This window comes from Salvelinus alpinus, chromosome 19, assembly GCF_045679555.1.
Source record: "Salvelinus alpinus chromosome 19, SLU_Salpinus.1, whole genome shotgun sequence".
Lineage (NCBI taxonomy): Eukaryota > Metazoa > Chordata > Actinopteri > Salmoniformes > Salmonidae > Salvelinus > Salvelinus alpinus.
The window spans coordinates 36788561-37030615 of NC_092104.1; the positions used below are offsets into that span (position 1 = coordinate 36788561).

Genomic DNA, 242055 nt, shown 5'->3' on the forward strand with positions numbered 1-242055 from the left:
GAGAAATACATTTTTGCTGAACTGAGAGGCGGCCATCTATTGGAGGTAGGCAGAGACTTCTCACAGCTGAGCAGGAGACTGTCCTGGTGAATATGGTGATTGCCAGTAATGCCATCCGTTTGAGGGAAATTCAAACCCAAACAGTTGAAGACCAGGTAGTCTTCCAAGGAATTGACAGCATCAGTATTTCCACCATTGACTAGATCGTTCAGAAGATTTATTTTTTTTAATTTTTTTAAACTTCTGTAGAGAATCTTTGAGCTGGATGCCATGGCTGACCCACAGGAGTACATCTTCATCTTCTAACAAAAAGGCGCAAAAGGGGGCGCAACATCATTGGTCACCGTGCCATCATACAAGTTCCTGGCCAGAGGAGTGGCAACATCACCCCATGTGCAGCCATCAGCAATCGTGGTGTCCTCCACCGCCATGTCAAAGTGGGTCCATACAACACAACACAACTCCTTCAATTTCTAGATCAGCTGCACAATAACATTCTTCAACAGGAAGGGGAGCCAGGGCAACCAGAGCAAGCCCAATATGTTGTCATTTCGGGTTAACATGAGTTTCCATCGGGCTGCTCTGGTTCGCGTCTGGTTCAATGACCACCCCAGGTTCACCATTCATTTTTTGCCAGCATATTCCCAATTTCTGGATCCGACTGAGGAATCTTTCTCAGCATGGCAGTGGAGAGTGTATGACCGCAACCCCTACGCACAGCAAAACCTCCTGGAGGCAATGGTGGACGCCTGTGGTGATGTGTCTGTGGAGTCTATCCAGGGTTTTCTAAGTCACACAAGGGCATTTTTCCCATGCTGCCTGGCAAGAGCAAACATAATGTATGACGTTGATGAGATATTATGGCCTGACCCAGACCTGAGACGAGATGATGAGAACGCTGAAGCTGAGTAACCTGTACATTTTCTGCAATTGGAAATAAAGCTTTTGGAAATTGGGTATTTTACTGTGCATGGACTCTTCCTTACATGTTTTGTCAGTGTGACATTTCAAAGGTCAGGTTTTTGACCAAAACAGCATTTACAGTAGTATTCCCTTATCCACTATTGTAAGAGGTATTTATTACAGTACTGTTTTGAATTTCTCTTGCCAGGGTGTTCTGAAAGGGTTATCTGTATAATCAGTGCTGTGATTTTACAAAGTTCCAAATGATTTCTCTGAACCTATTCTAAACATTTTGGTAGCAGTGTTTTGAAGTAATCCATCCAGTGTGTAACAAACAATCATGTAGTCTGTGTTTTTGACAGCTTGTGTGTGTTGTCTGAGTGCAAAGTTTGAATTGGGACACAGATGTTAGATGTTTGTACCGTTGGTTGTGAGTTTTTAAAATTGTGTGTGAAAATTTGAGAAAATTGTGAGTTGTTCCAGGAATTGTGTCTAAGCAATTGAGAAAAACTGTAATAATAACTAAATGTAAGTAGTTGCCATTGTTCTTGTTCAGACTTGATTCGTGATACATGATCAAAGATGACTTCAGATGTCTATGCCTAGGCTAGTTGGTCAACTGAAACAGCAGGCTACGACATTATTAAATGCTACAAGGTTATGTAAATATGTTACTTCTCTGCTTTTTATTATTGGTTGGTGTTATAATATAATCATTAAGTTAAACTGTGGGTTTTTACAATGTACAGGATGTCTGGCTTTTCCCTTGAGCTGCATCCATTATAAATGTGATTCAGATGTTGCCTCTCACTGCTACACTCTTAGGGAAAAAAGGTGCTATCTAGAACCTAAAAGGGTTCTTTGGCTGTCCCATAGGAGAACCCTTTGAAAACACTTTTTGGTTCCAAGTAGGACCCTTTTGGGTTCCATGTAGAACCCTTTGCACAGACGGTTCATACCATCCACCACTTTCCATCGCTTCTGAGTATATTACTCCCAAATGTTCAGTCTCTGGACAATACAATTCTGCTGTACATATACTATTCGACAGATATACTGCATATACTATCCATATACTGTCCATGTTGTCTATACATCCCATCACATACAGTACCAGTAAATGTTTTGACACACCTACTCAGTCAAGGGTTTTTCTTTATTGTTACTATTTTCTACATTGTAGAATATTAAGGAAGACATCAAAACTATGAAATAACACATATGGAATCATGTAGTAACCAAAAAAATAGTTAAACAAATCAAAATATATTTTATATTTGAGATTCTTCAAAGTAGCCTCCCTTTGCCTTGATGACAGCTTTGCACACTCTTGGCGTTCTCTCAACCAGCTTCACCTGGAATGCTTTTCCAACAGTCTTGAAGGAGTTCCCACATATGCTGAGAACTTGTTGGCTGCTTTTCATTCACTCTGCGATCCAACTCATCCCAAACCATCTCAATTTGGTTGAGGTCGGGTGATTGTGGAGACCAGGTCATCTGATGCAGCACTCCATCACTCTCCTTCTTGGTCAAATAGCCCTTACACAGCCTGGAGGTGTGTTGTGTCATTGTCCTGTTGAAAAACAAATGGTAGTCCCACTAAGAGCAAACCAGATGCGATGGTGTATTGCTGCAGAATGCTGTGGTAGCCATGCTGGTTAAGTGTGCCTTGAATTCTACATCACTGGTAGTGTAACCAACAAAGCACCCCCACACCATCACACCTCCTCCATGCTTCACGTGGGAACCACACATGCGGAGATCATCCGTTCACCTACTCTGCGTCTCACAAAGACGCGGCGGTTGGAACCAAAAATCTCAAATTTGGACTCATCAGACCAAAGGACAGATTTCCACCTGTTTAGTGTTCATTGCTCATGTTTCTTGGCCCAAGCAAGTTTAAACATAATAAAAAGTAAGTTTGAATGACATTGAGGGGCAGTGTTTTTACAGTTAATGCCGGTTTGCCTGAGGCTGATGCCGTGCAGGTGTTTGTACACATGCATATACACACACTCTCATTCAAATACACACATACACAGACACACACACATGTAATAGTGCCAGACATGCACTCAAACGTATACAGTTGGTATTGCTGTTATGAGTTTAGTTGTCCTTAATGTCCTTTGTTTTTTTGTATTAAAAAAAAATACACATTTGCATTGTTCTTTGCTGTTTTAATTCAGTCTTTTTCTTTTTTCTCTTTAGTTCATTTTCTTGGTTGTTGGTGCATTGGGGGGTAGGGAATGGAATGAATTGTCTTTTTTGGGGGGGGGGGGACTGTGGAAGGATCTTGGAGGGTTCGGGTTCACATTTTTTGGCCTGGTGGGAGATCTGTTAACGTGCCCTAGAGCAGGGCATTGACCCTGGATGCTTCTGTGTGTCGCTCTGAATGGGAATCTGTTGGATGACTGGTGTGGTGTAGTTGTTGAGCGGCTTCTCTGCAAGTATATTGTATGTTTTGGATATTCAATAAATAAAATTAAGTATATTCTTATTATTGTCCTTTAGTAGGGGTTTCTTTGCAGCAATTCGACCATGAAGGCCTGATTCACGCAGTCTCCTCTGAACAGTTGATGTTGAGATGTGTCTGTTACTTGAAGTATTTATTTGGGCTGTGTATTTATTTGAGGTGCAGTTAACTCTAATGAATGTATCCTCTTCAGCAGAGGTAACTCTGGGTCTTCTTTTCCTGTGGCGGTCCTCGTGAGAGCCAGTTTCATCATAGCGCTTGATGGTTTTTGCGACTGCACTTGAAGAAATGTTCAAAGTTTTTGAAATTTGTCAGATTGAGTGATCTTCATGTCTTTAAAGTAATGATGGACTGTTGTTTCTCTGTGCTTATTTGATCTGTTCTTTGAAATGCATTCCAGGTGACTACCTCATGAAGCTGGTTGAGATAATGCCAAGAGTGCGCAAAGCTGTCAAGGCAAAGGGTGGCTACTTTGAAGAATCTCAAATATAAAATACATTTATATTTTTTGGTTACTACATGAATCCATATGTGTTATTTCATAGTTTTGATGTCTTCACTATTATTCTACAATGTAGAAAATATTTAAAAAAATGTAAAAACTTGAATGAGTAGGTGTGTCCAAACTTTTGACTGGTGCTGTATTTATACTCTGGACTCCAACATTGCTCATCCTAATATTTCTATATTTCTTCATTCCATTCTTTTACTTTTTAGATTTGTGAGTATTGTTGTGTATTTCTGCACTGTCGGAGCTAGGAACACAAGCATTTTGCTACACCCGCTATAACATCTGCTAAATATGTGTATGCCACCAATACAATTTTGATTGATTCGATTTCTACATGGAACCCAGAAGGGTTCTACCTGGAACCAAAAATAGTTATCCTATGGGGACAGCTGAAGAACCGTTTTGAAACCCATAGCTTTTTTCTAAGAGTGTATGGGTATACATGAGCCCTAGTATAGGCTAGAAGCCTCCCTTCCATCAGGCCAGCCCTAACCTCTCATCCACCAAATAGTAAAAAACAAGATTTACATTTATAACCCTCTATTGTTTAAACACGAAAAGCATTGTTTGTGAGCCCGAGTTAATGTGATACTGACAACAATGAAATGGCCAGGTTATAACTTGACTGTAACCTGATAAATTATGTTTAATGCCATAGCTTACCACCTTTCTCAATTTAGAGTAGGTATTTTTGCTTTCACATCAATCTCTTATAACACTGAAGTTATTATTTTAACAGCCAATAAGAAACTTAATAGACCCTGCCTATATTGGGATTATACTGATTTGCTGCTTAACTGTGAAAGTGCAGTAGGCCTGTATCAATGAATTAAATAGTTTGCACTTATGCATTTTAAGATAGGACAGGAAAAGCTATTTGGAAAAGGTAAAGAGAGTGCTCTGGTGTTCTTCTTGGCTTTAGCTTTACTTAGCTGGAAAAATCCATGGAAAATGTTTAGTATATAAAAGTAAATGCATATTGTGGATTCAAAGGTATTGAAAATAAATGACAATATCGCAAAGCCATTAAGAGAAAGTAGCAGTTAGGCTTTGACTGGAAAGCTTCCTACTGGGCAAAAACTGGCTGAATCAACTTTGTTTCCAAAATTCAATGAGATTCAATGAGATGAGATTCAATGAGATGAGATTGAATCAACATGGGAAAACTGATTAGATTCGCAAAAAGTCATCAATGTAAGGGAATTTCGTCTTTCTTTCACCCAAGTTTTAACCTAAATCAAATGACATAGTGAAATGTTTTGTTGATTTCACATTGAATTTACTTTAGTTGACAACGCAACCAAATGTAAATCAAAACTACAAGTTGAAATGATGTCTGTGCCCATTGGATTGCAGCTCACAGAAACCAACTAATTTAAGAGGGTTTCTTCTCACTCACTTGAAGACTGCATGAGATCCATCTACCAAACTAAGCATTCTCATACAATTCCAAGTGCCAACCCTCACTGAGCTAGAGCAAGTGTTTTACAATACTGACTGTGTGTTCATCATTATTGATCATTTTAATGAATGTCACTTCCAAGAATGAACCTTCTCTTTCCTCCGAATGTCAATGGAAAAATCTCAGGCATCTTTACTTGTACTGAGAATATACAACTGTCTGTGCGGAAACAAAGGGCCTGGGGAAGAGGAGAAGACAAAGGAACCAAGACAAATGGTATTTTATATCACTACTATTTTACAAGCTAATCTCTTCGAGCAAGCTTTGATCAAAGTAACTTTTATTAAAACACGAACATACGTTTCACCACATGTCCCGATGGAAATCTGTCTCCAGAATGTGTCAGTCAGTCTCTTTATCTCTCCTCTTCCTGCTCATTAGAATAGCACCTGCATCTGACAATGCAGTTTGATGGTGTATGAACCCATCTCTGGAGATGGAGAGCAGGTGTTCAGCAATAGAGTGACTCCCAGGTCTTCCTCCAGAATCACGGTGGTGTTACACTGTTGATCACTTCTATTTCCATCTCTAATCAAATCAAATCAAATCAAGTTTATTTTATATAGCCCTTCGTACATCAGCTAATATCTCGAAGTGCTGTACAGAAACCCAGCCTAAAACCCCAAACAGCAAGCAATGCAGGTGTAGAAGCACGGTGGCTAGGAAAAACTCCCTAGAAAGGCCAAAACCTAGGAAGAAACCTAGAGAGGAACCAGGCTATGAGGGGTGGCCAGTCCTCTTCTGGCTGTGCCGGGTGGAGATTATAACAGAACATGGCCAAGATGTTCAAAATGTTCATAAATGACAAGCATGGTCAAATAATAATCAGGAATAAATGTCAGATGGCTTTTCATAGCCGATCATTAAGAGTTGAAAACAGCAGGTCTGGGACAGGTAGGGGTTCCATAACCGCAGGCAGAACAGTTGAAACTGGAACAGCAGCAAGGCCAGGTGGACTGGGGACAGCAAGGAGTCATCATGCCCGGTAGTCCTGACGTATGGTCCTAGGGCTCAGGTCCTCCGAGAGAGAGAAAGAAAGAGAGAAGGAGAGAATTAGAGAGAGCATACTTAAATTCACACAGGACACTGGATAAGACAGGAGAAGTACTCCAGATATAACCAACTGACCCTAGCCCCCCGACACAAACTACTGCAGCATAAATACTGGAGGCTGAGACAGGAGGGGTCAGGAGACACTGTGGCCCCATCCGATGATACCCCCGGACAGGGCCAAACAGGAAGGATATAACCTCTAATCTACAACAGGTGTAAGAAGAAAATCCAATACAAATGTCAGAGGAACATGTTACTCATATTGAAATAGTGACCAATCAATGCATTATAAACCAAATATGCACACATGGGATGAATCAAGGAAGAGTGGGTTCTTACTGGAAATGTTTCACAGATGGGCTTCTTTGTTAGTGTGTTGAGAAGCTGTTTGGTTATTAACGGCATCCGTCAGAGCAGGAGTTAATCTGGGAAAGAACGGAAGAGGAAGCTGCAGACAAATTAGTTGTTCCAGCTCAGCTCAGCTCAGCTCTGTCCACCGATGAGATGCCCATCAGCGTGGGCGCCATTGTGAGGACAAGCAGGTGTAAACCAAATGTGGCCTACCTCTGTAAATCACATGGCCCTCCTAACATACAATGCATTCGAAAAGTATTCAGACTCCTTGACTTTTTCCACGTTACAGTCGTATTCTAAAATTCATACAATTTTAGTTTTTCCCCCTCAATCTACACACAATACCCCATAATGACAAAGCAAAAACAGGTTTTTAGATTTTTTTGAAAATGTATATATAAATCACATTTGTATAAGTATTCAGACTCTTTACTCAGTACTTTGTTGAAGCACCTTTGGTAGTGATTACAGCCTGGAGTCTTCTTGGGTATGACGCTACAAGCTTGGCACACCTGTATTTGGGGAGTTATCCCCATTTTTCTCTGCAGATCCTCTCAAGCGCTGTCAGGTTGGATGGGGAGCGTCGCTACGCAGCTATTTTCAGGTCTCCAGAGATGTTCGATCGGGTTCAAGTCCGGGCTCTGGTTGGGCTACTCAAGGACATTCAGAGACTTGTCCCGAAGCCACTCCTGCGTTGTCTTGGCTGTGTGCGTAGTGTCGTTGTCCTGTTGGAAGGTGAACCTTTGCCCCAGTCTGAGGTCCTGAGCACTCTGGATCAGGTTTTCATCAAGGATCTCTCTGTACTTTGCTCCACCCATCTTTGCCTCGATCCTGACTAGTCTCCCAGTCCCTGCTGCTGAAAAACATCCCCACAGCATGATGTTGCCACCACCATGCTTCACCGTAGGGATGGTTCCAGATTGTATCCAGCCGTGACGCTTGGCATTCAGGCCGAGGAGTTCAATCTTAGTTTCATCAGAGCAAAGAATCTTGTTTCTCATGGTCTGAGAGTCCTTTGCCTTTTGACAAACTCCAAGCGGGCTGTCATGTGTCTTTTACTGAGGAGTGGCTTCCGTCTGGCCACTCTACCATAAAGGCCATGATTGTAGATGGTTGTCCTTCTGGAAGGTTCTCCCATCTACACGGAGGAACTCTGGAGCTCTGTCGGAGTGACCATCGGGTTCTTGGTCATCTCCCGAACCGAGGCCTTTCTCCCCCAATTGCTCAGTTTGGCCGGGCGGCTAGCTCTAGGAAGAGTTTGGTGGTTCCAAACTTCTTCATTTTAAGAATCATGGAGATCGCTGTGTTTTGGGGGACCTTCAATGCTTCAGAAATGTTTTGGTATCCTTCCTCAGATCTGTGCCCCGACATAATCCTGTCTCGGAGCTCTACGGACAATTCCTTCGACCTCATGGCTTGGTGTTTACTCTGACATGCACTGTCAACTGTGGGACCTTATATAGACAGGTGTGTGCCTATCCAAATCATGTCCAATTAATTTAATTTACCACAGGTGGACTCCAATTAAGTTGTAGAAACACCTCAAGGATGCTCAATGGAAACAGGACGCACCTGAGCTCAATTTCGAGTAACTCATCAATTTCGAGTTTGAATACTCATTCAAATAAGGTATTTCTGTTTTAAAATGTCTAAAAACCTGTTTTTACTTTGTCATTATGGGCTATTGTGTGTAGATTAATGAGGAAAATGTTTTATTTAATCCATTTTAGAATAAGGCTATAACTTAACGAAATGTGGAAAAAGGGAAGGGGTCTGAATACTTTCCGAATGCACTGTATGTATCCCTGAAGAAGTCCATTATCAGTGTTGGATACCGGTTATTAATCCTTAAGAGTCTATTGACACACCTGTGCGTAACATAATAAAAAAATCCCCATAAAACTCTGTCAGTTTAAGCTAGAGATATGAGTGTGTTTGCATGGTCTGCGTCTCAATCCACCACATCCGCCTATGTAGGCCTTCCGCATCTGCGGTGAAAGGTGGCAGAGCTAGAGCTCTGTGTTTGTCAGACCATGAGACATCCCTAAAATCGGTCTTCTCAAGAAAACTTCTGTAGCAGCCAAACAGTTTGGCCTATGGAAAGGGGAGACTCTCATGAACACGATAGTGTCACGGGACTCGTCTGAAGTCGCCAATGCTGATGTGCCAACTTCTGTCTGTAGCGTTCGATCTGTATGAGCTACAAACCAATATGACCCTACTATGGAAAGGGGAGACTCTCACGAACACTGTGGTCTTCTCCGTTATGCTTGTCTGAAGGTAACCCATACAAATGAATGGAAGTATGGAGGTAGTTTTGATCCAGCATGTGTAAAAAAAAAAAAAGTTAAATATGTGTCCAAAAATATATATATATATTTCCTGAGCTTTCTTATATATCCTAGATGTAGGACAGACACTTCAAAACATTATTCCTCATTATTTATTTTTTGACTCTGTTTTTGCCATTGAATTTACATTTACATTTACATTTACATTTAAGTCATTTAGCAGACGCTCTTATCCAGAGCGTGTTATTCAATGTGTTTCTTTGGGCTATATTATTAAATGACAAATTAAATATATTTTTTAATACCTAAAGGGGTCCTAAAATTCCAAATCAAATAGCTAAATGATCCATGGTATTACTATCTAAAAACAATTCCATATGTCAGCTTTGTCAGTGTTGTCTCTCATTAGTACTAGAAACAGAAGATTCTAGATATTATTTCTGGTGTCTAATTTGGCTGCAACTTGTCTTAGTTGATGTGCTGTCCACTCTCCATCTTGAGTCTAGACCTTCTTCCATTTTCTCCAATATTCAATAAGACGTTTTGTTTTATCGCAGTCGTAAATACTGTTTTAGTCAACAATATTTAGGAATGGATTTCTGGCAAGTATTTTTAAAGCCATCCAAAAATCTAAGAAGTCACTTATCGGCTTTCAACCTCTGTATGACTGTAAATACCACAGCTTTCGTTTGAAGTCTTGTGTTCCTAAAAATCGTAACATTTGTTCCTGATATCACATATTATACATAATATGATGTAAACTAGCTGTACACTAAACTTTTTTTCTCCAACTCTTCTAATTATGTGCCAAGCGTGCATGGTTCTTTTTTTCTCTAATTCATTTTGTGTTTCGTCACGTATGAAAGCAAATGCACATGATGAGATAGGGTAAAGGCTAAATGTTGAAAGGTGCAAGGCTGGTCGTTAAAACTATACTTCAGGATTTTGTCAATGAAGCCCTTTATCTACTTCCCCAGAGACAGATGAACTCGTGGATACCATTTTTATGTCTCTGCATGCAGTCCGAAGGAGGTTGCTAACTAGCGTTAGCGCAAAGTCTATCATAACTACTAGCATGCTAGTAAGAAGCAGTTACCATAGACTTCCGGTTATCGCGCTAACTCCAGTTAGCATTGGCTCACAAAGCTACTTCCAACTTCCTTTATACTGGATGCAGAGACATAAAAATGCAATTAGCTGCCCTCCCTATCCACAGACAGCCATTGTAAAGAGAGGCCTATACAAAGAAGAAGAGGTCTGCACTGCAGGGAGACAGGCTCTGTGAGTTGTCACATCCAATCAAAGACTCCCTTGCTAAATGTAACCGCATCTATTTAAGGATGGAAAAGAGTGTCTCATACAGAACACATTGTGCAAAGCAATTATGGTTCACATTAAACTGGAGTGTTTGTGGTGGAAAGTGAAGTAATAGAAATCTGAACACATGAAATGGTAATGGATCAGTAGATGATTTTATGTGGCTCCTTGTTTCAGGCTGCATAGATCTTGCAGCATGTAGCCTAGCAGATAAGAGGCCAGCAACCGAAAGGTTGCTCGTTCGAATCCCTGAGCCGACAAGGTGAAAAGTCTGTGACCTAGAGCAAGGCACTTGCAAGAGCGTCTGCTAAATTACTAAATTGTAAACTGTCTTGCTGTTACTCTAAATCAGGGATCCCTAACTGGCGGGCCACGGGTGATATTTTTTAAATTTTTTAAATTGGTGGACGTAAAAGACTGTAAAAACACCAGGAAATCACACGCATTATAGAGAGACGTGATCGTATACAAATGTAAGCAATTTTTGAAATTGTTATGTTTTAGTCAAATATAATATCTGTTTGGCGTCTACAAATTATTTGTAATTATGTTCTGGCCCCCGGACCATCCGCTCAAGAATAAAATCGTCCCGCGGCTAAGGCTAGTTGATGATCCCAGCTCTAAATGCATCAGGCCCTTTATCTTAATTAAGGCCTCTCTATTTCATCCTAAAACATATAAGTTGCAGAACTGCCAAAAGGAATCCCTTAAGATTTTGGTATGCATTTTCTCTATGGCAAGGATGAAGCTGCAGCTGTTTCTTTCATCAAGGCAGGCCATTTGAGGTAATGTACTCTATGTTGTTTCAATCATTACTGCATCCTGGTAACTGTGACATGAAGTTCTGAAGTCCTGCTGAAGCCCAGGGCTGAAGTCCATCTCCTTGATGTTCCTATCTGGTTTTATCCCTCTTTTAGGCGAGGGATGTACTGTATCATCTTATGGTATTAAGCAGTAAGCTATAGACAGGCCATGGGAAGGTAAACAATGCACTAATAAGTAACAAGAAAACCGACTCTGTGACATTGCATCGTTTTTATCCGTATCACTGTGATCAGTTCAGTGTGGCCAACTGCAGATGGATTAACTGGCTTTCCAGTGTTCATGACTACAAGCTCCCAGTTACTGCTGAAATGCTTTGTTTAACTTAGCTGTATGTACTGTAAATGGAACAAAGGCTGAAAACAGCAGTGACCTTATTCCAACTGCAAAGTCATGGCATGCAGTACTGTGGCGTACAGTAGGTATGCCTTCAGGGTCACCATTGAAAATTAGATAAGATACATTTCAGAAAGAGAGAAGACATCATTTTACACCAATGAAAGAGAAGGAATAGAGATGAGGCTGACGTCTCTGTGATTCAGCTGTACGGTGAGTGCCTGATGTGAGCTCCCTACTGAGACCACACGCAAACACACACACAGTGGTGTAAAGTACTTATGTAAAAATACTTTAAAGTACAACTTAAGTCGTTTTTTGGGGTACCTGTACTTTACTTTACTATTTATATTTTTGACTACTTTTTCTTTTACTTCACTACATTCCTACAGAACATTATGTACTTTTTACTCCATACATTTTCCCTGACACCCAAAAGTTTTGAATGCTTAGCAGGAAAGAAATGGTCCAATTCACACACTTATCAAGAGAACATCCCTGGTCATCCCTACTGCCTCTGATCTGGCGACTCACTAAACACAAATGCTTTGTTTCTGAATGATGTCTGTGTTGGAGTGTGCCCCTGGCTATGCGTAAATTTAAAAAACACAAACAATTGTGCCGACTGGTTTGCTTAATATAAGGAATATGAAATGATATATACTTTCACTTTTACTTTTGATACTTTAGTACATTTTTGAAATTACATTTACTTTTGTTACTTAGGGAAAATTTCAAAAACCAAATGCTTTTAGACTTTTACTCAAGTAGTATTTTACTGGTGGACTTTCAATTTTACTTGAGTCATTTGGTATTAAGGTATCTTTACATTTACTCAAGTATGACAATTGGGTACTTTTTTCCACCACTGTACACACACACACTCACACACACATACTCACACCCATACCCCCATAGTGTAGTATGCTTACCGCTCAGCCCCTGCAGGATAAACATGGGTGGTGCTGCAGCACAAGGCCAAAGCGTGTCACTGTCTCCCTGGCAATGATGGATGGTCCCATGGTAACCCCTAGCGACCTTGTCATCCCTGGGCTGATATCAACTGCTACTCACTGTTTGTACCCCACATTGGCTGACAGCTCTCAAACCGAAGGAGAAATATATAATATAGGTTTATTTTTCTGTGGAATTTTTGCATCAGAACATGCCTACTCCCTCTGGTTGGAGTATGACATGTAGATGGGTGAAGCCGTTGGGGGAATTTTATCAGGAAATAATATTTATTTCTGGATTACTTTTGTTTACTTACAGTACACTCACACTACGGACTGTTCCACTCCACTCACACACAAGCCCCAGAGCTAAAGTGAACAGTCAGATAAACAGCTCATCATCAGTCATTTCCAACTACAGTATCATACAGAGAATTATAGTGTCTGGGAGAATTATTGATCTGTGTCTTACCTGTTCTGATCTGCAGAACAGGCAATCTGTAACTACAGTCTCTTGTATACAGTACTCTTCCTGGTTGCTCACCAAGACTGGGGACCTTTCCATGTAACACTAACACTAACACATTATTTTCCATCCTCTCATTTACTTTTTAACTTTGTGATGTTTCCTTTCATGAATAAATGGATGGTTCTATTGGCTGTGCGTCTGGCGGTGTGCCTGAGGAGGTCTGGTGTTTTGGAGCTGTAGAGACAGCTGGGAAGATGAACTGTTCTGGGGTGAGACTGACTCAACCGCAGGTCACATCTCTAAGTGAGTCATGGTCTGCTTTTTGAAGAAGAGGGCAGAGGGTCAATGATCTCACTGTTTATACGCCAACGCGCGGTAGAAGCCTATGCGTTCACGTAACATTTAGATTTACACATGCTGTTGTTGCTTTGTTTGTATTTTGTTATCGGGTCGTTTCACATTGATCATATGAGTAATCCCACGTTGGACTCTTTCGCTCCCTCTTTCTCAGTGACGCAGGGGAAAGCACAGTATGCAATGCCGGATGTGATTGTTAAAGGAATAATCCACAAAAAAAAATATTGTTTGATATTTATTTAATTAGTCCACTGTTGATACAGTCTCAAAATGTTTTGCATGTCATTAATCACGTTTTCAAGATATAGGACTTTCATAAAGCAAATTGTCAGTTGCCACATCATCATGAGGATGCTTTTTGCTGTTTTGATGTGGGAAGTGACTATTAGCTTTTTGAATGTCCCATATCTTGAAAATGAGATTGCTGACATGCACAACATTTTGGGATTGTATCAACGGTGGACTAATGAAAAAAATATCAAAATATTGTTTTTTTGTGGATTATTCCTTTAAACTGGGCCCTGGTGTGTTCCTATTGGATAGAAGTTGAGTTCAGTTTTATGATCAGTGGGTCTGGCTCAGGATTCTGTCAGAATCACCCTGACTGTTAAAAGCCTCAGAATGAAACCACTAAATGTGGAATGTGTGAGAATTCAGAGGAATGGGATTTTATTTAGACTTTATGAGTCTGAAGTTTAAAGTGTGAGTGACTATAGGAACATAGGCCTGTGTGACCAATTCTCCACTTTACTTGCTCATAAATCCCAGCTGATTCCCAGATGATTTATCAATTCATCCCCACAAGTATTGAAGCTGCAAACTTCAAGTTTAGAGTTTAGGGGATCTAGCCACCTGGTGTCCCCGGACTAAATACTAACCCTGTGTATTGCTGGCTGGGTGTGTTTCTTATATTTCCTGACATTCATACAAGTTACACTGCTGTTGTTCAACTGCAGCAGATTTTAAATGCTATTCAGCTTGACAGAAACCTTGGCCAGATATATGGAGAATAAGACCCAAGGTCATCGTTTCAGAACATAATTGCAACAAAAAGGAAAGAAGTTCCATATCTCTGGACTGCCTCACCTAAACAGATAATGAATTGATTATGCAAGAGAAGTCGGTGTTTGGAGGATATATTGGCATGACTGTTGTTACTGTAGGCCTGAGACGATGTCGAGAGCTGGCAAACTGTGCCAATATATCCTCCAAACACCGGCTTCGAGGGAATTATCACTTTTATACAACGGGTTACCATCCTATTCAAATAATGATTGACATATTTTCATTAAAAACATTATTTTGATTAATTTATTCATACTATTTCATCCTTCCACAAGATATGGTCCTGATACAAATCTAGGGTTTCTACCCAAGGCGACTGGTCGTTTGTTCAATCGGTTCCCAGAGACGACACGACCCAGTCGTTATGTATTTTTCTTCTGTATCTATGGACGCAACCCAGTCGTTCGTTCTAAATGTTCTACTGCCATACTGGCTGGCAACGTTCTTATCACTTGCTTGCTAGCTAGCCAACTATGGCTAACTTACAGTCACGTCAAACAGTGCAGCCAGAATAACAGCAAACTATCTGCATTTGCATTTGTTTAAGCTGTTCTCTAGTGACATTTATTTGTATATATTCATAAGAATTAGCTAATGATGCGCCAAATAACTTAAGTAAAAATACTTTAAAGTACTACTGAAGTAATTTTTTGTGGTATCTGTACTTTACTATTTATATTTTTGACAACTTTTACTGTTACTTCACTAAATTCCTAAAGAAAATATTGTACTTCTTAATCCAGAAAATTTTCCCTGACAACCCAAAGTACTTGTTCCATTTTGAATGCATAGCAGAATAGGAAAATTGTGAAATTCACACACTTATCAAGAGAACACGTGGTCATCCCTACTGCCTATGATCTGGGGGACTCACTAAACACAAATGCATCTTTTGTAAATAATGTCTGAGTGTTGGAGTGTGACCCTGGCTATCCGTACATTTTTAAAACAAGAAAATGGTGCCTTCTGCTTTGCTTATTTTATAAGGATTTTGAAATTATTTACACTTTTACTTCTACTTTTCATACCTAGGTCTATTTTAGCAAATACATTTACTTTTGATACTTAAGTATGTTTCAAAAAAACTTTTTGACTTTAACCAAGTAGTATTTTACTGGGTGACTTTCACTTTTACTTGAGTAACTTTAAGGTATCTATACTTTTACTCAAGTATCACAATTGGGTACTTTTTCCACCACTGGAGATTTCACCTGGCATAGAAAATGTCAGGACACTGTTGTTCAGAGGATCTAGCCAACAACACAGCTAACACAATCACTTCCAACTGAAGCTGGAAAGACTGCAAACTAGCTGCATTTAATTGTACCTGTTTTCTATTGACATTTCTTTGTATATGTTCTTAAAAATTATGCTGATTCATGATTTTGGGTGGCTTAGAAAAGCTGCCTGCCTGCCTGTCTGTCTTATCCCGACTTCCGACCTCTACACGTTCTCTACTATGGGACAGCTGGAGATCGAATTTCAATATTGAAACAATGTTGCAAATGTCAGAGAGACATTGAAAACCAATTACTAGCCTAAAAGAAATGGGATAAAATGTCTAGATGCTTTTAACATTGGAGATCAAGTTTATAAATTGTCTGGCTAGGCTGATGAGACAGTAGTTCGCTCAGTGAGATGAAACGGAGTAAATAGGCATTTCAACGTCATAGCTTTAGCCGGTGGTAACTTGTGGAATAGACACCAGCTGGAATGCGGTTTTAACCAATCAGTGTCCAGGATTAGACCCACCCATTGTATAATGACTGAATGAGGAGATGAAAAGGCAATGGCAGCTGGACCAAATAAATATCATAGTAAAGGCGAATTCCCTCTGGAATACCTGATGACATGGAACCTCATGGGGAAGGCCTGGTAATGCTGGAGAGTGTTTTCAACAGGAGTGGTCCTGATAAATACTACAGCTTCCAGTTTAGTGGTCAGTTATCAGGAGACTTCATCTCACATCTAAAAAATTATGTGGTTAATTACCTGTTTGGATACTGGCAGAATATTTGACATACTTTCCCTCCACCTAAAAACAGTCCGTTGCATTAGTAAGCATGATACATGTTAAATGTCTTTACTTAGATCATTTTAGTGGACTGTGCTGTCTTAGGTTGTTTACAAATTGGTTCTTTGGACCAATCACATCAGATCTTTTCACATCAGATCTTCTTCAGAGCTGATCTGATTGGTCAACATACCAATTATAGAAAACAAAACCATAATTGGGCTGCCTATCTAAATGCAGCCTATGTTTGTCAGGAGTGAAGTAAAACACTACCTCCCGTTAACTAGTTACACCTCCAGTCAGGCAAATCAGTGACCCCTGCTATTCAGTTATCCTAAAATCCTGAACAACATATTCATGTCCAGCTTCGTTTTACAGAACCTTAAATAATTATGTTTAAATACTCAAATACCTTTAGTCAGTAATGTTACACAACCTTTATGAGGATAACAACATCATTCTGAAAACAGTTTTGAACAAGCTGGCCTTCAAGTCAGTTGTGGCTTGTAATGGTGCTAACATGTGACTTGAAGCGCATTTCCCTGCTGCCTCAGCTGCTTGACTGTGGAGAACAAGGTGTGTTCTGTTGGCATGTATTTAGATTCAGGTCTGCTGACTTTAATGAGTGATGTCCTGGGGACAGCCTAGTGAACAGTAGGAACAGCACTATGGGGGACTCCTGACCCATGTTCATCCATACCTCATTTCCCCTCTGTTTATGTACCTAGGTGAGCAAAGCTCCAATCCCTCCTGACGTTTGGTACAGTTTTGAGCCAAAAATGTCAAATCTCCAAAACACCTCACTGCTTAATAATAGAGATCCAGCTGAAGAGTTACATGAAGCAGTATCAGGCAGAATATCGGAAATATCAATGTCGCCCAAGTGTTTCATTTTGCATGTTGTGGTAACATTTTGGAACATAGATCTAATAAACCACAACAGCAATGCTATGAGCAAGCTGGGTCAGAATCAGTGTCTGCACTTCATTCAGTTTCATCCAAGTCTGAAAGCAGTCTGAACTAATTTCCTGTTACCAGATTGAGTCCAGAGCAGCTGGACCAAACTAAGCTGGACCTAATTAACTATTAGGAGATTCTCGTGGATCTACCATACTCTCAGCACTGACAGCACACATCTAAGGGAGGTAATGTTATTTATAATAAGGGGAAATCAGACCTATTTGAAATGAAAATGGATGGCCCTCCCTTCAGCAAAATATATATTTTTGTCCATTAAAATAACATCAAATTGATCAGAAATACAGTGTAGACATTGTTCATGTTGTAAATGACTATTGTAGCTGGAAACGGCTGATTTCTTATGGAATATCTACATAGAAGTACAGAGGCCCATTATCAGCAACCATCACTCCTGTGTTCCAATGGCACGTTGTGTTAGCTAATCCAAATTTATAATTTTAAAAGGCTAATTGATCATTAGAAAACCCTTTTGCAATTATATTAGCACAGCTGAAAACTGTTGTGCTGATTAAAGAAGCAATACAACTGACCTTCTTTGGATTAGTTGACTATCTGGAGCATCAGCATTTGTGGGTTCGATTACAGGCTCAAAATGGCCAGAAACAAAGAACTTTCTTCTGAAACTCGTCAGTCTATTCTTGTTCTGAGAAATGAAGGCTATTCCATGCAAGGAATTTCCAAGAAACTGAAGATCTCGTACAACGCTGTGTACTACTTCCTTCACAGAACAGCGCAAACTGGCTCTAACCAGAATAGAAAGAGGAGTGGGAGGTCCCGGTGCACAACTGAGCAAGAGGACAAGTACATTAGAGGTTCTAGTTTGAGAAACAGATAAGTCCTCAACTTCATTAAATAGTACCCTCAAACACCAGTCTCAATGTCAACAGTGAAGAGGCAACTCCGGGATGCTGGCCTTCTAGGCAGAGTTGCAAAGAAAAAGCCATATCTCAGACTGGCCAATAAAAATAAAATAATTAGATGGGCAAAAGAGCACAGACACTGGACAGAGGAAGATTGGAAAAAAGTGTTATGGACAGACAAATCTAAGTGTTCGGATCACAAAGAAGAACATTCGTGAGACACAGAAAAAAGGAAAAGATACTGTAGGAGTGCTTGAAGCCATCTGTCAAGCATGGTGGAGGCAATGTGATGGTCTGGGGGTGCTTTGGTGGTGGTAAAGTGGGGGATTTGTACAGGGTAATAGGGATCTTGAAGAGGGAAGGCTATCACTCCATTTTGCAACGCCATGCCAGACCCTGTGGACGGAGCTTAATTGGAGCCAATTTCCTCCTACAACAGGACAATGACCCAAAGTACAGCTCCAAACTATGCAAGAACTACCGTTGAAGTCGGAAGTTTACATACACCTTAGCCAAATACATTTAAACTCAGTTTTTCACAATTCCTGACATTTATTTATTTCATCACATTCCCAGTGGGTCAGAAGTTTACATACAGTCAATTAGTATTTGGTAGCATTGCCTTTAAATTGTTTAACTCGGGTGAAACGTTTCAGGTAGCCTTCCACAAGCTTCCCACAATAAGTTGGGTGAAATTTCAGTTCTGCCCACAAATGTTCTATAGGATTGAGGTCCGGGCTTTGTGATGGCCACTCCAATACCTTGATTTTGTTGTCCTTAAGCCATTTTGCCAAAACTTTGGAAGTATGCTTGGGGTCATTGTCCATTTGGAAGACCCATTTGCGACCAAGCTTTAACATCCTGACTGATGTCTTGAGATGTTGCTTCAATATATCCACATGATTGTCCTTCCTCATGACGCCATCTATTTTGTGAAGTGCACCAGTCCCTCCTGCAGCAAAGCACCCCCACAACATGATGCTGCCACCCCCGTGCTTCACGGTTGGGATGGTGTTCTTCGGCTTCCAAGCCTCCCATTTTCCCTCCTCCAAACATAACGATGCTCATTATGGCCAAACAGTTCTATTTTTGTTTCATCAGACCAGAGGACATTTCTCCAAAAAGTATGATCTTTGTCCCCATGTGCAGTTGCAAACCGTAGTCTGGCTTTATTATGGCGGTTTTGGAGCAATGGCTTCTTCCTTGCTGAGCAGCCTTTCAGGTTATGTCGATATAGGAACGTTTTACTGTGGATATAGATCATTTAGTACCTGTTTCCTCCAGTATCTTCACAAGGTCCTTTGCTGTTGTTCTGGGATTGATTTGCACTTTTCGCACCAAAGTACGTCCATCTCTAGGAGACGTTTGGGAATTGCTCCCAAGAATGAAACAGACTTGTGGAAGTCAACAATTTATTTTCTGAGGTCTTGGCTGATTTCTTTTGATTTCCCCATGATGTCAAGCAAAGAAGCACTGAGTTTGAAGGTAGGCCTTGAAATACATCAACAGGTACACCTCCAATTGACTCAAATTATGTCACTTAGCCTATCAGAAGCTTCTAAAGCCATGACATAATTTTCTGGAATTTTCCAAGCTGTTTAAAGGCACAGTCAACTTAATGTATGTACATTTTTGACCCACTGGAATTGTGATACAGTGAATTATTAGTGAAATAATCTGTCTGTAAACAATTGTTGGAAAATTCACTTGTGTCATGCACAAGGTAGATATCCTAACCGACTTGCCAGAACTATAGTTTGTTAACAAGACATTTGTGGAGTGATTGAAAAACGAGTTTTAATGACTCCAACCTAAGTGTATGTAAACTTCCGACTTCAACTGTATTTAGGGAAGAAGCAGTCAGCTGGTTTTCTGTCTATAATGGAATGGCCAGCAAAGTCACCGGATCTCAACCCTATTGAGCTGTTGTGCGAGCAGCTTGACCATATGGTATGTAAGAAGTGCCCATCAAGCCAATCGAACTTGTTGAAGTGTTTCAGAAAGCATGGGGTGAAATCTCTTCAGATTACCTCAACAAATTGACAACTAGAATGCCAAATGTCTGCAAGGCTGTAATTGCTGCAAATGGAGGATTCTTTGACGAAAGCAAAGTTTGAAGGACACAATTATTATTTAAATTAAAAATCATTCATTATAACCTTGCCAACGTTTTGACTATATTTCCTATTTACATTTAAGTCATTTAGCAGACGCTCTTATCCAGAGCGACTTACAAATTGGAAAGTTCATACATATTCATCCTGGTCCCCCCGTGGGAATTGAACCCACAACCCTGGCGTTGCAAGCGCCATGCTCTACCAACTGAGCCAAAAGGGACCTATTCATTTTGCAACTTATTTCATGTATGTTTTCTTGGAAAACCAGGACATTTCTAAGTGACCCCAAACTTTTGAACGGTAGTGTGTATATATATATATATATATATGACAGTACCAGTCAAAAGTTTGGACACACCTACTCATTCCAGGGTTTTTCTTTATTTTTACTATTTTCAACATTGTAGAATAATAGTGAAGACATCAAAACTATGAAATGACACATATGGAATCATGTATTAACCAAAAAAGCCTCTCCTGCGTTGTCTTGGCTGTGTGCTTAGGGGCGTTGTCCTGTTGGAAGGTGAACCTTTATCCCAGTATGAGGTCCCGAGCGCTCTGGAGCATGTTTTTATCAAGGATCTCTCTATACTTCGCTCCATTCATCTTTGCCTCGATCCTGACAAGTCTCCCAGTCCCTGCCACTGAAAAACATCCCCACAGCACGATGCTGACATCCATCATGCTTCACCGTAGGGATGGTGCCAGGTTTCCTCCAGATGTGACGCTTGGCATTCAGGCCAAAGAGTTCAATCTTGGTTTCATCATACCAGAGAATCTTGTTTCTCATGGTCTGAGAGTCTTTAGGTGCCTTTTGGCAAACTCCAAGCGGACTGTCATGTGCATTTTACTGAGGAGTGGCTTCCATCTGGCTTCTCTAACATAAAGTCCTGATTGGTGGAGTGCTGCAGATATGGTTGTCCTTCTAGAAGGTTCTCCCATCTCCACAGAGGAACTCTAGAGCTCTGTCAGAGTGACCATCGGGTTCTTGGTCACCTCACAATTATCATTTTAGTTATCCATTATAGAATAAGTCTGTAACGTAACAAAATGTGGAATAAGTCAAGGGGTCTGAATCCTTCCCGAAGGCACTGTATATTTACAACATCTTGCATATCTTAATTTATTCCCACAATTGATGAATAATATGAGTAATAATGTAACCACTTCTATGAAGGATTGTTACCCATAACAACAGCCATTAGCAGGAACTCTACATTTGTGTCAACAGATGTGGAATGCATACACTCTTTCCCTCCCTCCCTCCCACTCACTCTCTCACTCTCTCACTCACTCACTCACTCACTCACTCACTCACTCACTCACTCACTCACTCACTCACTCACTCACTCACTCACTCACTCACTCACTCACTCACTCACTCACTCACTCACTCACTCACTCACTCACTCACTAACTCTACCCCTCCCGAACAAACACCTCTGCCCCTCTTTCCCCTTCCACCCATTGATCAACCTACAGTGAGGGGGGAAAGTATTTGATCCCCTGCTGATTTTGTACGTTTGCCCACTGACAAAGAAATGATCAGTCTATAATTTTAATGGTAGGTTTATTTGAACAGTGAGAGACAGAATAACAACAGCAAAAATGTTATAAATTGATTTGCATTTTAATGAGGGAAATAAGTATTTGACCCCCTCTCAATCAGAAAGATTTTTGGCTCCCAGGTGTATTTTATACAGGTAACTAGCTGAGATTAGGAGCACACTCTTAAAGGGAGTGCTCCTAATCTCAGTTTGTTACCTGTATAAAAGACACCTGTCTACAGAAGCAATCAATCAATCAGATTCCAAACTCTCCACCATGGCCAAGACCAAAGAGCTCTCCAAGGATGTCAGGGACAAGATTGTAGACCTACACCTAACTACACAAGGCTGCAGCTTGGTGAGAAGGTGACAACAGTTGGTGCGATTATTTGCAAATGGAAGAAACACAAAAGAACTGTCAATCTCCCTCGGCCTGGGGCTCCATGCAAGATCTCACCTCGTGGAATTGCAATGATCATGAGAACGGTGAGGAATCAGCCCAGAACTACACGGGAGGATCTTGTCAATGATCTCAAGGCAGCTGGGACCATAGTCACCAGGAAACCAATTGGTAACACACTACGCAGTGAAGGACTGAAATCCTGCAGCGCCCGCAAGGTCCCCCTGCTCAAGAAAGCACATATACATGCCCGTCTGAAGTTTGTCAATGAACATCTGAATGATTCAGAGGACAACTGGGTGAAAGTGTTGTGGTCAGATGAGACCAAAATGGAGCTCTTTGGCATCAACTCAACTCGCCGTGTTTGGAGGAGGAGGAATGCTGCTTATGACCCCAAGAACACCATCCCCACCGTCAAACATGGAGGTGGAAACATTATGCTTTGGGGGTGTTTTTCTGCTAAGGGGACAGGACAACTTCACCGCATCAAAGGGACGATGGACAGGGCCATGTACCGTCAAATCTTGGGTGAGAACCTCCTTCCCTCAGGCAGGGCATTGACAATGGGTCGTGGATGGGTATTCCAGCATGACAATGACCCAAAACACACGGCCAAGGCAACAAAGGAGTGGCTCAAGAAGAAGCACATTAAGGTCCTGGAGTGGCCTAGCCAGTCTCCAGACCTTAATCCCATAGAAAATCTGTGGAGGGAGCTGAAGGTTCGAGTTGCCAAACGTCAGCCTCGAAACCTTAAATGACTTGGAGAAGATCTGCAAAGAGGAGTGGGACAAAATCCCTCCTGAGATGTGTGCAAACCTGGTGGCCAACTACAAGAAACGTCTGACCTCTGTGATTGCCAACAAGGGTTTTGCCACCAAGTACTAAGTCATGTTTTGCAGAGGGGTGAAACACTTATTTCCCTCATTAAAATACAAATCAATTTATAACATTTTTGACATGCGTTTTTCTGGATTCTTTTGTTGTTATTCTGTCTCTCACTGTTCAAATAAACCTACCATTAAAATTATAGACTGATAATTTCTTTGTCAGTGGGCAAACGTACAAAATCAGCAGGGGATCAAATACTTTTTTCCCTCACTGTACATGCCCCCACACATACTCACAACCACACACAAGCACAAATGTTGAACGGTTGTTCCATCCCCGAGCCCAACTCAGAGAAGACTTGATGTGTGAATGTGTATACAGTTTGGCTGTTTAACTTCTAGTTCCTCTCAAACCCGGATCCGGGAGCACCCCCCACCAGTAAAAAAGCTGACTAGCATAGCCTAGCATAGCGTCACAAGTAAATACTAGCATCTAAATATCATTAAATCACAAGTCCAAGACACCAGATGAAAGATACACTTCTTGTGAATCTAGCCACCATTTCTGATTTTTAAAATGTTTTACAGGGAAGACACAATATGTAAATCTATTAGCTAACCACGTTAGCAAAAGACACCATTTTTCTTACTCCACCATTTTTTCACTCCATCAGTAGCTATCACCAATTCGACCAAATAAAGAAATAAATAGCCACTAACCAAGAAAAAACTTCATCAGATGACAGTCTGATAACATATTTATTGTATAGCATATGTTTTGTTAGAAAAATTTGCATATTTCAGGTATAAATCATAGTTTACCATTGCAGCCACCATCACAACTCGACTAGAATAACTACAGAGAGCAACGTGTATTACCTAATTACTCATCATAAAACATTTCTTAAAAATACACAGCGTACAGCAATTGAAAGACACAGATCTTGTGAATCCAGACAATATTTCAGATTTTCTAAGTGTTTTACAGCGAAAACACAATATATCGTTATATTAGCATACCACATGTGCAAACATTACCCCAGCATTGATTCAAGGCAAAAAGAGCGATAACGTTATCACCACCAAAATATATGAATTTTTTCACTAACCTTCTCAGAATTCTTCAGATGACACTCCTGTAACATCATATTACAACATACATATAGAGTTTGTTCGAAAATGTGCATATTTAGCCACAAAAATCGTGGTTATACAATGAGAAAAGTAGCCAAACTGGCCAGAAAATGTCGGGCGCCATCTTGGAGAGTGACTTAGTCTAATCAATAAATAATCATAAACTTGACAAAAAAATACAGCGTGGACAGCAATTGAAAGACAAATTAGTTCTTAATGCAATCGCTGAATTACATTTTTAAAATTAACCTTACTGCGCAATACAGGGTGCGCCAAAGCGAAGCTACCCCCAAAAAAATGGCGGCTTATGCGTTTAACATTTTTCAACAGAACAATGATTTATCAGCATAAATAGTTCTTACTATTAGCTGAGCTTCCATCAGAATCTTGGGCAATGTGTCCTTTCTCCGGTCTAATCGTCTTTTGGTCGAAAGATGTTCTCTTGTCCTGTCGAAATGGCCACTAACGTTCGGCATGTACCGGAAAAGTGTCCAACTCTTGAAAGTGCGTCACAAAGAAATGGCAGAAAATCGCAATACACTGCTATAAACTGCTATAAGTCGGTTTAAATTAACTACCTTATGATGTCTTTAACACCTATAACGAATAAAAACATGACCGGGGATATAGAACTTGCTAAACCAAAGCTTGGAAGGAGGCCAGTCCGACGTCCATCGTGCGTCAAGCGCAGGGCAGGAAAGAAAGGTACTTCCGCAATTTGGGTTTATATAAAGTCCCAGATTGCGCAATCGACCCCATTCAAATTGTCACCACTTACTGACATCTAGAGGAAGGCGTAGGCAGTGTTTGTAGCCCCACAGCATTCACAGGGACTTATAAACTGACCTGGGAACAGAGGCCAAGATTTCTGAAATCTCACTCCCTGGCAGCAAAAGTGCTGTAGAATGAGTTCTGTTCCACCCACAGACATAATTCAAACGGTTTTAGAAACTAGAGATTGTTTTCTATCCAATAGTAATAATAATATGCATATTGTACGAGCAAGAATTGAGTACGAGGCAGTTTAATTTGGAAATGTAAAAAAGAAAATAGTGCTAACAGCTCCCCCTATTGACAAAAGGTTGGCATGCCAAATTGAGCAGGAATAGGAAGATTTGATTAACCAATATCTAGTCCTAGCTGATGCAGCTTGGATCCCCCCATCACCCACACACACTGGTCCCCTGTTGTGACCCGTCTAGCACCTCTGTGCAGTCAGACCGTTTGATTATTCTGTGCCGCCAGGGCCACAATAATATGCCACCTCTCTAATTGTCCGAGTGTGATTCTCTCCCTATGGGTTACTGCAGCCAGTGTTGCCAGCACTGCCACTACTTGGGTGGGGTACTCCACCGGAATTCCTACCGGCTAGGTACGAGCTCGTCAAGGTTCCCACTAGCAGCTTTTGAGAAAATCCTTGTATACAGTATTATGCTCACCCATCCGGGGGCTTTGGCTTTTGGATCAATCCTGTCAGGCAGGCTCAGACTCTTGAGGGGGCGATGCTGCTTTAGTGGGTTTCTGACCGCGTTCACCTTTCTGTCATGGTTTTGTAGGCTACTTGCAGTAGGCCTATAAAACAGATAAGGATTTCTCCTTAGTGGGTGGGTCGCTAAGGTCGGTGTCTAGGATATATAAACAAACTATACATTTTTAAAATGTATATCCCATATTTGTGCGAAAGTGCTCACAGACGCACTGGGGCTCTTAATTTGAAACCATTTTCCTTAGTCACTCACTTAACTCATCACACTTTTCCAATCACACAAAACACACAGGCATCCCATCTTCCGACACACCCGCACTTCCCTCACATATACACTCATACATACCCACATACTGTGCCTATTATGTCCTCTGCAAAATATATTTGACCTAAACCCTACCTGAACGTGTAAAAAAATAAACAAGTGACCCTCTCCTACACTCAAAATAATAATTAAAACATAAAGTAAATAGCAGAGAACATCCTTACCGTTTACCCTCACTTCTTGGACAAACCAGAGCCTTAGATATGCCGTTATACAAATTGTTCTTTGTCCTGTAAGCATTACATCCAATGCAGTAATTGGGAGACAGAAGGTTGTGGGTTTACAGACCACCGTGGACAACAGTGGAAAGATCTCCTTTATAGTAAAAGTGCTGCATGAATATATCATCGTGTTTGCAGGCCTGAGAATTTTTTAGTTTTATAAACTTTTCATGCAATTCTACGTAATTTTACATATTAGCAGAATCACACAAAGCACACACATTTCTCCAATGCCAAATCAGTGTCTTGTTTGAACAAAACTGTCCCTGTTTGCAAATAATGAAATATGAGACCTCAGTAGGAATTTGAGCATACATGGTACCTTCAAAAGTTAGGCCTATCTTTCCACCCCAGACATGATTTGTATTTGTATTTATTATGGATCCCGTTAGGGATCTACTCTTCCTCTATGTAATTATGGCTCAATGTAGTACTGTGCGCCTCACATATTCTGTTCTGGACTTGGGGACTGTGAAAAGATCTCTGGTGGCATGTCTTGTGGGGTATGTATGGGTGTCCGAGCTGTGTGCTAATAGTTTAAACAGGCAGCTTGGTGCATTCAACATGTCAATACTTCTCACAAATACAAGTAGTGATGACGTCAATCTCTCCTCCACTTTGAGCCAAGAGAGATTGACATGCATATTATTCATGTTAGCTCTCCATGTACTTTTAAGGACCAGCCGTGCTGCCCTGTTCTAGTCCCTCTTTGTGGCATCTGACCACATGACTGGACAGTAGACCAGGTGTGACAGAACTATGGCCTGTAGGACCTGTCTTGTTGATAGCGTTGTTAAGAAGGCAGAGCACCTGAGCCCGTGCTTCTACACCTGCATTGCTTGCTGTTTGGGGTTTTAGGCTGGGTTTCTGTACAGCACTTTGAGATATCAGCTGATGAAAGAAGGGCTATATAAATACATTTGATTTGATTTGAGCAGCGCTTTATTATGGACAGACCTCTCCCCATCTTAGCTACTGTTGTATCAGTATGTTTTGACCATGACAGTTTACAATCCAGGGTTACTCCAAGCAGTTTAGTCTCCTCAACTCGCCCAATTTCCACATTATTCATTACAAGGTTTAGTTGTGGTTTAGGGTTTAGTCAATTATTTGTGCCAAATTCAATGCTTTTAGTTTTTGAAATATGTAGGACTTTATTTTTGTCACCCATTCTGAAATGGACTGCAGCTCTTTGTTAAGTGTTGCAGTGATTTCAATTGCTGTAGTAGCTGAAATATACAGTTGAAGTCGGAAGTTTACATACACCTTAGCCAAATGCATGTACACTCAGTTTTTCACAATTCCTGACATTTAATCCTAGTAAAAATGCCCTGTTTTAGGACAGTTAGGATCACCACTTTATTTTAAGAATGTGAAATGTCAGAATAATAGAGAGAATGATTCATTTCAGCTTTTATTTATTTCATCACATTCCCATTGGGTCAGAAGTTTACATACACGGTCACGGCTGGCTAGGTGTGTAGATAGGAATCAGGCGCAGAGAGCAGAGAGGTCCAGGGGAAAGATGCACTTTAATGCGGCACCAAAAGTAAATGCCCAAACACGCAGGGCGCAAAACACTGACCAACCCAACACAACGGGTAACACGGTCCAGAGCACAAACAACACCAACGACACAAACGTGAACATGAAAATAATCCCGCACAACAAAGGGGCGGGTTCCACACGTTAAATAGGGGAGCAAATCAAGCACACACAAAATAGGAACAGGTGAAACTAATGAGACAAAACTAACCGAAAAGAAAAAGCGATCGGTGGCGGCTAGTAGGCCGGTGACGACGACCGCCGAGCACCACCCGAACAGGCGGGGGAGCCAACTTCGAAGGGAGTCGTGACATACACTCAAATAGTATTTCGTTGCATTGCCTTTAAATTGTTTAACTGTCACCATTTTGCCACAACTTTGGAAGTATGCTTGGGGTCATTGTCCATTTGGAAGACCGATTTGCGAGCAAGCTTTAACTTCCTGACTGATGTCTTGAGATGTTGCTTCAATATATCCACATAATTGTCCTTCCTCATGACGCCATCTATTTTGTCAAGTGCACCAGTCCATCCTGCATCAAAGCACCCCCACAACATGATGCTGCCACCCCCGTGCTTCACAGTTGGGATGGTGTCTTCGGCTTGCAAGCCTCCCCCTTTTTCCTCCAACCATAACGATGCTCATTATGGCCAAACAGTTCTATTTTTGTTTCATCAGACCAGAGGGCATTTCTCCAAGACGTACGATCTTTGTCCTCATGTGCAGTTGCAAACCGTAGTCTGGCTTTTTTATGGCGGTTTTGGAGCAGTGGCTTCTTCCTTGCTGAGCAGCCTTTCAGGTTATGTCAATATAGGACTTGTTTTACTGTGGATATAGATACTTTTGTAACTGTTTTTTCCAGCATCTTTATAAGGTCCTTTGCTGTTGTTCTGGGATTGATTTGCACTTTTCGCACCAAAGTACGTTCATCTCTAGGAGACAGGACGCGTCTCCTTCCTGAGCGGTATGACGGCTGCGTGGTCCCATGGTGTTTATACTTGTGTACTATTGTTTGTACAGATGAACGCGGTACCTTCAGGCATTTGGAAATTGCTGTCAAGGATGAACCAGACTTGTGGAGGTCAACATTTATTTTCTGAGGTCTTGGCTGATTTCTTTTGATTTTCCAATGATGTCAAGCAAAGAGGCACTGAGTTAGAAGGTAGGCCTTGAAATACATCCACAGGTACACCTCCAATTGACTCAAATGATGTCAATTAGCCTATCAAAAGCTTCTAAAGCCATGACATAATTTTCTGGAATTTTCCAAGCTGTTTAAAGGCACAGTCAACTTAGTGTATGTAAACTTCTGACCTACTGGAATTGTGATACAGTGAATTATAAGTGAAATAATCTGTCTGTAAACAATTGTTGGAAAAAATACTTGTGTCTTGCACAGAGTAGATGTCCTAACCGACTTGCCAAAACTATAGTTTGTTAACAAGAAATGTGTTATTCGTTGAAAAACAAGTTTTAATGACTCCAACCCAAGTGTATGTAAACGTCCGATTTCAATTTTATATAGCAGCCTATATCCTAGTTTTGTCTGTAAAACAGGAAGGCCTACCTCTTTTTTTATTAAATCGGAAGATATAGGCTCCAACACAAAGCTCTCTTGTTGTTAGAAGTCTAATTAAAATGAAGATGTTGAATGAATTATGCCTACTCGATTTTGTCGACTTTCATCACCATGAGCTGTCCATTTCCGATTGATTGTGCCGTGAATGTTGCTTCAATTTGCAGTACCACAATGTAACTTACTCGAATCTGGCTTATTGTCAGGTCAATAACTCAATAAATACATAATGGGCAAGAAACACATAGTTTTTTTTCAAATAAATTATAGTAGTCACAAGCTATCAAAGTTGGCTTCCGGTCCTCCTTCTCATCTTTGCGCTCTCCTTCTCAAACTGAACAGAGCATAGGCTATAGGCTAGTCCACACGCAAGATATTGCATTTTTTGACTAGGCCTAATCCTCCTGAACGGCCACTGTAGGCCTACACAGCATTGGTTAAGCATCACAAAAAAGGTTTTGATCAGCAAGAGCAGAGCAGGCCGGGGCTCATGTTTGGAATAGCCATTGCAGTGTTTAATGCAGCCTAGTTTTATTTACACCATCCCAGCAGCCATCTTAGAAATATAACTTTACTCTGTGCTTCTCTAAGCATGCATTTCATAGCCTATAGGCAATGGATCATTTGATTGAGACTACACTAAATAGCCTATAGGCGCGCTTGATATTGCACGCCCAGCAGAGAATCAGAGATGAGGGGTGGCATCAGGCACACATCGATATATAGCCTAATAACAAAATAACACTGAGAAATATTGAAATTTCATCAATTACAAACTACATGACCATAAAAAAAATACTAAACCCACCCCTTGACTGGTACCCATTCTGTACATTTTGATCCATCACTAAGCAGTTCTATCACTTTTGATTTCTCCACTGTCCTGTTAACACTGTCTCATAGAATACACTCTACATTCTTCTGTCACAATCAATGATATACTTAAGCAATAAGGCATGAGGGGGTGTGGTATATGGCCAATATACCACAGCTAAGAGCTGTTCTTACGCACAACACAACATGGAGTGCCTGGATACAGCCCTTAGCCGTGGTATATTGGGCATAAATCAAAACCCCCCAAGGTGCCTTATTGCTATTATAAACTGGTTACCACCGTAATTAGAGTAGTAAAAATGCATGTTTTGTCATACCAGTGGTATATGGTCTGATATTCCACGGCTGTCAGCCAATCAACATTCAGGCCTCAAACCATCCAGTTTATAAAACTATTTAATGCATGTAAATGTCAATACTCAAACATCAGTTAGCTAGGGGATTCCTTTTTCTCCTTGATTGGAATGAAAGTGTTAGGAATGAAAATGTTAGACCCACTGTAATCATGCTTATGCCAAATATCTGACAAAAATGTCAGCCAGGAGACTTTCTTTAATGATGTATGTCTGATGTGTCTTCACTTACTGTCCATTCCACATCAGTCTGCTAGCCATCCATCATTTTTATTCAGATAAATTCTTGCTTAATGAGTATATTTCCAAGACGCAGATACTGACCCTAAATGCCGGGGAGTATTCCATTACGTTTATGTGGCCAAATCATTGAAGTGTGGTGTTTTCCACACCGGTGTTTGAGAACGGCATCTGTATTTGTGTGTCCCTGCCCAAGAACACAGGCCTTTCTGTGCTCCCAGAAGCCCTGTCGCCTTGTGCAGAGATGCATCAAAGAGCAGAGACGATGATGACTGATTTCACTATCTCCCATGGAGACCTTGACATCCAGAAACACTGGTGACCTTTGAACTGGCCAGGTCCAGTCCTCTCAGCTGGACCGTGTAATTGCTCTCTATAACCATGTTTATGTAGGCTCCATGTAGCCTTTCCCTCCTGGTGGTTCACTGGTGTCATTCTGGCCCTTTGTGGGCAGAGTTACAGTAGGGGCACACAGGCAGATCACACTGAGCCCACCCACTCTCTGAAAGCTCAGCCTGTTTGTCTTGGATCATTAGAGCTCAAATAAACAGACCAGAGCTCTGGTAGATTATTCTCAGGCCACCCTGCTCTTCGACTGCTCCACCCCTGGAGCAAGACACTTTTCTCCATGGAATTCATCCCCAGACCAGAGCCTGTCCGGCACTGACAGAGAGCGTTACAGCATGGACAACCTCTATTGTCAATCTGATGGTCGAGAGCATTTAATCACCAAGACCTCCATAACTGAGGTAGAGGACCATATGCCTGTAGGATGTATAATGTTGCACTTGAAAAGTGGGATTGTTAGACTGTGATGGAGACATTGTTGTTTGTTGTTCTGTATTCTTACTTTTTACAGGAAGTTTCTCCACACTTGACATTCACCAGAAAGAGAAGTCTATGTTGGCTGGGCTTTTTCTTTTACTGTATGTGTACCCATTGTGACTGTGTTTGACATGAGCTTACAAATCAGTCGTGATGATTTCCTCTATGAAATCACTAGTTAATCAGTTGCTGGAAGGCTTTGGTTGCCCAGATGAGGAAAGCAGAAGGACATCACTCTGCTCAGAAGGGCTTTGGAAAAGGAAGTAGTTGTTGACCCTGTAGCCTCAGTATATTTCCATATTCAACATCAGGGAGTCCCTGTCTGATTGTGGGGAACTAGAGTGGGTTATCCTCAGAGCAATTACCACTCCTGTCCAGCAACCCTTCACCACAGAATGTCAAGCGGTTCCCTTCATAACTGACCACTTTCAATTACGGGAAATGTGATTCAACTGGGGGGGGAGTTAGTTGAATCAGACATGTGCTTTGATACAATTCCAATCTATAGTAGAACAGCCTCAAATAAAGTGGATTAGAATTCATCAAAAGCAATGTTATTTCTATTCTTGTGTTTTATATCGGATGCAGGCCCTGCTGCCTGAATGTCTGGCCAGGTGATAGAGGTGTTTCCTGTGGGAGCTGTGTTCCTCTGTAGATCACACAACAGTACTTGGAGTTTCCTCTCCTCTCTCCCCCAGGCCCTGCTAAACAATAGCCCACTATATACAGTACAGTACAGTGTGTATGGTAGAAAAAAAGGGGTTGAGGCTGGGGGCCAAGCGGTGGCTGTGGTGGGGGGAAACTTGCTGACTGCAGCATATCTTGTCCTGCTCACAGAGCACTATGGATAGAATAGGAATATTCCCGGTGTTATTGTTTCCCATGTTCTGCAAACCCCAGTAATACTTTCCAGATTAAAGCATGGACTTCTCCTTTCCCCCATCAAGACTCCAGGGCCAGATGCAATTTGGAGGGTGAAACCAGAGGAACCACAAAGTGGGAATTTGCTATTTTCCACTGCATTATGAGATAATGTGTTAAAAGTGGTGTGCCTGGATTCAATAGCCACAGACTAGAACATTATTTCCATACACTTTTCCCAAGGCAATTTGAAAAAGGAGTAATTTCTACTTCAGGCTGAATTTCCTGTAATCTGAAGGGATGGTTTGATATAAAATGATATCACTATACTCTATCGTATCATCTAATGCATACTTGTGGAAAATGTTAACTTGAGCATTGAGTAATGCAAAATGATTTGATACATTTTCCATATCATATGCATGAATGATAATTCAAAACCATTTAGAGCTTCAAGCAAGGAGTCTATTTCTCAGGTTACAGTAGTTGGCTTGAATTAAAGTAAAAAGAAGGGATGCCTAAGAGCAGAAGTACGGTGAATCTTACTGGTTATAGCTGTGGTTCTGGACCTGACAATCGCTCACTCAAATGCACTTAAGGGACCACAGAAGGACAGACACCTATCCCCTCGGTTCCATGGTCCAACAGGCTCTGCTGAGCTCATAGTTTGGCCACACCTCTGCAGGCTCTTTGCACCCGTTGAGTTGCTCCTCCACAACCACAGGCCCACTATTCCTCCTGCTCCTCCACACCCACACGCCCACCATTCCTCCTGCTCCTCTGGCTCTGAAAATCAGAGTTCTGTGTTTGGCTTGGCAGTACTTCAGAAGAGTGAAGCACTTTCTTTTACTCTTTCAAAGTTCTTCAGTGACAGTTATAAATGCAACTGCATAGTAGTGATGACTCAGGTTGAATGGGTTCTTCTCCCACTGAGGATATGAACTGATTATATCACCAACAGGACACCCATCCATTCAACCCATATCAAACACAACACTGTGTGAAGCTGAGGCCAATGAGATGCTCAACAGTGCCCTGTTCAGTTTTTAAATGCTATCCCTCTGCAACTGACTCCCTGGAGTTAATGTGTACTTTACGCCTTAAAGAGAGTGAAGTGTTTAATTTCCTCCTAGTGGCAGAATGAGAAATGGCTATTTCATTTCTAACGTCTTCTGACAGATGTCCCTGTAAACGTCACGTCATTTCTGTGGACTTGATGTTCAGACATAAAAATCTTGCTGAGAGCTCAAAAGTTGCATTCATCCAGTACCGATGTCTAATGAAACATTTCATTGGTTTTACTCAGCCAACCTGGCAGCTTGCTCCAGTTTAAACAATAGGGGGCCTGTTGATTGAATTCACATACAGTGGGGCAAAAAAGTATTTAGTCAGCCACCAATTGTGCAAGTTCTCCCACTTAAAAAGATGAGAGAGGCCTGTAACATAGGTACACTTCAACTATGACAGACAAAATGAGAATTTTTTTTCCAGAAAATCACATTGTAGGATTTTTTATGAATTTATTTGCAAATTATGGTGGAAAATAAGTATTTGGTCAATAACAAAAGTTTCTCAATACTTTGTTATATACCCTTTGTTGGCAATGACAGAGGTCAAACATTTTCTGTAAGTCTTCACAAGGTTTTCAGACACTGTTGATGGTATTTTGGCCCATTCCTCCATGCAGATCTCCTCTAGAGCAGTGATGTTTTGGGGCTGTTGCTGGGCAACACGGACTTTCAACTCCCTCCAAAGATTTTCTATGGGGTTGAGATCTGGAGACTGGCTAGGCCACTCCAGGACCTTGAAATGCTTCTTACGAAGCCACTCCTTCGTTGCCCAGGCAGTGTGTTTGGGATCATTGTTGTGCTGAAAGACCCAGCCACGTTTCATCTTCAATGTCCTTGCTGATGGAAGGAGGTTTTCACTCAAAATCTCACGATACATGGCCCCATTCATTCTGTCCTTTACACGGATCAGTCGTCCTGGTCCCTTTGCAGAAAAACAGCCCCAAAGCATGATGTTTCCACCCCCATGCTTCACAGTAGGTATGGTGTTCTTTGGATGCAACTCAGCATTCTTTGTCCTCCAAACACGACGAGTTGAGTTTTTACCGACGAGTTGAGTTTCATCTGACCATATGACATTCTCCCAATCTTCTTCTGGATCATCCAAATGCTCTCTAGCAAACTTCAGACGGGCCTGGACATGTACTGGCTTAAGCAGGGGGACACGTCTGGCACTGCAGGATTTGAGTCCCTGGCGGCGTAGTGTGTTACTGATGGTAGGCTTTGTTACTTTGGTCCCAGCTCTCTGCAGGTCATTCACTAGGTCCCCCCGTGTGGTTCTGGGATTTTTGCTCACCGTTCTTGTGATCATTTTGACCCCACAGGGTGAGATCTTGCGTGGAGCCCCAGATCGAGGGAGATTATCAGTGGTCTTGTATGTCTTCCATTTCCTAATAATTGCTCCCACAGTTGATTTCTTCAAACCAAGCTGCTTACCTATTGCAGATTCAGTCTTCCCAGCCTGGTGCAGGTCTACAATTTTGTTTCTGGTGTCCTTTGACAGCTCTTTGGTCTTGGCCATAGTGGAGTTTGGAGTGTGACTGTTTGAGGTTGTAGACAGGTGTCTTTTATACTGATAACAAGTTCAAACAGGTGCCATTAATACAGGTAACGAGTGGAGGACAGAGGAGCCTCTTAAAGAAGAAGTTACAGGTCTGTGAGAGCCAGAAATCTTGCTTGTTTGTAGGTGACCAAATACTTATTTTCCACCATAATTTGCAAATAAATTCATTAAAAATCCTACAATGTGATTTTCTGGATTTCTTTTTCTCATTTTGTCTGTCATAGTTGAAGTGTACCTATGATGAAAATTACAGGCCTCTCTCATCTTTTTAAGTGGGAGAACTTGCACAATTGGTGGCTGACTAAATACTTTTTTTGCCCCACTGTATAGGTAGACTTCATAATATAGGCTGCTACTCTGAAGCCAACCAACAGAGAGACTGCTTTTCCAGACAGTATGTTCCTGAACCCAGCATTATTGTTCTGCACATGTGCAGTGTGCTTCTCTAGTCACAACACTGAATCAAAACAAAGCCCTGGGATGTAATTTAATTGTTATATTTAGGCTTCTAAATCAACCATAATATCAGTAAAGCTTAAGGAATGTAAACATGTATTTAATGTGGATTAATATGCAAGTCCTTGTATAATTGAACATTATTTTGTGCCCATACAGTAGCTTAACTGTAAAGTAATGATTTTCCAATGCGTGCTCATGATCATTCCAGAATGTGTCGCCCCAAAAATATTTCCCTCATGAGAATAGTGTGTACTGTACTTATGTCTCACATTACTCTCTTCACCACTTGAAAGTGGAAAGGCACAAAAAAAGAAAGGCACAGTTACCTCATATTTACCAGTCATACCTTCCATGCGGTGGCAGACGATATTTAGCTTCCAATGATGTGTCAGCTCTTTCCACTGGCTTTCTCTTGGCAGTGTCCTTAAAACCTCTCTCTCCACAAGAGTAGGAGCTCTGCAGACAGAAACACCCTGACAGTATACTCTCACTTTCATTGGGTGAAGTGGCATCAATTGTTGATTTATCTTCCTGCTTGTTTGCCTGTTATCTGTCACTTATTACATCATGTACAATCAGGGCTTTGCTATTGTTTTATAAGAGCACCCAGTGTAAAGTAGTCCTTACAGTACATGTAGATGTACTGTAGCATTTAACCCCTTAGTACAGTCAAAACAGCCTTGGAGACGAGCTATGTGGGAGGTATTTGAGGACAGCAACTCTGATTTTAATGAACTTACAGATGTTGTTTCAGTGTTTCTGTGTTGAACCAGTCGTGCCTACTAAGACCTGTACAATCTTCCCTAACAATAAGCCTTGGGTATCAAAACATCTAAAATCACTACTTAATAGAATGAAGGCAGTTTATGCTGAGGGTAATAGATAGGCTTTTAGAGATGTACAACGTGAGATCAGTTTATGCTGAGGGTAATAGATAGGCTTTTAGAGATGTACAACATGAGATCAGTTTATGCTGAGGGTAATAGATAGGCTTTTAGAGATGTACAACATGAGATCAGTTTATGCTGAGGGTAATAGATAGGCTTTTAGAGATGTACAACGTGAGATCAGTTTATGCTGAGGGTAATAGATAGGCTTTTAGAGATGTACAACGTGAGATCAAAAGACAGATACTGGTGGACAAGGAGGCACACAAGCAAGGTGGAGAGGACCCTCTCAACAGGAAACTCAAGGGTGGCCTTTAAGGGATTACATCCATGTCTAGTGCCCTCACACAGGCAGGGGAAAACCAGTGCTGACCTTGGGAGACATGAAGGCCAGAACATGGCTAATGAACTGAATGTTTTCTACTCAAGATTTGAAACAAACGCCTTTGTGTCAGAGGTAAAACAAATGGAAGCATCATTACAAATGTTTAAGAGGGTTGTTGTTAAACAGGCTGATGTTTTGAAGTTGTTCAGGGGATGCATACAAAAGCCCAGGCCCAGACAAAATAAGTGGACATGTGTTAAAGCACCGTGCTGAACAATTAGCTGGTGTTTTTAACAGACATTTTCCAATCCTCGATCGACCAGCAACACGTGTCAGTATTGTGGAAAAACTCAACAATTATACCCATTCCTAAAGCATCTAATCCCTCTGTGCTGAAAGAGTACCGCCCTGTTGCCTTGACATCCTTAGTAATGAAATGCTTTGAGAAAATTGTGAAAATTCACCCAGAAGTTCCTCGACCCGTTTCAGTTTGCCTATCAGCCCAGCAGAGGAGTTGATGATGCCATTCTTACTCTCCTCAACATGGTCTTTAGACATCTAGAGGGCGCAAAATCCCAAATCAGGGTACTGTTTGTTGACTTTTCTTCTGCTTTCAACACAATCCACTCTTACATTCTGGCACAGAGATTCATAAGGGACTTCTCCTTAGATGGGGGGCTGGTTTTGTGGCTGTTGGACTTCCTGAACCAGAGGTCACAGCGGGTCACAGAGGTTCACGGTGGGTCCACACGTGTCGGACATACGCACCACCAACACAGGCTCTCCTCAGAGATGTGTTTTGTCCCCACTCCTGTACATCTTGTACACTAATAGTAGTACTAGTTCCCATCCTGACAGACACCTCGTTAAGTTCGCTGATGACACTGCCTTGATCAGCCTGTTGCATGATGACGAGGAACATCATGGCCCGGTCCTAGATGACTTTGTAGAGCGGTGTGAGGAATCACACTTGGTCCTCAATACCAACAAGACCAAAGAGATGTGCATAGACTTCAGGAAGCATACAACACCTACCTCTGCAACATCTATCAGAGGTCAGAACATAGAGATTGTAGAGGAATACAAATATCTGGGTGTCCTCTTGGACAATAAGCTTCAGTGGAGTAAATGTACAGATCTGATCTACAAAAAGAGTCACAGACTGTACTTTCTCAAAAAGCTGGGATCTTTTACTCTACTGTACTGACTCTATTTTACAAATCTTTCATTGAGAGTATTTTAACCTTTTGTATTGTTTGTTGGTTTGGCAATGCCACTGTCAGCCAGAAATATATGCTGAGAAGGATTATCACCACAGTTAGTAAGGTACTTGGAGCCAAACAGACAGGCTTTGATGAGATCTTTAATGTCAGGACCCACAGCAAGGCTCACAAAATCATTTTAGACCCAAGCCACCCCCTGTACCCAGACTTGGAACTAGTCCTCTCTGGGTGAAGGTATAGGGCACCACCGGGCAGGAAAAACTGAAATAGACAATCATTTGTGCCAGGTGTGATATCCTACAGTATCTGAACAGCTCGGGCTAATGTTCCTATCGACCCAGTGAAGCCAGCAGGCTAGTCTTTTGTTGTTGGCATGTAACTGTTATGAATTTTGTATTGTCAATTTGTTTTCTACTATATTTAAACACCACTTTAAACGTGTTGATACTGCAACAACATTTCCCCATGGGGACAATAAAGTCAGTAAAGTAAAGTTAGCCCAGAGTCTGCAGTGCAGAATAAAGTACAGTGGAACGCCTGCGGGTGCATCCCACAGGCCCTCTTTCACATCCTCATTGGCGGTCCTTGAGAGTGGAGACAGGAGCGCGACTGGAAAAGTCATGTCCGCGGAGACAGTTGCCGTGGCGTTTACTACCCTCAGCCCTTACTGCCTCATATGAGGTCATGACAGTGGAATGCTCATTTGAGCAGTTTGAAGGTCAGGGCAAAGCACTTGACCTGTTTGTTTGGAGTTTAGAACATATTACTACAGTTTCCTTTGCCAAGTAGAGGCGGACCTTGTCAGTCAGGTCATTGCCTATAGCCACACTGTTGCTCACTCTATCTTTACTGTATATGTCTCACTCTGTGCCCTTACTCTCTAACCCACACGTTTGGAAATACAAATATTTTTCATATTGGCACCTTGTGACAAGCAGTTCTTGTAGCTCCTGCGTAAGAAAAGCGAGGCCTAAAATACTTTAATACTTTGTAAATATTATTGAAACATGTCTGCAATGACAGGTACACCACTTTTCATGCTAATAAATTGTATTAATCTAACAGTTAATCTATTGCTCGTTTAAAAGACTGCTGTTGATTTATGAGCCAATGACTTTCAAAACTGTAAATCTTCCTTTCCACTCAGTGAGCAAAAGATCAAGACCTTTTAAATTGATCATGCGTCTTTAATAATCAAGGCATATAAAAGCAAATGATGCCATCTATACGACCGGAGCAATATCTCTACAACTTCACCGTTTCCATTGGTCCCAATTAAGGGTAAATCTCTCTTAAGGCGCCTTGACACCTGCAGCTGCTGTCCTTAGGCCAGTGATGGGAATGCCATTGTGGGACAATCACAGCAGAGTTGTGAAAGCTGTTTTAAAACAGCTGCCTTCTGTAACTTATGGCTGGTCTCTGCTGTGGCTGTGGGGGCCTCTAATTATGTGCTATTGAAGTTTTCAACACAGTGCCATTTACCGTGATGACCTCCACTGACTGTTTGTCAAATCATGCATTTCTTCTTGACTCAACCTCGCAATGAACCCTTGAATGGTTTCAAGCATCAGGCTGTAGCCATTGAGAATGCACACCATGAGTCCTCTCTCTCATTCTCAAGAGTTAGTCTTATGAATCTGTATCTGATTGACCTTGGTATATTTAGATGAACAGTTATGGCTCTCTCTTCTCAACATGCCTGTTCTCCACAGACCCTCCAAGATAGAGTATTACTGTACACACCCCAGTGAAATATGATCACATTTCCCTAAACACCATTATTAATAGACCGTAGTCCACCACAGCTGATAGCAATGTATTATACAGTCCATATTGTTGTTAGACTACATTATATAGACTTTCTACGGTATACTGTATGTCCAAAATGGCTACAGTGAGAAGAGGTTGTTTGCTATATTTTACAACCATCCACGGCAGTATTTCATGCAACAGTCAGGAGAGGTTGACAGGTCCAATTTGTGTTGTAAAAGTCAAAAAGGGGAGAGGCTAAATATACGTGTGTATTACATTTCAAGCTGCATAAACCATGTCTGTAAATATCCATGGCTGTAATGGTCACTGGTTTCAGGCAGGCCACACTCCAGGCGTGCCTCACCGTCTGTTCCAGGGCACTGGCCGTGATGGATGGTTGTCAGGCCCCCACCACCAGACCCTCCCTGGGGTCACGCTGCTGAAGGCACTGCTCTTCTGGAGGCCAGCCACCAGCACTCTCATTTCCAGGAACCTCAGCTCTTATCCCATGCATCCTAGACACTCGTAAAGTCTTAAATCGCTCAAATGGAGCCAAAAAACAGAGAAAATTATAGAGGATTGTTGAATAATGAATGACTGCTTTGCCAAGACAAACAATATATTACTGTGGTATGCTGGCACTTACTTTTCTCCAAGTTGTTGCAAAAGAAGGAGAAGAGTTGTAATCAGATTTCCTAGAATGCATTGATTTCTCGCAAAGCTTTAGCTCCAAATCGCTCACAAACCGACGCATATTCCTGTAATGGAGGACTATCCAGTCGACATTGGGGTAAAAGAGTGCACTCGCTGCCGTATTAAGACATTGGCCAACGTTTAGTTGTGGTATTAGACTCCTTTTTGATGTGCCATTGTACATTGAAACAATAGTTAAGCAGTAAAATGCAATTCTTTCTATTTTGAGACAGCTAAGTATTGTTGCAGTTATAGGTCACATGTGTTGTGTGGTTATAGCTTACTGTATCTGGTCCTGTTGGTCAGTTGATATCCGGTTGTATGGCTCTGCATAGTAGTCGATAATGTCCGGCTGTTCTGGAGCGCTATACTGTACAACTGACAGTGTGCATTAAACCGGAGATTCGTGCCAGTTACTACCTTGTTCTGTGGGTTCATAATATACAGTTTGGCTGTCAGTGTGAGCAGTAGTTCATTCAAGGTCACCAAGCCACCCACTGCATGGTCCCTAGGAGGAGTGTGAGGGTCAGGACAGTGGCAAGGCTTCACACACACACACACAACTATTTCTGTCATGGGTAAAGCGTGGTTTAGAGCCATAACTCTTCCATCTGCTAAAGGCTCAGTGGGCCTAAGTGATCAGGCAGTGTTCTCAGTGGACAACATGGAATGTGTGTGTCACCTTCCGGTTATGGCTTCTAACACCCGTACACTTGTTTCTATTTAGGAGAGAAATGTATTAGATCGTCAAGCATAAAATGACCCAGTAAACTCTGACCCTCTATAGGTTGCTCATTACACAGAGAATGTTTCTAGTCATGCGGAACAAACGTTGAGTTCAACTTCCTTGTGAACTGGGGATTATAAAGGTTCTAGAACTTTATAGGAGATGTAGTTATAGGAGGTAGTTAGGCCATGAACATGTAATTATGACCATGTAGATACCATGATCTTATGTATGTTTTGCGTTATTTGGAATATACCCTATCTAGATGCATACAATGTCATTGAGTCCTTTGCTATTTTGACCCAGTAGTCTGGCAGAGTATAGTTGGACAGCTGTCCAAAACACTTCTGAACCACCTGAACATTTGGTGAAAAAGTTCATTTACAAGTGTCTGATTACAGGCAGGGGCTAGCATGGCATCTAGTTCAGCAATGGGAAGGAAGATGGCTAAGCAGTCTTGCTGTTTCTGAGCCTGAAACAACCAAATTCATTGGGGTTTCTACCTTTATCATCACGTGTCTGCTACTGTATATATTATGCATATGTTGTGGTAGAATCCATATACCACATTATTTGTATCAAAATGTCCACTGGTTAACTGTCTCTCACAACTGGCACTCTGATGGTTATCATGCATAGGCCCAGAGTGATCCACTAGACACAACATGGTCTTATTTTCACGTTATGTGACCTGTGTCATGTGTCTCCCGTGATATTAGACCAAGGTAATAGACGAGGGTGTTCTCACCTTGTTGCTGGTGGCCTTGGCGTGAGAAAGCAGACACGGTTCCAGCAGTGAACAGCATAATCACCGGTGCACGATTGACAATTACCTGCCCAACGAGGCTGTAAATCTCAGCCTACTGATTTACTGGACAACTGTGGGACTGGAGAAGGGAAACTTAACTCCTGCTAATGGTGCAGACGGCTGCAGAATAACCCTGGAGGGGGTGGGAAAGTTCCACTGATTATAATGACATGATGGAAGTGTGGCAGTGTGTTGTTGAGGATGTATAGTATACATTTTATACAATGTTTTTGCCATACCTTACATTAAACATTTATTAAACTATGTTAAAAAATATGTATATATATATATATTTAACCTTTATTTAACTAGGCAAGTCAGTTACGAACAAATTCTTATTTATAACGACGGCCAGCTGGGTTAGTAAAGATACCTCATATGTTTTGACATTCTCTGTGACAATTACTTTCATCTTGGTCTACAGATATAGGATCTTAATTTGAGACAGTTTGCTACAGCAGGAAAATAATCCTGCAGCAACAGCTAATGTGAATTATTATGTAGATTATAATTAACGGACATTTTTGTAGGGGTTGATTCATTTTTCGTAAGGGAAAATACAACTCTGAAATTTGTATGTGGAAATTACACATTTCAGAAGCTTTTTTAAACCTCAAATACACTTCAAGTTTTACATGTCCTGCATTGCAGGAAAGTTCTCCTGCAACAGGGTGATCAAATGAATATCCTACATCTGTAATAACTTTTCTACTTAATTTTTATATTCCTCGCTTCGGGAAAACAGGGGAAGCTCCCCTCTTTTGAATGGTTACATAAGTTGAGTTAGAGCACTCATGTGATTTTTGTATTTGTAAGGTCCTCCGTTTTTTCCTCCATTAGAGAGAAGATTATTTCTCCATCACTTGATTTAATTTGCTGAATTTTGTGAAATTGATGAGCAACAACATCTGATCTGGTATGGCTAACATGTTTATGAAATTCCTGTATAATTATGACTGACACGAACTAGAATCATGTCCAAAACGGTAGCAGAGTATGGTTTAAATGAAATAACACTTGATATACAGTACCAGTCAAAAGTTTGGACACAGCTGCTCATATAAGTGTTTTTCTTTATTTTTACTATTTTCTACATTGTAGAATAATACTGAAGACATCAAAACTATGAAATAACACATAATAATGTAACACTGCCAAAGCAGCAGCTACTCTTCCTGGGGTCCAAACATATTAAAGCAGTTACATTGCATTTAAATCAAAAGATAGAATAGTACATAATATAATATTATTACACTACTACATATATACAATACTAAATGTTTGATACCACTATACTGTATGTAGTACTGTGCACCTCCCATAGTCTGTTCTGAACTTGGGGACTGTGAAAAGACCTCTGGTGGCATGTCTTGTGGGGTACGCATGGGTGTCTGAGCTGTGTGCAAGCATTTTAAACAGACAGCTCAGTACATTCAGCTTGTCAACACCTCTTACAAAAACAAGTAGTGATGAAGTCAATCTCTCTTCCATTTTGAGCCAAGAGAGACTGACATGCATGTCATTAATGTTAGCTTTCCATGTACTTTTAAGGGCCAGCTGTGCTGCCCTCTTCTGAGCCAACTGCAATTTTCTTAAGTCTCTCTTTGTGGCACCTGACCACTCTACTGAACAGTAGTCTAGGTGCAACAAAACTAGGGCCTAGGGCCTAACCGAAAGGTTGGTGGATAGAATCCCCGAGCTGACAATGTAAAAATCTGTCATTCTGCCCCTGTACAAGGCAGTTAACTGTTCCTAGGCCGTCATTGTAATATGAATTTGTTCTTAATTGACTTGCTTGGTAAAATTAAATAAAATAATTTTAGTTTTGGAAATATTGAGGACTAACTTATTCCTTCATATCCATTCCGAAACTAACTGCAGCTCTTCGTTAAGTGTTGCAGTCATTTCAGTTGCTGTAGTAGCTGATGTGTATACTGTAGTATTGAGTCATCTGCATACATAGACACACTGGCTTTACTCAAAGCATGTCATTAGTAAAGATTGAAAAAAGTAAGGGTCCTAAACAGCTACCCTGGGGAATTCCTGATTCTACCTGGATTATGTTTGAGAGGCTTCCATTAACTTCTTATGGGCAGGTGGGACGGTAGCGTCCCATATTTAACTTTCATAAAATCACAAGTGTAATACATCAAAATAAAGCTTAACTTCTTGTTAATCCAGCCGCTGTGTCAGATTTCAAAAAGGCTTTACGGCGAAAGCACACCATGCGATTATCTGAGGACAGCGCCCCGCATACAAAACCATGAAAACCATATTTCAACCAGGCAGGTGCGACAGGAAAGTCAGAAATAGCGATATAATAAATGCCTTACCTTTGATGATCTTCTTCTGTTGGCACTCCAAAAGATCCCAGTTACATCACAAATGGTCCTTTTGTTCGATAATGTCCTTCTTTATATCCATAAAAACTCAGTTTAGCTGGCGCGCTTCAGTCAATAATCCACCCAGTTTCCCTCCATCAAAATGCATACAAAATGAATCCCAAACGGTACTAATAAACTTTTCCAAACAAGTCAAACAACGTTTATAATCAAACCGTAGGTACCCTAATACGTAAATAAACTATAAAATTTAAGACGGAGAATCATTATTGTCTTTACCGGAGAAAAATACCAAAGAACGCGCTCTTATTCACGCGCTTGGAAACACTACAGCCAAAATGGGAGCCACCTAGAAAAACTACAATTTCTGGCTCATTTTTCCAAAAAACAGCCTGAAACTCTTTCTAAAGACTGTTGACATCTAGTGGAAGCCCTAGGAACTGCAATCTGGGAGGACTTTGCCTTATAATAAAAGTGACAGTCATTGAAAATAGTGGTAGGCTGAATTGTTTTGGGGGGTGTGGTTTGTCCTCGGGGTTTCGCCTGCCATATCAGTTCTGTTATACTCACAGACATTATTGTAACAGTTTTAGAAACTTTAGAATGTTTTCTATCCAAATCTACCAGTTATATGCATATCCTAGCTTCTGGGCCTGAGTAACAGGCAGTTTACTTTGGGCACGCTTTTCATCCGGATGTGAAAATACTGCCCCCTACTCAAGAGAGGTTAAAGAACACCTTCTGTGTTCTGTTAGACAGGTAACTCTTTATCCACAATATAGCAGGGGGTGTAAAGCCATAACACATAAGTTCTTCCATCAGCAGACTATGATCGATAATGTCAAAAGCTGCACTGAAGTGTAACAAGACAGCCCCCACAATCATTTTATCATCAATTTCTCTCAGCTAATCATCAGTCATTTGTGTAAGTGCTGTGCTTTTTGAGTGTCATTCCCTATAAGCATGCTGAAAGTCTGTTGTCAATTTGTTAACTGTAAAATAACATTGTATCTGGTCAAACACCATTTTTTTCAGAAGTTTACTAAGGATTGGTAACAGGCTGATTGGTTGGCTATTTGAGCCAGTAAAGGGGGCTTTACTATTCTTGGGTAGAGAAATGACTTTAGCTTCCCTCCAGGCATGAGGGAACACACGTTCTAGTAGGCTTAGATTGAAGATGTGGCAAATAAAGTGGCAATATCGTCCACTATTATCCTCAGTAATGTTCAATCCAGATTATCTGGGGGTCTCCAGATTTCTTCGACTTCCACGGCGAGTGATGTATCTCCATGGCTGGTCGGTTGGTTCGAGAACAGCTCCATTCTCCAGGGAAGGGGGAGACCCATTCGGGGATGGATCCATGCTGAGCACCGGCCAGTTGGCTGTCGAGAGTCCGGCTATTGGGGTGGAAGAAAAATAAAAAGTAGGCTGGCGTGGATTCCTCAGTAGCTTGTATAGGTTTGCTACCTGCTCTGCGTCTCACTAATTTGGACACAAAATCAGACCAAAGGACAGATTTCCACCGGTCTAATGTCCATTGCTCGTGTTTTTTGGCCCAAGCAACTCTCTTCTTATTATTGGTGTCCATTAGTAGTGGTTTCTTTGCAGCAATTCGACCACGAAGGCCTGCTTCACTCAGTCTCCTCTGAACAGTTGATGTTGAGATGTGTCTGTTACTTGAAATCTGTGAAGCATTTATTTGGGCTGCAATTTCTGAGGCTCCTGCGTGAACTTGCCTTAGGCATGCTGCAAGTAGGCATGAGGACTGCAGATGTGGCCAGGGCAATAAATTGCAATGTCCGTACTGTGAGACGCCTAAGACAGTGCAACAGGGAGACAGGATGGACAGCTGATTGTATTCGCAGTGGCAGACCACGTGTAACAACACCTGAACATCCGAACTTCACACCTGCGGGACAGGTACAGGATGGCAACAACAACTGCCGAGTTACACCAGGAATGCACAATCCCTCCATCAGTGCTCAGACTGTCCGCAATAGGCTGAGAGAGGCTGGACTGAGGGCTTGTAGGCCTGTTGTAAAAGCAGGTCCTCACCAGACATCACCGGCAACAACGTCGCCTATGGGCACGTTGCTGTAACAGACAGGACTGGCAAAAAGTGCTCTTTACTGAGGAGTCACTGTTTTCTCTCACCAGGGGTGATTGTCGGAGTCGCGTTTATCGTCGAAGGAATGAGCGTTACACCGCGGCCTGTACTCTCGAGCGGGATCGATTTGGAGGTGGAGGGTCCGTCATGGTCTGGGGCGGTGTGTCACAGCATCATCGGACTGAGCTTGTTGTCATTGCAGGCAATCTCAACGCTGTGCGTTACAGGGAAGACATCCTCCTCCCTCATGTGGTACCCTTCCTGCAGGCTCATCCTGACATGACCCTCCAGCAGGACAATGCCACCAGCCATACTGCTCGTTCTGTGCGTGATTTCCTGCAAGACAGGAATGTCAGTGTTCTGCCATGACCAGCGAAGAGCCCGGATCTCAATCCCATTGAGCACGTCTGGGACCTGTTGGATCGGAGGGTGAGGGCTAGGGCCATTCCCCCCAGAAATGTTCGGGAACTTGCAGGTGCCTTGGTGGAAGAGTGGGGTAACATCTCACAGCAAGAACCGGCAAATCTGGTGCAGTCCATGAGGAGGAGATGCACTGCAGTACTTTATGCAGCTGGTGGCCACACCAGATACTGACTGTTACTTTTGATTTTGACCCCCCCTTTGTTCAAGAACAAATTATTCCATTTCTGTTAGTCACATGTCTGTGGAACTTGTTCAGTTTATGTCTCAGAAGTTGAATGTTGTTATGTTCATACAAATATTTACAGATGTTAAGTTTGCTGAAAATAAACGCAGTTGACAGTGAGGACGTTTCTTTTTTTGTTGAGTTTACAATGTAGAAAATAGTAAAAATAAAGAAAAACACTTGAATGAGTCGGTGTGTCCAAACTTTTGACTGGTACTGTATATGTTTGTAATTTCTTACTGAATATTGTATGGATTTGATGTGAGTCTCTTTTTCTCCCAACTGCAGTCCCTGATTGTAATGTTAGGAAGCAGCTCTGGCTGGATAGGAGGGAAGAGAAGGGAAGGGGGACAAGATGGATGGGGCTCATGTGGTTAGCTTTGGGGGGAATGAAGTCAGTGTCTAGCCCACACAAGAGCTCTTCCAAGTCCATGTGCTCATAGCCCTGCTCTGAGACCAGCCTGAATCCAAGGAAGACGCTTTCATCTGGGTATTCTGTGCAAAAGAAAGAGAACAGATCCTTGAGTGTGATCCAACCTGAATCGTTTTTGGATGTACAGTATATCTCAGGAAATGTTGACTCGGCCCCTACTCTTTGACATCACCACTTCTGGTCAACCACACCTTTAAATCCTTGTAAGGTGAGTGTTGTAAGTTGATGATGGTTGTATTGGGCCAAAAAGTTGAATCATTCATTTCCAGTACTTCACCTGTCTGTGCCAGCCAGCAGTTATTGCTCAGCATCTGGGAAGTCTTGTCCCTGCAGACAGGTAAAGGGTGAGAGGGATAGCAGGCTGGAAAGTGATGCTCTCTTAAATAGATGAGGATTGCATTGGATGGGGAAACATGGATATGTGTGGGTAGATGAATGGGGTGGGGGGTTGGTGGGAACATGGTGGGTGGTTTTTAAGCCAAGCTGGGGGCCCCCTCTCAACAGTGGAATATGATGTCATTGGCTACATATTCAATTAACGCAGACAGATGAAGTGGTAATATAGGCCAATAAAAGGTAGATGCTGAAACTCATTAATAATGTACTCCCATGTTGGAAGGGAACATTGTCCCAAGGAAACTGAAATAAAAAATATTTACCAGTACTACACAGGGGGCATGTTTGATTGAGACTTCCAATGAAAGCTTATCTGTTACAGCTCTACTGTTTTTATCCAAAGTTTTTACCCAAAGTTAGCTTGTTAGATTATTATTAACAAGGATGAATGACAAGACTATAGGCTATGTTACATAATAATTTATATTTAATGTATCACACAATTACCATAGGAAATGTAAAATCTGTGCGTGCGTCACTGCAATTTATGGGTGCACATTGGATGGTGTGATGACATTCAAGGTTTTCACATTGACCCAGTAGGAGGATTGTTTTTTGTAGCTGCCATAGTGACCAGTAAACCTTACCATCTCATCCTTTATGCCTAATTGGCGGGCCAGTGGAAATGGTCTGGGTAAGAACATGCATATGTTAATCAACATATTCACTAATGTCTTAGTAACTGGGCAGTGGGAAATTAATGTGTCATCTGGAAATATATGGCTTCATAAATTTGGCTTCACGGGTGAGCGTAACGTTGACAAAACACTTGCAAACAAATCTTGTTAATGGTTCTACATTTTTTTCCCCAACAGCTTTGTATTTATTCACCCTCGTTAGAGTCTCAGAGCATATTGTACTTTAAGGGGTTGGACAGGAATCATGAAGCGGGTAAGCATTTTGTTGACTGATTAATTGAATACGGAAGAACATTGGAAATGACTCAAGATTTCCACTTGCACACCATTGACATTAATGTCGAGACTCACGGCAAACAACATTGCATTACCCAGTTTTGTAAAGCAGATGCAACACCACCAGAATGTATACTGTATAGTGGTCATCCCCTAACTGCATTACATACAGTATCCTCAATGTGTTTTGTAACAGTACTGCTGGGCGATCTATCTAAAGGGTTGCTCATTCTGTGGCTAAAGTGCCTACCCTCCACTGAAGTCCTCTAGCACATAATGTCATCATGGTTGAGAGAGTATTACTCAATCTGCCCATACAATGAAGGCCAAAGACTGATGTGATATTATGATGGTCTGAAGCAGACGACATTACTCATACTGCTATTTTTGAGGATTCCAATGACAGAATGTACAGTACCAGTCAAAAGGTTGGGCACACCTACTCATTCAAGGGTTTTTCTTTATTTTTACTATTTTCTACATTGTAGAATAATAGTGAAGACATCAAACTATGAAATAGCGCATATGGAATCATGTAGTAACCAAAAAAGTGTTAAACAAATCAAAATATATTTTATATTTGAGATTCTTCAAAGTAGCCACCCTTTGCCTTGATGACAGCTTTGCACACTCTTGGCATTCTCTCAACCAGCTTCATGAGGAATGATTTTCCAACAGTCTTGAAGGAGATCTCACATATGCTGAGCACTTGATGGCAGCTTTTCCTTCACTCTGCAGTCCAACTCAACCCAAACCATCTCAATTGGGTTGAGGTCGGGTGATTGTGGAGGCCAGGTCATCTGATGCAGCACTCTATCACTCTCCTTCCTGGTCAAATAGCCCATTCACAGCCTGGAGGTGTGTTGGGTCATTGTCCTGTTGAAAAACAAATGATAGTCCCACTAAGTGTAAACCAGATGGGATGGCGTACTTTCTCCTAGTCAATAACTAAAGTTCCCTTTCAGTCAGTCAACTTCGGTACAGCATACTACAGGGAGTCGCACTCTAGCGACTTCACTTGAAGGATCTACAATCACACAGGACAATGAAATCAACGCCTCGCTGGAAGCCCCACCTTCAACCTCTGATAAGGCCTGGATTCATTCCTTCAATTATTCATTCCTTCATTCCTTCAATCACTTCTGTGTGAACAGGAACAATTCACGCTACTAAAACAAACAATTGGAAAACGAGACTGTCTTACATTGCGCCAACTAAACTGTCCCCTAGTGGTAGAGCGTGCTCACCCCCTGGACACCGTGTGCTGAAATCTGTGCTTGCTCTCATAAGTTTTTTAATCATAAACAATGAGTTATTCTTACATTTTTTTGGTTCAATGCGTAAGATGGCTAAGAAAATTACCTAGACGATGTTGCCCCCAGTCATGCAGTTATATAATTTCTATGAAAGATATTCACGATCTTTGTGTAGTTTGTCTCGGCTTGGAGCACTCTCAGGCGGCATCTGCTCGAACCAGTCCTTGTGCGCATTGCTACGTACTGCTTACAAAATTCATGAAAAGATGTGTAGCATTCTTGAGGAAGCTTGGAATTACTGATGGCGACTTCCTTTTCCCGGATGCCGGTACCTTGGCTGGGTCTGAGGTGCAGGAAACGGAGATGGATTGGGTGGGATAACAGATGACAAGATGGCGCCACAGACCATGGTTGACGTTTTACCATCTCCCAAACAATTGTGCAATTTTGTAATTTTTTCCATTTTGTGTAACTTATTTTTTAACTTATTGTGTACATAATGTTGCTGCTACTGTCTCTTATGATCGAAAATAACTTCTGGACATCAGAAAAGCGATTACTCACCGCGAACTGGAAGAAACTTTTTCCTTTAACAAGTCTGAGGAGAAGGATATCCTGCTTTCACTGGAACAGGCCCAGATCCACGACTTTTGCGTGAAGAAAAGACGCCGGAAAAAGGGACGCAGATCGGGGATCTTTCTGAGAATCCGGAGGCAAGCGAGTAAACTCCCAATGCCTTCCATTCTTCTTGCTAACGTGCATGAAATTGATGACCTAATATTAAGATTATCCTACCAACGGGAAATTAAAAACTGCAACATCCTATGTTTCACCGAGGCTTGGCTGAACGAAGAAACAGACAATATAGAGCTGGTGAGATTTTCCATGCCCCGGCAGAACAGAGACGCTACCTCTGGTAAGACGAGGGGTGGGGGTGTGTGTCTTTTGGTCAATAACAGCTGGTGCGAGATATTATTAAAGAAGTCTCGAGGAGTCTCGAATATTAAAGAAGTCTCGAGGTATTGCTCTCCTGAGGTAGAGTATCTTATGATAAGCTGTCAACCGCAATATCTACCAAGAGAATTTTCATCTGTATTATTCATAGCCGTCTATTTACCACCACAAAGCGAAGCTGGCACTAAGACACCTCTCAACCAACTCTATAAGGCCATAAGCAAAGAAGAAAATGCTCACCCAGAAGCGGCACTCCTAGTGGCCGAGGACATTAATGCACTCAAACTTTTACCAAATTTGTTCAATGTTCAACCAGGGGGAAAAAAATCCTAGACCACCTTTACTCCACACACAGAGATGCATACAAAGCTCTCCCCCGCCCTCCATTTGGCAAATCTGACCATAATTCTATCCTCCTGATTCCTGCTTACAAGCAAAAACTAAAGCAGGAAGTACCAGTGACTCGCTCAATACGGAAGTGGTCAGATGATGCGGATGCTACACTACAGGACTGTTTTGCTAGCACAGACTGGAATATGTCATCCGATGGTATTGAGGAATAGTCATCGGCTTCATCAATAAATGCATCAACGACATCATCCTCACAGTGACTGTACTTACATTTCCCAACCAGAAGCCATGGATTACAGTCAACATCCGCATCGAGCTAAAGGCTAGAGCTGCCGCTTTGAAGGAGCGGGAGACTAATCCGGACGCTTATAGGAAATTCCGCTATGCACTCAAACGAACCATCAAACAAGCCATGCGTCAATACAGGATTAAGATTGAATCCTACTACACCTGCTCTGACACTCGTCGGATGTGGCAGGGCTTGAAAACTATTACGGATTACAAAGGGAAACCCAGACGCGAGCTGCCCAGTGACGCGAGCCTACCAGATAAATGCCTTTTATGCTCGCTTCGAGGCAAGCAACCCCGAAGCATGCACGAGAGCACCAGCTGTTCTGGATGACTGTGTGATAACGCTCTCGGTAGCCGATGTGAACAAAACCTTTAAACAGGTCAACATTCACAAAGCCAGATGGATTACAAGGACCTCTGTTACTTGGCGTTTCATGGTGTTCATAGGAGTGACAAGTTGGGTCACTGTCCACAAGGGGTGGCCACATAGGTGGCTCATTACTGGGATTCATTGCTGACTCCTGCCTGTAGCTCACTAGTCCACTAATCACCCCAGAAACATGGGAAATGACAGAGGAAAGAAGGAACCTGAAAAAGAAAACAACAGATGCCAAATCACAAAGGCTAAAACAGAAATTGGAGAAGCAGTACAGAAAAATCAATACACGAGTATAAAGGCTAGTAAATGAGACAAAGGGGCTTAACTGGAGGATCTGGCAAGTGCTCCTGAAAAAGCAGCAGCAAGCAACCAGCAAGGAACAGTATACAAAATCACTAACCTAATCTGTGGCAGAAAATTCAAGTCAAATACTAAATTCAAAAACAAGCAAGGCAATCTCCTTACTACAGAAAATGAACAGGAAGCAAGATGGACAGAACACTTAAGAGAAGTTCTCAACAGAGAACGCCCTGTGTATCCAATTAACACACCTGAAGCTGCTCCGGGAAGATCTATACATAAACACCGACCCACCACCCAAATAACAAATAATCACTACCCTCAAGTCACTAAAGAATGGGAAAGCTCTAGGTCCTGTTTAAACCTCTCTAGGGTATGTGGGACGGTAGCGTCTCACCTAGTCAACAGCCAGTGAAACTGCAGGGCGCCAAATTCAAAACAACAGAAATCTCATATTCATACAAGTATTTTACACCATTTTAAAGATACACTTGTTGTAAATACAGCCACAGTGTCCGATTTCAAAAAGGCTTTACGACGAAAGCACACCAAACGATTATGTTAGGTCAGAGCCAAGTCACAGAAAAACACAGCCATTTTTCCAGCCAAAGATTGGAGTCACAAAAAGCAGAAATAGAGATAAAATGAATCACTAACCTTTGATGATCTTCATCAGATGACACTCATAGGACTTCATGTTACACAATACATGTATGTTTTGTTCGGTAAAGTTCATATTTATATCCTAACATCTGAGTTTACATTGGCGCATTATGTTCAGTAGTTCCAAAACATCCGGTGATTTTGCAGAGCCACATCAATTTACAGAAATACTCATAATAAACATTGCTAAAAGATACAACTGTTATGCATGGAATTTTAGATCCACTTCTCCTTAATGCAACCGCTGTGTCAGAAAAACTTTACGGAAAAGCACACCATGCAATAATCTGAGTACAGCACTCAGAGACCAACACAACCCAAAGAGATATCCGCCATGTTGTGTAGTCAACAGATGTCAGAATAGCATTCTAAATATTCACTTACCTTTGATGATCTTCATCAGAATGCACTCCCAGGAATCCCAGTTCCACAATAAATGTTTGTTTTGTTCGATGAAGTCCATCATTTATGTCCAAATAACTCCTTTTTGTTAGCGCGTTTAGCCCAGTAATCAAAATTCATGACGTGTGATCGCTAGGTGCAGACGAAAAGTCAAAAAGTTCCGTTACAGTCCGTAGAAACATGTCAAACGATGTATAGAATCAATCTTTAGGATGTTTTTAACATAAATCTTCAATAATGTTCCAACCGGAGAATTCCTTTGTCTTCAGAAATGCAATGGAACGCAAGCTAACTCTCTCACGTGGACGCGCCTCTCAGCTCGTGGCTCTCTGGCAGACCTCTGGCTCATTCCCCTCTCATTCGCCCCCACTTCACAGTAGACGCCTCAAACAAGGTTCTAAAGACTGTTGACATCTAGTGGAAGCCTTAGGAAGTGCAATATGACCCCATTTCCACTGTATCTTGGATAAGCAAAGAGTTGAAAAACTACAAACCCCAGATTTCCCACTTCCTGGTTGGATTTTTTCTCAGGTTTTTGCCTGCCATCTGAGTTCTGTTATACTCACAGACATCATTCAAACAATTTTAGAAACTTCAGAGTGTTTTCTATCCAAATCTACAAATAATATGCATATCCTAGCATCTGGGCCTGAGTAGCAGGCAGTTTACTCTGGGCACGCCTTTCATCCAGACGTGAAAATACTACCCCCTACCCAAGAGAGGACAACCTCAATGCAGAGCTGCTCAAAATCGATCCAGTATTGGCTGCAAACATCCTTCTTCCACTCTTCACTGACACCTGGATGAAGGGAAAGATACCTTTAGATTGGACCAAGGGGGTCATCATACAGGTACGCTACCGTTCAAAAGCTTGGGGTCACTTAGAAATGTCCTTGTTTTTTAAAGAAAAGCAAATTTTTTGTCCATTAAAATAACATCAAATTGATCCGAAATACAGTGTAGACATTGTTAATGTTGGAAATGACTATTGTAGCTGGAAATGGCAGATTTCTTATGGAATATCTACATAGGCGTACAGAGGCCCATTATCAGCAACCATCACTCCTGTGTTCCCGTTGTGTTAGCTAATCCAAGTTTATAATTTTAAAAGGCTAATTGATCATTAGAAAACCCTTTTGCAATTATGTTAGCACAGCTGAAAACTGTTGTGCTAATTAAAGAAGGAATAAAACTGGCCTTCTTTAGACTAGTTGAGTGTCTGGAGCATTAGCATTTGTGGGTTAGATTACAGGCTCAAAATGGCAAGAAACAAAGCACTTTCTTCTGAAACTCGTCAGCCTATTCTTGTTCTGAGAAATGAAGTCTATTCCATACGAGACATTTCCAAGAAACTGAAGATCTCGTACAACATTGTGTACTACTCCCTTTACAGCGCAAACCCTCAGGAACATCAAAGAACAACGTCAACTTTATTGATTTCCAGAAGGCTTTTGACAGCATTCACCGCAAGATCTGAAGAAGATCTTAAAAATGTATGGAATCCCCACTCATGTTGTTAACATCATTAAACAGTTGTACAGCAACAACGTGAGCAAAACAAAAGAGCTGATCGTGGACTACAGGAAAAGGCGGGCTGAACACACCCCCATTCACATTGACGGGGATGTAGTGGAGCGGTTCGAGAGTTTCAAGCTCCTTGATGTCCACATCACCAACAAACTATTATGGTCCAAACACACCAAGACAGTTGTGAAGAGGGCACGACAACACCTTTTCCCCCTTTGGCATGGGTCTCCAGATCCTCTAAAAGTTATACAGCTGCACAATCGAGAGCATCCTGACTGGTTGCATCACCGCCTGGTATGGCAACGGCTTGGCATTCGACCATAAGGCACTACAGAGGGTAGTGCGTATGGCCCAGTACATCACTGGGGCCAAGCTTCCTGCCATCCAGGACCTATATACTAGGCGCTGTCAGAGGAAGGTCCAAAAAATTGTCAAAGACTCCAGGCACCCAAGTCATAGACTGTTCTCTCTGCTACCGCACGGCAAGAGGTACCGGAGCGCCAAGTCTAGGTCCAAAAGGCTTCTTAACAGCTTCTACCCCCAAGCCATAAGACTGCTGAACAATTAATCATATGGCCACCCAGACTATTTACATTGACCCCCCCCCCCCTTTACTTCTACACTGCTGCTACTCGCTGTTTATTATCTATGCATAGTCACTTTACCCCTACCTACATGTGCAAATTACCTCGACTAACCTGTAATCCCTCACCTTGACTCGGTACCGGTACCCCCTGTATATAGCCTCGTCATTGTTATTTTATTGTGTTACTTTTTATAAAAACATTTACTTTTGTTTATTTAGTTAATATATTCTTAACTCTATTTCTTGAACTGCATTGGGCTTGTAAGTAAGCATTTCACGGTAAGATCTACACTTGTTATATTCGGCGCATGTGACAAATACAATTTGATTTGATTTGATTTTCATGCACTATGGGAATGAGCAACATGAGCTTTGCTGTGAAGTCTGGGGTTTGTCAGCTTTACTCTTCAACCTGGCAATAGACTGGGTCATGCAGCGAACAACAGAAGATCTGGCAAGAGGAATACGATGACCTGGCTCTTTTATCACACACACACCAACATCTGCAAGACAAAACTGACAGAGCCCAGTCCTTTGGCCAGCCAGTCGGCCTGGTTATCAACTACAGCAAGACAAAGGTCATACCCATCAACTTCAACTCAGCAAAAGCAGTCAAAATCAAGGAACAGGACCTAGAGTTAAACCACAGTTTTACTTACGTTGGGACCACCATATGCCATGATGGAGGCACCAGCAAAGACATCTGCACCAGAATCAATAAAGCAAGAGCAATCTTAACCGAAGTTCAATAAAGTCTGGATATATGTACAATGCAGCACAAATACAAAACTTGAAATATACCAGAGCTGTGTACTGGCAACTCTCCTTTATGGTTCAGAATGCTAGAAAATGACAGAAGCAGAACTGAAAAAATGATCTACATTTCACACATGAATCATGCACATCTTCTGGCCAAACACAATATCAAACACCAACCTCCTTAGCCAAATGAAGCACGAAGCCGTGGATGCCATACTCAAGAGATGCTGCTGGAGCTGGATTGGACGCTTCCTGAGAAAGCGTACAAACTCTATCCCAAGAATAGCTGTCCATTGGACTCCAGAGGGCAGACGTAAAGGCCCAACACAACATGGCGGAGAACAATCAAGACAGAGCTTCAACAACATCAGCAGAGCTGGGGCACGGTGGAGAAGATGGCCAGAGACAGACAGAAATGGAGTGCCTTTGTTGCTGCCCCATGCGCCAGCCGGCGCGATGGGATGAGTAAGTGAGTTTCTCTGTATGTGAGTTCGATTAGAAGTGTATTCAGACACACGGTTGTCAAGAGTTGTGGAAATGGAAGAAGAACCAATCTCTACCAGTCCACAAGGTGGCGTCCCGCCCCTTCAGATGGCACTTCACGGGAGTCTCGTTGTCTACTGCAACCAATGGCGCGGCTGTGCAGTGTTGCTCTGGATCATGCGAAAAGTGACGCTGGAATACAGGCTGTAATTTGTTGTGTGTCCCCCACGCTTCTGCAGGGTCATCACATCGACAGTTCCCGAGGCCCCAGTGCCAGTTTTGAGGGAGGAAATATCCTCTCGTATCCAGAAGCAGGCAACCCTAGTGGTTCCTATGTCAAAGATCTGGGACTGCTGGTACAGCCGGTATTCCTGGTTATGAAAAGGTACAGGACTTTGATTCCCATTCTAGACCTACGTGCTCTCAGCAAGCACCTTAGCGTTTACAAACTCAGAATGCTCATGAGCCACCAGCTATTACAGCGATTGGCTGGTGGCGGCGGACTCGAGGGGGCAAGCAGTGATACACACATCCATGCTACTGTCCCGTATTCAGTCTCTAGGCTTCATAAGAAACCAGAAAAAGAGCTGTCTGACTCCATCTCAGCTCATTGCGTTTCTGGGTCTGGAGCTAGGTTCACTCTCATATCGTGCTTTTCTATTCCCACGGAGGGTGTCCGGGTTCCAGCTCTGTTCAGCCAAATCTCGGCTGGGTCTCAGTGTGTTTTTTGACAGTGCCTATGACTACTGGGGATGACGGCTTCTGTGATGGAAGTCGTTCCTGTGGGGCTATTGTTGATATGGCCCTTCCGGTGCTGAGTCCTAGCCATTCACCCGCTTCAGGTGTCCCTATCAGGCCTACGGGCCATGGCCCACTAGTGGGACCCTCTGCTATTGTCAAGGGGCTCCCATGGGCTGAGTTGGTGGCGTGCATCAACAGCTGGGGAGAGACTCTGTCTCTCTCCCTCCTAACCTTGGCTCGCTACCTATTGCTGGGGAGCAGTAAGCACATTTTCGCTTTGGGCGGCGCATGTCCATCGATGCCTCAACTCGGGTGCAGATATTTTATCCAGGTGGGACCCTCTCTCTCAGGAGTGGAGGCATTTTCGTCAGGGTCCATGTAGATCTTACACATTACAATTAAACGAGGAGTGTCCTATTTTCAGCTCCTGGAGTTGGTAACCCCCAGAGTGAGGGGCTTTTTCTTGATGAGGGACCTGATTGCCCTGTTGGACAGTCTGGCGCACCAGTGGCCTCGGACCCTCCTTTCCGCGTTTCTGCCTTGGTTCTTGACAAACATGATTGTAGATCCTTAAACCGAAGTCAGTAGAGTGCGACTCCCCATAGTATGATGTACTTCATCTCCCCCTTCAGGCAACAGTAGTTATAGTCATAACATTATGATATTGTGACCCTATGACCCTATGAAGTGATTAAACAGCAAACAGGCATACTGTACTTACATTATACATTATCAGTTTATGTTTAGGACATTATTTACTACCAGTATCTGGAATACAGTAAAATACTAGACCTAGTAGCCTAATTTTGCTCCCTAACCCATCTGTTCCTGGAGAGCATAAAGTTGTAATGCCTATGGTTGGGGTCAGAGCTCCATAGCTTACACACACTAATTGGTTGAAAAGTTGTGCTCATTAGAGTGGAGCCCATAGTTTGTCCTGACATCCTGACTGTTAAAAGCTGTAGGGGAGTTGAGGCTAGAAGCCATCCTCAGCAGGAACACACCCATGCTGCTTCACTTCCACAAATACTCCACTTTTATAGCACTGTGGAAAAATACCCTAAGACTGCTCCTGAGTGCATGTGTTAGTAGACATTTGAGAACATCAAAACTTTAAAAGACACTCACATTTATTTTATTCAACCCAATTGAGATGCAGTTAATTTCCCTTTGATGGCACTTTTACTTGATTTGTGTGATTCCTTGTTTCATTCAGAAGTAGGTGTTTAAGCCCTAATGATATTGCTCTTCCACTATTACCAGTGGTTCAGACTACATATTGTTACACGTGTTCTTTAGGCAAATTACATAGAGTTTTATGGACATACTGTAGGGCTTCATGAATGTTTGTCCAGAAACAGAAGGTGGAAGAAATTAGGCTCGAATGTTTGCTTATCACATGGGATATATAACAGTTCAGGTAGCCCTCAGACCCGCGCTACAGCATAGAAAAGTAGGACGAGTGCTCAACAACGATGACCAAAATCCAACACAAGAGGGCACTTTTTCTCCAAGTATCAACACGGTTCCAATAGAATAGCCACACTTGCCATGTTAATACGACTGGGAACTGGAGACTATCACATAGACAACGAATCAATGTAGTCATCAATGCTAAAACAACTATTTCATCAACAAATTCATTTTGTCTTATAATTCTACATTCACTTTTACTTGTGTCCAATATGTGTGTTCTCTCTCAACTACCTTGGAGCAGGATAGTGTCACTTCCTCAAAATCTAACTGTACACATGTACATCAGCTGACCCCAGTGAGTAATTCATTTGTTTGAACATTAGTCCTATTGATCACCATTCATACACTGTAATATCAGGAATTATAATTCTCCACTTTGATGCATAGTACACTCTTAGACAAATAGGTTTTGAAAGGGTTCTACGGACGTCCCCAAAGGAGGAGCCTTTTTGATTCCAGATAAAAACCCTTTTGGGTTCCACGTAGAACACTCTGTGGAAAGGGTTCTGCATGGAACCCAAAATGGTTCTACCAGGAACCAAGAGGGTTCTACCTGGAATCAAAACAGGTTCTTTAAAGGGTTCTCCTATGGGCACAGCCAAATAATCCATTTAGGTTCTAGATAGCACCTTTTTTTCTAAGAGTGTATGAAATCGATATTGTTTACTATCAGTATTGTTTGATATTGATATGAGCAAGGCATATCGTGATATCGGCTTATCCTTGCTGTAACCTACAATATGATGTAAAAGAGCATACATGACTGTTTCTGCAGTCACAAAACCTTCTTACAGGGTCAACTTAGCACACTATGATAAATCATTTGTTGGGTGCTTATATTTCAAATCAAATCAAATTGTATTAGTCACATGCGCCGAATACAACAGGTGTAGACCTTACAGTGAAATGCTTACTTACGAGCCCCTAACCGAAGGAGCAGTTTCCAAAAATGCGGATAAGAATTAGAGACAAGAGTAACAAGTAATTAAAGAGGAGCAGTAAAAAATAACAATATATACAGGGGGGTGCCGGTACAGAGTCAGTGTGCGGGGGCACCGGTAAGTTGAGGTAGTATGTACATGTAGGTAGACATAATTAAAGTGACTATGCATAGATGACAACAGAGAGTGGCAGTGGTGTGGAGAGGGGAGGGCAATGTGAATAGTCTGGGTGTCACGCCCTGACCATAGAGAGCCTTTTTATTCTCTATTTTGGTTAGGTCGGGATGTGACTAGGGTGGGTAATCTAGGTTGTTTTATTTCTATGTTGGCCTGGTATGGTTCCCAATCAGAGGCAGCTGTTTAGGGTTGTCTCTGATTGGGGATCATATTTAGGCAGCCATTTCCCCACTGGGTTTTTGTGGGACCTTGTTTATGTGTAGTTGCCTGTGAGCACTCCATAGCTTCACGTGTCGTTTGCTCTTTATTATTTTTTTGCGTTTCACGAATAAAAAGATGTGGAACCCATATCACGCTGCGCCTTGGTCCGAATGTTATTTCGACGATTGTGACCGAAGATCCCACCACACCAGGACCAAGCAGCGTGCCCAGGAGGAGAAGGTATCCTGGGCTTGGGAGGAAATCAAGGAGAAGATATCCTGGACTAGGGGGGGAATAATGGGAGGACACGAAAGCCTTCCTTGGAAGCAGACGCAAGGAGGGAAAGGAAGACAGCGACGACGCCGGGGTTCGCGGCCACAACGAAAGCACAAAGAACAGCCCCAAAACAGCTCTCGATGGTGCAGCTGTAGAACATTTTGAGGATCTGAGGACCCATGCCAAATCTTTTCAGTCTCCTGAGGGGGAAAAGGTTTTGTCACCATGTTAGCGGTAAACCTGCTCCACTGCAGTGCCGTCGATGAGAATGGGGGCGTGCTCGGTCCTCTTTTTCCTGCAGTCCACAATAATTTCCTTTGTCTTGGTCACGTTGAGGGAGAGGTTGCTTGTCCTGGCACCACACGGCCAGGTTTCTGACCTTTCTATAGGCTGTCTCGTTGTTGTCGGTGATCAGGCCTACCACTGTTGTGTCATCGGCAAATTTAATGATGGTGTTGGAGTCGTGCCTGGCCGTGCAGTCATGAGTGAACAGGGAGTACAGGAGGGGGCTGAGCATGCACCACTGAGGAACCCCTGTGTTGATGCTCAGTGTGGCGGATGTGTTGTCACCTACCCTTACCACCTGGCCGCGGCCCGTCAGGAAGTCCAGGATCCAGTTGCAGAGGGAGGTGTTTAGTCCCAGGGTCCGTAGCTTATTGATGAGCTTTGAGGGCACTATGGTGTTGAACGCTGAGCTGTAGTCAATAAACAGCATTCTCACATAGGTGTTTCTTTTGTCCAGGTGGGAAAGGGCAGTGTGGAGTGCAATAGAGACTGCATCATCTGTGGATCTGTTGGGGCGGTATGCAAATTGGAGTGGGTCTAGGGTTTCTGGGATGATGGTGTTGATGTGAGCCATGACCAGCTTTTCAAAGCACTTCATGGCTACAAACGTGAGTGCAATGGGTCGGTAGTCTTTTAGGCAGGTTACCTTAGTGTTTTTGGGCACAGGGACTATGGTGGTCTGCTTAAAACATGTTGGTATTACAGACTCTGTCAGGGAGAGGTTGAAAATGTCAGTGAAGACACTTGCTAGTTGGTCAGCGCATGCTCGCAGTACACATTTACATTTACATTTAAGTCATTTAGCTGACGCTCTTATCCAGAGCGACTTACAAATTGGAAAGTTCATACATATTCATCCTGGTCCCCCCGTGGGGAATGAACCCCCAACCCTGGCGTTGCAAGCGCCATGCTCTACCAACTGAGCCACACGGTACACGTCCTGGTAATCTGTCTGAATGTTGACCTGTCTAAAGGTCTTACTCACATCGGCTGCAGAGAGCGTGATCACTCAGTCTTCGGTACAGCTGGTGCTCTCATGCATGTTTCAGTGTTTTTTGCCTCGAAGCGAGCATAGAAGTAGTTTAGCTCGTCTGGTAGGCTCGTGTCACTGGGCAGCTCTCGGCTGTGCTTCCCTTTGTAGTCTGTAATGGTTTGCAGGCCCTGCCACATCCGATGAGTGTCAGAGCCGGTGTAGTACGACTCGATCTTAGTCCTGTATAGAAGCTTTGCCTGTTTGATGGTTTGTCGGAGGGCATAGCGGGATTTCTTATAAGCTTCCGTGTTAGAGTCCCGCTCCTTGAAAGCGGCAGCTCTAGCCTTTAGCTTAGTGCGGATGCTGCCTGTAATCCATGGCTTCTGGTTGGGGTATGTACGTACAGTCATTGTGGGGACGACGTAATCGATGCACTTATCCATGATGCTCAATGCCATTGCAGGAATCCCAGAACATATTCCAGTCTGTGCTAGCAAAACTGTCCTGTAGCTTAGCATCTGCTTCATCTGACCACTTTTTTATTGATCTAGTCACTGGTGCTTCCTGCTTTAATTTTTGCTTGTAAGCAGGAATCAGGATGATAGAATTATGGTCAGATTTGCCAAATGGAGGGCGAGGGAGAGCTTTGTATGCATCTCTGTGTGTGGAGTATAGGTGGTCAAGAGTTATTTTCCCTTTGTTTGCACATTTAACATGTTGATAGAAATTAGGTAAAACTGATTGGACTGATCATGTCAACATCATGCTTTCAAAATGCTTAGCTAGCAAGCTAGCAGTCGTCACCATAAATCAAGTCGACAATCAAATCCTTTTCAATCCTGTCATATGAAAAGAAATTAGAGATAAAACGTCTCGGTGCTCATCGGCCATTGGACATAAACATTACACAACAAATCTGGATTGTAAATCCTGTATCTTTCTCTTTGATGACATTTCCCCACGAAGGACCGCCACGGCACTTTCCTGTTCAAGCACATCACAACGTGAGACCAAAAATGTCTTATGCTGCTTCATAAATTATATAGGATTCCAGAGAGAAATGTATACAGTAGCTAAAGTAATACTAAGTGTATGTTGTGTAGTAAGCTGTGCCATGTGCCTCACCCTAATAATTTGGTCTATTTTCACCAACGCGGTATTATAAACACATCGTTTGTGGCCGGTGTGTGCTTGTTTGCCTACAGTATAACCTGTTTTAGAGAAATGTAATCATTGAATACTGTAAGAGCTTTCATTGTCTCTTTATATGTAAGAACAGCCCGTGTTCTGAATTCTGTCGCTGTACATTTCAAAAGTGCTGAACAAATAGTTATATTGACTACGTCCGTCGTCTCTCACTCATTAATGTCTTAATCGAAATTACGGATTGCCTCTTATCCGCTTGTTGTCCCCTTATGCCATAGTGTCACGTTCTGACCTTTATTTTCCTTTGTTTTGTCTTTAGTTAGTATGGTCAGGGCGTGAGTTGGGGTGGGCAGTCTATGTTATTTGTTTCTATGTTTAGGTTTGTTCATTTAGCCTGATATGGTTCTCAATCAGAGGCAGGTGTTTTGCATTGTTTCTGATTGGGAGCCATATTTAGGTTGCCTGTTTTCACTGTTGGTTTGTGGGTGTTTGTCTTCCGTGTCAGTGTTTGTGCCACACGGGACTGTTTCGGTTAGTGTCACTTTTGTTATTTTGTATTTGTTGTCGTGTTCAGTTTATATTATTAAAACATGGACACTTACCACTCTGCGTATTAGTCCTCCGATCCTTCTCGCCTCTCCTTGTCAGATGAGGAGGAAGAGATAGACAGCCTTTACACATAGTTTGTACATCTCAATTGTCATTAGAAACCACATTTGTTTAAGCAAGTCAGCCATATCAGCAATGTTTATTTAAAAGGCTTACTTCACTGAGGCTGAATGAACTGTAGCAGTGGTAAGGTGTTGGGACTGCTGTTGGGGCTCTGCTGTTGTGACAGCTTTATGTAGGCTCTAACAGTTTGTGGGCACCGTTTGTCACTGTGATAGTGCAATCAATGTAGTGTTGTGTAGTGGCTTTGCTGGCATGCATCCCACTTTTTTCTGTCTCACCAAGATTTACATGCTAAAATCACCAATGTATGTTAGTTTGATCTGTTATTTCAGCATGTTGATGAGTGTCATTGCCATGTATTATACAGAGAAAGCTCGCCATCTACTGGTTAACTATTTTGCTTTTACAGTTTCTCAATTGCTTAGACATAAATTCCTGGAACAACTCACCATTTTCTCAAATCTTCACACACAATTTTAAAAACTCACAACCAACAGTACAAACTTCTGGTACTATCTTCTGGGTCCCAATTCAAACTTTGCACTCAGACAACACACACAAGCTGTCAAACACAGACTACATGATTGTTTGCTACACACTGGAGGGATTCATTCAAAACACTGCTACCAAAATGTTTAGAATAGGTTAAGAGAAATCATTTGGAACTTTGTAAAATCACAGCACTGATTATACAGATAACCCTTTCAGAACACCCTGGCGAGAGAAATTCAAAACAGAACTGTAATAAATACCTCTTACAATAGTGGATAAGGGAATACTACTGTAATTGCTGATTTGGTCAAAAACCTGACCGTTGAAATGTCACACTGACAAAATATGTAAGGAAGAGTCCATGCACAGTAAAATACGCAATTTCCAAAAAATGCAGCAAATGTACAGGTTACTCAGCTTCAACATCAGCGTTCTCATCATCTCTTCTCAGGTCTGGGTCAGGCCATAATATCTCATCAACGTCACACATTATGTTTGCTCTTCCCAGGCAGCGTATATCCAAGATGGCGTAGTCGGACGTGTGTTTTTGTCCTGTATATATATTTGTTTCTTCGTATATATATTGTATATACTACACCTGCATTGCTTGCTGTTTGGGGTTTTAGGCTGGGTGTCTGTACAGAACTTTGAGATATCAGCTGATGTAAGAAGGGCTATATAAATAAATTTGATATATATTAATCTCACTTTCCATCTACGGACTGAATATAATCTCCTGCAACCCACCTCACCCAATGTGGTACGGATCTGCTATTGAACCCCCTTCAGCAGCTAGCCAGCTTTCTAGCTAGTAGTCAGTTAGCCACTGCTAGCGGTCCTCACCGTTAACTCGGACATCAGCCAACCTCAACCCGGTCAATTCCTGCCAGTCTGCACAGCATGATATCAACCCAGAGCATATCGGACTGCTTTTTCTCTACCACATCTCCGGATTCCTACCGCAAGCTCTGAACCTTTACACCGGATCATCGCAGCTAGCTAGCTGCTATCCGAGTGGCTACTCCTGGTTAACGTCTCTGTCCCGAAGTAAGCACCAGTTAGCCTGGAGCTAGCCTCGAGCTAGGCCCATCTCTCGGCTAGCCAAAAAGGTCCACCAGCCTATTCTTGGGCTACAGTACCTCTTTTTGCCAATTGGCCTGGACCCTTTACTGCCGAAATGTAGCCCCGTCGATCCATCACGACTGGTCTGCCGACGTAACCGTCCGAGGTGGTTTCAAAAGGCTCTTCCGTTGCGACGTCACCGGATGCCCATCTGCTAGCCCCGGCCCTAGTGCAGAGATAGCCTGCAGAGTTCTGTCATATTATCCAGGTCTCTGCCCAAACAATTCGAGCTTCTACTTTTAAAAATCCACCTTTCCAGAAACAAGTTTCTCACCGTTGCCACTTGTTATAGACCCCCTTCAGCCCCCAGGTGTGCCCTGAACACCATATGTGAATTGATCGCCCCTCATCTAGCTTCAGAGTTTGTTCTGTTAGGTGACCTAAACTGGGATATGCTTAACACCCCGGCAGTCCTACAATCTAAGCTAGATGCCCTCAATCTCAAATCATCAAGGAACCCACCAGGTACAACCCTAAATCCGTAAACATGGGCACCCTCATAGACATCATCCTGACCAATTTGCCCTCCAAATACACCTCTGCTGTCTTCAATCAGGATCTCAGCAATCACTGCCTCATTGCCTGTATCCTCTACGGGTCCGCGGTCAAACGACCACCCCTCATCACTGTCAAACTCTCCCTAAAACACTTCTGCGAGCAGGCCTTTCTAATTGACCTGGCCCGGGTATCCTGGAAGGATATTGACCTCATCCCGTCAGTTGAGGATGCCTGGTCATTCTTTAAAAGTAACTTCCTCACCATCTTAGATAAGCATGCCCCGTTCAAAAAATGCAGAACTAAGAACAGATATAGCCCTTGGTTCACTCCAGACCTGACTGCCCTCGACCAGCACAAAAACATCCTGTAGCAGACTGCAATAGCATCGAATAGTCCCCGCGATATGCAACTGTTCAGGGAAGTCAGGAACCAATACACGCAGTCAGTCAGGAAAGCAAAGGCTAGCTTTTTCAAGTAGTAATTTGCATCCTGTAGCTCTAACTCCAAAAAGTTCTGGGACACTGTAAAGTCCATGTAGAACAAGAGCACCTCCTACCAGCTGCCCACTGCACTGAGGCTAGGTAACACGGTCACCACCGATAAATCCATGATAATCGAAAACTTCAACAAGCATTTCTCAACGGCTGGCCATGCCTTCCTCCTGGCTACTCCAACCTCGGCCAACAGCTCCACCCCCCCCCCCCCCGCCCCCCCCGCAGCTACTCGCCCAAGCGTCCCCAGCTTCTCCTTTACCCAAATCCAGATAGCAGATGTTCTGAAAGAGCTGCAAAACCTGGACCCATACAAATCAGCTGGGCTTGACAATCTGGACCCTCTATTTCTGAAACTATCCGCCGCCATTGTCGCAACCCCTATTACCAGCCTGTTCAACCTCTCTTTCATATCGTCTGAGATCCCCAAGGATTGGAAAGCTGCCTCGGTCATCCCCCTCTTCAAAGGGGGAGACACCCTGGACCCAAACTGTTACAGACATATATCCATCCTGCACTGCCTATCTAAGGTCTTCAAAAGCCAAGTTAATAAACAGATCACTGACCATCTCGAATCCCACCGTACCTTCTCCGCTGTGCAATCCGATTTCCGAGCCGGTCACGGGTGCACCTCAGCCACGCTCAAGGTACTAAACGATATCATAACCGCCATCGATAAAAGACAGTACTGTGCAGCCGTCTTCATCGACCTGGCCAAGGCTTTCGACTCTGTCAATCACCATATTCTTATCGGCAGACTCAGTAGCCTCGGTTTTTCTGATGACTGCCTTGCCTAGTTCACCAACTACTTTGCAGACAGAGTTCAGTGTGTCAAATCGGAGTGCATGTTGTGTGGTCCTCTGGCAGTCTCTATGGGGGTACCACAGGGTTCAATTCTCGGGCCGACTCTTTTCTCTGTATATATCAATGATGTTGCTCTTGCTGCGGGCGATTCCCTGATCCACCTCTACGCAGACGACACCATTCTGTATACTTCTGGTGTCACGTCCTGACCTTAGTTCCGTTTTTGTGTCTCTATTTTAGTTTGGTCAGGGCATGAGTTAGGGTGGGCAGTCTATGTTCTTTTTTCTAGGTTGTTGTTTTTCTATGTGTTTGGCCTGTTGTGGTTCCCAATCAGAGGCAGCTGTTTATCGTTGTCTCTGATTGGGAGCCATATTTAGGTGCCTGTTTTCCATTGTGTGTTGTGGGTGATTGTTTCCTGTGTTAGTGTTTGTTTCACATTTCAGGACTGTTTCGGTTTTCGTTATCATTCACTTTGTTATTTTTGTATTTTGTCGTGTTCAGTTATATTAAACTATCATGGACACTTACCACGCTGCGTATTGGTCCGATTTTTCATACTCCTCGTCTGAAGAGGAGGAAAATCGTTACAGAATCACCCACTAAAAAAGGACCAAGCAGCGTGGTAACCAGGAGCAGAAGGTTCTGGACTCCTGAACTTGGGAGGAGATTTTGGATGGTAAGGGACCCTGGGCACAGGCTGGGGAATATCGCCGCCCCAAGGAAGAGCTGGAGGCAGCTAGAGCGGAGCGGCGCCACTACGAGGAATTGGCGTGAGGTAACGGGCACGAGAGGCAGCCCCAGAAATGTATTTTGGGGGAGGCACACGGGTAGATTGGCGGACTCAGGTAGGAGACCTGAGCCAACTCCCCGTGCTTACCGTGGCGAGAGAGTGACTGGGCAGGCACCGTGTTATGGGGAGAAGCGCAAGGTGTCCCCAGTGCGCACGCATAGCCCGGTGCGCTACATCACAGCTCCTCGAATCGGCCGGGCTAGAGTGGGCATCGAGCCAGGAGGGATGATGCCGGCTCAGCGCATCTGGTCTCCAGTGCGTCTCCTCGGCCCGGGGTATACTGCACCAGCCCTACGCACGGTGTCTCCAGTTCGCCAGTGCGGCCTGTTACAACTCCCCGCACTTGCCGGGCTACAGGGGGGATCCAGTGGTGCTAGCTCTGCGCTCGAGACCGCCAGTGCGCCTCCACGGTCCAGTGCATTCGGTGCGTCGGCCAAGGACAAGGCCTCCTGCATGTCTCCCCAGCCTGGTGAGTCCTGTGCCTTCTCCCAGAGCCAGGCCTTCTGTGTGTCTCTCCAATCCAGTGATGATCCATGGCACGAAGCCTCCAGTGATGATCCATGGCACGAAGCCTCCAGTGATGATCCATGGCACGAAGCCTCCGGTGAGGATCCATGGCATGAGGCCTCCAACGAAGGAAGCTAGTCTGGAGCCTCCAGCGACGCCCTCTAGTCCGGAGCCTCCAGCGACGCCCTCTAGTCCGAAGCCGCGCGTCTGTCCTGAGCTGCCGGAGCCGCGCGTCTGTCCTGAGCTGCCGGAGCCGCGCGTCTGTCCTGAGCTGCCGGAGCCGCCCGTCTGTCCTGAGCTGCCGGAGCCGCCCGTCTGTCCTGAGCTGCCGGAGCCGCCCGTCTGTCCTGAGCTGCCGGAGCCGCCCGTCTGTCAGGATTTGCCAGAGCCGCCCGTCAGTCAGGAGCTGCCTGAGCCGCCCGTCAGTCAGGAGCTGCCTGAGCCGCCCGTCAGTCAGGAGCCGCCCGTCACTCCGGCGCAGCCGGAGCCGCCCTTCTCTCCGGCACTACCGGAGTCTCCCGCCTGTCCGGCGCTGCCGGAGTCTCCCGTCTATTCGAGGCCCGCTGAAAGGGTCCCCAGTCCGAGGTCGGCGGCGAGGGTCACCGCTCCAAAGGCGCCACTTAAGTGGGCCAAGACTATGGTGGAGTGGGGTCCACGTCCCGCGCCAGAGCCGCCACCGCGGACAGATGCCCACCCAGACCCTCCCCTATGGGTTTAGGTTTTGCGGCCGGAGTCCGCACCTTTGGGGGGGGGGGGGTGGTACTGACCTTAATTCATAGTTAGTTCATACTCCTCGTCTGAAGAGGAGGAAAATCGTTACATCTGGCCCTTCCTTGGACACTGTGCTATCTAACCTCCAAACGAGCTTCAATGCCATACAACACTCCTTCCGTGGCCTCCAAGTGCTCTTAAACGCTAGTAAAACCAAATGCATGCTTTTCAACCGTTCGCTGCCTGCACCCGCCCGCCCGACTAGCATCACCACCCTGAACGGTTCCGACCTAGAATATGTGGACATCTATAAATACCTAGGTGTCTGGCTAGACTGTAAACTTTCCTTCCAGACTCATATTAAACATCTCCAATCCAAAATCAAATCTAGAATCGGCTTTCTATTTCGCAACAAAGCCTCCTTCACTCACGCCGCCAAACTTACCCTGGTAAAACTGACTATCCTACCGATCCTCGACTTTGGCGATGTCATCTACAAAATATCTTCCAATACTCTACTCAGCAAACTAGATGCAGTTTATCATAGTGCCATCCGTTTTGTTACTAAAACACCTTTTTCCACCCACCACTGCGACCTGTATGCTCTAGTCGGCTGGCCCTCGCTACATATTCGTCGCCAGACCCACTGGCTCCAGGTCATCAATAAGTCCATGCTAGGTAAAGCTCCGCCTTATCTCAGTTCACTGGTCACGATAATAACACCCACCCGTAGCACGCGCTCCAGCAGGTATATCTCACTGATCATCTCCAAAGCCAACACCTCATTTGGCCGCCTTTCCTTCCAGTTCTCTGCTGCCTGTGACTGGAACGAATTGCAAAAATCGCTGAAGTTGGAGACTTATATTTCCCTCACTAACTTTAAACATCTGCTATCTGAGCAGCTAACCGATCGCTGCAGCTGTACATAGTCCATCTGTAAATAGCCCACCCAATTTACCTACCTCATCCCCATACTGTTTTTATTTATTTACTTTTCTGCTCTTTTGCACACCAGTATCTCTACTTGCACATGATCATCTGATTTATCACTCCAGTGTTAATCTGCTAAATTGTAATTATTCGCTCCTATGGCCTATTTATTGCCTACCTCCTCATGCCTTTTGCACACAATGTATATAGACTATTATTTTCCTACTGTGTTATTGACTTGTTTATTGTTTACTCCATGTGTAACTGTGTTGTTGTCTGTTCACACTGCTATGCTTTATCTTGGCCAGGTCACAGTTGTAAATGAGAACTTGTTCTCAACTAGCCTACCTGGTTAAATAACGATGAAATAAAATAAAATAAATTATCGGCAGACTCACAGCCTTGGTTTTTCAAATGACTGCCTCGCCTGGTTCACCAACTACTTCTCAGACAGAGTTCAGTGTGTCAAATCGGAGGGCCTGTTGTCCGGACCTCTGGCAGTCTCTATGGGGGTGCCACAGAATTCAATTATCGGGCCGACTCTTTTCTCTGTGTATATCAATGATGTCGCTCTTGCTGCTGGTGATTCTCTGATCCACCTCTATGCAGACGACACCATTGTGTATACTTCTGGCCCTTCTTTGGACACTGTGTTAACAAACCTCCAAACGAGCTTCAATGCCATACAACACTCCTTCTGTGGCCTCCAACTGCTTTTAAATGCTAGTAATACTAAATGCATGCTCTTCAACAGATTGTTGCCCGCACCTGCCCGCCAGACTAGCATCACTTCTCTGGACGGTTCTGACTTAGAATATGTGGACAACTACAAATACGTAGGTGTCTTGTTAGACTGTAAACTCTCCTTCCAGACTCACAACAATTGACTGTACGTTTGTTCATGTGTAACTCTGTTGTTTTTGTCGCACTGCTTTGCTTTATCTTGGCCAGGTCGCAGTTGTAAATGAGAACTTGTTCTCAACTGGCCTACCTTGTTAAATAAACAGGAAATTTGCCTTGTTGTTACTGTGATACATGTAATGTTGTAGTGCGTATAGACTGAATCTCCACTTTGTTCTCAGTGTAGTTTTTACCACAGTAATGGATGACCATAGGTCAGTAATGGACAAATTTCATTTTTGCAGAACTGAGAGGCTGTCACGAATATCACCGAAGGTGGCTCCCCTTCCCGTTCGGGTGGCGCTCGGTGGTCGTCGTCGCCGGTCTACTAGCTGCTACCGATCCCTTTTCGTTTTGTTGGGTCTAATTGGTTTCACCTGTTCCTTGTTTGGGGTTTTTGGGTTGGGGTTATTTAAGTTTAGTTAGCCCGCCTGTGTTCGTGCGGGATTGTTTTGCTGTATTTGGAATAGGAGTGTCTCTGTTTTTTGGATTGTCCGCTGTACAGCGTATGTGCCTGTGGAGTACATTATTTTGGAGTGTTTACGCCTGTGTTCGGCGTCACCCTCTTTGTGTGCGGTTATTGTACGGAATAAAGTGTTTTTCCGAATCCTCTGCTCTCTGCACCTGACTCCACACCCATCACTCTACGCACCGTTACAGAGGCGGCCATCTATTGGAGGTAGGCGGAGACTTCTCACAGCTGAGCAGGAGACTGTCCTGGTGAATATGGTGATTGCCAGTAATGCCATCCGTTTGAGGGAAATTCAAACCCAAACAGTTGAAGACCAGGTAGTCTTCCAAGGAATTGACAGCATCAGTATTTCCACCATTGACTAGATCGTTCAGAAGATTTTTTTTTTTTAATTTTTTTAACTTCTGTAGAGAATCTTTGAGCTGGATGCCATGGCTGACCCACAGGAGTACATCTTCATCTTCTAACAAAAAGGCGCAAAAGGGGGCGCAACATCATTGGTCACCGTGCCATCATACAAGTTCCTGGCCAGAGGAGTGGCAACATCACCCCATGTGCAGCCATCAGCAATCGTGGTGTCCTCCACCGCCATGTCAAAGTGGTTCCATACAACACAACACAACTCCTTCAATTTCTAGATCAGCTGCACAATAACATTCTTCAACAGGAAGGGGAGCCAGGGCAACCAGAGCAAGCCCAATATGTTGTCATTTGGGATAACGTGAGTTTCCATCGGGCTGCTCTGGTTCGCTCCTGGTTCAATGATCACCCCAGGTTCACCGTTCATTTTTTGCCAGCATATTCCCCATTTCTGAATCCGATTGAGGAATTTTTCTCAGCATGGCAGTGGAGAGTGTATGAACGCAACCCCTACGCACAGCAAAACCTCCTGGAGGCAATGGTGGACGCCTGTGGTGATGTGTCTGTGGAGTCTATACAGGGTTTTCTAAGGCACACAAGGGCATTTTTCCCATGCTGCCTGGCAAGAGCAAACATAAGGCCTGACCCAGACCTGAGACGAGATGATGAGAACGCTGAAGCTGAGTAACCTGTACATTTGCTGCACTTGGAAATAAAGCGTTTGGAAATTGGGTATTTTACTGTGCATGGACTCTTCCTTACATGTTTTGTCAGTGTGACATTTCAAAGGTCAGGTTTTTGACCAAAACAGCATTTACAGTAGTATTCCCTTATCCACTAATGTAAGAGGTATTTATTACAGTACTGTTTTGAATTTCTCTCGCCAGGGTGTTCTGAAAGGGTCACCTGGATAATCAGTGCTGTGATTTTACAAAGTTCCAAATGATTTCTCTGAACCTATTCTAAACATTTTGGTAGCAGTGTTTTGAAGTAATCCATCCAGTGTGTAACAAACAACCATGTAGTCTGTGTTTTTGACAGCTTGTGTGTGTTGTCTGAGTGCAAAGTTTGAATTGGGACACAGAAGTTAGATGTTTGTACCATTGGGTGTGAGTTTTTTAAATTGTGTGTGAAGATTTGAGAAAATGGTGAGTTGTTCCAGGAATTGTGTCTAAGCTATCGAGAAACTGCAATGTAAAGTGTGTTCTGACAGTTCTGTGAAACGCACCATAGTAATCCACTATACAAATAATAGGTATTGTATGTTCATCAAAAACAACACAACGGGCAATGTTTGGGGGTGTTAATTTTCTTTTGTGAAAATTGCATTAGTGTAGAGAGCAACAGTTGGGCCTGGTTGAGTGGCATTACAGAGTTCCGTGATCCAAACAGCTCCTCAACTCCTCCCTTCACTAAGTTTTGTTCACACAACACAATAACACCATTTCTCCCTGTTATGAACTCTCCTGATTCACATATCAAACATTTCGAAAAGGCTAAGTAACAAAAAACATGATTCTAGGAGATAGAGTTTTAGGACTCCACAGTGGATGGTGGGTTCACCTTTAAAAGCCTGTGGGGTAATCTGGGTACAAAGTTCAAACAGTCAGATGAACTGGGGCACCAATGAGTACAGTAGGGTGAATTTCCCCCTCAACATTGATGTCAGTTTTGTGTTTTCCCTCTAGAATTTGGGGAGGGTAAGCTGATCCTACATCTATTACAAATCTGCTTTCATTCAAGTTTTACAGATGAAAGTCTTTGAATGAGCAGGTCCAAGGTAATTGCTTAGGTCATTCTGACAGTGCTCGGGGATCTCATCATAGAAATACTACAGTCAGTGTGTGTGTTCTTCAGTTCAATGGTGATAGTGTTTCCAGATCTCAGCGAATACCTTTGTGGGTGACAGGGTTGTGTCATGGCTGGCTTACACACCATCCATAATCACCAGTGTACTTTAAACTCCCTTTCATCCGGCTTCTCACCCTTTCTCTTTCAGGAGCTACCAATAGCAAAGTTTGCATAGGGTAATCACGAATATATTGTCAGGGTACATACAGATAAGAGGGCACCAGTTGTATTTTACTTGCAGGTTGTGTTGAAAAAGTGAAATTGGCAAGGGCTCATTCTGTGCTCTTGGCTTATTCTCAAGCATGATCACTGCAAAGTCCACTATTAACCCTGTAACAAATACAAGCTGTGCAGAATCTTTTCAGAGTTTCTATTCAATCCTGCTTTGACAGATTGTACTGGAAAGTACGATGGGATGTGAGCCATGAGTCAGGCTTAGTATGGCCTGTATACTGAAGGGATGATAACAACTCATTCATCATTGTAGAGAGGCTGTTCACTTTTTAAAAACGTGGTTGGGAGGAGCTCTATGTCTCTTATTTTTTATTATTTTTCACACCTTTATTTAACCAGGTAGGCTAGTTGAGAACATGTTCTCATTTAAAACTGTGACCTGGCCAAGATAAAGCAAAGCAGTGCGACACAAACAACAACACAAAGTTACACATGGAATAAACAATGTGTGTGCAAATGAGGTAAGATAAGGGAGGTAAGGCAATAAATAGGCCATAGTGGCGAAATAATTACAATTTAGCAATTAAACACTGGAGTGATAGATGTGCAGAAGATGAATGTGCAAGTTGAGATACTGGGGTGCAAAGGAGCAAACAAATTAAAATAACAGTATGGGGATGAGGTAGTTGGATGGGCTATTTACAGATGGGTTATGTACAGGTGCAGTGATCTGTGAGCTGCTCTGACAGCTGGTGCTTAAAGTTAGTGAGGGAGATATGAGTCTTCAGCTTCAGTGATTTTTGCAATTCGTTCCAGTCATTGGCAGCAGAGAACTGGAAGGAAAGGCAGCAAAGGGGGAATTGGCTTTGGGGGTGACCAGTGAAATATACCTGCTGGAGCGCGTGCTACGGGTGGGTGCTGCTATGGTGACCAGTGAGCTGAGATAAGGCGGGGCTTCACCCAGTAAAGACTTATAGATGACCTGGAGCCAGTGGGTTTGGCGACGAATATGAAGTGAGGGCCATCCAACGAGAGCATACAGGTCGCAGTGGTGGGTAGTATATGAGGCTTTGGTGACAAAACGGATGGCACTGTGATAGACTGCATCCAATTTGCTGAGTAGAGTGTTGGAAGCTATTTTGTAAATGACATCGCCGAAGTCAAGGATCAGTAGGATAGTCAGTTTTACGAGGGTATGTTGGCAGCATGAGTGAAGGATGCTTTGTTGCGAAATAGGAAGCCGATTCTGATATAATTTTGGATCGGAGATGCTTAATGTGAGTCTGGAAGGAGAGTTTACAGTCTAACCAGACACCTACGTATTTGTAGTTGTCCACATATTCTAAGTCAGAACCGTCCAGAGTAGTGATGCTGGACGAGCGGGCAGGTGCGGGCAGCAATCGGTTGAAGAGCATGCATTTAGTTTTACTAAATGAGCAGTTGGAGGCCACGGAAGGAGAGTTGTATGGCATTGAAGCTTGTCTGGAAGTTAGTTAACACAGTGCCCAAAGAAGGGCCAGAAGTATACAGAATGGTGTCGTCTGCGTAGAGGTGGATCAGAGAATCACCAGCAGCAAGAGAGACATCATTGATATATACAGAGAAAAGAGTCAGCCCGAGAATTGAACCCTGTGGCACCCCCATAGAGACTGCCAGAGGTCCGGACAACAGGCCCTCCGATTTGACACACTGAACTCTGTCTGAGAAGTAGTTGGTGAACCAGGCGAGGCAGTCATTTGAGAAACCAAGGCTGTTGAGTCTGCCAATAAGAATGTGGTGATTGACAGAGTCGAAAGCCTAGGCCAGGTCGATGAATACAGCTGCACAGTATTGTCTCTTATCGATGGCAGTTATGATATCGTTTAGGACTTTGAGCGTGGCTGAGGTGCACCCATGACCAGCTCGGAAATCAGATTGCATAGCGGAGAAGGTACGGTTGGATCTGTTTTTTAACTTGGCTTTCGAAGACCTTAGAAAGGCAGGGCAGAATAGACATAGGTCTGTAGCAGTTTGGGTCTAGTGTCTCCCCCTTTGAAGAGGGGGATGACAACGGCAGCTTTCCAATCTTTGGGGATCTCAGATGATACGAAAGAGAGGTTGAACAGGCTAGTAATAGGGGTTGCAACAATTTCGACGGATAATTTTAGAAATAGAGGGTCCAGGTTGTCTAGCCCGGATGACTTGTCGGGGTCCAGATTTTTCAGATCTTTCAGAACATCAGCAATCTGGATTTGGGTGAAGGAGAAATGGGGGAGGCTTGGGCAAGTTGCTGTGGGGGGTGCAGGGCTGTTGACCGTGGTAGGGGTAGCCAGGTGGAAAGCATGGCCAGCCGTAGAAAAATGCTTATTGAAATTCACAATTATCATGGATTAATTGGCGGTGACAGTGTTTCCTAGCCTCAGTGCAGTGGGCAGCTGGGAGGAGGTGCTCTTATTCTCCATGGAATATACAGTGTCCCAGAACTTTTTGGAGTTTGTGCTACAGGATGCAAAGTTCTGTTTGAAAAAGCTATCCTTAGCTTTCCTAACTGCCTGTGTATATTTGTTCCTAACTCCCCTGAAAAGTTGCATTTAGCGGGGGCTATTTGATGCTAATGCAGTACACCACAGGATGTTTTTGTGCTGGTCAAGGGCAGTCAGGTCTGGAGTGAACCAGGGGCTATATCTGTTCCTGGTTCAATTTTTTTTGAATGGGGCATGCTTATTTAAGATGGTGAGGAAAGCACTTTTAAAGAATAACCAGGTATCCTCTACTGACGGAATGAGGTCAATATCCTTCCAGGATACCCGGGCCAGGTTGATTAGAAAAGCCTGCTCACTGAAGTGTTTTAGGGAGCGTTTGATAGTGATGAGGGGTGGTCGTTTCACTGCAGACCCATTACGCGTGTTTATGGATTTGGGGTTGTACCTGGTAAGTTCACTGATAATATGTGTGAGATTGAGGGCATCAAGCTTAGATTGCAGGACAGCCGGGGTGTTGAGCATATCCCAGTTTAGATCACCTAACAGTACGAACTCTGAAGATAGATGGGGGGCAATCAATTCACATATGGTGTTCAGGGCACACCTGGGGGCTGAAGGGTCTATAACAAGCGGCAACGGTGAGAGACTTTTTTTTGGAAAAGTGGATTTTTAAAAGTAGAAGCTCGAATTGTTTGGGCAGAGACCTGGATAGTTTGACAGAACTCTGCAGGCTATCTCTGCAGTAGATTGCAACTCTGCCCCCTTTGGCAGTTCTATCTTTTTGGAAAATGTTTTAGTTAGGGATGGACATTTCAGGGGTTTTGTTAGCCTTCCAAAGCCAGGATTCAGACACGGCTAGGACATCCGGATTGGCAGAGTGTGCTAAAGCAGTGAATAAAACAAACTTAGGGAGGAGGCTTCTAATGTTAACATGCATGAAACCAAGGTCAACAAATGAGAGCGCCTGGGGAATGGGAGTGGAGCTAGGCACTGCAGGGCCTGGATTAACCTCTACATCACCAGAGGAACAGAGGAGGAGTAGGATAATGGTACGACTAAAGGCTATAAGAACTGGTCGTCTAGTACGTTCGGAACAGAGAGTAAAAGGAGCAGGTTTCTGGGCGCGGTAGAATAGATTCAAGGCATAATGTACAGACAAAGGTATGGCAGGATGTGAATACAGTGGAGGTAAACCTAGGCATTGAGTGACAATGAGAGAGGTATTGTCTCTAGAGACACCATTTAAACCAGGTAAGGTCACCGCATGTGTGGGAGGTGGAACAAAAGGGTTAGCTAAGGCATATTGAGCAGGGCTGGAGGCTCTACAGTGAATAAGACAATAATCCCTAAACAAAACAGCAATGGACAAGGCATATTGACATTAGGGAGAGGCATGCTTAGACGAGTGATCATAGAGTCCAGTGAGTAGCTAGGCGGGCTGGAGACATGGCGATTCAGACAGCTAGCGGGCCGGGGATAGCAGGCTAGCAGAAGGGCCTTAGAGGGACATCGCGACGGAAGAGACTGTAGTAGCCCCCTCGTGCGGTTACGTCGGCAGACCAGTCGTGATGGATCGGCAGGGCTCCGTGTAGTAAAAGCGTCCAGGCCAATTGGCAAAATAGGTATAGTAGCCCAAGAAATTGGCTGATGATCATCTTCAGCTAACAGTTCGATATGCTCTAGACAGCTAGCGGGCCACGGCTAGCAGGCTAGCAGATGGGCATTCAGGGGACGTCGCGACGGAGGAGCCTGTTGAAAAACCCCTTCGGGAGGATTACGTCCGGTCATGATAGTCCAGTCGTGATGGATCGGCGGGGCTTCGTATCGGCAGTAAAAGAGGTCCAGGCCAATTGGCAAAATAGGTATTGTAGCCCAAGGAGTGGCTAATGGACCTCTTCAGCTAGCCGGGAGATTGGCCTAACATAGGCTAGCTCCAGGCTTATTGGTGCTTGCTTCGGGACAGAGACGTTAGCCAGGAGTAGCCACTCGGATAGCAGCTAGCTAGCTGCGATGATCTAGGTGAAAAGGTTCAGAGCTTGCCGTAGAAATCCGGAGATATTGAATTGCGCTGTGCAGACTGGCAGGAGTTGCCCAGGCTAAAGGTTAGCTGATGACCGCTAGCAGTGGATAGCTGACTACTAGCTAGTAGCTAGTGTCGGGGTTCGTTCCTTGTTAATCATTTGTTTATTGGTGAAATCAGCAATCAGACAATATCTTTAAGTAAATCAATCATTCAGTTATTAATGCAAGTGCAGAGAGAAGTTGACAACGGGAACATAGCGCGCATGTTTCCGAGTAAGTTCCGCACCCCACCTAAGTGCACAGCTGATTTTAAACGTGATCACTCCCTAGTGGTATGATCACCTACGTCAATGTATGTGTGTATCAATAAGCTGAGGTTACCTTATTAGGCAACCTAGTACAGTAGCTTCTCTGAATTTATTAGCATTGTCTACTGTCACACAATATCAAAATGTCAACACCAGACAGTGGTTACTTCTCTTTATCTAGTTTTGGTCTGCCTCAGACCTAGCCTGCAAGCACACTCTCGCAACAGCCAGGGCTTAAGCACAAAGACTAATATAGATAGCTTGTGCAACGTATAGTGGTAGAGGTTTTAGACACATAGCAATAGTATCTTATTATAAGGCCTGCAGCAAAACATATGAATCTTAAGGTCCCCTTAATCAATAATGGGGAGGGTCTTTGGGACCCACCCCCTACACTAGTTAGCTGGCTAGCTTCTGTTGGGTGTTCCGGTTCTAAAGTAAAGAAAATAGAACATCCATACCACATTGGGTGAGGCGGGTTGCAGGAGAGTATGTTGAAGTTGAGGTTAAGAAAAATATAAATAAATATTTGCGGAAAAAAAAGATATAAAACGATATATACACGGGACACGACAAGACGAAGACAAAGACGCCTGACTGCTACGCCATCTTGGAAGTTGCTCTGTCATTTATTCAAACCAAGATGGGTAGTGCTGTGAGGGGAGGGATTTAATGAGTGTATCAGCTGTGTATTATCTCTGCTTAAGTTATCATGCAGTGAGTTCAATACCATAGATAGAACATATCATTCCATACCATAAACAGGTTAGTTCACCCAGACCCAGCCATAGCCTTTTGGGGGCCCTAAGCTAAAAAATAAATACAAATTGTGGCCACCCTCTTGACAGCTGAGAGAGAAAAAAATCCTGCAATTCGACACATTTGACCATGACATGCCATGTTAATATGATATCTGAGTGAGAGTGACTAACATCAATAGAGGCCCCATGGAGGCCAGGGCCCCTGGGAACATGCCCTGCGAGCCCCGGTCGGTTAGTGGACCATGTTTACTGTGAGTTTAGATAACTGGTTAGACTAATTTACCAATCTAAGAAATGTTAGCTGACATAGGCTAATTGAGTAACTGCCAGTGACTGACAAAACAAGAGAAAAAACAACCTGGACTCAGGGGTAGATGTAACATAGTAAAGGAAAATCCAGGACACTCAAATGAGTATGCTATGTTACGTTTGGTATGGTATGTATTCATTTGTCGATGTCCAACATCCATTTCGTATGATATGTTACGAATTACAATTTGTTGTGGCTAACGTTAGCTAGGGGGCTAGGTAGCTAACTCTAACATTAGCTAGATGGCTAACATAAGGTTAGTGGTTAAGGTTAGGGATAAGGTTAAGAACCTGTTAAACTCTGAGCGCACACACAAAAATAATATAAAGTGGCATCATTTGAAAGCTACATGCCTTGTCTTTTTGGAAATCGAACTTAAATCTTACTGCTGTCAATGTCATAAGACTATTACTGCTGGCAATAAGAATCTACTTTTCTAACTCTCAACAGTTAATTGAAAACGGTCGCTTATGTCTTAGTTGCTAGGGCCGGCCCTGAGTAGTGATGGGCATTCCGAGTCTTTTTGATGAGCTGGAATTGTGGCTCCATTCCCCTAAAATAGCTGTTAATTTGGCGCCCAAATGGCTTTTTGTTCAGTACCTAGCCTCCCAGATAGCAATGCAATGAGCACTTCGGAGGCTGGAGTCCCTCCAGAGTGGTCGCACGCTGTGTGTCAGCTTTGTTGGCCATTTCCTCATTCACGCGGCGCTAGAGATATGCCGCTTTGTCAAGCGCAGCTGTGCTCCTGCCGTTCACGTGCAGTTTTCCTCACACATCCCACCCCCTTTAACCGCCCTTCTCCCTACCGACGACACTACAGCTGCCAATTAGAGACAATAAGCTTTTTCAGCATCAAGCCAGTAGTATGCCTACTTCTTGTCACCAGTTATTTTAATGATTATTTAAGGTAGGCTACATGGAAAAGTACTGTAAATGATGATGTGTGTGCGATAACGACGGTCAGCCCTGGTCATCTGGATCCACTGGTGACGAGTGCTTAAAAATATAATAAAACCATGAAAAATAGCACATCTCGAATGTAAAGCCTAAAAAGTTGACTGCCATTATGTCAGATCGTGATATGTGTATTCAAATACATTTTAACCAGACATAATTATTAGATCGCCTTCAAAAAAGGAAGATTATTCAAGCAGTAGCCTATGCAAATCAGGTAGCTAATTGAACGGCTCTTTCACAGATGCGATTCGGTTCTTGATCCATTGAAAAAGAGCGGTTCGTCCGAGAACGACCATACACTAGCTCAGAGTCCACCATGTGGAGACGTTGAAATATGAAAGCGTTTGTCACCTGCTAAGAAACATCAATGAATAAGGTATGTAGCCTGCACAATTATTATTAAATGGGATATTTTGTATGTTTGATTGTTTTGATGAATTTGATCAAGACAATTGTAAATACTGTAGCGACCCGCACAGACAGCTGTGTGTTATGTGTTAGGCTAGTAGGTGGTTGTGTTCGCGGGGTCCGACATGTCAGTCAACCTGCTATCTGCCAATCATGGGAATGCCTGGAATGTTCTGATGCCGGGCATCCTGGTGGTTGGCGGAGTGGCGTGGAGGGGGGTTGGGCAGGGGGATGGAGCATTGGAAGTTAAGACCAGGTTTTGCCTTTGTTCTCTCTCTTACGTCTGGGCTCCACAAGAGAAGGTCACGATTGGCTTGTGTGTTATCTTTCACTTATTTGGCGTGGGCTACGGCCAAACAGTAGCCTGTGTAAAGTTGGTTTAATAAACCGTCCATTCGTAAACTCAATCCTCTGTCTGGACAGTTGTTCTTTTATGATCTAGTCAGGTCATTACATTGGTGTCAGAAGTAAAAACGTTGATAAAAGTTAGCCAGCTAGCTAGCTGACTTCTGTGGCTAGCTACCGTAGGTGAGAACGGGGGTTGAAAATGCTTCGAGGGAATCCGAAAGTGAAGGTGGAGGTAGGGGAAGATTATGGCCAAGGAGATACGTGTGAATGGACGTCGGAGGTTCTGGCTGAGGAGATCGCCAGGGCGTCGGAGCGCAGAGGCCGCTTGAGGGAGGACGCTAGAGTGATGGCGGCTGAAGCGGGCATGAGCGCCTCGTCGACTGTGTTTCGCGCGGATTCTGGTGGGCGGGCCGAAGTGGTGACGTCGACGCGGCGGGACGAGGAATCTGGGGCTCAGGATGTAAACAAACATGGCGGCGCCCAGTTCCCGGCTGCGTCCGTATCTGTTAAGACCCCGAAGTATTCCGGTAAGGCGGATTGGGAAGCTTTTCATGCTCAGTTTGAACTGTTAGCTCATTTTAGGGGGTGGTCGGATGAAGAAAGGGCACTGCAGTTGGCTTTATGCCTCACGGATGAAGCTCTGTCCTGTTTGATATTGATTAGCCCCGAGGACAGACATGATTATGGCGCTTTAGTGGGAGCACTGAGGAGGCGCTATGGACAGTGTGTACAGCCCGGGCTACTGCGCTCCGAACTGAGTAATAGACGCAGGCAGCCAGGAGAGCCTCTACGGGTGTTAGCTAATGACATTGAGAGCCTCTCTCGGCGGGCATATGCTCACATGCCCCCCTCCGTGCAGAGCGAGCTAGCACGGGACCAGTTCATACAGGCGCTCTCTCCTACGGAGCTGCGCATACAGACCCAGCTGGCTCATCCTGAGTCATTGCAGATAGCCTTGGAGATGGCTTTGGAGAGGGAGCTGGTGTGGGCTGGGACTTCAGCTGGGGCTTTGGTGGGGGTGCAGGGAGACACACCCTCTGTGCGAGCTGGGGGGCAGAGCAGCCCGGAGCCGGAAAAGCCTGCATGGGTGGCTGAAATGACAGAACTCATTCGTGCTGTGTCGCTACAGGCGGCACAAAACACACACCCTGGTCCCAGGGTCTGCTGGGGTTGTGGCCAGCCAGGCCATCTGCGCCGAAATTGCCCCATGTCCCCCAGAGCTCAGGGAAACGGCTCGGGGTCCGCATAGACCGGGTAGTGCGGACCCCTGGCTTTCTATCCCAACCACCATCATCTTCAGGGGGAGCCCACCGGCACAAACGGGGAAGCAAGGCTCCACTTCCCCCAGAAGCAGACGAGAGCAAGCGAATGGAGCCTGTTGTTGTGGTGGGCCGGACCTGTGTTGGGGACTTTTGTCATGTCCCTGTCACTGTGGAGGGTGTGCCCTGCTCCGCCCTGGTGGACACTGGGTCCACAGTAACCCTGGTGAGGCCAGATATTGTGCCAGGTTGGACTCAGTGTGAGCCTACAACTGTGCAGCTCCGCACAGTCACAGGTGAGCTGGCACCCATGAAAGGGAAGGGAATAATGACTCTGACAGTAGGGGGCAGGACTGTGCGTCATCCTGTGTGGGTGGCGGCTGTGCAGGACCCTTGTATCCTGGGGTTGGACTTTCTTAGGAGCACAGGCTGCCAGTTAGACCTAAATAGGGGCACACTGAGCTTCCAGGGAGGGCCGGAAGTCACCATGGCCCCCCCTAATGTCACATTCACTCAACCCAACAAACCCTTTACTCCAACAGTTAAAGCAGCAGAGACTCATGGCTGCCCCCCCTCCCCCACAGCCGTGTGTGACTTTTCCCCAGCCCCCCTGTCACCTACTGCGGTGTGTTACATTCCCCCAGCTACCTCCATGACACAGCCCTCTGTGAGCCCAGGCCGCGCCCCCCCAGCCCAGCTACCCCAGATGGGAGAGGAGAGGACACTGTCTGCAGTGAGGGAGATATGGGGGAGGAACTGTGTTGGTCTTGACCCCGAGCAGCAGGAACGGTTGTGGCAGTTGCTGTTTGAATTCAGAGACAGCTTTGCGCTGAGTGAGGAAGAGGTGGGTCAGACTCATCTGGTGCAGCATGAGATCGACACAGGTGATGCTCGACCCATCAAGATGCGTCCCCGCCGTATCCCGCTGGCACGCCAGGAGGCGGCAGACAAGGCTGTGTTGGAGATGCAGCGGGCAGACTTCATTGAGCCCTCAGACAGCCCCTGGGCGGCGCCAGTCATCATGGTTCCGAAGAAGGGGGGCAAGCTGAGGTTCTGTGCGGACTACAGGCGGCTGAATGAGGTAACCAGGAAGGACTCATACCCCATACCACGTATCGATGAGTCGCTGGACCTGGTTAGGGGGTCCTCCTGGTTCTCCTCACTAGACCTCCGCAGTGGCTACTGGCAGGTGCCCCTCTCCCCAGAGGCCAGAGCCAAAACTGCATTCTCCACTAACAGAGGACACTGGCAGTTCAAGGTCCTGTGCTTTGGCCTGTGCAACGCTCCAGCTACTTTTGAGCGTTTGATGGACAGGGTGCTGGATGGCATCCCCAGACAGCAGTGTCTGGTATACCTCGATGACATCCTGGCCCATGGCAGCTCCTTCCAGTCAGCCCTGGGGGCGCTACGGCGTGTGCTGGAGAGGGTGGCTGCCGCAGGTCTGAAGCTCCACCCCGAGAAGTGCCACTTCATGAGGAGAGAGGTGTCCTTCTTGGGCCACCGAGTGGGGAAGGAGGGGATCAGCACCATGGAGGACAAGGTAGGGGCTGTCAGAGACTGGCCCACCCCCACCGACCAGCGTCAGCTGAAGAGCTTCCTTGGCCTGGCCTCGTACTACAGGAGGTTTGTACGGGGCTTCTCAAGCGTTGCTGCTCCACTGAACCGCCTGCTGCCGAAGGACAAAGCTTTCACTTGGACAGTGGAGTGTGAGGAGGCGTTCAACACCCTCAAACGTGCACTGATCGAGGCCCCCGTGCTCGCCCCCCCTGACCTCACCTTGCCCTTTATCCTGGACACAGACGCGAGCAATGTGGGCATGGGTGGGGTGCTGGCCCAGGTGGGGCCAGCGGGGGAGAGAGTGGTGGCGTACTTCAGCAAAACATTTGACAAACATGAGCGCCGCTACTGTGTCACCCGGCGGGAGCTCTTGGCTGTTGTGGCTTCCGTCAAACACTTCAAGTACTACCTGGGTGGTCTGCCCTTTACTGTAAGGACTGACCACTCTGCTCTCCAGTGGCTCATGTCTTTCAGAGAGCCAGAGGGGCAGGTGGCACGCTGGTTGGAGGAGCTTCAGCCGTATGACTTCACAGTGGTGCACAGGGCAGGGGCACGCCACTCCAACGCCGACGCCATGTCCCGTCGGCCCTGTACTGCAGACGGCTGCCGCCACTGCGAACGGAGAGAGGGACGGGAGAGAGAGCTGTGTGCAGAGGGGGTCTGTGCCACAGTATGTCGGGCGAGCGGGCCTGTCTGCTGTGAGCTGCAGACTGTCGACGTGGCTGAATGGCGGCAGCAGCAGGGACGGGACACAGACCTACAGCCAGTGCTACAGTGGGTAGAGGCGCAGGTGAGGCCACCATGGGAAGAGGTGACAGCGCTCTCACTCGCGACCAAAGGGTTGTGGTCAAAGTTTGAGAGACTGCGGCTGGCTGATGGCGTGCTACAGCGGGCATGGAAGGAGTCAGCTACGGGAGAGGAGAGGTGGCAGGTGGTGGTCCCAAAAGCATTGCGGGAGGCTGTGCTCCAGAGTACTCATGGCGGGGTGGGGACTGGACACTTTGGGGTCACAAAAACACTGCGCCGTCTCCGTCAGGGCTTCTACTGGGGGCAGCACAAGAGGGATGTGGAGGACTTTTGTCGCCGCTGTGACAACTGCACAGCGAGAAAGGGCCCCCCGGGCCGCTCTCATGCTCAGCTCCAACAGTTCCCAGTGGGGGCTCCCATGGAGAGGGTGGGAGTGGATGTAGTTGGGCCGTTCCCCACCACAGACAGTGGAAACCGCTGGGTGCTCACGGCCATGGACTATTTCACAAAATGGCCCGAGGCCTATGCTCTGCCTGACCAGGAGGCAGAGACCATCGTCGACGCCCTGACAGCGGGGATGTTCAGCAGGTTTGGAGCTGCAGAGTCCATCCACAGCGACCAGGGCAGAAACTTTGAGTCCCGTGTGTTCGCCACCATGTGTGAGAGGCTGGGTATGCACAAGACCCGCACTACTCCTCTCCATCCTCAAAGTGATGGCCTTGTAGAGCGCTTCAATAAAACGCTTGGACAGCAGCTGGCCATCGTCTCTTCCAAACACCAGCGTGACTGGGACAAGCACCTGCCTATGGTCCTCATGGCATGCCGCTCCGCTGTCCAAGACTCCACCTCCTGCACGCCTGCCCTCCTCATGCTGGGGAGAGAGATCCGCACCCCTGCGGAGATGGCGTTTGGTCGGCCCCTGGATAGCCCTCATGTTCCCCCGGGGCCGGAGTATGCCCGGAGACTCCAGGACCGCCTGGAGACAGCCCACACCTTCGCCAGAGAGCAGCTGGTGAATGCAGGTGTGAGGCAGAAGAGGAACTATGACGTGCACACCCGGGGAAGGCACTTTGTGGCTGGGGAGCTGGTCTGGGTCTACAGCCCGCTAAGGAAAAAAGGCAGATGCCCCAAGTTGGACAGTCACTGGGTGGGACCCTGCAGTGTCCTGGAGAGGGTAGGGGAGGTTGTTTACCGGGTGCAGCTTCCTCCCAGGGGGAGAAAGGTGGCACTGCACCGGGACAGGTTAGCCCCATACAGAGGGGCCTCTTCTCCCCAAACCCCAGGAACCCCCACAATTCCCCTCTCTGGCAATGCCATTCTCCAGGCACCCACCCCCAGGTGCCGCAGACAAGGCTCCAGACAGCCCACTCCCCCTGTCTCCCCCCCTGTGTCACCGCGTGGTTCCCCAGAGCCACGGACTGTATTACCCGTTCCCGCTTCCTTGTCCCCCATATCCCTGCCTTCATCCCCTGGTTCCCAGAGGGGCACTCTGCGACCATCACGGCCACGCAGGCAAAGGAGACCTCCGGGTCGCTTCAGAGACTTTGTTTGTTCCCTCGGGGACGAGGGACTTTGTGGTGGGGGGGCTGTGTAGCGACCCGCACAGACAGCTGTGTGTTATGTGTTAGGCTAGTAGGTGGTTGTGTTCGCGGGGTCCGACATGTCAGTCAACCTGCTATCTGCCAATCACGGGAATGCCTGGAATGTTCTGATGCCGGGCATCCTGGTGGTTGGCGGAGTGGCGTGGAGGGGGGTTGGGCAGGGGGATGGAGCATTGGAAGTTAAGACCAGGTTTTGCCTTTGTTCTCTCTCTTACGTCTGGGCTCCACAAGAGAAGGTCACGATTGGCTTGTGTGTTATCTTTCACTTATTTGGCGTGGGCTACGGCCAAACAGTAGCCTGTGTAAAGTTGGTTTAATAAACCGTCCATTCGTAAACTCAATCCTCTGTCTGGACAGTTGTTCTTTTATGATCTAGTCAGGTCATTACAATACATTGATTCCTCGAATTTATGTTAGGCTACGCTGATAAAAAACATATGTAGGTCACAACTAACTACCTTATTATGTTTAAAATCTGTTATTATAATTACCGGTGTTTGCTCATAGTTAACGTCATCTGGAAATAAAGCGCTCGTATTATTGCTGCACTAGAGTGAAAACATTCTGATGCGCATCCCATCAAAAAAAAGCCTAATTTGGAAAATTATATATATTTTTTAATGTGGATGTTGCAGTGTTAAAATATTCACATCCGAGTCCGCAAATAAAAAAACAAGGACAAAGTTGCATTGGTTAGCTACTGTATTTAAAAAAGAGAACTTGAGCTCTCAACAATAACATCTCCCCCCAATAGGTCTGGTCTGGAATCACAGAGCTGGATTTTGATGGACATAGCCTACAGTATGCTGAAATTTCGGTTTGGTCTTCTAATATTCTTTGCAGTGGTATGTTTATATTGGACATGGTCCATATATATCAAATTGAATACAAACAAATACCCTGCAAAAACACATTGGCAAATTCTCATAAGTGATCAAACAATAACTCAGATTAAAGACACAAAGCATTTAATGGTGTCTGCCTACAAAGACCACAGAGTGGATGGAGCAATCCGCATCATTAGTATAATCAGAAGAGATGATCTCCAGCCACTTCATTGTTTTTTCTGTGGTGGACATGGCTGCTTTCCTGCCTCAGTGGCACAGGTGGAGATGCAAAGCGACCATTTTGGATTCCCCTTTGTGACCACAGATGTGCTGTGCCAGAGTCCATCTATGTATAATGTGACACATGTCACTATATCAATACATTCAGATATCAAAGCCACCCAAAACCAGCACTTCCTGTCCATACAAAACAAAGACCTGAGAGAGGAGAAGATATTTCCATACAACTTTACAGTGTGCATCTCCAACCTTTTCGGGGGCTATAACAATGTCCTGCAGTTTGTCCAAACTATGGAGATGTACAAACTCCTTGGGGTGCAGAGAGTGGTTATCTATAACACCAGCTGTGGTCAGGACTTGGAACCAGTGTTAGTTCACTACAGGGAAGAGGGTATACTGGAAATAGTAGAATGGCCGATTGATCAGTTCCTCAACCCATCCAAAGGCTGGAGGTTTGAGGAGCACAAAGGAGATCTCCACTACTATGGGCAGCTGACCACTCTGAATGAATGCATCTATAGATACATGTACCAGTCGAAGTATGTACTTCTTCATGACATTGATGAGATCGTGATGCCTTACCAACATGCCAATTTGCATCTACTGCTGGAGGACCTTCAACACCAGCACCCCAGAGTAGGAGTCTTCGTCATCGAGAACCACATATTCCCCAAAAACCATTACGATGACAGTGGCAAGTTCAAACTGCCACAATGGAGGGAAATTCCAGGGATCAATATCCTGGAGCATATTTACAGAGAACCCTCGAGAGAAGCTGTTATCAACCCTACCAAACTGATTGTCAACCCTAGACATGTAGTACAGACATCTGTTCACTCTGTGCTGAAGACTTTAGGGGAGACCTTCTGGGTACCACCTGATGTGTGTCGGCTAGTACACGTCAGAGTTCCCCTGCAAGGGAGCCTCACTAAAGATCAGCTGCTTGTGGACAAAAAGCTGTGGGAATATGAGAAGGAGCTAGTTCAAAATGTTGACAACACTTTAAGGAAATCTGGACTGTTGCTTTGATGAAGCAAATCTGATTTTAACATTCTTTTGTCATGTTTGTTTCTTGGCCTATTTCATCTAAATAATAGTCTGTTTTGCTCTAGCCAAGCCTTGACGACTCGTTAGACAGTAAGGTCAGCCATATCCCAACTCAGCAGAAAATGACTGCGCGATGAAATGAAGGGGAGTGAATGGACAATTATTGCATTATGATTGTCCCTGATGTTTTCCTGAGCTTTCCAATACCTACCTGATGCATTTAAGACACTACAAACCATACTTCCTTCTGATTTATTTTTGGCCTATCTTTTTTGCTATGTATTTGTGTGTTATTCAGTGCGTTGCCATGAGTTAATAGCGTTAAGGCCAAATTCAATGTTTCATAAAAATACAAATAAATACATTTGTTTCTTATACCCCCAGGGGTCCTAAAATAAAACAGCTAGATGGTCCATGTAATTACTATCTTAAAACATTTCCATATGTTAGGGTAGTAAATCAGACAAAAATGGCTTAGATTCTCAGTTTTGACACTTTGGTTAACTCTGTTTGTCATTTATTTGAAAAACCTGTTTTAACTTGTCCCAAGGACCTCCCCTTGTGTATAAAAAAGGTGGCGTTATATTAAAGGATGTAAAGTTTTCAACCAATTATTCAGCAATTATCAATAATTTACTGAATAATTAGTAACATTAACATTAATTTCCATTTGACATTTGTGTGTATGGGTGTGTACTATTACCGTTTGTCAGAGTGTATCATTATTTTTTAAGTGATTTTAATTGGAAAAATATTTGAATTTACCATTTGAATTGGTAAATATATTAATCTGATTCCTCTCTTCCTGTTTCACAAACACCCGGAGGTGGACTAGCCATCACAATTCGGCCTCAAGGGAAAAAAGGATTTATCAGCAAACAAAAACTCCTAATGTGTATTCACCGTCAGTTATACCCACATGCATTTATAACTGTCACTTTAGTGTTAGTTTCCATACATATTGCCTCATTCCATTACATCTTTTACCTTTCTTTCCTCTGTCACATTCGTGTGATTGTTCCTGAGGTTCGCTAGCAATAGTGGAACATATGGCTAACATATTACAATTTGGCCAATAAATTTGTGGCAAATGCCAGATGGGCTGGTCCATTTTTAGCCCAATGGGCATGTCTATCTTGTGTTTTTTTGTGTGCAAAATGGTAATTATCTTTTTAATACTGAGACCTTAAGGAAAAACGATATATACTAGCAAATGAAAAACTAGTGTATATACATTTTTTAAATTCAATAATAAAGTTTAATTGACATTCTGACTCTGACTTATTTCTACTTTAGAGATTTTGAAACCTGGGATGACTCACAATGACTGACTTGGAGGTGAATACTTAATGATGGTGACTCAAGGCTCTTTGGGGGTAATTCCGAGGAGTTAAGCATGCATAAATGGTCGGAATTCCCTTTTTATGCACTTTTCTCTCTACGAGTATTCTGACCTTAAACATGAGAAAGGCATGCTATTCACCCGATATTTGTTTGGGGTGGAGATCAAAGAAATGAGGGTGTTTCTACAGATACGCAATATTCTGACCTGGACTTAATTCCCTCATAATTCTACCACCTTTATGCGCGATGAAACGATGAATAAGGTCACGAAACCTGTCGGTTCCAATTGGAACAACATTACTTTAATTTTCCCGATAGAAATAACTCCATTCTCCATGCGCTGTAGTTTACAAATTGATACAATGTAAATTGAAGCCGTTTGGATAAGGGGATTGTAAATATAAATTACAATCTATTTTACCTTATGATTGTTGGAGACCAATGTGAAACCAGTCATATGGCAGCAAACTGAAGCATATCAACATAACTTTTCCACATTGGAGTTTATTAAATGCTGGCCTTATAACTTGCAGGTATTATATTTGGAGACCCAAGCTATAGGCTTCTGTAGCCATGTGCAAATGATAGCATAGAGCCAAACCTACCAAGTTGATTTATGATTTCTAGAATGTTTGAATTATATGCTTAAATATATGCACAGACTACTTTTTACAACTTGTATTGTGCTAAATATTAGCCACTATCAGTAGCCAACGTCAGTTATACCCACATACATTTATGTCTTACTAATTTTTCCTTAAAATGTTCATCATTCCATTACATCGTTTACCTTTTCTTCCTCTGTCACATTTGTGTGATTGTTCCTGAAGTTCACTAGCAATAGTGGATCATATGGCTAACATATTAACAGTTATCATATGACTAACATATTAACAGTTATCATATGGCTAACATATTAACAGTTATCATATGGCTAACATATTAACAGTTATCATATGGCTAACATATTAACAGTTATCATATGGCTAACATATTAACAGTTATCATATGGCTAATTTGTGCAATACTTTAGGACATGTAGCCTATTTGAATCATTATGCAACACATACCATACATATCAGTTTAAACCTGGAGCCTGGTGCACAGTTCACGACGACTGGACCATTGTCATCACAGTTCCATGATTAGTGAGGATTATTAGGGTAGATTTATAGGACTACTGTTCAACCCCTATTGTACACTTTTCTCACCTTCCAATATTTCATGGATTGAACAATTAAATATGGCAACTTTCAGAATGAATCAAACCATTGTATTTTTTATTCCCCAATATACTTGGTGCTTAAAGTTTTTTTTATTATTCATAAATACTTTCCTAACCCTAAATAATATAAACTCTGCAAAAAAAGAAATGTCCCTTTTTCAAGACCTTGTCTTTCCAAAACAAAATCGGCTACAATAACTTCACAGATCTTCATTGTAAAGGGTTTAAACACACATGCTTGTTCAATGAACCATAAACAAGTAATGAACATGCACCTGTGGAACGGTCGTTAAGACACTAACAGTTTACAGACGGTAGGCAATTAAGGTCACAGTTATGGCAGTCGTGGCCAGGGCAATAAATTGCAATGTCCGTACTGTGAGACGCCTAAGACAGTGCTACAGGGAGACAGGACGGACAGCCGATCGTCCTCGCAGTGGCAGACCACGTGTAACAACACCTGCACAGGAACGTATGGTGGAAAAATTGCAAGATTATGTTATAATACTTTTATTGCATCAAATGGTTGTTTTATTCAACAGAATAGAGTATTATATATATATATATATATATTGTGTGTGTTCTGCTGAGGATGGGCCTCTGGGAGATAACACTGACAGGAGATTTACGATGTCTTTTGGGTGATAAAACCTAAAGAGCATTCTAGAGCATGAGTTAATGTTTCTGTTCTATACGGGGCCAGACACTGGTCTCTACACAATGAAAACTGTTGACACAGCAGATACTGTCTGCTATGTATTATAGGTATCTTTCATACAAATCTTAACCTTGTGACCCATTCAATTTATATCTGTTTGTCATGTAGGTTGGAAGGGGTGTATCCTGGCTAGAAAAGACCTTTGTACTGTTGTCTCGTGGCTCTCAACGAATCATCTGAGTGTGAATCGTTGACCAGCCATGACCAGCCATCATTATCGTAGAGCACTCAATCGATTCACTTTATATGCGTGCGTTGTATTGACCTGCTCCCTTATTAATAAGTGATTAAAGATTTAGTTTAAGTATAACTCTGACTTGTGTGATAAGTTTGTCTCTCCTCATTTGATAGTAAAGAAATTAACCACCCCAATCGGTACATCCGAACATCACACCTGCGGGACAGGTACAGGATGGCAACAACAACTGCCTGAGTTACACCAGGAACGCACAATCCCTCCATCAGTGCTCAGACTGTCCGCAATAGGCTGAGAGAGGCTGGACTGAGGGCTTGTAGGCCTGTTGTAAGGCAGGTCCTCACCAGACATCACCGGCAACAACGTCGCCTATGGGCACAAACCCACTGTCGCTGGACCAGACAGAACTGGCAAAAAGTGCTCTTCACTGACGAGTCGCGGTTTTGTCTCACCAGGGGTGATGGTCGGATTTGCGTTTATCGTTGAAGGAATGAGCATTACACCGAGGCCTGTACTCTGGCGCGGGATCGATTTGGAGGTGGAGGGTCCGTCATGGTCTGGGGCGGTGTGTCACAGCATCATCGGACTGAGCTTGTTGTCATTGCAGGCAATCTCAACGCTGTGCATTACAGGGAAGACATCCTCCTCCCTCATGTGGTACCCTTCCTGCAGGCTCATCCTGACATGACCCTCCAGCATGATAATGCCACCAGCCATGTGTGCGTGATTTCCTGCAAGACAGGAATGTCAGTGTTCTGCCATGGCCAGCGAAGACCCCGGATCTCAATCCCATTGAGCACGTCTGGGACCTGTTGGGTCGGAGGGTGAGGGCTAGGGCCATTCCCCCCAGAAATATCCGGGAACTTGCAGGTGCTTTGGTGGAAGAGTGGGGTAACATCTCACAGCAAGAACTGGCAAATCTGGTGCAAAGCAGATGCACTGCAGTACTTAATGCAGCTGGTGGCCACACCAGATACTGACTGTTACCCCCCCCCCCCCCCTTTGTTCAGGGACACGTTATTCCATTTCTGTTAGTCACATGTCTGTGGAACTTGTTCAGTTTATGTCTCAGTTGTTGAATCTTGTTATGTTCATACACATATTTACAGATGTTAAGTTTGCTGAAAATAAACACAGTTGACAGTGAGAGGACGTTTATTTTTTTTGCTGAGTTTACAAATTCAGAGTATTTTTAAATCTACCAATTGGTGCTGAAAATGAGATGAATATGTTTGTATTTACTTGGCCAGAACGATACCAGTATCGCAATGTTTTTTCCATGGCAAAAATGAAAACGGGAAGCAGGCCAAACTCTTTGGCCCTTTAAAAACCTGCTGGATGTAAAATCATGTGTGCTATAGCTTGGAAAATAAATAAATGTGATTCTGGATGACAACATAATGATGTTTGTTCCAAAATTAGGTCTGTTTTCCTAAAGAAGTTAAATCCACTTCGTGTTTTGTTTCCTTGCCATGATACAAACAAGTATCACTGTCACTTATTTCCTTTATTTTCCTTTGTTTTGTCTTTAGTTAGTATGGTCAGGGCGTGAGTTGGGGTGGGCAGTCTATGTTCTGTGTTTCTATGTTTAGGTTTGTCATTTGGCCTGATATGGTTCTCAATCAGAGGCAGGTTTTTTTCATTGTCTCTGCTTGGGAACCATATTTAGGTAGCCTGTTTTCACTGTTGGTTTGTGGGTGTTTGTTTCCTGTGTCAGTGTTTGTGCCACACGGGACTGTTTTCGGTTAGCTTTACGTTGTTATTTTGTATTTGTGTCTTGTTCAGTTTGTTCTATTAAAACATGGACACTTACCACGCTGCGTCTTGGTCCGATCCCTGCTACACCTCCTCTAGGAGGAAATCTGCCGTTACAATCACAATATTTTTTTATTAACGGTGTGCAATTTAATAACACACTTCAAGCAAAACTGTAAACATTGGTCTCTACATTGCTACACTATTTCGCCAATTGCCTTTCCACATTGACACATGTGAAAACACTTTTAGATAATGAGTTCACTTACAAATCAGAACTTGAGCACAAAAAAATAAACATTTGGTTTGGACAACAATGGAGGCCAATATTGGACAGAAAGTAAGAGGGATGAGAACTAGAGGAGGACGAGGAGGTGAAGAAGTTAGAGGAGGAGGAGAAAGAGGAGGTGAAGTAGGATGGGGAAGGGGAGTCAGGAAAACAATAACTGATGAAATCAGAGCGACTGTGGTTGACCATGTTGTCAACCATGGGATGAGCATGAGAGGTTGGGCAACAGGTTCAACCAAATCTGAGCCGCTATACTGTTGCAGGTATCATCCGGATATTTCGAAATGAGAACCGGTAAGTAACTGTGCTGTAGTCTTACTGGTGCAGTAATATGTACTGAACTTTCATGAGAAGGATCTATCCCTAAAACCATTCAAATGTTTTTACAGGACTGCAAGAAAACCACTATCTGTTGGAAGAGGTTGACTGTTCACCCCAGAGCAGGAGACCCACATTGTAAATATGATCATTGCAAATAACTGCATCAGACTCAGAGAACTGCAGGACCACATAATAGCAAATAACACCATATTCCAAAACGTTAACAGAGTGAGTCTCTCTGTCTCATCTACTGAAACGCATTAGAATTAGGATGAAGCAGATGTACAGAGTCCCTTTCGAAAGAAACTCAGACCGTGTAAAACAACTGAGATATGAATATGTGCAGGTAAGCTATACTATCCTGTCATTGGTACTGGAAGTGTATGGTGCTACATCATATTGACTGATCCCTGTCTTTTCATACTGTGCTACATTGTTTTGTCTTGTCTCTTTCAGAGAGTCATGGAGCTAGAAGCAGATGCAGTACATCATGAGTTAATATTTGTGGACGAGGCAGGTTTCAACCTAGCAAAAACAAGGAGCCGCGGCAGAAATATCATCGGACACCGTGCCATAATCAACGTCCCGGGACAATGTGGTGGCAACATAACAATGTGTACGGCTATTAGTCAAAACGGCGTCCTTCACCATCATGCAATCCTAGGTCCATACAACACTGCACACATTATCACATTTCTGGACACCCTCCACAACAAACTAATCTCTAATGACCAGGGGCCACAGCAGCCCAGGTACGTTATCATCTGGGACAATATTAGTTTCCACCGGGCTGCTGTGGTCTGCAATTGGTTCACTGGTCACCCACTTTTCATCGCACTCAATCGCCCACCATACTCTCCGTTCTTGAATCCTATTGAAGAATTCTTCTCTGCATGGCGTTGGAAGGTGTATTGTCGCCATCCCCAACAGCGCATACCTCTTCTACAGGCAATGGAGGAGGCTTGTGGAGACATGGATCAGGGGTCATGCCAGGCCTGGATACGGCACTCCAGGTGATACTTTCCACGCAGCCTAGCTCAAGACAACATTGCATGTGATGTGGATGAAGTCTTATGGCCAGACCCACAAAGAAGGTGAGATGTAGCCCCACATTTTTTTTCTAGCACAAATGTTTTTGTTTTCTTCTGCTGCGCTTTTGTTGTTTGAGGAGTGTTAGAAAATGTTGCGATTTTTTTTCTTTTACTTTTTTCCCTTATTTGTATTGATAGTGTGTTATGTACGGACTGCACATCCATACTTTACACATAATGGATACCTGTGTGTATGTGTGTTTACTACATGTATGACAAAACGTTATTGCAAACTGCTATGCCCTGCACACAGAAAAAGAAAAAGCCACAAGTGTTTTTCATTTATACAATCAGTGGGTAGTTGGTGCTTAGTGTGCTTATTCAAATGATGGTTTGTGTGTACTGTATTGACGCAAAAACAAAAAAATGTAAAAAGAGTTTGAAGAGTTTTGCAAGAATTGTTTGCTTTTGCAAGAGATGTATAATGTTTTGCTGGTTTGGTGTAAGGTTTTGTGGTTAGTGTGTAGAGTTTTGCAAAAATAGTTAGTTTCAAAGATAGTGCCTAAGCAATCAGAACAAAACTGTAATAGGTGGAATATGTCTAATGATAATACAAAAAAAAACATTTATTAAAATTATGTAGATAACAAAACCAATTTAGCCTGGTTTCCAAAATATATAATCTAATATAAGCCACATTTTTCCAAAATGTGCCAAAAACACAATTCATGACTGTTTTTGGTCAGTATTTGCATCCTTAATTTCTATATTTTATTTTCAAACAATACAACAATTTATCTATAATATTTCTAAAGGGATCGTTTGCTGGTTTATAGTGATTATAATGCTAATAGTATGCCATATTGTTAAATATAAAATCTATGTCTTAAATCCTGTCATATATATATACACTGCATTCCATCATAACATTATAACAAACCGCCTGATGATGAGGGCATATAGTACCAGTCGAAAGTTTGGACACACCTACTCATTCAAGGTTTTTTTTTTTTATACAATTTTTTTCATTGTAGAATAATAGTGAAGACATCAAAACTATGAAATAACACATATGGAATCATGTAGTAACCAAAAAAGTGTTAAACAAATCAAAATATATTTTTTATTTGAGATTCTTCAAAGTTCTCCAACCAGCTTCATGAGGTAGTCATCTGGAATGCATTTCAATTAACAGGTGTGCCTTGTTAAAAGTTCATGTGTGGAATTTCTTTCCCTATAAATCCGTTTGAGCCAATCAGTTGTCTTGTGACAAGGTAGGGGAGGAATACAGAAAATAGCCCTATTTGGTAAAAGACCAAGTCCATATTATGGCAAGAACAGCTCAAATAAGAGAAACAACAGTCCACCATTACTTTAAGACATGAAGGTCAGTCAATTCAGAACATTTCAAGAACATTTCAAGAACTTTGAAAGTTTCTTCAAGTGCAGTCGCAAAAAACATCAAGTGCTATGATGAAACTGGCTCTCATGAGGACCGCCACAGGAAAGGAAGACCCAGAGTTACTTCTGCTGCCGAGGATAAGTTCATTAGAGTTAACTGCAGCCCAAATAAATGCTTCACAGAGTTCAAGTAACAGACACAATTGTTCAATTGTTCAGAGGAGACTGCGTGAATCAGGCCTTCATGGTCGAATTGCTGCAAAGAAACCACTACTAAAGGACATCAATAATAAGAAGAGACTTGCTTGGGCCAAGAAACATTAGACCGTTGGAAATCCGTCCTTTGGTCTGATAAGTTCAAATTTGAGATTTTTCGTTCCAACCGCCTTGTCTTTGTGAGACGCAGAGTAGGTAAACGGATGATCTCCACGTGTGGATCCACCATGAAGAATGGAGGAGGAGGTGTGATGGTGCTTTGCTTGTGACACTGTCTAGTGATTTTGTGCTTTGAATTTTAGAATTCAAGGCACACTTAACCAGCATGGCTACCACAGCATTCTTTAGTGATACACCATCCCATCTGGTTTGCACTTAGTGGGACTATCATTTGTTTTTCAACAGGACAATGACCCAAAACACAACTCCAGGCTGTGTAAGTGCTATTTTACCAAGAAGGAGAGTGATAGAGTGCTGCATCAGATGATCTGGCCTCCACAATCACCCGAGCTCAACCCAATCGAGATGGTTTGGGATGAGTTGGACCGCAGAGTGAAGGAAAAGCAGCCAACAAGTGCTAAGACTGATGGAAAAGCATTCCTCATGAAGCTGCTTGAGAGAATGCCAAGAGTGTGCAAAGCTGTCATCAAGGCAAAGGGTGGGTACTTTGAAGTATCTAAAATCTCAAATATATTTTGATATGTTTAACACTTTTTTGGTTACTACATGATTCCATATGGGTTATTTCATAGTTTTGATGTCTTCATTAATATTCAACAATGTAGAAAATAGTAGAAATAAAGAAAAACCCTTGAATTAGTAGGTGTGTCCAAACTTTTGACTGGTACTGTAGCTGGTGAAGTATTCAATTCTTAGGTTTAAGGGACAAAATAGTTTATTGTAGTATAGGGCCTACTGAAATATGTACTTTATTGGTTACTGGCTGCAGAGGGTTGTCGAGGGCATCAGCAATGGTCCAAAATCACCAATTGCATAATTTCTATAAAATGTGTCAACGAGCCACTGAACTAATGGCTACAAAATGATTAGGTAACATATTTCATTAAATAGCTTGTAAGGTTAGAGACAGGAGTTGGAACCCGTTCTTGGAACAGAACCAACAAACCAAACGTTTTATTTTTTTTGTTAGGAACTTACTCTTGAAAGTTGTCATAGTAGAATGCACAAGGTGCAATTTCGAAATTGGGTAGTTGATCATCAGTTCCTCTTGTCATGTTTGTACTTCCATACCACAGTGAGATATTTATATACCTTGTGGGCCACACAGAGAGGAAATGTTCAAGACACTCTGCATCAGGTTGTACCGTCGTTATATGTGGATTCATCTAGAACAGATTCCATTTTTCCACTCTGAGCAAAACGTTTTTTTGTGTAGGTTACATTTATAACAGTTCAAAACTTTGGGTTGATATCAGAAATCGTGTTAAGAATATCTTAATCGCTGTATATAATTTATGAATGTTCCTTTCTGCAAAATACATTCATGGTCTAAAGGGGTGAGCAATGGAATAACAGTGCTGTGGTGAATGTATCACATAGCTGCATGTATCTCTACCTTTATAACAGGAAATTGATGCTCCATTCATCTCATAGAGGAGTGTTGGTGGTGGATGTTAACTTAGTGACATGGGTGAACTGGCCATCTGGCATTTCGGGCAAATGCCAGATGGGCTGGTCCATCTTGTTTTTTTTGGTGTGCAAAATGACTATTATCTGGCTAATACTGGGGGCCGGTGTGGGGGCCTCGAGGAAGAAAATGGGCCGGTGTGAGGGCTTTAGAGATGGGCCGGTGTGTTAGAAATGCCAGGTCTGATTGCTTGTCACAGTCCGCCCCTGCAAACACCCACTGAATGTGGTTCTCCACTTCCAAATGATCGTTGATTTTGGGGTGTGTTTCATGTATAATACTAATTGAGTATGCTTTTGGTTTACAAATGAACAGTTCTAGTTCAGCACAATGTCTTTGCTACTTCCTCCCCTCCATGGTTTTTAACCCTGCACCTTTGAAACACATTTAGAAAGATGGATGGCTAAATCAGAATACTACAGTCTAATGACTAAAGCGGTTTAAGCAGAAAGGGACATTCTCTGATGTCCATATTGTGGCCCTACTACCTAAGGCCAACTCCATTCAAAACAGATTCCGATAAGTGCAATCAATCTCAAACGGTCTTGTACTTCCTGCTTAAGATGGTTTATTCCAGGCCAGGTGAAGCAATCTTTTCTTATCGATTTGTTCTTGCAATGCAAACACCATTTGCTTTCCTGATTCAACAAAGCTGTCAAGTACCTTCAGAATAGCACCTTATAGCTAGTTCAACAATGACTTCAAAAATGATAGAAAAACACTATATAAATAACTACACGCCATTCTAATGCTACAGGACCATCTTTGGAGTGTTCATTGTAATGAATCCAACAAATCTTATAAAAGGTCAATTTCTTTACAAGAACAGATTTTGGCAAAATTGTGTCCCCACAGTTTAAGATCCATGTCAATCCAGTTTACTTACTGCATCAGAGATGAGGGTCCAAATATCCATGAAATCCTTAGTGTTAATACTGCTTGCATTGTCTCATGATTAGTGCTTTCTTGGCTTGGTTAGCACGCTCTGTCTCACAGGCCTCCAGGCTGTGGGCCTGATTCTACAGAGGTTGGTGAAGGAGGGGTCAGTGGCCTCTCAGGGGCACACACAGTCAGTTCCAGCCTCCAGCTGGGGGGGCTCATCTCAGTAGGGGTATCTAGAGATGGAGATGTAGATGATGAAGATGCTCTGGTATGTGATGCGGCCCTGTGTTGAGAGAGTGGTGGCCTGCACCCCCAGACGCACCAGACCTGACCTCTGCAGGGGCCGCAGAGTGAAGATGATGCCCCTGCCTGCCTCGTCCCTGATGCCAAACATCTGGCCCCCTGCCCCCACCCCTGGACCCCCCTCACTGCCCTGCTCCAGAATGGTGAAGGATGTTATCTCCTGCAACACCCCCCCCTCTGAGAAGGCAGACAGGCGCACCACGTTGTGATTGGCTGGGATGCCCAGGGGAAGGGTCAAAAGCTTGTACTGCAGTAGCAGAGGGGAACCCCCAGAGCCACAGTCCCGAGAGCAGGGTCTGTAGCACGTCCTGCCATGGAGAGAGAAGAGTCAACTGTTACACTATCAGAGGTACTGATACCGTCTGTTATCAGCTGGCTTCAAAGGTCAGTGACATCCTATATCTAATGTACAACACAACCATGTGATTGTTTAGAGGGACCAATGATCGTGACTTACTACATACATAGATAACTGCACAACAGTTACATTATCACACCACCATAAAGTAATTAAGGTAAGTACAACATGACCTTTAGTTCACACACAGAGACACATACACAGCTCTCCCTCGCCCTCCATTTGGCAAATCTGACCATAATTCTATTCTCCTGATTCCTGCTTACAAGCAAACATTAAAGCAGGAAGCACCAGTGACTCGATCAATAAAAAAAAAGTGGTCAGATGAAGCAGATGCTAAGTTACAGGATTGTTTTGCTAGAACAGACTGGAATATGTTCCGGGACTCGTCCGATGGCATTGAGGAGTACACCACATCAGTCATTGGCTTCATCAATAAGTGTATCGATGACGTCATCCCCACCGTGACCGTACGTACATACCCCAACCAGAAGCCATGGATAACAGGCAACATCCGCACTGAGCTAAAGGCTAGAGCTACCGCTTTCAAGGAGCGGGACTCTAACCTGGAAGCTTATAAGAAATCCCGCTATGCTCTCCGACGAACCATCAAACAGGCAAAGCATCAATACAGGACTAAGATCAAATCGTACTACACCGGCACTGACGCTCGTTGAATGTGGCAAGGCTTGCAAACCATTACAGACTACAAAGGGAAGTACAGCTGAGAGCTGCCCAGTAACACGAGCCTACCAGACAAGCTAAACTACTTCTATGCTCGCTTTGAGGCAAATAACACTGAAACATGCATGAGATCACCAGCTGTTCTGGAAGCTGTGTGATCAACGCTCTCTCTTTCTCGATGTGAGAAAAGACCTTTAAACAGGTCAACATTCACAAGGCCAGACAGATTACCAGGACGTGTACTGCGAGCATGCGCTGACCAACTGGCAAGTGTCTTCACTGACATTTTCAACCTCTCCCTGTCCGAGTCTGTAATACCAACATGTTTCAAGTAGACCACTATAGTCCCTGTGCCCAAGAGCACTAAGGTAACCTGCCTAAATGACTACCGACCCATAGTACTCACATCTGTAACCATGAAGTGCTTTGAAAGGCTGGTCATGGCTCACATCAACTCAGGTGGTGGTCGGTAACAACACATCCGCCACATTGATCCTCAACACAGGGGCCCCTCAGGGGTGCATGCTCAGTCTCCTCCTGTACTCCCTGTTCATTCATGACTGCACGGCCAGGCACAACTCCAACACCATCATTAAGTTTGCGGATAACACAACAGTGGTAGGCCTGATCACGACAACGACGAGACAGCCTATAGGGAGGAGGTCAGAGACCTGGCCGTGTGGTGCCAGGACAACAAGCTCTCCCTCAACGTGATCAAGACAAAGGAGATGATTGTGGACTACAGGAAAAAGAGGACCGAGCATGCCCCCATTCTCATCGACGGGGCTGTAGTGGAGCAGGTTGAGAGCTTCAAGATCCTTGGTGTCCACATCACCAACAAACTAACATGGTCTAAGTACACCAAGACAGTCGTGAGGAGGACACGACAAAACCTATTCCCCATTAGGAGACTTGGCATGGGTCCTCAGATCCTCAAAAGCTTCTACAGCTGCACCATCGAGAGCATCCTGACTGGTTGCATCACTGCCTGGTATGGCAACTGCTCGCACTCCGACCGCAAGGCACTACAGAGGCTAGTGCGTGCGGCCCAGTATATCACTGGGGCCAAGCTTCCTGCCGTCCAGGACTTCTATACCAGGCGGTGTCCGAGGAAGGCCCTAAAAATTGTCAAAGACTCCAGCCACCCTAGTCATAGACTGTTCTCTCTGCTACCGCACGGCAAGCGGTACCGGAGCGCCACGTCTAGGTCCAAGAGGCTTCTAAACAGCTTCTACCCCCAAGCCATAAGACTCTTGAACATCTAATCAAACCCTGGACCCTGGACTATTTGCATTGCCCCCCCCCCCCCCCTTTCACACCGCTGCTACTCTCTGTTGTTATCATTTATGCATAGTCACTTTAATAACTCTACCTACATGTACATATTACCTCGAGTAACCGGTGCCCCCGCACATTGACTCTGTACCGGTACCCCCCTGTGTATATTCTCGCTATTGTTATTTTACTGCTGCTCTTTAATTACTTGTTACTTTTATTTCTTATTCTTATTTGTACTGCATTGTTGGTTAGGGGCTCGTAAGTAAGCATTTCACAGTAAGGTCTACACCTGTTGTATTCGGTGCATGTGACTAATACAATTTGTTTTTTCATTACAAAAATACCCAGGAAACGATCTGTCTAACCACACATTGCAAACACACAGTGGTGTTTTATTGAAGCTCCATACCCTGGGCTTCCTCCTTTCTGATAGGTTGCAGGGCAGGGTGTGTCCAAACACTGATATCCTCCACGAGTGTTGAAGCACATCTTGTTGTGTCCACACTGGATGCCTTGTACTGCACACTCATCAATGTCTGCAAGCATCAGAAAGGAAACTCAGTATCTGTGTGTGTTCTTGGCAATGTAAACCTAGTCGTGGTGGGTAGTTTATGTAGTGTTTATGTGTATTGTTTGTTTTCTCCATACCTGTGCAGCTCCTGCCGTTGGGTAACAGCTGGTAGCCTGTAGGACAGAGGCACTGGAAACTGCCTAATGTGTTCCGGCACTCATGTTGGCATGGGTTCCTCAGCAAGCACTCATCCACATCTGTACAGAGACAGATGACACAATGAGGTGAGCAAGACGTACCAGACTCAACTCCCTTGCTTGTGGCCTTTGCTTACAGACATTCAAAGAAAATGAGAAGCTGCAAAGCTTTTTCTCCATCTTGTCCACAAACACAGATGCCAATTATACGACTGAACGGGACTCCTACTACTTCGGGGGGGGGACTCACCGACACATGTGCCATCTCTGTTGGTATAGCCTATGGGGCAGCTCTGTCTGGTGATGCGGGATACCCCATGATGCCGAGAGAGAATGGGCCTACCCAGCGATGACACCAGCTGTGGGCGCAGTCTTGCCCTGATGCGGCTACCGTTGGAGAAGACCTGTCCTCTCTCTAGACCAGCACAAGAGCGCCCATCCCCCGTTAACACAGTGCCTGGTGGGCAGAGGCACCGGAAGCTGCCTGGCACGTTACGGCACTGGTGGGCACAGGGGCTTGGCGTCTGTAGGCACTCATCAATGTCTGAAAGGCAAAACAAGACTCAGACACTACTTATAACAAGATTTTATTGGACAGTAGCATATTGTTTAGTGTAGTAATACATGTCTATGCCAAAATGAAGTGTCTTACCCAGGCATGGACGGCCCACCCCCTGGGACTGATAACCTCTGGGGCAGACACAGCCGTACCCTCCCATGGTGTTCTGACACATCTGGCTGTAACGGCACAAGTGGCTTCCATCCTGGCATTCGTCCACATCTGTGAATCACAATGTTGGTAAACACAGGGCATACTGTAATGGTAGGATCAGAATTCTCACACCACAAACCTGTACCTGCGTGCAACAACATTCAAAGTAAAAGATGGGTGAAGTATAAATGGCATCATACCCACGCAGGCCCCATTCTCTCCCATTCTCATGCCAGCTGGGCAGCTGTCGAAACACTGGTAGCCTCCCTCTGTGTTGCGGCACTGCTGGTGAGCTGGGCACACATTCCTGCTGCACTCGTTGATGTCTGTAAACAAACAAACATAAAGGGTTAGAGATTCCACAATTTAAATCACTGCTTCCATATGATACTGGTATGAAAGATTTGATTCTGTTGAAAATATCATCAGTGAGTCACAGGGTCCACTGACCCAGACAGCGCTGGCCAGACAGCTGGTAGCCAGGGTTGCAGACACAGCGGAAGGAGCCCAGGGTGTTCAGACACTGCTGCTGACACGGGGAGAGAGACGACTCCTGGCACTCATCCACATCTGAAACTCACACCACAGGTCAAACTCTGTTACTAATATGCCTTATTGTCAGCACCCTATTATAGGATGGAGACTAGAATGTATTCTATTCAGTTGATGAATGACTGAAAGAGAATCACCCCCCAAAAAGTGTATTTGTTGTGAATAGACTTGCCTTCACAGCTGGTTCCCATTGCGCTGGGCTTGAACCCTGGGCCACATTTAGCCTGGCAGCGGTATGTGCCAACCGTGTTCACACACTGCTGGTTGTAGTGGCACATGTGGGAGCCCTGGGCACATTCATCAATATCTGTAGAGAGATACCACATGTGAGGTCAAACACAAGAACACTGTCTGCAATACAGCAGTAGGATGTATACTTTCACGGCGATAATATCACCCCGGAACCAAATAGTGCGTGTGCTAGCTAACTGATTCTGTTTACATTTTATCCCCCAACATTTTTCTTTTTACAAATTTCACAATAGATTACCTTCTAAATATAGCATACAAATCAACATTATACCAGATCCCTTTACCGATCACTTACTGTAACTATGTATCTAATTAGGAGATACTGTATAACGGTGTGATAAAGTATTCAGTTAGTGTTTCCTGTGGCTGACCTTGACATGTGTTGGTTTCTGGGGCGATGGTGAAGCCAGAGGGACAGGCACAGGAGAAGCCACCCATCACATTGTTGCAGGAATGAGAGCAAGGCGACTCGGCAGCACATTCATCCTCATCTAAGCGTTCAGATACAGTTTATAAAGATAATATGCATTAATGAGTTAATTGAATTGCAAACCACAAAATAACATTGGTCGATCCAACAAAGAAATTGAAGGAGGAAAAGGTATACAAAATGTACCAGTGCAGTAAGAGGCTGTATCCAGGACAAAACCTTCTGGGCACGTTTTTCCATCCCCATCTAAAGACAGAGGAGCACATTCAATCCATGAGCAGATGATGTTACTGTACATTTAACATTATCTTTACTGTACCACAACTTTAAACAATGAAAATGACATCTTAAAAATGAATGTGTTTGCTACAGTACATCAGTTAAAAGTCAAGTGTCTGACTGACTGTCTGTATTGTGTAAGTCTGTATTGTGTTAGCCTGCCTTGTGGTAATCTGTCTTGTATTTCCACTGACCAGGTAGGAGTAGGGAGGCTGTGATCTGGAAGTCCAGACTGAGAGTGAACATGCTGTAGATGCCATTCATCTGGGACACCTTGATGAGCTGCAGCAGTGGCCCCTGACGCTCCTCTCGGCCCTCGTAGATGATGGAGTGGTTACAGCGCAGCACCATGGGACCGCCTGTTCTCTGGTGGGCCTGGGACGACCATGAGTACAGCTGCCCTGGTCCCGTTTGCACGTATGACTCATCAAACTCCTGCATGACACAAAGCAATCATCATATTAGAGATAGATTATATAGAGATTTAATTAAGAGATTTAATTAAGACTTATGGTTAGTCACAGTCAGGGACTTCAGCTGGCCTTAGGATGACAGTGTTAGTCATTACACACCTGCAAATTGAGATGGGAGGTTGATAATATCGGAGGGACAAAGCCGTTGATAACAATGTCTATTAGGAGAGCCCCCTCTGAGTCCAGACCTCTGGCTACATGGGTCAACCGAAGGACCTCTCCTGGTTACAAACACAAACACAACATTCAAATACATCTGGGATACATTATAAAACAGTCACTTGGGAGAGTTGTCTGTCTGAAGAGGACCCACCCCATATTTTTGGGGGTTCTTATTGAAGTTGCCAAAGGAGTCCGTCATTGAAACCAGATCCTAGTAAAAAAAAAAGAACTGCAGTCATGGAGAACTTTGCCCTCTGCTGGTTCTCTTACAATGTACAGATTTAAAGGGACAATTCCGCTTACGAGAGACAACCACTGTTATAGGACTACATTTACAGTAGAGTAAACCTTAGTTCAGGTTAATTTACAGGATGTTACTGTATCTGTTCTTCAGTGCTGACCTGTGTCAAACTCCAGCTGTGACTCCTGTCTGAACAGGCCCTGGGTCAGTGAGTAGCCATTCCTGGCTGCTCCAGTCTGCAGCACTGTGGTCCAGTAGATGGGAGCAAACACAGACACCAACACTCGTAGCAATGGACCTGCAAAACATCAGTAGTAAGACCACAGCCTCTATGGAAATACCTCAAGCAAAGTATGATAGGTCAGGATACAGCAATGATCAGTGGCTGAGTGATCTATGTGCTTGATTATGGGAAATAACTTTACAGCAAGAACTTGATTATGGGAAATAACTTTACAGCAAGTGCTTGATTATTGCATTTAGATGTGCTTCTGAGAGGATCCTACTGGTTACTGTAAGACATCTCACACTCCCATACTCACCCACACTAGGAGGGATGTTGTCCAGGTGGGCCTGCAGGGTGCTGGTGCCCTCTTCTGGGTTCTCTGTAATGTTAGCCTCCAGGAACGACACTCCAAACTCCCTATCATTCACCACCCCTATCAGACTCCCTCTGGCCTTACGAGGGGCCTCCCCTTCAGTCAACAAACAGAGAGAGAGGATTAAGTATTAAGTTACACATTATTTAAGTGTAGCTGTAGTACTACACCTTCTATGTACACACATCATTCCATTGTTAAATTCAGCTGCATCCGTTTGGAGTGATAAGAGAACAGTTCAATCAGCCGTACCTGGACAGAGTCCAGTCTGACATCTCCTGGAGTCCCTACTGGGAGCATCACATGATTTCCCCCCATTGGCCGGCTCTGGATTGTTGCATAACCTGATTCGCTCCTGATTCCCTCGACCACAGGTGGTGCTGCATGGGCCCCAATCCTCCCAGTTAGAGTAACCTCCATTGACTGTGGCAGGAGAGGGAGGTAGGGAGAGTAGGGAGGGAGGGAGAGTAGGGAGGGAGGGATGGAGAGTAGGGATGGAGAGGGGGATGAAGGGAGAGAGAGAGATCATCCATATAGAGAATTAAATAAACAATCCATAATTACTTTTGTGTTTTTTTAATAATTTGATCTAATTGTAGGAATATTAGATGTATTTTATTTATTTATTTATAGGGGACAATCAACATTAATCAACATGAATATTACAATAATGCAACATCCATGTAAATGTGCCGGGGTTAGCCAAAAGCTCATTTGGGCCTGTGTAAAGGTAAGGGCCTTTACACAGCCACTATACAAATACTGACTAATACAATACAAAATACAAATACATTACATCCAAAAATATATAATTCTAACAACAACAACACTATCATCAACTGTCGTCTTACATATGAAGAACCACAGATAACTCTGAACAGGTTTGGATAGATTTGAGCCATGTTTTCAATTTAAATGTAAAAATACAATAATCAGTGCAGCTTCTCAAGTCCATGGGCATTGCATTCCAGTATATTGTAGCTCTAACAGAGAAGGCTGATTGACCGATTTTACTGTGTCGAAAAGGGACACAATCCCCTCTTACTGCCCTTGTTATCCTGGAGGTGCTTTCCTTGACCATTATACTGTATGCCGGCATAGGGGTGGAGGGGCAAGACCATGCAGGATCTTAAAGACAAGGCTTGCATCTACATACTGCTTAAAGCTATCCAGACTAAATAAATGATGTTTGTAAATTCTATGACAATGATGGTAACTGTTTGGTTTGTTATCAAAAATCTAAGTGTTTGTTTGTAGAGTGATTCAATTGGTGTCAGAATAGTAGCTCCTGCTTGTGACCAGCATGTGAGGCAATATCTCAGATGTGAGAAGATCACAGCATGCATATATATAGTTTGGCGGCCTCCAGAGGAAGGAAAGGTCTTTATAAACCTAAAGTTGGATAATCCAAACTTGACCGTGTTAACCATCTTCTTCACGTTTCTTAAATGTCAAGTTGGAGTCCAAAATGATGCCGAAATTCCAGATTCTCCCCATTAACAAGAACAGCTCATTGGGAAGAATCAATGGATTTCTTAGATAAGTACATACAAACAGTCTTGTCGATATTTAAATGCAGGCAACAATTTGTAATCCATTTAGAAACATGTACCGTAGTGTCAGTTAACTTGTTAACAACTAGTTTTCTAGTTTTTGAGTGTACATACATAACTGTATTGTCTGCATACATCTGCATGTTAACTTGTGGGCAAGCAATTGGGAGATCATTTATATAGATGGTAAACAGAAGGGGGCCTAATATTGACCCTTGTGGGACCCCAATGTTATAGTAAAGAGAGTCCGACTGAGTGTCCCCCAAACGAACCCTTTGACTTCTGTTTGTCAGATAGGAATACATCCAACTAATAACTTCAGTGGACACATTAAGGGAGGATAGTTTGGATAGGAGGACCTCATGATTCACAGTATCAAAGGCCTTTTTAAGATCCAAAAAGACTGTGCTGACTTCACCACCTACGTCCAGTTTAGATTTAATGCACTCCAGAAAATAGCAATTGGCTGTTTCGGTAGAATGGTTAGTTCTGAATCCAAATGTAATTTGATGTATGGAGTTGCCCTGAATGAGGTGATCAGTCAGATGATCAGCCACTCATCTTTCAGCTACTTTTGATAGCACTGGAAGAATGCTTGTAGGTGGGTAATTTTCCATCAGTGTTGGGTCACCAGATTTTAAACAGGTATCACTGCAGCAGACTTCCAAGCATTGGGGAAAAACCCATATTTGATGGACAGATTAACTAGATGTACAATAGGGGCAATCAGAGAATATTTGTGTCTCTTCAGGAATACATTGTCTAGACCAAATACATATTCTGTTCTAGAGCTCCTGAAAAGACAATAATACTGTCCACTGCTGATGCTGAGATTTCAGTAATTGTGAATATTGGTTTATTATTATCTATGGGAGTGAGAACTGGGGTCATGGTTGAAAATCTTTGAGCCAGTTCCCTGACAGTCTTGAATTAGAATCCCATTAACCTTTAATTCAGAATGGGTTTTTTTCAGCTCCTCTCCCTGTTAGTTTGTTGAAATTTTCCCAAATCACGTTTTCATTTATTTTTACTTCATTGATCACTCTAAGAAAGAACTCTGCTTTTGCTTTTTTTATAATCCTTATCACCTTATTTCTCAGTGCTGTAAATATATGTCTGCCATCATTCTGACCAGGCTTCAGTGCTTTTTTCAAGGAAAGATCCCGTTCTCTCATCTGCCTCCAGAGGTCCTCGTTGAGCCATGGTAGAGAGGCTTTCCTTGGCTTAACGTGACATTTCCATGTCAGAGGTCCTCATTGAGCCATGGTAGAGAGGCTTTCCTTGGCTTAACGTGACATTTCCAAGTCAGAGGTCCTCGTTGAGCCATGGTAGAGAGGCTTTCCTTGGCTTAACGTGACATTTCCAAGTCAGAGGTCCTCGTTGAGCCATGGTAGAGAGGCTTTCCTTGGCTTAACGTAACATTTCCAAGTCAGAGGTCCTCGTTGAGCCATGGTAGAGAGGCTTTCCTTGGCTTAACGTAACATTTCCAAGTAAAAGAGGTATCCACTTTATCAATGGCTGACAGAAATGTTCTGTATCCAGACTCTGGATTGCTTAACATATCAGACCAGTCAATTTGACTTTGACTCTGCTCACTTTTCGGGATATCTTTATCTTACTGTTGCACATTAATATGGTTCATAAATCTATTTTTAGTGATCTTTCTAACCACCAATGTAACATTGTGGTCAGATATGCCAGTTAGTAAGTCAGTGGACTTAGTTATTCGATCAGATCTGTTAGTAAACACCAGATGAATTGAGTATGAGATGACTGTGTTACTCTGGTTGGACCTTGTATTATTTGAGTCAGGTTGAAATAGTCTGTGATCTCTGAGTTTTTTCCAGTTTATATTGAAATTGCGCATGAAGATGATGTCCTTAATATGATCACATTCTTTGAGCATGGCATTTAGATGGTCATAAAACAAGATATCAGATGTTGGTGGTCGATATAATCCAATAATAGTGAGAGAAGTATGAGGGGAGAGGAAGACATTCAGCCCCATACATTCAAGGTCATTGACATGTTTCCATATGATACGATTACATTTAAAGTTATCTTTCATGTACAAAAGCAATCCACCCCCTATGCCCTCTCCCCTGTCCTTCCTGAATATGGAATATCCAGGGACACTAAAGGTAGAAATAGGAGAAGATTTCTTCAGACATTTCTCAGAGAAACAGAACAAATCAAGATTAGAGTCATTCAATAAATGTTCTACGAATATTCAGATGACCTCCCAATATTCCTCTAGGCTTGGAACGAGGGTCCCAGAGGATTTAAGCCTGGTTAACGTTTTGAAAAGGTTTCATGGTACAATGTTTTCTAATACCTGCGTTAAGGATACTGAGTTTCTGTCTCGAAGGTGGCTTTTGTTTGGGACATGTATCAAGAGTTGGCATTAAAATGTTATTATCTGCAGACTGCTCATTCTCTTGAAAAGCCATGTTACCGACAGAGGTTATGGTTACATACACAGAATGTCCTTCTCTGACCCAGATATTATAGACTACTCAAATGTAGATTATTTCAATCATTCATGTTCCACCATTCAGTCTGGATGGCTAATTAGGGGGACTTTACTCCACTTCTCCCAGAATTACATCCTCCATATCAGCCTTTTTGTCTGCAGGTGACCTAACTCCAGACTCTGATGGGGAGCTTGGTACCCTGGGCCGCTTGGGTGTATGTTGATTCCGGATTGTTTGAATGAAGGCCAGCATTTGGAAATAGAGGTTGTGTGACTGTGTTCATGCTCCACATCACTCACTCTGTACTTTGAGAGAAATGGTCCTCTCAGCGACTCCAGCCTCACTCTCAGCCACACACTGGTACTCCCCTGCATCTTCTCTCTGACACAGATATACATGTTAGGGCATAAACACGTTATCATCGTTCTTCTGAAATATGAGGGTTGATATGCTGTTCAGGACCCTCATCCTGTCACTCTTCCAAATAACAATGTCATTTAGTGACATTTCTCCAGTGGTAAACATATTTGCCTTACATTCCACGGAGTGCTTTTATAATTTTTATGTTATTTCAGATATTTAATGGAACTTTCATCCCTCATTGAGGCATTTAAAAGCTGACATTTTCTAAAAGGGAATTTAAGTTTTTTCCATTAGCTTGTTTGCAGTAAGTGTCATTATGACACCAGAGAGAGAGGAAGTATCACATTAGAGCACTCTGTAGGAAGGGGAACCATTTGTCTTTGAGAGAGTTTTAGCTGCAGGGCGTACAATTACAGCATCAATTACAGAGTTAAAAAAGTTAACAAAATTATAGACACAGAACACAACAGTGAGAGCCTGGGAACATCAATTTCTGAGCTCCCTCTTTCCCTCTCTAGCTAATACTGTTGGCTTTTTAGAATGAGCTCACTACAATCTGACTGGCCAGACTGGCACACTGCAGTTAGGTCACACAATGTTCCATGACTCAGGACTGCAAATGGAGTGCAGATTGACTGCAGTCAGTGGTCCATCCTCTCACTCTCATTTCTTGTGTAAGCCTACTTTCTTTTTGTTTTTATAGGCATTTTTTACTCTCAAGATATGAACTCTCAAATTAAACTAACACTGGATAAATAGATTTCTGAGGGAGACTGATAGGACAGGTGGAGGGTTGTGTTTACCGTGATGCTGTAGATGGCCAAGGAGCCATTATGGAGAGGTTGCAGGCGAAGGGAGCGGAGAAGGGGTCTGCCGTCATGGACCCAGCGGAGGACCGGACTGGGGTCTCCATGGACAGGACAGTCCAGCATGGCAGTGCCACTCTGGGACACAGTCTGAGAGGTGTGGGCCTCTCCCTTCAACACCGGTGGTTCTAAGGAGACATGACCATAACACATCCATTACGAACAGTGTACCCCTACCAAGGAATATAAAACAATACTAATACAAATAGAAATAGTCTTAAGGTCATGAGGTGTTGAAAGTACTCACCTCTGATGCGGACAAATGAGAGTGCTCTGATGGTGCCCACACTGTTCTCTGCTAGGCACACATAGGTTCCTGCATCCCTCAAGGTCACATTCTCTATTACCAAGGAGCTTCTGCCTGCCTCGTCCACACTGGAAACTGAGAGAGAGAGACATGTTTGGAGTAATCAAGATGATTACTACTATTACTATATACAGTACCTACGACTACATCATAACGATCAGAACATGGAGCCAGTGGAGGGCAGTGGTGTACCTGGATAGGGGCTGTTGTTAGCGGTCCAGGAGATGACAGGGGTAGGGGTGCCCTGGGCGTGGCAAGACAAGCTAAGACTTTGACCTTTGTTCATGGTCACGTCAGCAGGTAACTCCTTGAAGGCGGGTCTGATGTTGACGGACAGGCGGGTGTCCTGTCTCACAGCGCCTGCTGTGTTGGTGGCCACACAGGTGAACACACCACCATCATCTGGCTACAAGGGCAAAAACGTTGATCAGTGACCTTCACCTGAACCACCTTCATTATAACGCAATGTAAAACAGAAATGTATCTCTGACCTCTGCCCTCTCAATGATCAGCTCTCCTGATCGCAACACGGTGAATTTGCCAGGCAGGCTGGGAACAATGTTACCATCCTTCTTCCATGACACCCTGGGCTCTGGTGAACCCTGAGCCGCACAGGGCAACAAGGCCTGGAAGCCCTGGATGACGGACAACTCCGGCTGACCAACAGGAATCATGGGCGGGACTAGAAGAAAGACAGAGTCAGTTTATTACTGGCAGATCAGTAACTCTGTTCCATGAGACACTGTTATTCCTAATGTCAGGTTAAATCAAGGTTAAACCTAAGTGTCATATTGACCTCATATCACACTCACTCATTATGACAAGCCTCATGTCATGGCTGGCCCTGCCAGCAAGGTTTTTGGCTGAGCAGGTGTACAGGCCAGCATCACTGCGTTGTGTGGCTGCGATCCTCAGGGTGCCATTGGCAAAGAGCTGTACGTGTGCCCCCTCTGTGAGGGGCCTGCGCTCCCTTTGCCAGGACACCTCCGGCTGGGGCTGTCCGTCTGCCAAACACTCCAGGCTCACTGGCTGGCCCAGGACTGCTGTGTACTCCTCACGAGGAACTCTCAGCACTGGGGGAACTGGAGCAACATGAAGACACATAGTACCTTTCACTATTGAGGCCCACACATTCATCTAAGTATCAACAAGTGTCTCCATGCTGTTTGAACAACATGTCTGTGCTCTGTAGAAATGTAGTGTGTTACCTTGCAGTACTAGACGTGTCCTTCCTATTGCTGTGCCAGCTTCATTCTGTGCCAGACACTGGTAGGTGCCCGCATCACCCAGAGTGACCCGAGAGAACGTCAGAGCTCCGTTTGAGAGGAGAGCCAGTTTGTGACCTGAAGAGCCATGGAAGGAAGACATCCCTATTGAGAAACAGCAGACTATAAATGACTATTGTGTTATATAATGGCTTGATTTCTTATCAAGTGTCCAAAGAGGGCACTCTCACCAGCTGATATGGGAACACCCTCTCGTTGCCAGGTGATGGAGGGTCGAGGGAAACCCTGCACCTCGCAAGGCAGAACCGTCCCATGATGCAACACTACTTGTACTTCCTCTGTCATAGGCCTGATCTCCGGGGGCTCTGAGTGGGAGAGGGCAAACCCATTAACATGGTTTATCACACACAGATTATTCAACTGTAAAATGAAGACATAAGAGAGTTACAAAGCAAAAACATGAACCATTACTTTATAACCTTAACAACAATCCCCCTGAGGACCCACCTTGCACTGTGAGAGTGATGTGTTTGTGCGTCACTCCTGCAGGGTTCCGGGCAGAGCAAGTGTACCTCCCTGCATGACTGGGGGTAGCAGCTGTGATCTCCAGAACTCCTGGATCCAAAGAGTACAGTAACACAACAATGAACACCAAAGTACTAACATGACAGGATCACTGATGGCAACAGCACCATGTTACCCTCTGAGCAGCAAGTGTACCTACCTGTGGGCAGGACCCGGTAACTCCCTCCCCGGGAGCCCAGCTTGGCTCCACTCTTGGTCCAGCTGACAGTGGGCTCTGGGATGCCCTGTGCATGGCATGGCAGCACCACAGGGGCCATTTTGATAGCAGTGACTGTTGTAATGTCATCTTCAATGGTTGGAGCGACTGAGGGACAGAGAGAAATCTCAGTCTGTTCTGCTGTATGTGAGATGAAAGGGCAGTCTACAAACGTCTGAGTAGGACCTCAAAGCAACAATACCTTGTAGGATGACCTCAATGACCTGGCGCTCCTCTCCAACCTCATTGGCTGCTGTGCATTCAAAGTATCCCTCATCCTGATTGGATGGAGAGGAAATTGTCAGAGATCCAGAGGAGAGTAACCTTAAAAAAAAAAAAAAGTTAAAGGCAATACTTCAGAATGAATCCATTTGGATTATGTCCATTGTGTTATAATTCACACAGGAGAGGTCCTTCTTCTTCATTTACTTGTATGTGCCAGGCTGCTGGTTGGGGTCTAGTGGAGTACCGTTCCTCTTCCAGGTGACTTTAGGGGCCGGTATACCTGTGGTCTCACAGCTCAGTACGGCTCTCACCCCTGTGGTCACCGTCACATTGAAAGGACCAGGGCTGATCGAGGGACCCACTACAGGGACACAACATGGAGTCATAAGGAATGACATACAGATATGTATGGCATACAAACACATTTGACTGTAAGGCACTGACTGTAATGCAGTGGCTGAAAATCACTCTGGATAATGTCTACTAAATGTCCTAAATGTTCATGTAAAAACGTAAATATACCGTGTTATGGTGTGATTCTGTAATTCTCTGAGTTGTATTTACCTAACACACGTAAGTCCATCCCACTGTGATCTGATCCGGCCTGATTGGACACGGTGCAGTAGTAGCGGCCAGCGTCACTCAGCTGAACAGCCTTTACTCGCAGAGAGCCTTCAGACAGCATGGTGTACCTGGGACACACGCAATCAATCAGCTAACTGGACTATCTACCCATCTGTATAAAGACAGTATCCCAACAACCTCTATAGCCTAAGTTAAGTGGCTGGAACAAAAGCAGTAAGTCCTTACTTGTTATTGTCAGGATCTATAGGGATGCCATTTTTCCTCCACATGACCCTAGGTGAGGTTTCCCCCTCTACTTCACAGGGCAGGACTGCATCCTGCCTGATATGTGCAGTGACCTCAGAGCTGCTCTCTCTGATGACTGGTGGCACTGAGGCGAAAAATAAAAGAAAACACACGTTCAAATGGATGAAGGTTTAATCTGATGAGTCCAAATTTGAGATTTTTGGTTCCAACCGGCGTGTCTTTGTGAGACGCAGAGTAGGTGAACGGATGATCTCTGCATGTGTGGCTCCCAACCTGAAGCATGGAGGAGGAGGTGTGAGGGTGCTTTGCTGGCAACACTGTCTGTGATTTATTTAGAATTCAAGGCACACTTAACCAGCATGGCTACCACAGCATTCTGGAACGATACGCCATCCCATCCCATCTGGTTTGCGCTAAGTGGGACTATCATTTGTTTTTCAACAGGACAATGACCCAACACACCTCCAGGCTGTGTAAGGGCTATTTGACCAAGAAGGAGAGTGATGGAGAGCTGCATCAGATGACCTGGCCTCCACAATCACCCAACCTCAACCCAATTGAGATGGTTTGGGATGAGTTGGACCGCAGAGTGAAGGAAAAGCAGCCAACAAGTGCTCAGCATATGTGGGAACTCCTTCAAGACTGTAGGAAAAGCATTCCAGGCGAAGCTGGTTGAGAGAATGCCAAGAGTGAGCTTGTGTGGCCTACCACTTCGCGGCTGAGTCGTTGTTGCTTCAAGACATTTTCACTTCACAATAACAGCACTTACAGTTGATCGGGGCAGCACTAGCAGCAGGGCAAAAATAGTTGGAAACTGATTTGTTGGAAAAGTGGCATCCTATGATGGTGCCACATTAAAAGTCACTGAACTCTTCAGTAAGGCCATTCTACTGCCAATGTTTGTCTACGGAGATTGCATATACTGTATATACACATATATATTAATTATACTGAAAAAATATATAAACGCAAAATGTAAAGTGTTGGTCCTATGTTTCATGAGCTGAAATAAAAGATCCCAGAAATGTTCCATATGCACAAAAAAGCTTATTTCTCTCAAAGTTTGTGCAGAAATTTGTTTACATCCTTGTTAGTGAGCATTTCTCCCTTGCCAAGATAATCCATCCACCTGAAAGGTATGGCATATCAAGAAGAGGATGAAACAGCATGATCATTACACAGGTGCACCTTATGCTGGGGACAATAAAAGGCCACTCTAAAATGTGCACTCTTGTCACACAACACAATGCCACAGATGTGTCAAGGTTTGAGAGAGCGTGCAATTGGCATGCTGACTGCAGTAATGTCCACCAGAGCTGTTGACAGAGAATTTAATGTTCATTACTCTACCATAAGCCATATGTCCAACCGGCCTCACAACCGCATACCACGTGTAAGGTTTGCAGATGTCAACGTTGTGAACAGAGTGCCCCATAGTGCCGGTGGGGTTATGGTATTGGCAGGCATAAGCTACGAACATTGAACACAATTGCATTTTATCGATGGCAATTTAAATGCACAGAGATACCGTGACGAGGTCCTGAGGCCCATTGTTGTGCCATTCATCCGACGCCATCCCCTCATGTTTCATGGCCCCATGTCGCAAGGATCTCTACACAATTCCTGGAAGCTGAAAATGTCCCAGTTCCTCCATAGCCTGCATACTCACAAGACATGTCACCCATTGAGCATGTTTGGGATGCCCTGGATCGACTTGTAAAACAGTGTGTTCCAGTTCCCGCCAATATCCAGCAACTTCACACAGCCATTGAAATGAAGTGGGACAACATTCCACAGGCCACAATCAACATCCTGGAGATGTGTCACGCTGCATGAGGCAAATGGTGATCACACCAGATACTGACTGGTTTTCTGATCCATGCCCCTAAACATTTTTTTAAGTATCTGTGACCAGTCATGTGAAATCCATAGATTAGGGCCTAATGAATTTATTTAAATTGACTGATTTCCCTATGAACTGTAACTCAGTAAAATCTTTGAAATTGTTCCATGTTGCGTTTATATTTTTGTTCAATGTAAATTAAATTCACCGAATGCATGATCCCAATCCTCTGTTTAACTCATCAACTCACAGAGGATCTCCACAGTGAAGAAAAGGCTGGTGCTTCCGGCCATGTTGGTGACCACACAGCTGTACTGGCCACTGTCCTGAGGCCTAACATTCTGGATCTCCAGGTACTGACCCCCGGCAAGCCTCTGGATGCGACCCCCCAGCTGGAACCAGGAGAGAAAGGGAGAGAGAGACAGAAACAGAAACAGAGACAGAGTCAATAAAATTATATAACACCATGTATTTTGATTCCTGCCACCCTGACGTCCAGTCTGACCTGTAGTCTCACGTCGTCCTTGTACCATTCTATGTCAGGTGCAAGGTCAGCCTGGCACTCCATAGTCAGGTGTCCTTTGGCTGGGACTGACAACAATCTGACATCATCAGAGCCAAGAAGAGTTGGGGGAACTGGAACAGGGAGACACAACCGTTGATAATCAGAATCAGACAAGTACCTTGTCATCTTTTGGCAGGACCAACAAGTATGGCTAGTAAACGCATGTATCACCTTGAACCCGGACCCAGTGGTTCTTTCCATCCTCGCCCGCTGGGCTGGTAGCCAGACAGGTATAAAGACCTGCATCCTCTACCTAACAACCGAGATATCACTGGTTATTATCTGGTGTTTATCATAATTCAGCAATAAGGTCTGAATGTCAACTAAATGCTGTGTCATTGGGTTTGTGACTCACCTGCACTTGGGTAATCCTAAGAAAGTGTCCATCCTCCTGCACTATCTCACTATCTCCCTGTAAGGGGCGCCCATCCTTGATCCAGCTGAGGGTAGGAGGAGGGATGCCCTCGGCAGTACACTCCAGCTCCAGAGCAGTGTTCACAGCTACCATCAATTCTTCTGGAGAACTGGAGATGGAGATCTTTGGAGGCTCTGTATCGGACAAAACGACACCATTGTTAAAACACAAAATAAATACTAACATGACTAACATGACAACATGATATTTGTTTGTAGGTTATGTTTGGGTGAATGGAGAATGTTTGTTCTGTCTGCTCACCCAACACAGTGAGGTTGAAGCTCTTGGTGCTGCTGCCAGCCTGGTTGCTGGCGACACAGCTGTAGAGGCCTCTGTCAGAGAGCCCCACATCAGGCAGCTGCAGCCGTGTCTCCTGGCCGTCCAACAGCAGGTTACGGTGCAGGGACAGGGGCTGGCCGTCCTTCAGCCAGGTCAGGGAGGGAGGAGGGACACCCCGTGCCTCACAGGTCAGTGTCACCAAGGATCCCCGCACCACTGTGACTGACTCTACAGGCTCCACACCTGGAGGCACTGACACAGAGACAGATACACAGATATCAGTACACACATATACAGCTCCTTCAGATCAGTAGTGTACGCATCAAAAGGAGATGGGGAGTTAGTACCTTGAACCTGTACGTCAAAGTTGAGCTCGGCGAGGCCAGCGCGACTGCGTGCCACACATGTATATATCCCAGAGTCTGCCAGCTGCACTGGAGAAATCCTACACACACACAGGGCATGTACACAGCTCCAACACACTTTCTAAAACATTATCCTTCATTAAGGCATTTTTGTGAGAGACGAACCAAACTTGACATTTGACATGTGTAGAACCTTACCTAAGTACAGCGTCTGCTGAGAGAAGGCGGGTACGGGGAGACAGGAGCAGGGAGCGTCCATTTCTCAGCCAGCTGATCTGAGGTGGAGGGTTTCCCGCTGCTTGGCACTCCAGTGTCACCACACTATCCTGGGTGGTCTGCACCTCTCTGGGGGCGCTAGTCTCGCCCGAGATAGAAGGGGGTACTGAGGGGCATTACAAAATCATTGTTACCTAGAATCTAAAAAACTTCTGGGAAGATCAGTACCAATTAAGTTAGGACATATTTTTGATCAACAGGTAGATAAAAGACAACAGACCCAGTACAAAGAGGGTGTAGATCTTGTTCTCCTGGCCAGCAGCGCTGACAGCCAGACAGGTGTACGTCCCAGAGTCCTCAGGCCTGAGCCGTAGCAGGGTTAGAGTGCTCCCATCAGGGGCTATGCTGTAACACAGGAGACAAGCATATCAGTGATTACTAAGAGCATAACACTGGTACACAGACCTAGGCTGGAGTCTGCACTGTAAGCAAGACGGACTCACTCTATTTTTTGGGGGTCTGAATCTTCCAGAGTGGCGCCGTTCTTCAGCCAGCTGAGGTGGGGTGCAGGTGTCCCTGTCACTCTGCACTCAAGAGTCAGATCATCGCCCACTGGGGCACTCAGGTCAGACGAGTGGCCAGAGTCCAGGATCGTGGGCGACACTGAAACAAAAGGTCAGCAATATGACTCACAGCACTGACTCAAAGTGGAACAGAGGCCATGCAGAAGGTTGGGATTCTCTTACAAAATGTGATTCTCTTGGGTTTAATCTAATTTTCAAAGGTGGGAGATTGTGTAGTGGACAGCCTGTAGCCTACCTTGCACTGTGAGAGTGTAATCCTTCTGAGTCTGTCCCTCCCTGTTCTTGGCCACACAGGTGTAGGTCCCAGCGTGAGAGAGGGTGAGAGGACCCAGCTCCAGTCTGTTGCCTCGTACCGACCACTGCCACTGCAGACTGCTCTCTGGGCAGGAAAAAAGCACACCGAGGTCAGCCTAAACCAACAGCTGGAGGTCTCATTCATTCAATAGCATTAATACAAGTGTCAAAATGTGATCTTGTTAAAACTGAATTTTCACAGTTCATTTATGAAACTTCCCCCTCTTACCAATAGGGTTGCCATCCTTCAGCCAGGTGATGCTAGGTACTGGGACCCCTGTAGCTTCACACAACAAGGTGACATGCGAGCCCAGGTTTTGAGTGAGAGACTCATGAAGAGGCCCATCCAGGACAGGGGGAACTGAGGAGAGGAACATCATAGAGAGAATGAGATTCATGATACTGTGACATCTGATATTCCACTATTACCACATGTAAGAAACAGATCTAATTGGAAGGTACATGGGAGGCAAGTCTCACCATGGACAGTCAAGCGGAAGGTCCTGTCCACCTGTCCAGCCACATTGGACACCTTGCAGGTGTAGATTCCACCATCAGCCATCTATGGACCATGAACCATAGATAGTGTGAAACAGAACAACAGTGTTTCACTTTGATACTTAAAACAGGGTTAATCTCATGCCCTCAGTTATCAGTGCTAATGCTTGAGACAGTTAGAGTAGCACAAACTGAAGGTGATGACAGTGTGTTTACCTGCACTCCCATGATCTCCAGTGTCTGCTGGTCCACCTTCAGTCCATTCCCAGCTGCCAGCTGTAGCCCGTTCCTGTACCATGTGACCTCAGGCTCCGGGATCCCCCGAGCCTCACAGCGCAGAGTGACAGACGAGCCCATCTGAGGGGTCACGACCCCTGACTCAGAGTCAAGCGTGGGCAGGACTGCAAACCACAGCAGGAATAAAATAGTAATTGTAAATCCTATTCCAGATATTGTAGTAGGTGAAGTGTGACACTGATGAGGGCAGCACAATACTAGCGTAGTGTTTCTCACCATAAACACTGAGTAGGATGCTCTTCTGGTCCTGGCCTGCTGAGTTGGTGGCAGTGCACACGTACTGTCCTGCATCCTCTAGTCTGGCCCGGGGAAGCTGCAGCATCTGACCTCCTACAGTACAGACAATACATAGATTACAATGCATAGTTTATGTACAGTGATTTCATCAGACATTTGAGTACACTGGGAGTTATGAAGCGTGCTATGGGCTCTGGGCAATGTGTTTAGGAGCTAGCTCTGACCGGGCAGGATGTGGATTCCCATGCTGAACTGGAGGATCTGTCCATCTCTGGTCCATGTGATCTCTGGAGGAGGGTACGCCTGGACATCACACAGCAGGGACACCATGTGACCCTGGATCACACTCACCTCCTCCTCCCTGCCAGCCACCATCCTTGGGGGAACTGGAGAGGAACAGGAATCAACCATCACATGTCACATACATTCACAATAACACACATTCACAATAACACACACACATTCACAGGAAACCAGAAAGTACCCCTGTCCTTCCTGTGTGAATTGAAATAATCCTCTCAATGTGGTATTTGAATGACATTTATATTCCATCTGACCTTGCACTGTTAGACTGAAGAGCTTTTCCACTGCTCCAACCTTGTTTTCAGCCACACAAAGGTAGCCAGCCATGTCTGATACCTGCACACTGAGGACCTGAAAGACAGAATAACACTATAGACCTACACCTCTTTAAAAAAAACATGTTTATATATTTTCAAAAACTCAGTGCTACAATAAAAATAAACATCAAATCAATAAAAACACACAGTACAGCACATAAAGACACAAAAGGCCACAAACGATCACGTGACAGAGGTCCCTCTATTGCATTATAATATATTAGTGACACCAGCAGAGGAGGGGGGGAGGCAGGGAGGCGTTGACGTTCAACCAAGTGAAGTTCTGACACTGTAATATGCAGTGCATTGCTTTGTTCCAACCATGTCATAATGGGATTCTGACCTGTAGTTGTCTCCCGTCCTTACTGATGCTGTGGTGTTGTCCGGAGTGCAGTGGTGTGCCGTCCCTCAGCCAGGAGATTGCTGGTGCTGGATGACCCGTCACGTCACAGTGGAGAGCCACTGTACTGTTCACTACCGCCCCTATCTCCTGCATGAACTCATCCAACTGGCCAGTTATCACTGGGGGAACTGGGCAAACAGGACGTCAACATAGAGAAACATTAGGAAATGACTCCTTGGCCTTTTCGTACATTTAATAGTTGTTAGGCTATCGCTGAAAAATGAGTTGACAGAATGACAGGAAGTAGTAAGAAAGCATGCCTACCCAGCACATCCAGGTCAAAGTGCATGCGGTCCTCTCCTGCTTCGTTCACCGCCTGACATGTATATTTTCCAGCATCCTCCTGCTGGACTCGAGGGATCTGGAGCACCTGCCCACCTAAAGAACAACAACATAACACAGCATCCCATTGGATCACAGTGGAGTTGATGCTGCAGTAGTGCCATACTGATCATTGTACCGGTTTGATATCCTAGACCTAGAGGGCATGGACCCATCTCACCTGGCAGCAGTACCACTCCGTCAGCAGTGGAGAGCTTGTGTCCCTCTCTGTACCAGCTGAGACGGGGCGAGGGGATGGCGTTACTCTCACAGGACAGGCTGATGGGATGCCCCAGGACCACCTCTCTCTTCTCAGTTATCTCATCATCTCTGTCCCCTCCCTCCTCTTCTTCGTCCTCTCCTCTCAGACCCCAGGCTGCTGCACCGTTACTCACCCGATGGAAGATGGGAGGAACTGGAGAGAGAGAGAGAGAGAGAGAGAGAGAGAGAGAGAGAAGAGAGAGAGAGAGAGAGAGAGAGAGAGAGAGAGAGAGAGAGAGAGAGAGAGAGAGAGAGAGAGAGAGAGAGAGAGAGAGAGAAATAATGTTCAGTTAGTATCACAAGAGTGCTATGAGATTAGGTTGCACAGTGTCAATGAACGAATCTTGCCAAGGGCAGACAGTGTCAATTCCATGCGTGGACACACCCTGAATGGTGACATGGAAGTCTCTCTTGTCCTCTCCTGCAGTGTTGGTAACCACACAGGTGTATTGTCCCTCATGGGAGAGTATGGCATTGTCTATGTGAAGGAACTGGCCACTCTCACGAATACCAGTGTGGGAGTTCCTAGTCAACAACTAGAAACATAAGGTACAACACCATCACGTTTTCATATTAGCAGAAATAGACATCTATGGCGCTAAATTGAATTATGTGAAATAGCTAGACAGACAGAAACACAAACCAACCAGTCCATCTTTGAACCACTGGGTCTCGGGTTCAGGGAAGCCTTTAGCCAGACAGGACAGGGTTAATGAGCCATTGATACGCACTTTCTCATCTTGGCCGCCGAAACTCAGAGATGTAGAGTTGCCTTCAAGCTGCGGTGGAACTGATCAAATGAACCAGACATTCAAAATCCTCTCCTGCATTTACATTTCATTTTGTTGATGTTAGACTACATTTTATTCTGTACACTAGAATCAACCCTCTCCCTGTCTGGTTCACTTACCAAGCACACTGAGTGAGTAGTGTTTGAGAGTGGTGCCTGCAGGGTTTGAAGCTCGGCAGGTGTAGATACCAGCACTGTCTCCATGTGCTGTCCCCAGCCGCAGCGCCTGCCCACCCCGGGTGTAGGTGAGCTGGGCACTGGACACGATGGGCTGGTTGTCCTTCAGCCAGGTGATACTGGGCATGGGAGAACCTTCTACATCACAAGGCAGAACGGTGGGGAAGCCCAAAACCACAGACACCTCTGAGGTCTCACTGGGGCCCCTGATGGTGGGGGGAGCTAGAGAAACAGGGGGAGGGAGGGGAGAGTGAGGATAGAGAAAGAGAAGGTGACTTTCTCAAGGTATACTGTAGTATAGAAGGTGAATCTGCTTCATTGATAAATCTGCTTCACTGACAAACATTGATAAACATTGAGTTTTAATGAGATTTTTGGAAGTTTGTGTTGTATGTGTGAGTTCATTGAGAAGGAGACATGAGAGAAGGGATACCTAGCACTATGAGTCTGAACTGGCGCATCTGTGTCCCAGCGCTGTTACTGGCCAGACACTGGTACAAGCCCTGGTCCCTTAGTCTGACTGCCTTCACCTTCATCACCTGGCCCTGATCATGGAACTCCACATGGGGGTCACCATCCTTGGACAGCACCCTGGAGAGGAGGAATAGGGATCAATACACCAAAGCCTGATTGTGTACCGATTAATCCCCACACAAAATCTGATATCAAACTCATACAACTATAATGGAATACTCACTCTCCATCCCGGCTCCATTCTACTTTGGGGGCTGGGCGCCCACCGACCCGACACTGGAACTCCACCTCCTGTCCTGCAACCACTGACAGGTTTTGTACCCTGGATGTCCCCGAGATTACTGGTGGGGCTGACACACACACACACACACACACACACACACACACACACACACACACACACACACACACACACACACACACACACACACACACACACACACACACACACACACACACACACACACACACACACACACACACACACACACACACACACACACACACACACACTCAATTAGGCTTAAGAAAGCATACAACTCTGCCTTGGACCTGTAATAGCTGCTTGTTTACTTTCCTTAAACTTAAAATGTAAAATCAATGGGAGCGGTAGGACCACAACTTGATTTGAAGCACTATGAAGGATCACCTTGTACTACAATGTTGTAGTCCCTTCGGGCCTGCCCGGCTGTGTTACTAGCTGTGCAGGTGAACTGGCCACCATGCTCTTCCTGGACCCGGTAGATTCTCAGAAGTCTCTTCCCATTCTGAAGGTACACTCCAAGGGAGTCCACCACCTATACACATAATTAGTGCTTGTTACTGTATGATAAATATTGAACTGTGATAAACTAAATTACCACTTGGTGTCACTGTGTTGCTAGATACAAATAACATGATTGTCATTGACAGTTAGCAGTAGAAGTATCCCAGCTAACAACAAACATTCCCACAAAATGTTCCCTTATGAGTCTCATTAGGACATTAACTAACGTTTTCATAGGAATGTTCCTGTGATGTGCAAGGAATGTTTCCAAGAGACCATTTCCTTAATGTCAAATAGAACTTACCCAGAACATGGTTACCATGTTCTCAGATATTAATGTTCTAGACACATTGCAAGAACATTCAAGTGTCCAGTTTTCTGTGGGTTCTGAGAATATTCCATCAACGTCCCACCAAACATACACAGAACATGGGCCTTGATTGGCTCTGCAAAAGTAACAAGATGTGATGTGTAATGATTTTTTGGGGGCACGTGTGTAGAACATTAATATCTTACATTCTGAGAACATGGCAACCATGTTCTGTGTATTTTTGATGTGACGTTGATGGAATATTCTCCTAACCCTCAGAAAACCTGACACGGGAATGTTGCATATTCTGAGAAAATGGAAACCATGTTCTATGTTTGGTGGGACATTGATGGTATATTGTCCTAACATTCAGGAAACTGGACTCATGAATGTTCTTGCAATGTGCAATAAAACGCGTCTAGAACATTAATTAAAACATGCTAAAAAGGTTCTCCGAAAGTTTTAGTTAACATAGAAATAATGTTCCCCTAACTAACAAAAAACTGGACACTCAAACATTAGGGGAACATTACAGGTAACAATACAACAATATTCTCTCTCCCGAGAAGTGTTAACTGAGATGGTAACATACAATATACAACATTTCTTAGTGTTTTTTAAGAAGCTTAATTGAATGACTGGTAGGTGGCTCACATTATGTCCGTCTTTAGTCCAGGTGATTGTGGGGGAGGGGATACCAAAGGCATCACAGCCGAGAGTGAGGGGCTGCTTCAGGGTGACAGTCAGGTTCAGGGGCTGTCCATCATCCTGGATCTCGGGGGGAACTGGAGGAGTACAGGAGACAGACATAATCTGGAAGTCCCCTTATTAACACATTTGTGACTAGTTTCAGTAAACTAGGCGTATGTCGCGGGTCACTACTTCACAGGAGAGCCATTTGAAGGTCAACTTTATTTTAATCAAAATGTGTTTTTTTGGCAGAAATGCCTTCTGGAACATGTGAACTTTCATGTGCCCTTAATAAAATACTTGTATGCCATCTGTAAATACAAAGAAAATTGTTAAATTACGAGCCTAGTTGGTTTAGCCACAGAAAAAGAGGCAACCTCCCCGCTAGCCTTGATTGGTAGAGATAATGAGTGGGCTGCACATGCCGAGAGATGAGTTCGGATTGGTCTGCCATATAGCACACTTCTGTCTATTTGAGCTGGTCAGTATGTGTAGGTAATCCTGTCTAATGCTGCTTTTTTTATGTATCACGTAGTAGAACTGCATTAGTGTTGCTCTTCACTTTCTGGAGGACCGAGTTTTGAAATCAGTGGAATTAGAGTATGATAGCTAAGGAGATGGAGAAAACACCTGTCTCTGGATTACATCTTCAAACTAAAGGCAACCATGGCATCCGTGACAGGGAGAAGCATCCATCTATGATGTAAATGGGTAAGATAGTCTTGCTAGCTACATTTTCAGATTACACATTTCTAATTTTGACAGAAAGTCATTTTTTCATTTCAAGTTAAAGTGTACTGTTAGCTAGCTAGCTAACGTTAGCTGGCTGGCTCGCTAGCTAACGTGACGTGTATGATCTTATTATTCAAATCTCAGAGCCATTTGCTTTGCTAGTTATAGCCTAATGTTAGCTAGCTAACATTGAACCTGGTTGGTTAGCTACCTGCAGATTCATGCAAGGTAGTAACCCAATCATGTGTTGGGATTATAGTTCATTGTTTACCTAGCTAGCTAGCTACATGTCTTAACAAAAGAAGACATTTCAATAGAATGTCACTGCGACAACTGTTGATCGACGTAGCTGGTAAATTCGCTCTGGCTATCTACCCCGATTTCAGAGCACTCTCGTCTGAGTGTGCCAGAGAGCAGAATAACTGACAAAATTATGAATGCTCAACACCTAACCAGCTCTGCTAGGGTGAATAAAATGATCAGTGAGCTGTTCTCTCATTTGTGTCTGGAAGTAGCTAACAAGCTAGCCAACGTTAGCCAGGTAGCTTGGGTGCTTGACTGTTGTCGTTAGGACAGAATGCTCGGATCAATGTTTAAAGAGATGGGTGTGGTGAAAGCTTAAGAGGGTGTGAATGATGCTGAATGGGTGTAGACAAAGAAGAACTCTCAAATTTTCTCAAAAGTGAGATTACAAGTTTATCAACTTTCAAAGCAGAATTACTTTCCCCTTGTTCCTCAAATGCAGTGTGTGATATACCATTTTGTAGCTCTGTGTCTCTGCTTTAATCCAATGTAAAAAACACAATTTCAAATTTTGCTACATAAGACCGAATCAAGGCGGTCGGTCACATTTTATTGTGATCTGAACTGACATCAGGTCTGTATAAAGTTCGAGTTTATGAGGTCTCACCATTCACTTTCAGCCGTGTCTTCCGCTCAACAGAGCCTGCATCATTGCTGGCCACACACTTGAAGTCCCCGCTGTGACTGGCAGATGCAGAGCCAATCACAAGAGAGCCATCTTCTGCCACAGAGAACTCTGATTGGTCAGGGAATATCCCAAGACCGTTCTTGAACCAGCGCACCTTTGGAAAGGGTGAGCCTGCGGGTGTAGAGAGAACAGAGAGGTGGTGTGAGTAGTGTTGTAAGGAGGTCTGAGGAGGGATTTATCGATCATAACTGACAGAAACAAAATTTACTTCTGTCCCTGTGCTCCCCCACAGGAGGGCTGAATGGGCAAGAGTCCCAGACTGGAAAAAGCGGGCCCTATATTTATCTATTGGACAGCAGGACAGCAGGGGAAACGTTGCCAAATTGTTACTGACACTGAGAACCCTATTGGTCCGTGGGCTAGGATACTTCAAGGCTAGAAAGTAGTACACAAAAGCCAAACACAATATATTGGTAGATGCCTGATTTAAAGTACTGGTGTCATGATTTACTACCAAAATCATAGGTGAGGATCCTGGGCAGTAAGAATAGTGGTTGGGCCAGTAGTTCAAAGCCTTGATGTGATGTATCGGCGACTGAAACAGATGTGTTTGGAGCTTTACAATGGGGAAAAGGGCCGGGAGCAGAGAAAGGAGTCTGGGATGGAGTTAGTGGTGGAGCAGGGGACTGAATGGTGTTTGGTGGGCACACCATTACCCCATATAAGCCAGTCTGAGGTATCTCTTACATAAGAAGGACAGGACATACATACAGTTGGAAGTCGGAAGTTTACATACACTTAGGTTGGAGTCATTAAAACTCATTTTTCAACTACTCCACAAATTTCTTGTTAACAAACAATAGTTTTGGCAAATCGGTCAAGACATCTACTTTGTGCATGACACAAAAAAAAATTCCAACAATTGTTTACAGACAGATTATTTCACTTATAATTCACTGTATCACAATTGTGCCAGTGCCTTTAAACAGCTTGGAAAATTCCCGAAAATGATTTCATGGCTTTAGAAGCTTCTGATAGGCTAATTGACATCATTTGAGTCAATTGGAGGTGTACCTGTGGATGTATTTCAAGGCCTACCTTCAAACTCAGTTCCTCTTTGCTTGACATCATGGAAAAATCTAAATAAGTCAGCCAAGACCTCAGAAAAAAAATTGTAGACCTCCACAAGTCTGGTTCATCCTTGGGAGCAATTTCCAAACGCCTGCGTTCATCTGTACAAACAATAGTACACAAGTATAAACACCATGGGACCACGCAGCCATCATACCGCTCAGGAAGGAGACGCGTTCTGTCTCCTAGAGATGAACATACTGTGGTGCGAAAAGTGCAAATAAATCCCAGAACAACAGCAAGGGACCTTGTGAAGATGCTGGAGAAAACAGGTACAAAAGTATCTATATCCACAGTAAAACGAGTCCTATATCGACATAACCTGAAAGGCCTTCTCAGCAAGGAAGAAGCCACTGCTCCAAAACCGCCATAAAAAAGCCAGACTATGGTTTGCAACTGCAGATGGGGACAAGTATCGTAATTTTTGAAGAAAAATGGGGGAAGCTTGCAAGCCAAAGAACACCATCCCAACCGTGAAGCACGGGGGTGACAGCATCATGTTGTGGGGGTGCTTTGCTGCAGGAGGGACTGGTGCACTTCACAAAATAGATGGCATCATGAGGCGGAAAATTATGTGGATATATTGAAGCAACATCTCAAGACATCAGTCAGGAAGGTAAACCTTGCTCGCAAATGGGTCTTCCAAATGGACAATGACCCCAAGCATACTTCCAAAGTTGTGGCAAAATGGTTTAAGTACAACAAAGTCAAGGTATTGGAGTGGCCATCACAAAGCCCTGACCTCAATTCATATGGAAAATTTGTGGGCAAAACCGAAAAAGAGTGTTTGCGAGCAAGGAGGCCTACAAACCTGACTCAGTTACACCAGCTCTGTCAGGAATGGGCCAAAATTCACCTCACTTATTCTGGGAAGCTTGTGGAAGGCTACCCGAAACGTTTGACCCAAGTTAAACAATTTAAAGGCAATGCTACCAAATACTAATTGTGTGTACGTAAACTTCTGACCCACTGGGAATGTGATGAAAGAAATAAAAGCTGAAATAAATCATTCTCTCTACTATTATTCTGATAAAGTGGTGATCCTAACTGACCTTAGACAGGGAATTTTTACTTGGATTAAATGTCAGGAATTGTGAAAAACTGAGTTTAAATGTATTTGGCTAAGGTGTATGTAAACCTCCGACTTCAACTGTAGGTGTGTGGACATCCAGTCCAGCTTTTTGCATTAAGAGCAGAGAAGGAAGTAAACCCCTGTACCATCTCTATTTACAGAACATATCCAAACACCAGAGAGAGAGGAGGCTGTACTGGAAACTAAACACATATTTCATCCCCCGTCCAAAAATACTAAACTCAGGGGACAAAGAGGAACCACAGAGAGGAACCAAAGGTAATGTTATCACCCAGTCCCACGCAGAGCACATGTTTACACTTTAGAACACTGACTCAATTTTATTATCTCATTGCTGTGAGAAAATGCATACAGATGTTCTGTGTAAAAGTAAAAACATCTCATTAAAACCTGTTTCTTGTACTTATCTGCAGGGTCCACTACGTTTCCTTCGATTGTCTCTTCCATGTGTTTTTTAAACAAGTACTTGTCTTCCACTATTATTGGACATTAAGTGTTCCTGTTGGTAAAAAAATAATAATTTCCTGATGGTAGAATCTCCTTTCATCTTCCCATTCAACATCCATGCAGACAGATACATTTATATGAAACAATGGGTGATGAACAAGCTATTGTTTCTTAGTTTCCTTGGCAAGGCTCCTAGTGCTGCTGCCTGGAGCTGTGACCATCTCTGTGAGGGATCCTTAACAGGTCCTACTAGTCACCCCAAACAATCCCAAACAGGTACCCAAAAGTACCTAAAATAATCCCAAAGTACCCAAAACAACTACAAACAACCACAAACAGGTACCCAAAACAACCCACAAGTACCCAAAACAACCCCCCCAAAGTACCCAAAACAACCCAAAAGTACACAAAACAACCACAAACAGTTATCCAAAAACAACCCAAAACCACTCAGAAACAGGGGTAACACTTCACTTGGATAGTCCATCTGTATCGTTCTAGCTACATACTATCAGCAACATTTCAACTAATTATCTACTAACCCTAACCATAGCCCTAACCGTAACCTTAACTCTCATCCTAACCCTAAACGTAACCCTTACCCTAACCCTAGGCCTAACCCTCTTAACCCATACCCTAACCCTTATTCTAAACCTAACCCTAACCGTAACCTTTGTAAGCAGTTGCTTAATATCAGATAGTTTGTTGATAGTATAACCATCTGTAGAGCATCTATAAATGGACTATCCAGACTATCCAAATAAAGTGTGACCCCAAAAGTAACAAAAACAACCCAAAACAAACACAAACAACAACAAATAACCCCAAACCACCCCAAAACAGGTAACCTAAACAACCCAAAAGTCTCAGAAATAACCCCCCAAAGTACCCAAAATAACCACAAAAAAACACAAACAGGTACCCGAAAGAACCCAAAAGTACTTAAAAGAACCACAAACTGGTAGCCAAAACAACACAAAACCACCCAAATGATCAGTTCAGGTTCACGTTTCAGTTTGGTATGTGATATATTGGGTTCAGGTCAGGATTCTATATCGTCAGGATAGCAGAAATAATAAAAGCAAAGTACAGTATGACTGAAATAGTAGATATTGGCAAAAACAAGCTGCACTACATATACAAAAGTATGTGGACACCCCTTCAAATTAGTGGATACGGCTACTTCAGCCACACCCGTTGCTGACAGGTGTATAAAATCCAGAGACAAACATTGACAGTAGAATTTCCTTACTGAGGAGCTCAGTGACTTTCAATGTGGCACCGTCAAAGGATGCCACCTTTCCAACAAGTCAGTACGTCAAATGTCTGCTCTCCATAAATTCTCTACAGGATCGGTGTCCCGACCTTGGGACGGTTGAGCAAACATAGGCTAATATGATTAGCATGAGGTTGTAAGAAACCCCAAAAATTCCCAGGACATAGACATATCTGATATGGCAGAAAGCTTACATTCTTGTTAATCTAACTGCACTGTCCAATTTACAGTAGCTATTACAGTGAAATAATACCATGCTATTGTTTGAGAAGAGTGCACAATTATGAACTTGAAAATGTATGAATAAACCAATTAGGCACATTTGGGCAGTCTTGAAACAACATTTTGAATAGAAATGCAATGGTTCATTGAATCAGTCTAAAACTTTGCCCATACACTGCTGCCATCTAGTGGCCAAAGTCTAAATTGTGCCGGGGCTAGAATAATTCATTATGGCCTTTCGCTTGACGATGGTACAAAAACAAAAACAAAAATGCATGTTTTTTTATGTATTATCTTTTACCAGATCTAATGTGTTATATTCTCCTACATTAATTTCACATTTCCACAAACGTCAAAGTGTTTCCTTTCAAATGGTATCAAGACTATGCATATCCTTGCTTCATGTCCTGAACTACAGGCAGTTAGATTTGAGTATGTCATTTTAGGCCAAAATTGAAGAAAACGGGGCTAATCCTTAAGAGGATGATTTTGGAATGAGATGTTTGATGAGCAGGTGTCACATACTTTTGGTCATGTAGTGTATGAACATGTGGATATAATTATTTGTCTACTCTGGTAAATGTGTATGTGAGTGAGTGCAGATAGGGATATTTGTGTGTGTGGGTCAGGGACAGGGTTAGGGTTGGGGTCAATTCCGTTTCAGTTCAGTCAATTGACCCTTCGTTAAATCAAGACCCAGAATTTTGGGCAACCAATAGTAGATCTCCAATGGATAGCAACCGTCGTTGAGTCCGACACCTCGGACAAGCTCACATTTCAAGCACATGAAAGCCAATGAGACCTATGACAAAACAGAGTTTTCATAGAAAACGTAGCTCAATTGACTAAATGTCTAAATAACAGTGAATGCACCAGGCGTACTTGCTATTGTGATTCCTGAAATGCAGAGGCTGTTGGAGTATTTTTCGAATCCGGAATTGACCACCAAACATTGCTAATGCTAGCTAGCTCTCTAGCTGGTTAATATAACTTGTTTTCTCAAAATGTATGTTAGCTAGCTAAATTAGCTACAGCATATTATGAATACAACTATCATCTGCTGTCGACATCAGGATACAACTAGAGCGAACTAGTTAGGTCCATAAGTAGTTAGTAGTAGATTTGACCCCATGCCAGTGCATTCAGAGCCATCTAGTTGCTAGCCACACTACAAACTTAATTGTACCAGCTTCCCGTGAAGCAATTTTAATGACAGTCCACCACAACATACCCGATAGTCTCCAGATTAGCAAGGGGTAGTCTGTGTTTCATTTATTGTGTAAAAACACAATTTGAGATGATTGTGAGGGGTTTTCTCCAGTAGTTTGAATGCTCTGTGTGTTACTCTGGGTACGAAATAGATAAGGTCAGTGTGTTATCACAGGATGATAGCCTAGCTTCTTCTGAGTCGATAGAGCTATTACTTTAGCCAATAGAGCTTGCCAGCTTGTAGTCCCAAGAAACAGAAACGAGTTACATCTGGTTCGTTCAGCCCTTCCTATGGGGGAAATGATGGGGAAAAATTGGGTTTTGGGATAAACTGCGAAAATAAGGTCTGAGATTAACACAGGCTTAGAAGATTTTATATGTATTGTTCTATGACAGGGTTCCCCAGGGTTTTATTTCCCCCCCAAACATTTTCTGAGCAAAAATAAATCAAAATGTGTATGCGGAATTTTTATTGTTGGGACATAAAAGTCTGTAAAAAAACACCAGGAAATCAGCTCAATGTGATTTTAATTTAAGAAATCTGTTCCCAAGTACTCCCACGCATAATAGAGAGACACGACGTGATCAACGTTTGAAATTATTATGTTTTAGTTAAACATTATATATTTTTGGGCTTCTTGCGGTCAATTTGAAGTGTACAAATGATTTGTAATTATGTTCCGGCCCCCCGACCATCCGCTCAATAATTTGTTTTTGCCATGGGGCAGAGATCATTCTTGTAAAGTTTTACATCAAATTTCTTACAATTCTATACAATTTGCAATAGGGTATTGAGACATTTTTGCAGTTTTGAAGCTAATTTCCTGCAATCAAACACATTTTTGTAATGACTTATGCCATGTTAATATGATATCTAAGTGAGAATGACTAACAAAATCAATAGGGGCTCCCTGAAGGTCGGGGCCCCTGGGCACGTGCCCTGCGTGCACGGTCAGTATTCGGTCATGATTACTTCAATCAACTAACTACCAATCAAAAATCAAAGACTGACATAACAAGGGAAAAACTTCTGATGCACAACCACATTTCTAAATTGCACCTGGTGTATTCTACTATTCTTACGCGCAATAGTAAGTTGAGACCCCGAATAAGTTCCATTTTCGGTCGGGGACCGCTTATGTCTGGAACCAGCCCTGAATATCAGTCAGTCAACTTTCTTAATTATGAGGCCTTTACGTGCTTGTTTTGATCACATACATGCTTCAAAATTCACAAACAGTGACGTTAGCTGATGAAGATTATCTCATAGAATAAAACGTAGAAACTCTCCTAAGTCTGTGTTTATCACAGGCCTTATTTTCGGCATTTATCCAAACCCCCCCCCAAAAAACATTAATTTCCCCGTAGGCTTTGGCCAACGAGCCATCGCGGAGTTAGTGCCTACAAAAAGACGGCATTACTATTGTTCTCTGTAGACCGCTCCATTCATGGCAGGAGACCAGGATTGTGTCACAGTTTACAGGAAACGTCACTGATGATGTTTGAGGGACCTGGAATCTCTAATGTGTAATCAAATGGGTCCATGTAGCCTGTAGAGGTGAACCACCAGCCCAATCAAGCAAGCCATTATTGACCTGTCTGAAACATGAACCTGAATTTATAATTTGGGTGGGTTTGTGTTGTTTTGGCTGGCCGTTTGTAGTTCTTTTGGATGATTTGGGGTACCTGTTTGTGGTTGTTTTGAGTTGTTTTGTGTACTTTTGGGTTGTTTTGGGTACCTGTTTGTGGTTGTTTTTGTTGTTTTGTGTACTTTTGGGCTGTTTGGAGTTCCTGTTTGGGGTTGTTTGGTGTTGTTTTGGGTTGTTTTGCATATGTTGGGGTTGTTTTGAGTACCTTTGGTTTCTTTTGGGTACTTTTTGGGTGCTTGTGTGTTCTTTTGGGTATTTTGTGACTTTGCGGTACTTTTGGGTTGTTTGGGGTACTTGTTTATGGTTGTTTGGGGTTGTTTAGGGTTGTTTTGGGTACTTTGGATTGTTTTGGGTTGTATTGGGTACGTTTAGGTTGTTTTTGGGTACCTGTTTGGGGTTGTTTTGGGTTGTTTAGGGTACTTTTGGATTGTTTAGGGTACTTTGGGGTTCTTTTGGGTTCTTTCAGGTTCATGTTTGGGGTTGTTTGTTTTTTGGGGGGTTGTTTGGGGTTGTTTTGAGTTCTTTGGGGTGTTACCCTGTAATGGTAACAGTGTGGCTGCCTGTCTAAGCTGTACAATGAGGGCAAGTGGAGCCAGCCTACTCAGTAGAGGAGTACCCCAGATATCTCTGTCTATTATCTGCCAGCAGCAGCCTGTAATTAGGATTCCTCTCCCAGCAGGCCCCCTCGCAGAGCGGAGAGGAAAGCAGATGTGGCCCGCTGAGCCACATCTTCAGGCAGAATGATGTTCCAGCTGCTGCTATGTCCGTATTAGCCCACTCCTCACCTTCTCAAACATGCCCGTTACCATGGCACGGCTCCATACAAACAACTCGATACTGGTGCCCTGTGTATATAGCCAAGTTATCATTACTCGTTGTATTTTATTCCTCATGTTATTATATTTATATTATTTCTCTTTTTTTCTCTACACATTAGGAAGGGCCAGTAAGTAAGCATTTCACCGTTAGTCTACACCTGCATGTGACAAATCACATTTGATTTGAACACCTATTTAAATACCCTATCAACAAGAAGTTCAATGGGCCCACACATAAGAAAGAATGCTCAAACACACACACACTTTCTCAGCCATGCTGCGTGCTACCTCCCCCTTCACCAAGATGTTAAAATAGAGACAGAAACCGTATTCAATAGAATGAAAGCACACCATTGGGATAGCAGGGGTATTGAAACACACATTTGTTTCCACAGACAAACGAAGCCCTATGGAGAAAGCAGAGCAATGCCTTGAAGGTAGCTAGATAAATCCACACCTTGTCCCACATTTAATATGGAGCTAGCTCTGGGAATGATGAAACAAAACAGTTCCATCCAAACATTACCAGAAAAAGATTCACCGGATTTGTTCACTTTGGTCAGGCTGTGTAAATTGTGTATTTTTTCTGAAACCAGACGTGTTTCCCTCTATCGCAAATCACCCCGGAAAACATACATAAATAAATCTTATCCTACCTTCGGCGGGGCAGGGGATGGTGACCTTGCTGTTAGACACTTTCTCCATGATGGCATCTCCAGGCTCAGCGAAGGACGGGGCCTCTGTGTAAAGGATAAAGGATATAGCATTAGGACAGCACAGGGAATAAGACAAAGGGTTTATTTAGCGTCATGGGTTATAAAGGCTACTGTAAATAATATGTGTCAAAGTTAGGTTGAGATTTCTATAAGATATAGGCTTGATTTTAGTGTTAATGTTCAGCTAGAGTAGTAGGTAAGACATGAGTGCTAGGGTTAATCCTAGCGGTGGGGTGAAGATGTTGTGCTACTGACCCTGACAATGTGAGTCATGTCTCCTTTGACCCCTACTCACTCGTTAACCTCCAGCTTTGACTTCCTCTAATCCTTCCCTCAGCTTAAGCTGACCTCTAAGGTCAAATATCCCCTCAATCAACACCCACTAACCTACTGACCCATGCTCTTGTCAAATAGAATGGAGTTTATAGGGCTGCTTGTTTAAAGGACCTCACGCTGCTTGCTTAGCGAGTACCACTTCTTTACCACTTCCTCCGGATTCAGCTCACACGAAGCTCGAACCCTGGACCTCTGCCTTGTTAGCACACGTGACCACCCTCCTAAAGCATCTTACCAGTCAGATCCAAGTGAAAAGCTAGCAATTCGCTGGAGCAAGTGGGACACTTCAGGCTGAGGAGTAAGTTGCACACATCTCCAGAGGCGTCATGCCCATAAGGGGTACAGGGTCACGTGCCCCTTCAGATTTGTCTTGTATAAAAAATATATATATATTTTTTCTCTCTCTGTAATACTGTACTTATAGCCACCTAGCAATTTTATGAAGTTGGCTTTAGCTAGCCCAGATATGTTTCCATCTGACAACTTCACAACTAGCTGACAATAAGCTATTTCAGCCTATCAATCAAGTTAGAGTAGTTAGCTTGTCTAACTATCTTAGCTGGCATGCCTACTGGCAAGGTTGTTAGACTTTAGAAAAGCGAGCAGTAACTAAATGTACTGAATAAGACTTACATTCCTTTCAATCTTTTACACAGATTTGAGCAAAGATGCAGAGAAGCATGTTTAATTTCTTTTAAAAAAGAACCACCAGTCAGGAAGATGGAGACAGCTCAAGAGGAATGCTTAGATATGCAGAAAAATAAGCCTAGATTGCAGGAAAAAGGTTAAAAAAAGGTAAATTCTCACATTTACAAACGGCCCCCTTCCAGACCACCACCCAGCCATAAAGTTCTTTGTGCCTCCTCAGATTTTGGGGGTGCATGACACCCCTGCACATCCCCATGAGCTGCACTTTCATTGTGACCATATGATGCTGCTTCCAGAGAAAGCACCTCCAAAGACAACTGTCCTTGTCTATTCTGTCTTTTACCATATCAGTCCCGAGAGCCCAGCAAAAATTGGTGTATAGAGATATATATAGAGATATTTTTTAAAGCATTCATGATTTGCGTAAATGAAATAAACTAACTATTACTCTTGTTAAAAATATGAAATGGTATTATAATGTTCTCTTCACCAAATGTGACTTGTTTAGGACTCGAAACTAAAAGTTTAGGACTTGAGACTTGACTCGAGACTTGACGGTCTTGACTCGGACTTGCCTGTCTTGACTTGGGACTTGAGTGCTAAGACTTGAGACTTACTTGTGACTTGTAAAACAATGACTTGGTCCCACCTCTGCTATGTCCTGTGATTTCCCATGTAGAAGAACCCCTTACCTTCTAATGGGTCTTGTGTAGCTTGTGAACATCATAGAGCAAAACATGTGCGTGTTGGTCTTAGCTTTTCATAGATAGTTTGTAGCTCAAACCATTCGGACTCTACAGACATTTTTCTAAAAAGACCCGGCCCCGGGCCCCTTCGGGATCCGCCCTTGTCACACAAACACCGCTCTAGCTCAGCCTCCGTTAGTCACAGAGACTTGGTATCTACGGTTGCAGACTAAATAGACAAATCCAATGGTACAACCCAGAAGCTCAAACTCACAATGTTAAAAAGGGTTTAGAAGTCCAAAACATTCCTCAATGTAAAACTGGAAAATATCTGTTTTACGTATACTGTTACAGTCAGTTCTGTGTGAGCCTTTTTCAACACTATTGACAATGACACTATTGTGTATCAGTCTGTGGAAATTGTTCGAGGAGTGCTTGGGCTGATCTGATGAATGGATAAATAAATAGATGTACAGTATATTAGGAGAGAAAAGCTGCATCATTGATGAATCAGATGCCTCACCTAGCACCTCCAGTTTGACCTCCATGGTATCCTGTCCAGCAGTGTTCTTGGCCACACAGCTGTAGGTGCCCTGGTCAGTGAGGCTGGCCCTGTGGATTCTGAGGGCTGCAGTGTCCCTCGCCCCGACAGGACGTCCGTTGTGGAACCAGCTGATCTCAGGGCTGGGCTCCCCCTGAACCACACACGGCAGAACCACCGTCTGGCCTATCAGCGCCTTCAGCAGGGACGGAGCTGCCTGGATCTTGGGCTTAACTGGGAAAGAAACAAACAAGATTTGTGTCTCATGATATCTATTAGATGCATGACTTCATCTTGAACAGTGAAGTGAAAAAGGCTGTCAGATCTCAAGTTCACATAGCACCTACAAAGTGAGAATCCATAACGAGATACCTTGTATGTGTAAATTGTAGTTGAGGGACACGTTGCCGGCTGGATTCTCTGCTGAGCAGGTGTAAAGTTTACTATCAATCAGTCGGACATCGGTGATCTTCAGAGAGCCAGAAGGCAGCACAGTGAACCTGGACATGGAGAGAGGTCAGAGGTCAGGCTGAGTATAACACTGTTACTCACAGTGGAGTCACACTGGAAATCCTCAACCCTGTTTACGTTTTTGTGAATATGTGTGAGTGTGTGCATGTGTGCGTGCTGTACATGCCTGTGTAGTTCTGGCTTTTATAATACCATTCACATTGCATAATAGTAACTGAACTTCTCAACTGAACTGAAATCCCCAGCAGAACTACACCCAGCTGCAGAAATGGATAATATGCACATATGTAAACAATGCTCTGAGATTTATACGTTTCTCTGCTAAGCAACTAAAATTATATCAATAACATGTTTGGAAATGATCTGGAACCACAAACAGCCCTATATTTCAACACTGCACATGTGGCTGAAACACTCTGCCCCCCTACTGCTCCAAACCCAACCAGTAGCATACATCATAGAAACTGAATGACTGGCGCAGCAGCGGTCAGTCTCTACTGAGAAGTAAAGCAGTTCTAAGTCACCTTAGTAGAGAGCAGGGAGCTGAGCACAAACTGGAGACATGGACCCAACATACAGCCTCATCTGTGTATACATGCTGACACAGGCTGACTGGGACAAATTGGGCTTATCAGAGAGGTCTGAGTGCAGCTCCCTAGCCTCCCCGACTGACCCAGTGTGGGCTAGCGCTCTTCTACTCTCCAGCTTCTTCTCTCTCTCTCTCTCTCTCTCTCTCTCTCTCTCTCTCTCTCTCTCTCTCTCTCTCTCTCTCTCTCTCTCTCTCTCTCTCTCTCTCTCTCTCTCTCTCTCTCTCTCTCTCTCTCTCTCTCTCTCTCTCTCTCTCTCTCTCTCGTTTGTCTGTTTGCAGCGCTGGGGCCTGCGGTGGAGGTGGTGGAGAAGAACAGGGCTACGGCAGCAGACACTCAGAACACCCACTGACTGAGTTATTCAAAACAGTCAGTTTCTCCCTGCTCACACCGGCTGGGCCAAAGGATGGGGGGCAGATAGACTCCTGGATGGAGAGAATGCATCTGTCCGCTCCAGTGCTGAGGGCTGAAGGGGTTGTTGTTGGAGGTGTGTTATTCTCATCAGACAGCCAGGGCTGGTAAAGAGTAAGGAGAAGACATGCTCTTTTATGGCAGAAGATCCACAGGGGAGCCAGACGTCAAACAGGCTGTACTTTTTTCTCTTCTTCTGTCAGTCTTCTCCCTACTTCCCGTATGCACACCCCTCCCCCTCTCCTCCCTCCCTGTCCCCCACTCCTTCCTGGCCCCACATAAGCATCCTCATTCCACCACTACCACAGCTTCAACAGCTTCAACAACACTGTCATACAGTTCCTCCAGAGACATAGGGACTGGTCATGTGGGTTTCACTGTCATCTCTAGTCTGTGCCCTATAGACAGACTCCACCAGACAGTGAAGCCTGTGCTGAGTGACCACAGATTCAGGGATGAGAGAGTCATGTGTAACCATATGTTCTTCCTCAGAGAAGTTGTTCCATACGACTACACACACGCAACACACAGCCCAGCGCCAGGCTGCTGCCTCTGCCGCTTCAAAAGGCACCACTAAATGAGCTCCAACAGTTAACGTCTGCTTTAGATAGCAGCCGGATTCAATCAGTGTCCCTTGTAAAAGGTTGGTCAGTTAAGTCAGGGGTAAAGTAATCGCCTTGGTATGGTGAGAAACTTACCTTTTATTGCCTATTACCATTTCACTGCATTGTTGCTACATTCTTATGTAACCATGGGTCTTCCTCTTACCAGGCAGTGACTGGAGGGATTGGCTGGCCGTTCCTGCTCCATGTGACCAGAGGAGAGGGACTGCCCTGGACCTCACAAGGGAGGATGACCTCAGAGCCCAACTCAGCAGCCAGTTTCACCGTGTTCTCCTCACCACTCACACCTACGATCTTAGGCTTGGCTGTGGGAAAGGGAAACATTCTATTTTTACAGAGGCAGGTCTGCTCTTAAGCATACAACTTTTTGTAATCTAAACATGTCAAATGCCTTATGATTGTTTTTTACACAGTACTTCCTCTATCAATGAAACACTTTGGAGAGAGGCCATTGACATCACGCACTGGACAGCCTTTGCTGTAAGTTAATGTGCAGCCCTTACTGTTGACACTAAGCTTGATCTCACGGCTGGTGTAGCCCACTGCACTGGTGGCTGTGCAAATATATATGCCTGCATCTTCTGCAGTGGGGTTGAGGATATGGAGGAAGCCATCAGGGTCTGACTGGGGGGAGGACCTGTCTCTGGGCTTGGGCTCCCTTCCCTGAGGGAAGAGCAGGCAGAGTGAGGCCCAGATACACACTCAACAGCACTGGGACACATAACTAGGCCAAAGGTTCAATGCCCAAATTCACTTCTGATGCTTGCTATAATTACAGAGCCGAGCCCCCTTCCCAAACTAAACTCTCTCTCTCTCTCTCTCTCTCAGACACGCACGCACGCACGCTACTTCCCCTTCTTTTTTTAACACAAAATGACTTTTGCAGACTCACTTTCACCTGACAAGAATATAAATTTACTTGACTCTAGTGTATTAATCTGAGAATGTATGGAACGAGGCTATGAATAAACATTCCTTGACACAGGCAGCCTTATAATATATACACAAGTGTTATATTAGTTTAAAGGTTATTTACATGATGTTAGTGGCCATTCATCTTAAGATGGATGGGCTGTGATTGCAATCCCCACTAGATTCCCTTGTGCTAAATTATGCGATTTGTCAAAGGCCATTTGTCACACGTATGATGGAGCCAAAACCATCATTAAAGAAAAAATAGCTTCAGAGAAGAAAGCATAGCATCCTACCTTGGACCAGACAACAGTTGGCTTGGGAACTCCACTGGACTCACATGACAGGGTGATGGCCACACCCTCGTTGGCTATGTAGTGGTATGGACCAGCGCTGATCTCTGGGGGCACTGGGAAAGTAGGTCACAAGTACAGCTGTCTACTGAGCATGGACAACAAGGGGAGCAGAATTATCACTGGATTTAGCTCAAATCATCGTCATTACAACTTGTTGATGAACCCTAATCTGTCATTATTGTCTATGGACAAAATGACTTCATCAAAGCATGCAGTATATGAAACACTCTCTCAACTATAACACCGCAGGGTGCTCAAGTTACAAGTTGCTCAATATGTTGTATTCCCATAGTAATAGTCAGCACATTCCTACGCTAATTAGATGGTCCATGACTATAGAGGATCTGCCATAGCCCTTTGACCATTCTGTAAACCGTATCTCCTCTCACCATGGACTTCCAGGCTGACTGATGTGTTGACCGACCCGGCTACGTTCACCGCAGTGCAAACATACATCCCAGCATCCTCTGGGAGTGCCCTCTCTATATACAGGCTGCCATCGCTCCTCAGGAACTTCCTGCCACTCAGCTGCAGCTAGGGAACAGCAATGGATAATTTTAGGCAATGATAAACACACATTCTGAGAAGTAGTAATGTAGGATTATTCAGGACAGGTCATCCTCACTTGGTTTCCATTGTGGGTCCAGTGTCTCTCTGGCAGGGGTATTCCATCCAATAGCATGCAGGGTATGCTCAGGGACTGACCAATCCCAGTGGTGATGACTGGGGCACCATGTGCCAAAAGAGGGGGCTCTGTTGGACAAAACGGGAGGATATCATTACATGAGCAGACAGACCAAAATACAAAGCAGCAGCTGATCAAATAATGTAGGATCAAACTGAAACTATTATGGGGAGAGGCAGCAATGGATACTGGTGTTATCTATCAGCAGAGAAATGTAAGACTGAACACAAACACTAGTTCATACCCAGTCCACTGACACTGACTCTGGCCTCAGTCCTGATGGTTCCGAACTGATTCTTGGCCTCACAGACATACAGGCCTTCATCATCCAACCAGACATCTGTGGACAGATGCATAGTTACTCTGAGAATACTGTTATCATGATCAAATAAATACAGATTCCACTTATAGGATGGCATCTCCATGCAAACCTCAGTATGAGACAGGTTACGTGTGCAAGTAATGGAATTAAGAATAGACAAGTGCATACTAGCTAGAATCATTCTAAGATTTCATCAACTCTGTCTCAATCATCTACAGGCATTCTCTTAGTTTATTTATAATGTCCTTAGGATTCATAAAAAAATGTATCAATACAATTAGACACAATGTAGTATAGCTGCCTATATAACATGTCCTAAACAGTATATTTTACTTAGACCACATGATGACAAATGAAAACATGATTACATTGCAAGTGTCTAAATGGCTGATGTCAACTCATGTGAAGAGTAAACGGTGAAAACGAAGTTGTCCAATGCGTGTACTATATGTAGCCTACATATCTGAGACATTAATAAAGAGACCACAGGACTCTCTTTCTTTAAACAATACCGGGTAAAGACAGAAACATCTGCTGCCATTTAAGACAATCAGATCAGCACATAGACACAGATGGAGCCAGTGATGGAAGTCCACTTCGTCATGCAAATACTACTGTTTCTCCCTCCCCAACAAAAAAGAACCCAGCCTAGAAACATTTAGGATCTGAGCTGTGGATAGATATACCAACCACTCTCTCTCTTTCTTTCTCTCTCTCTCTCTCTTCTCTCTGTTTCTCCCTCCTTTCCTCCCTCTCTGACCAAGGCATATTATATCCACATTATACAGTTGAACTTCACTCACCCCTAACTTGACATAAAAGTCTCTGTCAATTCTCTAAGGCCCTCAAAGCGCCTCAGTTCCCCTCGCTGAGGGAGAAAGGGGAGACGCTCTATTCATTCAGCAGTGCCAGCTTTATCCTGACCTGAGGTGCTCCACCTCTTCTATGTTTATGAACCCAAAGAATGTCAGCCATGCCAGTCACCCACTTGGTGCCAATGGAGGGCTGTGGTCTCTTTGGTGCCTGCTGTTTTGGTAAGGAACTCATTATTGGGATAGTGGGATAGTGTAATAGTGTAAAGAAGAATAGTGGGAAAGGGACATAAGACTCACCCTGGATCAGGAGATGTCCTGTTTCTAGTTGCACCGTGCCACCGCTGCTGTATGCTTGAGAGATGATCGCTCTACCATCCTTTAGACGCCAGGTAACTGTAGGCAAGGGGAAACCACGGGCTACACAGGGCAGCGTGACATTCTCCCCCACATCCACTGTCATGTCAACTGGGGTTTCTGAGAATAGAGGGGCCGCTGTGGAAGAAAGAGTGGGAGATCAACGTGAAGTTCTCTATAATCAAATACAGTGTATAAAAAGGACATAGAACTACTCTGTTCAAAATACATCAATATTCTGTATTACACCTGCTTGGTTTAGATAAAGGATGAAATGTCTTACCATTATTACTGGTTATCTGAAAGTGGCATTAATTCAGTAAGCCTAAAATGGCTGCCCTCACCTCCGACCTCCAGGAACACAGTAGCAGACGAGGTTCCAGCAGGGTTACTGGCCACACAGCTGTACTCCCCAGCATCCATCTCCTGCACCCCTCGGATCTGCAGCGTCCCGTGATGCACGTCCTGCTCAGCAAAAGGAACTGAGTCCACCTGTAGATCACCTGAGAAATGACAAGAAAAGGACACACAGACAAATACCGACCTAATGAATGTCATTTATCATAACAGATTAAACAAGTGATTAGATATAATCCTATCTAGTGTACTATTGGCAACGTATCCCGCAAGTGATCAGTGTTTTACCTTTGGACCATTTGACCAGAGGAAGAGGAACTCCGGTGGCTCGGCACTCCAGAGTCGCATCACCTCCAACTGCCACCATCACAACCTGTTTCACCACCCAGATACTTGGTTCCTCTGTATGGAGGAAGGGTGAACCAAGATAAAGCTTAAATAATAAACATGATCAAAACGTTTTGTATTATCTACCAAATCGTCAGACGTGCTCACAATGCTATAAGTGATCAGAATAGCAAATTCTTGTGAATTGAATTCAGTCAATTGGGCAGCGGCCCAGACAGGAGGTAAAAGTAGAAGTATCGCTGTCTGACATTTCACACGCTTTGTACGTCTGCAGAGACGTGACAGGGACAAGCTCTACAGGAGCCCAGAGAGAGACAGCTGAAAGGATGTGATGATGCATCCTGCCAGAGCCAGCTTCATGGTGTCTTGACAGATCAGTGTTGTTCAAAATGACACTCCCAGACAAAAGTGAGTATTATACAAGCACACACCAGGGATAAGCTGCCATGGTCCATCAGTGCTGTGCCCTCTGTCAAGCAGTCAATAACAGCAAGGCTAAAAATACATCCTGAGGACTGTCAACCCTGCCAACACAGGGAAGCTATAACCCACTGTGAAAGACGGGGAAATATGCCACTGTCAATCTAAGCTCTCCTCACAGCTAGATAACATAGCCCAAACACGATGGATCAGGTAGACATTAATTCAAAGAGCACTCAACAAAAGTTTTCTCACAGAAACCATTCAAAAGTGACCCTACTCTGAACTGAAAATATATGCGTGGGGTAAAAGTGGTAAAGTCTTGAAATGGAAAGCCCACATCACAGCCTTTATAGTGCTATCTCACTAAACCTATAATAGGACTGGAACTGATAGACATCTCTACCCACCTGCATAATTGAGAGATACAGTCTGAGTGGCGGTTCCAGCCTCGTTGGTTGCCAGGCAGGTGTAGTTCCCAGCATCCTCGGGGAGGGCATCTCTGATTGTTAGACCTCCATGGTTGGATATACTCATCCTGTATTATGTAAGACAGACATCAGTCATGGGAATTCATTTTAATTGATTTAGATGATTACAAATACAGGTGTCTTGGTGAAATTCATCACTAGATGTCCAAGTATGTCCAATCTCTTTTGAAAATGTATTTATTGGCAGCCATATCACGTAAATTTACCAAAAATCTGGAATAATATAGTTTGTGGTTAGCTGTAACTGTAAAATGAAGCAAACGAGATGTGACATTTGTATATTCATGGTAGGCTGTTAAAATAGAATCAAACAACTCTCTGCAGCTGCTGTCGTGTAGGTGTTGAGTGGGCTAAGAGTTCCTTTACCTTGGCCGATTAGTGAGGAACATGTTTCCATGACTCCAGAAGAGCTGCGGAGCGGGGGAGCCGGTCGCTGTGCAGACGAGGCGGACCTCAGACCCCCTGGAGAAGGCTTGTCTCTGGGGTCTGACTACCACAGAAGGGGCCTCTGCAGAGAGACAGAGAGGATCCATAGGAAAGAGCTGATGACTCATGTCCCAGTCATGTTTGAATGAGTAATCATTTCTTACAGGCAGATCATGGCTAAGCAGTGGTAAACCTCTGCTAGTCTGGGGGCAGAGGGTGATTGACCAGGAGGGCCTGACATCATGATCACAGCGGATCACAGTCAGAGACATGTTTCAGATTTGTTTGTCCTTTGCAAACGCATTACAAGCATCTGAGTCCATGCCCATCATAGAAGCTGCAATTTTCAACTTGCATCAATTGGACTGATTTGAAACATGTTCTGACTGGGAGCGTTTCTGGAGAAGTGGATAAAAAATGTATCAATATAATTAGATGGGGCCAGTCATGCTACTAAGGCAGTAATGGAAAGCAGATGCCAGAGGCCTGGAGGAGGTATGGAGGATGCCCTGGTGTGTTTAGTGTTTAAGCAGATGATCGGTACAGTGTGGTTGGAGTGCGGTGAGCTACAGTACCTGGGACGAGCAGCCACACTGTGACTCGGCTGTCTCCGTTGGCATTGGTGGCCACACATTGGTACTGGCCGGCATCCTGGGGCTGCACCTCATTGATCTCCAGGAAGGAGTTGGGCAGGACCCTGATCCTCCCGGAGTGGGCCAAGATAGTGAGGCCTGCCCGCTGCCAAGTCAGGTTGTGGCGCATGGAGCCTCCCACCTGGCAGGCCATCACAGCCACAGCCCCCACAGTAGAGCTCACGTTCAGTGGGGCCTTCAGCACCGGAGGAGGCTCTGTCTCATGGAAAACACAGTCAACACAGTGAGACAAACAACACACTACGAGCAGGGACAAAACAGTTAATTTTACTGTAAATTGAATCATTTGGAATTACATGTTTTGTTTCAAAGTGGTATCAGCAATATATAAATAAGATAAGTATTTTGGAAAGCTTTGACTAGCTACTACAGTACTGTAAGTGATCTGTGTGTGTGTGTGTGTGTGTGTGTGTGTGTGTGTGTGTGTGTGTGTGTGTGTGTGTGTGTGTGTGTGTGTGTGTGTGTGTGTGTGTGTGTGTGTGTGTGTGTGTGTGTGTGTGTGTGTGCGTGCGTGCGTGCGTGCGTGCGTGCGTGCGTGCGTGCGTGCGTGCGTGCGTGCGTGCGTGCGTGCGTGCGTGCGCGCGTGTGGGTGTGTGTGTGTGTGTGTGTGTGTGTGTGTGTGTGCGTGCGTGGGTGTGTGTGTGTGTGTGTGTGTGTGTGCGTGGGTGTGTGTGTGTGTGTGTGTGTGTGTGTGTGTGTGTGTGTGTGTGTGCGTGCGTGCGTGGGTGTGTTCTGACATACCTCTCACGGTCAGCTGTGTGAGCGCTCGTCCCAGTCCTGCGCTGCTCTGAGCAATGCACTCGTACGGACCCTCATCCTCACCTGAGGCATGTGGAATTTCCCAAAATGCTTTGCCAGAGAACCTGAGACACATGAACAGTTAGCTGGCAGGTGAGTGATGATTGGAACATGATACTGTCTTACACCATTGACAAATTAGCCTCTCTGGCACAGACACAGCGAATACCTCTCATCAGAGGTCGGCATTATTTCATGTATGTAATTCAAAACAGAGTGTCAGAACAGAGGGAGAAAGAAATAATGCTTTGTTAATTTTCCAAGATGACACAATCGAATGCGTAATGTACACAAAATCTACTGTGTATACCCGTCTCCTGATTGATGCAGCAATAAAAGGCAACCGAGTCTATCGGCAATAATGTCTTGCAGAGCTGGTAACTGCAAACAGTGCACTGTGTCATACATACCCCATGACCTAATTAGCTGTTTTACAGTGGGTATTGAGTGCATATGGCTATTCCATCCAAAAGGAGGGCAAGTCAAGTGTTATAGTGTGTTATAGTGTGTTCATAGTGTGTTATAGTGTGTTCATAGTGTGTTCATAGTGTGTTCATAGTGTGTTATAGTGTGTTATAGTGTGTTCATAGTGTGTTATAGTGTGTTCATAGTGTGTTATTTAACATTTAACATTTAAGTAATTTAGCAGACGCTCTTATCCAGAGCGACTTACAAATTGGTGCATTCACCTTATGATATCCAGTGGAACAACCACTTTACAATAGTGTTATAGTGTGGCATAGTGTGTTCATAGTGTGTTATGTGTGTTATAGTGTGGCATAGTGTGTTCATAGGGTGTTATAGTGTGTTATAGTGTGTCATAGTGTGTTATAGTGTGTTATAGTGTTCCATAGTGTGTCATAGTGTGTTATATTGTGTTCATAGTGTGTTATAGTGTGTTATGGTGTGTTATAGTGTGTTATAGTGTGTTCAACAAACAGAACAGACGGAGACTCACTGGAACAACTTCTCCTCCCCAATAGCAACTCCACTCCTGGTGAACCTCAGCCTATAGGGAACGTCGCTCTCTACCGAACAGCCAATCATAACGGGCTGCATATAAAAGCCGTTCACCACCTTGGGCATGCTCACCGCTGGGGGATCTTTGTCATGACAAAACAGAGAGGAGGGAAGAGGTCACACAAAGGACTAGGTCTGTCTTGGAGACACTAGGGAGGAGACTGAGGAGAGGGATCTCTTACATGGGATGATGTTTGTATAGGAGACACTGGACAACCTCTGGAAGCGGTATCCTTCCTCATCCTTCCCTGTCACCTTGAGGAAGAAGCTTTGGGAAGGAGTGCGAAATTCTGGGACACTCCAGAGTCCTTGGCTGCCCCTGTCAGAGGGCAGAGGCACGGGGAGGGTGCGTAAGGAGCGTCCTGAACCTGAAACTAACTCCATGTGAGTCAGCTGACCTGGGTGCTTCAGTCCTGTACATTTCAGCAACACATGGGCTGGAACTCCTTTGGAAGGGGAGGGGAGCCCAATGTTATTCAATGCAATCACGTATACATACAAAGATATAAAATTGCATGCACACATTACCTTTGATGGGTCTCTCCCTGGTATGGTTGAACTCAGACACTGGTATACTGGAGAACCCAGCCCGGAAGTCCAGATTGCTGACCCCTGTAACTCTCAGAGTGTGGCGGCCACCGCAGCCCACCTGGACATAGACAGGACATTCAGTTGTTGTATTTTGTCTCAGAGGTGACTAAAGCAGTTATCTCATTCTCAATGCAGGATGATCACGTCAGGAGGATCTACTGTACAGTACCTTCAGAGTCCAGGCTCCAGGTCGGGGGAACTTCAGGTTGACAACACGGGCAGAGTTTGGGATATTCAGCAGCTCTGTGAGGCCCTGCTCCACTCTAACAGTGTGACCTAGGCAATTGAGACATAACAATATAATTTCAAAATTTTAAATAACATTAATGTTCAGCAACATGGATATCACAGGAGGTTGGTGGCACCTTAATCGGGGAGAACAGGCTCATGGTTATGGCTGGAGTGGAATCCACAAGCTCCTTTCCAGCCATGATTATGAGCCGTCCTCCCCTCAGCATTCTCCACTGATGGATATATAGTATTATTCTCAAGTATTGATAAAGTTATTTGCTATCTATACAGCGAAAATACATAATGAAAGCATGATGTACCAAGGGGATCCCTGAGCTCGATCTGAGGGGCTGGCCCACTAAGTGACACAGTGACCTCCTTCAGGCTGGGGTCAAAGGGCACCTCCCAGTGGTTCTCCTGAGCGCTGTCATGATTGGAGGAGAGCAGGTGAACCTTCAGGGCCTGCACTGTCTCCTCCACCCACTTCAAGACCTGGCAGGAGAGAAGACTTAATCTCAGCAAGATAGCAGCACACCCCACACAGCACACAGCTAGAGGACAGACTAGACAGGGGTGGTCTGGGACTTAGACTAGACTATATAGATAGACTTTCTAGCAAAGACCTCTACTAGAAACCCAATTAGAGGGAAAGGACCGGAAGGATGTGCATGTGACCTCTCTCTGATTCTGAAACTGTCTGCTTCAACACTGCAAGCTGGTCTTTGTACCATCTTATGTCTCAAAGGGATCTTCCATAAACGAAAGGAAAGTGAAACAGCTCACCTGTCAAAAAGATAACATACAGTTTTCTGCACTCTTAAGCATGAATTCCCAAGAGGAGTTTCTCTCACAGTGGAAGGTAGCACACTGTCTGACAGAAAGGGCAATGCTTCTGCACACCTCTTTTAATGAATCAGGGCATTGGTTCCCTGGTCCTGAGATCTATTCCAGATTATTAACAGGTCCAATGTGCAGGATCAATTTAGGCTATATATGGCTGAACTTTTTTACTGTCTGTCAAATTGGCAGGGTTGGGTATATTCCTTTCTGAATCTAATCCATTACAGTTACTAGTTACATGCCCCCAAAAAATTATCAGTAACTGTTGGATTACCCAAACTCAGTCATATAATCTCATTAGTTTCAGTTACTTTTAGATGTATTTCCCCTTAAGAGGTGCAGGTTAGAAGCTGACACAGCCACAAAGTCATAAAATCTGATTTTAAACCTAACCCTCACCTTAACCCTAACCACAATGCTAACCCTAATGCCTAACCCTAACCTTAAATGAAGACCAAAAAGCCTCACTCAAGGACAAGACCCAATAAACCTCAACCTGCTTAAGAGGCATTAGAAGAAGACAAAAATGTATATTACATCTATTGCAGGATAAATCAATGTTAAATCAAATTGTGTGTGCATTTTAGGTTAGGGGCTTACTTACGAGCCCCTAACCAACAATGCAGTTTAAATAAATAAAAATGTGAATAAGAATAGAAATAAAAGTAACGAGTAATTAAAGAGCAGCAGTAAATTAACAATAGCGAGACTATATACAGGAGGTACCGGTACAGAGTCAATGTGCGGGGGCACCAGTTAGTAGGTAGAGTTATTAAAGTGACTATGCATAGATGATAATAACAGAGTAGCAGCGGTGTAAAAGAGGGGGAAATGCAAATAGTCTGGGTAGCCATTTGATTAGATGTTCAGAAGTCTTATGGCTTGGGGTAGAAGCTGTTTAGAAGCCTCTTGGACCTAGACTTGGCGCTTTTAGGGCATTCCTCTGATGCCGCCTGGTACAGGTCCTGGATAGCAGGAAGCTTGGCCCCAGTGATGTACTGGGCCGTACGCACTACCCTCTGTAGTGCCTTGCGGTCGGAGGCCGAGCAGTTGTCATACCAGGCAGTGATGCAACCAGTCAGGATGCTCTTGATGGTGCAGCTGTAGAAGCTTTTGAGGATCTGAGGACCCATGCCAAGTCTCCTAATGGGGAATAGGTTTTGTCGTGCCCTCCTCACGACTGTCTTGGTGTGCTTGGACCATGGTAGTTTGTTGGTGATGTGGACACCAAGGTACTTGAAGCTCTCAACCTGCTCCACTACAGCCCCGTCGATGAGAATGGGGGCGTGCTCGGTCCTCTTTTTCCTGTAGTCCACAATCATCTCATTGGTGTTGATCATGTTGAGGGAGAGGTTGTTTTCCTGGCACCACACGACCAGGTCTCTGACCTCCTCCCTATATGCTGTCTCGTCATTGTCGGTGATCAGGCCTACCACTGTTGTGTCATCCGCAAACTTAATGATGGTGTTGGAGTTGTGCCTGGCCGTGCAGTCATGAGTGAACAGGGAGTACAGGAGGGGACTAAGTATGCACCCCTGAGGGGCCCCTGTGTTGAGGATCAGCGTGGCAGATGTGTTGTTACCTACCCTTAACACCTGGGGGCGGCCTGTCAGGAAGTCCATGATCCAGTTGCAGAGGGAGGTGTTTAGTCCCAGGGTCCTTAGCTTAGTGATGAGCTTTGAGGGTATTATGGTGTTGAACGTTGAGCTGTAGTCAATGAAAAGCATTCTCACATAGGTGTTCCTTTTGTCCAGGTGAGAAAGGCAGTGTGGAATGCAATAGAGATTGCACCAACTGTGGATCTGTTGGGGCGGTATGCAAATTGGAGTGGGTCTAGGGTTTCTGAGATAATGGTGTTGATGTGAGCCATGACCAGCCTTTCAAAGCACTTCATGGCTACAGACGTGAGTGCTACGGGTCAGTAGTCATTTAGGCAGGTTACCTTAGTGTTACAGTTTACATAGCTGTCCATAAATGGTCGTTGCATTTTACTTAATGGGTTGGTTTTGCAGGCTTCACTGCTTTCTACTACAGATAATAATATGATTAGGCTATATCTTTACATAAAAAACATCAACAGTCAGTCATATTTTCAGTTATTCCAATTAATATAATACCCCTTCAAAAATAGAACTTAGAAATATGGAAATATAGATTAGTCAAATTGTTTTACCTGAGTATAACCCCAAAACTATGGAATAATTAGCCTACTCTGTTGTTTATGATGGAATGATTGGGCTCATTGCTTCGAGTTGAAAAATAAATGATTTGAGCACTCCCAAAAGTGGTATTTGCATGTGAAAAATGTATTGTTTACGTTTTTGTTGTACGTTTTGATATGTCGACTCCGACATTGCGCGTCCTAATATTTATATATTTCTTAATTCCATTCTATTACTTTTAGATGTGTGTGTATTGTTGTGAATTGTTAGATACTACTGCACTGTTGGAGCTAGAAACAACCCGCATTTAGCTACACCGCAATAACATCTGCTAAATATGTGTATTGTGACGAATATAATTTGATTTGATAATTTGCAGCCGATTCTGTTGCAAAACGTTTCTTAAATGGAAGCAGACGGAAAGAAACGGGGAGGGACCTACCTGAATTTTTCCAATATAAACTCTCGTTTTGCTCGGTTTGCAGTCGCACCATTGGATGACATTGCTTGTACTGTAGTTTACAAAAGCCTATTCCTGCTCTTTTCCTGCGATCCATCAAACACATTATGTGTCATCATAGTGGTCTCTGATTTCTGGTCACACTCGCTCAGTCAGAACAAATTTAAAGCAGGCATTTTTTCAAAGCTAATTTGAATATCATTGAGAAAACAGAAAGGAGGCCAATATTTTTTTCGCCAACTTCATCAAAAGAAAATCCCGCAGACATCCTTTCTGAATTTTAAAGTCATTCTAGAAGTAATCATCTACTTTTTCAAATGTATATGTAATCTGATTTTTTTTGTAATCCATCAGGCTACATGTATTCTGTTACTCCCGAACGCTGCAAATTGGTTGGGTTTTAAATAGCGGACATGGCCTGAGAGGACTGGTCTGGTCTTGGGTTGATGGGATTGTGGAGGCTTCACTCTGATATGAGGGTCATTATCTTATTCTCAGAGAACAGATTAGCCAATGCCTGGCTTCCGCTGAGTCTGAAATAAGCCTGGGGGGCTTTATTACAATAAATTTCAGGAGTAATCATCACTGAGAATACTTTTCCCCTTGACTATTACTGTACAATATTTGACAGGTATAATTTCAATGTTGGATTATATACTCAACCCTCTAGGTGAAATCATGCTGGTGGTTAGGATTCAGAAGAAAAAACAATGTGTCCTTTCCCCATTACAGGAAAAGAAGAGAAGAACCCGTTGTATAACTGAATCTATTTTTTTCTGACCGGATCATCATTTTTTCCATCTTTCAAGTGCTTAACAAGCAACTGTGGTCTTGTATTTGTTTTGACCCCATAATCGCGAGTACAGACCTTATGGTTGCATTGTGTCTATAATAAAACAAACAGAAAACATTGCTTCAGTGGCCCCTCTGAGAAATGGGGCTTATTCAACACATCTTAATATATTTAGGAATAATGGAGAAGATTGGAGTGAGCAAAGCCGGCCCACTGGGTGCTGACAGCAGCTGGATCCTCTCTGAGTTTACAACTGGAAACAGCTGTAATTTCTGCCACATGTGCTGCCATCCCCAGCAGAGCAGGAAACTGCTATAGAGTGACCTACTGTACATCTGCCTCAAACCGGTGTATATTTCATCTCAAGCACCTAGGGAGATCTCCCCAAAGACTTACACACTAAAACATTAGGGTTCCTCAAGGGTTCTTTGGGATGGGTGATGGTTCTGTGGAAACCTAATGACTCAAATAACCCTTTGAGCTCATCAAAGGTTCTTTACAGCTCTTTTAGTGATAAGTAAAATGTACGGGAGGCAGCACATTTGAATATTTGGGGGTGTGGTTTACGCACAGCACTTTTTGTGAAACCATGAGATCATTCCAGTTTATTTACAGTTTTTTTGGATTGCTTACACACTAAAATTAAAAGTAGTACACTATTAGCAAAACCTTACACTCAAGAAGCAAAACATCAGCCCATATTTGCACAACTATAAGCACATTGTCAACCTCACACTTGTTGCAAAACTCTACACACAGTGATTTGCAAAACACTAAACACACTTAACATACATTACACACAAAAATCTATCATGAAGTCACGTCCTTGCAATACCAAAGCACTGACTGTCAAATTACCACACCGTCCAACCAATTGGTTCAACACAGTCATCAGGTGTGCAAACACTCGTTTGCTTAATTGTAGACACACCAATCAGGTGTATAAGCACTATAAAAAGCAGCAGGTGAGTTCATCGGTCTTCAAGCACAATGGAAAGAGTCAGAGAAAGAGTAAGACGAGGAGGAGGAGGAGGACGAGGACGAGGACGACGAGGAGAACGAGGAGGAGTAAGACGAGGAGAACGAGGAGGACGAGGAGAACGAGGAGAACGAGGAGGAGGAGGACGAGGAGGAGGAGGAGGAAGACAAGAAGGTGCTCAAAGAGGACCGAATCTGACAAATGAGATCCGCGCAACACTGGTTGACCACGTTGTCAACCACGGCCTGACGCTGAGGGAGGCTGGACTGCGAGTACAGCCAAATCTAAGCCGATATACAGTGGCAAGTGTGATGAGAACATTTCGACTGGAAAATAGGTATTGTAAAAATATCATCATATCAAAAACATCTGCACGGTTTCAGTAACTGCTTACAGTACTGTATTCTATGCACTATCAGCACTTCTGTTACCTTTTCCTGTGAAATTACTGTACTATTGTATACTGTTTTTTTTCTACATAGGATTGAGGGTCAGGGACGACAAGGGGGAAGGCCTCCTATGTTCACAGAACAGCAAGAGAGGGAGATAGTAAACATGGTTTTGGCCAACAATGCTATAACACTCAAGCAGCTCCAAGCTAACATTGTCAATAACCACGCCATTTTCAACGATATCCATCAGGTCTCAACATCAACACTGGCACGCATTCTAAAAAAAACAAAACATATTCAAATGAAGCAAATTTATCGAGTGCCTTTCGAGCGCAATTCCGAAAGTGTGAAACGACTGCGGCATGATTATGCAGAGGTATGTATTCACTTTAGCAGTGTGATCTTGCATACTGTCTCATAATCTTTTACTGTACTGTAATATGTATACTAGATCTACACTGAACTACACAATTTTGCCTGACACTGTTTTTCAGAGAGTTTTACGAATGGATGGAGAGGAGATCCAGCATGAGTTCATTTACGTAGATGAGGCTGGGTTCAACCTGACGAGAACACGAAGGAGGGGAAGAAACATCATTGGCCACAGGGCTATAGTCAATGTCCCAAGGCAACGTGGGGGTAATATAACACTCTGTGCAGCCATTACACAGAATGGGGTCCTCCACCGCCATGCCCATATGGGCCCTTACAACACAGCACTCATACTTACATTCTTGGACCAATTGCACAACATAACAGCAGCAAATCAAATCGATCATATGCAATACATTGTTGTCTGGGACAATGTGTTCTTCCACCGCTCTGCTCTGGTTCAGAACTGGTTTCAGCAACATCCACATTTCACCGTCCTATATCTTCCACCATACTCTCCATTCCTCAACCCTATAGAAGAGTTTTTCTCGGCATGGCGGTGGAAGGTATATGATCTCCGTCTCCAGGCTGAGGTACCCCTCATCCAAGCCATGGAGGAGGCCTGTGACCAGATGGAGGTAGCAGCAATGCAGGGATGGATTCGTCATTCAAGACGTTTCTTTCCAAGGTGTCTTGCTAATGACAACATTGCCTGCGATGTTGATGAAATTCTCTGGCCAGATCCAGCTAGGCGAAGAGACAATGTCTAGTTATTTAAAAAAAAAAAAAATTGAACTTACAATACGTAAAGTGACGTTTGGTTACAGTATTATGAATCTCCATGTCAACATTTTGGGCGTGTTGAGAAATAAATGAGTTTCTTCAGTCTGCAACATTGGTCTTGTGTAGTGTTTGGTGAATTGACATTATATTTGTACTTTGTTGATAGTAGCCTACTCTAATCATAGGGAAGTAGAAGTGCTAAAAGTGTTTTAGGTTTATCACAGCAGAGTGTAACTCGTGCAAACAGAGTATAGTAATGTGAAACGTGTGTGTTTCATATGGTAACAAAGTGTGGTTTTTAAAAAGAAGTGTATAGTTTTTACAAGAGTGTTTAATTTTGCAAAGGATCTGTAGTGTTTTGCTAATTGGATGTGTGGTTGTGGTAATTGTGTGTAGTGTTTTGAAAACACGGGCCCTGTTTTGAAAATCGTGCTTAAGCAATCAAAAAAAACTGTAATATGTTGTGTTATGCCATTATGAATTACATATGACTATGGCCAGTGATGGTGTCTTGTGAAAAACGAATGCATGGCCTTAAGTCAATTGAGAACAGTTGACTAAATCAGTCAGTGGTTTTCAATTCTCTCCTCAGGGGACCCCCAGCTGTTCCAGATGTAGAGCACTTGTTTCAACTTGTCAATTAACGCAATAATAACACCTATGAAAGTTTATCAATATAATTTGTCTGACCCGAATAAAAAAAGGATCTACACAGAACCTTTCAGATTGAGAAAAGGTTCTATAAAGAACCATAAAAAAAGAGTTGTAACCATAGCGGATCTGTTTTTTTTGGTGTTACATAGAACCTTTTTTAATGGTTGTTTATAGAACCTTAGGAAAGGGTTCTTTGTAGCACCATACAGGTTCCATTTAGAACCTTATGAGCATGGTTTTAATTGAACCTTCAAAAAAGCATTCTATATAGCACTAAAAAGGGTTTTGCTGTGGTTACAAGCCAAAGAACCCCTATCTGGTACAATTTAGAACCATTATTTGTTAGTGTGGGACATGGGGGACAGGGGAGACACAGAGATAGAGCTGATGCTGTTTGGTCTGGCCAAGGTGTGCCTCGAGGAACATGCTGCGTTCTGCTGCTGCAACAGCCGCTCCCTGCCTGAGCCATGGGGAATACAGAGGATCTACGGGTCTTTGAAACCTCATCTGCCGTGTCTCGGCTGAACAGGCACGTGGTGTTGTGTCAGGAAGAAGCACCTCTGCTATTTTAGGACTAGAGCAATGAGGGTGGCCAGAGGAAGGTCAGCTAAGGCTGAGGAGATACACTGTTCTTTTCATCTTCCAGCTAGGTTGTTTTCTACAGGGATTCCTCCTCCTCCTCATGCCCCTTTGAAACCCCCCAGCAGACCGCTTGAATGTTTCTCCCATAGTGGTTGGGGAACCTATAGACCACAGCCCTCCTTGCACACAGGGGTCTCCCAACTCCGGCTCTGGGGTTAAGCCGCTACCACCATCACTGTGAGAGAGGAGACAGGGTGCCAGAAACTAGGCTATTAGGCCAAATCAGTCCCAGATGGACCCCCGTTCTCCTATTGGATGGGAACCTCAAAACACCTGCCTTGCCTTTCCCCCAGACAACAAGCAAGAGTCTACCACATCTGTCTTCCTGTTTCTGAGAGCAGGTCTAGACTACAGAGACTGGCTTTATTCACTAACATCAGGAACACGACAGAGGATACGGATTAAGTGGATTTAATTGATCTTTTAACAAAAACCCCTGTCCCTTTAACTCACTACTGGGCCCACCTGATGAGGAAACCATTGGGCCAATGTTACTAGTGTTCTTCTATGGAAAGAAGTCCAGCCACTTCAGTGAGGAGTGCGTGTGGAGTTGAAACACAGAGACACGAACATGCATTAGCCAGGCTGCTGACAAGGTGATCATAAACAGCCTAGAGTAGTTTATAGATGGACAGCAATAACCCATGAGCTCATGGTCGGCTCACGCAACAGAACAGACATCATCCATGCGCACGGATTAGAGCATAGATGAAACCTCCCAGAGCCCAGAAAGATTTCTCTTGGCCAGGTTCTCAGCCCTCTCACATCCCTCACACACTGAAAATTGAGGATGGCCTCCATGACCATTACGACCAGAATTCAAGTTTAATTCTTCGGGATATGTATCCCTTCCACGGGACGGTTGAGCTAACGTAGGCTAATGCGATTAGCATGAGGTTGTAAGTAACAAGAACATTTCCCAGGACATAGACATATCTGATATTGACAGAAAGGTTAAATTATTGTTCATCGAACGGCACTGTTCAATTTACAGTAGCTATTACTGTGAAAGAATACCATGCTATTGTTTGAGGAGATTGCACAATTTTGAACATAAAAAGTTATTAATGAACAAATTAGGCATATTTGGGCAGTCTTGATGCAACATTTTGAACAGAAATGCAATGCTTCACTGGATGAGTCTAAAACTTTGCACATACACTGCTGAAAAAATTTACATTGCACCTGGTCTGGAATAGTACAATATGGCCTTTCTCTTGCATTTCAAAGATGATGGTACAAAAAAATACAAAAGAACGGTTGTTTTTGTATTATCTTTTACCATTAGTGCATTAGCATCGAATAGCCCCCGTGATATGCAACTTTTTAGGGAAGTTAAGAACCAATATACACAGGCAGTTAGGAAAGCTAAGGCTAGCTTTTTCAAACAGAAATTTGCATCCTGTAGTACAAACTCAAAAAAGTTCTGGGACACTGTAAAGTCCATGGAGAATAAGAGCACCTCCTCCCAACTGCCCACTGCAATGAGGCTAGGAAACACTGTCACTATTGATAAATCCACAATAATTGAGAATTTCAATAAGCATTTTTCTACGGCTGGCCATGCTTTCCACCTGGCTACCCCTACCCCGGTCAACAGACAATCTGGACCCTCTCTTTCTAAAATGATCTGCCAAAATGATTGCAACCCCTATTACTAGCCTGTTCAACCTCTCTTTCGTATCGTCTGAGATTCCCATAGATTGGAATGCTGCCGCGGTCATCCCCCTCTTCAAAGGGGGAGACACTCTAGACCCAAACTGCTACAGACCTATATCTATTCTACCCTGCCTTTCTAAGGTCTTTGAAAGCCAAGTTGACAAACAGATTCCGATCATTTTGAATCTCACCGTACCTTCTCCGCTATGCAATCTGGTTTCAGAGCTGGTCATGGGTGCACCTCAGCCACGCTCAAGGTCCTAAATGATATCATAACCGCCATCGATAAGAGACATTACTGTGCAGCCGTATTCATTGACCTGGCTAAGGCTTTCGACTCTGTCAATCACAACATTCTTATTGGCAGACTCAACAGCCTTGGTTTCTCAAATGATTGCCTCGCTTGGTTCACCAACTACTTCTCCGATAGAGTTCAGTATGTCAAATTGGGGGGCCTGTTGTCCGGACCTCTGGCAGTCTCTATGGGGGTGCCACAGGGTTCAATTCTCTGGCCGACTCTCTTCTCTGTATACATCAATGATGTCGCTCTCGCTGCTGGTGATTCTTTGATCCACCTCTATGCAGACGACACCATTCTGTATACCTCTGGCCCTTCGTTGGACACTGTGTTAACTAACCTCCAGATGAGCTTCAATGCCATACAACTCTCCTTCTGTGGCCTGCAACTGCTCTTAAATGCAAGTAAAACTAAATGCATGCTCTTCAACTGATCGCTGCCCGCACCTGCCCGCCCGTCCAGCATCACTACTCTGGGCGGTTCTGACTTAGAATATGTGGACAACTACAAATACCTAGGTGTCTGGTTAGACTGTATACTCTCCTTCCAGACTCACATTAAACATCTCCAATCCAAAATCAAATCTAGAATCGGCTTTCTATTTCGTAACAAAGCATCCTTCACTCATGCTGCCAAACATACCCTCGTAAAACTGACCATCCTACCGATCCTCGACTTCGGCGATGTAATTTACAAAATAGCCTCCAACACTCTACTCAACAAATTGGATGCCGTTTTGTCACCAAAGCCCCATATATTACCCACCACTGCTACCTGTATGCTCTCGTTGGCTGGCCCTTGCTTCATATTCGTCGCCAAACCCACTGGCTCCAGGTCATCTATAAGTCTTTGCTAGGTAAAGCCCCGCCTTATCTCAGCTCACTGGTCACCATAGCAGCACCCACCCGTAGCACGCGCTCCAGCAGGTATATCTCACTGGTCACCCCCAAAGCCAATTCTTCCTTTGGCCGCCTCTCCTTCTAGTTCTCTGCTGCCAATGACTAGAACGAACTGCAAAAAATCTCTGAAGCTGGAGACTCTTACCTCTCTCACTAGCTTTAAGCACCAGCTGTCAGAGCAGCTCACAGATTACTGCAACTGTATATAGCTCATCTGTAAATAACACATCCAATCTACCTCATCCCCATACTGTATTTATGTATTTATTTTGCTCCTTTACACCCCAGTATCTCAACTTGCACATTCATCTTCTGCACATCCTACCATTCTAGTGTTTAATTGCTATATTGTAATTATGGTCTATTTATGGTCTATTTATAGCCTTGCCTCTCTTATCCTACCTCATTTGAACATGCTGTATATAGATTTTTCTACTGTATTATTGATTGTATGTTTGTTTATTCCATGTGTATCTCTGTGTTGTTGTATGTGTCGAACTGCTTTGCTTTATCTTGGCCAGGTCGCAGTTGCAAATGAGAACTTGTTCTCAACTAGCCAACCTGGTTAAATAAAGGTGAAATAATCGTTTTTATTTTTTAAACCAGATCTATTGTGTGTTATTCTCCTAAATTCCTTCCACATTTCCACAAACTTCAATGTGTTTCCTTTCAAATGGTACCAAGAATATGCATATCCTTGCTTCAGGGCCTGAGCTACAGGCAGTTAGATTTGGGTATGTAATTGTAGGCAAAAATGGGAAAAAAGGGGCATATCCTTAAGAGGTTTTAAACAGCGCATTAGTGTTCTTTTTCTGCCCGAGGGCTTGCTGACAGATTGCTCCAGTGATTACAACAAGTTAAGTATTAAGAGTTTAAGGAGTGTCACACACAAGGTTTCACAGTGAGCTGTTGTGTGTGGATTTGGAGCAAGCTCAAGAGGGCAGCTGTGTTGGAAAGAAAGAGGGAAGCCATGACAGATCATATCCTGGTATTAGAGAGTAAAATAAGCAGTCTGTTTTCTTTCCACATCTCTGCCGAGACCACAAAAGATTGTGTATATTTGATTTGGCCACACTTTATTAAACTAATATTAAGAGGGGAGATTTTAGTTAGATTTGAGGTATGCAGTTTCTAAGGATTAAAGGATTTAAATTAATTCAGTAATACCATGCCACCCAGGAGTACTGTACATCTGAAATAGGATTGTAGTTCTGTTGATCCATGCTAAATGAGTGGAGAGCTTGTCAATTAGCATAACATTTGAAAGGTGAGAGTGGTCACTTTAAAACATGTAAAGGCAATCCACACTCTGGCCAGCTGGGGCCCACGATGAGAGGACTGGTTTCTGTTGGTGGTGTGAATGTGGTCCCTCAGCTCTTCATTATTAACCATTATACTGTTGCACAGCTATGCCCTGCAATGTGGATCTGACATTCAAACACTCCTCAATGAACTGTGGAGGTTATGAAGTGTTAATAGAACCAGATCCCACACACATACATACACGCACCATACATACATACACATGAATACATAAAGACCGACATGATTTGAAAGAAAGGCAGAAACACATAAAAACACACATAGAGAGCTGGGTTCAGGGGTTCAGTGGGCCACCTTCCAGTGAACAGTAATACTTGGCTCAAGTGTAGAGCTGCCATCTCCTCAGCCCAGCCATCTCCTCTGATGACATGCAGGATACCAGTGTCTCTCCCAAAGGAAACTCTGTCTTGTTTTAAGTTTGACTGCGAGTTATTGAGCTCCGTTGACTTAGGTTTCCAAGATTTGTGGTTCAGTTACATGCTGAGATAAAGTAATCACTCACCACTATTATATAGTTCCTGGTACGATTAATATGCACTACAAAAATATTTTATGTGTGTCAATAAAATACACTATGATTACATGTATGAGTGATATTTCGCTATTCTTTCGACTGCTTTTACATATAAAATATTCTCCATACACCATGTGTTCATTTGAACCCGCCTGCATTTTTTAAACAGATGTCCTGAAGAGACTAAAAACCTATAATTCTTACAGAAAAATCTCACTTATGGTTGACCATTGACTCAGCACACCCTCATGAGTGTGATTGAAAAAATATACAGTACCAGTCAAAAGTTTGGACACACCTACTCATTCAAGATTTTTTTCAATTTTTACTATTTTCTACATTGTAGAATAATAGTGAAGACATCAACATTATGAAATAACACATATGGAATCATGTAGTAACCAAAAAAGTGTTAAACAAATCAAAATATATTTTATATTTGAGATTCTTCAAAGTAGCCACCCATTGCCTTGATGACAGCTTTGCACACTCTTGGCATTCTCTCAACAACCAGCTTCATGAGGTAGTCACCTGGAATGCATTTCAATTAAAAGTTCATTTGTGGAATTTCTTTCCTTCTTAATGTGTTTGAGCCAATCAGTTGTGTTGTGACAAGGTGGGGTGGTATCCAGAAGATTGCCCTATTTGGTAAAAGACCAAGTCCATATTATGGCAAGAGCAGCTCAAATAAGCAAAGAGAAATGACAGTCCATCATTACTATAAGACATGAGGTCAGTCAATTCGGAAAATGTCAAGAACTTTGAAAGATTCTTCAAGTGCAGTCGCAAAAACCATCAAGTGCTATGATGAAACTGGCTCTCATGGGGACTGCCACAGGAAAGGAAGAATCAGAGTTACCTCTGCTGCAGAGGATAAGTTCATTAGAGTTACCAGCCTCAGAAATTGCTGCCCAAATAAATGCTTTACAGAGTTCACGTAACACATCTTAACATCAACTGTTCAGAGGAGACTGCATGAATCTGGCCTACATGGTCGAATTGCTACAAAGAAACCACTACTAAAGGACATCAATAAGAAGAAGAGACTAGATTGGGCCAAGAAACATGAGCAATGGACATTAGACCGGTGGAAATATGTCCTTTGGTTTGATGAGTCCAAATCTGAGATTTTTGGTTCCAACTGCATTGTCTTTGTGAGATGCAGAATAGGTGAACGGATTATCTCTGCATGTGTGAGTTCCCACCGTGAAGCATGGAGGAGGAGGTGTGATGGTGTGGGGGTGCTTTGCTGGTGACACTGTCTGTGATTTATTTAGAATTCAAGGCCCACTTAACCAGCATGGCTACCACAGCATGCTGCAGCGATACGCCATCCCATCTGGTTTGCGCTTCGTGGAACTTTCATTTGTTTTTCAACAGGACAATGACACAACACACCTCCAGGCTGTGTAAGGGCTATTTGACAAAGAAGGAGAGCGATGGAGTGCTGAATCAGATGACCTGGCCTCCACAATCACCTGACCTCAATTGAGATGGTTTGGGATGAGTTGGACCGCAGAGTGAAGGAAAAGCAGCCAACAAGTGCTCAGCATAAGTGGGAAAAGCATTCCAGGGGACGCTGGTTGACAGTGCAAAGCTGTAATCAAGGCAAAGGGTTGCTACTTTGAAGAATCTAAAATCTAAAATATATTTTGATTTGTTTAACACTTTTTTGGTTACTACATATGTTTCATATGTTTTATAGTCTTGATGTCTTCACTATTATTCTACAATGTAGAATGTAGAATGTTTAATGTGTAGGTGTGTCCAAACTTTTGACTGGTACTGTATATAAATGAGTTTGATGACTCTCCTCTTCTGATTCTCACCTCATTGACCTGCTGCTTGTCCAGGTGGAAGATCTGTCCAGAACTTGTGGCAGCGATCTCCTCATAGGCTCTATACCCAGGCTGAGAGCGGTCTCCACAGTCCCCAGTCAGCACAAACACAACCTGGGTGCACACAGAAGACAGCGGTGGATGGTTATTACTACTGAACTTTCATGAGAATATTGTTATCATACATTGCCATCACACTCTAAAAAATGCTGGGTTAAAAACAACTTAATTTGGGTTTTTTGGTAACCCACTGCTGAGTAAATATTGGACGGAACACATCCTGGGTTATTTTGACTGAGCTAGTTGGGCTGTGTGATTACCCAAACATGGGTTAATTTAACCATCATTTGGGTATTTTCCACATTCTTCTAGAATATTATAATAAGGATCTGCCACCTTATTGTACCCCAGCAATGGGATTTTTATAGGATTTTATTGAACTCGTACACTTCTGTAAGAGACTGTACGTTATTTATAATGAGGGGTGCCTGGAGAAAATTGGACCTCTCTGAAATATAAATGGATGGCCCTACATTCAGTAAAATATATTTTAACCCGACCCTCCTTGAACACTTACAAAAATAGCAGAGAACATGCCTATCGTTTACCCTCACTCATAGGACAGACCAGGGTTTCCCAAAAGCATCGTAGCACTAAGATCATCTTAATTCCATTGACACTAAATGGACGGAAGACTATCTTAGTGCTACAATGTTTTTTGGGAAACCCAGCCCAGAGCGTTAGATATCCACTTTTAGAAACTGTTCTTCGTTTTGTAAGCATTACATGGCAGAGTAGCCAGAAGGTTGTGGATACGGAGATCATCGCGGACAAGGGTATGGGCGAAAAGATATCATTACAATAAAAACACTGCATGAATCTATCATGTTATTAGCGATCCAAGGGGAAAAAATATTTTATAAACGCATTTCATGCAATTCTGTCATTTTACATGACCGGAGACAAGTAGAATATTTTTTTATACCAAAACAGAACATGACAATGAATGAGCGCATGCTGCAGCACCACAGACATTTTGACTTCTATACAGGCTATTGTTAAAAAAGAGGATAGTCTAAGTTTGAAACAGTGCTAAAGTTGTCTATCAACTCTAAAAATTGAGAGCAACAGAACCAGTTACAACTGAAGTAACTGATCATCAATTAATTCAAGAAAAAGCAATTTGTTGTTTAACACAGCAGCCGTGTATCATTTTATTTTTTTTTATTTATTTTTTTCACCTTTATTTAACCAGGTAGGCTAGTTGAGAACAAGTTCTCATTTGCAACTGCGACCTGGCCAAGATAAAGCATAGCAGTGTGAACAGACAACACAGAGTTACACATGGAGTAAACAATAAACAAGTCAATAACATGGTAGAAAAAAAAGAGAATCTATATACAATGTGTGCAAAAGGCATGAGGTAGGCAATACATCGAATAATTACTATTTAGCAGATTAACACTGGAGTGATAAATCATCAGATGATCATGTGCAAGAAGAGATACTGGTGTGCAAAAGAGCAGAAAAGTAAATAAATAAAAGCAGTATGGGGGGTGAGGTAGGTAAATTGGGTGGGTAGTTTACAGATGGACTATGTACAGCTGCAGCGATCGGTTAGCTGCTCGGATAGCAGATTTTTAAAGTTGTTGAGGGAGATAAAAGTCTCCAACTTCAGAGATTTTTGCAATTCGTTCCAGTCGCAGGCAGCAGAGAACTGGAAGGAAAGGCGTCCAAATGAGGTTTTGGCTTTAGGGATGATCAGTGAGATACACCTGCTGGAGCGCGTGTTGCGGGTGGGTGTAGCCATCGTGACCAGTGAACTGAGATAAGGCGGCACTTTACCTAGCATAGCCTTGTAGATGACCTGGAGCCAGTGGGTCTGACGACGAACATGTAGCGAGGGCCAGCCGACTAGGGCATACAGGTCGCAGTGGTGGGTCGTATAAGGTGCTTTAGTAACAAAACGAATGGCACTGTGATAAACTGCATCCAGTTTGCTGAGTAGAGTATTGGAAGCTATTTTGTAGATGACATCGCCGAAGTCGAGGATCGGTAGGATAGTCAGTTTTACTAGGGTAAGTTTGGCGGCGTGAGTGAAGGAGGCTTTGTTGCAGAATAGAAAGCCGATTCCTGCTTTGATTTTGGATTGGAGATGTTTGATATGAGTCTGGAAGGAGAGTTTGCAGTCTAGCCAGACACCTAGGTACTTATAGATGTCCACATATTCTAGGTCGGAACCGTCCAGGGTGGTGATGCTAGTCGGGCGTGCGGGTGCAGGCAGCGAACGGTTGAAAAGCATGCATTTGGTTTTACTAGCGTTTAAGAGCAGTTAGAGGCCACGGAAGGAGTGTTGTATGGCATTGAAGCTCGTTTGGAGGTTAGATAGCACAGTGTCCAAGGAAGGGCCGGAAGTATATAGAATGGTGTCGTCTGCGTAGAGGTGGATCAGGGAATCGCCCGCAGCAAGAGCAACATCATTGATGTATACAGAGAAAAGAGTCGGCCCGAGAATTGAACCCTGTGGTACCCCCATAGAGACTGCCAGAGGACCGGACAACATGCCCTCCGATTTGACACACTGAACTCTGTCTGCAAAGTAGTTGGTGAACCAGGCAAGGCAGTCATTAGAAAAACCGAGGCTACTGAGTCTGCCGATAAGAATATGGTGATTGACAGAGTCGAAAGCCTTGGCCAGGTCGATGAAGACGGCTGCACAGTAATGTCTTTTATCGATGGCGGTTATGATATCGTTTAGTACCTTGAGCGTGGCTGAGGTGCACCCATGACCGGCTCGGAAACCGGATTGCACAGCGGAGAAGGTACGGTGGGATTCGAGATGGTCAGTGATCTGTTTGTTGACTTGGCTTTCGAAGACCTTAGATAGGCAGGGCAGGATGGATATAGGTCTGTAACAGTTTGGGTCCAGGGTGTCTCCCCTTTGAAGAGGGGGATGACCGCGGCAGCTTTCCAATCCTTGGGGATCTCAGATGATACGAAGGAGAGGTTGAACAGGCTGGTGATAGGGGGTGCGACAATGGCGGCGGACAGTTTCAGAAATAGGGGGTCCAGATTGTCAAGCCCAGCTGATTTGTATGGGTCCAGGTTTTCCAGCTCTTTCAGAACATCTGCTATCTGGATTTGGGTAAAGGAGAAGCTGGGGAGGCTTGGGCGAGTAGCAGCGGGGGGGGGCGGGGCTGTTGGCCAAGGTTGGAGTCGCCAGGAGGAAGGCATGGCCAGCCATTGAGAAATGCTTGTTGAAGTCTTCGATTATCACGGATTTATCGGTGGTGACCGTGTTACCTAGCCTCAGTGCAGTGGGCAGCTGGGAGGAGGTGCTCTTGTTCTCCATGGACTTTACAGTATCCCAGAACTTTTTGGAGTTAGAGCTACAGGATGCAAATTTCTGCTTGAAAAAGCTGGCCTTTGCTTTCCTGACTGACTGCGTGTATTGGTTCCTGACTTCCCTGAACAGTTGCATATCGCGGGGGCTCTTCGATGCTATTGCAGTTCGCCACAGGATGTTTTTGTGCTGGTCGAGGGCAGTCAGGTCTGGAGTGAACCAAGGGCTATATCTGTTCTTGGTTCTGCATTTTTTGAACGGAGCGTGCTTGTCTAATATGGTGAGGAAGTAACATTTAAAGAATGACCAGGCATCCTCAACTGACGGGATGAGGTCAATATCCTTCCAGGGTACCCGGGCCAGGTCGATTAGAAAGGCCTGCTCGCAGAAGTGTTTTAGGGAGCGTTTGACAGTGATGAGGGGTGGTCGTTTGACCGCGGACCCGTGGCGGATACAGGCAATGAGGCAGTGATCGCTGAGATCTTGATTGAAGACAGCAGAGGTGTATTTGGAGGGCAGGTTGGTCAGGATAATGTCTATTAGGGTGCCCATGTTTACGGATTTAGGGTTGTACCTGGTGGGTTCCTTGATGATTTGTGTGAGATTGAGGGCATCAAGCTTGGATTGTAGGACTGCCGGGGTGTTAAGCATATCCCAGTTTAGGTCACCTAACAGAACAAACTCTGAAGCTAGATGGGGAGCGATCAATTCACAGATGGTGTCCAGGGCACAGCTGGGAGCTGAGGGGGGTCGGTAGCAGGCGGCAGCAGTGAGAGACTTATTTCTGGAGAGATTAATTTTTAAAATTAGAAGTTCGAACTGTTTGGGCATAGACCTGGAAAGTATGACAGAACTTTGCAGGCTATCTCTGCAGTAGATTGCAACTCCTCCCCCTTTGGCAGTTCTATCTTGACGGAAAGTGTTATAGTTGGGTATGGAAATCTCAGAATTTTTGGTGGCCTTCCTAAGCCAGGATTCGGACACGGCAAGGACATCAGGGTTGGCAGAGTGTGCTAAAGCGGTGAGTAAGGCAAACTTAGGGAGGAGGCTTCTGATGTTGACATGCATGAGGCCAAGGCTTTTTCGATCACAGAAGTCAACAAATGATCAGGTACTGTAGGCCTATATGCCATTGTAACTTTTTTGTAATGTATTATTTTTTATTCCATGATATTGCTGTTATAAAATAGATTTGTGTTGACAGTGATTAGGGCATGGGAATATAAGAGCATCTGCTAGGCTAAATTAACAAACTAGGCATGCATAGCTCACTGCATGATCCTCAAACCAAAGACTGGCCAAACTCGTGTATCTGAAAGTTAATTCAAAGGCACTGTAGAATGACTGTATAGTCTAATAAGGCATTTTCTGATTCATTATTATTTAATTCTAAGTAATTAATTTAATTTTATACAGCCTTAATGCAACATTTATAGGCATGTTTTTGAAGTGCTGTTGTTGATATGTTGCTGACATGCTGAGTGTTCCTGCCAGCCTGTAGCGTGTCATAAATGCTTCACAATTGATTTCTTAAATGGCAATCTATAGCCTTGAAATAATAATAATATAGCCTAAATAATTCAGTTCCGTTCCTTCTTAGGCTACCTGGCTTGCTCCTGACTGATTTAGAGTTAGTATGTTGTTAAATAGCCTGTTGAAATGTCGAACGTCAATTGTGTAGTGACAAAATCACACATTACTTCCAAAGTAAAGCACATAAATGTCTTCTTGGCTACAAAAGGCTGTAGCGCAGCCTCTGAATGTCATAGAGGCAAACCAAAGATATATCATATGCATCGGAATCACGTGTTTACCTGCCATTTTTACAGCTTGTTTCTAGCTTAAAGCATTGCGGACTAAAATGTCGCTATAGATCACTTTATATAATCAGGTTCATTTTTTTTTATTTATCTTAAACTAACAAGGGGTAGGCCTATGCTTTTATACATTTTCTTTAACAAAGACCACAATACCCTCACATTACCCCTCAATTTGAGCCCTGGTTTTAACTTAACACACCAAGCTCTTTACTGACACTGAGATATTTATGGAGTGCATGGAGACTGAAGGAATTGGTTGACAAAATCTATGGATAGTAGACTATAATTTTGTCTGTCAAACAGGTAGGCCTACCTCTTATTTCTTGAATAGGACTAAATAGGGTACAGCCCTCTTGTTGTTAGTAGCCTAAAGTCTAATTAAAATTAAGATTGTTTAAATGAATTAGACCTTCTCAAATTAGCCTACTTTCAGCACCCATTCGCTGTCCATCTCCACGGCTGCCGCTTCATAGTAATGTAAATTATGTAAATTACTTGAATATGGCTAATTGGGAGGTCAATAACTCTTATAAATAATTTCATTATGGACAATGAAACATCAATAAAATCAATTATAGCAGTAGCAAGCTTACTTCCGGTCTTCCTTTTCATATTTGCGCTCTCCCTCTTAAACTGAACAGGAAAGTAGAAGGCCTATTCCACGCGTAAAGCATATATTTAGCATTATTGGTACAAATAAAACATTATTTTCTGAAGTAACCTTTGACTCACCTCCTGAAGTGCCACCGTACACAGCACAGTCATTGGTTAGGCAACACAAAAGGGTTTACATCAGCAAGATGATTTGTAACGTCTAGCAGTGTGTAATGCAGTGTAGCCTATTTTTATATACATCATCCCAGCAGCGTAAAAACTCGGGAAGGATGTACATTCTTTTAGAAAATAACTTTGCCCTGCGCTTCTCCGTGCATGCTCTTCTTATAGTTTACCTATGGATCATATTATTGTGACCACACTAGACAAACACTATTGCGCGATGAGCAGAAAATCAGGGATGAGGGGCATCATCGGGCACACATTAGATACTATAATAAGCAACAAATTCTCACACCGTGACCAATACGACATTTCATTAATTGCAAATTACATGACCCTCTCCTGGACTAAATAAAAAAAATACTAAATTCTCCCCCTGACTGAAATGTAAAAAGCTTGACCCTCCCCCATTTTCATTCGGGTAACAATTGTGTACATTTAAACTGCTCCATAAGCCTCACTGAAGCAAAAAAATGCCAATGTTCAACCTTAGCACATGATAATTATACAACAGAAGAGATGAACAGGAATTACATTTACTCTCATGGGTGACTAAAAAGAACTATATGAAAGCCCCGCCACTACTAAACTACACCTCCAGTGTTCTAATCTGACCTGCTGGGTCATATCTCAATATCCCAGCACCAATAACTCAACAACCTAACCTTGCTCTTTTTAATCCTTAAGAGTCTATTGACGCACCCGTGCATCAATCTAAGTAACATAATAAAAAAATCCCCATCAAAATCTGTCAGTTTAAGGTAGCATCTGCGGTGGAAGGTGGCCGAGCTACAGCGGTGTTCGTCAGACCATGAGACATACCAAAAATCGGTCTTCTCACAAAAACTCTATGGAAAGATGAGACTCTCAGGTGTTCTCTGTTTTGCTCTACAACCCCCACGAGAGTTACGGGACTCGTTTGAAGGTAACTCATCCAAATTCCTGGAAGTACGGAGGTAGTTTTGTGCCAACAAAAATAAGGGGTTAAATATGTGTCAAAAAAACAAAAATATTTCTATCTCCTAGATATAGGACAGACACTTCAAAACCTTATTTCTAAAATTATTTTTTTCTACAGTCTTTTCAGCCATTTATTAATGTGTTATTTAATGCATTTCTATGGGGCTAGACTTTTAAAGGTTAAAGAAAACAACCCAACTAAGTGACCCAACGCCTGCAACCTAGCAGTTGGGTCAACCAAACAACCCAGCATTTTCTAGAGTGCAATCATTACCTGTGACTGTCGGAGCTGCACCAGCTGCAGTACGTCCCGTTTGAGGCGGTAGTCTTTGGCTCTGGCGTCAGTGAACACGTAGATAAAGGAGCCTGGAAGGGACACCTCCAGAGCCTTCTTTATGGCTCCTATACTCATCTCTGGACAGTCTCCACCTCCCTGAGAGAAGACAAGACACAGACCATTGATCCAACGCCATCACTGAGGGCCTCAATAGGAACAGGAAATGCATCACTATGCATAGTCTAAAGACCTGTGCTGTGTAGCCTAACCATAATCCTATTTAGTTTAGAAACGTATACTGTATTGACTGTAGAGACAATTGGCGTCATATTCTAAGCAGTCGGCATATCTACATATCCTGTATATCCTATAACCTTCCTGGTCTACAGATTGATATAATGTATGTTAAGCCTATCATATGGAGTCTGGCGGATGTTCTGGCAGAGATGGTATAGCTATAACGTTGTATCAGGCTTTGGTTCTGGTACACACTTGGACAAACAGCTCCTGCAGATCCTGCTGGAACTTCTTTGGGTCAGTGGTGATGGACACAGGGCCAATGTCTAGGAGAAAACATAATGTGGATGTTATTAACAGATCATTAAAAAGCTAAGTTAGTTGCACTGAAAAATTATATGGTGCTTGATGATCTACTATGAAAACTACAGGTCTTTCCTATTTTGTTATTTAGCTCTTGGAACATAATAAAAATGGGGAAAGGATGTTGTAGTTGCCACATTGAGTAATTAAAGTCCTCAGTCATCCATGATTTCTGGAGTTAATAGCTAAATGGAGGTACTACTAATTTCAACAGCAGTTCATGCTGCTCAAATCCAATAAAAATGGTATTTGTCACATGCGCTGAATACAACTGGTGTAGACTTCACCTTGAAATGCTTGCTTACGAGCTCTTCCAAACAATGCACAGAAATAAAATACTAACACGAGGAATAAAATACACAAGAATGAAGCTATATACAGGGAGTACCAGTACCAGATCAATGTGCTTGGGTATGAGGTATTTGAGGAAGATATGTACAAGAAGGCAGGGTAAAGTGACTAGGCATCAGGATAGATAATAATAACATTAAAATAAAGAACAGATGTCACGCCCTGACCTTAGAGAGACGTTTTATTTCTCTATTTGGTTAGGTCAGGGTGTGATGTGGGGTGGGCATTCTATGTTTTGTATTTCTGTGTGTTTGGCCGAGTGTGGTTCCCAATCATAGGCAGTTGTCTATCGTTGTCTCTGATTGGGAATCATACTTAGGCAGCCTGTTTTGCTACCTTTGTTGTGGGTAGTTGTCTTTGTTAGTGGCCTGTGTAGCCCTAGTCAGCTTCACGTTCGTTTTTGTTGTTTCTTGTTTTGTTGGTGACATTTATAATAATGGAAAATGTACGCTTACCACTGCACCTTGGTCCGGTCATTTCCCTGACGACGTTCGTGACAACAGAGTAGCAGCAGCAAATGATGAGTGTAAAAGTGTGTGTGTGTGAGTGTGTGTGTGTGTGTAATCTGTATGTATGTGTGTTTGTGTTGGAGTATCAATGTAGTGTGTGTGAGAGACTGTGTATATGGTTTACTTAGGGTCAGTGCAAGATAGAATCATTGCAGATAGTTCGGGAACCATTAATTTACTATTTAGCACTGGCTATTTAACAGTTTTATGGCTTGGGGGTAGAAGATGTCTCAAAGCCTGTTGGTCTGAGAGGCAATGCTCAGGTACCATTTGCCAGACGGTAGCAGAGTGAACAGTCTATGGCTTTGGTGGCTGTAGTTTTAGGAAATGTTTCGAGCCTTCTTCTGACACCACCTGACATAAAGGTCCTGGATGGCAGGGAGCTCAGTAATGTATTGGGCTGTCCGCACCAGCCTCTGTAGCGCTTTGCGGTCAAGGGCGATGCATTTGCCATACCAAACGGTGATGCAACCAGTCAAGATGCTCTTGATGGTGCAGCTATAGAACTTTTTGAGGATCTGAGGGCCTATGCCAGAAATAATGGCCGTAGTCCCCTAAATCATTACTGGTGGACAATTAAGTATCACATACAGTACATGCTAGATGCTATATTATAAACTGAGTGGTTTGAGCCCTGAATGCTGATTTGCTGAAAGCCATGGTATACCACAGCTATGACCAAATATGAATTTACGTTAATTACGTTGGTAACCAGTGTATAACAGCAATAAGGTACCCCAGGGGTTTGTGGTATATGGCTAATATACCACGGCTAACAGCTGTATCCAGGCACTCCGCGTTGTGTCGTGTTAAGAACAGCCCTTAGCCATGGTATATTGGCCATATACCACACCCCCTTGTGCCTTATTGCTTAAATATAGCATGTCTGTGGTGATATTGTGCCATCTTAAAAATGCCCATGATGACTGAGTAATCATTAGTTGTGTTTAGTGCTCAAGTCAGCACTCTCTGTTGGGTGACCTGAACTTCTCTCATACTGCAGTGGACCCCAATGTGACTAATAACAGCCTGCTAAGATCTGACACTTATTTGGAATCCTTCAGGGGCTGGTCGATGGAGCAGTAAACATTAATCAACACACAGAGAATATATTGACTGTCATATAGAATAGCTTGCCATATAGAACAGTTTTTCACTCTAGTGTGAGGGAGAGGCCTGTAGATTGGGTTAGGGTGTGTTTGTGTGTGTGTGCTTCAAGCTTTGCCATCCCATTGCTTACCAAATATAACTATTAGACATTGATAATACGTGGACATGTCAGACTGCCAGACTACCTGGTGAGTATTTATTGATCCCTCTCTCTCCCTCTGTCATTTTTTTGTCTGGCTTTTTAAGGCTTTGTCCCCACTTCAGTCATAAGAGCCCATACAACATAGACACTGTCACGCCTCTTTGTCACCCTGTTTCTTTGCAATCTTAGGAGGCTTATAAAGTCACCCAAGGGCACAGTAAATTAAACACAGATAAAATATGTGGCGTTAGTGTAGCTAGCCGAGCACACCATCCCCTTCTCAGCCTCCAGCCCTTCCACCCAGGGTTGGTTACTGGGGCTGGTAGGCTTTCCGGAGGGGTGGATGGGGGTGATTGGGGTAATTACACACAAGCAGACAGCATATGCTTCTCATCAGGGCTCAAACACCCTCCCCCATTAGGGCACTCTCTTTTTTTCAAGCTCCAGCTTTCCCATAGAGGTTGAGTGGAACAGGGGCGCTTGGGGACTCATCCTATACTTGTATTTGTGGCCAAAGCATAAATAAATAAATAAACTGTTTTAAAAAACCCACCTTAAATTTGTATTTCAAACAGAAGTTTTAAAAATGCTTGCTATTTCCTCAGAGGATGATGTCATCCTCCTGAAGAAGTTGAGCTGGCCCATCACTTCCTATTGTAATTAATGATGTCATATTTCATAGAAATCTAGAAACACTGGACAGTTCCTTTAATGTTTGATCTGATTGAGGCCTTATTGTTTAATGTCAATTGTTTAATGTAAATAATGTAGGCCTATTGTCATTTGTCTTTTTCAAAAATGCTAAATATCTTACTCTTGTAAGAAATAATAAGGGTTATGCAACTTTTCCAAAAGTTGTTTTACCTGGGTCATGAAATGGCACGAGGACAAAGTTTTTGATGGGTCTTGTCCTCCGGTTGAGGGTCTTTTCCAGGATCCGAGAGGCACCATCTATCACCTGTTTGAGGTCGTCATACATTGAGCCAGTAACATCGAACACAAATGCCAGGGTTGAAGCGCTGTCACTGTCCATGGAATCAATGTGCTCCTGGCCACCCTCAACTCGCGGGTCGGTCAGGACTTTGTGCCCGCAAATAAAGAGCGCCAAGACAAGGCACTTCAACATAATAGCGGTCATTCTCAATTTACTGCATCTGTGTTTGATTTCATAAATGTAACAAACCAGTTAAAACACTAACACATAAAAAAAATACGTTTTGGCGCATCCCCCACAAAAATGTATCTATAGAAATCGAAATATTGCCAAAGACAACCAAACTAAAAATCTTTGAAAAATGTTGTGCCTCAACTGAAATAGCCTACATGTAGATCTAGACTAGATGGTGTAGCGCGTTATTTCGTCCCGAGTAACATCCATGCACAAAAGTTTGGACGGATTGAAGAAAGCAGCTCCTCTGGAGAAATGGTAGTGTATGCTGAGCGCTCGGAACGGGGGCAGGGATGGGTGTTAAAAGGGTCCTGAGTAGGAACAAGCATATTTTATTTGTGTAACTTGACCCGGCTATCACTTCCAGCCCAACCCCGTCCACATTCTCCTGGCCGGGTACTCATGGCTGGATCCGGTCAACTTTATGCCAAGCTAGAGGTGCAATTGTGCTCAACTTTTAAGCAATTTTACAGTGGAGAAGAATTGTTTTCATGACTCAGCATTGTCGAAATGGCTTGAGCTTTATTATAACAGCAGTGTTTATGTTTAGCTGGCATATCACGCACCTTGCATCCCCTAAAAGGGGGAGGGGGGGGGTCCATAGGCTCTGTGGCCCCCACCCCCCCCAAAAAAAATAATACACAAATATTATAATATAATCAGGGAGTTGGTCAACCATGGTGTGTAAAATAATTAATTTGAAGAATGTATCTGCACTGTATGTTTGTTAGCTTGCTAGCCAGCCAGAGGAATAATTCGTTTAATTTGACAAATTAACTGCTAATTTGCCAACATTCCATTCAAACAATGCAATCAATCCACAGCCATACACTGACTGAAATCACTAGATGATAGGATTTAAAATGTTGTAAATGCAACAAGCACTGGTATTGTATCATATAATAGCACTCTCAGCTTTCCAAGAAACAAAACATTTAGACATTTATGGTATGTTTACATATATTTTAGAGGCTATTTATGTTATGCTGGTGAATGAGGACCCAAAAGCGACTTAATAGAAACAGAGTCTTTATTCCAGTCTTAAACAAAAAACGATACTCCTGGATATTATCTTAGGTAAATCCAAAACAGGAAAACTGAAATCCTCTCGTCAGTAGAGAGGAACGACTGGAGACGCGACCACAGACTGCAGGTCGCTTCGGGAAGGCACAGGCCGTAGCTGACATAGACACCTGCTCACACGCAGCATCTGAAGAAGGCAAAAACACGACAGGGCGGAACAAGGACACAGAACAGCAAACATCAAATAAGGATCCGACAAGGACAGAAGCGGAAAACAGAGGGAGAAATAGGGACTCTAATCAGAGGGCAAAATAGGGGACAGGTGTGAAAGAGTAAATGAGGTAGTTAGGAGAATGAGGAACAGCTGGGAGCAGGAACGGAACGATAGAGAGAGAGAGAGCGAGAGAGGGAGAGAGGGAGGGGGAGAGAGAGGGATAGAAAAAGGGAAAGAACCTAATAAGACCAGCAGAGGGAAACGAATAGAAGGGAAGCACAGGGACAAGACATGATAATCAATGACAAAACATGACAGTACCCCCCCACTCACCAAGCGCCTCCTGGCGCACTCGAGGAGGAACCCTGGCGGCAACGGAGGAAATCATCAATCAACGAACGGTCCAGCACGTCCCGAGATGGAACCCAACTCCTCTCCTCAGGACCGTAACCCTCCCAATCCACTAAGTACTGGTGACCACGTCCCCGAGAACGCATGTCCATGATCTTCCGTACCTTGTAAATAGGTGCGCCCTCGACAAGGACGGGGGGGGGGGGAGGGAAGACGAACGGGGGCGCGAAGAAAAGGCTTGACACAGGAGACATGGAAGACAGGGTGGACGCGACGAAGATGTCGCGGAAGAAGCAGTCGCACAGCGACAGGATTGACGACCTGAGAGACACGGAACGGACCAATGAACCGCGGAGTCAACTTGCGAGAAGCTGTCGTAAGGGGAAGGTTACGAGTGGAAAGCCACACTCTCTGACCGCGACAATACCTAGGACTCTTAATCCTACGTTTATTGGCGGCTCTCACAGTCTGCGCCCTGTAACGGCAAAGTGCAGACCTGACCCTCCTCCAGGTGCGCTCACAACGTTGGACAAAAGCCTGAGCGGAGGGAACGCTGGACTCGGCGAGCTGGGACGAGAACAGAGGAGGCTGGTACCCAAGACTACTCTGAAACGGAGATAGCCCGGTAGCAGACGAAGGAAGCGAGTTGTGAGCGTATTCTGCCCAGGGAAGCTGTTCTGCCCAAGACGCAGGGTTTCGAAAAGAAAGGCTGCGTAATATGCGACCAATCGACTGATTGGCCCTTTCTGCTTGACCGTTAGACTGGGGATGAAACCCGGAAGAGAGACTGACGGAAGCACCAATCAAACGACAGAACTCCCTCCAAAACTGTGACGTGAATTGCGGGCCTCTGTCTGAAACGGCGTCTAACGGGAGGCCATGAATTCTGAACACATTCTCAATGATGATTTGTGCCGTCTCCTTAGCGGAAGGAAGCTTAGCGAGGGGAATGAAATGTGCCGCCTTAGAGAACCTATCGACAACCGTAAGAATCACAGTCTTCCCCGCAGACGAAGGCAGACCGGTAATAAAGTCTAAGGCGATGTGAGACCATGGTCGAGAAGGAATGGGAAGCGGTCTGAGATGACCGGCAGGAGGAGAGTTACCTGACTTAGTCTGCGCGCAGTCCGAACAAGCAGCCACGAAACGGCGCGTGTCACGCTCCTGAGTAGGCCACCAAAACCGCTGGCGAATAGAAGCAAGCGTACCCCGAACGCCGGGGTGGCCAGCTAACTTGGCAGAGTGAGCCCACTGAAGAACAGCCAGACGAGTAGAGACAGGAACGAACAGAAGGTTACTAGGACAAGCGCGCGGCGACGCAGTGTGAGTGAGTGCTTGCTTTACCTGTCTCTCAATTCCCCAGACAGTCAACCCGACAACACGCCCTTCAGGGAGAATCCCCTCGGGGTCGGTAGAAGCCACAGAAGAACTAAAGAGACGGGATAAGGCATCAGGCTTGGTGTTCTTATTTCCCGGACGATAAGAAATCACGAACTCGAAACGAGCGAAAAACAACGCCCAACGAGCTTGACGTGCATTAAGTCGTTTGGCAGAACGGATGTACTCAAGGTTCTTATGGTCAGTCCAAACGACAAAAGGGACGGTCGCCCCCTCCAACCACTGTCGCCATTCGCCTATGGCTAAGCGGATGGCGAGCAGTTCGCGGTTACCCACATCATAGTTGCGTTCCGATGGCGACAGGCGATGAGAAAAATAAGCGCAAGGATGGACCTTATCGTCAGAATGGAAGCGCTGGGACAGAATGGCTCCCACGCCCACCTCTGAAGCGTCAACCTCGACAATGAATTGTTTAGTGACGTCAGGAGTAACAAGGATAGGAGCGGATGTAAAACGCTTCTTGAGGAGATCAAAAGCTCCCTGGGCGGAACCGGACCACTTAAAGCACGTCTTGACAGAAGTCAGAGCTGTGAGAGGGGCAGCCACTTGACCGAAATTACGAATGAAACGCCGATAGAAATTAGCGAAACCGAGAAAGCGCTGCAACTCGACACGTGACTTAGGAACGGGCCAATCGCTGACAGCCTGGACCTTAGCGGGATCCATCTGAATGCCTTCAGCGGAAATAACAGAACCGAGAAATGTGACAGAGGAGACATGAAAGGCGCACTTCTCAGCCTTCACGTAGAGACAATTCTCTAAAAGGCGCTGGAGTACACGTCGAACGTGCTGAACATGAATCTCGAGTGACGGTGAAAAAATCAGGATATCGTCAAGGTAAACGAAAACAAAGATGTTCAGCATGTCTCTCAGTACATCATTAACTAATGCCTGAAAGACAGCTGGAGCATTAGCGAGACCGAACGGCAGAACCCGGTATTCAAAATGCCCTAACGGAGTGTTAAACGCCATCTTCCACTCGTCCCCCTCTCTGATGCGCACGAGATGGTAAGCGTTACGAAGGTCCAACTTAGTAAAGAACCTGGCTCCCTGCAGAATCTCGAAGGCTGACGACATAAGGGGAAGCGGATAACGATTCTTAACCGTTATGTCATTCAGCCCTCGATAATCCACGCAGGGGCGCAGAGTACCGTCCTTCTTCTTAACAAAAACAAAACCCCGCTCCGGCGGGAGAGGAAGAAGGCACCACGGTACCGGCGTCGAGAGAAACAGACAGATAATCCTCGAGAGCCTTACGTTCGGGAGCCGACAGAGAGTATAGTCTACCCCGAGGGGGAGTGGTCCCCGGAAGGAGATCAATACAACAATCATACGACCGGTGAGGAGGAAGAGAGTTGGCTCTGGACCGACTGAAGACCGTGCGCAGATCATGATATTCCTCCGGCACTCCTGTCAAATCACCAGGTTCCTCCTGAGAAGAGGGGACAGAAGAAACAGGAGGGATAGCAGACATTAAACACTTCACATGACAAGAAACGTTCCAGGATAGGATAGAATTACTAGACCAATTAATAGAAGGATTATGACATACTAGCCAGGGATGACCCAAAACAACAGGTGTAAAAGGTGAACGAAAAATCAAAAAGGAAATGGTCTCACTGTGGTTACCAGATACTGTGAGGGTTAAAGGTAGTGTCTCACATCTGATACTGGGGAGAAGACTACCATCTAAGGCGAACATGGGCGTGGGCTTCCCTAACTGTCTGAGAGGAATGTCATGTTTCCGAGCCCATGCTTCGTCCATAAAACAACCCTCAGCCCCAGAGTCTATCAAGGCACTGCAGGAAGCAGCCGAACCGGTCCAGCGTAGATGGACCGACAAGGTAGTACAGGATCTTGATGGAGAGACCTGAGTAGTAGCGCTCACCAGTAGCCCTCCGCTTACTGATGAGCTCTGGCTTTTACTGGACATGACATGACAAAATGTCCAGCAGAACCGCAATAGAGGCAAAGGCGGTTGGTGATTCTCCGTTCCCTCTCCTTAGTCGAGATGCGAATACCTCCCAGCTGCATGGGCTCAGTCTCTGAGCCGGTGGGAGGAGATGGTTGAGATGCGGAGAGGGGGAACACCGTTAACGCGAGCTCTCTTCCACGAGCTCGGTGACGAAGATCTACCCGTCGTTCTATGCGGATGGCGAGTGCAATCAAAGAGTCCACGCTGGAAGGAACCTCCCGGGAGAGAATCTCATCCTTAACCTCAGCGTGGAGTCCCTCCAGAAAACGAGCGAGCAACGCCGGCTCGTTCCAGTCACTGGAGGCAGCAAGAGTGCGAAACTCTATAGAGTAATCCGTTATGGATCGATCACCTTGACATAGGGAAGCCAGGGCCCTGGAAGCCTCCTTCCCAAAAACTGAACGATCAAAAACCCGTATCATCTCCTCTTTAAAGTTCTGATAATCGTTAGAATACTCAGCCCTTGCCTCCAAGATAGCTGTGCCCCACTCCCGAGCCCGACCAGTAAGGAGTGATATGACGTAAGCGATCCGAGCTCTCTCTCTTGAGTATGTGTTGGGCTGGAGAGAGAACACAATATCACACTGGGTGAGAAAGGAGCGACACTCAGTGGGCTGCCCAGAGTAACATGGTGGGTTATTAACCCTAGGTTCCGGAGACTCGGAAGACCAGGAAGTAGCTGGTGGCACGAGACGAAGACTCTGAAACTGTCCTGAAAGGTCGGAGACCTGAGCGGCCAGGGTCTCAACGGCATGACGAGCAGCAGACAATTCCTGCTCGTGTCTGCCGAGCATTGCTCCCTGGAACTCGACGGCAGTGTTGCGAGAATCCGTAGTCGCTGGGTCCATTCTTGGTCGGATCCTTCTGTTATGCTGGTGAATGAGGACCCAAAAGCGACTTAATAGAAACAGAGTCTTTATTCCAGTCTTAAACAAAAAACGATACTCCTGGATATTATCTTAGGTAAATCCAAAACAGGAAAACTGAAATCCTCTCGTCAGTAGAGAGGAACGACTGGAGACGCGACCACAGACTGCAGGTCGCTTCGGGAAGGCACAGGCCGTAGCTGACATAGACACCTGCTCACACGCAGCATCTGAAGAAGGCAAAAACACGACAGGGCGGAACAAGGACACAGAACAGCAAACATCAAATAAGGATCCGACAAGGACAGAAGCGGAAAACAGAGGGAGAAATAGGGACTCTAATCAGAGGGCAAAATAGGGGACAGGTGTGAAAGAGTAAATGAGGTAGTTAGGAGAATGAGGAACAGCTGGGAGCAGGAACGGAACGATAGAGAGAGCGAGAGAGGGAGGGGGAGAGAGAGGGATAGAAAAAGGGAAAGAACCTAATAAGACCAGCAGAGGGAAACGAATAGAAGGGAAGCACAGAGACAAGACATGATAATCAATGACAAAACATGACAATTTATACAGAAAATGTGTACAAAACCTGTATAAACTGTATTTAGGATTATATGACAATATTGTAGGTTAACAATAATTAAATTACACCATTTCTGATACATCACATGCCTTTGTTTCATTTTCCTGCGTAAGAAAAATTAGGATTATGCCTCTAATGCCATTAATTCCAATTAGACTGATTTAGATTTCTCTCTGATCAATATGGCTGCCATTTTCACCCCATTTGGAAATGTGAAGGTTTATAACGTAGCCCTTCTAGTAATTTAATAGGATCTCTATGGTTGCTCCCCCCTCCCCAGGTAAGATATGAACACGTCATAAGCCATGTAAAAAAAAAAATTGAATTACAGGAAATCAGTTGTAAAACTGCACCCTTTTCTCTCAGCAGCATTGGAAAATGTGTAGAATAGCAGGAAATTAGCTTTAAAAATGATACATTCTCTCAGCCTCATTCCAAAATGTATAGAATAGTATGAAATTAGCTACGGTATAAAACTGCATATTTTCCTCTCTGCCCCAATGGCAATATGTGTAGAATTGCAGGAAATTTGCTTTAAAGTGACAAATTCTCTCAGCCTCATTGTAAAATGTGTAGAATAGCATGAGATTAGTTGTCTCTGGAAAAAAAGACACCAAAATATATGTATATATAAATATGTATATAAATATATCCCGCTGGTGAATAAATGGAGTCAGTGGCTTGACATGAGACAGAAATGCCAGATGCTTCTTCAGAGGAAAGGCTGAGGAAGCCAAGCATCCCTTTCTCGTCGGATTACAGATCCTGATAAGAACGGATACTTCGATTACATCACATGGTGAGGCAGTCGCTCTCAGGGATTTATCTATTTTAAGATTTCTTACTGAGTTTTATTTGAGCACAAAGAAGTGTCAAGCCATGCAAGCCAAGAGATTGATGCAGCATATCGGACGTTTGGCGAGGAGAGAAGGCAACCATACAAGAGGAAGGAAAGGGTCTGCAAGAATGAAAACATTTTAATGACCCCAAAAAAGAACCATTGGTGTCAGAGACAGGTTGAACCTTTCTTCAAGAAATTGACAGAGATTTTAGAGTCACACTTTTGTGCCTAAAGGAATCATGATTTCAGTCTACTATTCCACAATTCTGCTTACCCAAGAAAAGCATACCTTTTATGGGATGCCGCTGCAACACCAATGCCAGGACACAATGACTTAAAGATGTTTACTGCAATGATAAAGAAATGTTCTCCTTCTAAACCTACCAGGTCATTATTTAGACTTACTGTATGAGCTTGGCCCACTTTGGTCCTCCTTTGGCATGTAGTAACTCCAGTTCTAATGGCTCTTATATCTCCTGCATCCAGACCAGTAGGATAAGAATGGACAGACAATGTTAAACAGATTAATGGCCTAGTGGAACTTGCTGAGGGCCTGGCTAGCCTCTACCCAGCCACTATGATGTTTTCAACTGCACAGGGATGGCACATATCAGACACCAAGAAAATCTCACTAATTCTTAATGGTCTCTTCTAAGTGTGCTAGTCTGCTGTAGGAATACTTGAAGTTAGGTCAGGACATAAAAACTTACACTGCGAACCTATGGTGTAGCAGTAGATTATGGATTTGAAGTGGAAAGCAATACTAAGGCCTGTCTTTACTCATATCTACAGTATGAACTGTCTTAAAGCACTGTTTAATGAACAAGTTACAGTCAATGTAATCCTTAATTCATTATAACAGGGTAATTCATGTTTAAGTTGAACAAAAGTCTGAATCTCCATTGAACAATTACTTCAACCACTTTCTGGCTGAGTTCTGTTCCTGTATCCCTTTTGAATCAAAGGGTATTTGAGGGAACCGAGACACCATTTCGGAAACGAGTTGAGTTTAGAGAGCTTTGAGGTTGAATTTACAAAAACAGAATTTCAATCACACAGAATGTAAAGGCAGCCATTTAAAGGTCCACTATGCAGAAATCGCTCCGACATTTCCTGGTTGCTAAAATTGTAATAGTTTGCCTAATTTCAGTTTATGTAACAAAACAAGCAAGTATAGTGTAGAGAATCATCATATCATCTAAACCGCTGTAAAATATATTTTCAATAACCCAAAATATTGTATTTTCAGGTGTTTCAAGATGGTGTACAAAACCAAAAGATGCAAAAACAAAATTTATGAACGGGAAGCATAAAAATAGCGCACATAGAACAGGTCTACAGCTTCTTAGACTTAATTTCAATGGGAATAACAGGTCTATAACTCACATTTCTATGTGAATTTGGTCGGGTCGTTCAAAAAGTTACATATTGCAGCTTTAAAATGCATTTTACTCTGTGTTCTGTGTTGTTCAATGTAAATGACAGCACAGGGGGAAATTATCTGTATCACTTGAGTAAGGCTAAATCAGTGAAGCTGACAAATGCCTAATGTTAAGATTGAAATGACCGAGACTGAACGGGAAAGGCATCATCACATGCTGGGATTTATGGCTTCTGTTGAACACACAGGACAGACACAAAAAGGACAGGCTCAAACACACATCCTGCAAAAAGCTTTACAACGAGAATGTATGTCTGTTTGTTCTCAATAGCTGAAGCCTTGTGTATACACAGGGTGGAGTAAGACTACGTCAAAGGAAATAATGAGCCTCAATTGAGACATGTCAACTGTGAGGAATTACACTGTGTTGCTTGATCATGTCATTCAGGATGTGGCATTGAGACATTACAGTGCCTGGACAGTAGTGCTGATGGGAAACGGCACATACATCCAACACAATAGGAGGCACATAACCGAAACATAATAAATTAAGCCTTACAAATGAAAGCCCCTCCCTGACCACTTATTCCTCAAATAAAAATATGAAAGATAACTAAGGAAGCAGTTTGTGCAGGAAGCAGGAAGAAAAAAAGCATTCCATTAATTTGATTAAAAAACGATTAAGCTTAATTTCATGTTAATGAACAGCACTCCAACAAACGCAGCAAAGCAACACAAAATAACAAGACTATTTATAGTATATCCTATATACATGGATTTATAAATAAGTTGATCTCCCTCAACACTCTCAAAAACAATCAGTGCCTGCTGATGTCTCCTGCTGTAGTCTTTCAGGTAGCCATGTGACAGCTCTCCACGTGTCAGTCACACCACTCTGACTCTGTTGAGCGCCGTTCACAGTTCACACACACCTCAAGGGGTATCCTCCAGTATAGTCCACAAGGAAAAACAACTGCCTTGCTTGTATGTGTAAGTTCAGTGTATATTCCCCTCTTGTCCTTTTTTATTTTACATTTTTGTATATCAGAGCGCTCAGAGTTGTTTTCAATGCTTAGAGTGCAGATGAATATGTGCAATTGACAGCAGCAGTATTACACAAGTCCTTGCCATTCTCCTCACCACACATCTCCTTCTGGATGGTGCATGGAGGGATGTTGATGCTTGTAGATGCTTTTTTCTCATAGCAGGTGTGATGGCACTATGTTCGACTCATCTGCGAATCTGTAATAATAATCACCATTGAGTTCAATGTGACAATGAAATCAGACATGGACACAAACAGTGCAAGATCCTATTGACAAAAGAGACACAGAACTAACAAGTAAATGCAGTGCTACTTTAAACCCAAGCTGTCCCATATATGTGTCTATATTGAGCTGAAACACACTCTATCCCATGTTGAGCAGGTTGTCAGCTACAGCAATAATGGGCTGTGGAATACATTAGACAGAGGGGAGGATAGACCAGCTAACTGCCCTTTCTCCTCTCTGAGCACTGCATGGCTGTTTCATTGCCAGCAATCAGCAGAGGGCACTTGAATAATGCATAAGGACAAACTGTGGTCTGACAATGGCGGCTTTGCATTGTTTTCAGACCGAGTCTCTGACCTCTACACTATACTGCACTTTGTAAACTGTAGTATTCTCAATAACACACATTGTCATCCTCAAACAGATCAATTGACCACACAATTCCTTGTTTCTCTTATTATAAAACATGATTTTGATTATATGATACAGTATGTACAACCGTATGACATTTCCACCACTGGAGTATTGAATTCAATGCTGCATGATCACTGCTCCACTCACCTTTAAACACTTTAGGCCCTATACCAGCCCATCGTACAGTGACAGTGCCTGCACAATTGAGGGGTCTGCCTTGGAACCCTCCTGAAACTCCTGCAGGGTCAACTTGCCATCAGCATTCTGGAATAAGAACACAGGAGAAGATATAGCACAACGGAACAGCATCTCCATCGCAGATCAGGCCGCTTTTACTCTATCTTACCAGCAGGGGGCAAACAAATCATGAGTAATTGTTTTTAGTTTTTATTTAACCTTTATTTAACTAGGCAAGTCAGTTAAGAACAAATTATTATTTACAATGACGGCCTACCCCGGCCAAACCCTCCCCTAACCCGGACGACGCTGGGCCAATTGCGCGCCGCCCTATGGGACTCCCGATCACGGCCGGTTGTCATACAACCCGGGATCGAACCCGGGTCTGTAGTGATGCCTCTAGCACTGCGATGCAATGCCTTAGACCTCTGCGCCACTCCGTCCCCATTAATGTAATATACCAGGGCCTTTTCTACATGGCTTGGCTGATCTAGTTCAGTGCACATGAATGGTCAGCTCACTTCCCTCCGCCCATACAAATGACTGAGCAACTGCTGCTGTGCTCTGAAGCCAGTCCTATCGGCTGATCCTTGCACTGGGTATGGAACTGACAAACATGCCCAAGCAGGCTCCATCTCATCTTTCACTGAGCCAAGGACGAGGAGGGCCTGAGTGAGCTGAGTGGGCATTAGCACTGGGCTGTGGTGGTGGAGGGGGTATCTGTGGTGTTTATAGACTGCAGGAATTGTTAGTGATGCTGGGATGGCTACGGCTAAGAGGTCTAAACTCTAGACGGCCCGCCTCACTGCACTACAGCACAGGGACACAGTAGGAACACAATATACATGGTATTGTCTGTGGAGTTGCTAGTCAGCTCATTACAATAGTACTGCCACTGACTTGAGAAACAAAGTGATCTATAAGTTGTACAACTAAGAGCAAAATAGCTACCAACAAACCAGAGGCCATCAAATAGTTACATAATTCTATCTTAACCCATGGTGGTGGTTTTGGGTTACTACAGTGTTTTATTTGTGGAATAGAGGTATACCTTGTCCATCATGGAAAAAATACGGTCCACTCTCTTCTCAGGTGTATTCTCTTCTTCTGGTAACTCTACAGTGTTCCCCTGGAACACAAAGGCAAATATATTGTCTTGCAATATTTTAGGTCAATGTAAAATACTGTATGTGAATTCTACCATTAGCCTTTTTGACACTGGAACATTTTGGTATTGTATAACTTACCACCATCAGATATATGGCATCTACGATGTTTAACATCTCATCTCGTGTGACGTAGCCATCGTTATCAAGATCATACAACTTGAAAGCCCCTAAATACAGCAAAAAAACAGAAGATGAAGGCCCAGTACTGATTGTAAATAAAGTTGTTTTGGGATTGTGTACAGGTAGACGGGGATGGATGAATGTATGTAGCCTTGACCTTTTACTAAGGTATTAAACATGAGTGGCTGTATGTGGGGGAGTGGGGTGGGATGCGGGTTTTGAGATAGAATGAACCCCCACAGAGTCAGAACTATTTCTCCCAAATATTTTCTAAAGGTAATCCAAACCCAGTGCCCACATCGTAGGCAATACCATTGAACAGTGGAAAACAATACTTAAAAATCTCTTATTTGTAGTAAGAGCCTGTCAGTCTTCTGAGCCTGTCAGTCTTTTTGTTCTGTACATGCATAACAATACGATCACAAAGACTCAGGTCCTGTCACTGAAATGTCAAGGTGCACTGCCTGATGTGAAGGGGTCATCTCTCCTTACATCTGAGCTTCTCATCCAGTGTCCCCCGCGAAGTCACCGACAGGGCTTGGATGAACTCTGAAAACTCTATGTGTCCGTCCTAACAGAGAGAGAGAGAGAGAGAGAGAGAGAGAGAGAGAGAGAGAGTGGGGGGGGGGGGGGTTTAGACACAAGACAAATATCTTCTTTCACACTAACTCCCCAAAACAGTTTGTTTGGTCTACTGCTGAAAAGTGGGGCAGACTTGTGCTTCATGTCTGCTGCTATTTCTGCTCTGCACCTGGCTCTCCCGAGGCTAAAGCATGTCAACTCTGGTCATTAGCAAGATGGATGCATGCTGCCAGGTACACTATATACAGTGGGGAGAACAAGTATTTGATACACTGCCGATTTTGCAGGTTTTCCTACTTACAAAGCATGTAGAGGTCTGTAATTTTTTATCATAGGTACACTTCAACTGTGAGAGACGGAATCTAAAACAAAAATCCAGAAAATCACATTGTATTATTTTTAAGTAATTAATTAGCATTTTATTGCATGACATAAGTATTTGATACATCAGAAAAGCAGAACTTAATATTTGGTACAGAAACCTTTGTTTGCAATTACAGAGATCATACGTTTCCTGTAGTTCTTGACCAGGTTTGCACACACTGCAGCAGGGATTTTGTGTCAAGAATAAGAAAGCAATATATTCCATAGTACACTAGAACACAGCAAAACATGAACAACAGTCTAAACATAGCTGAGGGCAATTGAGCAAAATGTCCACTAGATGACAGCAAATGGACCGATCACGACACTACAGGAAGGGTGAGAAATCCATATCTTCATTTAAACCAGGGTATTTAGTGGCCTGTAGTTTGTAAATCCATATCTTCATTAAACCAGGGTATTTAGCGGCCTGTAGTTTGTAAATCCAAAAACTTTCCCTTTGGTTTAACTGTTTAAGACGGTCCCCTTTTCTAATAGAGGCGGGAATATGATCAATACCCATAGCTTGTAGGGAGGCAGGGTTGCCATGGTGTAGGGACGTGTAGTGCCTTGCCATGGGGTAGTCTTCATTGCCTACCCGTATGGCGTACTTGTGTTCCGCTAAGCGGTCTTGAAGGCGTCTCTTTGTCCGTTCAATGTAGAACACCTTGCACTGTGGACATTCCAATCTATAGATGACATGAGTGGTTTTACAGTTAATGAAATGCTTGACGTAATACTCCATTTTGGAAGCTGTGTCAACAAAATACTTATTCTGTGCAATATTACTGCAATGGTTGCACTGGTTACATTTAAAAGAGCCCTTGGGTTTGTGGTCAAGCCAAGTTTTTTGAGAGTCACACGGAAGATAACTGTGGACTAATTTGTCATTTAGGGTAGGACATCTCTTAAAGCTTATGACTGGTGGCTCAGGAAAGACTTGGCGTAGTAGCGTATCACTTTGGATGATTACCCAATTATTTTTAATTATTATTTTAATGTTCTCTGCTTCAGTGCTGTATTTTGTAACAAAATACACTCTCTCTGATGTATCACGAGGCACTCCCCTTCGCAACAAGTTCTCTCTGTCAAGTAATCCAGCCCTTATACCGGCATCTTTCAGGACCTGAACGCTGTAGCCCCGATTCAAGAAGCGATTCTCCAATTCAGCAGATTTGACACTGTAGTCTATTTCCTGATCGCAAATTCTGCGGACTCTTTGGAATTGGCCATATGGAATATTCTCTTTTAGCCTTTTGGGGTGAAAGTTGTCTGCCCTCAGAATGGTATTCCCATCTGTAGGCTTCCTAAAGATTGATGTGTGCAAACAACCTTTGTCATTTTTACTAATGTCAAGGTCCAAAAAATGAATGTTATCCTTGCTGTATTCCATAGTTAGTTTGATGTTAGGGTTAATGCTGTTAAGGTATTGGTGGAAGGAAATAAGTTCATCTTCTGAGCCAGACCAAAACAGGCAAACATCATCAATATAGCGTCCCCACCATATAATCCGGTCAAAGAAATGGTTATTAGAAGGATCCAAAATGAAGTCATTTTCCCATTTACCCAAGTACAAACTAGCGTAGGAAGGGCTGTAGCAAGCTCCCATGGCACATCCTTTGACCTGTTTAAAAATACGGTCCTGAAAGATAAAGATGTTATGATTAAGAGTCCATTCAGTCAATGAGACAATGAATTCTGTAGGAGGCATCTCAGTTTCAGGCCGGGTACTCATGAAATGTTGCATAGCTGCCAAACCTTGTTCATGCTCAATGGTGGTGTATAGAGACTCCACATCCATGGTGACTAAAAAGGAAGCTGTACCTATATTGTTCAATTCCTTAAATTTTGTTCAACACATCTGTGGTATCTTGAAGATAGGCTGGGAGTGACGTCAGAAAAGGCTTAATAAAGTAATCAATGTACTTAGAGATGGGTTCTGTCAGACTTTCATTACCACTAATGACTGGTCTGCCTGGGGGATTTTCAAGATTTTTGTGGACTTTTGGAAGAAGGTAAAAAGAAGCCATACGCAGACTGCCATTGAAAATAAATTTGAACTCATTGTCTGAAATGTAGCCATTCTCCTTAGCTTCTGTGAGGATCCCTTTCAATTCAGTTTTTAGGTCCTCTGTAGGGTTGAAGGTAAGAGATTGGTAGAATTCATCATTGTCTAATTGACGGTAGGCTTCTGTCACATATTTGTCTTTACTCCACACTACTGTAGCACCACCTTTGTCTGCTTTTTTAACCACAATCTGTTCATTTTTGGACAATGATTCAACTGCATCCCGCTCTGTCTTAGAAAGATTACGTCGTGTTTGGTTGGAGTCAATTTTACCCTTAAACAGATTCTCCACATCAAAATTCACTTTCTTGGCAAATGTATTTAGTGTGGCATTCTGGACGATGGGACAAAAACTGGACTTGGGCTTAAAAGGTGTTTTTGAGGGAACAGAAACTGCCTGACCTGAGACACTGGCGTCTGTAGTTGGAGAGATGTTTTGCTTGTACCAGGCCTTCAGATGTAGATTCCTGTAGAAACTAAATAGGTCAATCTTTGTATTAAATTCATTAGTTGAATATGTGGGGGCAAAGGACAGTCCTTTAGACAAGACCCTTATGCAATCATCAGAAAGAGGTTCTCCAGAAATGTTGATCACAGTCTTGTTCTGGTCCTGCTCCGTGTGGTTGGATAGTCTTGATTTCTTCCTCCCCCTCCGTGTTGGCCTCTTCCGCGTCCTCTCCCTCTCTTGTTGAGGAACCTGCGTGACTTCTCTTCCTGATCTAAAAAATCTTGGGAGGAGCTGGCCTCTGAGCGTCTGGGGTGATCCTCATCGTCACTGCTTGTGAAGCCTAGATCTGTTTCTTTCAACTTTACAGACGGATTAGAATCTACTACTTGCAACAGAAACCATTTGCTTTTCCAAACTTTGTTTTTCCCGTGATTGTATTTTGGAAAATTGCGAAACAATCAGCTGTTTCATATTTGCCAAAAAATTGGCCAAAATGCAGCGAGCATCCTGACTGTATGCGCTTGTGATTACATACAATACACAGCAATGCCTGCTACTACATGATAGTGAGAAGATAGTGAGGGGAACAAAATATTTATTTTCAAGATACCAGTAGACCTTTTCTGATTTTCATGAGATATTGTTGTAGGCAAAATTACATCCTAGGTTTATATACCCCAGACCTGAGCCAGGCCAGCTAAAGGAGAGATATGGGATCTAACAGCATTTTACAGACTCTCAGACTGATTCTATCTCCACCAGACAAGGGACCAGCCGGCCAGCCAGCTGTTGTAAAACAGACATTGAACTGAAAAATTACACTGATTACAAATACTATTAGAACCAATGCATTCTCTCTAACTACAGGGTGCTTAGCACAAATTAAACTCATAAAGAAACATCCGAACCAGTGTGTGGCTATGGCCGCCAGGGGTCATCGACCAGCCTGCCTGCGGGCTGCTCTTAACAACACAACAGATGACCTTGATAACTAAACGAGGATGCTGCTTTATGAATGATTAATATTGAATATTGATAACATAATGCCAGGCTGCGCTAGCATGTTTCATTAACAAGCCACACACACACAACGTTTGGGGTTCCTCTCAAAGCCTACAGACCATGGGGATGAAACAAGAATTGCAATGCCTTGTTGTGAATCACAAAAACCTTTGTTCAAAGTCCATTTCCCTCTAATTTCCAGGAATCTCTGACATGTGCTTTGTCAACCCATCTCACCTCTGATTGATCCCACAAAAGGGACCCTTTCTGCGCTCAGATTCCACTTCTGATTAGAGACCGTTACAGTGCTATGACCCTCAAGGCACCACAGAGACTGGAAACTGTTAGATCATCACAGAGTAATCTCACCCATCTACCAGAAACAGCATCCTAAACCTTTTTACTATACAGTATGTAAGCATTTACTCCCCTAACATGACATTGACTGAAAATGTCATTAAAATCACAGAAAAAGCACATGTAATTGTATGGAGGTACAAATAATAAAAACATTTAAACCTTGTTTTCATCAAAGACGTTGAAGACAAAAGAAGCAAACTTGGTGGGGTCACCAAAAGGGAAGAACTGCTTGTAGATCTTTTGAAAGCCCACAGCATCCAGCTGACCACTTGGACAGTCCTTTATAAAGCCTTTGTACCTGCAGGAGATGATGATGATGATAATGATAAGAGAGGAAGGCAAAGAGAACACAAGAGAAAGTTAACATGATAGGGATACAATTAGCCTATTGAATATAATATGAAATCGTTCAATAACACTGAGCTTCAGACACAGCTCTTCACAGGCAAGCAGCATTGATCTAGTTTAAAACAGCATGTTGTATAAAAAGGTTTAACCCAAAGCTATTTATCTTGCTATCAGATAAGATAATGTCTCTAATCAAATATAATAGGCAGAGGGAGTTTAATTAAAATCAAATTACTTTCTTGTCTTTTGATAATGTGCATAAATGATCAATCAATCTGTGAGCTTCTAGCCTCTAGAGATGAGATGATATGTCCAGAATGACATAACACCACAGCTATTTATACAACCAATTTCAAGCCTCGTCACTCAAAGGTAGACAGTCTCGTTGTACAACTCAATAAAGAAACAGTGTTATAGTAAAATAACAAGCCTTTAATGGGTCTGTACAGAGAGGGAGACGGAGAGGGAGATTCGAAGAAGGAATCAGAGATGGGCAGGCTAGTTTAACGAGATAAGTGTATATTTCTCTCTCCATCGCTCTCTGGTTAAAGCATGGGGGTATTATCAGTTTGGTGGACTAAAATGTGCATCCACATGACGTCTGACCCAGTGTTAGACAGTCATGTTCAGAGGTAGACAGGTCTTTTGTGAGTTCCCATAACTTCCCATGTCTCTGTGTGATTGACAACAGACACAGACGGGTCCTGATGAGGATCTGCTGTAATGAAGGCCAGACTGAGAGGAATGAAGAATGAAGCAAGGACAGATCCTCCCTACACTCACTCCTTCCTTTGGCTCCTCACTCTGAAACTCATACTTTTAATCTGCCTCGCAGATAAAACACACTCCTGCATAACCTAGAATAGGACAGACGTGCACAGAGAATCTCTAAAGATGGGCTGAGAAAATTTTGAAGAGAAGGCCATAATCCTCCTATTTGCATATCCGGATGTGGAGATATGCAGAGGAAACGAAAGCCCATTGAAGAACAATGAGGAATCAAGTCTAATTGCCGTTCAGCGGGCAGGTAATACAAAGCACATCATAATCTCAATATGACCCATTTCAAGTGAAATTGATTTTGTCTGACTCATTTGTGAAATTCCCATTGTCTCTGTGAGAGGGAAATCGTTTCAGTACTGTATATTCATTGGGGGACTCATGCAAAAACAGGCTAGTGCAAAAACAAACAGGCCTTTAGATTCAATCAGTTGCTTAGTAACCATTGACTAGTAATTGGGCAGGATGATCCCAATCTAAATAAATGTGAAGCATCTTGCTCTAGTTTGATGTGACCCTGGCTAACTCACTAGCATATGTGCAGTTGTGCATGGAGATGTAGCCTAGCTCCCAGGCCTTTCAGGATAATTGTGCTTAATCAAATGAAAATAGCCTAAACCAGTAGACCAGTGACTTTATGTCATAGTTAGTGAGGCAACCTGGGGATATACTTTACATGACTGGCAGCTTTCTACCAACACGCTGTAATCTGTCATCATGATGGATGGCTATAAACAGTGTTGTGGACAAGGCTATTTAGCTATTTTCCCTTGTTGTTGTCCAGTTGGCAGGGATACTTGGCTATGTCCCTGTGTTATTGATTGCAGGTGAGCACTAAGCATGCTAATGACATTTCCCCCTGAATAGATTAGCATTGATCAATATGAAGGAGACATTTAACAGTACCAGCATTTATCTAAGAGTTTTGAAAACCCGACCGTAGGCAACACAGTGAATAGGGTCTGGTTTCAATGACGGACTCTTTAGGCATAGAGGAACTACGCCACTGCCTACGTCACTACTTTATCTGCTTGAACAAAATACTAAATAGTAGCTAGCAAGATGGAGAGGTTATTTTTAATGTGTGCATTTCGCAAGTGGCTAGTTTGCATCAACTACCTTAACTAAAACCACTGCAAAGGCTTTGCTTGCAAACTTTGATTTTCAATCGCGGCATTCTGGCATGTCTGCCTCGAGATTTTTTGGGAGAGCCCCCAGATGTATTATTTTTTTTCTTATCGACTTAGGCAGTGATGTAGTTCCTCTATGCCAAAAGAGTGAAACCCTAGTCAATGTGGTGCCTAGGGTCGTGTTTAAGAGTCTATTTATCTAACCTTGCTATTTATTCTATGTCTGTCCGTGGCTTCTCCACTAATTACACACCATCTTGCATTTCCCCTGTTTAAATTGCCTCTCATCTTTCACACTCAACCATGGTGATTGCGGCTGATCTTCCATTGAGGAGTCATGCAACGTTTTATGTAAAAGAATGGATGGAAGGCTGACTGACTTGGATGGAGTGCACAGCCAGGGTGTTATTCTGCCCCAGTGCACCCAGGCAGCCCCTGAGACTGGCTGACTCTGTAGCCACGTGCTGAAGCAGCCAGCCGAGCGTTGTCTTTCTGCTGCGTGTGGACAGGGATGTGGATGAGCCCTTGCTCCCTGACCCTATCAGAGAGGGTAGAGCATCAACACACTGATTGACTGGCTCACGAGGCACTGACTTCTCTCTCTCGTACAAGGATCAGGTTTTGACACAAAGCCAAGGCAGATGAAATAATGTTAAAGACCTGGCACGTGAGACGGATAGGGAAAGGCAGCATTTACAAAGTGCTATAGGCTACAGTAAATCATCATATGTTGTATAGCTAGATCTAGCCTGGGGGTAAGATGTATGCAACTATTTATCTTTCATTCACTAATTTACTAGAAAAATAAAAACAGAATAATCAGGCAGCTCCATCATTATTTTGCTTTGAGATTAGTTGACTGTGTTATAGCATTGCATGGCAGAGGAAATGACCCAATTCCCTGTGTGCTTCAAATTGCTTAAAGAGCTGCTGCCCCTAAACACCAACTAATCCCTTTGAAAACGGCCTGAGGCATCAATTTGAGTCAGAAACATGTATTCTAGTGTCAATATTGACTACAAAGTGTAAAGAGGATAATTTTGGTCATAAAGTCAGTCTTGTCTGAAACGGAGTTTGGAACCTCAGTGCGTCACAACAAGTAAAAGTAGGTTGGGTTTGGATTACAATTATGTAAACAAATCATGCCCTCTTTTGCCAAGCTCCACGTGCAAATCGCCCCTCTGCCCACTTCGCTTCCCTTCATTCAATGTGGCTCCGTTGTTTCATCGCCCCAATGCGTTCAAAGGATCACAGATGTTTTAGACTGAAAAGCCCTATACAGATTAACTATGCAATGCATGCTTCCAGCAGGATGCACATCCAAATGGTTTGCATGCTCTGCGAAAGGAGCCCAGTGGTGAGTATACCGGTAGTAACTAGCTAGGCCATAGACTGCCGGTTATGTATATTTGATAATCATTATCACTGTTAGCTAGATAACGTTAGCCTACCTCAATACAACTCGGATTTGGCTTGGAAACACGATACCATTTCAAAACAAGGCATATAATTAGTAGGACAACGTTTTGTCATGATTGTGATGTCGCCAGATTGACTTTAGATGCAATATAACTTTAGCCAGCCAACTAAGATTGAAGGGACCACCATTTTTTTTAGCTAGCTAACATTAGCATTGCTAGCTATTTTTGACGAACTTTGCTAGTAACAGTAATGGCAACATTATTATCACAAAATTTGACGACATAAAATGGCAAAGTTATTTGCTACTAATTATTTGCCTATTTGCCTACTAGCAATGTCATCGTATTTCCATGCCACTGTAAATTAATGTAATTTAGATGAAACAGTCACATTAGCCTCCAAGGTGCAACCCATGACTAGGACACAAATAAATATTGGATGGACCTATGGTAGTACTAGCTAACAACTCATGTCTGACTACAGCAGTGTACTAACTAGCAGCAACCAACTCAAACCAACCCAGGGCTGGACAAAACATGTCACAGTAGGTTGTATGGTGTCACCGGCCTGAATCGAATCCAATCTGGAGCCAATCAGTCAACATCTGTAAAGCTGTTATGGGATTTTTATGAATAATGACTAAATGATGTATACATTTAACGTAGAACTATAACTAAAACTACCCTGTCATTGTATGATTGTATGAAATTTATTAGAATCATACATCTATAAATCTGATATGTGTACAAAAAATGACTTTTTGTTCCTTTTTAGTATGTAAGCAGGGTGCAATTGTGAGACAATGTATGAGATAAGAGGAGCTATCGACAGACAAGCTCTACTACTGTGTTCCTTACAGGACATTCTGTCCCCACCCAGGGAGGGGAGAGACCTTGGGCTTGTAGTAGATTGTATAACAAGTGGCAGACAATGCATGAGAAGAAGACTTGTGAACTATATTGTCATTGTTTCTGAGAGGAGGAGGGACATTTATGATGAAATGTGAGGTATATAGACCAATGTACAGGAAATGATAGGCAGAACGTTCCCGTAAATAAACATTTGACTATTGTAGACTGGGCCTCTGTCTGTTTTTATTTCTATCAGTATCCTACAAATCCTGATATAGCAGACGGAGTAATTTAATTGAATTGGTTAAAGGACATGAGAACTTCATTCTCCTAACAAAAGCATAGGATTAGCTTCCAAACAAGATTGTTATTTCTCGAGCTATGTTTATAATTGAGGGATGATGACAATTGTTGACCCTGTTTTTCTGTTAGACAAAGTGCACAGTTGGGTGCCAGACTGATCCCCTGGTCATGAACGGATGCCGGGACCTACCAGAAGGAGAAAAGGTGGGTATCATAACATGTCCAGCAATGTGATTGCAATTTTTTTTTAACTGTTATTTAACTAGGCAAGTCAGTAAGAACAAATTCTTATTTACAATGACGGCCTACCCCGGGCCGAACACTAACCAGGACAGCGCTGGGCCAATTGTGAGCCGCCCTATGGGACTCCCAATCATGGCCGGTTGTGATACAGACTGGAATCGAACCAGGGTCTGTAGTGACGCCTCTAGCACTGAGATGCAGTACATTAGACCGCAGCGTCACTCGGGAACCCGAATGGTTTAGCGACCTAACAAAATATTTTAATTCACTGTTTACTTGCAATTTTCACAGCTTGTCAGGCAAAAGTTCAGAATAAAAGTGTCATGCGACACAAGTACCCTTGTGACACCTCCATTGTTTCATTTTAGTCATTTAGCAGGCTCTCTTATCCAGAGTGACTTACAGCTAGTGCGTTCATCTTAAGACAACTAGGTGGAACAACCACATATCACATGCATAGTAAGTACACTTTTCCCCAATAAAGTAGTTCTCAGCAAAGTCAGAGCTAGAAAGGGAGCAGTGCAAATGTTGCTTCAGGAATTATATTTTATTGATTTATTTTTGGGGGGGGGGGGATTCGAGGTAAGGAGGGGTATTATTTAAGATACTATTTGAAGAGGTAGGGTTTCAGGTGATTTCGGAAGATGGGCAGGGACTCTGCTGTCCTAGCTTCAGCGGGAAGCTGGTTCCACCATTGGATTGCCAAGACAGAAAAGAGCTTGGACTGGGCTGAGCAGGAGCTGCCCTCCTGTAGGGGTGGAGGGCCAAGAGACCAGAGGTGGCAGAGCAGAGTGATTGGTTTTGGGTGTAAGGTTTGAGCATAGCCTGAAGGTAGGGCAGGGCAGTTCCTCTTGCTGCTCTGTAGGCATGCACCATGGTATTTTAGTGGATGCGAGATTCTACTGGAAGCCAGTGGAGTGTGCGGGGAGCGAGGTGACATGGGAGAACATGGGAAGGTTGAAAATCAGGCGGACTTGCAGTGTTCTGGATAAGTTGCAGAGGTTTGATGACACAAGCGGAGAGCCTAGTCAACAGCGAGTTGCAGTAGCCCAGACGGGAGATGACAAGTGCCTGGATTAAGACCTGCTCCGCTTCCTGTGTGATGTAGGGTCGTACTCTACGGATGTTGTAGAGCATGAACCTGCAGGAGCGAGTCACTGCTTTGATGTTTGCAGAGATAGACAGGGTGTTGTCCAGGGTCAAGCCAAGGTTCTTTGCACTCTGGAAGGGCGACACTGTGGAGTTGTCAACCGTGATGGAGAGGACTTTTAGCGGGCAGGCCTTCCCTGAGAGGAAGAGCAGCTCTGTCTTGTTGAGGTAAAGCTTGAGGTGGTGGGGGCGACATCCAAGCTGAGATATCTGCCAGGCACGCAGTGATGCATGTTGCCATGGGTGTCAGAAGAGGGGAAGGAGAAAAGTAGTTGAGTGTCACCCGCAGGAGAGACCATGTGAGTAAATGATGGAAACGAGTTACTTGGTGTATAAAGCGAAGAGGAGAGGGCCTAGAACCAAGTCCTGGGGGACACCAATAGTGAGAGTCTGTGGTGCAGACACAGATCTTCTCCACGTCACCTGGTCGGAGCGGCCTGCCAGGTAGGATGCAATCCAAAAAGTGTGCAGAGCCTGAGAAGCCCAGCCATGAGAGGGTGGAGAGGAGGATCTGATGGTTCATGGTGTCGAAGGCAGCGGATAGGTCTTGGAGGATGAGAACAGAGGAGAGAGAGTCAGCTTTGGCAGTGCGGAGCGTCTCCGTGATGCAGAGAAGAGCAATCTCTGTTGAGTGACCCACCTTGACTGGTTAGGGTCAAGAAGATTGTTCTGAGAGAGATAACGAAAAAGTTGATCAGAGACAGCATTCTCAAGTGTTTTGGGGAAAAAGAGAAAGTCGTTTTTGACATCAGTCTCCCTCAACTCCTATGAAAAGGACATGACATGAGGCCTCTGATAGTGACCCGAGTTACTGCCCTGATAACACAGACGGCTTCATTAACAACAACAGATAATGTTTATGTGAAAAGTTGCATTGAAAAATACATGGCTTGATAAACTAGTAAGCTAATTCCCCAGCCAAGCATATACAACTGATCGAGTCATTTTGGTTGTGAAGTGCATTAGCAAAAAGCTTTGTCCTTTAGAACAAAATGCAATTTGCCACCACCTCATAAGATTGTCTTCTGCAGTTGTTTGAGAGATGTCCAGTTTGCTGCCAAACATGCAGCATAGAGAAGACCAGAAAGGGGGCCCTCATCACCATCATGAAGACATGTCTATAGAATAACTATCTTCAAAGTAATGACTCGGGACGTCGGGTTTGATATGAAAGCTTCTTTTAGTAATAATTCTTGATCACGTTACATTTAACAACTTTAGATTCTACAAAGCAATGCTAAGATGCTAGCGCAAAGGAGCCAAACGTAATCACCGCTTAATTGCACTTAACTAGCGCGTTCACTCTCTACTTCCTGTCGCAAGGCATTCTGGAACTTGCAGTCAAAAGCGTAATTCAATACTAACCAATACAATTACATATGTAAATAACAGTAAAGAAATATCTTTAGATACAGCTCAATGAATTAACTTAAACATCAACTCTGTAACACATTAAAGTTACAACATCCTCCCCCCCCGATGAACAACTGTGTTCATCTAGATCTCTAGGCAGTATATCAACTGAATAGGTCTCCTCAACAAAGTCCCTGAAACAGTACGAACTGAACATGATCTAACTAGGCCATCTCGGCCTGGAAACAGTTCCTCAATCTTTCCTAGTTTCCAGGTTTGTCTGGGTGTGTTATCTTCTCCAATGAGTACAACGTCACCCGCTTTCAGTGGGGTGGGCTGTGGTGTATCACAGCGGTGTGCTGACTTTAGATCCAGCAAGTAGTCTCTTCGCCAACTGTTCCAGAAACTGGTCACAAGTCTCTGCCTGTACTTCCATCTGCGTTTCATGTCCTCCTTGTTTAGCGTTGGGTGCTGAGTGTCAGCTGGAAATGGCTTTGGAGGCAAAGAGGTTAGTCGTTTACCCACCAGGAAGTGTGCTGGGGTCAGGGGTTGTGGTTCATCCCCTTCATTGTGCACGAAGGTCAGAGGCCTAGAATTTAGAATAGCTTCAACCTCTGTCAGGACTGTGCACATCTCTTCAAAGTTGAGTGAAGCTCTCCCAAGAACCTTTCGCAGGCATGTTTTCACTGACCTGACAAGTCTTTCCCAGAATCCGCCCCACCAGGCTGCTCGCTCGGCGATGAACCTCCAGGTGATGCCCCTTTCTGAGAAGAAAGCCAAGAGTTGGGGCTCTTCGATTGCCTTCCACAGCTCTTTCAAGTCCTGATCAGCTCTCTTGAACGTTTTTGCATTGTCTGAGTAGATTACCTTGCATAATCCTCTCCTTGAGATTAATCTTTTTAGAGCTAAAAGGAATTTCTCTGTTGACTGATCTGAGACCAGTTCCAAATGCACTGCTCTGGTTACAGCACAAGTGAACAGTGCAATGTATGACTTCTTCACAGACCCATTTTCTTTCACATAGAGCGGTCCTGCAAAATCCACACCTGTGACTTCAAATGGTGGCGATTCCGTTATTCTGTCTTTTGGTAAAGGCGCAGTGACCTGCTGTCCGGCCCTTGCCTTGAATCTTTTACACACTATACATCTTGCCACTGTACTCTTGACTAGCTGCCTAGCACGCAAGATCCAGTATCGCTCCCTGATTTGTACTAGAGTGTCTCTTGCTCCAGAATGCATCACCTGCTCATGGTGGTACTGTATCAGCATTTCTGAGTATCTGTACTTGTTGGGCAGAACCCATGGGTGCTGCTCTCTGAATGTGAAGCTGGACTGTTGCAGTCTTCCTCCTACACTGAGTAGTTCGTGTTCGTCCAGGAACGGTTTCAGTTCTCTGATTTTACAGTCATTGTTTAGGCTTTTTCCTGCCTTCAGTATTTTGATCTCCTGTCCAAAACTCTGTTGTTGTGTTACCTTAATCCAGTACTTTTCTGCATCGAACAGTTCGTCAGCAGTCAGTTCACCTTGTATCTTTATGGTTGTACGAGCATTGGCTATGAATCTCTTTATCCAGGCGGTGACTCTGAACACTCTTTTCAGTTTGCTGTACCTTTCAAGCTCCAACACAGGTTCAGGGATGTCTGTGCTGTTTGCTGCGAGTTGTACAGAAACCTGGCAGCTGGACTTGAGTTCTATATTCACCTCTTCCGGAACCTTGTTATCATCAGTCTCTTCGGACTGATTGGGTGATATCAGAATTCTGGGTCCATTCCACCATAGCTCGCTCTGTATCAAGTTTCGAACAGTTTGTCCTCTTGTAGGGAGGTCAGCTGGATTAGTTTTCCCTTCAATATGTGACCATGACTCTGGATTGGTCAAGGACTGGATCTCCGTCACTCTGTTCGCAACAAACTGTTTCCATTTCTGAGCTGAGCTGCAAATCCAATGCAGCACGATCATCGAGTCTGTCCACATTTTGATCTGTTTTTCTTCCATTTTCAGTGTGGTCATCAAGTTGTTTGCTAGTCTCGCTCCAATCACAGCTCCCATGAGCTCCAGGCGTGGCAGCGTCATTTTCTTGAGTGGGGCTACCCTGGACTTGGATGTGACTAGACTTGTTGTTTCCCTGTCTTGTGATTCACCTTGCAAGTAAGCTACTGCACTGTAAGCCCTTTCACTTGCATCACAGAACACGTGTAGTTTCAGGGTGTGGCTATTATGTGGCCGCATGTCTGTTCTGTACCACCTTGGTATGGTGAGCTGGTGTAACTGGGGTAGTTCTGAACACCACTGTTGCCATTCTCGTGTCAGATCAGGTGGTAATTCTTCGTCCCAGCTGAGTCCCCTCTCCCACATTTCCTGGAACATGCACTTGATCCTGATGGTGAAGGGTGTCAGGAAACCAAGAGGGTCGAAGATACGTGCAGACGACTGCAGAACACTTCTCTTTGTGTTTTCCTTTTGCTTTAGAATGCTCAGTAGCGGCCTGAGGTCAAACACAAAGTCATCTGTTTCCGGTCTCCATACTAAACCTAAAACCTTCAACACTAATTCTTGTGTTTCTAGCGTCAACGGGTGGTCAGTTGTCGTACTCTCCTCCCATTTTGTTTTCAATTCAGGAGAGTTGGTCATCCATTTGCAGAGGTCCATGCCTGCAATCGACAACATTCGCTTTGCAGTTGTTGTCACAAGGTAAGCCTCTTCAACATTGCGTGAACTTGCAATGAAATCATCTACATAGAGTGACTCTCTCAGTATCTCTACAACTTCTGGTTGTTCTGTTTCATATTGTTTCAGGTGCTTCCTGATTGTAGCTGCCAGCAAAAATGGACTTGGGGAAGCTCCAAATACCACTCTTTTCATCCTCAGCACACGCAGCTCCTCTTCATTTTCTCCCCTTGGTGGGCCTGTGAGCCATAGAAATCTCACGGCGTCTCTGTCTCTCTCTGCTAGGGATATCTGCAGGAAAGCTTTCTTGATGTCTGCCATGAATGCGATCTCATGTAGTCTGAACTTTATCAGAACGCTGAGCAGATCCGGATTCAGGTTCGGTCCTGTGAGTAGACAGTCATTGAGGGATGGACAGCCATCTTCATGGGACGAGGCATCAAACACCACTCTCAGTTTTGTTGTCACCTTATCTTCTCGGAGTACTGCATGGTGAGGTAAGTAGTATTTTACGTTGTCTGCACTTGATGCGTTGTCCTTGGGCACGTCCTCTGCCATATCCTGTTGTAAGTAGTCCTCTACCACTTCATTGTATCTGCTGTACAACGTCACATCCTTCTTCAGTCTTTTCTTCAGACCTTCAAACCGTTTCTTGGCGATTCTATAGTTGTCTTTGAGTTCTGGCATTTCTCGTTTCCATGGCAACTCCACGTGGTATCGCCCATCTTTGAAGGTGGTTGTTTCCTCGAACCTCTGTAGAGCCTCGGTTTCCTCTGGGTTCTGTGTTTTCTCGCTTATAATACCCAGAGACTCAAGCTCCCAGAATGCATGCAGTTGTTTGGAGACTAGTGTGTCTTCATCAAGTGGGATGAACATGCAAGTTGCCTCGGCGACACTTGACACGAACACGGGTCCCTGCACCGACCATCCAAAGGTGCTCTCTAAAGCAACCAGCGTCTCCGTCAGTCGCTCCACTCTGCCTGATACTATCTGCCAGTAGTAGTCTGCTCCTATCAGGACAGAGAGTTCAGGATCATTGTCATCTCCTGGAAAGTCTGCGAGCTGCAGTCCCTTTCTATTGAGCTCATGTCGAATCTGTTCACCAGGAACCTTCATCACAGCTGTGCACACTTGTGGGGTTTCAATTGCCTCTATCTCTATTCTCTGCTGTTTGTCCCAGACATTCTCCAAGATGACTTTCACTGTGTTGCGTTGGGACGTTGCTGGGGCAGAGGAGCCAAACGTGTGAAGAGTGAGTGCCTCTTGTCTGATTACTGGTAGCTTCAAGCCCTTCACAAGGTTTTCATGTATGAAGCTTCTCTGACTGCCTCCATCTAGTAAGCAACGAGCTATCTTCCTGCCCGATGGGCCTTCTACCCATGCCTTTGCCGTTTGTAGCAACACAGTGTTCTGTCCATCTGGTTTCATCTTCACTGAATGGGGAATAACTGAGGAAACAACAGCATCTGCAGAAACAGTAGGGGGTTGCACCTCACTCCTCTTACCGGTACACACAGCAATGTGATGTCTGCTTCCACATGTTGCACATGACACATCTTTGACTTTACAGAATTTTGCTATGTGTTTCTGTCCTAAACATACAAAGCATCTTCCCATTTTCTTTAGTTTCTCTTTGCGTGTAGCAATATTGTGGTCAGGGCAGTTTTCTGATTTGTGGTCTGCACTGTCACAGAATAGACAGTTTTGTTCCTTCTGGCTGGCTGTATGCAGTGCTGCAGCAGAGGGCATGTTGGGTCTTTTTGTTTTCATTTCATTGGAGAACCATGACTTGTTCCATGGTTTGCTCTCTTTCTGTTGGTTGCATGATCTTGTCATTTGTAGCGCTCTCTCCCTGCTCTGAACCTCCTTCTGTAGGAAACTGACAATCTCAGACACTTTCCATTCATCATCTACTCCCCTCTGACGACTATAGTCAAGAGCTATGTCCTCTGGAATCATCTGCAGTAAGATTGGGCATAGTAGGCTTCCATAGGTTTCTGACACTACACCCAGTGATTCCAGGCTCCTAATCTGAATTTCACATTCATCATATAGCTGCCTCAATGCATTTAGATCAGAGGATTTCTTCACAGGAGTGAGATTCAGCAGCTTTGACATATGAGCACTAATCACAAGATCTTTCCTTCCAAATCTGCTCTTGAGTAGAGCGATTGCATCATCATAGTTACTGTCTGTTAACATCAGTCCTGCTACTGCCTTTGCAGCTGGTCCAGTGAGATATGTTTTCAGATAGGTAAACTTCTCTTTATTACACAGTGAATCATTGTTGTGAATAGCAGTCTCATACTGACTCCAAAACTCCTGCCACATACTGACATCTCCATAGAATTTCTCAATAATCAACTTTGGTAGCCTTACTGATTGTCTCTGTGATCTGTTTGAGTTAGCGTCACTCACCCGTGCTGGTAGTGGATTGAGATCCTGGTTTTTCTTTATCACTCGTTGTGCACGGCTCTTAAGCATGATAACGCGCTCTTTGTAATCCTCCGTGCATGCAATCTCTGCCTCCAATCCGTCCAATGGGGTTAACTGTTCAATTCCACCATCAAGTTCAAACAAACTGTTCTCCTTAGCTAACAGCAATTCCAACAATGTACTCAAGTGATCGGTATCCGGATTTGACTGGGATATTTCCACGTCAATCTGATTCAAAATCCGTGTTGTGGCACCTCGAATGGTACCCCGCTTTCGTCTCATTCTTTCGGTTTCATTCCGACGTTCTTCCTCAGCCATTTCAGCCGCTTCTTCGTCGCAGCTCATATCCCGGGTTTCGGCACCAAAATTTAGATTAACTATCTTCAAAGTAATGACTCGGGACGTCGGGTTTGATATGAAAGCTTCTTTTAGTAATAATTCTTGATCACGTTACATTTAACAACTTTAGATTCTACAAAGCAATGCTAAGATGCTAGCGCAAAGGAGCCAAACGTAATCACCGCTTAATTGCACTTAACTAGCGCGTTCACTCTCTACTTCCTGTCGCAAGGCATTCTGGAACTTGCAGTCAAAAGCGTAATTCAATACTAACCAATACAATTACATATGTAAATAACAGTAAAGAAATATCTTTAGATACAGCTCAATGAATTAACTTAAACATCAACTCTGTAACACATTAAAGTTACAACAATGTCCTCACTGTAAGCATTCCTATGAATGGAACAGTCAGCCACATTTTGGCAAGTATGCGGCCAGCAACCTTCACCTGTCAGCGGAAACAGCTTTTACAGGCTCATCATTTGTACAAATACAGAAGGTAAGCCACTTCAGCACTTTGATACATTTGATAACCCAATTCTGAAACATAATTTATGTAAACTGACATTATTTGTTGCTTATTTACGACTTCTTAGATGCATATAATGTTTAGGGCATGACGTAGTCTGGTGGAACCAGCCTGATCGCTGTGTTCACCATTCTATTTCACTTAACATTTGATGATATCTGAAGTGAAATAGAAAGGTGATCACATCGATAAGGTTGGTTTCACCAGGCTAATCATAACCAATATTGATAATGTAATCAGTGCTCTGTGTGTGTGCGACTGACCAGTATCTTTGATAAGGGGCTAGGAGCTGATCTATGCTGCTATGCCCATCAATGGGGCGCTAGCAAATACCTCACCTCCAGCCTCACCACTTGCCTGCTCAGGAACGGTCGTCGATGGGGAGGTAACACACAGTCACTGTTCTATATGTGTTCACAGATTCATGAAATGCAGAGAGACCAAGCACTCAACACATCCACAATGAGGAGTTTACTAATAATACAGTACAGCACAAATGTCCAATAATAGCAACACCCTTTTTTGTGTCAATGATGATGGGGAGACCATAATTGGGTATTTTTTTATCTAACCTGTTAAAACTTCAATAAAGTATATGTTTTAGGGTTGTCACAATACCAGTATCGTGATACTCAAGAGGTATTGTGGCAAGGAAACAAAACAGTTCAGCAGACTAAATTTCCTGAGTAAAACAGTCCTAATGTTGGAAACAAGCAGCCTTACATTGTAGCACACAATATTTTAAATCCGGTATTCCCAAACTGGGGGGTACATGTACCCACAGGTTATAGGCCTCTGTACACCTATGTAGATAAAACAAATCTGCCGTTTCCAGCTACAATAGTCATTTACAACATTAACAATGTCTACACTGCATTTCTGATCAGTTTGATGTTATTTTAATAGACAAAAAATGCTTTTCTTTCAAAAACAAGGGCATTTCTAAGTGACCCCAAACTTTTGAACGGTAGTGTATATTGGGAGTAGTGCTTTTCCTCAGCCACAGTGTGTTATATGTGCAAAGGTACTATCTCACAACTCGATGAAACCTTCACTCCTGTGCAGACATTTAGAAGCAAAACATGACAATTTGAAAAATAAGCCACAGGAGTTTTTTGAGCGAGAATTAAAACGACTTTCGAGTAGTAAGACATGTATAAAAGCAACAGATACCATTAATAAGAAGGCTAGAAGTGTCTTATATGGTGAGCTACCGAGTGGCTAGAACAGGCAAGCCCCACACTATTGTGGAGGACTTAATTATTCCTGCTGCCGCAGATATGGCTGGGACAATGCAGGGGGAAAAGGCCAAAAAAACTATACAGACAATATCTTCATCAAACAACACTTTCACGACGCATCAGTGACATGGCAGGAGATGTTTTGAAACAATTACTGCTTCGCATACAAGCCAGTGAATTCTATGCGTTACAGCTGGATGAGTCAACAGATGTGGCGGGCCTGGCACAGCTCCTGGTATATGTCCGTTACGTTTATGGGGGGTTAATTAAGAAAGACATCCTCTTCTGCAAACCACTGGAAACCAGGATAACAGGAGAGGATATTCTGAAAGTACTGGATAGCTTTGTGACATCAAATGGACTTTGATGTCCATTATTTTCACGTCATTGAAAATAAGAATTTGTTCTTAACTGACTTGCCTAGTTAAATAAAGGTAAAATAAAAATATATAAAATATACAGTGAGTGTACAAAACAATAACACCTTCCTAATATTGACTTGCACCCCCCTTTTTTCCCTCAGAACAGCCTCAATTCATCGGGGCATGGCCTCTACAAGGTGTCTCAAGCGTTCCATAGAGTTGCTGGCCCATGTTCACTCCAATGCTTCCCATAGCTGTGTCAAGTTGGCTGGATGTCCTTTGAGTGGCGGACCATTCTTGATACACACTGGAAACTGTTGAGCGTGAAAAACCCAGCAGCGTTGCAGTTCTTGACACAAACCAGTGCCTGCTACCATACCCCGTTCAAAGGCACTTAAATCTTTTGTCTTGCCCATTCACCCTCTGAATGGCACACATACACAATCCATGTCTCAATTGTCTCAAGGCTTAAAAATCCTTCTTTAACCTTTTTCCTCCCCTTCATCTACACTGATTAAAGTGGATTTAACAAGTGACATCAATAAGGGATCATAGCTTTTACCTGGATTCACCTGGTCAGTCCGTCATGGAAAGAGCAGGTGTTCATAATGTTTTGTACACTCAGTATATATTATATTTCATTGGGATGATCGTTAGTTTTTATTTACATTTTTAATTATATGTGTACTTGTTTGACATTTTACTGCATTGTTAGGAGCTAGTAACAAGCATTTTGCTGCTCCCGCTATAACATGTCACGCCTACTCCAGCGCTCGACGTCGCCGGTCTACTAACCCCGGTGCTGGCAACCATCCTTACACACACCTGCTCCCCATCATTATGCACACCTGGACTTCATCATCACCTTGATTACTCTCCCTTTATTTGGCCCTCAGTAGCCTCAGTCATCAGGCAGTATTGGTTTGCTTTCATGTTCAGTACGCATCTCCTGTTTTGTTAATTTGCCTTTCATCATTGTTATTAAACTCCCCTTCTGCACCTGCTTCCTGACTCCCTGCGTATTCGTGACAATCTGCTAAACTGTGCATGCGACCAATAAACTTTGATTTGACTTCATCAACAATATCACCGATCCCTGACTCTGTAGGAAATCTGTGACCTGGCTGGTTTGAGAGGTGTATGTGTTCATGTAGGCCTATTTAATCACAAAGCCAGTAGGTTATGTGCAGTCTGAGAGTAGAGGGAGGCCAGAGAGCAATACATGGTAATACGGCTACCCTCTCTGAAACACATTTAAGGTGCAATCTGGTGATACACCCACAATCTCACGGAGGGAATGCTATGAGCTATAGTAACACAAAAGAGTGCAGAATGCTCTTTGCACCTTGCGATTTTGTTTTGTTATCAGAAGTCCCTCTTGAAAATAGCCCCGGGAGGCACAGGGATTAGATCACGGAGGTGTTTGTATCAGTGTTATCAGACAGACTCCAAAGTCACTCTGTCTCACTATTATCAGGCTTCAAAGTCATTCTATTTTCAGAACTCATCTGTCTCCAAGGCAATGTGTGAGAAATTAACTTTGCAGTAGAACTATACTATCTAGCCTACTTAAATACTTTTCCCATGGATTTCACCTCAGAAGCAATATCTGTGTGTCAAAGATCTATCAAATTGAGGATTTAATCAGAGGGCTATATAAAGTGAAATACTCCCTCTGTAGAAAAGCCTTAATACCCAGCTGCAGAGTTGGAGCATCAGTCAGACATGAGTCAACAACTAGGAAGCTCCTAGCCACCAGCCCAGCCAGCTCACACCCTAGTCACTGCTCTCAGCCCCCAGAGCAGCAGACCTACTCTCCAGGTTCAGACCAGTCACAGTGATCCTGTAGACTGCAGTCAGCCTTTAGCTGGCCCCTGGTGCACCTGGCATGAACACAAGAACATCTGCCAAATGTAGTAGACAGCACATGTTGCAGGTGACTCAGTCACTCAGTGACTCATCTCACCCACATGGGCAGCTACAGTTCTATTTGAGTCTATTTGAGGACTAGGGGCAATGCATAGGTTAGAAGAATCTGAGTTTTGGGAGTAGAGGGGTAAAAAAAGGGTAGGGCAGGAGAAGGAGATTTGGAGGGTCATTTAAAAGGATGTACTTACCACTGTTGCACCTCTTTCTCTGTAACTGTAAGAAAAAAAGAAACTGTTTTTAGCAAGAGACAAACTAATGTACTATGTATCAGACCATTAAGATGACTTGGCAAATCCATTGGCAGTTGAAAATCACTGATTCCCATGACTGTACAGGTTGGGCTGACAGTATATCTGGCTTGAAAGCATATTATTAATAGTGCTGTCTATTTAAATTATGATTGCACTGGGGTTTCTCAATTTGTAACCACCCTGAGGAATAATGTGTAATTCCGTACATATTGTTAACAAACCAAATTATTCATCACACCTGAAGCTATGGAATTCACTAATCTGCTGTATTGCTCCCAAGGACCACATCATTATTATTATTTCAAAGGTCAATTTAGCACATTGTGTGAGAGAGAGAGGTCACCCAGCAGGAAGGTGAGTGGCTTGGGTAACGAGACATGTTATTATGCCCACACAAGCAGCGTTATTACCTGCCAGTATCTAATCAACCACTCCCTCATGGTTCTCCTTTCACAATCTGAACCCTGGGGCATACTCTCTAAAACAAGGGCTGAAAACCTGGTGGTCCTGTGACGGCGTTCTGAAGGTACACTGCTCATAGCAGTGGTTCTTCGGACAGACAGGTAGCTTTCTCTATACAGGATGCTACTTAAGGTTAAGGCACTACACACAATACAACAAACTACATTTTCATGGGCTATATTTTGCTGTTCCCTCTGCCACAGGTCATAATGTTGTTGTCACCATAATCTTGCTTGGATAAAAAAAAAACTCATATATAGAATCCTGCAAGACTTTATCCAGTCTGTGGAGGGAATAATTCATAGGTTTGAATAGTCACAACTATCATATTACCTGAACCTTACACAGTGAATGTGCAAAGGTCATGTCCAGGCATACCTGTAACCTTCAAGTACAAGCTCATGCCAGTGAGTGAATGAGTTCCCAGTGGAAAGAGGGATGATATAATTGAGAGTAGGTGTCCGCCTTTCCTCCTACAAACAAATATCATTGGGAAAAGATTTGCCTCATTTTAAAGACCAAAAAAAAAAAGAAACCGTTCCCTTCATTTTCCTCTTTCATTCAACAGTAACCTAGACAGTGCCATTTCACCACTAAGTAGTTAATTCAACATTTTAATGAAGCTTGTCATGTAGAGCAAAGGATAGGCTATTTATTTACATTGCCTGATGCAGTGTTGTTTTCTTGGGTGTTTTGCTTAATAAATACAGGTAACTGCCAAAATAAAGGAAACAGGGCGTTGCTTCAATACACCTTGGCAAATATTCTACTAGTGTCTGGAACTCTATTGGAGGGATGCGACACCATTCTTCCATGAAAAATTCCATAATTTGGTGTTTTGTTGATGATGGTGGTGGAAAACGCTGTCTCAGGCACCGCTCTAGAATGTGTTCAATTGGGTTGAGATCTGGTGACAATTTCATTGTAGAAAAAACTAACTTGTTTGAATAAAACACAAAATATGTTGCTTTAGTTTTTCCATAAATCATAAAAATTGAATACTAGTTTACGTTTACATTAAACTATAATATTTATAAAAACACTCTGTGGATGTGTCTCAACACTTTCAAGCTCCTGTAAAAACTCCAACCAGTTTTTAAATAAAAATGTTAATCACCCATGATGCATCATCTAGAGGAGTAGTCCTTAGGTAAGCAGAAGTGAATTTATTCACTTATATGCCTTCAGAAAAAGGTTCTTATTCTCAAACAACCCCAATACCCCACTTGGCCTTTTCATTATCAAAATGGCAAAAAGTCTCAAATTGGAGAAAAGTCAGAGAACCATTACCATGGTTAACATGGTGGCATGAATGTGCTTTAGTGATGTGATGTGGTCAATTGTTTGCTGACTCATAATAATCTGTCTTCTATTATTTGCAGATTGAGTTTAGGAGGTAACATTACCGAAACACCAATTTCTCATTACCACACCATTTTTAGGTCCGTTTCGGTAATGAGAACCTTCATTTGGATGTGCTGTGTTGGTAACTTTCTTTATTTACTAGGACCACTACTTAAATCGGAAGGTCCTAAACAGTCATTCTGAAAAGTACCTTTTCTCTCATGGCTAACTACCAGGAAGTTTGAAAAGACAGGCTGAGTTGGCAGGGAGCTTATTGTAAGTATCTTTGCCATAGATTAATAGAGTTTTGCTGACATCCTACAGTCAAATTTTGGCACCTGTAGAGTAGCTATCTAGCTATATAAACCACGCCCCTCTTGAAACACGTTTTCTCCGATGTTGGTTACAAGGCAGTACTTATTTCAATTAAGTAAGAGGATATCATGTTACCATTGGTGTATTTAAATGAGAGTTAAGGTAATGTCACCTTGTCCCCTCAATAATGAATCTAAGTGTTTGACATGGGGGAGGGGACCAGAAACTTTATGATTAAATGTTATCAATGTAGAAGCAAGTCATTTTTCATACGTTGGTCATAATACTTTGATCTGGTTTTCTTCAAATACCATTCTAATTTCACGATTAAAAAAAACTAAAAAAAACTGTTATTTGATTAAGTAGGGTTTATCAAGAAATATGGGGTGTATAAACTCCATTTAATTTTCTTTACGCCATAATCGACAGTTTGTGTTCCAGCAAAGATCAACCCCACTAATTAAAGGAGGATATCCTCCATTTTGACATGTGTACCTGTTTTCACACTTACCTATATTGTTGTTGGATATCCCAAGTTTTTGGTCCATATCTCATATTGTGTTATGCCGTTTGCCCATAGGATCTTATTCAACCCAGATATACATCTAAAATACCTTATAACCAAAAATATCCACGTCTTAATATAACAATCAAACCAATATTACCAGTAAAGACCTTGGATAAATTGTAAAAATAAAATGTGTCCACTTTTGACTTTTTTAAATATACATGCATGTAATTACAGTACTTATATCTATACTGAAATAAGGGTTATTTTTGTCAATTGCATTAAGATCAGTAATTGTTGTATTATACAAGTAATTTGGGATTAACAATGACACACTTTGATGATATATAGAGTAGAGGTCGACCGATTATGATTTTTCAACGCCGATACCGATACATGGAGGACCAAAAAAAGCCGATACCGATTAATCGGACGATTTTTTTACTTAATATAATACATCAATAAAATCAATTTAGCCTCAAATAAATAATGAAACATGTTCAATTTGGTTTAAATAATGCAAAAACAAAGTGTTGGAGAAGAAAGTAAAAGTGCAATATGTGCCATGTAAGAAAGCTAACGTTTAAGTTCCTTGCTCAGAACATGAGAACATATGATAGCTGGTGGTTCCTTTTAACATGAGTCTTCAATATTCCCAGGTAAGAAGTTTTAGGTTGTAGTTATTATAGGAATTATAGGACTATTTCTCTCTATACGATTTGTATTTCATATACCTTTGACTATTGGATGTTCTTATAGGCACTTTAATATTGCCAGTGTAACAGTATAGCTTCCGTCCCTCTCCTCGCTCCTATCTGGGCTCGAACCAGGAACACATCGACAACAGCCACCCTCGAAGCAGCGTTACCCATGCAAACATAATAACACACAGAAATACAAGCCTTAGGTCATTAATATGGTCGAATCCGGAAACTATCATCTCGAAAACAAAACGTTTATTCTTTCAGTGAAATACGGAACCGTTCTGTATTTTATCTAACGGGTGGCATCCATTCCCTGCCATTCCCTGTTGCCTTAGACCACTGCGCCACCGGGAGGCCCTAATTGATACATTTTCAAGTACCCAAGTACCCAAGAACCCAGTTCCTACATTTGAATATAAAAATAGATTTTATCAAACAAAACTATGACACATTTGATCTTTCTGCCCATATAAGACATGTCTATGTCCTGGGAAATGTTATTGTTCCGTACAACGTCATGCTAATCACATTAGTGCACGTTAGCTCAGCCATCCCGCAGGGGGGACACCGATCCCGTAGAGGTTTTAACAGACTAGTTACAATATTTTTATTAGCCTAGAATCATTGTCCAGTATTGTGGCTGACTGGTGCAGTTAGTATCAGAGCAGTAAAGAGACATGATGCAACCAATTTCTACTGAGGGTATAGCCTACGCCCTACGCCCACATGTACATCCCTGCTTTGCTCAGCGCTTCACAGAGAATTATCGTGTGACACATTCATAAATTACAGAGTCAATCTCACGACTGTCAGGCAAGCCATTAAATTGGCCTCAAAAGTCAATGCCGCCCAAAAATCTAGGCAATTCACCATGGCTGAGATTTAATCAAGTTTGATTATGTAACTCAGTCAAAGGCAATGGGCAGTAATACAATCAGCCTATGAGGAGGGAGAAGAGTAGTGAGGCCAGGGCTAGCAGCTAATTTGCCCTGCAGGCCTACTCACATCCAGCTTGCACTCTGTCAGTATCAACCTCTGAGCTGAGTCTGACGGCTAACAAAAACACCTATTACATCCTCAAGTTATTTGACTGGGATTCCTCTTTCCATATGATATCAGACCAGTCATTTGGAAAACCATTTAGGCTTGTTTAGTTTTAGGTACAGTAGGCTAAACTGAGGCCCCCTAACATTAAAATATGGGTATGTTTTAAGCCATAACATGCAATATTAAATGCTTGTTAAATTGGCAAATTGAAATAGCTAATAGAAAAAGAAGGAAAGCAGAGGAAGTATCTCTGCTTTCTGCCCGCACAACCAAACGTGTAAGACTGGTATAATTATAGACAGGCTTTTACTTTGAAGTGTCAAAAGAAAATGTCTCAAACTTGACATTGGATCAAAGTGAGGTTGGCAATAGGAGTAAAAACGTTGCTTATGAGATTTACTTGACTGGCTGTCAAATTATCTTAGATGCAAAAAAAACACAATCTCCAGAACTGCATCCTGAAATTGTTAACGCGCAGACGGTGCTCCTCCTCTAATCTGGGTGTGTGCCATGGACAGGACAGTAGGGTAAGCCAGCTTCTTTTAATCTTTTATTATGGCACTGAAAACAGGCCGACAACTTCCTGGGCTCAAAATTGATCACTGAAAACAACTTCCGATGAGAAAGGAAGAAAGGATATGATTTATAAGTCAGAGGAAGAATATTTAAGCCTCTCAACAGGAGAGGGAGAAGAAGAATCAGAAAGAAAATGAGATGGAATGAGGGAAGAAATGATAAGGGGTCTAAATTAGACGAGAGTGGGGTAAGGGAGTGGGCATGCTGGGAGAAAAGGCTGGGTGCCCCTCTGTGCAAAGCTAAGGAGATGAGATCCTAATTATACTGTTCCATTCCCTGCTCAAATAGGGCAATTAGGGGATGTGGAGGGAGAGAGAGAGAAGGAGAAAACAGAAAAGAGAGAGCTGGATAAAGGAGAGCAGCAAACAGCCCATCCCAGCACGAAGTCCAATCTTCCTCAGCACTTCAATCTCCTGCCACAGCAGCCTTCCCTGGTTGTGGTGTGGTGAAGCCCACCGCGTGAACAGAACTGTCATTAGGCAGCCATTGGCTGTCAACTCCCACCCAACACCTGGCATGCAATGCTACAAGCTAACCACCACCCCACTAGACTCAATACTGTGAGCACAAATGGAAAGTTTCAACTCTAGTCTTCTAAATGCTGAAGGAACAAAAAGCAATATTTATTTGCAAAATGGACAGCTTCATTTAAATGGCTACAGTTGAAGTCGGAAGTTTACATACACTTATGTTGGAGTCATTAAAAATCATTTTTCAACCACTCCACAAATGTCTTGTTAACAAACTATAGTTTTGGCAAGTCGGTTAGGACATCTACTTTGTGCATGACAAGTAATTTTTCCAACAATTGTTTACAGACAGATTATTTCACTGTGTCACAATTCCAGTGGGTCAGAAGTTTACATACACTAAGTTGACTGTGCCTTTAAACAGCTTGGAAAATTCCAGAAAACGATGTCATGGCTTTAGAAGCTTCTGATAGGCTAATTGACATAATTTGAGTCAATTGTAGGTGTACCCGTGGATGTATTTCAAGGCCTACCTTCAAACTCAGTGCCTCTTTGCTTGACATCATGGGAAAATCAAAAGAAATCAGCCAAAAGACCTCAGAAAATAAATTGTAGACCTCTACAACTCTGGTTCATCCTTGGGAGCAATTTCCAAACACCTGAAGGTACCACGTTCATCTGTACAAACAATAGTACGCAAGTATAAACACCATGGAACCACACAGCCGTCATACCGCTCAGGAAGGAGACGCATTCTGTCTCCTAGAGATGAACGTCCTTTGGTGCGAAAGGTTCAAATCAATCCCAGAACAACAGCAAAGGACCTTGTGAAGATGCTGGAGGAAACAGGTACAAAAGTATCTATATCCACAGTAAAACGAGTCTTATATCGACATAACCTGAAAGGCCGCTCAGCAAGGAAAACTGCTCCAAAACCACCATAAAAAAGCCAGACTATGGTTTGCAACTGCACATGGGGACAAAGACTGTACATTTTGGAGAAATGTACTCTGGTCTGATGAAACAAAAATAGAACTGTTTGGCCATTATGACCATTGTTATGTTTGGAGGAAAAAGGGGGGAGCTTGCAAGCCAAAGAACACCATCCCAACCGTGAAGCACGGGGGTGACAGCATCATGTTGTGGGGGTGCTTTGCTGCAGGAGGGACTGGTGCACTTCACAAAATAGATGGCATCATGAGGCAGGAAAATTATGTGGATACATTGAAGCAACATCTCAAGACATCAGTCAGGAAGTTGAAGCTTGGTCGTAAATGGGTCTTCCAAATAGACAATGACCCCAAGCATACTTCCAAAGTTGTGGCAAAATGGCTTAAGGACAACAAAGTCAAGGTATTGGAATGGCCATCACAAAGTCCTGACCTCAATCCTATAAAAATGTTGTATGTAAACTTCTGACCCACTGGGAATGTGATGAAAGACAAAAAGCTGAAATAAATCCTTCTCTCTACTATTATTCTGACATTTCACATTCTTAAAATAAAGTGGTGATCCTAACTGACCTAAGACAGGACATTTTTACTAGGATTAAATGTCAGGAATTGTGAAAAACTGTTTAAATGTATTTGGCTAAGGTGTATGTAAACTTCTGACTTCAACTGTATGTGGATATGTTCATTCTGTGATTAGAGATCCTAATTAACATAATTGTGATTATCTTGTTATTGATGCAAATGCCTCCAGTCCACTTTGCCTGACTTAGGCTAAGTGACCTATTGCACACAATGAAACTAGTGTTATTTTGCCTGCTACTTGAAGACCTTTGCCTAAATGTGCATACACTAATGGCAATGTATGAAGGCTCCATCAAGCCCATATTTGCTCACTTTTGGCAAACCACCACCAGCTTGATTGCTGATCCAAAGTCTTAACTCCATCTGCATATTCACATATCTCTCCTTCCCAGTGGACTGTTTCCAAAGACCTGAACTAATCACAATTTGTGACACCATAGAAATATTTATGCCAGCCAAAAATATGAAGCCTAGGCTATATCCACAGAGGAGATGACATTTAAAGGCCCAGGGCAGTAAAAATTCTGTTTTCCTATGTGTTTTATCATATTGTAACAGCTGATGAAACAAATACTGTAAAAGTGTGAAAAATGTGATCAGTGTTATTTCCTGATAGTTTCTTGTTAAAAATACAATCTACACAGGACCTTCTAATCAGCAGGTTTGCATGGGCTGGAGTTTCCATGGTGACATCACCATGCGGTTCCAAACCTCTCTGCCAGTTTTCCCTCCCCACGTAGACCACTCCCAGACAGTCATAGCAAAATTCTTGCTTGAGAAATTGTTTTAAAAAAAGCTATTTTTGCACATGTTAATATTCATCTATTACAGTAGGGTACTTAATTGTTACCCAGAAATGATTTAATATTGATATAAAATGGCTGCATTGGGCCTTTAATTTGTGCTGTTGTTTCTGAGGATTAAGAGAAACAGAAGCCTAGATGTCTTATACAGGCTACATGGAAACCAGGTCATATGAGGTACACATTTAGTATTTTATTCAATATTGCTCATCATAAAATGCACTAGAAAATTCACCAGCACTAAATCAGACTTGGTTCAGTGCTCTTATAGTGCTGTTTTAATGCTGTTACATAGCTTTGAAATAGGCATGTATTAGTATAGGTTATTTATTAATCCATGTTACAATGATTTTGTTATCCCAACATAAAATATTTGCATTTTATACAATCCACGTCCTATCTCAGTCCAGTTGAAAAAAGATAGATAGAAGATAGAACATTAAAAAAACGGCCACTCACAGTAGGTCTTCCTGGTGAGTTCCTCCACCACCTCCTGCTTGAGCTTGCTGTTTGATTTTCCCATGATGGGTACCTTTGTCCTCACTGCCTTGGGTTACTCCTCCACGCCTCCTCCAGCTCCACCTTGACACACACTGAACACCCCTCTCAGTCTACTCCTCAGTCCTCGCTGGTCAAACAGATGCAAATATGGGCCAGTTAAAGAAAGCAATGCAATTATACCACTGAAATAAGAGAACAGTACACTCTGGCAGAGAATTGAACTCCATCCACCCACCAGGCTTCTGTTCAGTGCAGTCCACTCTGGATGTGGCCAAGATGTGCCCAAACTTCAGCACTCCAGGACAATCACTCCAACCTCAGGGGCTCAGCACTGAATAATGGGAGACTGTTGATTCAGAGTGCTCGCCTCCCCTTTCTTTAGAATGTTCAGTGGGCGAGAGTGACGTTGTGATGCGTTGCTACCTTTGTCCTTGGTTACAGGAGTCACTCAGTCTCTGGGATGTGTGTACACACTCCCTCACACTCAGCTCACTGTTCCTTTCACCCCTCCTTTATCTTCCTCCCACCCTCTTTTCCCACCACTGTCTCTGTGGCTTCGGGTAACTTATAAGAGAATCCTCCCTCTTGACAGCTGAGATAAGGGGGTGGGTAAAAAAAATACAATGAACAGGGCTCAGCCTTAGATGCACTCCCTTTTCAATTACACCCCAGGCTTGAACTCAGATCCCAGCAGGACTTCCTTCAAACACGGCAGCAGAAAATACAAAGTCAAAAGGTCTTTGCGACTTAAAGTGTCATTTTAAATGCAAAATACAGAAAATTAGAGAGAAAATAAAAATGTCCCAGTGAGTTTACAGGCTAAGGGATTTACAGAGTGACAGTTCTCTTTTCTCTTCCATTCTGACTCATAATTCTCCCTCCTTCCTGGCCTCACAGTGGCCAGGAGATGAATAATGGAATTTCTCTGTGTCACAGGCCTGAGATGGCATTCATAGATGCTACCTCAGTAGGTGGCTGAGTCTCAGTACAGCACAGGACAATACGGCACCTTTCCTCACTAAGCATTAGGGTCTATGTCTGTGTTTGTTCTGTTCTTGGCCAGAACTGTCTTCTCTATGCATGTGACTGTGGTGACGGTAATCATCGTCTTGTGTTTGCTCAGCTCCATGGTCCCGAGTAACCCAGACACTGTAAAAAAACAAACAGCAGTTGCAAGGTCAGGACAGTGCCAGGAGGGCAAGATTGCTGTGAACATCAGCAAGCCTTAATCCCTGGAATCTCACCCACTCCACACCAATGACAGTGTCAAATGCTGAGCACTTGTCAATGCCGAGTTCTCCTCAAGCATTCACAGACAATAATGAAACAGCAACTTGCTTGGCTTCATTGGGTTGAGAGAAATGCCCTGCTCCTGTATGCAGTCCTCACAATGCTCTTGCAGTGCAGATGCAAAGTTTGGTAATGGAATGACAGAACAAACAGCACAAATCTTCATTCTGTTACCAAACTTTGCATCTGCACTGTTCAAGTAAATGTGCTTTGGTAAAATGTTCAGTGGTAATTAATAAAAGTAGTCCATTGTGCATAGAGTTGTATGGTTTCTTTAACTTTGCAATCATATTTTTTTAGTTTGACATAGCCTACATTTTAAAGTGAAAAATCTAAGTCTCAGCATTACCTTGGAATTGCTCTATGTCATTCAATCTAGCATATCAATTATCCAAAAACATTAAGACATTCTGCCAGGCTCAAAGAAAATAACATATCTAAATTACATATAATAATTTTACTCCTCATTGCATTTTGGTTTGAGTTCACTACAATATTTCTACTATACCCAGGCTGTGCGATGTTTCTTTGAACAAAATAACAACTCAATAACGGAACAGTCAAAAAGTAGGCTACCAGTTTGCGAAAGTAGAATACCAGTAGCAGAGACTGATTCAGCGCTATTGCTTAGCAACACAAACAGAAATGGATATGGCGACGGTGAAGGCTGAGCTCTTCGGTTTGTTACCTCTCATTCGTTTACTTCTAAAGCTACTTTCACTATCTATGACAAATAATACCCTTGTAAAAGAAAGACATGATGGCAGATTTCTTTTGAAACACTCACCTTCATCTTCAGACAGGCATCCGGAATTAACTGTAAATGGACGAATTATCTGCTTTTCCCGCGAGGCTTCTGTAGTCTACAAGAGCGCGCTTCTCCTGCCGGTCTCTTCCACTGGCGTCAGCTAGATTCAGAAGCGCCTGACATCGCAGTCCTGAACCTCAGGACAACATGTGCCATTAACCGTTTATTTCCTGTGCAATTTTCGATAGTCTGTCTCGAACTGTAAATCAGAGGTATTGTGAAATTATTCAAGATGAACTGCAATTAAGTGTAAGAGAATATAACAGAATAGATACTTTATTTTCCATTTGGTTAGAAACAGAGATTCGTTCTCTTCCTTAATTAACCAGCAGACACACACCAATGTGGAACAGGGTCAGCAGCGGTGCAGTGCAGTTGGAGAAATTTTGGCGTTATGTGCCTTGGTCAAAGGCACAACGGCAGTGGAGCTGGGATTCCTTTTAAATAATATCACCTTGAGAGTGCCATCTCTAGTGGTGTGCTATGGTGTTCTGGATGAGAGACTTTGTCATTACAGTTAGTGATGTCATGTCCATAGGGGGCACAAGGGCAGGTGCCCCCTCAGGTTTGTTATTTCTTCATTTTTATCCCACATTTTATCATCATTATTTACAAAAAGATCTGTCAATGGTATTTTGCAGAGGCAGCACACTGACTGGACCAGGCAAAGAGTACCTAGAAAAAATATTGTCACCCTTGCAAATTTTGCACCATTTCTTCCAGAAAACTGTTGTGTTGAAATTAAAACATATTTTGGTATCCACATATGTATGTCTTTGGTTGCAGTTGAACAAAACAAAAAAAATAGGAATAATTTACTAAATGTTAGCTTATTCCACAAAGAAATCCTAAAATGGCTCGGACAATATTATTGGCACCTTCTAGAAGTAGTTAGAAGTAATTTGATTTCATGCAGCTGATTGTCCTTTACTTTGGAATTGAACTCACATGTGGTGGTTGCAGGTGCCTGCAATATGAAAATCACTCATTCAACCAGTTTGAATAGAGAAAAGGACTTATTCTCCCGTTTTGTGTCACTGTGTATACTGCAATGAGCATGGAAAAAAGAAAGAAAACCAGAGTATTATATGAGGAGGTCAGACACAAGATTGTAGCCAAGCATGGACAATCTAAAGGCTACAGGTCCATCTCCAGAGACCTTGATGTTCCTGTTTCCACTGTATGTAATGTTATCAAGAAGTTTAAGGCCCATGCCACTGTAGCCAAGCAGAGAGAACTCAATGGAAGATTGAAGCAAAGGATTGTTTGAATGGTGGAGAAAGCTCCTCGATCAACTGCCACACAGATTCAAGCTGACCTTCAGACACAAGGTATGACAGTTTCAACTCGCACCTTCCGTCGCCAACTCAATGAAAGGGGGTTATAAGGTAGGAGACCCAGGAGGACCCTACTGCTGAGAGAGAGACATAAGAAAGCTTGACAGCAATTTGCCAAAACACACCTGAACATGCCAAAATCCTTATCCTGTGGACAAATTAGAGATTTTTGGTAAAGCACACCATCTCTATGTTTACAGAAAACAAAATGAAGCCTTCAAAGAAAATACACCTTCCCTACAGTCAAACATGGAGGAGGTTCATGTTTTGGGTTGCTTTGCTGCCTCTGGCACTGGGTGCTTTGAACATGTACATGGCATCATGAAATCAGGATAATACCAAGGCATTTTGGAGCGCAATGTCGGACCCAGTAACAGAAAGCTTGGTCTATGTCAAAGGTCATGGGTCTTCCAGCAGGACAATGACCCCAAACACACTTCAAAGAGCACCCAGGAATGGTTCAAGACAAAACACTGGACTGTTCTGAAGTCGCCAGCAATGAGTCCAGATCTAGATCCCATTGAAAACTTGGGGAGAGATCTGAAAACAGCAGTTGGGAGAAAGCACCCTTCAAATCTGGGAGAAAAGAGGGCATGTGAAGAGGGAACGACAAAGCCTATTCCCCCTCAGGAAACTAAAAAGATTTGGCATGGATCCTGAGATCCTCAAAAGGTTCTACAGCTGCAACATCGAGAGCATCCTGACTGGTTGCATCACTGCCTGGTACGGCAATTGCTCGGCCTCTAACCGCAAGGCACTACAGAGGGTAGTGCGTACGGCCCAGTACATCACTGGGGCTAAGCTGCCTGCCATCCAGGACCTCTACACCAGAGGAAGGCCCTAAAAATTGTCAAAGACCCCAGCCACCCCAGTCATAGACTGTTCTCTCTACTACCGCATGGCAAGCGGTACCAGAGTGCCAAGTCTAGGACAAAAAGGCTTCTCAACAGTTTTTACCCCCAAGCCATAAGACTCCTGAACAGGTAATCAAATGGCTACCCGGACTATTTGCATTGTGTGTACCCCCCCAACCCCAACCCTTCTTTTACGCTGCTGCTACTCTCTGTTTATCATATATGCATAGCCACTTTAACTATACATTCATTCCTATACTACCTCAATTGGGCCGACCAACCAGTGCTCCCGCACATTGGCTAACCGGGCTGTCTGCATTGTGTCCCACCACCCACCAACCCCTCTTTTACGCTACTGCTACTCTCTGTTCATCATATATGCATAGTCACTTTAACCATATCTACATATACATACTACCTCAATCAGCCTGACTAACCGGTGTCTGTATGTAGCCTCACTACTTTTACAGCCTCGCTACTGTATATAGCCTGTCTTTTTACTGTTGTTTTATTTCTTTACTTACCTATTGTTCACCTAATACCTTTTTTGCACTATTGGTTAGAGCCTGTAAGTAAGCATTTCACTGTAAGGTCTACACCTGTTGTATTCGGTGCACGTGACAAATAAACTTTGATTTGAGAACTGGAGCAATTTTCACAAGAGGAGCGGGCCAAACTGCCAGTAAAGAGGTGCAGGAAACTCATTGATGGCTATCGGAAGCGCTTGATTGCAGTTATTTTGACCAAAGGCTGTGCTACCAAATATTAAGTCTAGGGTGTCAATAATTTTGTCAATGCTATTTCTGTTTATTTTCTGATTTAAATGGATATTGTCACGTCTACTCCGGCGCTCGACGTCGCCGGTCTACTAACCTACGATCCTGGCAACCCATCATTATGCACACCTGGCAACCATCATTACGCACACCTGGACTTCATCACTTCCCTGATTACTCCCCCTTTATCTAGCACTCCCTTGTTATCACCCATCAGGCAGTATTGTTTCTGTGTTCATGTTCAGACTCTACTCTTGTTCGTGTAGTCACTCTGTTCGTTCTTATTAAACTCACTGACTGCACCTGCTTCCTGACTCCCTGCATCTTCTTTACAGATATATTAAGTTCTGTAATATTAACAGTGAAATAAAGAATTTTGGAGACCAAATACTTTGGTCAATTTCAACTTTTTGGGGGGTTAAATGCAAGGGTGCTAATATTTTTGGCCACGTCTGTGTGTATATATATATATATATATATATATATATCTACCCTGAGTATACAAAACATTACGAATACCTGCTCTTTCCATGGCATAGACTTACCAGGACCGAGAAGAGCTTCTTGACCTCAGAACTACGATTACTCACCTCAGATTAGATGAAGAGATTAGACAAAGAGTTTTTCTTCAATAAGTGAGACGGGAGGGATATACTACAGACACCCGACCGGGCCCAGATCCCCGTCATTTGCTGGAGAAGGAAACTGAGATTTTGCGGGAAAAGATCAGGGTGCCTTGTGAGGATCAGGAGACGAGTGGCTAATCTGCCTTTGCCTTCCGTCCTGCTAGCTAACATTCAATCGCTGGAAAATAAATGGGACGAACTGAAAGCACGTATATCTTACCAACGGGACATTAAAAACTGTAATATCTTATGTTTCAACGAGTTGTGGCTAAACAACGACATTAAGAACATACAGCTGGCATGTTATACACTCTATCGGCAGGATAGAACAGCAGCCTCTGTTAAGACACGGGGCGGGGGCCTATGCATATGTAAACAACAGCTGGTGCACAATGTCTAAGGAAGTCTCAAGGTTTTGCTCGCCTGAGGTAGAGTATCTCATGATAAGCTGTAGACCACACTATCTACCAAGAGAGTTTTCATCTGCTATCTACATACCACCACAAACCGATGCTGGCACTAAAACTGCATTCAATGAGCTGTATACCGCCATAAGCAAACAGGAAAACGCTCATCCAGAGGTGGCGCTCCTAGTGGCCGGGGACTTTAATGCAGGGAAACTTAAATCAGTCTTGCCTAATCTCTATTAGCATGTCACATGTGCAACCAGAGGGAAAATAATTCTAGACCACCTTTACTCCACACACAGAGATACGTACAAAGCTCTCCCTCACCCTCAATTTGGCAAATCTGATCATAATTCTATCCTCCTGATTCCTGCTTACAAGCAAAAAATTAAAGCCGGAAGCACCAGTAACTCGGTCTATAAAAAAGTGGTCAGATGAAGCAAATACTAAACTACAGGACTGTTTTGCTAGCACAGACTGGAATATGTTCCGGGATTCTTCCGATGGCATTGAGGAGTACCTGCTAAGAAAGATCAATGAATAAGGTATGTAGCCTACACAATTATTATTAAATGGGACATTTTGTATGTTTGATTGTTTTGATCAAGACAATTGTAAATACATTGATTCCTCGAATTCATGTTATACTACGCTGATAAAAAGCATATGTAGCTCACAACTAACTAACAACTATTATGTTTAAAATCTGTTATTATAATTACCGGTGTTTCCTCATAGTTAACGTCATCTGGAAATTAAGTGCTCGTATTATTGCTGCACTAGAGTGAAAACATTCTGATGCGCATCCCATCAAAAAAAAGCCTAATTTGGAAAATTATATATTTTTTAATGTGGATGTTGCAGTGTTAAAATATTCACATCCGAGTCCGCAAATAAAAAAACAAGGACAAAGTTGCATTGGTTAGCTACTGTATTTAAAAAAGAGAACTTGAGCTCTCAACAATAACATCTCCCCCCAATAGGTCTGGTCTGGAATCACAGAGCTGGATTTTGATGGACATAGCCTACAGTATGCTGAAATTTAGGTTTGGTCTTCTAATATTCTTTGCTGTGGTATGTTTATGTTGGGCATGGTCCATATATATCAAATCAAATACAAACAAATACCCACTTCATTGTTTTTTCTGTGGTGGACATGACTGCTTTCCTGCCTCAGTGGCACAGGTGGAGATGCACAGCGACCATTTTGGATTCCCCTTTGTGACCACAGATGTGCTGTGCCAGAGTCCATCTATGTATAATGTGACACATGTCACTATATCAATACATTCAGATATCAAAGCCACCCAAAACCAGCACTTCCTGTCCATACAAAACAAAGAACTGAGAGAGGAGAAGATATTTCCATACAACTTTACAGTGTGCATCTCCAATCTTTTCGGGGGCTATAACAATGTCCTGCAGTTTGTCCAAACTATGGAGATGTACAAACTCCTTGGGGTGCAGAGAGTGGTTATCTATAACACCAGCTGTGGTCAGGACTTGGAACCAGTGTTAGTTCACTACAGGGAAGAGGGTATACTGGAAATAGTAGAATGGTCGATTGACCAGTTCCTCAACCCATCCAAAGGCTGGAGGTTTGAGGAGCACAAAGGAGATCTCCACTACTATGGGCAGCTGACCACTCTGAATGAATGCATCTATAGATACATGTACCAGTCGAAGTATGTACTTCTTCATGACATTGATGAGATCGTGATGCCTTACCAACATGCCAATTTGCATCTACTACTGGAGGACTTTCAACACCAGCACCCCAGAGTAAGAGTCTTCCTCATCAAGAACCACATATTCCCCAAAAACCATTACGAAGACAGTGGCAAGTTCAAACTGCCACAATGGAGGGAAATTCCAGGGATCAATATCCTGGAGCATATTTACAGAGAACCCTCGAGAGAAGCTGTTATCAACCCTACCAAACTGATTGTCAACCCTAGACATGTAGTACAGACATCTGTTCACTCTGTGCTGAAGACTTTAGGGGAGACCTTCTGGGTACCACCTGATGTGTGTCGGCTAGTACACGTCAGAGTTCCCCTGCAAGGGAGCCTCACTAAAGATCAGCTGCTTGTGGACAAAAAGCTGTGGGAATATGAAAAGGAGCTAGTTCAAAATGTTAACAACACTTTAAGGAAATCTGGACTGTTGCTTTGATGATGCAAATCTGATTTTGACATTCTTTTGTCATGTTTGTTTCTTGGCCTATTTCATCTAAATAATAGTCTGTTTTGCTCTAGCCAAGCCTTGACGACTCATTAGACAGTAAGGTCAGCCACATCCCAACTCAGCAGAAAATGACTGCGCGATGAAATGAATGGGAGTGAATGGACAATTATTGCATTATGATCGTCCCTGATGTTTTCCTGAGATTTCCAATACCTACCTGATGCATTTCAGACACTACAAACCATACTTCCTTCTGATTTATTTTTGGCCTATCTTTTTTGCTATGTATTTGTGTGTTATTCAGTGCGTTGCCATGAGTTAATAGCATTAAGGCCAAATTCAATGTTTCATAAAAATACAAATAAATACATTTGTTTCTTATACCCCCAGGGGTCCTAAAATAAAACAGCTAGATGGTCCATGTAATTACTATCTTAAAACAATTTCATATGTTAGGGTAGTAAATATCAGATGAAAATGGCTTAGATTCTCAGTTTTGACACATTGGTTAACTCTGTTTATGTCATTTATTTAACAAACCTGTTTTTAACTTGTCCCAAGAACCTCCCCATGTGTATAAAAAAGGCGCCGTTATATTAAAGGATGTAACGTTTTCAACCAATTATTCAGCAATTATCAATAATTTACTGAATAATTAGTAACATTAATAACATTAATTTCCATTTGACATTTGTGTGTTTGGGTGTGTACTATTACTGTTTGTGAGAGTGCATCATTATTTGTTAAGTGATTTTCAATTGAAAAAAACGAACAAAATATGTTAATCTGATTCCTCTCTTCCTGTTTCACAAACACCCGGAGGTGGACTAGCCATCACAATTCGGCCTCAAGGGAAAAAAAGGATTTACCAGCAAACAAAAATTGCTAATGTGTATTCACCATCAGTTATACCCACATGCATTTATAACTGTCACTTTAGTGTTAGTTTCCATACATATTGCCTCATTCCATTACATCTTTTACTTTTCTTTCCTCGGTCACGTTCGTGTGATTGTTCCTGAGGTTCGCTAGCAATAGTGGAACATATGGCTAACATATTACAATTTGGCCAATGATTTTTGGGCAAATGCCAGATGGGCTGATCCATTTTTAGCCCAATGGGCCTGTCTATCTTCGTTTTTTTGTGCAAAATTATAATTATCTTGCCAATAGTGGGGGCCTTAAGGAAAACAATATATACTTGCAAATGAAAAACTAGTGTATATCAATGTTTTATTCAATAATAAAGTTTTAGTTGACAGATTCTGACTCTGACTTACTTCTACTTTAGAGGTTTTGAAACCTGGGATGACTCACAATGACTGACTTGGCGGTGAATACTTAATGATGGTGACTCAAAGCTCTTTGGGGGTAATTCCGAGGAGTAAAGCATGCATAAATGGTTGTATTTCCCTTTTATGCACTTTTCTCTCTACGAGTATTCTGACCTTGAACATAAACATGAGAATAACATGCTATTCACCCAATATTTGTTTGGGGTGGAGATCAAAGAAATTAAGGTGTTTCTACAGATACGCCATATTCTGACCTGGACTTAATTCCCTCATAATTCTATCACCTTTATGCACAATGAATAAGGTCGCGAAACCTGTCGGTTCCAATTGGAACAACATTACTTTAATTTTCCCGATAGAAATAACACCATTCTCCATGCGCTGTAGTTTACAAATTGATAAAATGTAAATTGAAGCCGTTTGGATAAGGGGATTGTAAATATAAATTACAATTATTGTGAAACCAGTCATATGGCAGCAAACTGAAGCATATCAACATAACTTTTCCACATTGGAGTTTATTAAATGCTGGCCTTATAACTTGCAGGTATTATATTTGGAGACCCAAGCTATAGGCTTCTGTAGCCATGTGCAAATGATAGTATAGCGCCAAACCTACCGAGTTCATTTATGATTTCTAGAATGTTTGAATTATATGCCCAGACTACTTTTTACAATTTGTATTGTGCTAAATATTAGCCACTATCAGTAGCCAACGTCAGTTATACCCACATACATTTATGTCTGTCACTTTAGTCTTTCCTTAAAATGTTCATCATTCCATTACATCGTTTACTTTTCTTTCCTCTGTCACATTTGTGTGATTGTTCTCAAAGTTCGCTAGCAATAGTGGATCATATGGCTATCACATTACAATTTGTGCAATCATTTAGGACATGTAGCCTATTTGAATCATTATGCAACACATACCATACATATCAGTTTAAACCTGGAGCCTGGAGCCTGGTGCACGGTTCACGACGACTGGACCGTTGTCATCACAGTTCCATGATTAGTGAGGATTATTAGGGTAGATTTATAGGACTACTGTTCAACCCCTATTGTACACTTTTCTCACCTTCCAATATTTCATGGATTGAACAATTGAATATGACAACTTTCAGGATGAATCAAACCATTGTATTTTTTATTCACCAATATATTTGGTGCTTAAAGTTTTTTTTATTATTCATAAATACTTTCCTAACCTTAAATAATATACAAATTCAGACTATTTTTAAATATACCAATTGGTACTGAAAATGAGATGAATATGCTTGTATTTACTTGACCTGGATGATAACAGTATCGCAATGTTTTTTCCATGGCAAAAATGAAAAATGAAAACAGGAAGCAGACCAAACTCTTTGGCTCTTTAACAAACTGCTGGATGTAAAATCATGTGTGCTATAGCTTGGAAAATAAATTTATGTTATTCTGGATAACAACATAATAATGTTTGTTTCTAAAATTAGGTCTGTTTTCCTAAAGAAGTTAGATCCGCTTGTAAAGGGTCTGTGTGTAGCTGGTGAGATGAGTCAGACGCAGAACAGCAGATATGAGTAATGAAAGCAATTTTACTCAAATATACACGTCGTATAAATACAAGGCCACAAAACGGACGGCATTACAATAAACAATTACTCAAACAAACAAACAAACATGGGGGAACAGAGGGTTAAATAATGAACAAGAAATTGGGGGATTGAAACCAGGTGTGTAAGACAAAGACAAAACAAATGGAAAATGAAAAGTGGATCGGCAATGGCTAGAAGGCCGGTGACGTCGACCGCCGAACGCCGCCCGAACAAGGAGAGGGACTGATTTTGGCGGAAGTCGTGACACCGCTTCGTGTTTTGTTTCCTTGCCATGATATGAACAAGTATCACAATACTGGTATTGTTCCGGCCCTAGTATTTACATGGCTTTCTTTAATTGATCCCTAATATTCTGAACCATGCTCTCCATGACTCTGTTGAGAAAATTGTAATTAACGGTATGCCAATTTAAAGGGATGGCTTTAGATAAATGTAGTGAAAACTCAATTGAATGAAAACTCCACGGGAAAATCTGTTGACTAGCAAGTGGGAGGGTTTACAGCAGTTGAATAAAATGTATTCAGCCCAGGGACCCACGCCTGCAAAGCCCGTTACACACCTGCATAAGGTACACCACATCAGTCACTGGCTATGTCAATAAGTGCATCGAGGACATCGTCCCCACAGTAAATGTACGTACATACCCCAATCAGAAGCCATAGATTACAGGCAACATTCACACTGAGCTAAAGGGTAGAGCTGCCGCTTTCAAGGAGTGGGATTCTAACCTGGAAGCTTATAAGAAATCACTCTATGCCCTCCGACAAACCATCAAACATGCAAAGTGTCAATACAGGACGAAGATGTCATGTTTTGTCTTTGATCATGTCTTGTCCCTGTGCTTCCCTCTGCTGGTCTTATTAGGTTCTTTCTCTTTCTCTCTCTCTATCGTTCCGTTCATGCTCCCAGCTGTTTCTCATTCTCCCTACGACCTCATTTACTCTTTCACACCTGTCCCCTATTTTGCCCTCTGATTAGAGTCCCTATTTCTCCCTCTGTTTTCCGCTCCTGTCCTTGTCGGATTCTTGTTTGATGTTTGCAGTTCCTGTGTCTTGTTCCGCCCTGTCGTGTTCTTTTGCCTTCTTCAGATGCTGCGTGTGAGCAGGTGTCTATGTCAGCTACGGCCTGTGCCTTCCTGAAGCGACCTGCAGTCTGTGGTCGCGTCTCCAGTCGTTCCTCTCTATTGACGAGAGGATTTCAGTTTCCTGTTTTGGATTTCCATTGATTTATTTCCAGGAGTATCATTATTTGTTTTATACTGGAATAAAGACTCTGTTACTATTACGTCGCTTTTGGGTCCTCATTCATCTGCATAACAGAAGAATCCGACCAAGAATGGACCCAGCGACTACGGATTCTCTCAACACTGCCGTCGAGTTCCAGGGAGCTATGCTCGGCAGACACGAGCAGGAATTGTTTGCTGCTCGTCATGCCGTTGAGACCCTGGCCGCTCAGGTCTCCGATCTCTCTGGACAGTTTCAGAGTCTTCGTCTCGTGCCACCAGCTACTTCCTGGTCTTCCGAGTCTCCGGAACCTAGGGTTAATAACCCACCATGTTACTCTGGGCAGCCCACTGAGTGTCGCTCCTTTCTCACCCAGTGTGATATTGTGTTCTCTCTCCAGCCCAACACGTACTCAAGAGAGAGAGCTCGGATCGCTTACGTCATATCACTCCTTACTGGTCGGGCTCGGGAGTGGGGCACAGCTATCTGGGAGGCAAGGGCTGAGTGTTCTAACGATTATCAGAACTTTAAAGAGGAGATGATACGGGTTTTTGATCGTTCAGTTTTTGGGAAGGAGGCTTCCAGGGCCCTGGCTTCCCTATGTCAAGGTGATCGATCCATAACGGATTTCTCTATAGAGTTTCGCACTCTTGCTGCCTCCAGTGACTGGAACGAGCCGGCGTTGCTCGCTCGTTTTCTGGAGGGACTTCACGCTGAGGTTAAGGATGAGATTCTCTCCCGGGAGGTTCCTTCCAGCGTGGACTCTTTGATTGCACTCGCCATCCGCATAGAACAACGGATAGATCTTCGTCATCGAGCTCGTGGAAGAGAGCTCGCGTTAACGGTGCTTCCCCTCTCCGCATCTCAACCATCTCCTCCCACCGGCTCAGAGACTGAGCCCATGCAGCTGGGAGGTATTCGCATCTCGACTAAGGAGAGGGAACGGAGAATCACCAACCGCCTTTGCCTCTATTGCGGTTCTGCTGGACATTTTGTCATGTCATGTCCAGTAAAAGCCAGAGCTCATCAGTAAGCGGAGGGCTACTGGTGAGCGCTACTACTCAGGTCTCTCCATCAAGATCCTGTACTACCTTGTCGGTCCATCTACGCTGGACCGGTTCGGCTGCTTCCTGCAGTGCCTTGATAGACTCAGGGGCTGAGGGTTGTTTTATGGACGAAGCATGGGCTCGGAAACATGACATTCCTCTCAGACAGTTAGGGAAGCCCACGCCCATGTTCGCCTTAGATGGTAGTCTTCTCCCCAGTATCAGATGTGAGACACTACCTTTAACCCTCACAGTATCTGGTAACCACAGTGAGACCATTTCCTTTTTGATTTTTCGTTCACCTTTTACACCTGTTGTTTTGGGTCATCCCTGGCTAGTATGTCATAATCCTTCTATTAATTGGTCTAGTAATTCTATTCTATCCTGGAACGTTTCTTGTCATGTGAAGTGTTTAATGTCTGCTATCCCTCCTGTGTCTTCTGTCCCCTCTACTCAGGAGGAACCTGGTGATTTGACAGGAGTGCCGGAGGAATATCATGATCTGCGCACGGTCTTCAGTCGGTCCAGAGCCAGCTCCCTTCCTCCTCACCGGTCGTATGATTGTTGTATTGATCTCCTTCCGGGGACCACTCCCCCTCGGGGTAGACTATACTCTCTGTCGGCTCCCGAACGTAAGGCTCTCGAGGATTATCTGTCTGTTTCTCTCGACGCCGGTACCGTGGTGCCTTCTTCCTCTCCCGCCGGAGCGGGATTTTTCTTTGTTAAGAAGAAGGACGGTACTCTGCGCCCCTGCGTGGATTATCGAGGGCTGAATGACATAACGGTTAAGAATCGTTATCCGCTTCCCCTTATGTCGTCAGCCTTCGAGATTTTGCAGGGAGCCAGGTGCTTTACTAAGTTGGACCTTCGTAACGCTTACCATCTCGTACGCATCAGAGAGGGGGACGAGTGGAAAACGGCGTTTAACACTCCGTTAGGGCATTTTGAATACCGGGTTCTGCCGTTCGGTCTCGCTAATGCTCCAGCTGTCTTTCAGGCATTAGTTAATGATGTACTGAGAGACATGCTGAACATTTTTGTTTTCGTTTACCTTGACGATATCCTGATTTTTTCACCGTCACTCGAGATTCATGTTCAGCACGTTCGACGTGTACTCCAGCGCCTTTTAGAGAATTGTCTCTACGTGAAGGCTGAGAAGTGCGCCTTTCATGTCTCCTCTGTCACTTTTCTCGGTTCTGTTATTTCCGCTGAAGGCATTCAGATGGATCCCGCTAAGGTCCAGGCTGTCAGCGATTGGCCCGTCCCTAAGTCACGTGTCGAGTTGCAGCGTTTTCTCGGTTTCGCTAATTTCTATCGGCGTTTCATTCGTAATTTCGGTCAAGTGGCTGCCCCTCTCACCGCTCTGACTTCTGTCAAGACTTGCTTTAAGTGGTCCGGTTCCGCCCAGGGAGCTTTTGATCTCCTCAAGAAGCGTTTTACATCCGCTCCTATCCTTGTTACTCCTGACGTCACTAAACAATTCATTGTCGAGGTTGACGCTTCAGAGGTGGGCGTGGGAGCCATTCTGTCTCAGCGCTTCCAGTCTGACGATAAGGTCCATCCTTGCGCTTACTTTTCTCATCGCCTGTCGCCATCGGAACGCAACTATGATGTGGGTAACCGCGAACTGCTCGCCATCCGCTTAGCCATAGGCGAATGGCGACAGTGGTTGGAGGGGGCGACCGTCCCTTTTGTCGTTTGGACTGACCATAAGAACCTTGAGTACATCCGTTCGGCCAAACGACTTAATGCACGTCAAGCTCGTTGGGCGTTGTTTTTCGCTCGTTTCGAGTTCGTGATTTCCTATCGTCCGGGAAATAAGAACACCAAGCCTGATGCCTTATCCCGTCTCTTTAGTTCTTCTGTGGCTTCTACCGACCCCGAGGGGATTCTCCCTGAAGGGCGTGTTGTCGGGTTGACTGTCTGGGGAATTGAGAGACAGGTAAAGCAAGCACTCACTCACACTGCGTCGCCGCGCGCTTGTCCTAGTAACCTTCTGTTCGTTCCTGTCTCTACTCGTCTGGCTGTTCTTCAGTGGGCTCACTCTGCCAAGTTAGCTGGCCACCCCGGCGTTCGGGGTACGCTTGCTTCTATTCGCCAGCGGTTTTGGTGGCCTACTCAGGAGCGGGACACGCGTCGTTTCGTGGCTGCTTGTTCGGACTGCGCGCAGACTAAGTCAGGTAACTCTCCTCCTGCCGGTCGTCTCAGACCGCTTCCCATTCCTTCTCGACCATGGTCTCACATCGCCTTAGACTTTATTACCGGTCTGCCTTCGTCTGCGGGGAAGACTGTGATTCTTACGGTTATCGATAGGTTCTCTAAGGCGGCACATTTCATTCCCCTCGCTAAGCTTCCTTCCGCTAAGGAGACGGCACAAATCATCATTGAGAATGTGTTCAGAATTCATGGCCTCCCGTTAGACGCCGTTTCAGACAGAGGTCCGCAATTCACGTCACAGTTTTGGAGGGAGTTCTGTCGTTTGATTGGTGCTTCCGTCAGTCTCTCTTCCGGGTTTCATCCCCAGTCTAACGGTCAAGCAGAAAGGGCCAATCAGTCGATTGGTCGCATTTTACGCAGCCTTTCGTTTCGAAACCCTGCGTCTTGGGCAGAACAGCTCCCCTGGGCTGAGTACGCTCACAACTCGCTTCCTTCGTCTGCTACCGGGCTGTCCCCGTTTCAGAGTAGTCTTGGCTACCAGCCTCCTCTGTTTTCGTCCCAGCTCACCGAGTCCAGCGTTCCCTCCGCTCAGGCTTTTGTCCAACGTTGTGAGCGCACCTGGAGGAGGGTCAGGTCTGCACTTTGCCGTTACAGGGCGCAGACTGTGAGAGCCGCCAATAAGCGTAGGATTAAGAGTCCTAGGTATTGTCGCGGTCAGAGAGTGTGGCTTTCCACTCGTAACCTTCCCCTTACGACAGCTTCTCGCAAGTTGACTCCGCGGTTCATTGGTCCGTTCCGTGTCTCTCAGGTCGTCAATCCTGTCGCTGTGCGACTGCTTCTTCCGCAACATCTTCGTCGCGTCCACCCTGTCTTCCATGTCTCCTGTGTCAAGCCTTTTCTTCGCGCCCCCGTTCGTCTTCCCTCCCCCCCCCCCGTCCTTGTCGAGGGCGCTCCTATTTACAAGGTACGGAAGATCATGGACATGCGTTCTCGGGGACGTGGTCACCAGTACTTAGTGGATTGGGAGGGTTACGGTCCTGAGGAGAGGAGTTGGGTTCCATCTCGGGACGTGCTGGACCGTTCGTTGATCGATGATTTCCTTCGTTGCCGCCAGGGTTCCTCCTCGAGTGCGCCAGGAGGCGCTCGGTGAGTGGGGGGGTACTGTCATGTTTTGTCTTTGATCATGTCTTGTCCCTGTGCTTCCCTCTGCTGGTCTTATTAGGTTCTTTCTCTTTCTCTCTCTCTATCGTTCCGTTCATGCTCCCAGCTGTTTCTCATTCTCCCTACGACCTCATTTACTCTTTCACACCTGTCCCCTATTTTGCCCTCTGATTAGAGTCCCTATTTCTCCCTCTGTTTTCCGCTCCTGTCCTTGTCGGATTCTTGTTTGATGTTTGCAGTTCCTGTGTCTTGTTCCGCCCTGTCGTGTTCTTTTGCCTTCTTCAGATGCTGCGTGTGAGCAGGTGTCTATGTCAGCTACGGCCTGTGCCTTCCTGAAGCGACCTGCAGTCTGTGGTCGCGTCTCCAGTCGTTCCTCTCTATTGACGAGAGGATTTCAGTTTCCTGTTTTGGATTTCCATTGATTTATTTCCAGGAGTATCATTATTTGTTTTATACTGGAATAAAGACTCTGTTACTATTACGTCGCTTTTGGGTCCTCATTCATCTGCATAACAGAAGATCGAATCGTACTACACCGGCTCCGACGCTCGTCGGATGTGGCACAGCTTGCGAACTATTACAGACTACAAAAGGGAAGCACAGCCGAGAGCTGCCCAGTGACACGAGCCTACCAAACAAGCTAAATAACTTCTATGCAAGTAACACTGAAACATGCATGAGAGAATCGGCTGTTCCAGACGACTGTGTGATCATGCTCTCCTCAGCCGATGTGAGCGTAACAGTGTAGCTTCTTTCCCTCTCCTCGCCCCTACCTGGGCTCGAACCAGGGACCCTCTGCACACATCAACAGCTGCCTCCCACAAAGCATCATTACCCATCACTCCACAAAAGCCACGGCCCTTGCAGAGCAAGGGGAATAACTACTTCAAGGTCTCAGAGCGAAACGCTATTAGCGTGCACCCCGCTAACTAGCTAGCCATTTCACATCGGTTACATGAGTAAGATCTTTAAACAGGTCAACATTCACAAGGCCGCAGGGCCAGACGGATTACAAGGACATGTACTCCGAGCATGTGCTGACCAACTGGCAAGTGTCTTCACTGACATTTTCAACCTCTCCCTGTCCGAGTCTGTAATATCAACATGTTTCAAGCAGACCACCATAGTCCCTGTGCCCAGGAACACTAAGGTAACCTGCCTAAATGACTACCGACCCATTGCACTCACATCTGTAGCCATGAAGTGCTTTGAAAGGCTGGTCATGGCTCACATGATCACCATTATCCCAGAAACCCTAGACCACTCCAATTTGCATACTGCCCTAACAGATCCACAGATGATGCAATCTCTATTGCACTCCACACTGCCCTTTCCCACCTGGACAAAAGGAACACCTTTGTGAGAATGCTATTCATTGACTACAGCTCAGTGTTCAACACCATAGTGGCCTCAAAGCTCATTACTAAGCTAAGGACCCTGGGACTAAACACTGGATCCTGGACTTCCTGACGGGCTGCCCCCAGGTGGTAAGGGTAGGTAACAACACATCCCGCCACGCTGATTCTCAACACGGGGCCCCTCAGGGGTGTGTTCTCAGTCCCCTCCTGTACTCCCTGTTCACTCATGACTGCACGGCCAGGCATGACTCCATCACCATCATTAAGTTTGCTGATGACACATCCTATAGGGAGGAGGTCAGAGACCTGACCGTGTGGTCCCAGGACAACAACCTTTCCCTCAATGTGATCAAGACAAAGGAGATGATCGTGGACTACAGGAAAAGGAGGGCCGAGCACACCCCTGTTCTCATTGATGGGGCTGTAGTGGAGCAGGTTGAGAGATTCAAATTTCTTGCCGTCCACATCACCAACAAACTAACATGGTCCAAGCATACCAAGACAGTCGTGAGGAGGGCATGACAAAACCTATTCCCCCTCAGGAGACTGAAAAGATTTGGCATGGGTCCTCAGACCCTCAAAAGGTTTTACAGCTGCACCATCAAGAGCATCCTGACGGGTTGCATCAATGCCTGGTATGGCAACTGCTCGGCCTCTGACCACAAGGCACTACAGAGGGTAGTGCGTATGGCCCAGTACACCACTGGGGCCAAGCTTCCTGCCATCCAGGACCTCTATACCAGGCGGTGTCAGAATGCCCTTAAATTGTCAAAGACTTCAGCCACCCTAGTCATTGAGTCGCTCTGGATAAGAGCGTCTGCTAAATGACTTAAATGTAAATGTAAATGTTCTCTCTGCTACCGCATGGCAAGCGTTATCGGAGCACCAAGTCTAGGTCCAAGAGGCTTCTAAACAGCTTCTACCCCCAAGCCATAAGACTCTTGAACATCTAATCAAATGGCTACCCTGGACTATTTGCATTGCCCCCCATTTTACACCGCTGCTACTCTCTGTTGTTATCATTTATGCATAGTCACTTTCATAACTCTACCTACATGTACATATTACCTCAATTACCTTGAGTAACCGGTGCCCCCGCACATTTCCTCTATACCGGTACCCCATGTATATAGCCCTGCTATTGTTATTTACTGCTGCTCTTTAATTATTTGTTATTCTTATCTCTTACTTTTTTTGTTGGTATTTTTGGTTAATGGCTTGTAAGTGAGCATTTCACTTGTATTTGGCGCATGTGATAGGGTCTTTAAACTAGCCTCTCAAAGCACTTCATGATCACAGAAGTGAGTGCTATGGGGCGATAGTCATTTAGTTCAGTTACCTTTACCTTCTTGGGTTCAGGAACAATGGTGTACATCTTGAAGCAAGTGGGGACAACAGACTGGTATATGGAGAGATTGAATATGTCCGGAAACACACCAGCCAGCTGCTCTGCACATGCTCTGAGGATGCGGCTTAGGATGCCGTCCGGGCCGGCAGCCTTGCGAGGATTAACCCGCTTTAATGACTTACTCACGTTGACCACGGAGAACGAGAGCACACAGTCCTAGGGAGCGAAGAAGGCCTGTGTCGGTGCTAGGTGTTTAGCTTATCTGGAGTGAGGTGTCGGTGTCCTTACGTGGCTGGATTTCTCTTTATAATCCATGATTGTCTGGATTCCCTGACACATACAGTAGGTCTCGTGTCTGACGGGTTGAATTGCGAATCCACTTTGTCCCCGTACTGTCGTTTTGCCTCTATGATTGCCTTACGGAGGTCATTGCTGTTCAGTTTGTACACGTCTATGTTCCCAGCCACCTTGCCATGGTTAAATGCAGTGGTTCCCGCTTTCAGTATTGCGCCCAATGCTGCCATCCATCCTACATGTTTGGTTTGGATAAGTTCTAATTGTCACTGTGGGAACAACATCCTTTATGCACTTCCTGATGAACCCAATCACAGCGTCAGTGTATACGTTGATAGTATTCTCAAAGGCGACCCGGAACATTTCCCAGTCCGCGTGATCAAAACAATCTTTAAGCATAGATTCCGATTGGTCAGACCAACGTTGAACAGTCCTTACCACAGATGCTTCCTGTTTAAGTTTCTGCCTATAGGTGGGGAGGAGAAGAATGGAGGCATGATCTGATTATCCAAGGTATGTGATGTGCGTGTAGCACAGGAGATGTGTTGATAGAATCTTGGCAGCATTTTCCTCAGATTTCCTTTATTAAAGTCCCCAGCTACAATAAATGCGGCCTCAGGATATGCGGTTTCCAGTTTGCACATAGTCCAGTGTAGTTCATTGAGAGCCGTCACGGTGTCGGCTTGGGGGGAATATACACGGCAGTGATAATGACCGAAGACAATTCTCTCGGTAGGTAATGTGGTCGGCATTTGATGGTGAGGTATTTCAGATTGGGAGATGCAGCCGGCAATACATTCGTTCAGCCAATCAGTTTGAAACTATCAGACCAGTGGATCAGTTTGTTTTACGCCTGCTGCATTAGCAACATCAGTGAAAACCAAGACTGTTCTCAGGGCAGACCTGGTTGTAACTAGATATGTATTTTGGTATTTTATTATGATCCCCATTAGCTGTTGCGAAAGCAGCAGCTACTCTTCCTGGGGTCCACACAAAACATGACATAATACAGAACATTAATAGACAAGAAAAGCTCAAGGACAGAACTACATCAATAACAATTTAAAAAGGCACACGTAGCCTACATATTAATACATTCACACAAACTATCTAGGTTAAATAAGGGAGAGGCGTTGTGCCGTGAGGTGTTGCTTTATTCGTTTTTTTAACCATGTTTGCTGTTCATTTGAGCAATATGAGATGGGAGTTCCATTCAATAATGGCTCTATTTAATACTGTAGACTTTCTTGAATTTGTTTTGGATTTGGGGACTGTGAAAAGACCCTACGTGGCATGTCTGATGGGGTAAGTGTGTGTGTGTCAGAGCTGTGTGTAAGTTGACTATGCAAACATTTTGGAATTTTTAAGGCATTAATATTTCTTATAAAAAGAAGTGATGCAGTCAGTCTTTCCTCAACTCTTAACCAAGAGAGACTGCCATGCATAGTATTTATATTAGCCCTCTGATTACAATGAAGAGCAAGACATGCCACTCTGTTCTGGGCCAGCTGCAGCTTAACTAGGTCTTTCCTTGGAGCACTCGACCACATGACTGGACAATAATCAAGATAAGACAAAACTAGAGCCTGCAGGACTTGCTTTTTGGAGTGTGGTGTCAAAAAAGCAGAGCATCTCTTTATTATGGACAGACCTCTCCCCATCTTTACAACTATTGAATATATTTGTTTTGACCATGACAGTTTACAATATGTTCAAGTCAGGTTGGGGACAATTTTAGCTAACACTAACCCTTTTCCTAAGCTTAACCTAATTATCCTAACCTGCCACATTAATTATCCTAACCTGCCCGTTTATATTCTCCTAACCTGCTACAAAAAGTAACTTCTGCTAGTCTGACCCTCCCTGAGAACAGTCTTGGTTTCCACTAATGGGCTAGAGCGCTGCATTAGGTTACGGGTGAAGAAACTGCTGCAACTTAATTGGCTGTTCCCAGTCCACCCCGGTTGAGATGAGTGTACTTTGTGCTCCCTATAAAATAATTGGTGCATGACGCCCCTGATTGGGAGTTGTAAGAAAATAAGGACAGTTAGAGGAGAGATGTCTTTCTGGCAGTTGTGTTTGTTGTTGTTTTTCAGTATTTTATGAAAAAGGAATGTAAAATTATTTTTCTTGGGCCACAGAAATGGTCAGATAAAATCCCTAAACACATATACAGGACAGACCTCCACATCAGTTTCAATTTCCATATCTGTCAGCGGGCTACAGGCAAAATGTTTATTTGAAATGAATTGTTTGTGTTTAAGTGAACTGGGACTGGGTTGACTAAAGGCTGAAAGCTGGATGCAGTCAGTACATATCCTCTTAATATTCACAACAGAGAGGAACCTATTGTATCTGACAGGGGCTTGGGACAGCCTTTTATTATTCACAAGAGGAGTCCTGCAGTCCCTTACATTGCACAAATAGCAGGTATACTCTCAGAGGAATAGATTGAGTATAATAAACTGCCTGTGCACTGGGCAGTATGCTATGAGGTGTTTGGTGACAGATGGGCGAATGTGTGCGCCTTGTTCCTGACTGTGCCCAATACTTGGCAAACATATAACTTTGCCAGTCTGTGTATTGGGAGTGTTTAACCAGGCCAGTGCAGCCTGTCTCTCAGCACTTGCCAAGGTCTCCCTCCCTACCCTGTATCCTCATGAGCCATCACCCTCACCAATCATTTGAGGCTCCTTTCGCACTCACTTTCTTAATGCATATATGCACCTTTAGGCCAATGTATTGGTAAACTTTGAAGATAGCGTAGTAGTACCATTTTGATATTATATTGTAGTATTTGCCACTTTTGGTTCCTTCTCATTGCATTGAAACTCACAGCATCTTTGTATTATGACTGATATGGTCATGAATAATTTGAAATAATGACTGACTTTGCAATTTGAAATAATTATTCCATGTTAATACTGAGAGACATGTTGTGTAGCACACAAGATCTGAACTGTGCTCCAATCTCTAGACTTTATGCAAGGCAACTAAAATAGAGTATTTTCGTTATCATATCCACTGCTATCATGTCCCTATAGATGTACATGTCCATGTACATGTCCATGTCCATATTCATGTCCATATAGTATATTATAGTGAATAACTTAACCCAACAATAATAAAGTAATAATTTTCCAGCCCAATCCGTTGGATGTTCTATAGAAGCAGTATATGGCTAAACCTGTCTAATGGTAACTGACTGACTTGAATTTCCATGCCTGGCACAGCATTGGGGATGCAATAAAAGATCCTTCAATAGAGGGAAATAGTGCACAGATTCCCTCTGTGAAGCCAGATTTTACAGATGCTTTATTACATTAGAACTGTGAAAAGACAGCAACCCTCCTGCAAAAAACTAAGCCCCAAAAACAATTAAAGGAGACATCCAAAAAGGATGTTTTGAGGCTATTAGTGCTGATGTTTTTAAGTGCTGCTCTACCATTTTCTAAGCATCAGATCAATCATTATGGCACTTTCATAAATAGTCAAGGAGAAAACTTTCCAAATGAATGCAGATTTGATTAATCACAAGTGACAGACTTACTCCATCAGCACAGCAATGCCTGCGGATCAGTAAAGACCAGCAAATACTGAAATTAAAAACACCAGGAGAAAGACAAATAATTACAATATTGTATGTTAGATTGAACTTCATGACTCCAGGCCAATTTACAGGACAAAGTTAATTAATTATCATGAACATTTGGTAATTTCAAATGGCAATACATAAAGAGTTGACTAGGGAAGGATGTTTTAGATTAGAACAGTGGTGAGCCACAGCGTATATGTTAAGTGTACAGTAAGGGCACATAATGAAGCTAATGTACTATGAGGTGGAAACATTAGTAGGCACTTGCTGGATGCCACAGATTTCAAATGAGTGAATAAGGACAACCAAAAAACAAGTATCTCATGGTGGTACTGTATACAGGCCATATCCACTCTGCATAATGTTGGAGATCTAATCTGAGAGGGAAACCATACATACTGGGAAATACTCCTTCAGCACAGTTATCTTAAAGTTATCAACCTGTTTCTATCCTTTTCCATTGTCTGGTTTACAGGTAGCCTGTGTGGTTTTCAAACCTCTCTTCGGGGACCCCCAAAGGGTTAACTTGTTCTGATTTTTCCTGAACTAGCTCACCTGATTCACCTATTCAAGGGCTTGATGAATAGTTGACAGGTGGAATCAGGTGTGCTAGCTGTGAAATAGTTCAAAGTGGAATAGTTCAAATACATGGAACAGTTGAGGTTTGAAAACCCCTGGCCTACAGCACCATTTTCCAAACCAGCAGGATAATCTCTCAGCAGGTGGCAACTATTCCAGGGGGGAAGCAGGTTTCAATATAGCAGCTCTGTTGGTATACTGCCTGATACCCAGCTGTTAATTCAGACTGACAACAGGCAGATATCTAACCGACTAATGGCAGATGGGACTGGAATCCCAGCTTTATAGAGATAAACTATGCCCACTGTGGAGAGGGGGGAAGGGACAGAGAGAGAGATGCACTCAAATTAGTATGATATGTTACGTTTGGTATGTATTAATTTGTATATGTCCATCATCCATTTTGTATGATATTGTACAAATTGTAAATCGTAACATATGTTAAGAATTTGCAGTACTTATGATACGTTACAAATTCCAATATGTTGTGGCTAACGTTAGCTGGGGGTTAAGGTTAGGAGTTAGGTTAAGGCTAGGATTAGCTAACATGCTAAGTAGTTTGAAATGCTGTTAATTAGCTAAAGTTGTCTGTGACGAGATATGAACACGCAACCTTCGGGTTGCTAGACATTCACGTTATACACCACCCATCCACCCTGATCAACCACCCTCCTTTTGATTTTGCCTTAATAAGTAACCTTCTGTCTTATGTAACCATACCAAACAGATCATACTAATTCTAATTTACTTTGTTAGGTATTATCCAGTCTATGAGACCAGGCTGGTAGACATCACATCTACAGGGGTCAGCATGTAGCCTAGTGGTTAGAGCGTTGGGCCAGAAAACCGAAAGGTTGCTGCATCAAATCCCTGAGCTGTCGTTCTGCCCCTGAAAAAGGCATTTAACCCACTGTTCCCGGTAGGCTGTCATTGTAAATAAGAATTTGTTCTTATTAACTGACTTGCCTAGATAAATAAATTCTAAGGAGCATTCAGTCCTTCTAAAGTACATCTGTAATGTTACAGTGGGCCTTGTCTGCCCTCTGGTGGTACTATATTACACTTACAAAAATGATCTGTATGGCCTGCAGCATTTATGATAGTGTGTGTGAACTTGTGTAAATTCAGTTTAGAGCTTCTGTGAAAATGATAAGGCCAAATTAACATCCTGGTTTTTCCCCTGTTTTTTTCTTTGATTT

At 43.6% G+C, this 242055-nt stretch overlaps 4 protein-coding genes and 1 long non-coding RNA gene across 5 annotated transcripts; 3 read left to right on the forward strand and 2 right to left on the reverse strand.

The window, feature by feature from the left end:
- The first annotated feature begins 87298 nt into the window (after positions 1 to 87298).
- Positions 87299 to 89858, forward strand: LOC139545966 (uncharacterized). The gene has a single exon (XM_071354234.1). It carries the CDS (start codon positions 87326 to 87328, stop codon positions 88634 to 88636), a length of 1311 nt encoding a protein of 436 aa, XP_071210335.1. The 5' UTR covers positions 87299 to 87325; the 3' UTR covers positions 88637 to 89858.
- A 6066-nt stretch (positions 89859 to 95924) lies between these two features.
- LOC139545482 (hemicentin-1-like) lies at positions 95925 to 174978 on the reverse strand. The gene is made up of 81 exons (XM_071353295.1): positions 174410 to 174978; positions 171326 to 171396; positions 170831 to 170989; positions 163648 to 163770; positions 149369 to 149540; positions 148987 to 149093; positions 148755 to 148875; positions 148409 to 148672; positions 148165 to 148309; positions 147150 to 147271; positions 146331 to 146603; positions 145696 to 145837; positions 145249 to 145376; positions 144359 to 144472; positions 144058 to 144216; positions 143657 to 143851; positions 142467 to 142562; positions 142163 to 142290; positions 141927 to 142071; positions 141478 to 141590; positions 140773 to 140932; positions 140415 to 140574; positions 138550 to 138677; positions 138160 to 138411; positions 135907 to 135990; positions 127385 to 127576; positions 125707 to 125837; positions 124626 to 124773; positions 124200 to 124326; positions 123936 to 124093; positions 123446 to 123724; positions 123183 to 123325; positions 122921 to 123071; positions 122456 to 122689; positions 122218 to 122331; positions 121894 to 122081; positions 121488 to 121584; positions 121155 to 121316; positions 120910 to 121023; positions 120613 to 120797; positions 120379 to 120460; positions 120128 to 120259; positions 119840 to 119983; positions 119524 to 119683; positions 119301 to 119425; positions 119003 to 119186; positions 118787 to 118884; positions 118422 to 118691; positions 118101 to 118294; positions 117917 to 117998; positions 117686 to 117816; positions 117431 to 117572; positions 115317 to 115461; positions 115071 to 115198; positions 114711 to 114867; positions 114484 to 114605; positions 114225 to 114389; positions 114008 to 114115; positions 113731 to 113865; positions 113483 to 113617; positions 113087 to 113356; positions 112766 to 112956; positions 112467 to 112680; positions 112215 to 112349; positions 111905 to 112095; positions 111038 to 111119; positions 106964 to 107134; positions 106655 to 106807; positions 106273 to 106410; positions 105809 to 105930; positions 105431 to 105671; positions 105144 to 105203; positions 104899 to 105018; positions 104448 to 104582; positions 104174 to 104293; positions 103924 to 104049; positions 103664 to 103792; positions 103262 to 103555; positions 102952 to 103071; positions 102713 to 102839; positions 95925 to 100291 (listed from the first exon to the last, which is right to left on the reverse strand). Exons 1-81 carry the CDS (start codon positions 174681 to 174683, stop codon positions 99901 to 99903), a joined length of 12627 nt encoding a protein of 4208 aa, XP_071209396.1. The 5' UTR covers positions 174684 to 174978; the 3' UTR covers positions 95925 to 99900.
- An 8569-nt stretch (positions 174979 to 183547) lies between these two features.
- On the reverse strand, positions 183548 to 219124 carry LOC139545481 (neuronal calcium sensor 1-like). The gene is made up of 10 exons (XM_071353293.1): positions 218995 to 219124; positions 217153 to 218066; positions 216876 to 217044; positions 208590 to 208614; positions 191476 to 191614; positions 186986 to 187064; positions 186452 to 186540; positions 186256 to 186333; positions 185175 to 185291; positions 183548 to 184584 (listed from the first exon to the last, which is right to left on the reverse strand). Exons 3-9 carry the CDS (start codon positions 216937 to 216939, stop codon positions 185193 to 185195), a joined length of 573 nt encoding a protein of 190 aa, XP_071209394.1. The 5' UTR covers positions 216940 to 217044; positions 217153 to 218066; positions 218995 to 219124; the 3' UTR covers positions 183548 to 184584; positions 185175 to 185192.
- LOC139545483 (uncharacterized) lies at positions 194739 to 207476 on the forward strand. The gene is made up of 3 exons (XR_011669077.1): positions 194739 to 194931; positions 196280 to 196354; positions 206634 to 207476. It is a non-coding gene; the product is annotated as an uncharacterized lncRNA (long non-coding RNA).
- Positions 219125 to 224029: 4905 nt separating the features above from the next.
- On the forward strand, positions 224030 to 225190 carry LOC139545855 (uncharacterized). The gene has a single exon (XM_071354062.1). The coding sequence runs from the start codon at positions 224030 to 224032 to the stop codon at positions 225188 to 225190; it is 1161 nt and encodes a 386-aa protein (XP_071210163.1).
- Positions 225191 to 242055: the final 16865 nt, after the last annotated feature.

Bases quoted from the DNA above. Each gene is read 5' to 3' on its own strand.
- LOC139545966 (XM_071354234.1), top strand. From the start codon at position 87,326: ATGGACATAGCCTACAGTATGCTGAAATTTCGGTTTGGTCTTCTAATA.
- LOC139545482 (XM_071353295.1), bottom strand. From the start codon at position 174,683: ATGACCGCTATTATGTTGAAGTGCCTTGTCTTGGCGCTCTTTATTTGC. The intron at 135,991-138,159 runs GTGAGGCATCTG...TCCTTTACACAG, and splicing joins GGTCAAACTGGAGGTGCTAG to AGGCCCCGTCCTTCGCTGAG. The intron at 124,094-124,199 runs GTGAGTATTCCA...CCTCCTCTCCAG, and splicing joins GAATGGAGCCGGGATGGAGA to GGTGCTGTCCAAGGATGGTG.
- LOC139545481 (XM_071353293.1), bottom strand. From the start codon at position 216,939: ATGGGAAAATCAAACAGCAAGCTCAAGCAGGAGGTGGTGGAGGAACTC. The intron at 191,615-208,589 runs GTAAGTACATCC...CATCTCCTGCAG, and splicing joins GAGAAAGAGGTGCAACAGTG to GTACAAAGGCTTTATAAAGG. The intron at 186,541-186,985 runs GTAAGGAGAGAT...TGCTGTATTTAG, and splicing joins ACTGGATGAGAAGCTCAGAT to GGGCTTTCAAGTTGTATGAT.
- LOC139545855 (XM_071354062.1), top strand. From the start codon at position 224,030: ATGGACATAGCCTACAGTATGCTGAAATTTAGGTTTGGTCTTCTAATA.